At 39.4% G+C, this 288,358-nt stretch overlaps 1 protein-coding gene across 4 annotated transcripts; it reads right to left on the bottom strand.

Moving 5' to 3' along the window:
* Positions 1–164,714: 164,714 nt before the first annotated feature.
* On the bottom strand, positions 164,715–182,434 carry MBIP (MAP3K12 binding inhibitory protein 1). 4 transcript variants are annotated; one of them, XM_067532051.1, is made up of 9 exons: positions 182,268–182,434; positions 177,574–177,693; positions 175,605–175,826; positions 175,412–175,535; positions 173,799–173,864; positions 171,280–171,432; positions 168,805–168,902; positions 165,888–165,926; positions 164,715–165,259 (listed from the first exon to the last, which is right to left on the bottom strand). In XM_067532051.1, the coding sequence occupies exons 1-9, from the start codon at positions 182,391–182,393 to the stop codon at positions 165,155–165,157; spliced, it is 1,053 nt and encodes a 350-aa protein (XP_067388152.1). In that variant the 5' UTR covers positions 182,394–182,434; the 3' UTR covers positions 164,715–165,154. The 4 variants fall into 4 exon arrangements, with proteins under 4 accessions (XP_067388152.1, XP_067388160.1, XP_067388167.1 ...); XM_067532059.1 differs by having other exon boundaries at positions 175,412–175,508; XM_067532066.1 differs by lacking the exon at positions 173,799–173,864.
* Between the last annotated feature and the right edge of the window lie 105,924 nt (positions 182,435–288,358).

Genomic DNA, 288,358 nt, shown 5'->3' with positions numbered 1-288,358 from the left:
TTAGATCCCATGGGAAATTCCAGTATTCTGAAGTTTCTTTTCATCTCCAATCACGATGACAAGTCTAAGTATTTACATTTTTCATGGAATAGAAAGTTCTGAAAAATTTTGATTTGGATGTGTCTAAACATTGTTTTTGGGGACAAAGCATGGCATGCACATGCATGTGCACACACATGCACACTGAAGCCAATTATTTCAGCTCACTGGCACTCTCTCCTTCCACCTATAGTGGTTCCAGGGCTGCCAGTGCTAAGCGGGGGCTGATCAGACTTAATGGGGGAGCCCCAGCTGCTGCTGGCAGTCACTCCGGCACTGGCTGCTGAAGCAATGTTGCTGCTCTGGTGGTGCTGCAGATGAGGAGATGCCACATGGCCGGGCTCCTGCTTCCCCCTGCCCATTCCTGTATCCCCTTTTTTCCCCATCCTCTCCCCACTGTCCCCTGCCCCATCCCATCCCATTCCCCACTGTCTCTCCTCCCCACCCTACCCTCTAACCTCCTTGCCCTGCCCCCCGTGGGCACCCACCGTTGTACAGGATGAGAGTGGGCACTAGGACCCAAGATGTGGCATCCAGCTGCCGAGGGAAGGACCCAGAGCTCAGGAAAACAAATGGTCCCATCCTGCTGCCTCCTCTGCTCCCTGTGAGCTGAAACGTTCGGAGGGGGGAGAGGCGCCAAAGCTGTCCCTTGTTCTCCCCTCCCCAAGGCTGAGCAGAGCAAGCCTGCAGGGCAGTTTGGCATTTGCAGAAATCAAGGGGAGGGAGAGAGAGTGGCACGTGACCCCGCGTGACCACCCCCCACACGCCTCACCTCTGCCCTCCCCCTGCACCCACACTTGCACCCACACCATGCCTATGCTGAGTCCTGATGTCACAAATATGCTCAGTGTCTAAGCCCTGGTGCAATCCTCAGACTAGGTGTTCCCCTTCCTATCAGGCCTTCCTGTGGGGTCTGATCTGGCCAGAGAGAGAGAATGAGAATGACTCTGCAGTCCAGTGGTTAGTTGGCTCACCTTGGAGACCTAGGTTCAGTGATTATTTAAGTGTTTCATACAAAGTGGAACCAATTCCACAGGAGAGGCTGAGAGAGCTCACACCAGAATATCCTTTAGCCCAGTGGTTAAGGCATTCAGTGGAGAGGTGGGACACCACTGTTCAAGTCACTGCTCCACATCAGGCAAAGTGGGGAGTTGAACATGGGTTTCACATGTCCAATGAGTGCTCTAACCCGTTGGCTATTGGGAATAAGAACACTACCACCTCCTCCCTCTCTGTTTTTCATGAGAAAGGGCTTACCTGGCTTACATGCTTAACTCCAAGAGAAGGTTCATGGCTGTGAAACCCGAGAGGAGATAGGTGCTTCCAAAGTATTTTCTACTGGGTAGCATAGGTATCTCACCACTCAGCTAGCTGGCTTCTGACAATCCCACACTTCGCCACCTAACTCTCCCCATGCACTGTATGGGGAAGCCTGGGTGTCTAACTTGGGTCTGGTTGAGAGCACCTGCAGCACTGAACTTTAGTCCCTTTTGTGGATCTAGCGCTTAAAATGCACAGGAGTCTTTACATGGACTTCAGTGAGTTTGGATCAAGCCTTTTGTGACTTTAAGGTGAAGTAGGCCTTTTGGATATATGTATATTGAAAAAGATAGATACACACCAAAAGAGAGAGTGAGCATGTGCATCTGGCTAATCTCAGGTTGAATTCAAAGTTATAATCCTTTGACTTCGTAAATGTGATCTTTATCTTTAACTTCTGCTTTAAACTTTAAAGCTTAATTTGTTTTGATTGAGTTTCTAATGTTAATTAGTGAGGCTGACACAATTAAAGACATCAAGAACATATAATTATGTTCCTTATAATTATGCCATAATTGTTTTAGTATGTTAAATGATCTGACTAATAGATTTTTCCTGTTTCAACAGCAGAATTACAACCATCTCTGTTTTATGAGATAACTGGCAGCATATTCAGTAGGTGCTTTCAAGCATTTTAAGTAAAGTTTTAATGGGTATTCATCTACTAATGAAATATTCATGCATTATATTTGTATCTATTACAAAAGACATTCACGGAAGCGACTAATGCTTGGTTTGTTTAGACAAATATAACATTCAATCAAACTAATGGTAACCTTGGAATACTATTATACTAGATATTATTATATCAAATGCACTTGATAAATATTGAGTCTCTGATGTAAAATAGCATGTCTAACATGATGCATGGATAACAAAATATACTGTGGCCATTTGTTAATAATGTTAAAATTACAAATTTCATTTAATAACCAATAAAAATGATCTAACAGGTGTACACATACTTTACTCTTCAAAATGTGCTTTATGTGTTTTGTTTAAGAAGTTCAATAATTTATTATGTGCACACTTTCCGTTTAGAGTAATTATGGTGGGTAAATATTAGCAGTAAAGCATGAAACCTTTGCCTATAATTTATGATGTTTCCTTCCCAGTAGTATTATTAGATGCAAAAGAAACAGATTAATTAAGTTATATATCATAATGCATATAAGCTAAACTAGAGGTCCAGGGGCCACTGATTCTCTACACGGCACTTGTCAATGGTCTAGAGAACTGTCTGATCATGTGATGCTGGCTTCTACTCATTTCCAAATGCTAAATTGCATTAAAAAACTGCTAAAATTTAAATGCTTTTCTAACATTACTTTCCCATGTAGGCTTTTGCTATAGTTTCTGTAGAGACATGATGTGATTGTGACAGGCAGGGGAGGTGGTTTACAAGGTGATTAAGGTGCAATGTGCTCTGTGACAAAACTTTAGCAAGCTGGGCTAGAGCAATGTTTTTACAGAAGTAATCCAGACAGGATTCAATTGAATGTTTTACTATCTCTGCTCTCCTTTTTCACAAGATAACTGGACAATTTACTAACATAAGTGTGTATGTGCATTCATAAAATTGTCCAATACAGAAATCATTAATAAAGAATTAAAGGAGAGTAATATAATTAATGCTTATCAGCATGGGTTTAAGGAAAATAGATCCTATCAAAGTAACAATACTATTTTCTTTTGGATGAGATTACAAGTTTGGTTGATAAAGGTGATATTGTTGATAAAATAGACTTCTGTAAGTTTTTGACTTGGTACTGCATGGCATTTTGATTAAAAAACTAGAATGATATAAAATTAACATGATACACATTAAATAGCTTAAAAGCTGGATAACTGATTGGTCTCAAAATGTAATTGTAAACTGGGAATCATCCTTGAGCAGGTGTGTTTCTAGTGGGGTTCTAAAGGTGGGTCGGTTCTTGGCCCTATGGTATTTAACATTTTTATTAATGACCTGGAAGAAAACATAAAAGCATCACTGATAAAATTTGCAGATGACACAAAAATTGGGGGAGTGGTAAATAATGAAGAGGACAAGTCATTGATGCAGAGTGAAATGGACAGCTTGGTAAACTGAGTGCAAGCAAACAATATGCGTTTAATAAAGGTAAATGTAAATGTATGCAACTAGGAACAAAGAATGTAGGCCATATTTACAGAATGGAGGACTCTTTCATATGAGGCAGTGACTCTGAAAAATATTTGGGGGTTGTGGTGGATAGTCAGCTGAACAGGAGCTCCCAGTGTGATGTTGGGGCCCAAAAGGGCAGTTGCAATCCTTGGATGCATAAACAGGGGAATCCAAAGTAGTAGAGTGATTATTTTATTCTGCATTTGGCACGGCTGCAACTACTGCTGGAATACTGTGTCCCGTTCGCAATTCAAGAAGGATGTTGATAAATTGGAGATGGTTCAGAGAAGAGCCATGAGAATGATTAAAGGATTAGCAAACATGCTTTATAGTGATCAACTCAAGGAGCTCTGTCTCTTCAGTTTAGCAGAGAAAGATGTAACACGCTGCAATGGCAAGAAGTTGATTCCAGACAAAGTCAGTTTGGTAATAAGGCATATGTTTTTAACTGTGATAGTAATGAACCATTGAAACAAGGGTTGTGGTGGATTCTCTCTGACAGACAATTTTTAAATCAGCATTGGATATTTTTCTAAAAGACATGCTCTAGGAGTTTATTCAGGGAAGTTCTATGGCCTGTGTACCACAGGAGGTCAGATGAGATGTCCACAATGGTCCCTTCTGCCCTTGGAATTTATTAATCAAGTGAGGGAGGAATAAATCTGAAAGATTAGAATCTAAAAAGGGATTTAAATTTAGATTCTGACGCCTCACTCTCATCCATGGTGAGTAATACTTTATTTCATGAGTATACTCTTGGAACACATGGACCTATTTATGGAGTAAGGGTATATTCAGTATGAGTAACAGTGGCAGAAATCTGGCCATTAGTGTTGTACGCCTCTGCTACTGTAGTCAATATTAATTCCTCTTGACTTAAATGGTACAGGATCATACTTATTGTCATGGTATCTGAACATTTTTTTATATTATTTATTGAATAGGCAACTACGCCAACTCAGTAGCTATAGATTTAACATAGATCTGGAGAAAGGACCTTTCTTTCTGGTTCAGAGGCATTCTGGGAACATATAAACAGTACTGTGGGATTTATTTTCCTTCCCATAAAAAGGAGGTTATGGTATGTGGATGTTCCACATTTCCATGTCACACACTTGATAGCTGGAAGTTTCTGTTCACATCCAAAAAATAATATTCTATACTTCTTCTGAGCTACAATGAATGGATTATGGTGGGTATCCACAGACCTCTTTAAAAAAAAGCCAATAGGCACATGAAAATCTTTTGCCACTCTGCAGGTTGATCAAACTATAACAACATGTCAGAGGCAGCATAGCGCCTTGCTTCTTCCTATAGGCCTGGTTCTGTTACTTTGACTCATGGTGTGTAGTCTCATTTAAAGCAATACTGTTTTATTATTCAATCACAGAGTGTGTATCACAGCAGCCCTGTATCACCAAATGCCAGGACCCATTTCCCCTTGACAGTCTGTGTTCTCTCTCACCTGCCTCTGTGTGTGTTAACTTTCCAGGTTTTTTGGAGGGTTTTGACAACTAATTTTTGTTAACCTTCCAGTTCTTTTTTTGGCTTTTGACAATTAATTTTTGGAAGAGCAAAATGAAAGCATGGTCTTATGACCATTTTTTAAAAAGTATGAATTGTTATACAGTGTCTGCAGCAAAAATGTTTGCCATGCAGGGTTTTCTCCTTAAAATGTAGCCCCTTTAAAGGTTCACATTAAATATTGGTATGTGTGTGTATTTAAAGAAGGTACAATATAAGTGAGAAAAAGCATATGTACTCTGAGGCTGGGTTGCTGTGGTAAGCATTCTTTCTTATCGCTGAATACTGCAGTGGTCCCATGAAATCCTGTGTAAGTGGTCAGAACACAAGTAAGAGCTGCCTGTGGGTAGTCTTAACCTATTCATGAGCTCTTTTGAACAATTTTCCTACTTTTTTTAAATACTGTTTTTGGCAAACACTTGATACTTGAAATACAAAATGCATGAGTCACCTACTGGGATGGGCACAGTATGTGGTTTATTGAATTTAGCTAAATTGTGAGTCATCCATCAATAGTCCTCATAGTGAACATACTTGTAATAATTTCACACATTACAAACGAAAGTAGGTATGATTTTCAAGATTTTTGAAGCATTTTGCCCTTGGGATTTTACTCTTTTTTATTGTGTTTCATTTTATACTACCTGGTATTCAGTGACAAAGACTAAAAGGAAAGACAGTTATTTCGGTCAGTTAACCAATGCCATAAGTGATGTGACAACTGTCTTAATAAGCATGCTGTCTGATAAAACAAAAGTGCTGAATATAAGGCTAGGTTAAAAGTAGCTTCTTGATATGTAGCCATGAAGGTGTATCCTTCCATCTGCATAAAATTTATGCTGGGTCAGGTAATTTCAAGGTTCAGAGGTCTTACAGGAACCTTTCTCAGCATGTTTTTCTTTTAAAAGTCCCTTTAAATTTGTCAGAAACAAATGCTGTAGCCCTAAAGTGGTTATTTTGCTATATCTCCCTTCCTTCTAGCTGATCGATATCTTAGCTCCTATTATATTTTCTCCTGGTTTTCCCTTTTTCTTAGTGCTGAAAAGATGGCATATCCCTGACACCCATGAAATAGATAATTTGTAAAGGCTACTGCTTCTACCAAGTTCCTACTTTCTGGGTTTGATCATCAGCTAATGTGAACTCACTCTGATGGTAGAGTGATTGCAACTGGATACTTTGCTGTACACATTTTGTGGAAAAAGTTTTTGATGGAACCCCACAGAACAGTTATTCTCCCTCTTCAGCTTGCTTGTGCATTTCCAGTTAAGATCAATTGAATTTCTTATTCGTCATATAATCAGTTATTTATCTATTTCACTTCCAGACTCCAAAATATTATTGCGTTTACATTTTTACGTTTTTACATTCCTACACTTGAAGAAAAGGAAGGCATGCACCAGGTTAATTAACTTTAGGGTATAAAAAGCCTGGAAGAGCTGGAATGCATTTGATCACATAGAAAAGCATGCACATAAATAGTGTTATCATTTTGGAATGCTTGTGTGTGTTCTTCCTTTTAGGCCAGCAGATGGCACACTTGCATAATTGACATTGTTTCTTATCCTACTGTTGTTGAGAACCATGGTTGGAGTCCACAAAATAACAGCAGCTTCTTGTTATAACAAATTCCAGTATTTTCCAGGCATTTGTAACTAAAGCTATAGTGTTTTGGGAGATGGAATCTTTACTAACATTTGAACTGACAAGCAGACTATTTACAGAGGCACTATTTCTTTTACCTAGCTTAATATACTAAAGGCACTATTAGATCTCAAACTTCGCATGTTAGCTTTTTGTTTCAACATTTCAGTTATAACATAGTGTTTGTTAGCAGGATTTTTGAAAAGGCTATAAACGATTAAAAAGATGGAGCCCGAACTGCTGCACGGCACTGTACAGCACGGACATTGACCAAGATGACCAGAAGTTTGACAAACATTTGCTTTAAAATAATCTTCACTGTTTTTATTTATTTTAGTATCAACACAAATTTCTTATTGCTAGAGCCCTACCAAATTCACGGTCCATTCTAGTCAATTTTACAGCCATAGGATTTGAAAATTAATCAATTACACGTTTTCAGTTGTTTACATCTGAAATTTCACAGCATGGTAACTGCGGGGGTCCCGACCCAAAAGGGGGGAGGGGTTGCACAGCTGTTGTATAAGGGTTGTATGATTGCCATCCTCACTTCTGTGCTGTCTTCAGAGCCCAGCAACTGCAAAACTTCCTGTAGCCAGAGGGGGCTCCTTGAGGTGGAGGTGGGTCCAATCTCCCCCGTGCTGCTGGGAGCGACCCAGCCCTGGGCTCCCAGCTGCTAGTCCTGGCCAGTGTGGATTAATGCACAGGCCTGCAAGGTGCATGCCCAGGGACCCCAGCTAATTTAAAAAGCCAAACCCCAGCAGAAGTCACTGAGGCGGAAGTCTGGAGCTGCGGGGGGCAGAAGCCCTGAGCCTCAGCAGAAGCTGTGGGACTGAAGCCCTGAGCCTGAGCACACCAAGCCCTGGCAGAAGCCACAGAGTGGAAGCTCTGAGGCCTGGCAGGAACCGCAGGGCAGAAGCCCCAGGCCCAACTCCCAGCCGGATTGGGGAGGGACAGCAGTTGCTCTTCCCCTGCACTGCTGCTCTTAGTGGGAGATCAGACTCACCTCTGGGTACTTCCCCTGGCTGCAGGAAGCTCTGGGGCTGCTGCAGCGGAGGAGTGAGATACCCTCACTTCTGTGCTGCCTCTGGAGGTGGGTCTGATCTCCCCACTGAGAGCAGCTGTGCTGGGGAAGAGTAAGTCCTTTCCCTCCCCAGCCCGGCTGGAACTAGCAGCTAGGAGCCCTTGCCTGGGGTACTCCCAGCAGCACGGGGAAATCAGATTTCATGGGGAGGATCTTATTTTATGGTCTGGGACATGTTTTTCATGGCAATTAAATTGGTAGGGCACTACTCATTGCAGAAGGGGGCACTGATTGATATGTGAGTGGAAGAGATGCAAGTTCAAAATGGGTAGGTGAGGCTGAAGAAAAAAAAGGAAAAACTGGTATAAACGAACCAAGGAACATTTATTCATGAATGGAAAAGTTACTACAAAGGTGAAGGTGCAAGTTGGATTAGTTGCAGAGCAGTTGCAAACTGAATGCTTAGTATTGGTACAGAAGATGGCTTAGGTTAATGTTGACCTTCCCCCAAAAGTGATATTTTCAATAGAATGTGCCTGCAGTAATATTTTTCAATAGCTTTTCCATTGTCTATATGCACACATACACTTGTTTTCCTCCATTAGACATACGTAGCTTTTTGGTCCATTTGTTTTAATTTTCTAAAAACATATTTCTGTGATCATTGTAAGGCAAGTCCCATTATACCCTAGTATGATTTTCCCATACAGAATCCTACTGCAGAGATGCAAGAGACTTCTATTCATCTGCTATCTTTTCAAGGCATCCTAAAGAAGCAGTTGAGGGTTGTAACATGTGCCAACTCAATGAATATTCTTGAGTGTGGAAGACTGTTGGGCGATGAATGTTAAGGAACTGGCTGTTATTATGGCTAAGGAGTGGAGGTTTAAGATCTTTACATGTGTAAGGTGTTCCTCTGCCGCAGCCCCTCTTCTTTGGTTCCTCTCTGGCCAACAAATGACTCGAAGACCCTTTGGTTTGCAATCACCAGTGCTTTTATTTACAAGGTATATATGAATTCCCACCGTTTTACAGTGCCTTGCTTCAGTCATCAATCTCTAGGGCTGTTCAGGGAGATAGGCAAAGCCTCTACACTCACACTCACGTTCCCTCTTATCTTCTGGGCCAGCATATAAACCCCACTGGGTCAGCTGAGCAGATGCTGCCCATTGCCTGATCAAGCCTAGGCAACTGCTCAGCCTGCATAGACTGACAGCTGCCTCCCCTCAGGTAATCAGGCCACAGCCCAACTAACAAGTTTTGCTATCCCTCAGCTACAGAGGCTGAAGTGACAGGGGGCTGGCTAGGTGTTTACCCCCCAGTACCCTGTTACAATGTGTAACAACAATGTAAAGACACTCAAACAAATTTGTACGCTTTCTTGTTCCATATACATTGGCATGGGAAGGTGAACTTATTCTGAGCTGATGAAAGAAAAGCAACATGGAATGGTTACTGCACTATACTTTTTCTATTTTACTTCTTTTACTTTCATATTTATCTGTTGAGTCTCACTAACCTCTCTCACACATTCTAGGTACAATTTATAATCCTGATACAGCACGTTATTGTTTTTTTGTAAAGCGATGTTGCAAGAATGTAACAGATTGGTTTATCTGGGTAGTAGTATTTATTTATCGGTTGATCTCTTAAAGTATGCTTAGCACTGTACAAATACATATAAGGAGCACCAGTCACTGCATCAAGGAGCTACAGTGTGGTTCAGTCACATGGGTACAATCAGGAGCTAGTGCCAAATCAAGATGATGTAGGACTCTCAGAGGTCATTTTTGTAAGGCTTTCCTAAAGAAGTTAGTTTTAAGGCGATATGTGAGACTGCTTGTAATGTGATCTAAATTTTGCACTCTCTTTGTATGTTTCTTTCTTGTTTTACGCTGTTTATTAAATGCAATGCCACCGCATGACAAGCATTCACTTTAGAATCTGTATCTGTTCATGTAAGCCCCCTTTGAGTCTCTTGCCAATGTATTTAATCATCTTCGGGGCTGGTATCTTTCTTGCTTTACCAAGGCCCTCAGTGTTTTTTCTTTTGAGCCCTAAAACCAGATATTCCTTCTCTTGGCATTTGAAACTCCAGTGTGCATTCCTCACATCAGTGCTTGAAAGTGAGTAAAATGATACCATCAGCAAGGGATAATGCTGAGACTTGCAAAATAAACAGGCTTTGCTCATTACTCTGCTATGAAACCAACCTGATTTTATGTTAAGGTACAGATGAAGGGTGCGGCTGGCAGACCAGGTGCCAGCTTATGCCAAGGCCCCTATGTCTCAAGTGAACACTGACAAATACATAGCTGGAACAATCTTGCTCACCTGTCTGTTAGTAATATTAAAATAGGTATTAGAATGATAAGAATGTGTTTAGTCTTTATGAAATGCTTGTAAGTTGCTGCATGCATTAAAGCTCACTTATAACATCTGTATCCCATGTCATAAGGCAATATGGAAGTGTTTGCATTGTAACCCTCTGTAACTATATAAATCACCAAAGAGGAGAAAGACATTAAGCGTGAAATGCTGGCTTCCATCCTGTTACATCCTGCCCAACGGAGAAGATCCAAGCGAACTATTGTGGAACATCAAAAAGGATAAAAGACTTTGGTAATTGCTCCCCCCCCCCAACCCTCACCATGAAGAGGTGACATGCTAGTGAATTCCTCCCATTAGTTGAGTTGGCAGCTCAGAAAAGGGGGGAAAGGAATAAAAATCCCTGACAAGGAGAAACTGTATCTCTATGCTGCTTGGACTCCTGAGGGCAAGGTTTTCTAGGTAAAAGCAAGAGATCTCCAGTTTTTAGCTTGGGTTAGCCCTAAAGGATATATAGAACTTGTTTATTATAGAAGCTTTTATTACCTTTTGAAACTTAAGACTGTAATTTATTTGTGTGTATATGTTTACCTGCTTTAACCTTGTAAATAATTCTTATATCCTTTTCCTATTTAATAATTCTTTAGGTCATTTATTATAGGATTGGCTACACGCTTTGTCTGTGGTGTGAGATCTAAGGTGCAATTAACCTGGGGTAAGTGACTGGTTCTTTAGGACTGGGAGTAACCTGAATGTTGTTGTGATATTTGGTGTAAGGAACCATCTATCGCAAAGGCAAGCTGGCCTAGGTGAAAAGATAGATCAGAGTACCCAAGGGGACTGTCTATGACTCCATGGTTAGTCTGTTATAGTGCCTGAGGCATTTACACCTGATACTTGGTCAGTGAAATCTAAGTATACAACTCACGGCCAATTTGGGGTTTGTGCCCTGCCTCTTAACAACCTGCCCTGAGGTTGGTATTCATGCTCTTGAGCCACCACAGGACAACTTGACAGAAGGCTGTTTGTATATTGTAAAATAAAGGTGTAAAGGCCCTGATATATGATTGTGGCCATCTGCACAGCATGACTCAAGAAGGGAAATGAAAAGATAGCTTTCGAGCTACTTTTGTGTTCCTTACAATCCTGGGCGAGCTGTGTACTGAACTGGTCCCCAGGTATAAATTAGAACAGCCTTAGGGTGGTGTAATTTACACCTGCTATCACCAAAAGGCTGTTTTGGCAGCCAGTGATTGTGGGGACTGACACAACCCTTTCATCCCAACTCCCTGTGCTGGCTGCAGGTTTGTGGAGTGGGTTGAGAAGGGTTGCACTGGCTTTATGTTACTGGAAGTGAACCTTTTTTTGCCAGCTGAACCAGCTTTAGGACCACTTCCCACCATACAAAGCAGCCTACATAAGCGACATCCTCTCCCTGTGATTATCCATGTATTGTCTTTCTAGGTCATGGATATTATGTACCATCCTGAACATGGACAGGATTGCCCACTTTAACAGGAAAAATCATGGGAGAGGGCTCTGGAAGAAGAAGTCTCTTCAAGGATCTCCTGTTGAGGTTCTCTTTCTGTTGGTGGGGGTAGGATTTGATCATTGTGAAATGAAGCACAAGATCAGTTCCCAAACATGGCACATCCCCAGAGCAGGGGCGATCCATTCAGAGGCTATAACCTCCAACTCCATATCTCTTGGCAGAAGGGGAACGATGTGTATCCACATCAACCCTCCTTCCCCCTGCATGAACCCTAATTTCACAGATGGGTCTCCACAAGGTCCAGAGGGCATGAATGCAGCTGGTTCACCACCCATGCCAGGCAGGAAAAGGAGATGTGAGTGTGAAGTGCTCTGTTTGTGGACTTGGGGAGAGTTTGCCAATGGAGACTGCCTCTGGTCTTCCATCAGAAAGCTCATGATAAATGTTGACTGCTCCTGTATTCACTAGTTTAAAAAGTATTGCCTCTGGAAAACAAAATCCAAACCCTCTCTTCACCATCCACATTTATAAAGTTCAATACAAATACACACATTCACATATTCTGGAGCTGGTTGTGACAACATAGTTATTAGTGTGTTACAGTTTTTAATTTGACAGGAATTTTAAACATTTGTTGTGTAAAAATTGCATAAAAATGTCAAAACCCAAAACACAGAATGTAAACACTGAGCACTATACTTTGAGGAACATGTCTAGATAATTTATATGGAGAAAGAATAGATTAATCCAGCGTTTCCAGGTTATAATCACCACCAGGACATTAGCAAATATATTCCAAGAAGCCTTTTGAAAGTTAATTATCACCATTCTTTAGCACCTAGAGCTTTAAACAAGAAACTGTATAGCCTGTAATCATAAACCTAGTTGACAAAACTTACATTTTATGTTGCCAATGACATAAGAGACAGACCTGAAAACATTTAAGGAACCCATGGCAACAACTGGTGCGCAGATCTATATAGGAAAGAAAAGCATGAAATTATTAATAAAAGAAAGAAGTTCATGAGAAGCGAACTATAGAACAACAATAGGGGGCCCAGGAAGCAGCCAGTGCTTGAAGGGTCAGATCTTGGGAAAAAGAACCACAGTTGCTTTAGAAGAAGCCCTGAGCAAACTTAGATATGCTTAACCCAAAGTTCAGTCCCAGCTTTATTCAAATCATGTGCTGTAAATGGAGTCTCTTTGCTGTGTTATGAAACACATAATCAAGTAGCTACCTCAGTGATTAGAAAAATAAAGGAGATGTATTGTATTAAACAAACCACAGAGAGAGATTGTGGGGGGAACTATTCAGGAAATTCATGGGACACAAAGAGGAGTCATTGTCTGTGGAAAATATGGTGAGTTTTAAAGAAGACGCCTACAATAATCACTTCACCTGTACTTTCTTTTATCAGCTATGCAGAAAGGAACATTGTGGGTCATAAAAGAGCTATCTGTAAAACATGTCACCTTGCTGTCAAAACCTTTGTGCTGGAGTATTCATGGATTTGCTTTTGTAATCAGACCTATTGGTGAGTGACTGAGGAAGGAGTGATGAGAGTCTGATATAGTGACTGTTACCCAGGCTCCAGAGAGATTTGAAGCTATGATCCCTGGTTTCTGAGACTACTGTTCTAACTCCTAAGCTACAGAGCAAGGTCCTGAGTCCCTTTAGGGGGGAGATTGGTTAAGGCTGAGGTGCTACAAGTGACTATGAGGTTTAATAGTTTTGTGGAGTTTCTATTGTTAGATCTAATTTTGGTTCTTCCAGTATGTGTCAGAGTACACAGCTCTCTGTAGGTGCCCATGTGCCTCATGGGCACCAGATAGGAGTCTTTGAAAGAGCTCTGTCAGTAGGGCATGCATGCGCCCTGTGCCTCCTTGTGCTCCCATGTGAGGACATAAAGAGTGGGGTGGCCAGAGACTTCCCTTTTACAGCCTGTGGAAGTGAAACAGAACCTGGACTGTCTCGAACCTGCTACTCTCTTGAGAACTTCAAAACTTCTTGTTCACAAAAAGAATTGCAAAGATCTTCATCTTCTCCCCTTCCTTAAATGGGACACCTCCAAAACAAACAAACAAAAAAACTAGCTGGCAACCCCCCTAAACCTTGCTGTACAGTGGGGCAAGGTGCATTGTGCCAACTTCCACATGACATGGCAGAATCTAAATTATAGAATCACAGAGTTGGAAGGGACCTCAGGAGATCATCTAGTCCAACCCCCTTCTCAAAGCAGGACTAACCTCAGCTAAATAATCCCAGCGAGGGTTTTGTCAACCCGCAGCTTAAAAACCTCTAAAGATGGAGATTCCACCATCTCCCTAGGTAACCCATTCCAGTGCTTCACCACCCTCCTAGTGAAAAACATTTTCCTAGTGTCCAACCTAGACCTCCCCCCCTGCAACTTGAGACCGTTGCTCCTTGTTCTGTCATCTGCCACTACTGAGAACAGCCTAGCTCCATCCTCCCTGGAACCCCCTTTCAGGTAGTTAAAGACTGCTATCAAATCCCCCCTCATTCTTCTCTTTTGCAGACTAAACAAGCCTAGTTCTCTCAGCCTCTCCTCATAAGTCTTGTGCTCCAGACCCCTAATAATTTTTGTTGCCCTTTGCTGAACTCTCTCCAACTTCTCCACATCCTTTTTGTAGTGGGGGGCTCAAAACTGGACACAATACTCCACATGCGGCCTCACCAATGCCGAATAGAGGGGAATAATCACTTCCCGCGATCTGCTGGCAATGCTCCTACTAATGCAGCCCAATATGCTATTAGCCTTCTTGGCAACTAGGGCACCCTGCTGACTCATATCCAGCTTCTTATCCACTGTTACACCCAGGTCCTTTTCTGCAGAACTTCTGCCTAGCTCGTCAGTCCCCAGTCTGTAGCTGTACATGGGATTCTTCCATCCTAAGTGCAGGACTCTGCACTTGTCCTTGTTGAACCTCATCAGATCTCTTTTGGCCTAATCCTCCATTTTGTTTAGGTCCTTCTGTATTCTATCCCTACCTTCCAGGGTATCTACCACTCCCCCAGTTTACTGTCATCTGCAAACTTGCTGAGGGTGCAATATACCCCATCCTCCAGATCATTAATGAAGATGTTGAACAAAACCAGCCCCAGGACCGACCCCTGGGGCACTCCGCTTGTGACCGGCTGCCAGCTAGACATGGAGCCATTGATCACTACTCGTTGAGCCCTATGATCTAGCCAGTTCTCTATCCATTCTATAGTCCATTCATCCAACGCATACTTCTTTAACTTGCTGATAAGAATACTGTGAGAGACCGTATCAAAAGCTTTGCTAAAGTTAAGGTATATCATGTCCACCGCTTTCCCCACATCCACAGAGCAGTCACCTCTTCATAGAAAGCAATCAGGTTGGTCAGGCATGACTTTCTCTTGGTGAATCCATGTTGACTGTTCCTGATTACCTTCCTCTCTTCCAAGTGCCTTAAAATGGATTCCTTGAGGACCTGCTCCATGATTTTTCCAGGGATTGAGGTGAGGCTGACCGGTCTGTAGTTCCCTGGATCCTCTTTCCTCCCTTTCTTGAAGATGGGCACTATATTTGCTTTTTTCCGCTCATCAGTGACCTCCCCCAATTGCCACGAGCTTTCAAAGATGATAGCCAATGGCTCTGAAATCACATCAGCCAACTCCCTCAGCACTCTCGAGTGCATTGCATCTGTCCCCATGGACTTGTGTATGTCCAATCTTTCTAAATAGTCTTGGACCTGTTCCTTCAGCACTGCGGGATGTTCACCTCCTTCCCATTCTGTGCCGCCCAGTGCAATCCCCATCCATTAGGTTGATGGTCCTGGATGTCACCATAAGGAGGGCCTTGAGGCTGCTAGCATCAGTCATTCCAGAAGAGGTTCAGTCCCCCATAGAGGATCTGCCCTTTAAGGGGATGGAGCACTTTAGCAGCATAATGGGTGAAGCACTCCATTTACATTAGGCCTCATGGGCATGCTATGATCCTTAAGGAGCTAGTCACGGGTCCCTATCAAAAGCTATATAAATAGCAACCCCAGAAGGTGTAGAGGACACCATCTTCCAGGCTTGATAGCCTGGAGATGTCCATCCTCTTCCTCCTGCATCACACATCCAGTACCCTCTCAGAGGCAATAGGCTTGGTGGGAGTACAGGAGTCACACTGGAACCAATCTGGGCCTGCCATTGCCTTTGGGATTCACCTTGCCCCTTTCCACTGGGCCTCATCTACTGTCATAGCTGACATGTGAGTGTTGGATATCATTGATCCATGCCTACCTCTCATAGGCTTGCTGTCCCAGTAAATGAAGTGAGTCCAGCTGTCCTGTGCCAGAGCAGGTGCTCCCATTTGGCCAGTTAAAAGGATGGGCAGCATCTGGAAGCTATAAAGGATCAGTGGAGGAGAGACCCGATGAAGAGATACTGGGTGAGGAGGAGTCCCAGTGAATCAAAACCAGACTGATTCAGTCAGGAAGGGCAAGTGAGAGCTGTCAGTGGGCTGGAGGATTGGTGAAAGGAATTAGAAGGGGGTTCCTGGGAGAAGGCTGAAGGCAGGAGAGCAGCAAGAGGGGTTTGCTGGCTGGTGTCCCTGAGCCAGAGCCAAAAGGCTGGAGAGGACTGGAAGAGCAGAGGGATTTGCCTGTTGGTTCTAAGCTGGAGGACCAGAGGGAGCTGAAAGCAGATGGAAAGCAGTGGAAACGTGTACCTACTGACATCTTCAGAGAGCTGGCCTCAGAGAAACTGTGAGAGGGCCAGGGGGAGCAAGGGATGGTCCCCTGGCAAGGATGCTCTCAAGAGGGAGGCTGCAGGGATTCCTGCAGAGAAGAGTGGGGTTGCACTCCAGTTGGAAGTGCTGGGGTGGCTGTCCTGGTACACAGATTGGAGAGGATTGCCAGAGCATCTGGGCATGATTGAAGGTACTGTTGTATGGTATGTGGGGCATCGAGGAATGAGATGTCTTGGCTTTTAAACAGTGCTTGCACTCAGGTGAGAAATGGATTATGTGTTTGGGACTTTTATTATGGACTATCTGGACTGTGTTATTGTCATAAACCAGCCCCAAAGAGGAGTGTAGGAAGCCGCTGTGGCCTCCCATGGAGCCAGAGCCTGAGGAAGGACACGAGCGCTCTGATTGGTCCAACTCACACCCTGCCCCAGAGTCTGCCCGGCAACAAGGGACCCGGGCCGGGATAGGACCATCCAGCCAGGCCAATTGGCAGCCGCAGGGCGGAGCCCCAACAGGAAGAGGAAGTACAAAAGCCTGGCACCTGAGCTCAGTAGGCCCCAGACTGCTGCCCGAGGCAGACGTGCTGCCCTGCCAGCAGAGGCCTAGGCCAGAGCCTAGCCGCCGCCGCCGCCGATGAACCCCGGCCCCACCTGGGCCCGGGGATTGGATAGGGCCCTCGAGAAGCTGGACTAGGCAACCCGGCCAGGACGACTGGGCCGAGTTACCCCGACCCCGAGCCTGGGCCTGTGCGCTGGAACCACCAGACCGGGCCGAGACCCCAGAGCCGCCCGAGTGGCGGGCACCCCTGGAGCCCGGGCCAGATTTGGAGGAACTGCCGGCCGCCGAGCCCCTCCCTGCAGCCCGAGGCCGAGCCGCTCCCCACGTACAACGACCTTGAGGAGCTGCCCCCTGAAGAGGAGCTTCCCGCCTTACCCCCGGTCGACGAGGAAGGACTGACGGCACTACCCCTAGTGGACCACCTTTGCGGCACGGAGGAGGCAGGTACTAGGGTCAGTGGGGAGGAAGTAGCCCAGGGACAGCCACGGCTTGTGGCTGAAGCCACATTCTAGTCGGTGTGTTGCGGCGGGAGCCCCGCCGACACGGTGGCCACTTCTGCCATTGCTAGGGCCCTGGGCTGGGACGCAGTGGAGACGGGTGGGCCTGCGTCCCCCTCCCCTTCCCCTTTTCCCTAGCCACCCCAGGAGAATTGCTCTCCTGACCCCGCCTGAAGCCGTTGCCGCCTCTGCTCACCCTGCCTAGGGGTTGGAGCAATAGACTCCTTGTTCACTCGCCCTGCCTGAGGGCCTGAGCGATCTGCCTCTGCTCACCCTGCCTAGGGGTTGGAGCACTAGACTCCTTGTTCACTCGCCCTGCCTGAGGGCCTGAGCGGTAGACTGAATGTTCACCCTGCACACGGGTGACTGGCTAAGACTGCTCACTCGCCGAACGCGAGCTGTTCCCCTGTCCGTAGGAAGCCGCTGTGGCCTCTCACGGAGTCTGAACGCCTACAAGGGGTAATATTGAAACAAGAAAGCCTGAAGTGAAGTTAATGGTCACCTGAGAGGGGAAAACGAGGCAGATGAGCCTGTCATGCTATAGGCTGCCACAAAATGATGCTCCAGGCAAGGGTGCCCTATTACACTACCACATTTATTTCCACTCTTTTTCCCCCTACTTATCCTCCTTCCCTATCCCACATCAGGAACTCTTCTTGTGAGAACCCGTTGCATACAAAGTGGCTGTGACCCTTTCGTGCCTAGGGTAGCCACCTGAAAATGCCAAGGGCAGGGCAGGCTGCAAAAGGAGAGCAGATTCTCCCAGCACTGGTGGGTGACTCTGAAGTCAGACTTGCCAACCAGCCACAAACAGTGCTTCTGATTCCCCACACTAGTTATCAAGAAGCCAAAATAAAAATATACACAGCCCCCTTTACTGCATTTCAGTCTCCGGCTTCCAATCAGCCACTAGGTCCAGTAAAGAGACCAGTTATTTAAACCTTATACTCTTTGCTGAAAAGGTTTCTCCTGACCCCAAAGTATCAGCCACAGTACCAGATCAATATAAGTTTAGATCTTACCCAAAATGCCATGCTGCCAATCGATCCTCTAGTAACTAAAACTAAAGGTTTATTATAAAAAGAGAGAAACAAACTATAAGCAATATGTTAAAAGATTAAAGCAATCAGATACATACAAATGTTTTGAAAGTCCATATATATCAGATTTCTAGAAGAATTGTGGAGTTTGCAGGCTTGTATCGTCCTTCTGGTATACATCCACTATCTGGATGGGTCTCAGTCCTTTGTTTCACAGCTTCAGTAGACGAGTTGATCCAGAGGTAGGTGATGACTGAAAGACAGGCTAAAGACTGGTAACTGAAGACAAAATGGATGTTGTGCATCTGCCTTTTATGTTCTTTTCCTTTGCCATACTGCTTGTGGAATTTTACAAGAACAAAATGGAGTCCAGAGTCCCATGAGTAAGTCCTGGTGACTCATCAGGTATATCCCTGGCTTCTCCCCCTGAGCCCCTTGCACCTGTGAATCTCTTAATGGGCCATTAAGTAGGCTATCACTGCAGCCATCCTGTCTGGGGTGTGGCCCAGACACAGCACAATTTGAAATACAGATATATCAACCATATCCATAACTTCTATTACACATATAACACATGAACATAAACATTATCATCTTACTTAGCACATTATAGCCTTTCTAACAGTACCTGACATGACATATCTTATATGAATTATTATGATTTTTGACATACTGATGTCAAACAATACACTGAAAACCCCTCCCCCAATCCAGCCAGCGTGACACCCCCAACACGAGATTGGTGTAGAAGGGAGTAATCAGAGCTCCTGAATACACCTCAAAGGCTCTCCTAATCCAGCCAGCATCACAGTGGCCTCGTTGCTTTGTCTTGGAGCTATAGTGGAGGCACCTCTGGAGGAGGCTTCTGCTCCTGATATTTCTGTATCCCAAATTAAAAATGAGGGTCTTTATCCTATCCTGGACCTGAAAAGACTTCACATTACAAAGGAACTGAGGGAGGGTCATGGCTGCCTCACTCTCTCTATGCCCTTGTAGAGGAGCAGAAGGAGGCATAGGGTGCACACATGGTCTTAATGGATCCCGCTATTAAAAAGACTCTGATCTTGTGTACATGCACACTTACTGATGGACACACACTGACAACAAAATCTTGAAGAACCACAGTTATTATAGGAGAAGTAACTGGTCTTTCTATATAGTATAGCTTTATTATATATATATATATATATATATATATATATATATATATATATACCTTCCTATTGTTTAATCAACATATAGGAATTTAAAAAGAAGGGGGGGGAATGAATGGAAGACATGAATCAAATGTCTTTGTGTCAACAGAAAGACTGATAGATATTGCCACAAATGTCATACATTAGTGGTTTGTCTGATACAAAAAATGGCCTGAAACCACAGAAAATACAAAGGAAGCCATAGAAAACTTTGAAAAGGGAAAAGAAGCTTAAATAAGCGACACACTGCAAAACCACAAGAATAAGAAAACATCACTTCTTGACACCGGATTCCAATCTGAATAAAAACAGAGTTTAAGGCTTGCTACAAAGGATCAAAGAGATCAGATGACTAACTAGCAGGAATAAAAATGAGGATTAGAAGTGGCAGATGAGAACCTGAACTGGAAAGCAAACTGAAACTTTCTGCAACTGAAGAGGCTCAGAGCAAAGGATCAAACCATGATGGAAAATGAAAGCTTCAGGCACAATGAAGATGAAGTAATGCTTGCAAAATTTCAGATCCTACTAAAGAAGGCTGAAAGTCTAAAACAGTGTGTAGCATGTCTTGCTCCAGCCATTTGGCTCCCTTATAGGATACATCTACAGGAATTAAGGCTTTTTTTCAGTACTCTGTGCTGTAATTTAGAACATGAACTATGAAATGTTATGTTTTCTGGGACTCTAAATTTCAGTTTGATTTAAATAGTGAATGTACTGGAAGCAATCCCATTTACTGTGGTGGTACATCACCTCCTTGTCATAAACTCTTCTAAGCTAAGTGGAAACTGGGCAGGAAGAGTTAAGTGGTTCTAACATACAGCTTTGCGAAGAGCATAATTTTCTCCTCCCTGTATACATACCTTGTTTGACGGTGACTATCATCTGGCCAGCATGGGTGAACACAACTCTATTAAGATCTATTAATTCAATTCCTCATTAACAGATTGCTGTTGTTGACTCACATGAAGCTCACCCTTCACCAGAGGAGCTCCTAATATAAGCACTACAGCATCCCAGTATATAAAGTGTAACAGAGAAGCTCCCCTGGTTTCAGGTGTCATTACCAACCACAAACTGCCCAGGATCATCAAATTCTTTTCAAAGCTGATCTGAGCTGTGGGGTTTCACCACGTTTGAGCCCTCCTTCTCTCTATAATACATAGTCATCCCTTTCTCCCAACTGCCAGTTAAAGGTTGCTATGTAATGGCTTAGGAAACTTTTTTCTGATCTATGATGAACTTTTTGGGTAGGCTGGCCCCTCCCTGGATCTCTTGAGAGCAGGGGCTCCGCTGCCTCCTGACCCCTTCCATGCATCTCCTAAAGAGCTTCCACTGCTGGCACTAGGGTCAGAGATACCTAGAAGTTTGTACCATTTCAGAGGAAACCGAAGATATAGCTCAGAGATCCCAGCACTCTAGCTGAGAATCTTTGGAGTTTATCATTGCCATTTCTAGCCCCAGTGCCAGTTTAGATACCTGCTGCTTCTGCTGCTGCATGTTTGGGGTACATGGTCCCTGCTCTCCTTAGGCCCTCCCAATGATTGGGAATCAGAGGGACAGCAGACAGCACCTTTGTAGCAACAAGATGAAGAAATGACTTTTTTATATCCCCTGAGGTTTCAGGGAAGTTTCCAACCCTTTAGCAAGTCTATGAGCCAGATTCTGGTCTCTGCTGTAGCTGCTTTTCACCAGTGTACTGGTATAGGAGAATATCTCCTGCCCCAATTATTGATTTGTGTGAGTACACAACTGCAGGGGATGAGCAGTTTGTGAACCCAGGAGTCAAACCCAGCAGATTTTGGTTTATGCAAACACAAACCTATGGGAATCACAAAGGCCTACTGTACATAATACCCAGATTATGTGGAAGTGTGATACTCATTTCAGCCTTGCTGATTCACAAAATGGGCTCATTGAAAATTGTCCACTCACATTGTAATTAATGGAAAATTGGGTTTTTGTTGATGAAACATTTTTTTTCATTAATAGTGTCTGCTTACTGAAGAAAATTTTGACTTTCTGTCAAAAAAATCAAACACTAGAAAATTGAAAAAATTTGATTCAGAGATGCTGCGAGGGTGTCTTATGGGAACTATAGTTCAGCTGCCTCATGTTCCCACTCTCCTCTATGTGCCAGGTTCACCAGCTGGCCTAGATCCCCAGGATGGACCATGGTGTTTCAGCAGGAGGGGAGACCATGATACATTATGGGACATATAGTTTGGCCAGGGAGTATGGCCTTTAGATGTTCCTAATCTGTAAAATGGGGATAATGATATTGACCTTCTTGTAAAGTGCTTTGAGACTTACGGATGAAAAGCACTATCTAAGAGCTAGGTGCTATTATTATTATTACTACTATTATTTTATTATAGAGAATAATGGGGGCACAAGGCACCTAAACAACAATTCTCATGAGGCACTGTGGCAGCATTTCTGAAAACAAAATTTCAGTTTTCAGCTGAAAGTTTTCAACCCAAAGATTTTGGCTCTTTGCTAAAAATCCACAATTTTTTGTGGAAAATGTTGATGAAATTTTGTTTGGGTTTTTTTCACCTACATTTTCCGTGGGAGGAAGAAAAGAACAAAACAATACAAATATGATTCCAACCAGCCTGAATCCTGTATTCCTAGTCTCTAAAAGTCCTATACTTTTCCACACGGAAGGCAGTCTTTCTCCCCATAGGTTTATACTGCATTCAGATTTTTCTATTATTGATGTTGTTTAACTGTTAAAAGGCAAAGAAACAAATGGAAATACTGCCAAATGGTTTTGGTTTCCTTTCTCTTGAGTGCATCCAGTTTCTGCAGCTATGTTGGTTACCTAGGAAACTACAGTAAGGTGAAGTCTGGATGAGCAATCACAATAGCTGTTAGAGTTATGGGTGGAACTGGGTACTGTAACTAGGACTAACTGGTACAACTGGCTGACAGTAAGCACTCAGAATGTGGTACAGGACTAACTGATAAACTCAATTTGAAATTATATGTATCCATAGAGAAATAACCCTTTCTTTATTTTAGAGGATTTAGTTATGTATAATAATCTTTATAATTACATTAGATCATTAATGAGCTGTTTAGGTAGTTGGGTCTCCATCTCCATCCTTACTGTGTGTCCCTTAAAGATATGGGTTGGCTGAGTTGTTTCTGCTGTTTGTCTTGAGGTGTTGCCTGATTTGGGCCAGAAACAGTGTGTCTTCATGGTTCAGGAATCTTTTCTAGTGAGCTCTTCCTCCACAGTCCCTTTTTGTCTTTCTTCAAACGTCAGTTCCTTTTGTATTCATCACTCAGGTTTTGTATTGATTTTGATCTGATATCTTATAGCATTTGAGGTACTACAGAATTTCCAGAGGTGAGTGCTATAGAAATTAAGAAGAAAATAAAATGTAAATTAAAAAAAATAATACTAAAGGAGTTAAAACTTTTGGTTTATTTTGGTTGCTTTCTTTATATATTAATAATCACTATCCTCAGAGCATTTGAATTCTTCTCAAGATGTTGCTTAGCTGATTGTAGAAGGTTACACATGCGAAAGGAGGAAAAAAAATAGGAAGAGCATGTGGAACCAGCCAGTCTTGCAAGTTTCCTAATTTAATGATGAGGCAGTGTGATTCAATAGTTACGATGCTGGACTGACACTTGGGAATCCTGGGTGCTAGTCCCAGCTCTGCCATTGATTTTGGTCAAGGCACTTCACCTCTCAGTTCTCTTTTCCTTCCAACTTTGAGTCACTTTTCTATTTAGATTGTATGCTCCTTGGGGCAGAGACTTTCTCTTCCTAAGTATTTATGCAATGATGGTGTTGTTGTGATTTTCAAGTGCTGCTGTAATATTACTACTAATAATTTAATTGACAGCAGCACTTGCATAAAATTGCCCATATTTCAGTTGAATGGCTTATCCAAATATTGTAGGGGAATTTTCCAATTTGTCAGTGATTCCTACAATGGCCGCATGTGGTGGGTTACTAGCAAAGAAAACAATATTTGTCTTTTTTGCATATTTAAATCTCTACCTCTCTAAAACAGATGTAATGATATCACTTACAGTAAATATACACACATAGCACTTTCCACCCATATTAAAAAGCTCTCTGTTATGACACTCTTTGCTTGAAGGCCATTTGCATTGGCCTCTGGCTAGTCCACCCCTCATCATTATCAACTCTTTATATAACTCAGAACGATGGATTCCTAAAGATGATATTTTACAGATGCCAAAATTCACTGATTTCATTTAATTGCTTTTGGTACGATTTAGCTAGTTTGTTTTATATACAGTGGATTTAATTTTTAAATGAACTAGCTCAGTGTTATGGTGAAAGTTTAGTTATATTCAGCATATACTATTGTTAAAATGGGTGAAATATGCACGTACCAGATCTCAAGCTGAAGTTAAGCCTGAAGACCAATCTTGCATGGAAATTATATGTTGATGTTTGCCATTGCCCTGTAGTAGTTGGAGGCTGGGGGGAGGGAAGAAGTAGGATTACAAAGGTGAGAAGAAATAACGTGCTTTGTAGATATCAGATTCCTACTAAGTGACAAAAATACATACAGGAGATTCTGATGGCAGAGGGAATTATTATGGAGAGATTTGGCCATGCACAACAGAGTTACCACTCCATCTAGTAACCTGAATTTTACATCATCACTAGTCCCTACAGCCAGGTTTCAAATTATGGGGCCAGATTTACTGGCTCTGCTACTGTAGACGCTCTCTAAATGAAATACTTTGGTGCAACCTGTTAAGTGGTCAAGGCAATCTTATAGAAGGGGCTGGGATAAGGGCACCCATTAGAAACACTGATTTTAATGTGGCTATAGACAGGGTTTAAAGCTGCCTTTTTTTGGTGGAGAGCAGCAATGGTACCAATGCCTTTCCTCTAGGGCTGAATCCCTGCTTAGATACACTTCTCAGAAGTGAAACAAGCCCTCAATGTTAACGTACAATGGGAGTTTGTAAGTGCACTTACAAGAAAATATACCCTTAATGTCCCACGTTGTGGTTGATCTTTGAACTGGAGTGAGTGTTGTAAGCACTATGGAAATGTAGAACTGAAAATTATTCTTGTTAATGTGCATTATACCAAATAAAGATATGATGGAAAGAAATGTATGGTTATCGTTCTATTGTTTGATTTAGTTATTACAAACTAAGATGCTTGTAAAAGAGTTGTCATGTGTTTCGATTTTTTTGTATGTCTTTCATAGATTCCAAAGCCAGAAGGGACAATTGTGATCATTTAGTTTGACCTGCTGTATAACTGAGGCCATAGAAGTTCCCAAAATTATTCCTTTTGAGATGGAGCATATCTTTTCTAAAAAATCCCATCTTGATTTAAAAATTGCCACTTATGGAGAATCTACCACAGCCCTCGTTATATTGTTCAAATGATTAATTACCCTCACTGTTAAAAAAATTACATCTTGTTTCTAGTCTGAATTTGTTTAGCTTTGAATTCCAGCCATTGAATCTTGTTATACTTTTGTCTGCTAGTTTGAAAAACTCATTATCAAATATTTATTTCCCACGTAGGTACTTATAGACTGTGATCAAATCACCCCTTAATCTTTTCTCTGTTAAAATAAATAGTTTGAGCTTCTTGAGTCTCACTATCACTACAAGGTATATTTTCTAGTTCTTCAGTCATTCTCATGGCTCTTCTCTTAACCCTCTCCAATTTATCAGCATTTTTCTTGCATTAAATATGTATCACTGGTACCTAGCACAAAAAATGTAATGGTGCTGGATGTCCCATAGCATCTCCACTGACTCCTCTCCCACACCACTTACCTCCCACTGTAGGCCAACCAGATGTTCAAAGTGAAAAAGCTCTGTGATGCCCAAACCAGCACCCTAGAAGTGCTTTGGTGAGAGTGAGAGAAGGTGGTTGTGAAGTGGGGCTCTCTCTTCCCTATCCCATCTCCCCATCCCTTTTCAGAATAATTAGTTAAAATAAAAATTCGTACTGTTAATATATAATGGTGGGGGGCCAAGGGCAGACTCAGGGTATGACTACACTGCAAAGTGAAGTTGACTTACTTAAAGTCGACTTTCACCCGCCGATTTTTAGAAGTCGCTGGAGCATGTACACCCCATGCTCTTTGCACCAGGCTTGTGCGTCTACACTCACCATGATTGTGTCAACATTCAAAGCAGTGCACTGTGGGTTGCTATCCCACAGTGCAACTAGCCACGGTGGCTGTTGGGACGAGTTTCATCATCCTATGATGCAACGTTCCTTTCCCCTCCCTTCTTCCCCCAAACAAATAGGAAACCGATTTTCGCGCCATGTTTATGCCACACGCTCACCATTGCTTCGGAGACATGGAGCCAGCTCAACTCTGCACTATTATTGTGAGTGTCACAAATACATCATGGCTTATCATTGAGTATTTTGAAGTACAGCAAGAAGCCGAAGCACAGGCAACTGCGATGCCAGCGAGGCTGCCCTGCTGTAAGCCGTCAAGTGGAACATTTCCTGATTGCTGCAGACCATAATGCATCATCTGCAGTTTGTGGAGCGCTGGTTCTGGGCCTGGGAAACAAGCATAGTTGGTGGAACTGCATCGTTATGCAGCTGTGGGATGATGACCAGTGGCTGCAAAACTTTAATACGCGAAAGGCCATTTTCCTTGAACTTTGCTCAGAGCTGGCCCCGTCCCTGAAGCACGTGAACACTTGCTTGAGACAAGCTCTGACGGTGGACAAGAGAGTCGCCATTGCTCTGTGGAAGCTGGCAACCCCCAACTGTTACCGCTCGGTTGGGAATCAATTCGGAGTCGGTAAATCTATAGTTGGAGCTGCTGTGACTCAAATGTGCAGGGCCATCAATAGACTTCTGCTATGAAGGCTTGTGACTTTGAGAAATGTCAGGACATAGTGGATGGGCCATGATGGGGTTCCCAAACTGCGGGGGAGGGGAGGCCACTGATGGGATGCACATCCCTATCTTAGTGCCTGCCCACCTAGCAACCAAGTTCATAAACCGCAAAGGGTACTTTTCCAGGTCCTGCAGGGCCTTGTGGATCAGAGGGGTCGTTTCACTGACATCTGTGTGGGGTGGTCTGGGAAGGTGCATGACGCACATGTATTTCAGAATTCGGGGCTGTTCTCTAAGATGCAGGTGAGCACCTTCTTCCCTGACCAAAAGATTCACATTGGGGGTGTGGAAATGCCAATAGCGATCCTGGGGGATCCTGCTTACCCCTGGCTCCCTTGGCTAATGAAACCATACACCAGGCATCTTGACAGCGACAAGGAGTGTTTTAATAACAGGTTAAGCACTTGCAGAATGGTTGTTGACTGTGCGTGTGGGCATTTAAAGACCAGATGGAGGAATCTGCTCACGAGGCTGGACACGAGTGAAAAGAACCTCCCATCAGTGATATCTGTGTGCCGTGTTCTTCATAATGTGTGTGAAGCGAAGGGGGAGAGGTTCCCCCAGTGTTGGGCTGTGGAGGCAGAAAGGCTGGCCACCAATTATGAGCAGCCAGATGCCAGCAATACACTGAGAGTTAACCATGAAGTGCTTTGCATTAGGGAAGCATTGAAAACCAGGTTCTGCAATGAGATGCAGGACTGATTTCTGTTCCTGTATGTTATTTGCCTTTGCTCAACATCCCCTCCACCATCGATATCAGTACCCTCCAAATCCCTCCCAAACAAGATATGAATTAATAAAGAAACGTGTTGAATGTTCATAAATAAGTTTGCATCATTTCAAGTCGTGGGGGTGGGAGGGTGGGGTAGTGTTCATTCACAATCTGAAGGGTAGTGTGGTTGCTTGCAGGCCAGCTGTCAGCGGGGCCGCCACTGCTTTCTGCTCACCTCCACTGGGGTGGAGTGCATCAGGTACTGCAGCCTGGCCGTTCTCCTTGAGACCTCTTGGGGGTGGGGGAGGGGCAAGGAAGCAAAGCCATAGGCAAAGGAGCGTTATGGAGGGGCTGCAGCGGGACTCCGTCTGGCCTCCGCTCCTCCTGAAGCTCCACAAGCTGCTGGAGCATGTCTGCCTGGTTGTGCATGATTTGCAGCATCTCCTGTGTGGTACTGCGAACATGCTCCTGCATTGCTCTGCGACTCTCCCTGTCTATGTCCATATTCTGGGACAAGGTCAGCCGCCACTCTCAGAGCTCTGTGTCTGCAGCTGCGGAGGCGTTCATGAGCTCGCCAAACATGTCGTCTCTTGATTTTTTTTCCTTTCTGTTCTGTGATAGTCTTTCCGCAGCATTTCTAGAGGGTTGGGCCAAGGCCGAGGTGTCTACAGAATGAAAAGAAATGCACAAGGTTGCCATTGTTAGCAGACGCAGGAAAATGAAACATCTCAACAATGTATAAAATAATCCCCTTGCAGTGCACAAGGCAAACCCAGACACTCATTCCATTCCTAACATCCCAGAAGGGTCAGCTCACTGTGCCGTTACAGAGATGGTAAGCCAGGGGCACTGTACTGTGCTATGGAGAGGATTAATCTTTAAAAAAAACTCATTTCAAATGCCCTATATTAGAGAGGTGCCTGGGCCACATGGTTTAATTTGGATGACCGTTTTGTCACGAGGCGGCCACAGAAGATCTGAGGACAGTACGGGGGGGGGTTAATAGTCTCTTCTGAACCCAAATCAAAATAATTAAAGTGACTTGTTAGGACACTACAATGGGGAATAGAGAGGTACAGAGTATCTGCTGTACATCTCTGGTATTTTAAACATTTTATTGAAGTACTCTGTGGAGTTTAAATTCCGAACTCATTTGGGGAATTTCATTATGACTTTGGCAACATATTTCCACATAATTTATGACACTTCACAGACCAGGTCATCTCCCAGACTACTGAATTGGACAGCTCAGTATGGGAAAGAGGTGAACAGCCCTCAGTGGTGAAAGAAAAGGTTCAGGACTATTTAGAAAATCTGGACATGAACAAGTCCATCGGTCTGGATGCAATCCACCTGAGGGTGCTGAGGGAGTTGGCTGATATGATTGCAGAGCCATTGGCCATTATCTTTGAAAACTTGTGGTGATCAGGGGAGGTCCTGGATGATTGGAAAAAGGCAAATATAGTGCCTCTCTTTAAAAAAGGGAAGAAGGAGGATCTAGGGAACTACAGACCAGTCAGCCTCACTTCAGTTCCCAGAAAAATCATGGCGCAGGTCCTCAAGGAATCCATTTTGAAGCACTTGAAGGCGAGGACAGTTATAAGGAACAGTCAGCATGGATTCACCAAGGGCAGCTCATGCCTGACCAACCTGATTGCCTTCTATGATGAGATGACTGACTCAGTGGATGTGGGGAAAGTGGTGGATGTGCTATACCTTGACTTGATCAAAGTTTTTGATATGGTCTCCCACAGTATTCTTACCAGCAAGTTAAAGAAGTATGGGTTGGATGAATGGACTACAAGGTGAATAGAAAGCTGGCTAGAGCATAGGGCTCAACGGGTAGTGATCGACAGCTTACTGTCTAGTTGGCAATTGGTATCAAGTGGAGTGCCCCAAGGGTTGGTCCTGAGGCCAGTTTTGTTCAACATCTTCATTAATGATCTGGATGACAGAGTGACTTGCACCCTCAGCAAATTCATGGATGACACTAAGCTAAGCTGGAGGATAGGGATAGGATTCAGAGTGACGTAGACAAATTGGAGGATTGGGCCAAAAAAAATCTGATGAGATTCAACAAGGACAAGATCAGAGTCCTGCACTTAGGATGGAAGAATCCCATGCACTGCTATAGACTGGCTAGGCAGCAATTCTGCAAAAAAGGACCTGGGAGTTACAGTGAACAAGAAACTGGATATAAGTCAAGAGTGTGACCTTGTCGCCAAGAAGGCTAATGGCATATTGGGCTGCATTAGTAGAAGCATTGCCATCAGATCGAGGGAAGTGATTATTCCCCTCTATTCGGCACTGGTGAGGCCACATATGGAGTAATGTGCCCAGTTTGGGCCTCCCATTAGAGAGAAGATGTGGACAACTTGGAGAGAGTCCAGAGGAGAGCAATGAAACTTATTAGGGGGCTGGGGCACATGATATATGAGGAGAGGCTGAGGTAACTGGACTTATTTAGTCTGCAGAAGAGAAGAATGAAGGGGATTTGATAGCAGCCTTCAGCTACCTGAAAGGGAGGTTCCAGGGAGGATCGAGCTAGGCTGTTGTCAGTGGTGGCAGATGATAGAACAAGGAGCAATGGTCTCAAGTTGCAGTGGGGGAGATCTAGGTTGGATATTAGGAAAAGCTTTTTCACTAGGAAGGTGGTGAAGCACTAGAATGGATTACCTAGAAAGATGGTGGAATCTCCATCCTTAGAGGTTTTTAAGGGCCGGCTTGACAAAGCCCTGGCTGGAATGATTTAGTTGGGGTTGGTTTTGCTTTGAGCAGGTGGTTAGACTAGATGACCTTCTGAGGTCCCTTCCAACCCTAATCTTCTATGTTTGGTGTTAAAGGAGATAACCATGTGAATAGGGGTGCTACACGTAAACTTACTTAGTGCGGGTCTTCACTACAAATTTACAGCTGCACTGATGCAACTGTGCTGCTGGAGCGCTTCTGATGTAGATGCTGTAAGCCGACAGGAGAGAGCTCTCCCATTGGGTTAATTGGCTTAATTACACCACCGCCATGAGAGGCGGTAGCTGTATTGGTGGGAGAAGCTTTCCGGCCAACATAGTGCTGTCTATGCTGGTGCTTAGGTCAGTATAAGTATGTTGCTCAGACCTGTGGATTATTCACACCCCTAGGTGCCATAGTTATACTAAAGTATTTTTGTAGTATAGACTGGGGCCTAACTCTGAAATTGAAATCCTTGTTACCACTTCAGAAAGGACAAATGGATGGAGTGTCCCTGAGGAGACAACACTCACTCCCTCATCTCTGGCCTCAGCCCAGGTTATAGATGCCAGATCCAGATCCTACCTGCCTAGATCTTATGTACTGCTCTGCCCACTTCTGCTGCTTGGAGCCCATGTGTTTCTCACTTCTGTTTAAGGGAATGTGATTTGCCCTGAGTCACCAGCAAACCATTTTATGAATGGATGCTTTTTCTTTATGGAATTAGCCCTGATTTCTGAGAGATGTTCAGCAGCCAAAATTCACTGTGAAGAGAGTTGGAGTGCAATGTGACAGACAACTGGGCAGGGGCTTAGCCAGCCCTCTGTCAGGCTAGCCCCAATTAAGCAAGGTAAATTGGAGCTGGCTAGAGACACCTGTACCTGATAGGTGAGTGGGAAGCAGTTGTCAGCCTAATTAGCCAGGGGCTATGTCCAGGCCCAGGCAAAGGAAGTAAGGGGTGGGGGAAACCAAGGAGTGGAAGGTAAACAGAGGCGCTGCCTGCAGAAGCTGAGGCCCAGGAGGTGCACGACACAAAGGTGGTGGGACAGCATGCTGTAAATAAACGGCACCAGGTGATTTCTGAACTGGAGGGTCTGTGAGTTGTTTGTGAGCCAGGAGGAGGCAAGGGCAGAGTAGCCTGGGATGGTGCACTACTACTACATGCAGGTTCTGAGAACTCTCAGGAGCAAGACCTCTTGGCCAGCCAATATACTAACACATTTTAATATACTTCCATCAGGGATTGAGAATCCACTCTTTAGTAGATGTTCTCTGGAGACCTGAGAGAGGTGTGTGTGAATCCACTCTTTAGTAGATGTTCTCTGGAGACCTGAGAGGTAGAGGGGTGTGTGTGTGTGTGTGTGTGTGTGTGTGAGGTTGTTAATATTTATTTTATAGGTGTCATTGTAACCAAATAAGGGTCTGTGGGGAGTTGCTGAAAACGTATATATTTACATACTGTTTTGGATAAAAGAATTGTAAAGCAACCTCCTCGTTGCTCACTCGCGGCGTCAAGGTGGAACGAGCAGGCAATAAAGGGTTCTGTCTCCCCAATCCACCCCCGGGACAACCTGTTTGATTATTTCTAACACTCAGTACCATACAAGACACTAAATTCTGATGACTCCTGCCATGACGTGTTTACAGGCTGAGCAAGATGAGCCAGACAGGATGTACTAGGAAGCTCAGAGAAAGGAAATAATTAGTGTTTTTAAAATATTGCTTGTTAACTTGCATTTTGTCACATTTCAACATTTGCTTTCATCCCAAATTGGGACAAAAAATTGAAATTTCAAAAACGTTTGTGGAATAGAAATAATGAAAAATGTTGATTTGGAAATCGCTAAATGCTTTGTTTTGACACTTTTGATCTTTTAACATCCCCAAAATCTAAATGGTTCATTTCAGTTTGTTGAAATGACTCAGAACACTTCATTTTGAGTCTGTTCAAGAGTAAATTGCATTTTCCCATTTTTTCATTGCCTCATGGGAGCTGTAGTTCTGCAGCCTCATGCCCCCATGTTTCTCTGGCCAGACTGTATCTCCCATGATGCACCACACAGTTTGGTCAGAGGGAAATCTGCATGGTATTTTGAGAGATGTAATCTTCCAGAGAGCTGAGTCCATAGGAGAGAATGAGGGCCCAAACTACATTTCCTATAAGCCAACGGACAGATAAGAAAATGCAATTTCATGTTTTATTGAATTAATTTAAAAAAAAAAGTTTTGGGTCATTTCAATAAAATGAAATATTCTGATTTGTGGCAAACCAATCCAAAACAAAATATTTCTTTTCAATTTTCTCCACAGAAAATTGGATTTTTGGGTAAAATTGAGATTCTTTCCCCCCCCCCCCCCCCCACATAAGATTTCTATTTTGCAGAAAATGTGCTTTCCCAGCCAGCTCTATTTATATTACTGTTAGCTCTTTTTAGCTCTAGTAGCTAACCCATAATCTGGACCTTGCTGTGTTGTTTCCGTTAGGAGGAAAAATTGATCCTAGAAGTCAGGCATTTTTTTGGTGCAATCCTGTTTATTTGCAAAGAATGTACACAAAGTCCTGTTTTGCTGAACCCAGTAGGAAAAAACAGGAAGCAGTTTCCTTGCTTACAGTTTCAAGCATATCTTTTCAGCTAGGATTCTACCCAAAAGAAACACTTTGTTAGCTTCCTCGCAAAGCCACCAGTGTTTCTCTGACTTTCTCCTAGCTTTTCTGGTTGCATTCTACTTCTGAAACAGACAGACACACACAGCTGAATCCAGTCAATGTCCCAGCACCTTCATTTTCAATCAGTTCTCTTTGAGTCTGTTTTTGCTCAAGCCTTCCAAATGGTCAGTGACTTGGGTAGTGGCTTCTGTTTTTCCAGCTATCTTACTCTATAATGAGTTTAATTACTTCTTCCATTAGGCAGAATGAAGGGCAGCTAGCATGCCCATCAGCTTCAATGTGGTCTGTGATTGTCCAGAGATCAAAGATATGTTTGCTGGCAGCTACCAACCCCCTGCAGCATAACAGCATCCTTTATCTCAGCTCCTCCCATTGTCCTGAGGATGTCCAAAATGGTGATGCCCTGTATCACCCATCCTAGAGAGAAAAAACAAACAATTTAACAAATTACAAATCATAAAAATCTTAACTATTTACATTATTTTCCTGTCAGGGCATTTTCATATCACTAACTCAATTCTTACTCCCATCCAAATCTCTTTGGAGCTGCTCTCCCTGCCTGTATCCCTTACAGACAACCTGAAGGGACATCTTGCAATGGCTGTGACAGACTGTCAATGGGGAATTCATCTCTGTCACCGCTTTTACAACCTCAGCTTCCGTGGCTATATTCTCAGTTTCTGGGGGCAGCTATGCTGAAATTCAGTCCCCCTGATACCTTCCCAGATGGTCTTTAAGGATAACTTTGGGTTTAATCCCAGGAACCAACTGTATCTTGTACACCATTTCATTTATTTGTGGTTTATTCATTTATTTCATTTATTTGTGGTTTATTCAGCTTAGGGCTCCTATTCTCCTTTCTTTTAGAATTGTGGAGCCATCTTTCAAAAGTTTCTCATATGCCCTTACATTATAGAGCTTCTCAGTTTAATCAGAGGCGAGCCACAAATTTTCCCTCACAAAAGTGTGAGCTTTTCAGTTTTGCATTGTAGGGTTTCTATGTAATTCAGATGGTTAAAATCCCTTTGTTCCTCTTCAGGAACTCCATACAAGAGGCTTGCTTGCATCCTTAGCTGATGCCCATACATAAAGCATGCTGATGTACGCTTTGATCTCATTGACTCCTGTTTTATAAGCCTTCAAAAGGAATGGGATATGTTTGTCCCATTCCGTTTAGTGCAGTTCTACAAAGTAGCCAGCTGAATTCCTAAAGTCCTATTGAAACTTTCCACCATCCCATCAGATTGTGGGTGCGTTGGGGTGGTGCAAGTTTTGTGGGACCCTAGAATCTCACAAACTTGCTGAAACACTTTGGATTCCAAGTTTCTCCATTGTTTTGTGTGTAACTCACTTGGGACCCCAGCTCTGGTGAAGAATTCATTCATGAGGACCCCAGCTGCTGTCATAGCCTCTTGATTTCCTACTGAGTAAATTTCAGGCCATTTTGTGCATTAGTCCAAGGCAACTAACAAATATCAATTAACCAATTCTGTCTCAGGCAAAAACTCAAGTATAGCAACAGCAATGCACTTTGTTAGTTGCCCCCAGAAGATACTGCTGAATAGGGGCTCTCCCTTTCTTAGAGGGGCCCTTCTTTACAACACAAGCATCACAATTTTCTACTTCCTGCCTACATTTTACCCAATAGAAATTCTCTTAGCTTGGTTAAGATTTATGTAACCTTATAAGGTCCAGAAGTATTAAAATCATGACATAAGTTCAGAACATCCTTTTTTAATGCATCTAGTACTACCAGATGATACCTATTTATTATTATTTGTATTATTGTAGCATTTAGGAGTCCCAGTCATGGACTAGGACTCCACCGTGCTGGGTACTATACAAATATAGAACAAAAAAAAAAGTTCATGAACCAAAGAGCTTACAATCTCAGGCTTTGTCTATACTACAGGTGCTGCAATGGTACAGCTGAAGCTTTCAATGGAAGGTGTTTTTCCATCAATGCAGTTAATCCATCTTTCTGAGAGGCGGTAGCTAGGTCGACGGAAGAATACTTCTTTTGACTTAGTGGCTTCTATGTTGAAGGGTTAGGCTGACCTAACTGCAGTGCTCAGTTTGCACCATTTTCCCCAGCCTTGAGTGATGTAGCTAGGTCAGTGGTCCTCAAACTTCATCGCACCGGGCCCCTCTTCTGACAAGAAAAATTACTATGGGTATGTCTACACTGACAGTGGCAAAGTCGCCACCATCAGTTCAATCTTTCTGGATCGATTGAGCGGTCAGTGTAGACCCGCTGAATCGATCAGGAAGTCAACGCAGTAAATCCACCCCCTCAAGTGGCGTAGCGCTGCGTCGATGGGAACGTGGTTCCCGTCGGCACAGTGCAGTGAAGATACCAGGCAGAAGGGAAGCACAGCAGTCGATGGGACTTCTGCAAGCTACTCTGTGTAGCTTGCGTAACTCCCATTGACTGCCGCTGAATCGCCAGGTCAGTGTAGACCAGGGCTATACGACCTGTGATATAGCGAGGGCAGAAGGCAGTAGAAGAATGCTTGAAGGGAGGTATGGAAGCCCCGGAATGCTCAGGGCTCTGTTCCCTGCAGACTAGCTAGAAGTCATTAGGGGACAATTAGGAGCAGCTGAGGCCAATTAAGGCCCAGCCAGGTGCTGGATAAAAACCCTCTGCTCCACAGACAGCACGTGAACTGGAGGAGTAGGAGTGCCGTGCCATGCGAAGGAGTGCAGAGTTGTGTGAAGGAGCAGGAAGGAGTACAGAGTGTGTGGAAGAGCAGAAAGGAGTGCTGAGGAAGGTACCGGGCCCAAGAAGCCAGAAGAACAGAGGGGGGGAAATTAGCCCAGGAGAAAAGACTGCAGCTCTGAGTATGGTGCCAGCAGCACTTAGCTGCTACTCATAGGGCCCCTGGGCTGGGACCCGGAGGAGTGGGTAGGTCTGGATCCCTACCCCTCTCCATGGGGAGCTGGGGTAGCAGGTGACGCCCTGGCCCACTACAACAGGCAAAAATGCCCTTTGCCACAGACCCCAGTGCCCTTTGTTACTCAGAATAGATAGTATTTTAAATAAAAAAATGCATTACAAGACCGTATCTACAAAAAGTAATCACTCAATATTTTAATTCACAGGACAATCACAAGACAATCTTTATATCCAGCAGTAAAAATATAAATATGCACCTAATGGGAGGGGTGAGCTTGTATTGATGAACACAAATCTTTGAAGTGGGGTTCTGTGTGGCTGAGGTAAAGCCAGAGATCGTCTTCAATAATGAGACAGTGTATTTGTTTTTCAGTGAAGTCAGTACTGAAAAGCTGACTTCACACAGGTAGGTGGGACGAAAATGGCATGAGTGCTTTCAAAGCTGCAGATGACAGCTCTGGATATTCTTCTCGCATAGAAATCCAGAAGTTAGCAAGAGGTCGCTCAGAAAATCTCAGCTTCAGTGTCTCATCACAGGAAAAGTCTATTAATGTCACATAACAGCACTTGCAGTTGCTTCTGCATTAAAGGGATTTCTAATCCATGTCTCTGTTTTCTGATCCTTTTCAGGGAAGTACTCCTGAAACTGCAGTTTAAGGCTTTCCAGGTGGCTGATGATAATGGGTTGCAAGTTATGCTTTGGCAAGGCATTTTCATCCAAAAAGTCATTCAGTAAAAAAGAAAACGAAAAAAGAAAACTGCCACTATTCACACAAGCAGGCCACAAGGAAAGTTTCTTGATCCAACTTTCAATTTTCTCAGTGAGAGAAAAGACAGAAGTGTCTTGCCCTTGAAATGAGGTATTTGACACATTTTGGTGTTCCAAAATGTCTGCCAGGTAAGCTAGTAAAACACATCACTTAATATCTGCAAACTTTTTGGCCAGCAGGGAATCTGTCTGAAAGAAAAATTCTCACATCCTCTCTGAGTTCAAACGTTTGAGAACCTTTCCCCAAGACAGCCACCAAACTTCTGTGTGGTAAAGTAACTGATGGTGCTCAGCACTCATCTCATCACAGACCACTCCAAATGAGCTACTCCTGATGAAGTTGACTACGTGAACAGCTTCATCGAGAACTTGTTTTAGAACAAGTGCCATTATAATACAGTGAGTCCAAACTGCTTGCAGTGCAACAGCCTGCACTCAGGTGACTAACCTCTTGTTTCTTCCAGTCATTGCATGAGCACCATCACTGCAAATTCCTACACAGCACAGCCATTCCAAGCCAGAGACAAAAAGCATCCAAAAGTACAAAGAGTTGTTCTCCTGTAGCCTGCTGTCGCAATGGCCTGCAGAACAGAAATTCCTCTTGCGGTTTTTTGTCATTCTCAAATTTTATGTATGCCAGTATCTGAGCAGCACCCAACACATCTGTTTTATGAAGTTGAATGGGAAAAAAAGGAGCTTTGCTTAATTTTGGCAATCACTTCTTCAGTCACGTCATTTGCCATACTGTGAATGTGCCTGGCATTAGTGTCATTAGACACGGGCATCGAATCAAGTCGAGTCACCTTGTCCAGCCATAATCGAAAACACTTCCTTGGCACATGGCAGAAAAAAGTTGCTCCAGTAGTGTGCAGATTCCCAGTTTTAGCTATCCAGTATGACAGAAAAAGATGACTAAAGGGCTTACTCATTTGCTTTAGCTGCTGTTCTCAGTACTGTTTTCTGGTCCTTTAGCACCCCCAGCTTTTGCTGAAAAAAATCCAGTGGCTGAGTGGGAAGAGAACCATGCGGTGTCTGCAAGTGCTGTAATATTTTTGACCGTTTTAAGCTCTCCTTTGCCAGAACTTCACCACACACTGTGGCCGTGGGTCCTCCTGAAAACCAGTCCATGTAAATCCATATTCTAAATACGTTGTTTCCCCTCTCCTGTACAATATTTCATCTTTAAGTTCTAAGCTTTCCCATTGTGACCAGAAAACTTTTACTGTGGTATTCTGAGAGGATACTATATTCCAGGGTTGCTGTGTTTGACAGTTGATTTTCCAGTCACATGCTATGCTGTTGTCAGGATTATCAATTTGGGAAGTTTTTAATAGCTTTGGTGTCCATATTTTCAACCTTACATTCATTGTGCTCAGGGATGAACATGAAACATTTAGAAACAGAATAGAAATGACAGCCATCTTTTCCTGAGTACACTCATTCCCTTAAGCAACAAATTTGCAATTAGCTTCCCAACAAAGCTGTCTGTAAAAGGCATCAGCATTACTTTGTTCTGAGTACGACTGTGAAATCATTATACTGTTGTTTTTCCAACACTTTGCAAGTTACCCTTTCTCCCATTCAGATAGTGATGAAAATGTTCTATAGATTTAACCATTTCCAGGTGTTCCTTTTGGGTCGAATAATAATTTCTCTCCAGAGAACTTAGATTTTTTGCTGTAATAAGCCATCACACGCTCAAGTCCTTTGTGTTCTTGTGTCAATAGTGCCCCAGTCTGTAACACTAGCATCTGTGTCCAGCATGAAAGCAGTTTTGAAATACAGGTAGGATCAGACAGGAACAGTCACAAGAGTTCCTTCCAACTTTGAAATGCTAAATCACACTCTCTGATGACCACTGAAATATCTTTCTCACCCAGCTGTGCAGTGGTTTTGCAATATTGGTGAACCTATAAATAAACCTTCTAAAACAGGAGCAGAGACCTACAAAATATTGCATGTCTGTGAGTGTCTGGGGAATTGGCCAGTTCTGTACAGCCTACATTTTCTTTTTGTCAGTGGAAATTCCTCCATCACTGATTGTGTGTCCTAAGGTAACTACCTCTGTTTGGAACAGCTCACGTTTCTTTGGGTTCAGTTTCAGATTGACAGACTTAAGCTTATCACAGATCATTTGTAAATGTTTTAGTTCCTGTTAAAATGTTTTAGCATTCACCAGGATATCATCTAGGTATAACAGGCAGGCTGAAAGGGGCATGCCATGTAATATCAGCTCCATTAGCCTTTCAAATGTGACTGGTGCATTGTAAAAGCCAAAATCTATCACTTTACATTGCCACAAGCCTAACAAGCAGTTCCCCCCCTGTCTTTTGGATCCACTTCCACTTGCCCATATCTACTTTTAAGATCCGGTGGGGAAAATCAGATGTAATCTGCTACAGCATCCAGGGTATCGTTTATTTGAGGTAATGGATAAGAATCCTTTACAGTGACAATTTAATTTTCTGTAGTCCATACAGAATCTGGTGCTGCCATCCTTTTTCTTAGTCAAAATATGGATGTGACCCAGGGACTGGTTGGAGGCTCAATCATGCCTTCGTGATACATTTCTGATACATTGCAGAAATACACATTCCTAAAGAAATGCTAAGCACAGAACATGGAAGCACATTCCAGAGCATCCTGATACCAGGAATGGTACAAGCTCATTCCTCAAAGATAACAAGGACATACTGACCCCTCTAAGGTCAAGATAACAATATGATAGAGATGTTTCGATCGAACCATTCTGTACAAAGTAAAGGGTGTTGTCTTGCTACGTCAGAGGGTGCAACTACACACGTCAGAGAGGCAATATGAAACTTGTTTGTATTGGTGTATAAAAGAGGGTCTCAAATGGAGTGTCTTTGTCTGGCCGAGTGAGGAACGGAGTGTGGCTGAGTGAGGTCCTGCTGTTTACTGAGCCATTCCATTGTCATGGGCATACATGTATTAAGTGTACTTGTAGCACATATAGGGCACTTTTTACCATGCTTTGTCGGCAATAAACCTGGCCTGGTGCCTTCATTACAGAAACTGATATCTGGTCTTAGTGGGTAATTCAATCGTGGTTTGCTGTATTGGCTATCTGCGCAGTGTTGGGAGAGCATACATCCTGGGAAAACACACATGCAGCCAACCCCTGACAACAGTAACTAATGAGGTGGCTATTTAATGGGTCAGTTTCCCCCAGTATAAATCTTATGCTGGACCAGTGCAGTTGGATCAGGAGAACAACTCCTGATTCCTAACCAGAATATCTCTTACACAGTTCTGCTATTTACCAAGTAAGTGTACAGCATTGTGCTGAAACCAGTCCAAGAAATTCTGGGAGCTGACTTTTCCTCCTTTCCCCCTTGTAGTTTTCTTCTATACCAGTATTTACCAGATCCACCAGTACACGTTTGGCAACTGCAGTTTCCACCTCCCCTTTTTTTAAAAATTATTTGCTTCTTGTCAGAAACATTCTGCAAATGAACAGAGATAAGTTCTCGATTCAGTTTCACAAAAGTTTTAGCAGCTAAAATTCCACCAAGACCCTGGGTCTCAAAATAGGTTTCAATAACTCCCCATCTTTCCAGGGCTGGAAAACTGTTATAGCATGTAGCTATTATAATGGTTTCTGCTCCTGGGGGCAGGACAATTTATTCACTGTAAACCAGTTGCCTACCAACCATTTGTCTCTTCTGAGTCATATCTTAAAAGGGAATTTTCATAGACTGAATTTGTAAGATACCTTTCCTGGCACTGATTACACAGTTATTAGCCATAATAAAATCTAAGCCAGTTATTAGCTCTTCCACTGTTTCAGCTATCCAGATTTCTTGCTTGAATTTTAGAGGTCCAGTCTTCAAACAAAAATTTTCCCAGTTTTGGACTGGTGTTCTTGCCTCTGTCACTGTCTCAATTTGAGACCAAATAGGCGGCTCCGTTTTGGATCCCCTATTCCCTTAACCTCTTTATCATTTCTGGTTTAATAACCGTTACATTTGAGCCCATGCCAGTTTCTCTATACATATCACAGATCCTATTACACATTCAATAGTCAAACTCCCATTACTGTTGTTTAACTGCTCAGATATAAACAAAAACTGTAGGGCTGGTCCTTGTACCTCCAAGCTTTGCCTCTTCAGCTGGCATCCCCCTGTTTCCTGAGAAGCTTTCACTAGACACTTGTGACAGTCTGTTTTGGCCCACTTTAAAATGTATAACAATCCTTCTTTTTGTGGTCAGTTTTGTCACAGTACCAGCATTTGACTGAATTATTTCCTTTAAATTTTGCATTATTGCTATTTCCCTTGTTTTACAAACCAAATTTATCATCAGTTCTAATTGTTCAATATGGTCATGAGCCAGATTAGAATTGCCTCATTCTTCATATATATTAGACACAAAGTTGTATTTAGAGGATTAATGGCCATCAGCTTTCATCTTCCTCACTAGCAGCTGCTACCTCTTCCGATGAACTGATGTAAGGATCCATATTCTGTGGCAGATTCCACAGCCTCTTAGAGCCTCTCAGGTCTCCTTTTCCTGTTCTTGAACTGCAAATCCAAGTACAGCTGAGCATCTATAAATTGGTCCATGGGCAGTTTATCCTGAAAGGCCTTAGTGTTATCTGGGTATGCCAAGAACGTAAGCCTCTACAGGTCCTCTGACAGTTCAGGTGGGGTTTATTCTTTCCCTCTCCTTATAGCTTTTAACTATGCTTTGGCCATGTCATATTGATGGCTAGTTCCAAACCACATGTCAAGGGCTTGTGCAAGGTCTGAATGACTCAGTCTCTTTTCTGGGGGTAAGTTCTGCAGCACCATTAGAGTTGGGCCACTCAGAGCTGCTACAAATCCCCCTTTCTGTCCTTTTTCCTAGCCACTCATTTGAACTATATTGTTGAATTGAGACAAATAAGCCTTTTAGGAAGGTTTTTTCCTCAAAGATTTTGCATTATTTGAGGTGGGACAGCCCAACCTCTCCCCCCTGAGCCTCTTGGGTTATAAATGTGGTAGAAAACTCTTGTGAATATCTGGTCTTACCCAAGTACTCTGGCTGGCTCAATTCCCCCTTCAGGTGGCAGCCTTCCACTGTGGTCTGTGATCCTTTGATTCCTTTCGATGGATGAATTTTCAGCTTTGTAAGTCCTTGCTGCAGCTCATCTCAGCTGGCAAATTCCAGATTGGCTAAAGCTTGCTTAGTTTCCGCTATTTCATGGAAGAACTTCTAGTCTATGGCAGCCAGATTGTTGGTCACTTCATCAATCTGTTTTACCATGCCAACCTAGGAATTCTGCAGTTGGGCTTTCCAATCTGTCTGGATGCTTTGTAGTTATTGCTCCAACAGAGATTTCATCACCATCTGCAAAACCTCTCTAAGTCCTTTCTGGCAAACCTCACGATGCTGCTTTAAATCGTTTTAAGGAATCTTCAGCTCCTCATTTATGTCTTGCTTTAAATCCCGCTAGCCATTTTTGATTCTGCAACACCTCTATTATTTGTTCCACCTTGGTTCAATAGGAACACCAGTCACAGTCTCTCTCCTTGGAAACTGGATCCCACTCCTGACACCAGTGAGACCTGGGCAGCTAGTCAAATTTCAGGGGCCTGGGAATGTTCCTGATGAAAGTAGAAATTTATGGAGTCTGGTATTTCCTTTAATGCAGTTTTGTTTACTTACAAATAATGTACAATCCTGCGTCTCTGAATGCAGAAGAAACCAAGAACAAAAAAAAAACAGTTTCTTAGGCCAGTCTGCTCTAGAGAGCTTACAGCAGCACAGCTGTACTGATGCAGTTGCACTGCTGTAAGATTGTTTGTGTAGCTGCTCTATGCCGATGGGAATAAAACCACCTCCAGGAGCAGCAGTAGCTATGTTGGCGGGAGAAACTCTCCCGCTGACATAGTGCAGTCCACACTGGCACTTCTGTCAGTGTAACTTATGTTGCTCAGGGGTCACACCCCTGAACGACATAAGTCATACCAACAGAAGTGGTAGTGTAGACATGGCTAAAGAGTTTTGGAGGTTGTAAACTAAGGCCATCAGACACATAAGCTCTCTCTCTTTAGCTTTTTCCAGGGTTAAACTGTGCTCAAAGGCTACTTGGCTTTCTTTTCTTTTCTTTTTTTTTTTTTAACTCTGCTTCTTTCTGTCTTCTTGTCTATGACCTCAATATCTGCATGGTCTCTCAGGGTATGTCTACATTGCAATAAAAAAAACATGGTTGGCCAATGTCAGCTGACTCAGGGTCGTGGGGCTTGGGCTGCGGGAGCTATGCAATTGCAGTGTAGACATTCTGGCTTGGGCTGGAGTCTGGACTCTGTGGGTCCCAAACTGGCTGGACTCCAAGCAGAGCCCAAACATTTATAGTGCAATTTCGTAGTCCCACAGACCGTGCCCCAGTCAGCTGACATGAGTCAGCCATGAGTGTTCTATTGCAGTAGACATACCTTGACGCATTCACACACACCTACACAAAGCAATACTCAGCCCAAAACTTCCTGGGCAAGTTCACACACATTGTATCTTAGGTGAGGCTTATGTTTACAGTTATGTTAACTGAAGGGTAAATTCACACCTACCAACCTCAATGGATTTTTATTTTAACTCACCCATAACAAGACTTCACCCAGCTCTTGACAATACTTTAAAAATATATTTAAGCAACATATTTCAATATTTTTACATGACAGGGCAATATTTATTTACTAGTAACAAGCTTATGTACTTAGTTAGGTTTGGGGCAGGAAGGGACTAGAATGAGGCTGGGATAGACAATTTTGAGTTTTGCTGGGGGCAGTTTGTGGAGTTAGCTGCTGGATTTAGTTTTTTTTTTTTTTTTTTTTTTAAATCTTATGTCAAAGGTGTCATAAAAGTTGGCTAGGCACCATATGTCATATTTTTTAGAAATGCCAGTACATCAATAAACAAAACAAATTATGAGAATTGCAATCGCTGTGTTCAAGCAAAAAGACAATAAAAAGTCATATAAAATTTGAAGAACGCCCCAAGATTGAAACTTGCTGATGTAATTGAAATAACATTCTGCTGTTTTTTATAATCTGTGAATTTCAAACTCTGAATATGATTGTATCAATTTGTATCAAAACATATATATTTAAACAGGCTAGGGGCACATTATGTTGCAGTTGACAAGACGGCATAGAAAAAAATGAAGCAAAATAGCATTAAGAGGAAAATCTGCAGTTAATTTTATTATGATATAATTGATATTCAGAATATTAAATTGAAAGTTATTAACTGGCACAAAATAAATTCACTAGCTAAAAGTCTGTTTATTTCCTAAGGGCCAGATTGTAATGTCCTTGCTCACGTTCAAAAGTGCCTTACACAACAATCATTAAGACCATATGTTGAGTAAGGGTATCACACTCTGGCTGTAAACTCTTAGTATTTATTCCTTTGATAAGGAAAAGGCAAAGATAGAATCATAGACTATATTTTCAGGGATGGATAGAAGGCAAGACCACTAATATTTATCCCAGAAACAATTTCTGGGAATTGCATGCATGTTTGTGTTTTAATTTTAGAAATATAAGAATTAATGGTTCATACAAAAAACCACCTTATTCTAATAATTACATATGCCTTGATTGAAGAAGTAGGAAACATATATTTGTTTCTTAAGAAATTAATATACCAAAATATATTAATAACTAATGCTTGAACAGACTCTGAGATTATCCAGTCTTCATTCTCAGAATGAATATAGACCACTCAAAATATTATTGAAAATTCAATAATAACATTATTTTTTTAAAACAAGTATTTGATCAATGAACACTGTACAAATGATGTACAGTTTATACACAGTAAAGCCCCTGGGTGAAATTGTGGTCCCATTGAAGTCAATGGAAAAATTGTTATTGACTTGAAAGGGCGCCATATGATTTTATGAAATGAAGATAGGATTTCAGTACATACCCTCAAAGCAGAGAACTACAGTACAGGATAATATTCTCTATGAAATTGTAGGCTTTTGTTCTAACCTTCCATTTTCATCTGTTTTAAACGCCTTGCCATTTCTTTCTGATGAATGCCAACTGCTTGGGTAATTTGATGTGACCAAGTCTGCGTCTGTGAGATCTTAAGTGGAATAACAATTTGCATATCTAAGAATCCTGAGAACAGAATATAGCATTATAGATTTTTCTGGGCTAGATGCGAGAGATATTTTAAGTGGGTTAATTTTAAGTGTACCAGTTATCATTTTTAAATTAGAAAACTTTACAGAAGTGTAACAGTATTTAAAATGAGGACTGCCTTGCTAATTTGGGATTAGTGTGTAGTTTACCAAATTTTAACACTCTTTCCCCCTCCCCTCCAAATCAATGAATGCCCATTCTCTCTCTCTCTCTCTCTCTCAAACAGGTTTTGAAAAGCATCTTCAGTTAAAAGGGAATGGTCACTACCGAAATGGTAACTGACTAGAACAGAGACTCAAAAATATTCAGGATTATTTTTCTTATGCTTGATTTCTACTACTAATAAGAGAAACCTATCAGCATTTTAAAACACATGAAATGAATCTAACAAAACATCAGTTGCAGTTGCTGTTTTGCATCACTTTTGCGACTGCTAAAATTATAATTCAAGGGACATTAAAGTAGAATATAAAGGAACACTTAGCGACAAAAATATACAGACACACACACACTCAGCTACTACTACATATTTATTTAAATGGCCTGTGGTAGATTTAGGCGTGATATATTTGTAACTATTCACAAATCTGCATATATGCAGGGCCTCCTTTTAGAGGGCAAAACTAGGGTTAAATTAAACACTTCCCTTTGGTTACACTGATGAACAGTAGTAAATGAAAAATGTTCACCTTTCTTTTTTCCCATCTGACACTTAATTTGAAAAAAATATTTTAACTAATTTACAATGAGCTGTTAAATTTGAATTTTTTTTGTTTATATCTTATCAGTTTAGTGCAGTTCATATGTTTGAAAGAGCAGTAATACTAAGTGAAAATATTGACTTTGCTTTGTAAATATTTCAAAGCAAACTATAATAAACCCAAGCTGAAAGCAAGTTGGTGCTAGGGCAAATAACACTGGTATATCTTAACACAGTTAACTCGAGCTCTGGCTTGTATGGTTACTAAAATTTAACTGTTCTGATTTAAAAAATTGAATTTGTATAGTAAAGCAATTTTTGTAGCTGTTACTACTGAGCTTTAGGACAACAGCATTATCCATGATCAATGGTTTTTCATTTTCATCCAGGACAGACAAATCAGACACCAAATGAACTTCACGGCATTGATATATGCTTTCAATAAATTACTACATTTTTGGTTACAGTTCTATAAATGGTGTTGAAATAAAATCCACATTTCTTAATTTCTATTTCAGTTAAGTTTCACCTGATTAATCTAGGAATAGCAATATTTTCAATAGAGTTTTAAACTCATATCATTTGGTTATTATTGTTCAGGAATCAAATACTGTAGTTCTAGCAGTTAAAACAATTTATCTGGTAACTAGTTTAGTGGTCAATATAAAAACTGTCAAGTCCAGCTGCTTTTTTTTCTCTGTTTTGCCTCCTCCCCTCCCAATTGCAGATAAAGTCCAAACTGATGTGGCAAAGATATCTTCTTGTTGTCTAAAATCTGTACTTTGAGAGAGTTTAAACATTCACAAATGAATTTTGACTTTGATAATTAAAAATAATTATTGGAGATTGTACATTGTGAATACATTAGATTTATACAGACAAAACATGCATGAAGTGCAATTACTTCTAGTGTTGCTATATTAGTATGAATGTTAATAGCATGTTTGTTTTTGAAATGGTTATGCATTCTGATAAATGTCTGCTTTAATCTAGTCATCTGTGTGTCACTTGTCTAAGTACTCTAATTTAAGATGCCATATCCCTTCTTGTAGCAATAAAGGGGTAAAGCAACATTAATATTAAATAATTAGAAAAACAAAAGGGGAATGATTAAACATATTTACATAATTGAAATAACACTGAGTCACAGTGGGAAATCGGGACAATGTTGTCTCCTTTCAAAGTAATTCATAATTCAGATTTTTAATTATGGCATATTCATTCATTTAAAGATGATTCTGGATGAGAGGGCCACTAATGAAATACAATCATTAGCATCTAAACAAAGTAATTTAGAAAGTCTCCTTTAGGGGAAAAAATTTCTAGAACATCATCAATCACACAAGATATGCAAAAACAAGCAATTAAACCACACACAAGAACTACAACAACCTTATATATTAGTAATGTACACATGAAAACATAACTGATTACAATGATTAGAGTAGGATAGTGTGGTTAATTTGTATGTTATGTAGCTATTCCATGGGAGAATGTACCAGGACAGACACATCATACACCAAATGAACTTCATGGCATTGATATATGTTTTCAATAATTTACTACATTTTTGGTCAGTGCTGAGGTGTCAATATAAAAACCCAGCAATGAAAATCTGGAGCCATGTTCTTAAAAGCAGCATAACTCTTCTGGCTCCCCTATTTTAGGTCCCTCCCCACTCCCCAGTTCTATTGTATTTGATTTGGATAAACTAGCAAAATGTGGGATTAGCAAGTTATTTCATGATAGAAGCAGGTGCTGCATTAGTTTCTCATTAGTTACTCAAATCCTGCTTTGGGCTTATAGCAACAAAGTGCTTACAGATCTAATGGGTCAGTGATTTACAGAGGCTCCTTCCACATGCACAATTATAGTTCATTAAACAACAGCAGCACTAAATGGACAGTGTAATTCTGCATGACTTTTAATGCCTGTGTACAGTATTGTGTTAAATGGACACACAAAGGGAATAGTTTTAAACAGCTTCCCTTTAGGCTGAATTATAATCTTGTTGAACACCTACACCACTGCCTCATGCTGATTTTTTAAAAGAAGGATTGAAATAGCAGTAGCGGGGAGAAAAAATAAAAACAAACCACCTTGCTAAGTAAGGCTGGAACCTTCGGTGCAGACAGTGCTGCCTTTGATGACTGCTGGCTCAGAAGCCAAAATATGTTCTATTGGGTACTCAAAGGATAAAAATACTGGTTAATTTTCAACAGTGCTCCTTCATTTGACTTTACAATTTACAGCAGTGAACATTAATGCAAGAATAGCTTGGTTGAGGAGGAGTTTAAAATTAGAGCACCTCTTCTCATTAGACCCAGCGGCCTGACCCAGGGTGAACTGAGAAGTAATTTGCTGCCAGATCCTCATTTTGCTTCTGTTATCACTCCTTATAAACGAAGCGCGGCAATTTATTGTAGCACCTCGAGGAGTCAAGAACATAATGTGTAAAACACATACAAAAAAAATCTTTCTTCACTTTCATTAACACCCAGCACATAGAGACTGTTCATTTTTCACTCTAATGAAGGGGCGGGGGGGAAGAGGGGGAGCTTGAATCTAAAGCTTTCCATCATGTGAAGAAGTCCTCTTCAGGCCATTAGACAGAAGCTGAGTTGGACTGAAGAAAGGTCATTGACAAGAAACAGAGAATGGCAATATGAGGAAAAATAGAAAATGGATAAAAAAAGAGACTTTAGAAAGCTCAAAGAATGGAAAGTACATTTTCTGCATCAGTGATCAACCCTTCTTGTCTGTATGTGCATTTTCTGTTGTCAGTGAAGAAAAGAATATCTGGCTTTTTATTTTAGCTGGGAATTGTCATAGTGTTTGGTCAATTCTCATTTCTTCACCCTTGATCTGACCTTACAGGAGGTATTAAAAAGCTTAGTTTTAAGGGAGCATTGTCTGCTGTCTATGTATCCAGCTCTCCATTTTGATCTTTTTAAGGAAAAATGCAGCGTACTAGATTTTAATATAATTATGTAACTGACAATTTCCCTCTAGGGAAATCTTTTGTGTTTCTCTGATTAACAGGTTGGGGTTTTTTTTATAGCTCTCTGACACTATCCCCAAGAACATTAGGACGTGCCTATATACATATCAATTTAATGAATTAAATTATTCATAGAATAATAGAAAAACTACAAAAGGAGTAGGTTTATAGGTTAAATTAAACACATATGACAAATGAAAGAAAACTAAATCCAGGGTTTTTTTAAAAGCACTATATTTGCACAACCTGTACATATCATATACTTATGTGTGTCAGGAGCCTAGGTCGACAAGTATATTGATCTCAGAAAATTGTGCACTGTTTTATTTTTACTTCAGTGCCTTATGATGGGAATTTCACATCATACTCAAAAAAATGGATCTTTAAGTACTCTAATATGTGATAACTCACTGCATGATCACCACTAAGGAATTTGTCCTTTTTCCCATAGGTGCATATAACTTCCATTTATGTTGTTGGTGGTTATGCATGTGAGAAAAGAGACCGTTCAGATTTCTTTGAAATCTTTCTTTGAAATTTTCTTTGAAATTATGAGCAAGAATAAAATATCTACATAAATTTTTCCTAAGAATGTTTATTGTTACTGCCTTCCATATACTACTGCTGGGTCTTCTCTCTGTATAAGCTAGGACCAGATGAGTCGAGCAGCGTCCATATTTTTCTATAAATGCCTTCCTGCTTAGCTAACAGCAGGAGACCAGTATCCTGCAACAATGTTCTATTCCTCTGAAGTCTCTTCAGTGAGCAATTTGCATACAATGGAAACCAGAATTAAAAGGTATATAAAATGTTGAAAAACAAACAATTGACATCAATATGACCTATGTTTAACTATGTGAAATATAGTCCTATCAGTACTCCTCCTGGAAGCCAGATGTTACGCAGATATATATGTTAAACATTGGCAAGGCCAAGAATCACAGAAAGTGGGCTGCTATGCTATGGAATTGAAGGTAAAGAGGATTAGAAGGCCAACAGTATTTTCTTAAATTTTTTTTTGACAGGCATCCTTGTGAATTTTCTTGGGCACTTTAAAAAACAAGAGACTTTTAAAAATAATTTGACCATCAGTATCATTAAGGAGTTAGTTTTATGTAAATCATAGTTATCAAGTAGATGGCAGTATGCATAAAGATTGTGATAATTTGTCTTCTTCAAAGCTCTTTAATTGTGTTGCATGTAATATCACACATACATATATAAAATTTAAGTTTTGTTCATTTAGGCCCAGATCCTGAAAACATTTAAGCATCTGTACAACTTTTATGTGAATTGGACTACTTGCTTGAGCACAATTATGCATGTGCTTAAGTGTTTCTCAGGATCAGGCCCTTATAGGATAAATCCATATTCCTATATGGCAATATTTTACAATGAAGACATGCATTCGTGATGCCTTTTTCACTTTCATGTAGTTATTAATTTGTCTGCATTGTCTAAAATAATATGGGAATTATGTTTGTCACTGAAAAACTTACTACCATCCCTTAATTTAATTCAGATAATAGATCTCTGGAACTTAAACAAGTACACACAACTTCCACTGAACTCAATGGGTGTTCGGATCAGCATTTGAGAGAAGAATTTGGCCCTGTATGGGGAATATGTGGAACACAATACATTAGATTAGTGTTTGGCTGTTCAAGAGTATCTAATTTAATAGGCAACCATGACCCAACTTGGATCCATATGTTGTTGTTATTGTGAAGAGAAGGTTTAATGGTTTGATTTTCAAACATGGTGAGCGCTCACAGTTCCCACCGACTTCACTAGTAGTTGTGGGTGTTCAGCACCTCAGAAAATCAGGTCATAAATCAATATCTTACCTGGATTATATAAGGAAATACCTTTTATTATGAACACAGCCCCCAAAAGACGTTGGAGCATATTTGCAAAAATTAATTATAGGTCATATGTGAAATTAATATGATTAGCATTTATTTATAGAGCATTGTAGGTTTATAGCACATTTTACAATAAACCAAACTGAAAAAGAACAAAAAATATGCACAGAATTCCTATCAGGCTAAGACCACAAAACAGAAATCTACAAGGTAATATGGAATAAATATGATACAGCTAGTCACAGGGTGCAGTGTTGTATTTGTAGCTAGGTCGTTTTGTGAATCATAGGGCAAACATGTACTATGAGACACACATACAATCCTAATGGTCCTTTCCCATAGAATGGCTTCCTTCACCCTTTGTCTGAGAAAATCACAGACTTCCTCCAAGACTTCTCTTCTATTCATGCCACAGGTGATTGGGTGTAGAAGCGTGAAGTATTGTCACAGGATGATACTGGCCCTTTAAGAGGGAAGAAGCCAGTGCACCTATGACTTGTCAGCAGCTTCCCAACTGGAGTCAACAGAGGACACCAGGGCCATATAAAGGGAGAGCCCCTTTCCCCCTCTCCAAGGAGATCAAGAGGGGAGGTGAGAGCTGCCTGAGGAGAAAGGAAGAGACTCAGGGAGAAACAGGAGCAGCAGCACAGGAGAGCTGGTAGAGAGAGCCATTAGGAAAAGCAAAAGATAGATGGTGAGGACTGGCCAGTGCTGGGGAACTCCTGCCACGTTAAAGGCAAACTTGTGCAGACACTCCTAGATGATGTGGAAGAACCAGCCTTATTAGAAGAAGCTGAGCCCAAAACATCCCGGAGTCTGGATCCCAGAGCAGGAGTAGGACTCACAAGCATGGAGGTCTGGGTGAGTGGAACCGGGGGGACACCCCCTCGCAGCAGGACTGAGAGGAAGGCTGCAGGAAGCTGAGACAAGGAACAAGGGGTTGGTCCCGGAGGAATGTTCCCCTGGGCTGTGGTAGGCCTCACCAGGAGGATGCCTGGTGGAATGAATTAGTGTGGGGAGCCCTCTTGTGGCAGATGTGTCTTGGGGCTATGGGAAAAGACTGTGGGAGAGAAGTGGGTCTTCGAACTCTCAGGTAGGAGGCCTGGAAAGTGGGGTCCTGGTTCAGGGGCAAAGGAACTGTGACTAAACAGTTATGGATTATGAGATGGGTGACCACTGAATGGGATCAAAGAGCTGTTGTGTTATAACTTTGTTTTACTTTGGGGATTTGAGAGAAAGTGCTTTGGCTATGAGGGATCTGTGGACTGTGACACTTAATAAAAGGGTTTGTATTTACCACTAAGAGAAACAATATATGTATTATGAATTGATCTTTTATCTCAGAGAGCCCTAAGTAGGAATGATATTAAAATCTAAATTTTTGGGAGAGAGTCCCAAACATTCAGGGTATCCTAATCTATGCTTCCTGCTGTTATAGTTCCTGTGGGGCTAGTGGCAATGGCAAACTACCAAGGTGAGGACCATACCTCCCATGGCCTGTCTAATCCAGAATGCCTCCTGCACCAAGGGTTTCTGCAAGAGTAATACTGCGGTCTTCCATGGTGGAAATATTCCCCTGACATCTACCCTTTGGTCCCTTTGCACTATTGTAGCCACTACAAATGGATTACAATGCAGCAGTGAATCTGGCCCTGTATGTCTTCACTTCTTGAGCAGAAAGCAAGGGTTCTATTTTCTCCTACTTGTTCATGGGGGAGACACATAACTACCATTCCTACATTTATAGAAGGAAAAATTCCTTACCTGTATGATTAGTACTTGTGTCTCTGGGACAGTGTTGAAAAAAATAACTGAATATTCCAAAGGGTTCCTTTAATGAACAAATATTATGTGACAAACAGTGACCTAAAATCTCTTTGACTTTCTCATGCAAGTACACTGATCAAAACCAGTGGAATGGCTCATCTGAGTAAATTGAGCAGGATTTGTACAAAGGAGGGATAGGTAACCTTTGTGAGGTGGTATCAAAATCCTTCCTCTTTGAACCTTCACCTAAAAAAATTAACCAAACTAAAATTTTTGAGGTGCCAAAAAAGTTCAGTTTATTTTTTGCCACACTTCTTATTTCCCCCCATTAAGTATAGGAAATCCGACATGAGCTGAGGCCAGTTTTGCAGACTCAAAAGGTTCACAAAAGGTTTAGACAGTAATTACTTGGATTGAATTGTGAACAGGAATATCTGTACTTAATGAGTAAGTGTTTGCGTATAGCTTAGAAATCAAGCTGGTTGAAAAAAGGAATGGCAGGGGAAGGGAATTAAAGAACATTGAAAATTTTGAACTCATTTTGTTCTGTAGGTTTCTCCAAGGAGGAAATTTTTTATTCACTTAAAAATTTTCAAGAAATTTTTAAATCACAATTTTGGTTTTGAAAATTTTCCCTTTTTAAAATTTTTTATTTTTTCCTCTTACCTCTTTATTCCTTTCCTCTCCCTTCCCCTTTATTCCATTTTGCCACTAAAAAAGGCACTGGGAGGAAGAGGGGAAGTGGAGGAGCAAAAGGAAAAACACTAAACTGAAAAAACCAAAACCAAAAATGACTAAATTTTTCACTTTACATAAGAACACCAGAATGACCACACTGGATCAGACCAATGGTCCATCTAGCCCAATATCCTGTCTTCCAACAGAGACCAGTGCCACATGCTTCAAAAGGAATGAACAGAACAAAGCAATTATTGAATGATCCATCCCATGTCATCCCGTGTCAGCTTCTGGCCGCCGGAGGTTTTGGGACATAGAGACAATGGGGTTGCATCCCTGATCATCATGACTAAAAGCCATTGACCTATCCTCCATGAACTTATCTAATTTTTTTTAAATTATACTTTTGACCTTCACAACATCCACTGGCAATGAGTTCCACAGGTTGACTGTGTGTTGTGTGAAGTACTTCCCTATATTAGTCATAAATCTGCTGCCTATTAATTTCATTATGTGAGCCCTGGTTCTTGTGTTGTGTGAAGGGACATGCAACACTTTTTCTCCACACCATTCATGATTTTATAGACCTCAATCATATCCTTCCTTAGCTGTGTCTTTTCTAAACTGAACAGTCCCAGTCTTTTAAATCTTTCCTCATATGATAGCTGTTCCATACCCCTAATAATTTTTGTTGCCCTACTTTGTACCTTTTCCAATTCTAATATATCTTTTTAGAGATGGGATGACTAGAACTGCGTGAAATATTCTAGGTGTGGGCATACCATGGATTTATGTAGTGGCATTATAATATTTTCTGTCTTATTATCTACCCCTTTCATAATTGTTCCTAACATTTTGTTAGCTTTTTTGACTGCCACTGAACATTTAACAGATATTTTCAGCTAACTATCTATGGTGACTCCAAGATCTCTTTCTTGCATGTCAACACCTAATTTAGATCCCATCATTTTGTATGTATAGTTGGGATTATGTTTTCCAATGTGCATTACTTTGCATTTATCAATATTGAATTTCATCTGCCATTTTGTTGCTCAGTCACCCAGTTTTGTGAGATCCTTTTGTAAATCTTTGGAGTCTGCTGTGGACTTAACTATTTTAAGTAATTTTGCATCAGCTGCAAACTTTGCCACCTCACTTTTTCTGATATTTTTTTCAGATCATTTATCATTGTGTTGAACAACACTGCTCCCAGTATAGATCCTTGAGGGGGGACCCTGCTATTTACCTTTTCCACTGTGAAAACCGACCATTTATTCCTACTTTGTTTCCTATCTTTGAACCAGTCACTCGTCTATGAGAGGACCGTCCCTCTTCTACCATGACTGCCTACTTTGCTTATGAGCCTTTGGTGTGGGACCTTCTCAGAGGCTTTCTGAAAGTCCAGGTGCACTATTTCCACTGGATCATCCTTGTCCACATGTTTGTTGACACTCTTAAAGAATTCTAATAGGTTGTCCTGGCTTGATTTCCCTTTACAAAAGTTGTGTTGACTCTTCCCCCATCATATTCCATGCATCTATGTATCTGATAAGTCTGTTCTTTATTTTAGTTTCAACAAATTTGTCTTGGACTGAAGTTAGTCTTATCAGCCTGTAATTGCAGGATAATCTCTGAAGCCTTTTTTTAAAATCAGCATTACATTAGCTCTCCTCCCAGTCATCTGGTACAGAGGCTGATTTAAGTGATAGGTTACATACCACAGTTAGTAGTTCTGCAATTTCATACTTGAGTTCCTTCAGAACTCTGGTGAATACCTTCTGGGTCCTGGTGACTTACTACTGCTTAATTTATCAATTTGTTCCAAAATCATCTCTACTTTCCACTTGTGTCAGAAAATTTCCAACCCCACCCCCAATACTTTTCAAAATGTGTTTGTTTCTTTTAAAGGCCTTTTTTAAACACACATTTTTACTTGAAAAACATTAACCAGCTTCTCTTAGAAACAACTGAAGAGAAGGAAGGGCTATTGTTGTGCTTGACTCAGAACTCTTCTTTGTTATATAAAATCAGTTTTTTTTAATTATCAAATCATTTTCTTTGTGCTGAGATCTTTTATCTTTAATAGTCATTATTTTGACTACATATATTCATACATATTTTGCTTTTGTTTCCTTCTATATCCCCTCTTGCCCTGTGAACTCTATTCAAGCCTCTCTCCTTATGGCTCCCTTTTTCTTTCTCCCACTCTTTCTTGGTTTCAATCTGTTAATTAATCTTATGGATTAAAAACAATAAAGTACATCTCATTTTGTAGTGAGAGTACAGTACTGGGAGCTTTCAAGCTAATTGTCGCCCTGTATACAGCCTGCATTTCTGTAAGGCAGTGAGTACTTGGATGAGGCTAGCCAACCGAAGTATAGAATATGGAAATAGTCCAACTATTTCCTGCAGTAATTCAGACTATTTTACGCACTAACATCCTGACAGCTTGCTCTTATGATAAAGATGTTAACAAGAAAAGAAAATGGCATTAATTTAAACTATTCTTACAGGTCATAATGAAATGAGACTATGATGACACAAAATTATAATAATAAATACTGTAGTAATTTCACAATTCTTCATAGATGCAGTTTGCAGTCCTTTCTCATGCAAATGTACTATCCTTTGCTTCATGACTGATTTTTTTTAGGTGCCATCCAGCCCTCTAGTTTGGAATGTCTTATATTTGATCCCCCTAATTATTTTATATTGCAAGAACATACCTTCCCAATTTAGTATCTCAATATGTTTTTAGTTTTATAGCTTTCTCTTTGTCTTATAGGAACCTTTTCATTTTATGTATCCTATACATCCAGAAAGTAAATGCAGTTATCAAAATTCTTGGCTCGCTGGACTATAGAAACTAGAGATAATCAAACAGTGTAATAAAACATCTCTGATTCAAAAATATTTTAAGGACTAAAAGTGGCAAATTCAGTTTACTATGATCTTGTGGAGTCATGAACTATTCATGAGTTCACAAAATCTGAAAGTTTCACAAATTCTAAGACAAATAATCTTGCCTTAAAATTCATAGTTAAAATGGTTTATTTATTCCCTATTTGGTATTTTTTCTTTAAAAAATTGTCATCCAGTCCAAAAGCAGAAATAGCCTCAAGTGATTTAGGCAACCCAATCTTACAATATTACTTACAAATTGCCAATAGCCAAACTGAACAGCTCATGGAAAGCCCATAGTTTGAAAAGTATTTGTGCAAACAATTTGAGGAATGCATAGGAATAACAAAATCATTAGATGAAAAATAGGATCAATTCACAATTAATTTATTGAGTAAAAATGGGAATAGATTAGTAACAAATATCATTTGTAAGGACTAGTTTTAACCATCTCTCATAGGAATGTTCTAGAAGAGGCCTTTGAAAAATCAGGATTGTACCACCAAAATACATCACTTTTTGGTCTTCATCAGGTTATCCCTAAGTAAGGTAAGCTATTCATTATTGTTAAATTAGGTTTAGAGTTGAATATTCTCTGCTGACAGAAGCCACTTGAATTGCCCCTTCAGTCCAGCAGCAATACTCCCTTGCAAGCATGGATACTTAAATTTTAACTCCAACAGCAACTTCTCCCTAGATGTATTTTATTGGGTTTACATTCCTTGTAATCTGTTAGATATAGTGAGTGGACCACAGCCTCTGGATTCAGTTTAATAGCCTCAATTACAGATGGAAACCATACAGTATGTAAATCAGTACACACGAGATGTAACATAATTACGAGGTCATTGTGGACAATGTTTTGCTGAAGTGCTACTTAACGTGTGTAATTTCAATGCTGAAAGTGTATTTTTTCATATTTGAGAGCTAATGTACTGAATTGTTCTTTCAGAAACATCATTCCAATTGCACTGTAATGTTAGCAGAAAAGTATTAACATCCAGATTTCCACAACCCAAGTGCTCAGCATTAAATCAGCAGATAAACATACATACACAAATATGGGGCTACTGGACAATCGAGATGCCGAGGAGCACTCAAGAAAGATAAGGCTATTGCAGAGAAACTAAATGAAGTCTTTGCATCGGTCGTCATGGCTGGGAACGTGAGGGAGATTCCCAAACCTGAGCTGTTCTTTTTAGGTGACAAATCTGAGGAACTATCCCAGATTGAGGTGTCGTTAGAGGAGGTTTTGGAACAAATTGATAAATTAAACAGTAATCAGTCACCAGGACCAGATGGTATGCACACAAAAATTCTGAAGGAACTCAAATGTGAAATTGCAGAACTACTAACTGTGGTATGTAATCTGTAATTTAAAACAGCTTCTGTACCAGATGACTGGAGAATAGCTAATGTGACACCAATTTTTAAAAAGGACTGCAGAGGCAATCCTGGCAATTACAGGCCAGTAAGCCTAATTTCTGTACCAAGCAAATTGGTTGAAACTATAGTAAAGAACAGAATTATCAGACACATGGTTGAAAACGATTTGTTGGGAAAGAGTCAACAAGGTTTTTGAAAAGAAAAATCATGCCTTACCAATCTATTAGAATTCTTTGAGGGGGTCAACAAGCATGTAGACAAGGGTGATCCAGTTGATATAGTATACTTAGATTTTCAGAAAGCCTTTGACAATGTCTCTCACCAAAGCTCTTAAGCAAAGTAAGTGGTCATGAGATAAGAGAGAAGGTCCTCTCCTGGATCACTAACCGGTTAAAAGAAAGGAAACAAAAGGTAGGAATAAATGGTCAGTTTTCAGAATGAATGAAGAGGTAAATAATGGTGTCCTCCAAGGTTCTGTACTGGGACCTATATGGTTCAACATATTCATAAATGATCTGGAAAAAGAGATAAACAGTGAGGTGGCAAAATTTGCAAAATTACTCAAGATAGTTAAGTTCTAAGCTGATTGCGAAGAGTTACAAAAGGATGTCACAAAACTGGTGACTGGGCAACAAATGGCAGATGAAATTCAATGTTGATACATGCAAAGAAATGCACATTGGAAAACATAATCCCAACTATACATATAAAATGATGTGGTCTAAATTATCTGTTACCACTCAAGAAAGAGATCTTGGAGTCATTGTGGATAGTTCTCTGAACACATCCATTCATTGTGCAGCAGCAGTCAAAAAAGCAAACAGAATGTTGGGAATCATTAGGAAAGGGCTAGATAATAAGACAGAAAATATCGTATTGCCTCTCTATAAATCCTTTGTACGCCCACATCTTGAACACTGCGTGCGTATCTGATTGCTCCTTCTAAAAAAGATATATTGAAATTGGAAAAAGTACAAAAAAGGGGAACAACAATGATTAGGGATATGGAAAAGCTTCCATATGAGGAGAGATTAATAAGACTGGAACTTTTCAGCTTGGAAAAGAGACAACTAATGGGGATATGATAGAGGTCTATAAAATTATGACTGGTGTGGAGAAAGTAAATAAGGAAATATTATTTACTCCTTCTCATAACACAAACACTAGGGGTCACCAAATGAAATTAATAGGCAGCAGGTTTAAAATGAATAAAAGGATGCATTTCTTCACGCAATGCACTGTCAACCTGTGGAACTCCTTGGCAGAGGATATTGTGAAGGCCAACACTATAACAGGGTTAAAAAAAGATAAGTTCATGGAGGATAGCTCCATCAGTGGCTATTAGCCATGATAGGCAGGGATTGCTGTTTGCCAGGGGCTAGGAATGGCTAATGGGATGGATCACTTGATGATTACCTGTTCTATTCATTCCCTCTGAAGCACCTGGCCTTGGCCAGTGCAGGAGACAGGATACTGGCTAGATGGACCATTGGTCTGACCCAGCATGGCCATTCTTATGTTCTTATAGCCAGGCATAATTTGGTAGGAATTTTCAAAAGTAATGTTAAGTGTCGGAATGTTCTGAAAATCAGATTATGGCGTTAGTGTAGATGCAAGGACACTGTGGGCTTCTGTGGTCTGAGGCTGAGCATGTGGGGAATAGTGCATTAGCACCTGACTGTTTGCTAGGGCGCGCAAGAATATTGTAACGCGAGGCAGGTTAGTATGGCAAGAGCTAGGTCCTGGACATAATAACAGGCTTTTAGCAAGAGTTAGTCCTCTCAAGAACCAGACTTGTCTGGAAAGTCCCTTAGAGATAAGAGGAACCATTCCCAGGCCTGGAAATACCCTTGAGATGAATATAGAAGTCAACTGACCCTAGAGTCAGCAAGAAATTAGCAGCTTTAGCAAAAAAGTATTAAGTTCAGCAGGAAAATTAGTAGATTCAGCAATAAAAGTGATACTTTTAGCAATAAACAACTAATGTCACCTTATTGCAAAAAGTCCCTAGCTACTAACCAATAGATTAGTGAAAAACAAGGTTAAGACCCAATCCCCGTGTGGATTGTGATGTACGTCATCTTAAAGAGGGCTGTATTAGGGCCCCGGAGCCCCTCCCTATGTAAGACTCTAGGTGGATCTGTAGAAGTGTTTGCGGATGCCTTGGGTAGGTTGGTTCCTTGGTTGCCACCCACTTCACAGGGCAAAACATGGGTCTCCTCGCCTTTGTATGGGTAAGTGCCCTCTTTCCTGCTTGGCTCATATGCCTCATATGCTCCGAGCCTCATACCTCCTATGCCTCATAGCTCCGAGCCCTTATGGCCTATTATTGCTATTCAGCTAGGGCCACATGCAATTCTTGTAGTAGGTACCATATGTGCCTTTTTAATCGCTTGGTCTGCAGTAATTTGGCTTGTTAGCAAATATTATCATTCTTCCCCTTTATCTCAGTGCTATAAGATTTAAGGTATGTTTTAGTAAGATATTTCAGATATGTTTGGAGGACGGAACCCCTGGAGTTGTAGTAGCTTTGTTCTTGCTTCTCTCATTTGCATGAAGCATAATTTGTGTACTCGCTAATTTGCTTGTGTGAAATAACACTATCATTATTAAATGGGCCTCCAGGTTTACATTGCTGTAGGGGTTTACATTGCTGTAGGGGTTCTCCTGCCAGGCCTGCTCCTTGCTTTTTTTATTACTAAGTGTTGTCGTGGGCATTTCCCTCTGTTGTAGTATGTTTATCCCCATTTGCCGAATGTTCCTGTCTGTCTTCTTGGTAGATAGTGTTTTGTTTATATCGTTAGCCGGTTGGGTGATAGTGATATTGATTATGTGTATGATGTGTTGGGAAGTTGATGTGTAACCCTTATCTTATTTTATCCCCCTACCCCAATTAAATGTGCTGCTAATATAACGTGGGTATAGAACTAATGAAAAGATTGACTTATATGTTTGTGTTAGTTTTTGCTTTAATAAAAACTGTGCTTGGATATTGTTTGTCCAATTGTCTCTTTCTGTCACTGAGATCTATAATACGAACACTCTGCTCCTGCGGAATACACTGTTATATTCAGAAAGGTCTGTAGCTTAGGAGTGTAAGAGTAGTTGGAGGTCACTGGCTAGGGTGACCATATTTCTCGTAACTGAAACCAGGACACTGGGTAAGTGGTGATGGCAGATGGCTCAGGCCAGCCCCGCTTGGTGTCACTGCTCGCCAGAGCTGCCTGGCATAGCTGGTCGCCTGAGCCCCGCTGCACGGGGCTGTCCTCCTGAGCTGAGGCTGACCGCCCAAGCCCTGCGGGGCTGTCAGTGAGAACTGGGGCTGACAGCCTGAGCCTCGCCACGCAGGGCTGACTGCCAGAGTGGGGCTGACAGCCCAAGCTCAACTGTGCAGGACTCACCCGAGCCAAAGTCACAGATCTCACAACTTTTTTGGCAGAACTGGTCATTTGTCCCAGTTGCTCTTGCCTGAAGATTCCTCCGCACCCCTGTGACGGGTTCTCCCGTGGTACAACCTACGACTGGGATACTGCTGTGCCCATTTAACTCTCAAGACAGGGCTGTGCCTCACAATGTTTTGCTAATGACCAGCAGCAAACTCCTCCAGGCACTACCATCACTCAGCCCAACAGTGTGTGAAGCCCCCACACCCTGCTCAAGTGCATGAATGCTCCCAGAGCCACTCAAGAATCTTACAGAGAAAGGCAGCATCCAGTTCCCTCCTGCTCCCTGCCTTGCACCCTGAGGGAACCTGTCACTGTGGCGCAGTGACCAGGGTGAAATATGCAGCTTGTTGTTCTGAGCGAGATTTGCACTTCGTCCAGTGGTGTAGAGACTCTAAGGGATTTTAAGTGTGGTGGCTGAGAACAGCCAAAAAGAAAATTACCGGTTTGTTTTTTTCTGTTTGCTTATTTCGGGAAAGAGAAATAAGGACAGAAAAGCTTAAAGATGAGTGGAAGCAGTTAACAAAAGCTGGTGTAGATCCTCCCCTCTTTGAGGTGGGGGCGGGACAGACTAAGTAGTAAATGTATACTGGTCAGGCTTCAGGGCAGGGCAGGACAGGGCATCTTCTGGGTGTAAGGCAGGGAGCGGGAGTGAATCGGCTGATGCCTTTCTCTGTAAGATTCTTGAGTGGCATGCAATCGAGCAGGGTGTGGGGCTTCACACGCTGTTGGGCTGAGTGATGGCAGCATCTGGAGGGGTTTGCTGTGTGTCACTTGCAAAGCATTGTGAGGGACAGCCCAGGCTGGAGAGATAAGGGGCCACAGCGGTACCCCAGTCCCAGGTTGTACCCCAGGGGAACCCATCACAGCCCCTTCCCCAGGGAAAGAGCAAACGGGACAAATGTGTAGTTTTGCCAAAAAAAGTCATGACGTCCAGGACAGATCTTAAAAAGGGGACTGTCCCATCCAAAACAGGGCATATGATCACCCTCTCATTGTTTTAGATATAACTGTCCTTATAGACACTGAAGAAATAACTATGTCCTCCTGTCCACCTGTTTTGTTGCCACTGTTGGTATGTGGCTACATGTAGCTGTTAATCAATTTTATTTGCTGCTTCAATGGTTATTGAGAGTTTTGGCACTTCAATGGAGTCAGTATTCTGCCTGATATCATATATTCTCAAAATGTCTTACCCAAAACACTAGTTTACAAATCTTACAGGAGGGCTGCGGAAAGAAGGAAGATCCAGTGGTTAGGGAAACTATCCTAGGACTTGGCAGACCTGTGTAACAATTCACTACTGTGCCACAAAACTTTTTGTGTGACCTTGGGCCACTTGCTTAGCCTCTCTGTGCCTCAGTTCCTCATCTGTAAAATGTGGAAGATAGGGAAGTACAATCTCACAGGGATGTTGGGAGGATAAATACATTAAAGATTGTGAGGAGCTCAGATACGGTGGTGACGGGGGCCATTTAAAAACCTAAACTAGAGGTCTCCAGATCTGCCCTTCAGCATCAGTCATTATTGTATAATGGTGAGATACCAATTTACTCCGATATACAGGCACAGGTGGATTAATAGAACTTCATTACATAAAATCTTACCTGCAGAAGTACTGATTTGATTTTATTTTGATGGAACTACATTTTTCAGGGAAGATACATAGCCTAACAAACAGAAGCAGTCTGTAGGCTGAGGGAAGTCACAAAATATAAACAGCTATCAAGAGCACAGCAAAAACAAGCAGATATAGAAATGTTACTACATCTAGTCATATTGCAAGTTTGTAGTCGACAAATCATTTTATCTTTCACCATTACCATGTGATCCCAGCTATGGACATTCTGAGATGTCGAATAAAATTAATCTCTACTTTTTTTCATAATTCTGCTTTAGCAAAGCATGTTTCATTAAACTGGTTCTTACACAATAATTCCTAGTGAGTGCCACAGTTAGTCTTCTTGTTTAAGTTAATTTCACATTGAGCTCCACACAGATTACTTCTAATTTATGAGAGAATTCCAGAGAGCAAGCATCTGTGTAAAAGGGATGTTTATGGGGAAGACCTAATTTATTACACATAAATACCATTATTCATCATTACTCTCATCATAGTGCAAAAGAGTTGATTTGGCCTTTTAAATAACACAGTTTGTGACTGGAGGTAGAAGGTTAAGAAGAAATACAATCCATTTTTCTATTCATTTGCTCAAGCTAATGGCAGCATGAACCATTTGAGAAACAAAGAATAACTCAAGTGGAATTTTTTAATACATAAAAGTCTGAAATTCCCTTAAACAAGCAAAATGGGATATTCTTTATAACAGGAAAAAAAAAGGTTTGTCTCTGTTATTGCCATTGTGAATGGAAGAAGCAGGCATGATGTCTTAGCATGAACAATGTTTATCTTCTTCATTCTGATTCTAGTTTTGTCCCTGTTTGTCCTTTCATCTTTTTAATATGCTAACTGATTTTCATTTCATTTGCCCTGTGACCAGAAAGGCAAAATATATGGTATTCTGAGAAGCTATATCACATTTCTCTCTATTAGTTTGAAGTCAAGTTTATGAGAATGTGTTGCAGACACCACCCTTTCTTTCTTTCAACCTTACTAGAAGTTGTCACCTCTGGCACTTAAGTATCTTTCAGTCCTGTTAAGAACCTGTGGGCCAAACTATCCGCTGGCATAATTACACTGGAGTCAATGGAGTTATGTCAGCAGATAATTTGGTCTTGAATGTAAATTGTGAATTTACGTGTGAAGAAGTCAGTTCCTTTCACTAGCCGACTTCAATGGCTGTTGGGCTGTGTGTTTGTTTTAGCGGAAAGACATACACTTTCATCCAAACATTGCAGAAGACTGTTTCTGCCTTTATGTAGCCATATAATGGTATCTGACTGATTGAACTCCTGCATAGTGCAGATTTTTGCACTGGAAGGATGGCTCAAACTTGTAATGAGACAGAGATTTTTACATCCCTATGTCACTAGCTAAAACGAAGTCCAAATTAGTAATATCTGAAAATCATTATCATCTGACAGCTCTTCATTATTCTGTATGCACTGCATTGTTGAGTCAGTGCACATTCCACCAAAACCATTGTCATAGCTATCACTAATTGGAATCCTTTGCAATATCAGCAAAGAGACCAAGAACTGAATGGGCCAGGAGCTTGAACTACCACTCAATCCTCAAAAGTAGCTCCAATAGAGCAGGCTTGAGATTGAATGGTTGGATGTTAAAAGTTTGGTTTCATGATGTGGTTAAATAGGAGTTCTATCTCCATGTCTATTAATCCATCACCTTAATCCAACACTACATGTCTTTCAAAATGTTTAAACTGAAATTTTACATCTAATAGAACAATCAAAAGCAAACTGCAGAGAATGAGAGTTGGTGCTATTGCCCACTTCAGACTGAGCAGGTGGAAGTGCCCTTTCACTTGTTCAGTAGAGGTCATGTTAATGAAACGAAGGGTTAGTCTCTTTAGGTATCTGCAGGTATGCAGTTTGCTGACTGTCACATTTGAAGGTATGCAGCCTTAGATCCCATCACGTTTCTCTTACTTGGCAGCATTATTGCTTCCACTTCTCTACAAGCTTGGGAAGTACAGTGTATTTGTAGGACTGCGGGGCTGTCCCTCCTTGTCAGTTTATGAGGAAGACCACACCTCCACCCTGTCGCACCTGTGCAGGCAGGCTCAAAGCAGGGAATTAGCTCTCTCTGGTGCCCAGGCCCTCAGGCAGGGCAGGGCAGGGCAGAGTAGGGCAGGGGTAAACAGCAAACACAGTTTAGGGCTCACAGGCAGATGTGAGCACCAAACACAGTCTAGGAGCCCAGGTAAAGGACTGAGCACCAAGCAGTCTAGGGCTCAGGTATTCAGTAAGGGACCAGTTGGGGTCATCAGTCTACCCAGGGTAAATAGCTAGTGGCAGCTCCTCAGCCTCCCAGGCGGCAGGCAGTTCCGGCACCTCCTCGGCATCCCAGGTAGCTCGGGTTAAAGCTCCAGCAGTGGAGGAGAGACATCCTTCTCCTCCAACAGCTTCACTGCACTGAGCTGCAGGGCCCACCCTTTACACTTCTCCTTCCTGCCCGAGCCCTCTGCTTTCGGCGGGGTGGGCATGGATGCCCTGGCTCTGCCTACCAGGGGGTGGGGGTCTCGCTGTCCATCTCAGAGGGAGGCCATGTCCTCTTGCTACAGTATTTAACTGCACTTTGTGCAGCACCTACCTAGCTTTCCTTTTTCTTTTTGTATTTAAATACTGTTGAAGTAAACTGCTTAGGCCTTAAACTTTGGTCAAGAAAGTATGTCTTATGGGTAAAGGGAAGGGGTAAAACAGAGAGTGAGAAAGTGCTGAAAAATGTAGCTGTGTGAATCAAAAGAAAAAGCTTGTACTGCAGTTCATTTGTGTCTGTAATCTTGACTAATGATAAGAAGAATGAATGCTGTAATTCTGACACTGCTATAAATATATGTTAAAATCTGCCTGAGGGCGGAGACCCTTTACTGACCAGAGGCAATTCTGTCAGTGGCTCTTCCCTTGCATATGCTTGTACTTCATAATAATAAAAGAGCTTCATATCTCTGATGAGCCGCAACTAAAAACGCAGAGTGAAGCCTCGTTTCTTCCACTATAAGTATAAAAAAGAGGATAGAGATAACATACTTTTGACTTGCTTTTTGGAAGAAATGAACTTTCAGGAGGGGTTGAGTTAGGTGACAGAATTGGTTTAGTGGACAAGAGTAGAGATGACGTCCTAAGCATAGAACGGGGCATTAAAAAAAAAAAAAGCCACAGAGATGCTTGTAGGAGAAGTGGACAAAAATGGAATGGAGGGTGGACTAATCGTGAGCAGAAGTAGTTGAACTATTCTTGTCAATCAGTACATTTGATTAATTTTTCTCCTTTTTTGATTTGTGAATCAGTTAATGAAAATTATTTGCTACAGGTTTCAAGTGAAGAGATTTCAGCCAATGTATTGCAAGTGAATTGTGGGTTTTCATGAGAAGTGTTGAATGACTGGTCACCTTAGCCTCATGATTTTGCTTCTGTTCTGCGATTTTTTTAAATTTTTTTTATGAATAAGGCTTGGTCTACACTTGGCAATTCGGCGGCAGTCGATGGGAGTTATGCAAACTACACAGAAAACTTGTGTAACTCACGTCAACTGCTATGCTTCTCTTCTGTGCATCGTCTTCACTGCACTGCGCCGATGGGAACCGCGTTCCCATCAACACAGCGCTACGCCATTTGTGGGGGTGTATTAAGGGTGTTGATCCAGATAAGTTGATCTGATGGCGGCGACTTTGCCGCCATCAGTGTAGACATAGCCTAACTGTAATCGAATGAGAGGAAGTCACTTGGCTTTCTTGTACTTAGGAGCAGATAGGATGGTTTGAAGAATTAGGAGATGCTACACCAGCAGGATTATGAAATATTTTTTCCTTTCAAGGCAATCTATGAAATTTAGTAAGGCATTGCCTGAGATATCACTGCTAGACAATGGTAATGTGCAATTACACAATTAGGCAATGATAATATGCAGTTACACTGCTGTGCAGTGTGTGGGGGAGCAGATCTATGCCCTGAGTCTTTGTGGAGTGGGACAGCGCTTATATGGTATGCTACCCCTTTACCAAGGCAAGGCCACCTTTCCTCTTCAGCATATTATCCATGAGGACCCTATGTCATGTAGAAAAGGTGTGGGGGCAGAGGTTGGGGGAGGAGCTGCACTAAACTGCATAGTCCCCCCCAAAAAAAATTGGATATGCAGAGAGTTCATGCTATCTGATGCAGCTATAACTTTGCTTCTCAGGAGAGTCACAGTGTAATCAGGGGTTGTGAATAGGGCTGGTCAAAAACATGCCATTAAAATTGTTTTTAAATGGAAAATTGGATTTTCAATTAAACAAAACTTTTTGTGAAAGGTGTCTGCTTTCTGTGGGGAAAATTGAGGTTTTTATTTACTTTTTTTGGCTGAATACACAGTTTTCAATGAAAAGTCAACATTTTCCACTAAACCAATTATCTGACCAGTTCTAGCCGTGAAACAATGACAGCAGGGCTACTTGCTTGTCCTGCAGTGCTGAAATGGCTGGAGACTGAGGAGTAGAAGGTCACCCCTTCAGGAAGCTGGGGACAAATCTCTGTGCCATTTCTTGGCCTCTCCCTCCCCATTGTCAATTACACCATGGCTGCTTTTGTGGAGGGGTGGAGAGGGAGATGGGGAGTAGATAGGGTGACCAGATGTCTTGATTTTATAGGGACAGTCCCAATATTCAGGGCTTTGTCTTATATAGCCAGCTATTACCCTCCACCTCCTGTCCAGATTTTTCACACTTGCTATCTGATCACCCTAGGAGGAGGAGAAGAATGCACATAATAAATTGCTGTTTTTCATGTTAATTTGTTTTCTTCAATCTGATTTTTGGGCAGGAAGCAAGCATATGGACCATTGTGATTATGAAAAGGAGATTATATTAACAAAATTTCAAGGCAGGTGACAGATCAAATTATTTCCCACTATCTTATGCATTCAATCTTTACTTATGCAAAATAGGAAAGATTATTGAAATTTTGGAACAGGTGCTAAGAGCTGTTGCATGATTACTTATTAAAACTTTTCTAAGGAGAAAAGAGAATTCCTAGGTTAATGATTTTAAGGTGTATAAAATTCATAACCCCCAGATTACCCAATCCAGGGGGGCTAAGAATGTCTCTTTCCTTAGGCAATTTTTGTATACTTTTAGTATATAAATGACAATATTTCTTCAGGATAACATTGATTTTCTGTGTACCATTTCAGATAGCTTGGAGTCACTAGGGACCAAATTTAAAAGCTGATGGCAGACTTCAACCAGCAAGAAAAAAACATGTACAGCTGCAGCCCAAATTTGCCCGTGCAGACCAGGTAATTGCATGTACATATAGCTATTTGCACATTGTTACTCAAGTTAAATGGGTAAATAACTTTGCTTTCCTCTTTCTTGTCAGCCACCAGGTTTGGAAAGATCAGCTGAAACATATTTATGGACAGATATGAGGAGAAAATTACAATAGTCAGTATCAGAACAAGATTAGAACATATTCACTATGTTCACTAGATGAAATAATTGTAATCAGGAGAGGGGAGTTATCATTAAGTGGAGTATTTCAATGAATAGCTGAATTCTATGTATAACACAATCAAATTTTCAATATTGTTTAGTCCTACCTGTATTCATTTTCTGGATATTTGATTAATTTACACCATGGCTAATTCAGCAGTGAGATGTTCAGGGAAGTATAGCTAGAAGAACAATTTACTTTAGGCAGCTTCCACCTGCCCTCATTAATAAAAAGCTTACTATATAGTTAGTTGTTTCAGAGACAGATATGTCATCTTAGTTGAAATACAAATGCTTGCCAAGTGGAATAGATTTGTTAGAAAGGCTGTGATAGAAAGGAAGTGGAAACATTGCTTTCTTTAAACAGAGAGACGCTGCTCTAGAAGCAAATTAGAAATAGTCGGGATTTCTCATTGACATTTCCATATAGTCAATCCATTAGTAAAAAGACTGAAAGAATTATTATAAGGATTATTGATTATTTTTAAAACAAGGAGGTGCTTGCATTACCTATCCACATAAGCTATTTCTAAAGCTCTTATCTCCTCAGTATTTATGCACCAAATAGTTTAGTAGAAAGTAGCTTTCTATCACTCTCTCTCTTCTACAAGAAATAGGAATTTGGGAGACAAAATATATCCAGTCAGAACTGGAAGGAAACAGCAGTCCATTTTTTAAAACATCTTCCCTGCTGAGAATTGTAATTACTCTTGTAATATGAGCAGGCGTTCGGTTTTATACAGTGATACAGTACTAGCTAAAAATACACACTGATGGACAGGAAGAATCTTAATATAAATTATACTAATTCTATTTTAGTAGTTGATATCTTCTGAGCAGAGTCTACTTAACTAGGCAAAGGTGAAATACAGACTTCATGAAGTCCACTAGAGACTTTACTATGCTGATTTAATTTATCTGAGAAACATTTAGATTCTATAGTGATGATGCTACAGAAAACTCTTAATATTGCCAGTGCCATGCCACCAGAAGACCAGTCTCTTTTCCCCAGTATATATTATTCCTTTCCTCTCCTCAGTATAATAATCACCAATTACACAGAATTGGGCTTGCCTTTCTTTGACATTACCCAGGGTAGAGTTTGAACCAGTTTGTTCCCTCAGTTCTCTACCCTAGGGTGCTTTTTACTGAATTTTGCTGTGAGAGCTACCACTCCTGATCTACTCACACACCGCCTCCAGCATATAAATAACTCCCAGTGAGAGTGTATGAGTGCTACAGCCACTCATGAATTACACTGCAGAGCAATGCCAGAAAATTCCCAGTCCCAGATTTTCCCAAGAAATGTATGTCTTATATGGCCCAGCTCTCTTCTGGACAAAACAAGCTCATATAAAGTCCATCATTTTATCAATAGAAAAATATATGCACAAACCCTGTTATCCCAAATGGAGTTTCCCAAACACCACAATCCAAACACACTGATTTAGATAAAATAATAAAACAAATTTATTCACTACAGGGACACAGATTTTGAGACTACAAGTGATGAGGCATAAAGTCAGAATTGGTTACAAGAAAATAAAAGAAAAATGCAACTAATGCATAACTTAATAAGCTAAAGTAAATTCAAAGCAAAGGTCTCTCTCACCGCATGTTTCAGTGGTCTGACTGGGTGAATTTCTTTCAGTCAGGATCCCACCCCCAGTCCAATGCTATTTACTTTGTTCTTCATGTGTCATTGATGCCATGGGTAGAGAGAAAGGGAGAGATCATTTGGGGCATCTGCTCTCCTTTATAGTTCTTTATCTTCGAGAATCATCTCCAGCTGAGGTTCAGGAGACAGAAAGTCCGCATGGACAAGAATCCAAGATGTTTCTTTGTCGAGATGTAGATTTTTTTTTTTTTTGCTCACACCATCTTTCCTGCCAAAGAGCATCCACTTAACCAGGTGATGGTTCATTTGATTTTTGTAGACACCTGGCTGAGGCATCCGCTAGCCTTTTGTCTCTGGAGAACTGGTGTGTGACTGCTTCCCAGATTTGAAACATGTCTTAGTAATACCATACAGTAGAATCTTACAACTTTATGTTGCTACACATTCTACCAGGGCAATAATGACCAGCAAACTGGGTTTTCACTTGATACCTCATAAGGCATATTTTGTACAAAATTAATCATAGTCCTGTAAGAGGGGTGAACAGATCCTTCCAAAAAGAACTGCCTCTCATCCCTAGACTTCTCCAAGTAAAGTTTTCCTGTGTGTCCTATAAACCTGTTTATATTCCAATGGAACAAAATTTTCTTGTGGATGGGCACTGATCTGAAAATAAATAGGCTGTGGTACCCTGAGGTTTTGGTGGTGCTTCAGTCCAGCAAGTAGAAACAAATACAACAATTTGAAATGAGAAACATTTACTTTCACATATTTAAGCTTTGCATTCCATGGGGCAAGCACATGTCATCAGAGAACAATTTAGAACTTGGAGGTAGTTATAAATAGTGCCTCTGGCTTATGTATTTGACCATTGTATCTGTTTGCGGGAAAAAGCTTGCCTTATGACTATATGCTTAGTCTGGCCATAACTGAAGATCTCCTTAGAACTTTAGCCTTAAAGAAGAGCTTCCAACTGCATAACAGTTATTTTTTTATTTTGTTGTATATTCACTAAAATGGTCTCAACAATACCAGCTGTGAAGGTGGTGATAAGACATAATCTGAAATTTATGATTAAAATGTATCAGAGAAAAAATGACACTTTAAATTTGATAAGACGATAAGGTAAAATGATAAGAAGATGAGGTGAAAATGGATAATCTAAATGCCATTGCTCCAAATGCTAGAGGTGGACAAATGAGGATAAAATACATTATTCCACTCAGTTGGATGAAGCGACTTTCAAGGACTAATTAGCTCCATGTCTGAGAGGGTTAGCCCCCTGCCTGCTATAACAAGTGCCTACGAAAAGAAGAGCTGGTCTGAAAACTAGCTATGCCAAACGTGAACTTATTTAAATACTTTTTTCTCCTAACAAGTTGATTAATCCCATTACCATTTTGAAAACTTATTTTATATTGAATAAATCATTTTCTAATAAAGAGCAGTTAGGAGGGGTAAAACTTTGACTTTTTCTCTATGATGTTGTCTCTGCTGCATCTTTTGCAATCACTTCTTCTCCAGAAAATTCTATATACTGAAGATGCATATTTTTTCCACATGGATCAGGTGTTCAGTTCTTCAGAATTCACATTCTGTTTTTAATATCCTAATTCCAGTTTGGTCACAGAGAATCATGAATCTTGCACACGACAAGAAATATGTAGTTTCTGTAAATCTGTATAATAAGATTCCAGATTCTCACTGTGTGTGTCACTCTGAAGCTAAAATGTCTGTAGAGTCAGTGTGAAGCTATTAGAATCTGCTACTGGCATGGTTGAGGGCTCTTCTTGTTCAGAATATCACAATGTTGAATTATCACTGGGTTTTGGGGTCTGTTATCATCCAATTTGTAAGTTCTCAGCCATTTTTGGCTTCATTACACATATTACTTTACGAATTACACCAGTGTGACAGCATGGGCCTTGAGCTACTACTACCAAAATTAAATGGCTCCCAACTCTGTTCTTTTTCACTGCCTCCCCCATTAAGCCAAGGATAGTATATACAAATTATTGTTCCCTAAGGGCTACAAGACAAATGTGGCACTAAACACAAACAATAAGTTAACAAGGAAAAGATCCAGACTAACATCTCCTATCTGAGACATCACATGGTTGTTCCAAGCACTTAGGAGATTGTAGTCTGCATGTTAAGAAGAAAAAGGGCTCCAATTCAGCAGGTAAAGAACTCATTTAAAGTACTCTAAAATGTTAAAATTTGAAAAATACAGTGCTTAACATTCTGGAGAATGGCAACAAAGCATATTATAACCTTAGTTATAGGCACCAAGTTTTTGTAGAGCCGTTTCTACATTGTTACTTTAAAAACAACAAACAAAACACAAACCTATAATTACTGACAAAGATGTTTCAATACAATCATTTTTAAGAGCAAGAGAAAGTTAAAAAGTGAAGTTTAACATAATTTAGGGGAGATAAAAATAAACAAAACCAATACATTGTACCTTTGCACAGCAAGGCCTGTTTGTAGTTACAAAATTTCATTTAATGATTATTTTTATATGTTTACTGCGATGCCTTAGACTATCCTAGGATTGTTATCATGGGATAGAGGCAGTCAGCATTGCACTGGGTATCCTTGGGAAGGATTTATCTCATTCTGGGCAGGGCTGGTAGTGCCACCTATTGTTAAAGTAGTCTAACACTTCCCATTCAAAGACCCTGTTTTCAGTTGCTAAAATCTTCCATGCTGAGTGTCTGCCTCAGGCTGAACTTCTTTGGAAAAGTTCAGACAAAATGATTCAGCAGTTTCTGAGAATGAGGACAAGGGAAAATGTTTTGCCCTTTGTGACCCATCCCGTGCCCAGGGTAGCCACCTGATAATGCCAAGGTAAGGGCAGGCTGTAAAAGAAGAGCAGATTCTCCCAGCACTGGTGGGTGACACTGAAGTCAGACTTCCCAACCAGCCTCAGACTGTGCTTCTGATTCCCCCAAACCAGTTATCAAGAAGCCAATACACAAATACCACAGCCCCCTTTACTGCATTTCAGCCTCTGGCTCCCAATCAGCACTAGGTCCAGTAAAAAGTCCAGTTATTTAAACTCTATTTTCTTTACTAAATAGGTTCCCTCTGACCCCGAAGGGTCAGCCACAGTACCAGGTCAATATGAGTTTGGATCTTACCCAAAATATCGCGCTGCCAGCCAATCCTTTAGTAACTAAACTAAAGGTTTATTGCAAAAAGAAAGAAATAAACCATAAGAGAAATGTTAAAGGATTAGAGCAATCAGATACATACAAATGATTAAAAGTCCATATACATCAGGTTTCTAGAAGAATTGTGGAGTTGCAGGCTTGTACAGTTCCTCTGACATACATCCAGTATCTGTATGGGTCTTAGTCCTTCGGTTCACAGCTTCAGTTGCAGATGACTTGATTCAGAGGCAGATAGGTGTTTGAAGCTGAGTCCCGACTGAAAGACTAGTGACTGAAGGCAAAATGGATTCCCAAGATCTCTGTCTTATATACCCCCTGGCCATGCAGTTTGTAGAGTTTTACAGGAACTAAGATGAAGTTTTATTTTGAACACACAACGTGCTCTATAATGCTAATTACTCTGAAACTTCAGTTCCAAGGCATCTGAAATTGGGCATCCAACATTAGAGGAAACGTTTGATCTTCATCTCTCTGTGTCTCAGTTCCCCATCTGGAAAATGGGGATAAAACCACCTGCTTGCCTCACACAGATGTTGTGAAGATAAATCAATATTTATGAAGCACTGTAGGTACTGTAGTGATGAGTGCCATAGAAAAGCTTGTGAAGAAATTAATAATTCTGTTTTCAGAGCAAGCTTGAATAGTTTGCAGAAAATAAGGCTGTGGGCCATACATTGAACAATGAATATAAATCAAAATATTGAATCATTGCTCATTACGTGAGTACTGTTTGTCCTGTGCACTAAATGAGAAGGAGTCCTGTGGAAAAGATAGTATGTGGTCGTGTAAATGACTGCATTACATTACATATGCCCAAGCGGGCTGAATTAAGGTGACCTTAAATCTGGTGGTTTCTAATCTGAGGTCTTGAATTTGCATCCTTAATGTTCTCAGCACTTTTTGTGTAATTATTAATATTTGTTTTATAGTACCGCAAAGTTTGCTGGGCATCTTCCCAATAAAATCATCTAATTCTCTGCCCTGAAGAGTTTGCAACCTCGGGCTTTCAAATAAATAACTCTGACCCCTCTATCCTTCAGATCTTAATCTGTCTTCAGTGTCTTAAATTGGATCAGAGCTACTTCTTACTGGGCAGGGTGTAGGTGCCCAAAAGATGGCTACTCCTGCCCCACTTACCATGATAATTCTGATGTCTTGCAAAGAGCTACCATGGATAACCTCCCACCAGATCTCTCCTAGAGCAGTGCCTGGTGCAAAGGGCCATCTCAGTTTTATCTTTTAATATTTGTTTTCTTACATTGAATGCAACCAAAATCCTATATTAAAGAGATGGTCCTAAAGGTTTTGGGTTTTTTTAAGAGTGATTCAGAGATATAAGCCAATATTTTTAGTACCTTAGCTCCTTGGCTTTCATGTTTCTATTAAAACAATGGTGTTATTCTATTTTAGCGCAAAAGTGACTTGAACATATAGGGGGAAAGGCATCAAATTTATAACTAATAATTCTGTCTACCTAATTTCAACAGTATTTTGCAAGGTTTCTTAATTGGGGTATACAAATTTAAAGACCAGTCCTGCAGCCACGGTGTAGTCTACCTTAAGTAATTCCATGGACTATTTACCATAATACTTGGGTGAAATCCAAGCTCCACTGAAGTTAATGGCAAAATACCATTGATGTCAATGGGGCCAGGATTTCACCATTATGCTAAATATTGTCTGTGGGAGCGAGCCCTTACTTGTAGCTGAAACTCAGTTCAGATGGTTTTACCTCTAAATCTTGAAAGACTTTAAAAATTGTTTTGTGAATATAAATGAATTAAAAGTTTACATGCTAAAGTGACTTTTTTGCTCTCTTCCAACTAAAAAGGTTTTTTATTAAAGTCTTATATTGTCTAACTCTTGGTATTTTAAAAGTTAAAGGAGACTGGTTTTTTTATATTAAACATCCTATGGACATACTCTCAGAATTTTAGCTATGTACAGTATGCCCTAAATACACAATGAGTCAGAATGGGCCTTATGGATCTATTTGCTACGTTATAATTATTTGTACTGTGGTACAAGTAGGAGTCCTCGTCATGGGCCAGGACCCCATTGTGGTTGGTGCTGTACAAACACAGAAGAAAAAGATGGTCCACGTACCAAAGTATATGTTTTGCATAAATAACATGCCTTTGCTCAAAACCAAAAACCAGACAGCTGAATCAGCATCTCATCTATATAAGTTAAATGATATTCTGTAAGCTGTCCAGTACATCATTATCTGATAGAAAAGAAAAGCTGCTATGGACTAAGACTAATCTACCAGAACCACAATGCAAACTTTAAAGCTTTCCACTCTCAAAGAGAAATATTGCATGTTTTATTGTTGAAAACAAGATGGAACAAGTGGCACATGCTAACACTAAGATCCTTCTCAAGCAGTGACATGCTGGAGGGGCCCTCTGCAATGCTTTTTGTTGTCCCCGCTGATCTGCCCCAGGGGACACAGATCATTGTCACTTCTCCACTGCTCACTTGTGGACCAGAGGAGGATAGTGTGCTAGGGGGAAGGGGATGAAGCAGCAGACTGAGCTGTACTGGGTACTCCGATATCATAGTATGGAATAGGGGATGAAGGCCTGGATGGATAGAAAGAACAAAGGAGCTGAAAGGGGCAGGAAATGCTGCTAACATCCGTTCTGTAGCCTTCTTAACTCTGACTGCAAGAAGTGCTTCCTGAGAGTGGGTGGCCTCTCACCTGCTTCCAAATGTCCTGCATCAGAAGCCTCCACAATACATAAGGGACCAAACAGCACGTGTAGAAGGAGCCACTGTCAGACCCTAGCTGAGAACAGCGGGAAAATTTAGCATCTCCCTCCATACAAACATCACACACACGTCTTCCTTCTTGAGTCCTGGGAACTTAATTCTTCTGAGGCATCTATTAAATGTGAGCAGCTTCCAGGGGCAAGGCTTGGAAAAGAGGGAAGAAATAGAATGGATGATTATGCTGATGGCAGCAGACACAATTATATAAGTCAAACACAAAAGGACCTGGGACTAGACTTCTGGTCTTTCATCTTCCAAAACACAAGCCTCTTTCACTTTAGCACATAGTAGTAGTAGATCCCTTATCTGGTCTACGGACTGGGTCACTAGAGAGCAACATCACTGTACCAAACCCACAAAGTCAGTTTGCTACATACATACAGTTTGCAGTGGCCATCAGGTGGAGAAAGATAGAAATTGGGACAGCAGCAACTAGGAAGTGAGAACTAAAGTTTTCAGTCTCTCACTTCTTTTGTCTCTAGTGTAACTCTTCTCCCAGGTGGTTAAATGCAACAATAAAAGCTGAGTTCAAATAGCTAGAGGCCCTTCTTACAAATGACAAACTCCACTGGCCCCAATCCCCATGCAGAATTTCTGGGATCAGGACCTTCCCTGGGCACCCTTAACAGGTAATACTTGCCCATTCATAAGCACTGAGTGCGCCCGCACATCAGTTCTGCCCTCCAGCCACATCCGTTCTGCCCACTTCCACTTCTGCTCTTCCTGCAGCTCATGGGGCTATTCCCCCTCCTCTTCCAGACCTGGGGGGCAGCTCTAGGGATTCTTGACCTTCCCAGGCCAGCTGTTGCAGGGAGGCAGAGGTGAGGAAGCAGGAGCAGAGGCATCATCCCTCACAGAAGGGGAGGAAGGAGTGAAAGCCACCCTGAACTGGTTAGCTTTCTGCTCTCCTGTCTCCTCCCGTGAGTTTTGTTGACAGTATCAGCTCCTGAGTGGAGGGGAAAGAGCTCTGCCTGCTTCCTGCAGCAGCCTTCCTTGGCTGCTCTTCCTGGAGGTTGGGCAGTGGAGAAGGCAGTCAATCAGAAGGGGTTGTTCCCCAGGCAGGCTAAAATTTGTGAGAGTGGGAGCTTTTTGTGTTAGTGTGAGACTGGCTCCAGCCCTGGCCATACGCGCATGACTTGTGAGGATATTGTGAGTTATCAATACAGTTATGGTGGCTCCCAAACCATCACTGGAGGAATGTGGGGTAGAAACTTAAACAAAGCTCTTTCTGTAGCTGTACTTCCCCCTGTTCACCAATAGATGGTGGCAGAGAGATCATTTCTCTCTGGACCTTCTGTGCGTCTGGAATTCTGGAGAAATAGCTTATGCAGAAAAAAACATCTCTGTGGCCTTTTTCCTGGTTCACCAATACATGAGAACAGAGAGCTCCTTACCTTCTAGAGCATCAGGCCATACGGCTTACAGAATCGTTACCATTGGACCCCCACTCTGCTGGTGTGACAAAATTGTCAATTTTCTTCAGTTTAGCAACCTCCCCTCAGTAAACTCAAAATTTCAATCCAACAGTGTAATTTCCAATACATTCTACTGTCGCTATATGGTGAAGAGTGCCATAATTTGCTGATTACTGACATTAATGATTATGCCAAGTCATATTTTTCTTTTCCAGTTTATATGATGACTTCGTGGATCAAAACATACATTCCCATCATAAAACATTGCACCTCCATATTTTGTAGGGCTGTTGCCTGTTAAAAGCTTTGCCCAGTTCTGCCTGCTGACAGCAAGGTAAGAATGTGAATTTAGGATTGGAAATACATGGTTTGTTTTGTTTTTTTATGAAAGCCTCAATGAAAATCTATAAAATTGGGCTTGTGTAAAACTGAATTTCATCTTTAACAGAATCTTTTAATAGTAGGACATACACACTTTGACTAATGCAGAAATATAAGTATTTAGAACATTGGGATTTATCTGTATTGGATTATTTTTACCTATAGCAGTCCTGCTTTTGTGATAATCATATCGATAGCTCTCTGTACAATACTTTTTATTAATTTCTGGGATTATATAAATGAAGTGGATCATAAAATAAATTACTCATAGCTGTAAAAAAAAGTCTATGCCCTTTAAAATATTGAGATATTTTTGTTTCCACTGCAATGCATTCTAAACCTAAGCACATTCAGGATACTTTTAATGTATCTGATTAGTTAATAATCAGTTTAATTTCCCTTGTCCTTATCTAACATGATGTACATTTGATGGAATACATTTGTGGAATACTATATGTAGGGTTATATGTGTTTTCAAGTCGGAGATTTCTTAAATATTTTGAGAGCTCATATTTCTATTCTAGCCTGTCATGAACATATCCAGCTGACTACACATCAGGCATTACAAATTTGTTCTATGTGCCCTATCATGCTGCTTTTTAAACTAGAGGAAAGAAGCAGTATTACAGTAATAGCAATGGATAGAAAGGAGAAAAATAAAAGCTGAAAGTTCTAATCAAATCTCTAATCAGAAAGATGACAAATGGTGAAGATTATTAAATTTTCTTTCTTCCCTTGATGAATTTAATAAAGAACTAATCAAAGATCATTAGAAGGCTTTTGTGCTTGGTTTGCATTGTAACTGGATTGCAATCTGAATCTGTATTTTAGTGGTTATCTAAGGTTGAATTGAACATGTAAATATGAAAAATGGATTTAAAAATTTTTCATTTTAAAAATGTACATAAAAAAGTATAAGCAGTGTGTTGTGGTCACATACTTTACAGACTAAAACCAGAGCATATTCGTTCTGATTATAATTTTTTAAAATTGATGTCAGTGTCTAGCTCAAATTTTCTAATGATCTTTGATTAGTTCTTTTCTTAATTTTCCAGGAAAATTAAAGAGGTTTTTAATTCCCAAAAAATAAAATTATATAAATCTCCAACTACCAGAGCCACTAGCAATTCACAGAGAATCATAATTGTGAAGCGTATCTTTTTGTAAGGTTAGCTTAACATTAACGGTGCCCTTTTAAGATGCGTTTGCAGGCATCTTTATGTGATGTGTTGTGATCTGTTGGTGCCAGATTAGTGATATATGACAGATCTACTGACATGTGCTGTCATACTTTGCTGACCCTTGACTCCAGACTCCTTGTCTTGATACATATTTTATGCTGGTTTGAGGGAGGTTTGATTCCTCTCCTTTAGATAGAGTATCATTAAATATATAAATAATGCCTGACTTGAAGAGCATGGTTACCTGATGTCCCTTAATATATGAGGTGGGATAGGATTGAGGACCACCTTCTCCAAACCTAATTTCATTTTAAAGGAACTACTTGGACAATCTGGTTTCTAGGGTTTATAAATGGGGGTGGGAGGTGGCTTTGTTTCATTTTTAAAACTTTCACCAACTGTCCCTTTGTCTTTTCTTAAGTGACATATGTAGTCCTGACAGTTTCAGTCTCCCTAGAATTGTAAACACATGTTTTAAGAGAATATATACAGATCTCTATGACTTTAGTAACAGGTCTGTTTGTCACCAGTGAAGAGATCACCATTGCATTAGAATTTCAAGGAGTACCCCTGAACATTATATCTCTGATAGCCTCCTGAAATTACTTGTAGTCACTCTAACACTTCCAACAGTAATGCAAAAGCTCGAGTACCAGCCTCAGGTACGCAAAACCTAAAAACCAAAAACCAGGCACAAACCCCAAAGTGGTTGCAAATGCTAAATTTAGATTTCACCAACCAACTGCACCAAGTGCAAACTTCTCAGGCACTTTAACAGCCTTAACACAGAGTCACAGACATTTCCCTTGGGTACTCCAGTCTGTCTTGCCACCCAGGTAACCATATCTCTGTGATAGATGACTCCTTACACCAAAAATCACAGCGATATTCAGGTTACTCCTAATCCCAAAGGACCAGTTGCTTACCCCAGATTAATTGTGCTTAAATCTCATACCAAAGACAATACTTGTAGCTAATCCTATAATAAACTATTTGTAGATTTATTAAATAGGAAAAGGAAATTAGAATGTTATTGACAAGCTTAAAGCAAGCAAATAAGACACAGAAATGAGTTTCAGTCTTAGGTTCAAAAGATAATATAGGCTCCTATAATCAGCAAACTCTTTGTCCTTTAGGGTTAACCCAGAGTCCAAGAGGCATAACAATATCTAGTTTACTTTTGTTTGGGGTTTTTATCCCCTTCCTGCCATGTGCTCTGAGTTGCAATCTCAGCTGATGGGAGTACTCCATGTGTATGACTCTTCTTCACAGGGAGGAGAGCAGAACGACAGAAAAATCTTCAGTCCTTTTGTTGATAGTTTCTCAATCCAGATGCAAGAAGCGTCCAGTTTTAAGATCCAACCATAGTCCAACTGCTATTGATGGATCTTCTGTTTTGGGAAAGGTGTAACAATTTCTGTAGAAGAGCACTTCTTAACACTAATTAATGTCCCTTTCCTATATGGTGACTCATATGGTGACAGAGGTTCACAGTACAACTGCTCAAATAATACATTTCAGTGTGGAATGCAGATATTACAAATAAAACTAACGCATGCAGGAACTCACAAGCATTCAAGAGATCTACGCACTTTCTTTCAATACTAATACCTACTTTATCAATATTAACCCACCAGTGAGTCAGACAGATTGACAAATACACAGCTGGAATGTCCAGTTAAGATATGAAGCCCTTGGCAGGAGCTGGCACTTCACCTGCCAGCTTCAGTCACTTAACTTCTATATATGGTAATGGAGTGAGGTAGAACCACAGGATGTGTGCTGGGGGAGGAAAAGGACCAAAGCAGAGCACCTGATATGAGACACTATAATTTCTAACAGAGCAACATTGTTACTTAAGTCAGAACTGTAGAGCCAGTGAAGGATGGATAGACTATTTGTTGGGGAATAACATTTTAGGAAGGTATGTTAGAAGGTGTTACAAAAGAGACGAAACACAGCTAGCAAAATGGACTGTAACCTGGTTCTGTGGCTTGTCACATGGCAACTGTCCTTTAAGGGGAATCAGGGCCCATTCTGCATCTGACTGTTTTCTGAAGGGCCACCTGACTCCCCAGGGGGCTGCTTAATGATCAATTAGTAAATGAGCATCTGGACCTAATAAAAAAGTTACCCATGCCCGGTTATGAAAGTCATTCTCAAGGAGACAGGAAGCGCCTGAGGATAGGAGCTCCCAGGAGATCTGATCAGGATAGCTCACCAGAGCAGGTAGCCTAGGAGGTGCTCTTAGAGATAGGAGATTCCTAAAGGGAAAACCACAGAAGGCAGACATCCAGGAAGGCCTGGTCTCAGCAAAGGTATCTCCCAAACAGTGTCAGGAAGCCTAGCCCTCCAAGTTGCTACTCTCAGACAGAAGGTGCTTCTGGCAATGAGCTCATGAAGAGAGGAGCAGTCCCTGAGAAAGTCCTCTCAGGGATGGAACAGGAGCAGCCCACAAGAATGAACTGGGCATGGGACCTCCCAGAGAACTGCTACAGACTTACCCAGCAAAGAGCAATGTGCTGTTGATTTTTTTTTTTGGTGACCAAATATGCAGAAATAGTGATGTCAAGGGAAGCGTGGCAGTCAACAAGATGTCCTGCAGATGCCCAAGCTTCAGACAAGGAATTCAGCCTGAGAGTGCTCTGTGGCTAATGGGCCAAGGCCTAAGACTGGTTAACCCAGAGGCACAGGGTTTCTTAGTGGAGGAGCTGACTGAAAGTCTTATGTTTTGTGGTGGTGGTTTCTGTTAAATGAGACCTTCTGAAGAAGGTGCTCTTTAGTACCTGAAGGTCTCTTGGATTTGTTTATACCCCGGTGAGAGGAAATCAAGGCAAGGCTCACCCATGGCACCATGCCTGACTGCAAGGGCATGTGCGAGGCTGACCTGCATTATGACACTACAACAATATAAATGTTTGATGATATTAATACTGGGAACACTTTAGCATAATTTTCCTGGGTTAAGATGTCAGAAAAGTCAGATGTAAGAATATCTTATTACCAAAAAAATGTTAACTTGCTATCCAAAAGGACAAAAAGCACTTAAGGTCTGATCCAACTCCCAGTGAAGTCAATGGAAGACTCCCATTGACTTCAGTGATAGTTGAGTGAGGCCCTTAAGCAATACTTATGTGTTTGGCTATTACGGAAATTATCAGTGGGATATTTGCAGATGATCTATCTATCTATCAATCACAGGTGGCAACTGCATGCATTGAAATGAATTAACAATGACAGCAATTGCCAGGTTTATCTGCAAATCAACTTGAAGGAAGAAAATCCATTTCAAGATGAACATTGATTTTTTTTGTGTGTGACCATATATGCAGAAATAGTGATGTTATTATCTAACATCTAATAGAAATGTAGCTGTAACCTAATGTTTGAGGTGTGATAGCTAAAAGTCTAAGTGGGTTTTATTCAATAGAAAGTATGGTTACAAAAATAAGAGCACATTAGTCTCTGAAAGTCACTTGATGATCATATCAGGAAAAGCTTTATCTAGGACAGTAAGATGTTTGTTGGGGAAGAGGATCAGAATATACAGGTGTAAAAACTAGCTTTGGCTTGATTCCATATTACTCAGAAATTGACAGTGTCAAAACAGCTTGGCATCTGTAAATTATCAGGGAAATAAATTACCGTCTTTGAAATGAACCAGTCAACAATATCAAAGCTAACATAGCCTCTGCTACAGCATCACGTCTACAGACACAGCAACATGTCAGGATATTATGAAATTTTAGTAGAAACACTTTCTAGCATCCATTCTGCATAAACTCTAATTGACTATTGAACAATCTGTTCTCATTACCATAATACTCATGTTTAGAAAAAAATGTAAAGTAGCAGATTTTCAATTATGACAGACTCATATTGTCCCTCTTACAAAATGCAGAATGCACTATAAAACCCATTTATGAATGAAAATCTTTGTTGCTTCTGCCTAACAATATTTCTTGGAAGGAAATCAAAGAAATAATCATTCATATAGGATCAAATATTATCTGGCAGACTGTAATACAAAAAGTGTCAGGAAAATGAGTTTTTGAGTGGTATCTAGAAATAATGTAATTTCTGGTACCCAGGCATCAACAGTTAGCCCAGATAGTGGACGATTTAAATGGTATGAGACATATCATGTGAGTATTAGTTTTTATAAATTACTTTTCACCATAGTAGTAATTATATGGCTACAGTGGCACAAAACTTCTGGAAATCAAGAAGATCCAGTCTCCTTCACATTTTTCCTATACATCTTCACACACAGTTTGATTATCCTCAAACCAAACGTATATAAATGGAATCTCCAGATGGAACTATCATTCTCCTGGCTCCTGCATTCGTGTTAGAAGAGAAAAGGAGGAATGGCTGGGGAAATCCTTATGTCCCAGAAATACTAGCTCCTGGAATGGACCCTTGTGGCCATTGGCAGTTAGACATAAATTAGAGCAGCCTTGTTCATAAAGCTAGAAAGGACCATTGTGATAATCTAGTCTGACCTCCTACATAGCACAGGCGTTTTACAGGACTTACCTGAATTAATTCCTATTTGAACTAGAGCTTTTACTAAAACAGCTAATCTATTTTAAAATTGCCAGTGATGGAGAATTCACCACAACCCTTGGTTAGTTGTTCCACTGTTTAATTACCCTCACTATTAAACATTTGCACCTTATTTTGAGTCTGAATTTGTCAAGTTTTAACTTCTAGTCACTGGATTTTGTTAACACCTTTGTCTACTAAACTGTAGACCCCTATGTCATTTTTCTCTTCTTATGTAAATATTTATAGACTGTGATCAAATCACCTCTTAACATTCTCTTTGATAAGCTAAATAGATTGAACTCCTTGAGTCTTTCACTATAAGGTATGTTTTCCACCCTGTTAATCATTTTTGTAGGTCTTCTCTGCACCCTCTGCAATTTATGCCTTGGGCTTGCCCAGATGCCTGGATCAGGAGAATGTGCAGGTGAGTTAAATTACATTTGCTCCCTGCTTAGGTTTTGTCTAACTACAGTTCATTAGGATCAGAGAATGTGGGTCATAAAGTGCTATACATACATTTATTATTCATTGTTTTATCATGGCACATTCAACACATATATGAAGACAAGGCTTTTGTCCCAAAATGTTGGACACTATTAATGACAAGGATCAGTTTCTTTCTGAATTATTGTAGTTATTAATAGCTATGCTTTATATAATATATTTTAAAATCCACAGTCAAAATGTATTTATATATTTATCTAAGTTATTTCTAGTCTTCCATCATCATGGAATTTAGGTGAAATTGATAATTGCCAATAACCTCTAAAATATAAAAAAGGATTGAATTCATTTTTATTGTTTAAGTTGTAACATCAATAAAAAGAGTAAAGTTAACGAGATGTCCTTAGGTCCCAGCTACTAATTGTGGGTTTAATGGAGGAAGAGAGACTTTAAGTGAATAAAGATGTGTAATATGCAAAGAACTTCTGAGTAGGAGGAAAGACTTACCTTTTAAACTTTTAAATAATTTATTCTGAAATAATTGCACAGTTAATAACAAAATACATTTCTTAAACTGAAAAGTAATCTTTTAAGCACATTATTTTTAAGCACACAAATGTATTTATGATAATAACCATATATTCGGGTAGTTACACGTGCATTTGTAGTCTCTCTCTCTCTCATTTTTCTGTCTATGATAGGTGTGTGCATCACTAGTTGGCTCAGTCAGGCACATTTATTGTTCACAGTTCCAGCAGAAAGGCCAAGGACTGAATACACATTGAGACTGAGCCACTTCCTTGCAACTTGTTTTTTTAATGTAGATTTTCTTATTTTAAAACTGTATGGTTTTTTCCCTAAGAAGGAACAAACATAACACAAACTACACCTAAAGAAACTGAATGCCTTCCAAGAGGAGCAAAAACCTTGCTTTGTTTGATTATAACAGGGCTATACAAACAGTTCTGTAATAATGTCAAGTCTACACTTAAGGGGTAGGCTCCTGCAACAAAATCTCAAAGGTTCAGCTATGTTATCAGCTTTAGGATTTATGATAGTTCATGTTTATTTTTTCCTCATTCTCATATGTAGCAGGTTTGGAATTTTACTGCAATATCTTAAGCATGTGTACAATTTTAAATTAAAAAAACTAGGTACTCAGTATTTGTTTCTAAAATGGTTTAATATTTTAAAATCTTAAAAATTAGCAATAGCCCTTATGGATAATTTTTGTGTCAGAAACAGTGGAGGGAACAAAATGGTAAAATGTTTTTTCTCCCACATCATCACCTTTGGATTTTTAAAAAGAGAGGAGAGGAATAGATAACCAGCAGGGGGAAATGATGTCCCCAGATTTACTTTAAAATACAAAGAAAATTAAAATTCTCACTGTAATGTCCCATCAAATCTCCATGAATTTGCAATGAATGCAACAACTTGTATGTGATTTCAGTGAGAGTGGACAGTCCATACAAGAAAAAGGCAATGGTTACTTAAATGTTGTGAAAGCATGCTTCTTTACAATTCTTGGTAACTCTGCACACAGTAGACTGCCCATGATCATAGCAATTGGCTTAGAGGGGGTTGAGCTCTATTTTTTATAACCCTATCAGATGTCTTTACCCCCTGTATCAGCCTCGGCAGGTAGACAGACAGTAAGGCACAAAAGATGACTGGATGATGGGAACAGAGTCCAAATTTCCAAATAAATCAGTTGAAATGAATCAGATATGTTCAAGAAGAAAGATTCATCTGAATTGGATGTCTCATCTATGGACAAACATTGCCGTGAGAGTCTTACCCCTGCTCTGGTCCCTTTAAGATGGCTAAGAGTGTCATAGATGAAAGCCCCGTATTCAGCTGGTGGAGGATTCCCTGGGGCAGGCACTGCGGAACATTGGCTTTCTCCCAAGTGCTGGCATGGGAGTGCACCCCAGGGGTGGCTGTGAGTGAGGGGGTGTTTCGGGGTTGAAAATGCTGTGTTGTGAAGAGTCTAAGCGGTGCTGGGGCCCACAGTGCAGGCCCAGGAGGCTCCTGTAGTTTAGACAGGCCCCCAGGGCCTCTTAGGGTATGTCTACACTGCAGTTAGACACCTGTGGCTGGCCTGTGCCAGCTCACTCAGGCTCATCGGGCTTGGGCTAAGGGGCAGTTTAATTGTGGTGTAGACGTTTTAGCTCAGGCTGTAGACTGGGCTCCAGCTCAACCCTGAACATCTACATCACAATTAAACAGCCTCTTAGCCTGAGCCCCGTGAGCTCGAGTCAGCTGGCATGGGTCAGCTGTGGGTTTTTAACTTCAGTGCAAACATCTGGTATGGTGTAAGGCACAGCACAGAATCTCCCTCCTTTGCTCTTCACCATGGTTAATAGTGCTGCACACATGGTATCAGTTCTGTTGTGTTTGTGCATGTCTGTTAGATCAGGCATGGTGTTCCCATTAATGAATGTGTTGATGGCAGCACTATATATGGTTAATCAGCAACGTGGTAAAATAGGCAGGGATTGTATTTATAATAAATATCAAACTCATTCAGACACAAATCTGCCATGGATACTGTTGTGGGCTTGATTCACTGTGGCCCCTGCACCTTGTGTAGTCATTTATACCAATGCAAAGTGGGTGCAAAATGCTACCTTTTCTATTTAAAAAATAATGCATTTTTAGATAGAGAAGTCTCTCTCGCTCTCTCCTCCTATGTGGCCACTTGCACTTTACTGTGGCAAACAAGCTTATGCTGTTCAGATGCTGTTCATTCTTTTATATTCTAAGCAACTTTGATTTTACAGTGTAGGAAAACGAAGAGTCGAGCGAGGGTTATAATGTTGGTTTCTAAGATCCAGCCACAGTGAGTGTTGGATTTGTACTTCTGACTTGTCTTTTATTGCATAATAAAAGCATAGAAGCCAAATGTTTTGTATGAGTAGAAATCGCTTATATCTATTATTTTACCCTTGAACTGACACTTATGTAATATTTCAACATAAACATCCAAACATAATCCATAGTTTTAAAATTATTGAACATACTAACCACGATAATTGATATTTTCCAATGCATGAGCTCTGATCAGACCGGCTATTGAATGGATGTTGGTCCTTCTAACTGATTTTTGTTACATTCTATTCTGTCTAGGCAGTTATAATATGTCCATCACTGTTGTATCTAAACATTGTTATAACTTCTGTAGAAACTGTAAACTAAAATTTGGATTGCTGAGGTCATTAATTAAATCCCTACAATTGCAATCATCGCTCAGTTCAATCATTTACAGCAAACCTCATATATGGCTCCCAATGCCATAGTCCCTGAGTGCCTCACAATCTTTAATGTATTTAACTTCACGAGGTATTATTGGCTTCATTATTGGAGGTATTATTAGCTTCATTTTTTTTCAGATGGGGAACTGAGACACAAAGAGGCTAAGTGACTTGTCTAAGGTCACCCAGAAAGCCTGTAACTAAGCAGAGAGTTGAACCCATGTCTCTCGAGAGGCAGACTAGTGTCATAAACATTGGACCATCCTTCTTCTCTCTAATACTATAGGGGGAAAGAAGGGCGAAATTCTGATCTCAGTGAGACTGAGGAAGTCTCATTGTCCTCACTGGGGTTGCACAGATGTAGAAGAGCGGGAAATGCCCCAAAAAGGTATTAAAAAAACCTTTGTCTTGGATCATTAACCTTCCTAGATGCCCCTTAATTCCCAGGAAGTCTAAATGTTTGTCACTGGGTAACTTGAACAAGGTGTTTGTGACTTTTCATTTGTGCTAATCCCTAATCAACTGAATTTGTAACTTAGAATTTAAGTGTAATGACTTGTAGTTTGAGTTTTGGAGTTCTTGTATAAAATACCATTACACAAGTCCTATCAATCAACAAACTGACTTTGATTACATAAACCTTATCAATGGAAAAAATAGGCTATTCTCACTGACTGCAAAATTTTCCTGTTTCCATTTAAGTATCTCACTTAAATGATGATGACAAAATTATATTCCATTCCATTTTCTTCAAAAACCTCAGGAAATAATTAACAAGCTGTGTTCTGAAAAGTATTCTTGTTCGGAAAGGAATGCATTATATTTGCTTTTTAATGTGAAATAGCTTGTAATTTACCAACCTCATGGAAGTAATAGAAAATATTTAGTGTACTGAGGTCCTACAGTATATTTGTAGCATCAAATACAACTTTGACATCTGTTATCAAAGTAATTAACTATTTACTGTTCAAATTGCGGTGAAAGTATATTAAGACTTCTTTTGTGCTCTTATCACTTTTTAGGGGATATATTTATATACAAATTGCCTGGCATTTCTCTATCAAGGCTTTGATCTACTGCATTATCAGTTGTTGGCTCAGGTACAAGAGACTGTAGAGTACACAAAGCTGTCTGCTGTAGACTCCAGTTGAAAAAAGGCTGTTTATGCACAGCCACTCATTAGCTAAGTCAGTCAATATTTGCACTATGCAAGTATAATAGCTTCTTTATGTTAGACTGATTATTTAATTTAATCAATAAGAAACTTCCCTTTCACAGGACGAATATTCAAAAAGTAAATTTCTCTTTATTTCTTTCATCATATCTATAACAGACTTGTGACCCTTTCTGCATTTCTCCCCTCCAACACTACACCTCCACCCCCCCCCCCCCCCCCCCGCAAAAAAAAAAAAAAAAGAATGTATTCAGCTCTGGTGGGCTTTTAGACTATTGTGTTTTATGATTGGTATGTAAAGGAATCCATGATGAAATTATAATCTTGTTGCCACACATCATGCCTTTTGAAAACTTCACCATATCTTTGAGCTAACTTTGATATCGCAATGATGCAATGTTTACTTAGAAATGCTGTACTGTTGCTCTATGATCTCCACTTATCCAGAACACTAGAACTTGATGTCTTGGGTTCAAGCTTTTCGGAGATGAAGCAACAGAACTCCCAGTAGCAAGTGTGTCTACAGCCTGCCACTCACAGAAATATGCATAGGTATAAACATAGCCTTTTTTAGAATGAAGTACAAAATGAATCTCTTTGATCATGTATTTTCAAATGATTAAAACTGGGATCTTCAATGGAAGTTTGGGTCCTGACTCCCTAAGATTTTGTTGATGATCTCTAGCCCAAACTCCTAGGTGGCTGGTCATACTGCCATACTGGATGAAGGCAGTGGAGAAGCAAGATGTCTTATTATCTCAATTTAAGCTTTGGAAAGGCACCCAGATCCCATGGTTATGGGTGCATTGCAAATACTCATAATGGTTCAATAAAAGATATTACCTCACTCACCCTGTCTCTCTAATATTGTGGGAGCAACATGGCTACAATAACACTGCAAATAATGATACTAATAGTAAATAACGATATCTCCTGGTTTCAGGAATCTAAATTAATATTTTGCTTGCATACAATCCACTTTATATAAATGCCCCCCACCCTGGAATTCTATGTGCTGCATTAATGGTGTGTTAATTATTAACCAAACAAAAAACTTCACTATATTGTGGATCTAAAAAGTCAGTCAATTTCTGCCATCATATACCTACAGAGATCTCCAATTTCTATAAATGTGTACCTTGTAACACATTCAGGGCAGAGTTTGACCCTTAATCAAGATCTAAAAATGGTTCTCCTGTTTTTAAAAAATGGGATATTATTTGTGATGTATTTTAAAGTTATGTCAAGGGTGCTTAGAGGATATATGAGTAGGTGCATTATTTTGGCATTTGACTATACATATCAATAAATATTTCTGACACTTTATTTGTGTATCCATAACAACATATTAATATTGCTCTAAGGAATTATCAGTATGTTACTTGACTGGGCAGATTTTTGCTTGAGTATTTCAGAATGTCACATTAGAGAGATCCTTCTACTGTAAAACCATGACTGGATGTAAATAAGTAATTCTGAAGAAGTGTTTTGCAGTGTTTTGAAAAGCTCATAAGAGAAAACTAAGATCTCTTTTGCAAACTTCACCATTGTTGTCTGATAATTTTAGAGGGTTTTTATGAGATTCTCTATTGGATTCAGTAATTGGATTCAGTAATTACTGATACCAGTCCTGGTTTCCTTAGTGAAAGTTCATCAAAGTAATGAGAGGAGGGCATGGCATGCTCCTAGAAAGATGGATAGGTTTGAGTATATTCAGTAAGACAAATAATGGCTGGTTTGTATCAGGATTATAGAAATGGTTTATGCCATCAGTGCTGGCATATTCTGTAGAGAAATTTTTCATATAAAGCAAATTCTGGCATATTGTGGTTATTATGAAATGGGAAAAAACACTTTTTTTTTTTTTTTGGTGCTGCTTGGCGGCGTCTGTTTGTGATTTAAAGCAGCAAAGATTCAGGTGGCATTTTTGGTATTACTGATTTATTAAATCCCAGAGAGCATGTGCCTTAGTTTTTTGCATCGTTTAAGATCTGATGGTTCTCCACTAAACACGTGAAGAGATGTGCAAGCTGAGAAGATATCTATGCCTTTTCTTCAGCTCCATGCACACTTCTGTTATATTTTATTTTGACTATCTGTTTGTGCCTAACTCTAGCTCTAGATATGCTACATAAAATTAAAAACAGAGTGGAATTTTAAAAGTGCTTAAATGATAAATGAGCACAAGTCCCATTAAAAGTCATTGGAATTGACTTGTCTTCCTAAGCCACGGAGGCTATGTCTACAATGAAATTAAAAATCTGCAGCCGGCCCATGCCAGCTGACTCAGGCTTACAGCTATCAGGCTAAGGGGATGTTTAACTGCAGTATAGACATACAGTTATATGCTTATGAAAATCCCACCCACAGACTTTACCACAGTGCAATCTGTAACTCTTTTTTTCAGAGTTCCAAAAAAGTCTACCCGATCATTAACATAGCTTCCAATCACAATGAGGCCTCTGGCTTGCTCTTAACTGTAAATGACCTCCCTACTCTAAGTCCAGCTGCTGTGAGAGTTCTATCACCTTACCTTCAAAAGCCTCCCCTACTGGTTGACAGTTTCATGGTCCCAACCGAAGTTTAATGCCAGTTGTTAAACGTGCTTCTGGCAGAATCTGATTTATAATAGGGGTTAGTCCAGACAGCGTGGATGTGGCTAACGTGCCCCCTGTCCAGGAGACAAACTAAAAGAGGATAGGGCCAAAAATCTAATGATTTAAACTGATTAAAAAAGATGAGTTTCAGATGATTTGTAAGTGTGAGTCTTTATTTTGAATTAAATGTGACTCATACATTCCAAGCCCAGAAAGAACTGTTGTCATCATGTAGTCTGACCTCCTGCATAATGCAAGCCATAGTACTTCCCTAAAATAATTCCTAGAGCATATTTTTTGGAAAAACATCCAATCTTGATTTTAAAATTCTTGGTGATGGAGAATCCACCACTCCCCTTGGTTAATTAGTCTCACCATTAAAATATGATTCTATATTTCCAGTCTGAATTTGCCTAGCTTCGACTTCCAGCCATTGGATCATGTTACATCTTTCTCTGGTAGATTGAAGAGCCCATTATTAAATATTTGTTCCTCATGTAGATACTTGTAGACTGTAATGAAGTCACTCCTTAACCTTCTGTTTGTTAAGATAAATAGATTGAGCACTTTGAGACTGTTACTATAAGAAATGTTTAATAATCCTTTAACGTTCTTGTGGATGTTCTCTGAACTCTCTCCAATTTTCTAACATCCTTCTGGAATTGTGGGTACCAAAACTGGACACAGCATTCCATCAGCAGTTGCACCAGGACCAAATATAGATGTAAAATAACCTACTAGAGATTTTCCTACTTATACATTTCAGGATCTCATTAGCTCTTTTGGCCACAGCATCACACTGGGAGCTCATGTTCAGCTGATTATCCACCATAACCCCCAAATCTTTTTCAAAGTCACTGCTTCCCAGGATAGAGTCCCTCATCCTATAAGTATGGCCTACATTCTTTGTTCCTAGATGTATACACTTACATTTAGCCATATTAAAATGTACATGGTTTGCTTGAGCCCTGTTCATCAAATGATCCAGATCAGTTTGAATCAGTGACCTTGCCTCCTCTTTATTTACCACTTCCCCACTTTTGTGTCATCTGCAAACTTTATCAGTGGTGATTTTATGTTTTCTTCCAGGTCATTGATAAAAAAGTTCAATAGTATAGGGTCAAGAACTGATTCTTGTGGGACCCACTGGAAACACAACTGCTCAACAATGATTCCCCATTGATAATTACATTTTGAGACCTATCAGTTAGCCAATTTTGAATCCATTTAATGTGTGCCATGTTAATTTTATATTCTAGTTTTTTAATCAAAATACCAGTTGTACTTACATAAGAAGTACTTAAGCTTAGTGGTGGTTTGCATTACTACACCTCACTAGACAACATGGTTTTAACTAGAACAAATCAAAGTAGTGTAAAGATTATAAAAATATACTTCAAAATGTGCAATCTCCTAAAAGTGATTCAGGCACATTAGGAAAGTTATTAATTATAAAGCTGATCAGAAAACTATAAAAACTGCAAACGTTTTTGACAAATCCACCCCCTTCTTTTTTGTCAAAACTTAATTTCATAGCTCTACTCATGAATGATAGTCTAACAGAGTGATTGCAGGAAGTCTGAGCTAGTGTGATGGTACAGACTCGCGACATATCTCTACCACTTGAGAGATCTGAATTCTGGAGCTGATTCACACTTTCAGCCAGCAGGCTCCTGGGGGCTGAAGAAACCGTGGAGCCAATGTACTTGATTTTAAAGTGGGAGAGAGCTGCAAGATCCTCTCTTCACACAGCATCCTCTTCTTGAAGTGGTATTACTGTTGGCTCTAAAGGTAGCGTGTTCTCATACTAAAGATTACACTAAAATCTACCATGTTTTATTTATAGAATAGCTCCCAGTGAATATATCAGTTTGAAGGAAAATCTTGTGACTTTTTTGGGGGCCGAAAGCACCTATACTCATGAATTGTACTATTTGCTGACCACTAGAAAATGATTGTTTATTATTATTAGCATAAAATAGATACCTTGTAATATCTATGTTTTACCCTTAAATACATTTGAAGATATAGATTTAAGTCTTTTAGCACAGTCAGGCAAAATATCATAATATCATCCTAATATAATCTTTACTCTAATTCTTCTATATTCAGACTTGTGATATATGATGAAACTTAATGTCAGTATACGAGATCGATGATGTTATTTGTTTGCTATTTCCTCATACATCAACTTCAATTAGATTGAATTAGAAATCTTTTATATTTTACTAGGCCTGAATTACATATCTGAGTAAATTGCATCAAATGATCATGCATGCCAAATTGTTTGCCAGGTTTTGGATAGTCCATACAAGCCATATACACTGTCTACACTGGGTCTTTGAAGACACAGGAATGCACTTTTAAGTGGTGTCAACGGTATATCAGAGAATCTTCCCATGCCAACAATTAATCTCCTAAAATGCTAATGTAATCCCTTCACAAATATGTAAATGCAGTGCCACTGTGGGCCTGGCAAATAATAAACAATAGTTATCTTATCCTGGGTTTTTCCTCCATGTAATTCTCAGCCATAATTTAGTCCTTGTCTTCCTCTCTGAAGGATTTAAATGGAATGACCTTAATTCTGGTTTTGTTTGCTCTCTCTCTTAAGCAGCTGCAATGGAGACCAAGACAAACAGATTAACAGTGGTACTTTTTATAAGACTGATTAGTCTCTAAAATATGCTTACTGGAAACAAAAAGCATGAAATGAGGTCTGAGACAGAGGCTTTTACTCATTTCTTTGAAACTGCTACACTGCTTTCAGTAGGCTACAGATACTAACTTTCCAATGAAATAATTTCTTTGAGAGAGGTGGCTTTTGCCAGCAAAGCATGTATAAAATTGCAAAAAAGCCAAGTAAGTATTTCTAAGACCAATTTTGCCTCACTGATTAATTTTTGTTTAAGATGAGAGATTTATAATGGATTAATTCAGAAATCATTTAGCACATACCAGCCATTGTTTGTAATTAGAACATCAATTGATAGTATCGAAGTAAGAAATAAGTGACACAGAAACACAATAATTGTGAGAGAGATTCAGCTGGTATTCATGTAAATTATGAAAAGCTGGAGGAAGTGATAATAAAACTTTTCATATCCCACAAATGTGTGGCAATGAAAATGAACTGCAGTCACTTCTCAAGGGAAACAAGGCAATTGTTTAACAGCACACAGCAGTATTTTGCAACACTTTAGGACTGGATGTGGAAAATCTTACCCAATCAAAACTCTGGCGGGAATTTCAGGGAAGCTGAATGTATTTACCGGATTTGGTGTTTGACTAGTTTACATCACTACTCTTAGAAAGTCTAAAATGGTTCTTTGGTCAGGATCTTTGTTTCATATCTCACCAAAAGATATTTCTCCTTCAGCTGCACATTGCCTTATCCATTAGTTCAATACAGAATCAGAGGGAAGAGTAAACCTAGGCATTCCTTAGCCATCTCTTATGCAAATCCTGATCCAGCCTGACCCTTATCAATGCTTGTTGCTCTTAGCTGAAAAGATTATACCAGTTTAGCTAACAATGTTCCGTTCTCTATATTGTTCAATGTGACACACAGTTCTATAATAGAAATAAAATTGCAAATTTCTAACGTCTTAATAGTGTACATACTTCAAATTTGCTGAGATTTCAAGTTTTGTGTGTTGATATTGATTTTTGCATGCCATATTTTCTATGCACAATTAAAATGTTTTATTCATCACCTTCAGCTATTCTTTCTTTCCCCCTACTAAGAGGGAAAGGAGTGCTTATTGTATTGAATATCATGCCATTTCAAGTAAAAGTCTATTATTCCAAAAAGCCATATGATTTAAACATTATTCCTGTTCATATTTGATACAAGCATATACACATATTCAGTTTTTTCTTTATATCTTTGAACCACAAGTTTGTTTTTTCTTCTACCATTTACAGTAATTCATGCTATCTACAGGCATCAAGGAGAAAAACATGGATAGCCTGAAGGATTTAAATTCAGGTTCACAGGTGTCGGGCTTCAGTTGTCAGGCATGATAATGAAATTACAACACCAGTGTGAACCTATGCCCCGTACTTTTCAGCTGAGGCAAAAGGTAAAATAGAGACAGGTTTTCAGAAGTCATAATAAACTTTTACTTCTATTTTTCCCCAATTGAAGGCTAGGAAGTGCTGTGGTTTGATAATATTGTTGCTGCAAAGCTCAAGAACAAAATTCAGGATGCTTCTTCCATATATGTATAACTGGGAAAAGAAAGACAAGGTAGGAGAGGTGATATCTTTTATTGGACCAACTTCTGTTGGCTAGAGAGACAAGTTTTCAAGTTTACACGGAACTCTCCTTCAATCTCACTGGGACAAGAGTCAACCAACAGGAAAGCCAAGGGTTTGCTCTCAGTTGAAGAGTCAGCTGGAGGAAGTGGTATGTTCAGTGCATTTTAGAGCATACACTCACTCATCTGGCTACCTTATGTCTAGAACAGACTACTCTTGCTGTCTGGCATCAACAATTCTTTTTGACATCCATGCCTGGGGCTACTGCCAGATCAGAAAACAGGTCCACGCTGATGTTGCTTTTGAAGTATTGATATATGCCAGTTCACACACAAATGTACTCGAGCCTGAGTTTAGTCCTAGAGTTCTTTCTTTAATTTAACATGGAAAATACAAATTCTAACCCTACTCTCTTATGAAAGCCTCCTTTTAATCCCAGCTTCACTGCTTTAGTTACTCAGAGAGAACGTCACTCTGTGGAAAGTTGACCATTGTGTGTCGTCTGCTAGACACATAGAAGTAACTGTACTCTCTGGGTGCTGCAGGAAGGGGTTCAGTGGTGGTCCTGCATAGGCTTCTTGAAAGTCAAAGAGAGATGCAGGTCCTCAGTATCTCTGAAAGTTGGCCTACTTTCATTTAGGAGCTAAAATATAGATTTAGGAGCCTATATTTTTTGCTTTAAGGTTTGACTGGCTTTTGAGACTTGCCCAAAGCCACATAATAAGTCAGTTTCAGAATTACAGAACAGAATCCAAGAGTTCTGGCACCATCCCATGCTCCACGTAGTTGGCAACCCTGCACATTACAGCACACCCTACCAATCCAAGTGATTAACATTTTATCTTTGTACTCAGTGCAGAAAATAGCACTGGGACCCCATTTCATGATATACCACCCACTTTCTTTTAAAAGATACATTTCATGATTCTCAAAGTCCAATAAGCATGTAGTATCTTAACTAGGGAGATATTTGCAGGGCCACACAGAGGTTTTTGGGGGCTCAGGGCAAAATCTGAAACTGAGGCCCACCTCCCATCCAAACAATTACTATGCAGATGAAAGAATTTAAGGGGGGGGAGGGGCAGAAAGGGAACAGATCTGTGGGATCGCAACCCTCCCCATAGGAATGGGGAAGCTCTGCCCTATGTATGGCTGGGGAGGCACTCCTGGTCCACCTTCCCTGAGCTCTGGCCCTGCTGCTGACAGGAGCAGCATCTCCAAACCCACTCCTGTTTTCGGGCTCTCAGTCTGGCAGTTTGCCTCATGTATGGTGCAATGATGCCAGCAGTGGCAACAGCAGGATCTCGGTCTGGCCAGGGTGAGCAAGTCACTCGCCCACTATCAATGGCAGGTGCCAAACTTGAGTGATGCTACAACTGTGTGCCAGCTCGCAATGCCATCCATCATTTTGGGGGCCCTCTCAGACAGCGGGAAGACAGAGAAACTGCCCCTTTTGGCCCGCCTCTGGGCAGTCCTGGATATTTGGCACCTATTAAAACATGTCAGAAATTGTCATGTTTTTGAATGGAGGGGAGAGGGAAATGAGCTAAAATGAACTTAAACTAATATTACCATGGCAAAAAGAATATCCCTGCACTGGGAGATCTTTGAATTATTGAATCATAGATGTTAGGGTTGGATGGGACCTCAGGAGGTCATCTAGTCCAATCCTCTGCTCAAAGTAGGACCAACCCCAACTAAATCATCCCAGCCCGAGCTTTATCAAGTTTTGCAGTCCTTTTATATTATGTCTCAAATACAAGAATGTGATCTAAAACCAAATACTCCCCCAAATTAATGCTACTGGTATGGATCCTTTCCAGCACAAAGAAACTAGTGGACTCTATCATCTTCACTGAATCCCCAGTTAAGGATGCATCTACACTACAACCAGAGTTGTGATTTGCAACTGGCGTAGATGTACTCATGTTAGCTTTAAGGGAGCGAGTATTCTATACAATAGCTGTGAGGATTCAGTGATGCAGGCTGTACGAGCCTGCCTGCCCGCCACCCCAGGCAATGGACTCACATTGCTAGCCCGTGCTGCAAGCCAGGTCGCTGCATTCTCACTGCTATTTTGAGCACCCTAACTAGATTACAGCTAGCATGGTACATCTACACAAGCTGAAAATCACATCTCCAGTTGCAGTGTAGGTGTAGTCTGATCTATAGATTATATTGATAACTTAAGAATCCTTAGTTTGAGGGTTGACAGGTTTGTGTCCCAAGATCAGGCGCAGCATTATTCAACATATTATATAGCTGAGAACCCCGATGTGCACAGTTACAACACTCACACTATAGTAACTCTTCTATTTAGCACAGTCACAAATACCCCAACGCAGTACAGTAGATAGATACTATAGAACGTACATTTGCACATCCATATACTCACACCATCCCTTGTAGAAAAACCTGAAATGTTAGTCATCATCTTCCTCGTCTCCATCACCTTCTCCATCATCATCAATGGCCATCATTCTAGCACCTCCCAAGGACTACATCTCTTTCTCCTACTGCTCCAAGGCTGGGATGTAACTTTTATAATATGATACGCTGACGCCACTACGTTTGATGCATATTCAGTAGGGGATTTTCCCCTGTTCCTTATTTGTATTTTCTCACCTTACTGATGTTGGAGTGTTCTTCTTCTATACGTTAGTATATCAATGATCTGAACTTATTATCATATACGTCAATTTGTTACCATGGCCCTCTTGTGGTTAGGTATCTACAGATGTACCTCACGTACCTGTTATGTACGTCAATTCATTGCCATGACGTTCTTGTGGTTGGATCATGTACCCGTGGTTAGAATTTTTTCTTAAACACTCTATTTTCTGCTCCCAGTACTTGGGGGTTTTCTTTGGGCCATTTATCTGTTCAAAGTCTGTCTGTTCAAAGTTCATAGGCCCCAAGCTTTCTGCTAACTCGCTGAAGCTAATATTTTACAGTATACAGGCATTACTGCTGAATATAATGGAAAGCAGTGAATATAATAAAGGGAAGCTAGCCCTATGGACTACAAGCCTTAGCAGTCACCATTCAATCTCTCTAGCCCTCATACTTCTTATTGTTGGGAATGTAGAACAAATTCTTTATTTTCTTTCCGTTGCCAATTTATTAATTGATGTGAAGGAAAGCTGCTTTGTCTGGATGTTTTAAAAGCACAAGAGAAGCTGCTTTTATTTTTCTTTTTGTTGTTGTTGTTGTTGTTGTTGGGGAGGAATTAATTAAAATGAGCTAATGTTAATCTGAACACAGCTGTTAAAGTAGACTGAAAAAAAAGGGTGAGCTCTCACTGCACCATCCAAGGAGAAGGGGGAGCAATAGAGGGAGAACTACTTTCCCAAACCAGAGAAAGAAGGGGGAGGTGGTTTCTGCCTCATCAGAAGAAGTGGAGCTGATGTCCCCCTTACTTCTTCCCTTATTTAAATACCTGTGTTAATCTGTTAGTGTGCTGTTGCATAGAACCAATAACAAGAAACATGAATGAATATTCAGCACTATGATGAATGCTAGCAGCATTTCTGATGAGGGGAATGAAGTACAAATTAGGAAGTGCTGGTACTTTTCCTTAGTGTCTGTTTTGATTGCTATTTCTCTTTGCTATATATTATACTATTTAACAGTGTAAAAGAAAAACAGAATACATGTTTACTGTGTTCTAGGCAGTAAGTACCCTTTTCAAATGCCAGTAATCATCCTTTACAAATGGTAAGGCATTAAACTTATGACAGAGCACTTCAGAAAACAGAGACTGGCATATTTTAATGTCTGCTGGTATCCCTTATTGAAACGTCCATAGAACTTAATGGGGGTGAAATCAACTTGGCTGCATAGTAATTTCATAGGGTTTTATAGAGTTGCTGTATCCATGTTGGACCTAAGATATTAGAGACAAGGTCGGTGAGGTAATATATTTTATTGGACCCACTTTTGTTAGTAAAAGGCATAAGCTCTTGAGCTTACTCAGAGCTCTTCTTCAAGTTAGGAACTCTGTGTAAACTTGCAAGCTTGTCTCTGGGCATTATTATTTCATTATGCTCCATTACTTTTGACTGCTTATATTTTTGGGTTCCCAGCCAGGGACATCTAAGGCCTGATATTCAGAGGCGCTGAGCATTCAAAACTCAAACAAGTCAATATTCTGGTGTTACTATTATTTGCATTAAGTAGCATTGTGCGAGGCACAGTACACACGTGGTAGGAGACAACCCCTATCCTGAAAATAGACAGTTAAAATGAAAGGGTGGAAGAAAGACTGTATGATTATCCACACTTTACAGATGTGGAGCTGGCACACAGAGATTAAGACTGGATCCAATGTCTACTGACTTCCATGGGCATTGGATCCGGCTATATGCAACTTGTTCAATGGTATGCAACTTATTCTGAGGACATCTGTGACAGCACGTGAGGAACTGTGAGGAACTGAACCTTGATCTCCTGCTAACCATAAGGTTGTCCTTCCTCCACGTTTGAATAGTATTTAACAACTCAAAAGTACTGAATGTGTGCAGGTGGTGTAAATGGGTGTAGCTTCATTAAAGACAATGAATCCATGCCTGTTTAAATAAGCTAAGGATCTGGCAAAGTAAGCTGAACTAATTGAAATTGTCAAATTTTTACCTGCCATCTTTAAGACTCTAGAATTTTATTGCTAAATAAATGCTGTTCTACCTGTAGTTTAATGGAACTTTGGTGACACCCAGTGACAGATTCTGCTCAAAGGTATCTTTCCCTGAGGTAACAATGAGAATAATATTTGTAGCGTGGTGGCTCTTTTAATTATGTTAGCCAATGAATTTGAACACAGATTAATTCAGTGCATTTGCAAACAAGTGCAGCTTGTTATTTCACTGCAGTCTGGATTCATATAAGGTTTGTCGGCCATTTTTTAAAGTGTAAATTAGTATTGAAAAAGTAGTTATTAATCATGGTTTAAATGCAAGTGTCCTGTCTGTCAAGCCATTTTAATATGGTAAACCTATTATGACAACTTTTTCAAGATTTCCCTCTAATTTTCCTGTTTCAGATTGCCCCTAAGAAAAGAGTAGTTGATTGAGTTTCAAAGTAAAAACTTGAATTACACATGAGATTTTAAAGATTTCAGCACTAATACTTGGGGTTGGAATAACCATTTTTCTCTGGTAAAATATAAATTATATTCTCCAACAGTAATATAACAAACTAATTATTTCATATAATTAAGAAAACAAAATAAAATATTCGTACATGAGATTTTAAAGAATATTATATTCAACTCACTCCTTACTATGTGATGCTTTAGGTTAAATAGAATGAGAGGTTAAATAACAGTTTTAACTATGCAGTTTCTATTTTGCTATCTTCAATCTAAATTGCAAAATGGGCAATATTATATAGTAACATTCAAATTGTAGCAATTATTCTAATAATAAATATAATATTCTGCAGCATTTTTCTTAGATTACTCAGTCATTAGTGCTATTTTACCTCTTTATAATAATGTGCACTTTCAAAAAGAACTTGGTTATTTCTTTGGTCAGGGCCTATTTGCTCCTTTTTTATGTGAGATTTTCAATACTCTGAAATGATGTAGAGCAAAAAAGGTCCATCCACTTCACTTGTGATGCCTCCTGCATTACCTAAACCACAACAGAACAATGACAGACAACAGAGCCTTTCTCCTCTCTAACAATTCAGTCACCATGACAACTAGCAGAAGAACGTTTGGCCAGAAAAAGCTTTGAGCTTCGCGGACTAAACTAATCAAAAAATGGAATAACATGACAACAATTACACTGATGAGTTAGAGGGAAGCTACAGATGCATTCAGACACCTATGGCACTGCAGACCAGATGCATTCAGCATTTTTTGTTTAGTGTCTTCTGTTTTTTGAGAGCAGGTAAATAGACAAGATGGAATTGTGTAACAGAATGTCAGTGCTCTAGTTAAATAGAAAATTCCTTTCCTTTTGCTGTGCTACTTCAAGCACTCTGAAGAGGGTTTAGGAAAGATGAGGTTTTGAAGTGAAATATGTAATAGATACAAGATGAGTGTCACAAGGCAACTTTATTTAGTTGTAAAAAAATAAACATATATTTTCAAATACACAAACACAAATAAAATATGGCCAGCCTTTTACTGTAATTTCAGAAAACTGGATACGCATCCAGCATTGATTAGAAGTGATCATTTGTTTTCAAAGCTAGTTCCTGGTGCATTTTGTATCCTTTACAAAAATAACCATAAACATTTTTGCCAAATCATTATCTTTGCTCAAGCGTGACTCTAACTGAAATTGCACAGGTGCAATACATCAAGAATATGTCAGAGCGCAAGAGTTGTATTGTGCTTACACATTGCTTCTCCAAAGTATCCAACGATTTAGCTAGCACACTAATAATTTCCTTAGATAATCTCCAAATTATGTCATAAATACTGATTTTCTTTAAAGAAAACAAAAAAACCTTTCATTGCCATTAATGAGAAAATGCATGGGCTTTTTATGGTTGAGAATCATAATTACATATCTTATATGATGGGGAGGGAAAAGCTGAATAAACCAACATGCAACTTTTTAGAAAATGAGGTTTTTAATGTTTTAAAATGCTTAGGGACTTATGAAGAGCCAGCAGCTGTATTAACTATTTTAAATGTTAGTGAACACAAATGACTAGCAATTTCTTTGTGCAAAGCCAATAGTAGATCTCCTAACCCCCACCCTGTGTATCTTTGGCCAGAGGTTGCTAGCACATAGCTGAGTTGGGAGTTTCATCTTTACCACAGACTCAGCTGGTTACACAGTCTTCGAGATTGTTTGGTCTCCTCAACAGGCAACGACATCGGAAATGACCTCTGTCTCCCTACCTCTGAGTCTAGCAAACTCTCTTTCTGTGGAGTCTCCTCCCTCCTTGTGGGGTTGGCCTCCAGATAGTTCTTTGTATCTCCATTCTGTAATGATCTCTGTAGACTCTCTCTGGGTGTTGTCTCTGCAGGCTTGTAATTGTCTCAGGATGTCAGCTAACATCAGTAATTGTTTTCGGTCATGGTCTCATTCAGCTTCTGTACCATTTCTCCTTTCACCTACAATGAGGGTATCATCTGCAATTATCTGCACTCCATGCAGTCCTTCCAGAATTTGGTTGAGTCTTCTCTGGAAAACCTCTGGTGCTGGCCCTATACCCACCATCATGTATTGTCCTGTGTAGCAACCATATAGTGTTGCAAAGGTTGCCAGCATGCTGGACTCTTCATCCGGGTTTATATGTACAGTTTCTGATTTTAGGGTTTAACCAAATAAACACCAATACATTCCCTGATACAAAGCCCTGAAATTGGTGTTTATCTGAGAAACACGACAAATGGTTACTTGCCTCTAAGAGCTTGTCTACATGGAGCATTAATGAAGACAATGGGATGTGATTTCTAAAGCACACTAATGTGCTGTGCATTATTTGGTCTGTTTAGACTCTGCTGGTGAGCACTAAAGGTTCTGTAGTTTGAAACAGTATTACCTACATGTGAGGGAGTATACAAACCCCACATTGGATCAGAAGGGGTTAAAGGACAGTACTGGGCCAGGAAGCCCTACCCCACCAGCCCTGTAGAGCATGCACCATCTGGAGGAGGGGTTGAAAAGGGAGCAACCTAGCTCAGAAAGGAGAGGAGGACAGATCTACCTTGAAGGCTCCTGGCAAGGGCACCAGAGAAGCCCCGGAGGGAGCGGGACTGTATGCTGAGCCTGGTTGGGGCTGACAGTTTGGTTACCTTTTTTGTTTATTTTCACTTTACTTAGGACTAAAAGCTGAGAGAAGAAAGAAGTGGTAGGAAGAGACCCAGGGAGGGTAACTTAGAGGGCACCTTTAGGGGCCATACACTGTTGACCTTCCTAAGGCCCTGGGTCTGATCCTGGTGCAGTGGGTAGGTCCAGGCTCCCCTGCCACTGCCCCCTGATAGGAGGGACTTGAACCACCTGTACACCTCACTGCACCTCTGAGTAGAGGAGGACCAGGGCAGTAAGACCGATCCACTGCCGTAACCACTACTCTACCTAACCCACCAAGGACTCTATTACAGTACTACATTGAATTGCACTTAGGGAATGTTACAAAGATTACAGTAATATATGCTGTAAGGAGTAACATCTACAGTATATACAGTATCTAGAGTATACAGTATCTATAGTATATATAAAGTCCCTACCTCACCCCTCCTCCAATTTTTGGACATCTGCATAAAACTCAAATTAATCCCCCAAAACGAAATAAACCTCCAACCAGAAGCCCTCCTTATGTGCCAAATCCCATTCTTCACACCACAGATCATAAAGATTCTAGCTTTTGAAAACTTGGGCAAGATGTCATTAATTGCGGGCAGTGGATAGTGGCATCTTTCCAATGCCCAGTTTAGTGAGTTTGGTTCTATGCAAATGTGTAGTATGCCTGATGGCTTATTTTCCACCACCACGCTGCCTACCCAGACTGTACTGATCTCATTATGATACTATGGTATCAAGAGCTCTTCAGACTTTTGAGCTCCTTGCCTACAGAATTAGGTAGTGTCGGGTCAACTTCCAGGTGCAGCTTTCATTCAAGGCACCTGTTAGCTCAAGGAAAAAAATCTCCATATGCATTTAAAAGTGTCTCCTTTGGGACTCCGCTTTTTTCTTCTTGCACTGATTAGATCCACGGCTTGTATGGCTATATTCCCCAAAAAGGCTCTGTGATGCTTACCATCCACCATCACCAATATCCAATGTGCCATCCCACCTTATACAAGTCTGACTGAATATTTCTGACACTTTCTTCTGCTCTTGCACACACTGAAAAATGGTTCAACTTGCCACATTCTTTGCACTCTTGTCCTACTGTGGGGGCACTTTCCCTTCATCCTCTGATCGTGTCTCTCACAGTAAATGCATCTCCCTGTGGGTATGGAATCTTGGCCACCTACTCTCCTTTGCTGTTGACTAACATGTTAACTACATGTTAACTAACATGTTAACTACATGTACTTCTGGAGGTGTTGTGCCTCCCAGGGCTTTCATCCTTTTTTATTGAGGCTTCTGCTGCACACCCCATGTCTAAGCATCTGTCTAATGTGAGATTGCCTTCCTGGAGCAGCCGCTCCCACAGGGGGTGCTCCCAAGTGCCACAAACTATCCTATCTCAAATTAGGGAATCTGTCAAGTCCCCAGAATTGCATGTAGCCAGTGTGCATAAGGCAGTAACATAAGGGTCTCTCCCCTCCCCTTCAGACTGGTCTCTAGTGAAAAACCTGTGTTGCTCCACAGTTTTGTTCTGCAATAAGTCCCCTAAGGCTCCTGAGACAGCTATGAAGCTCAAGGCAGTGGTGAGCTTCAGAGTGTAGCAGATGTCTCTGCCCAGTGAGGTAAAATAACATTTTTACTTTCCTGCTATTGTTGACGTCCTGCATGGCCAAGTCTGTGTTTGGGTCTAATTCCTCCTTCCACTGGTATCATCTCAAAAACAGTCCTTCCAGAGAATAGGGCCCTCTAACTCCAGTTCCATTGACCATGATACACCCATTGTGTTTGGGACTGTGCATGCACACATGCGGGTATGCACACACACAGGCACAACCACCAAAAAGACAGTCTTTGCCCGAAAGATCTTACAACCTAAGTATAAAACAACAAAACAGATGAGAAGCACAAGGTAACAATGAGATGAAACTAGTGTAAATGGTGGATTCTCTGTAACTTAAAGTTTTTAAATCATGATATGAAGACTTCAGTAATTCAGCCAGGGATTAGGGGTCTATTACAGGAGGGGGTGGGCAAGGTTCTCTGGCCTGCAATGTGTAGGAGTTCAGACTAGGTGATCATGAGGGTCCTTCTGGCCTTAAAGTCTTTGGGCAAGTCTACACTTAAAACACTGCAGTGCACCACTATAGTTCTACAGTGAAGACGCTACTACACCGATGGGAGAGCTCCACAAGAGCCAGTAGCTAAGTCAAAGGGAGAAGCCCTCCTGTCGACATAGCACTGTCTACACGGAGGGTTTGATCAGTACAACTGCATTTCTCAGGAGTGTAGATTTTTCACACCTCTCAGTGACGTAGTTATACCATTGTAAGTCTGTAGTGTAAAGCTGGCCTAAGTTTATAAATGGCCAGCATGAAAAGCAGTGGTCACAGCACATCAGCTGTCTAACCAATGTTACATGCCAGTGTTAATTTAGAGCAGTTCTGATGAAAGAGAGCAGAGATGCCCAAGGGAAAAGGTGAGCTTAAGGCTAGTTTAGTCTCCATTCCCAGCTGTACAGAGCAGAACTCTGGTAAATTTTTGGTTGCAGTGAATGTAGGGTGCGGAAAGCAAGTCTTATAGAAAAAGGAGAGGTGTGAAGATAACTACTCAGATACATCTTGATCATTCAACATCTTTATACTTACTAGTGTTATACTATGATTACATCATGCATCAAGGAGAATTTAGTAGAAAATATCCAACACTTTTAAAGAAATTATCTTTTTTTATAAGGTAACTGTGTGGCTTGCCCCTTAACAGCTCAAGGCCTGGGGCCAGTCAACTCTGATTACTGAAAGAACTGCTGAAGCCCACCTGTGCTGTGTTAGCAGTCTGGATGGGGCCTGAAGGAGGACACCTGATTACCCTGTAAAGGGCTGCAGGAGATTGCACTGAAACAGGAAAGTCAGGAAGTTGTGGAAGAGATTATGGAATGGCTCCTCCAGGGAAGATCCTGAGACTAGAGAAGCTGCCCCAGCTTGTAGCAGTAGGAGTCTCCTGCTAAGGCAGTGGGAAGATCCTGACACCAGGGGAATTTGAAAGTCAGAGCCCAAAGGCCCAGAGCTCCTGAGAGGTGGTGAACTGAATCTCTGCTCTGGGAAGGAAAGCTGGGGACCCCCTATTAAGTGTGGGGAGAGAGAGACTGAACTGAGAATGGTGTTCTGAGGGCCAAACTGTGTAAAGACTAAATAAATTGGATCCCAGAAGGGGAGTGTTTTAATTACTTTTTGGACTGTGATGTGGAGTTACTGAGCAGCTAAGAGGGGAAACAGGTGGGCTGCCACAGAATGACCTCTGGTCAGGAGAGGGTATTTGGACAGTGGCTGATCCTGTTCCAGGTAAGTAAAGGGGGAGACTTTTATGTCCATTGGGCTCCTAACTCCCCTTTGTGCCTCTGACAATATTTCCCCAAATGTATTTCTGTACCAGAATAATTAAGATATGGAAATAATCTTGCTCTGGAGGCAATAATCTGTTAAATAATTTGAGACTTTGACACTTTCAGTATACTCTCTTATCTGTGTACTTCTGTTTATTTTCCTTCAGCAAGGGATCATGTTAGCAGAGTGTTGCAATGCAAACGCTTTGTGTAAAATACTGATCCGCTGAAGTCAATGAGACTGTTGCCATTGATTTCTGGTGAACTAAACAGTTCCCACTTCTCTTTCAATGAGGATAAAAGTATAAGCAAATATTATGGTGTGCGCAATTTCTTTCTGATACAGCATGTAAACGAATATGCAAATTGTAGTTGGCTGTCAGTTTGGCAAGTTGTTCATGTGTCCTTTAGTGTTGCAAAGTGTGGGCAACTTGCATTAAAAATAATTAAGCACTCTAATACTAGAGATGCTGTAATTGGACTAATTCCCATTCTTTTTTACTCATCCTGTTCCCCTGTCTATGGTCTTTATTATGGTAACTACTACATTAGGTTACAAATGTGTCTAGGCGGTACCCTTTTTAGGTACTGATAAATGTTTTTAAAACAAATTAAATATTAAATGGCCCAGATTTTTTTTTTGGGCTGAAAGAACTCTGCTCAGTGCAAGTCTGAAGTGAGGTGTGGTGAGCTTTAACCCAGCTATGTGTATCTGCAATCCTCCTTATGGAAAGACAAGCAGGGATGGATTCTGGGGACTATCTTGACAGCTGGGACACCCTGACCATGCTCCGTTTCCCTGAGCATGTCCTGTACTCCAGGATTCAGAGCAGTGCAAATCAGCTGAAGGCACTGGAATATTAGGCCCATAGTGTCTATAAAATACAATAAAAAATAAGAATGGAAATATTCTTTACATTTTTGATTCCAGCTTTTAAACTCTTCATTGCAAGTCATTATTGTCCCCCGTGCTCTGAGGTACTTGTATTGCACAGATCTTTAGAAACTCTTCTAGTCTCCTGCTGGTCCTGTTGTTTTGGAATAGATGCTGAAGCTGTCTAGCCCTTTCCCTGACTCAGATTTCGTCAAAGGGATGAATGAAACCTCTTAGTGATTGACATAATAGTAAAGATAGAGGTATGAAAGAGAGCTATGACTCACTGATGTAAATTCTGGATTAAAATATTCCAAGAATGTATAGCTCTAAAAGGAAAACTTAACTCTTTTCAAATTTTAGATTAATAGATTATTAAATCAGAAGGGACCATTGTGATCATCTACTCTAATCTCCTGAATAACAAAGGCCAGAGGACTCCCCTGAATTAATTCCTGTATGAAATAGAGTATATCTCTTAGAAAAGCACACAATCTTGATTACAAAACTTCCAATGATGGAGCATCTGCCACAACCCTTGGTAAATTGTTCCAATGTTTTTATCATTATTATTTATCATCATTATTATTTAACCTTTTTAATCAAACATTTGTATCTTATTTCTAGACTTTGTCTAGCTTCAACTTCCAGCCATTGACTCTTCTTATATCTTTGTCTGCTAAATGGAAGAGCACTCTGTTATCAAATTTCTGTTTCCCATGTAGGAATTTATAGACTCCTCTTTGGAAATAAACAGACTGAGCTTGAGTCTTAAGGTGTGTTTTTCAATCCTTCAACAATTCTTGTGGCTCTTCTCTGAACTTTCTACAATTTATCTCCATCCTTCTTGAATTGCGGACATAGAACTGGCCAGAGTATTCCAGTAGCTGTCACACCAGTGCCAAATACAGATGCAATATGACCTCCCTAGCTTTATGAAAGCTGAGAGGGTTAGTCGAGTGGAGTTCAACCTTTTGCAAACCTCTCATAATGTTTTTGAGAGATTGCAGGGTTCAAAAATGTTCTTTGGCTTTGTCATTCATTTTCCTCTAGTACTTAAAATCATGGCTTCTTTCCAAAGGTGACTTTAAAAAGAAATCTAACTAAAGCAGAAGTCTGTGCTTTCTTAGAAATGGAAAAATGCCCGATATATAGGTGGAACAAGTGAATCATCTATGTAAAGTATATCTATTTCATTAGCTTTTCTCTCTGCCCCTTCTCGTTCTTGCACTTTTCACATTCTCTCCTTAGTGAAATAATTATTTTCAGATCTCAGATGAAATTTTGGGCCTTTGATGTTTGTTTGCCCACACTTACTTAATGTTCCTAAAGTATTCTCTGATAATGATTTAAAGCACTACATTTCATCATGAGATTATAATTTTGTGGGTTTTTTTATAGATTAGTAGTATTTTTTTTACTTGTCTCTGCACATAAAATCCAACCTGCCTCTAAATTAAGTTCTATAATTTAAAATATAACAACAATGTAATGTATTTTAGTAGCGGAAAAAGCTGTATTTCTTTCCCCAGCCCCTTTGAGCATCCAAAGAAATTCTGAATGGATTGTTTTAATACATCTTGACTTCAGCTACCTGTTATGTTGATATTGGAGGTTTCCTAGTACTGTATATTAGTGATAATAGATCTTCAAAGGATTTTGTGATTAACTCTTTTTAAGGTACTTGAAGATCAGATGCTTTTGTAAAGATAATCCTAACTCACCTGGACTCTTTAAAAGTCTTCATTCTCTTTCTTCCATCCTTCTTTCTTCCCAGATCAACTAGATTCTTCTCCTTCTCCAGATCTCTAATATTCTAACATCTACAACTGCATGATCCTGAGTACTCATCCTCCACACTTAAGCAGCTGAACTTCCAATGTGGCCCTGATGACTCTCTATCCCCTCCCTTCTTTCCCACCCCTTTCCTGATCCTCAAAAGGTTTTTGCTGATTCACATTGTGGGATTTCAAATCATTAGTAGAGCTCTCTCCCGGCTAAGCCTGAGCCAGCTGCTTCATTCCTATTTCATGTTCAATGGGGCTGCCTGCTCTTTTTTTCTGAGCTTTTTATTTGGTCAAAACATTATAAAATTATCAATGGTAGGAAAAAGAAAATGCTACCTGAACATTCAGAATGAACAGTGGTGGGAAAGAACAGCACTTGTAGAGGATGAGAACATGAACCTCAACCTGGCAAGGGTGAAAGGAATGTCCCTTCTAACCATTATAGATATTATATACTGGAGGCTTGTGCAGGGGAAAGAGGGTGGGGCCAGGGATTTCCTGTGCCTTGGCTGTCATACGGGTACCTTCAGACTGTTCTGACTTATGCTAGGGGACAGGTTAGGCATACAACCACAGCCAGTCCCTAACTGATGAGCTGCAATGGTACCTTAAACCACCCCTTTTACAAACCCTTTCCCACTCCCAGATTACACTGTGGACTCCAAGGCTGCAGCTGGAGATAGGGCATTGAATGTTTACTCTCGGTTTATTCTCTGTTCTTCCTTCTCAAGAATAGAGATACTTTGCCAGGCATTACATTACCATTAACATCGTTGTGCTGCTTTATTTGACTCCATTATTCTGGTTTGCAAACAGTAAGATAACATTGCATTACTGAAATTGTTAAAAAGATGCAGACATTCCAGTGTATTGCTTGTATTGCTCCCTTCCCTACAAGTGGATAAAACAACAGTTAGAGATAGCTCTGAATTGTGAAGTTCAGATACTAAAATGAACATATTATTTTAAGGCATAAACCATGGATGGTTAGGATCTAGGGTTATTGTTCAGGCCCCACTCCATTATAACCATATTTTAATGGTACCTGCAATAACATCCCCCAAATCAAGCCAGGTGTATGCAAGTTGACATACCAATTAAATAGACTAGTATTTTGATGAAACAGAATTTGTAATCTCTCTGCCACCACCACCTTTCTTGATTCCCCCCTGGACAATACCACCACCATCTTGCCTGTCTCTCAGGCCTGTAACCTGAGTGTCCTTTTCAATTCAGACTTCTCTCTAGGTCCTTATGGTCAGGCTATCTCTAAACATTGCAGATTCTTTCTGCATAATAACTCTAAGATATGAATGGCCTTTCCTACACAACTAAAACTCTCATCCAGGCTTTCATAATCTTGCATCTCAATTACAGCAACATACTCTTCTCTGGCCTTGACAAATGCAGTTGTGGCTCTGTTCACATCCATTCAGAGTGCAGCTGCAAAGATGATTTTCCTTGTCTGTCACTTTATCAGCCCACTCTCTGCATCCTCCACTGGCTCCTCCTTCTCTATATCAAACAAACTGCTTGTATTCCCTTTCCAAATCCTTTATGGGCTATCTCCACCCTACCTAACTCTCTCATTCACCGTCAAAATATTGACTCCCACTGTGATGCCAGCCTCCATTGTCCACTTTTTAACAAGTTTAATAAGCACTTATTTATATTCTCCCATGCTGCCCCCCTCTACTTGGGAAAAGCTCCCCATAAACATCTGCAAAGCTACTTCATTATCTTACTTCAAATACCTCCTTAAAATTCTCCTTTGCCATGATGCCTACAAAAAACTTGACAATGTTTAAGCCACTGATATGCTGATACCACTGCCTATCAAGCTGACCAATATTGTCTCATTTTGTTTCTTGTACTCCCCTGTCTGTATCCATCTGTCTTTTGTCTTATACCTAGCTTGTAAGCCTTCTGGACATATGGATCATCTTTTTGTTCTGTTTGTAAGCACCTAGCACAATGAGGTCTAGGGTTCTAGATGGTATGGTAGTACAAACTAATACTAGTTGGTTCCTTTCTTTTGATATTTTTTTAATCCTTGACCCTTTCCAATGCAGCTTCTGCCCTCTACACATCAATGAAGTCTCTAATGACCTCTTTTTGGCCAAATCTTAGAACTAATGCTCCATCCTCCCGGACCTGCTTTTGACACTGTCAGCTATAATCTTGTCGTCCTTCAGCTTTTGTGATTCTATTCTGTCCTTGTTTTCCTCCTGTCTCTCAAATCACTGCTTCAGTGTTTCATCTGGAGACTGCCCCTCAGTCTGACTCCATCTTCTAGGGGGGATTCCACAGGACTTTTTCTTTGACCTTAGCCCCATCCTCTTCTATCGTAATGCCCTGTCTCTGCTTAATCTCCTTCAGAAACAAAGCTTCAACTATTAGTGATCATCAGTGATCATCCATAGATCTATCTCCTTGCAACAAATTAAAATCTCAGCCTTTCTTTCTGATATCTCCTCATGGATGTCCAGCAATCAGCTGAGGCTTAATATGACCAAAACTTAGCTCTTGATCTTTCCCTGCCTCCAACCACTTTCTCTCCCCCGCCTTCTCAGTCACGGTGACTACCATTACAGTTGTCTCTGAGGTCTAATCTGAGTCTCATATTTGAATCCATCCTTTCTCTAGACCCACGCATCTAGGCAGTGTCAAAAACTTATCGCTTCTTCCTGCACAATATTTCTGAGATCCTGCCTTTCCTCTCCATTCACACAGCTAATACTCTCATTGAAACCCCCTTCATCTTGACTACTACAAGCTCCTTCCTTCTGGCCTTGTCAAATACTATCTTACTATCCTTATATCCATTCAAATTTCAGTTGCAAAGAAAATCTTTCTGGTTACTTGCTCTGACCACGTCATCCCTGTTTGCAACAGTCCTCTGGCTCCATTTTTTCCACCATATCAAACAGTTGAATTGTCTTTGCTATTAATGCCCTTTATGGTTTATCCCTAATCTACCTTTGTTTATGCTTTTGAGCCATTGACATATGCCAGTGACGGCAGCCTTTTTCTTGCCCATTAGTTTAATAACATTTTCCCCTTAAGCATCTTCTTAGTTTCTGCTGTGCTGTCCCTTCATAAAAGCCATAAAACTACATCATGATCCTTCTGTTACCATTCTATTTAGGCTTGCTCTTGTTTAATAATTAAGGAGATATCAGTCAAGCCTGGGTATCAATCAATCGTTAGTACAGCGAATAACAAATCTGTGGAATCCAAAGTTTGCAGCCAATGACAAAGATGACAGACTGATTCCAGTGCTGTCTGGTTCAGTTGTTCGCATGTAGCTTAGCCTACTTATTTACAGCGTCTGCTTTCCCACCAGAATAAAAATACACATTTTTTTCTGGCATACTTCATAGATTTCCAAGCGCATGATCACACATCTGCTGCTTAATCATAACCTTTTCCATTAGTGTATTGTTTATATACTTCCATTTGATTTGCAATTAGAATGTTCTTTGAAAAATTGCTTTGTCAGTCAATGAACAGAACATTAGGTTAAAAGTTTTAGAAAGCTGGAATTTTCCACATCCTACAACAATTTAATGGCATTCTTATGACCTTCTTAGGAGTTTGGTTCACCGGCAGGCCTTATGCGTGGTACAAATTGGCCTACTGGTTAACACTCCTTAAAAGCTCTCCTTACTGCTTGCTTCTGTCAGGATGCCTGCCAAACACTTCATAGTGGCTAAGTACTTAGTTTGCTGTGATGGCTGCTTATCATGCTAATCCTAATGATCTCATTGTTATTTTGTGCTTCACCACCCATTTTTTGATGCCATCTGCATTCCCTCATTTTATACTTGGTCTGTAAACTCTTTGGGACAGATACAATATTTCTGTTTCATGTGTGTATAGTGTTTAGCACAGTGAGGGTATCCATGATGTCCAGTCATTGCTGACTGAAGGTACTACTGCAAATAACAATTTTTTTCATGGAAGAAAAATGCCCATTTTATCCCTTTATGCAGATAGCAACAATTAACTAATATTTTGGTTTTTAAAAGTGTCTTAAGGATTGATTCTGCTCAAATTGAAGTCAATAGTAAAACTCTCACTGTGTTCAGTGAAAATCAAGCTATTAAAGAGTGTAGTTTTGGTACACTGTAAATCTATAGATATTTCCCTCCGCAGAAACATACAATCTTAAATGAAGTCAACACAATGAAACAGCAATTTCAAACTCTGAATTGTTTTCCAATACCTGAGAAGAGACATAATCACTGATGCATTTCTAAATTGAAGAGCTTAAAAAAAGATGGATCAAGAAATAATACCTAAATGGATATCACTGGTAAAATAGAACTATTTAAGGTGACTTTAGTTCCATATGTGGAATAAAATGTACAAGCAATTTTCAAACTGCAAAGCTATTTTATACAATGGAGACCTCTAAAAAGTACCACTTGCTAGCCTGCAATGAGAGATTTGTAGTTATCATGATCCTGCAGGTAATCAAGGACATCTGCATTAAAATACTCTGAGGAACTGCAAAAATGTTGTTGTGAACTTGCTAGTGTGTATGTGAAATGTTGCACTCTACTGGATAGACTCAGAATTTCTCATATTTTGTGCCATAGAACCTACACAGCTAAAAACTAATGGAGGTCTGCCTTAACTCTAGGACAGTGGTTCCCAAACTATGTCCCCAAATGAGGTCACACTATCAGTAGACGGGGTTGCAGCAATCTCTGTGCAGAGGACACAATTTTGCTCTGCACAGAATGACCTCATGTGTGAGGTCACAACGCATGGAGGATGCCATTTTGCTCTACAACATGCTGTCTGTGGTCCTGGAAGGAAAGATTTCATTAAACTGGGGTCATGCCAGCAAAAAATGTGGGAGCTCTAGGGATAGGAGCTGGTGGATCTAAGTTCAAACCCTACTGTTTTTATGAAGTTTTGAGTGCTCCTGGTGTGTAACATAGAGATAACAGTAGGTTCCTTGGTAACTTTATGTTTATTACCCTGAATTTTCCAGCTCTCTCAGGTGGGTGGTGCTTTCCACAGTGGATGTGAGAGAGAGCTGGCCAGAAATTGGAACTCCCATTCCATGGGGAAATTTAAAAAAAAAAAAAAAAAAACCTGAATGAAAATTGACATTTTTAGACTTCTGCTGAATGGGAATTCCGAAACTGTTTTGGAAGAAGTCAAAATGACATTCAGTTTTAACATCTGTGAATGCTTTTGAGGTTGCCCAAGCTGCTGGGAGGCTGTGCAGTGTGCAGGTGGGGAGCTGGGCAGCTTGGGGAGCCAGGGCTCCCTGAGATTCCAGGCTGCTGAGGAACCAAGACCCTGGGAACCTTGAAGTCCTACTTCTTGGTGGGCTGCCCTGGACCTGGAGCCTCTGGGAAACCAGGCTGCCAAGTAATTGGGAGCCTGGTAGGATTCCTAGGTCTTCCTGGCTCCTCCTCAGCCTGCCAGTGAGGCTGTGCAGGAACCAGGGGGCTGAGCAGGTAGGAAACTAAGCAGGTTTTGCAATCTGCTGCTTTCCGTCAGGTTTTCATCAAAATCAACATGTTCCGATAGAATGTTTTTTATTTTGATGAGTCAGTCTTTTCAAACAGAAAAGCATTGTCAGAAAATCTCCTACCCGGGCTAATGATAGGGTTCCACTGCCGTGGGGAAAAGTATGTTCCTTGTGTTATTCTGACAAAATCAAATGCTGTTGGTGGCTGATTCCTCCCCCATCTGTTCAGGAAAGGGAGTGCTCAATGTGCAAATCCTGAGGCAGCAACTCCTCCACTGTTAAACTGAATAGTACCTAACATGATATAATAGCCAAACTTCTAATGCAGCACCTGTGCACCTATTTAGATTCTGTTTCCTCCTAGGTATGTTTGATTTACATCTTATTGGTAGAATAACAAAGCATGATGAAGATTCAATAAAAAAAGGCAAGCAAAGTCAATGCCATCTCAAAACAAATAATTATCGTTTTTGACTCCTGTGTTCCTGGAATTCCTGACCTTTATTTCTGTCTGCACTGGCTACTTAATGTTTGTTGTCCTATTACTCTGCCTTTTGGATAGATTTTAATTCCTCCCATTGATATTGGCATGTATCCAGCACTACAAGTAATGCAAAGGGCTAATCATGCATTATATTTCTTTCCTTGTTCTGGCTAAAATTCCCTTACGTTGTTAGTCGTGCTAACTTACAACTAGAAATCTATAGGTGATGTATAACTGCAAAAGGAGCTGAGCACATTTTTGTTTGATTTCTATGATTATATAATGCTGTGGAACATTTACCTCAAGCCTAAAATTCAAATCTTGCCCCAAATCAGGAGTAACCAACATATTACAAATGAGAGCTAAAAAATGGAAAAACTAGTGTGTGAACATTTTGAAATTTCAAAATTTCTGTTTTGTAGAGTTTTTGAAATGGACACACTTTCCAGTTTTTGGGGTTTTTTTGCAAAATTTTCTGATTTTGAATGGACACTTATAGAAACAGTTTTGAAAGTTATAGAATTGTTTTAGTTCACTAAAAACTATTTTTGTACTGAAAACAGGGGTTTCAGTCAAAGTACAACAATTTCAAAATCTAATTTGATAAAAATGTCCATAAAAATATTAGACATTTTCATGAAAACCTGAAAATTTGATAGTGTTAGTTTTTTGTAAACAGTTTCACTTTTGATAACACACCATGATTTGCTGAAAACCATAATGTACGGAGAAAAACATCTATCTTTAATCACTACTTATCTGATGGCTATGTGAAACTTGATTGTTTGGTCTCATTTCACTTCCCCAATACTATTTATTATTGTTGTGTCTAGGTGTCCCAGTTATGGACCACTACCCTAGGTTTTGTACAAACACAGAAAAAAACATTAGCTAGTGCCTCAAAAACAGGTTTTGTATACAAATGGGTATTTGAGTTGATTGGAAAATGGGGGTGTTTTTCCATGGGGAAAAAACCCCAACTTTTCATCAAACTGAACATTTTTGATAGACACAAAATTTTCTGCATGAAGCAGACACTCTTAATGAAAAGCTTTGTTTTGACAGAAAATAGGATTTTTGATTAAAATAGTTTTAATGGAATTTTTTGACCAGTCCTAGTTTTTATGCATTTTAAATAGTCTCCAATTTTAGAGATTTCTCTTCAAAATATGTCCACAGAAATGCACCACGACAGTCTTCCCATCCTCTCACTCTTATAGATCAACCTAATAAGGAGGATAAAGTACCTCAATCAGTCCCTTAACAGAAGGTGAGGTCCTTTATGGAAAGCACCTCCCCTAGCATGGAGGAAACAATTATATATTTAAAAAATCATGAATAGTTGCTCTCACCTGTCTCCTGTTGACTATAAGAATCTCTAGTAGGGATAGTCCTGACAGGCAGAATAGAAAGATGGCCTTTGGGAAGTGTCATGCTGCAAGTACTGTAAGTAAATAGGGGATGGCTGGAGAGTTGTCTTGTGTGTCACAAAAGGAACTGGAGGACAATGCAAAATTAAGGAAGTGTTCTGTTTCTTGATTTGCAGAGTTTGCCTATCATTTTCAAGGGTAAAACTCCCTTTCTGGTCAACATATATTTGATTTCCCCCCCCCCCCCCTTTTTTTTTTCTTTTTTTATTTCTGGCAGGTGTTCAGCCATTTTTCTTTAGGTCCTTCACTCTTGTTGGTGATGTTCAGAGGCAGAGAACCACACTGGGTCCTCTGCTCTTCTGCATCAAACTCAGCAGTTAGCAGACTGGAAAACTAGGTAAAAATGATGCAGTAGAGCTGGTACTGAGAATGTGTCAAAATACTTACTGTTATTTTATATTCAAATGTAAAAAAAAACCAAAATCACAAGTATACTCTGATCCCTGCAAAATTCTGTGCACAAATCCCCCACTCCAAAAGACCATACTTTGAAATAGTCGAATACTGTAGGAAGAATGAGATCTTTCAAAAAGTCTCCATCCATTCAGAGTGGACATCTCTATCTCAACAGCAAAGTCATGGGTGTTGTATTACTTAACTTGACTTTGCATGGTTTTTTCTAATTAGAGCTGTGTGAATAACCATTTTTCTTTGATTCAGCGGGTTATCTAATAACACTGAAAACAATTTAGTTTGAGGTTTTCATCTTTTTTTAAAAAAAAGTATTAATAAAATTGAAGTGACTTTTAAAATGAAAAGCCATTTCAAATCAAAAAGTCAAACTGTGTTTTTGAAAATGTTAAAGTGAAATATTTGACTTTTGTATGGTTTTTTAATTGAATCAACTCAGCAAATTTGACACAAATTTGCAAAATGTTTCAGTTGATCTGACACTGCATATTTTTGGAGTGGTGGAGGAAATTTTGTCCAAAACTTCACTCAGATCTAGTCCTAACACAATTACATTTTTTTTTAGTAAAGACAGGGGCCACCAATGGCTCCTCCCTACAGTTACTTGCAGTGACCATATCTCAACTTCTTGTGCCACCTTAGTGTCTCTAACATTGTGGGTGAAAATCTGACCTCACTGAATTCGATTATAAAATTCCCAATGACTTCAATGGGGCCAAAACTTCACCCATGGCTTTTTCAGTAGGTGGAATGCTTTTCTGAGTCATTCCTGAAATACTATCCCAGGCTTAATCTATGCTGCCACCAGTGGTCGACAGGAGATACGCAAGCTACATAAAGTAGCTTGCGTATCTCCGGTTGACTTACTTACTTTGCTGTACCGCAGTGTCTTCACTGCACTGCATTGACTAGAGATGCCCTGCAGTCAATGCAGCCTTATCCCTTTCAGGGAGGTGGATTAATGGTGTTGACCGGAGAGTACTTCTGGGATTGATTGAGTGGGTCTCCATGACCCACTCAATCAATCCCGCTGCATCGATCCCCGGAGTCGGCAGTGTAGACGTACCCTCTGATCAGCAAGTCTCATGTTAGGGGGTGCAACAGACTGCTGTGGTGTTGTCTTTCAGATGAGATGTAAAATCTCATTGTTTGTGGTCATTAAGATTTCACCTGTATATTTAGAATTGTTAAATTCTCCTATATAGCTGCTTGCATTTTTATAAAAACCACCTACACACATTTTAAATTAGCAATTAAAATTCAGTACCTGACAACTGTAAACATCTGAAAACTCCATCTGGAAAATCAACTTCCTTTTGAAATGAGGTAAACATGTTTGCAAAGCAGTTAAATCCCTCTCTAGAACAGCATGTAAGAGATGCCCTCTGCCTCTAGTCACTTGTAGTAAAAGCATTGTTTCATACTAAAATTTCCATAATCCAATGAGCAGCAGCAACTCTTACTACAGTTCTATTATTGTTGTAAATGAAATATCAATTATTGCAACTTCATGAAAGTGTCTTTCCATTTTAATTGGCACTATAAATATGAAGAATTGTACATCAGCCTTTGAATGATATTAGAATTATTCAGTCTACTATTCACCATACTAATAACCAGGGTCATAGTGTAAGGAAAAATTAAAATATGGGACAGAAATAATAAGATAAGGTGACTGCTCTCCATTATTGTTTTGTAAGCAATATCTTCAGGAAAATATTACTATAAATTTAACTCTCTCTCACACACAGATAAAAAATAGGAAAAAAGAAAATAAACATCTTGATACTCTAACTATCCACCAGCAGTTGTCCAGGGGAAGTCAGTCTTCAAATTAAAAGGACCTCTAAGGGAGAATCTCAAAAATTTGCACCATTCCATGAGGGAAGCAGCATATTAAGTCCTGAGATACATAACATTGTTTTCATCATATTGTTGTAATAAAATATTACAGCTGACCAGATGGTGGAGCAATTACATTTCCATCATTCTGAATGGCTATTTAGCTTAATCATTAGTAAAATGTTAATTAAAATTGGGAGAGAAGTAATTAATACTCAAAGGAAAGAATAAAATGTATGAAAACATGTCTGAGTGGGGAAAGACCTCAAATACTTTAATAATCCAGAGCAGCAGGGGAAAAAAATAGACAAAATGGAGTGAGGCTGCCATGCCATCCTTAGGGCATAGCTCACATCACTACAGAGGTAAAAGTCAAGTGGCATGAATTTTGAAGACTGGAGAGTCAGTCTAATGTGACAGTCTGCTTTTTGTCTGACTTTATCACAAGGATAACATTATTTTAACATTTTACTTTTAGGGGGGAAAATACACGTCATGGAAAATTTATACAGCACAGCTTGTTTGCTGCAGCAAATCAAGCCACTCTGGCTGTTGGTTATATACGCTGCATATGGGATCACATAGACACCTAAGGCCTATACTTTTAAGTGCCAAAAGAAAGGCACACCCATTGAAGTTGATCATAGTTTTGCATGCAAAGCATTTGTAGGATCAAGTCAGACATACTTAGGTATTTTTCTTCACCCAGCTACAGCACATACTCTGGTTTGCATAATAGTCAACCAGTCCCCCATAATCTCCTTTAGAGACATTAGGACTGGATAAAACAGGTGGAGTTGCATGTGCATACACAATCAGGTAATTATGAATTCACGCCTTTTTTTTATACAGCGAAGCTTTGTCCCAATGCATCGTTATAACCAACAAGAGCCACTGTGGGCTTGTGTAAACAAATGCATAGTTGGTGGCAAGCTAGAGTGGGAATCTATCCTGCACTAGCCTGCCACATGCTAACTGTCCATGTGGACTCTTCTGATGCACATGAACAGTTCGTTAGTATGCTTTAATCCCCACTGTGTGCAATAGGCTAGTTCAAGATTCACACCTCACTTTGCTGCCAACTAAATGTTCGTGTAGAGAAGCACCCGGATTTTATTATGTAAGGGTTTGTCTGTACTGGGAGCTCTTGAAGGTATTAAACCTCCCAGAGCCCCAGTGAAGTGCAGCTTTGTTACCATCAAGTTGCAGCATGTGCTCTGTGGCCACGCCTACTAGGAGGAGGTCTTGCGGCCCTGCCCCCATCCCTTATTGGTGTTACCCAAGAGAAGTCCTACTGCTATCTGAATATTAGTACTGCAACTGAGACAAGACCTGGTGTGAGGCAAGGTGTTACAGGGTTCCTTATACCTGAATCATCCCTTTGTGCATCCATGTGGCTTTTATAGACATTCAAAATAATTTGGAAAAAACTAGTTTTTTTTGTTTTTTTTTAAAGTGGGTGGAAGGGGTAATATCGATCAGATTCATTATAGATCAGTTCCAGGCATGAGCAGAGCTCCATGGTTAACATGCCACTGGTAGCCAGGAGCATGTTGGTGCACCAGAGTGGCTGGCAGTTATTGAAGAGTAGGAGGATGTAATAGGACCTAGGAAGCAAAAGAGGGCATTTAAAAGTAATTAATATTCTGAATGTTCCTCTTAGTCTGACTATGCGGGATGCTCAAGACACATTGCTGTAGGTGATAATGTTTTCTGTCCACTTGACTTGACTTGCACTGGCTTAATGCAAAATATTTAAGAAAGCTGCAAAAAAAAAAAGACCCAGGTTTTATATACATGCTACTCTATCTGAACCCCCGCTACTTAAAAAGGATCTACTGAGTTTGGAGTTCAAATGTTTCTTCAAAAAGGTTTCTAATATTTCTCCTATTAAGATGCTCTTTATACTGTCTTAAAATATGTAGGACTATAAATGCGACTTAAGCTTCCTCTAAAATACTCAGCCCCGTTAGCTAAAATGTTCCCTTCTAGGGATTGAACTTTAGAAATGTCATCTCTTTCAAATGGGAAGATTGCAAAGCTTTATAGCTGTCATTGTTTAGGATTCACAGGCTTTACTGTACAAGTAGCTTATTTGAAAAACATTATTGTGCCTTGCTAGAGATGAGATCTCAGAAGGAGACTTGTCAATATACTGAACAAGTGCACTGCTCTTTTAAAGCAAAGACGTGATCTCCAACTTCCTATGCAGCAACTGAAAATAAACAGAGCCAGAAAGTAGTCAGCTAACATAGCCTGTTTCTTCCTTCCTGTGGAACTTTCAGAATGAACACTTTGAGCGTGACATCTTCTTGCTGTTCCTTTCTCCCTAACAAAAAGCTGGTTAGATGGTTCCCCGATGAGCCCTCACCTTTTCATTCTTTGTGCGCTTGCCCCGTACCTTAATTTCCCTAATTGCCACATGCCTTCCCTCTAAGGTCATGTCTGTACTGCAAATCAAAGTATGAGTGTGGCATGGGTAGTTATACCCATTTAACTAGCAAACGTAACAATAATAGTGTAGACATAGCAGCATGGGTGTTGGCACAAGCTAGCAACCAGAGGCGAAGCTCGTCAGACCCAGGCTGTGTAGTCACTGCATGCCAGTGCTGAAGCCTGTGCCACTACATCCATACTACTGTTGTTACCCATGCTAGGTCTACCTCAGCTACAATCACACCTTCACTTGCAGTGCTGATGTATTGTGAGAGGGTGTAAGCAGAGTGCTCATCTCTGGCAGAGAAGGAAAGTGAGTGGTTATCTTGGAGGTGAGTGCCAATGTTCCTGTGTAGACAGTCAGGCAGAAATGTCCATGCTGTGAATAGTTGTTACCTTTCCCCTGTTCTTTCCGCAGAATTACATCAACTGTAATGCTTTTAAGCTTCATCAGGCCTGGGAGCAAGAGGCCTATGGCTGCCACTGAATCCGACAGCCAATATCATTTGCTGGGTGCCATAATTAGGTATATTAAGAATTAACTTTGATATTGGAAGGAATGCTACTTAGAATAAAAAATAAGGGTCAAAATTAGAATTGTATTTTAAATACACAGACATGTTAAGAGAACATTGGATCTGGTTTTTTAGGGGCAGTGAGCACCCAGAACCACATCTGAAGTCAGAAGTATAGTTCTATGGTCAGTCTCTGTGAAAATCAGAGCCATTATTAAGTTTGCACAATTAAGCACTCAGAAGTTCGGAAATGCCAAAGTTGAGTTTGCACATGCAACCTTAACTCTGCCTTAACTCTGTCTGTGGCTTTGAGTTGGTACAGTTTTACTACATGATCACATATTATTTCTCAAATAACACAGGATAATTCTATATGATATTCTTCTATCGCCTTAAATACACATGTATAGCATCTTGAAGTAGTGTGTGCTACTATTGGTGTGCCAGAGAAAGACCCCTGAAGTTATTTGTGCAAAGTGAATGAGGCAGGGTTCCTTACAAGATAGTAATAAAATATTATATCCATTTGCATTCTTTCACAAATTTATATTAAGCATGTTTATTGCTTTAGTGCTTAAGGGCCAACCAAGAATGGGGTCTCATTGTGCTAAGCACTGTACAAATAGAGAACAAAAGAGTCTTTGTTCTGAAGAGACAAGACGGGCACAAGGCGGGAGAAGGAGTGTAACACGAGAAGAGTGAGCAATGCGATGGCAGCAAACATCATATTAGTTCCATTATAATTTTTGGTGGATTTACTTAGAAAGGAATAGCTAAATGGAAAGAAAAAGGAAGGGGGGGAGAGGGGAAAGAGCAAGGGGGCTGATGTGAGGTGAATCTAAGGGATGGAGCGGGTGGGAGAGAATTAAATATGTGTAAGACAGGGAAAAATCCAATTAAAACAATAGAAAGTTCTATGAATGTCCAGAGATTCCTGCTTTGGTTGCTTCTAGTCTGAACAGTTAGAGTTTCTGGCTAGCTTCTCTCTACAGTTTTTCCCCAAGGCCACCTGGTGTGTTTGGGGGGAAAGGGAGACCTATTTAAAAACTGTATTGAATACACAGGAGCCAGAATTAAACTTGTGCATGTGAACTCAACTTTGCCATTTCCTGACTTTCGATTACTTAACATTGTAACTCAACATTTTAACAATTTTTTGTTTAGGGGACTTTCCTAACTTTAAAAAAGAAACAGAGAAAAAAGGCTAGATGCTGCAAAAATGTACTGTTCCCTATACAAAGATGGTGCTAGCCCATTGGAGGTCTGCCCTAAACAGGAATACATTGAGGCTCCCTCTTAATTCTCATCCACCCCCTTAAAATACTCATTGCATTATTTCCACAAACCAAAAAATATACCAACACAACCTATACTTGCTACTATCCTTGTAAAGAAGTCTACATTAAATAAGATAACTGGTGTTTTGGGGGTAATACTAAACCAGGGTCCCTTTGAGGTGCGTGAGACTTTAGGCATAAGCAGACTAAGCAATTGCTTAGTGTCCCCACAGCCCCAGGGGTTTTCAAACTGGGGGTCATGAGTCCTCAGGGGGTCATGAGGTTATTATGGGATGGGTCGCGAGCTGTCAAACCTCATGCATGCCGGGAAGGGTAGCGTGACATAGAAGGGGTCCTCACTTCTGGGGCCCTCACGTTGTGGGGATCATCACAGCCTGAAATATTTTCAAAGGGGGGCCCAGCAAAGAAAGTTTGAGAACCCCTGCCTTATGGAGTCCCTAAAAAAGAACCCCTTTTATGCAAAGATTAGGTCCTGCATAGCTTTAATTTTAGAAGCTGCATGTCGAATAGGGCAAAGGATCCTGTGGCACCCTGTCTTAGACCTGATCTACACTTACCTGGAGATTCGGCAGCAGTCAACAGGAGTTACACAAACTATGCAGAGTAGCTTGCGTAACTCATGTCAACTGCTCTGCTTCCCTTCTGCGCACTGTCGACACAGCGCTACGCTACTTGAGGGGGTGGTTTACCAGCGTCGACTTCCTGATTGATTGAGTGGGTCTACACTGACCGCTCAATCGATCCAGAAAGATCAATCTGGCGGCAGTGAATTTGCCGCCATCAGTATAGACATGGCTTTAGTGACTGTACCCTTACAACGTGTGCACTGAAAAAGGGAGGGCTCCACAGAAAATGCACAGGCTGAATTTTTAAGATGTGCTTATTACAGTATGCTCTGGAGCCCTTCCTCTTTCAATGCACAATTTACAGAGTATCCATCCAGCCATGCACTGGGCTGACTTGTATACTTTGTGAAGAACGTGCAGCCCAATGCACACTTACATGATGCTTGGCAAATGAGGTAGGACTCCTGCTCAGTACAACATACCTTCATGGGAAGGGTTGCCAAAAAGTGCTAAAAAAAACCCCAAGGTATTGATTTTACGAGTACACAGGCAAAGTGCCATTTTAAAAGCCTCTAATTCAGTCAAATCAAAATGAGTTTTCATTGGAGCAGTCAAAGGAATTTCTGCTCACTGAGTATTTTCCTGCTCAAATTCCAACCGTTGAACACCAGCTGCTTAGGTGTTGGAGCACAGAAAGATTTTTTAAAATTCTATCTCAAGGGGGAAAAGAGAAACTCTACTTGGTCACACGTCACAATAACAAATCATCTTTAGGCAAAGACCGGACCTAGAAAACTATAGCCCCCAAAACCAAAATTTTAGGAATTTATGAGGGGCTTAAGATGGAAACGCTTAAGCAACCTTGGGTGCTAGTAGAGCTCATGCTATAACATAGGGATGCCTGTCTTACCTCCCAGATATCTCAAAGTAATTTACAGTGAATTAGGTACTGGCAGTGAGAATACTGCATCAGCTGTTTTTGCCTAGCAATGGTTTACATACATACTATATTTATTTTGGCAGTGTGTGCTAGAAAAATGGCATAGTTGGATATAATACCTACGGGTAAATTTTCAACATGAAAATCTAGTTGCAGTACTCGAGAGAGAAAACCACATGTGACAAAATGCTAGTCACATCACTTAATGTATTTCTGGAAGTTACTATGATGATGAATGTTTATAGAAGAACCTGAACTGAAGAGTGGTTAAATGCAATATATTGTGTTTAAAATGTGCTTCGGAAGTTGGATGTCATACTAGTAACCTGTCTATCCTCATCTCAATCCCAGAAGCAAAGTATTAGTGGTGATAAATAATTGATTTAGTATAAAGATAATTATAAGGTTCAGTGAAGAAGTGGAAAGCCACGGATAGGTTTACAACTCTGCTTGAAGGATTAGATTTTGCCAGAAAAATCTTGGTACATGTTGATTTCACTGTATGCACACAAATCAATGAAAAATATTTCCATTGATTACAATCAAAATTTACACATGGCCAAAGTAAGAAAAATGCTGCTTGAGAACTCTAGAGTTTGATTTAAGGATATTTACTTTGTATAGTTTGACAAGTAACGTTGACAATTTGTATTTTTTAATTGTTACAGAACTTTTAAAATCTTAATGTCTACTGTCATTAAATATTTGTGACTCCCCCCCCCCGCCCATAATTTCCCACAATTGTGAAAATTTAAGTAGATCAAAATTGAAAAATCTTAAGAATAAACATCTATATTACCTGTTGAAATTTTTTTTTTAAATCTGCCAAACCTCCTTAGATTGGATTAGCCTTAATTATCTCTTTCTAGCTTTTTATACAGTACCCATCACTGTCATTTGAGCACCTTTAACAGAGGAACTAAAACGCAGCTTCCTGAGAAGATGTATGTGGACTTCATGTGCCTGTCTCAACCTTATTCCTATCGGTTAACTGTACAAATCTGTTGCATTTTTTACTTCAAAGCCAGGTGCTGAGTTACATAACTCATCGACTTGCTTTGGCTGGTCTTTCCGTTCTCTGTAGAATGACTCATTTCCTGAATTTGAATAAGAGTCAAAAATTTGATTATAAAATATTCTTTTTAAATTGTAATTAGGATAGCTCTCAAAGCAGATATTTATAGAAATTAATAGTGAACAGTAAAACTGCCTGCTAAGAGCTGACTGGATGGTTCTATGAGCTAAAGTCTGATCTTAGTTACATCAATATAAGTCCAGAGTATCTCTACAGCAGTCAACAGACTTACTCCAGATTTATACCAGTATAACTGAGATTAGAATCTTTGTTTTTTCTGCTACAGTTGATGACATCACTAATAGAGAGAGAGAAATCCGTTAAGGCAAAATTTAAAACAGCTTACTCCCTAAATTGAGCTTAAATCTCTTTAGATAAGTTCATTTAAAGAGCTCCTTCCCCAATTGTTGTCTTTTCTAAACCACCTAGGTTCTATGTATATCTTGATTTGACATGGCTTCTACTTTAATTTTGTTATTTGCAGTTGAATTTACAGTGTACCAAATCTTGGAGCATGCCAGATTGCAGAAAACATCAAAGTAGGGGAACAGAATGTAGTAAACAAGTTTTTTTGTCAGTTGATATGGCTTTCAATGCACCCAGGGAGACAATCCTGTTGAATAAGAGCGGTCACTTTTCAGAGCAGAACCTACCTGATGTTCTCCAAGGTCTTTCAAAAGTGTTTGTAAAGCAGTGCAAGAGGATTTGATTCCCATTATGTCAGTGAGATTTGAGTAGCTGACTCCCAGTGTGCATCTTTGAAATGTATCCCTTAGTGTCATTAATTCAAATCAGAAACATTAAACAACTGCATTAAATTCATAGAAAAAAACAATTAAAAGCTGCAGCACATTGGAATTTCATGATAATCATATTTTGACTATTTCCTCTTTTTCACTTGTGCTTCTTTCAGGATCTCTTTATACATCCTAAAGAGGAAAGAAAAGGTACAAAACCATTTTATTTCCCCTCTCGGGACATCTTCAATACACTAAAACCATTGAAAAGTAAAGTCCTTACTTCCTCCATTAATGAACAACTAGTTCTTGGAGCAACTAGTCCTTGAACTGACAGAGGCAGAGGCAATTATTGATTTAATACTAATGAGCACAGGATCTAGTCCAAAAGGTGAATGAATGTAGCTTAATCACTTGGTAATAGCCACTATAATGTAATTAAATTTAACATTCTTGTAGAAGGGGGAAATACCAAAGAAACACACCACAATCGCATTTAACTTAAAAAAGGAGAGCTACATAAAAATGTTAGCTAGTTTCCATTTAACTAGCTAAAAGGGACAGTCATAAGAGTGAAATGCCTGCAAGCTGCATGGAAATGACTTAAAAACACAATAGAGGCTTAAACATAATGTATACCTCAAATAAACAACAAACTCCCCAAGACACCAAAAAATGCTACTCTGTCTAAGCAACAGAGTAAAAGAGGTAGTTAGAGGCAAAGAGCATTCTTTAAAAAGGCATGTCAAATCCTACCGAGGTAAAGAGAAATGAGCATAAACTCTGGCAAGTGAAGTGTAAAAGTATAATTAGGCAGGCTAAAACAATTTGAAGAGCAACTAGCAAAAGAGACAAACTAACAACAAAAAATTTTAAGTACTTCAAAAGGAGGAGGCCTACCAACCAATACGTGGGGTCACTGGACGATCATGGTGATGTAATTCACCCCTCCTTGCACGTGTATATATATCTACCAAACTGAAGTTTCCACTTCATGCATCAGACAAAGTGGGTTTCTGCCCACGAAAGCTTATGCCCAAATAAATTTGTTAGTCTTTAAGGTGCCACAGGGCTCTCACCATGGTGCTAAAGCAGCACTGAAGGAAGACAAGACCATTGCAGAGAAGCTAAATTAATTCTTTGCTTTGGTCTTCATAGCTGAGGATGTGAGGAAGATTCCAACATATGAGCCATTCTTTTTAAGTGACAAATTTGAGCAACTGTTCCACATTGAAATATCAATATAGGAGGTTTTGGAAGAAACTGATAAATTAAATAGTAATAGCTCACCAGGACCAGATGATATTTACCCAAGAATTCTGAAGGAACTCATATATAAAATAGCAGAACTACCAACTGTGGATGTAACCTATCATTTAAATCAGCTGCTGTACCAGATGACTGGAGGATAGCTAGGGTGACATCAATTTTTAAAAAAGCTTCAGAGGTGATCCTGGCCATTACAGGCAGCTAAGCTTAACCTAAGTAGCAGGCAAATTGGTTGAAACGATAGTAAAGAACGGAATGATTAGACGTATAGATGAATACACTACATTTGGGAAGAGCCAATATGGCTCTTGTAAAGTGAAATAATGTCTTCACAATCTACTAGAATTCTGTGAGAGTGTCAACAAGTATGTGGACACATATAATCCAGTAAATCTAGTATAAATGGACTTTCAGAAAGCCTTTGAGAAGGTCCTTCACCAAAGGCTTTAAGCAAAGTAAAGAGTCATAGGGTAAGTCAGAAGGTCCTCTCATGGATCAGTAACTGGTTAAAAGATAGAAAAAAAAGGGTATGAATAAATTGTCAGTTTTCAAAATGCAGAGAGATAAATAGTGGGGTCCCCCAAGGTTCTGTACTGGGACAAATGCTGTTCAATATATTCATAAAGGATCTGGAAACAGGAGTGAATAGGAAGGTGGCAACATTTGCAGCTGATACAAAATTACTCCAGCTAATTAAGTCCAAAGCAAACTGCAAAGAGTTACATAGGGATCTCCCAAAACCAGGTGACTAGGCAAGAAAATGGCAGATGAAATTCAATGTTGATAAATGCAAAGTAATTCATATTTGAAAACATAATCCCATCTATACATACAAAATGATAGGAGTCCACATTAGCGGTTAGCACTCAATAAAGAGCTCATGGAATCATAGTGGATAGTTCTCTGAAAACATCTGCTTAATATACAGTAGCAGTCAAAAAAGCTAACAATATTAGGAACCATTAGGACAGGGATAGATAATAAGACAGAAAATATTATAATGCTACTGTATAGATCCATGGTACACCCACACCTTGATGCATGCAGTTCTGACTGCCCCATTTCAAAAATGATATATTAGAATTGGAAAAGATACAGAGAAAGGCAATAAAATAGACTAGTGGCAGAGTCATAAAATAGACATGTGAGTCTTCCATTTGGGGAGGTTCACATGTGAGTGCCAGAAGCTCCCTAGAACTGGGAGGGGCCACCAGAGCCTGGACCATGGCTCTGCCCCCACTTGGCCTCTTCCTGCCCCATCCTCTAAGGCCTCCGCTGCCCACTGCTCACTCCTCTCCATCCCATCCTCCAAAGCCCCACACTTGCCACTTGCTACTCTCCACCTCTTCCCCCAGGGCTTCCTGACTGCCATTTGAGTTACTCCTCTCTTCCCCCACCTCTGAGGTCCCTGCTACTCACTCCTCTCTGCCTTTTTCCATGAGGGCCTCTCCTGCCCACCATTCGCTATTCTCCGCCCCTCTCCTGGAACAGATGGTCCCCATGCCTCCATCACTTTTTCCTGGCATAGGTGAACAAAGGGGGGAAATGGGCTTTGGGGAAAAAGATGAAGCAGGGGTAGAAAACGGCTGAGTGAAAATGGGATGGGACCAAGGTCTGGAGGTCGGTGGCCCCCACCCCCACGTCTATGGAGCTTTGCTTCTGGTGCTCCAAAGGCAGCGGTGGGCTGGCACACCTCTGGAGGAATGCCCCCACCACATTCGCAGCATTTACCCCCTGCATAGCTGGCCTTTTTTAGGATGGTTTACCTTCCCCTAGTCTCTTATACATGCTGCCCATGATTAGTGGTATGGAAATATGTCCATATAAGGAGAGATTAAAAAGATTGGGACTGTTCATTTTACAGAAGAGATAACTAAGGGGGGATATGATAGAGGTCTCTGAAATTATGAATGGTGTGGAGAAAGTGAATAGGAAAGTGTTGTTTACCCCTTCACATAACACAAGAACAAAGGGTTACCCAGTAGAATTAATATGCAGCAGGTTTAAAACTAACATAAGGAAGTACTTCTTCACACAATGCACAGTCAAACTGTGGAACTTGTTGCTTGGGGATGTTGTGAAGGCAAAAAGTGTAGTTGGGTTAAAAAAGAATTAAATAAATTCATGGAGGATAGGTCCATCAATGGCTATTGGCCTAGATGGTCTGGGATGCAACCCTATCCTGTGGGTATCCCTACACCTCTGACTGCCAGAAGCTGGGACTGAATGACAGGGGATGGATCACTTGATAATTGCCTGTTCTGTTTCTTCCCTCTGAAGCACCTGGCACTGGCCACTGTTGGAATACAGGATACTGGGCTAGATGGACCATTGGTCTGACCCAGTATGGCCATTCTTATGTTTTCTATAGGCCAGGTGCAGCAAGTACAATGGACATTTTCAGTGACATTTTTTTATTGCTCAAGGGAACTGTACTTTGAATATAGAGCCTTTTTTCTCTACACCATTTATCTGAAGCCAGCCAGGTTGGTAGGAACTAAAAATAGTTACCATTTGATATTTGTTCATTGGGCTATAGTATGTGAAGTGCACTGTTGGTCTGTCTATTTCCTAGGGCACCTGTTTCCATCTCTTTCAAAAACTTCCTTCACAAATTACACCAGTTGGCCTATTGGCAGCAGCAGAGATGCCAAGGATTTAATTAATCATGTAAAAAAAACTCCTCTCTGACCCCTAGAAGTCGCGTGCTAATGTCAGGACTGAAAAAAGACCATTGTTTAGGTCAAATGAGAAAGCACCTAGTTTTCAAAAGAACTAGTACTGATATTTTCCAAAGCTTGCAGAGGTACAAGTTTGCTTTCTGCACATTCCAGATAGGGCTCACCTTGTATCTGCTCAAATGATTTTCAGGACAGTGATTTAGTTCCAGACCAAGTTTCTTGTGTGTTCAGTGGACTGAGCAGCACCACAAGAGGGCAAATCTGAGGCATGGTTAAAAGTTGGTTGCTCAATCAAGATTTCCAGAAGATCCCAGAGACAGGCCCTCATGTGCTCTGCCTTAATCAAGTCATTAAACCAGCAGGGGCAGATCAGACATTTGAGGCACCGGCCACTTATTGGTAATTCTGCACGTCGCAGAACAGGTGACACTACTCTTGGACTCATTTAAAAAGTCCTCAACCATACAGAGGAGCAGGATTTGAGAGGCAGATGGCTATGGAGGGGTGTGGGGGAGAGAGTGTATGGCCTAAGATTTGTTACAGGGATTAGGGACTACGGACAGCCTGGAAGAGGGTCATAGGATAGCTACAGGGAACAGAATGGGAGGCAGACTTGGAAGACTGGGGAAGTTCTAGAAGACTGTGAAAAAGCTAATGTGTCAATATTTTAAAGGAGTAAATGGAATGAGATGGGTAATTACAGGCCTGTTCATCTGACATCAGGCCCAAGCAAGATAATAGAGTGGCTGATATGGGATTCAATTAATAAAAAATTAAAGGAGAGTAATAATACCAGTTGACATGGGTTTATGGACAAAAGATCCTGTCAAACTAATGTGATATTTTTTTATGAGATTATGAGTTTAATTGATAAAGGTAATAGTGTTGATGTAATATGTTTAGAATTCTGTAAGGCCTTTGCTTTGATACCACATGACATATCGATTTAAAAACTAGAAAGATACAAAATTAACACGGCCCATATTTAATGGATTAAAAGCTGGCTCACTGACAGGTCTCAAAATGTAATTGTGAATGGGGAATCATCATTGACTCAAGTGTTTTGTTTTGGTTTTTTTTTTTTGCTTGTGGGATTTGTCAGGGATTGGTTCTTGGCCCTATGCTATTTAACATTTTTATTAATGACCTAGAAGAAAACATAAAATCATCACTGAAAGTTTGCAGATGACTCAAAAATGGGGGGTGGGGGTGGTAAATAATGAAGACAGGTCATTGATACGGAGCAATCTGGCTTGCTTGGTAAACTGAGTGCAAGCAACCAATAGGCATTTTAATATGGCTAAATATAAACGTATATATCTAGAAACACAGCATGTAGGTCATACTTACACAAGGGGGGGACACTATCCAGGGAAGTAGTAATTCTGAAAAAGATACAGGCATTGTGATGGATAATCAGCTGAACATGATCTCCCAGTGTGACCGTGACACTCCCAGGGTTACTAGGTTTGTGAGGCACCTCACTACCACCTGCTCCTAGTGTGAGGTATCCTTGTCTATGCCTGCTGTGGATCAGCTCCTTTAATCACCAACCTCTGGTAACACAAGCAGTGCCTTCCAGACCTCTACAGGCCTTGCTCTCTCTGTACAGGTTAATGATAGGCACATACCAACCCCCGAGTCCTCCTGCAGTGTCCCCTGAAGTATCCACTGAAGGAAGTATCCTTATCCACTGAACACTCACAGAATTACCCGTCTTGCTGTTCCCAAAGGAACAGTTCACACTAGGTTGTAAGATTCAGCTCTCAGGACCACCACCTGGCTTAATGCCACAGCGCTTAGATAAAGTTAAAGTGAAAACAAGAATATGTTTATTATCAAAGATTTGAGATTCAAGTAATACTGATTGATAATATTTGAAACCATCATTACATATAAAGCAAAATCATAACATGCTTTCTAGAGACTAAATTTAACTAACATGTTAACATCCTGTCTAAAGCAATTTTATCTCACCCTAAGTTCTCTTCAGTGTTTTCAGCCAACCCTGGCTGAGACCCCTTTTTCATGAAGCAAAACCACTGTCCTTTTAGTTTCTCGGTGAAGGATGCTTGGTGCTTTCTCTGCCCTCTGAAAGTAGTCAAATAAACTACCTGCCAGACCTCCAGCTGAGGGTCTTCTCCCTCTCTCCCCGTCATTGTTCCTTTGTCTCTCTCTCTCTCTCTCAGTTCCTCTCTATGAGTTTTTAGAATTCTTCGTTTGCATTCAGTTCAGACTGGGGATAAGAAACCCTTTATGAAAGAGACAACTCAGTTTTATGTGAACAGATAGATGAATAAACATCTCTTGTCTGACGGAAAACCTGTTGTCCCCTTTGCTGGTGACTAGTACCTACAGACTTTAAATACATATATTCGGTACTTATGCATAACTTCTTACATAGTATTTGTACAGACATTTCACAATAATTGTGATGACCAGAGTCAAACAGGCTTTTATTCAAGATTTCATGTGACACTCTCTTTGGTGAACTAGAAGGTATGCACCAGACCCAGGAGATGCCTGTAACCCCTCTGCACCCTCTTGCTAGTTGACATTAAGATGTTCTTGGGTCACAGTGAAGCTGTGAGCAAAAGGGCTAATTCAATCCTTGGGGGGCATAAAAAGGGGAATCTCAAGGAGAAGCAGAGAGGTTGTTTTACCTCTGTATTTGGCACTGGAGTGACTGCTGCTGGAATACTCTGTCCAGTTTTGATGTCCACAATTCAAGAAGGATGTTGCTCAGTTGAAGAAGGTTCAGAGAAGAGCCACAAGAATGATTAAAGAATTAGAAAACATGCTTTCTAGTGATAGACTCAAGGAGCTCAATTTATTTAGCTGAATGGAGACAAGGTTAAGGGGTGACTTGATTAGTTTATAAGTACCTACATCAGGAACAAATTTTTGATAATGTGCCCTTCAGTCTAGCAGAGAATGGTATAACACGAACCACTGGCTGGAAGTTGAAGCTAGACAAATTCAGACTGGAAATAAAGTGTACATTTTTAATGGTGAAAGTAATTAACTATTGGAACAACTTACCAAGGATCATGGTGGATTCCCCATCACTGACAATTTTTAAATCAAGATAAGATGTTTTTCTAAAAGATCTGCTCTAAGAATAGTTTTGGGGAAGTTCTTTGGCCTGTGTCACACAGCAAGTCAGGCTAGATGATCACAGTGGTCCTTATTGGCCTTATAATCCATGAATCTGGGAATAAAGAATTTAGGTCACATGTATAGGATCAAGAACTGTATTCTGGAAAGCAGTGACTCAGAAAAAGACTTGGGGGAGATAAACAACTTACGTGAGTCCCAATTTGATGAAAGACTTGGGGTTACGGGGGATAAACAACTTAGGTGAGTCCCAATGTGATGTGATGTCTAAAAGAGCAAATGAAATCTTTGGATATATATAAACCAAAGAATATTGAGTAGAAGTAGGGAGGTGTTGTTACCACTATATTAATGAGATCAGACATCAGTGGGACCATAACTGGAATACTGTGTCCAGTTCTGGTGCCTACACTTTAAAAAGGATGTTGAGAAATTGGAAAAGATTCACAAAAGAGCTCCAAGAATGATTGGAGGTCTGGAAAACCTGCCTTACAGTGAGTAACTAAAGAAGCTCAATCTATTCAGTTTATTCAAGAAAAGGTTAAGAAGTGACTTGATCAGTCTATAAGTACCTACATGGGGAATCGTTTTCTGATAGTAGAGGGCTTTTTAATTTAGCAGACATCAGCATAAGAAGATCTAATGGCTGGACGCTGAAGCTAGATAAATTCAGACTAGAAACAAGGTGCACATTTTAACAATGACGGTAATTAATGATTGGAACAACTTGTCAAGGGCTGTGGTGTATTCTCTATCAGCTGAAGTCTTTAAATCAGAATCCAGTATCTTTCTAAAATATATTCTGTAGCTCATCCACAAGATATGGGCAAGATGTAGGAATTATTTGGTGAAACTCTCTGTCCTCTGATGCAAGCGGTCACACTAGATGATCACAATGGTCTCTTCTGGCCCTAAAAACTATTAATCTGTAATTTTAGATGAGGGTGACAAACAATGTGGACATAACAGGATAAGAAAGGAGAACTATTATGGAAAAAAGATAAAGGGTTTAGAATTTTTTTAAAAAACTTTATTTTTATTGTTCTTATATGTAAACAAAATATGAAACATATATAAATACATGTACAAGATGGAAACAGCATATAAATAAAAAAATTCAATGTTCATTATTTGCAAATAGTAGAACAAAACAAAACAAAAACAAACAAAAAAACCCTTGAACCCAGAGAGTTCAGGTAAGGCATCAATTATTAAAGTGAAACATGTGGAAGTTTTATTTTGTGAATTAATAAAAATATGCACCCAACATACATATCCTTGTTGTTGTTTTTTTAAACTTACAGGTTTAGAAGGTAATGACTTGAATTTATCTTGAAGTATAGGAACAGGCTTTGGAACTGAACAGGCTACTAATGCAAGTGAAAACCATTTATTGATTACTCAAAGAAAGTTAAAATAAAAAGCAATTTTTCTCCCCATTTCTACACATTGCAGCTTTTGGCCTATCCACTCATAACTAAAAAAGCATTCTTTCCTAATAATCAAGCTTCAGCTGTCTGAATTTCAGGCCGAGCCTCTCATCTTGAGCTCTTCTGAAGAGCTTCTTTAATTAATACCATTATACCACAGATGTTATTGATTTCCCTCTCCCCCCCAAAATCTGGTTGATACATCATTGTGCTGGATCATCGCCAAGACTAAGGCCTGAATTATTTGTGCACTGCTTTTACTCCTTCTGCATACCTTATTAGTCTCCATGTCTGTTAAGTGCAATCCTTAGTATTAACTCAGAAAATATAGAATTGATTTTTAGGCTTGCAGCCGTGATCCTAAGGGCTTCTAATTTGGAATCTGGAAACCTGAGTTGTTCATAAAGCTCTATTGCTGTACACTTCCTACAAGTAAGACCTTTCACTCTCTCCACATTTTTGTTGCACTTTTGATGTGGCTTGAAGTTAATGGAATCATTTCATCATGAAAAGAATAGGCCAAAATTTTCAAACTTGGGTGCCCAAAGTTCGGCACCTACATGAAAGTGGCCTTATTTTAAGGGTATTGGGTGCTTATTTCTCCTTTTGATTTCAATGAGATTTGTGGGTGCTCTATATTTCTGAAAGTCAGTTGCTTTATTTAAGTGCCTTAATATGGATTTAAGAGTATGACTTTGGACATACTTTGGCCATATTATTTAAAACTCCTTATCATTATTCTCTTTTAGTGTGTTTAAGGGCTCAGCTCAAATCTGTATTTCATTTGCAGTGGGGTTTTTTGTGTGTTTTTAGCCTGTGGGAGAGGCATGACAGTGTCCAAACTTTCAGAGAATCTTAGTCATTTTAACGGCAGGCCTCTGCATTCCTTTTGAAACGTATCTTTCTGTGGTGGTGAATTCAAGGACTCAAACAATCACAATATGTTCTTAAATTCTGATAAGATTTCTGTGAGTTTAGTGATACATTATTTAAACATAATTTGAAGCTTTTAAAATACTGTAATGGCACCTCTTGACCTTTTAAAAATCACACGGAGCAAGAGGTGGTGAAAAATGTTTATTTACTCTGCATTAGAAGCTAAATCCCTGTTCCTTCTTGGAACCGGTAGTTCTTTTATATTGGGGAACTCATGCATGTCACTTCCATTCTTCAAACAAGAGCCAGACAGGACTACTTGAACTGAAGAAACAATGACCTGCAGTCTATCCTATGCCTGAGTGATAAACCACAATGCAGACCTCTTGACAAACTCTGGCATCAAGAGTGGAATCTTGCAGCTCAATATGTCTGCTGAACAGAAGTTAGAAAAAGAAAAGATCATCTTGTAAACAATTAATTAATGTTTGTCATGAATTATCATTTTTACTTCCTTCTCAAGAGGCTCAAAGGGAATAAAAAGGCATTTTTGCAGGTGGTGGCATTCAAACTAAGGGCAATCAAATGTTTGAGAGCAGTGGCAGAGCACTTTGAGTCTCTAAGGGTGAATGGTGCTAGGATTAGAGCACAGCAGGGGGTTGAGGGCTTCAGGTGTGAAGCTTAATGTTTGTGATCAGCAAAAAAAGTCTTGAATTTATCTAAACTGCTCTTCTGCTAACAGTACTTCTAGCACATAAATGTTCTGAAAGTGACAAGTGTTCTCATTGCTCTTCCAGTGCAAACATGATCTGCATTTGAAAGATGCATCCCTTTTGCCTAATTTAGAATGTGCATCACAAAAAGCATTAGATGATGACCCCACAACAGATAACACACACATACACTTCAGACAAACCAGCATATACAAAAATGTAAACCTCCATGTTTTCTACATAGCTACCAGAAGTCACTGTTCTGTATGTTGTTCTGTTCATACCATAGATACATAAGATGTTTTATTACCAGTGCTTCAATTTCCACCTAACACATTTCATACATCATTTAGTGTCTTTATGATGCTGTGCGTGAATAGCTCAATTTTGTTTTGGGCAGATAATTTCTAGGACCTTTATTCTATTCCATTTTAATACATACACACACACATCCCTTCCACCCTCCTCTTGCTTATAAGCTATAGTGAGGACATTTGTTGCTTTAAAGAATTATATGGAATATTTGCTATTCCTGCAAAATAAAACCACAGCTTTAGTAAACTAATTATAAGAATAGGAAATGGATAGTGTGGATTCATCTCTCTTTCCTACTGCGACCATTCTTACTGTCTTTTTTGAAAATACTTATCCTCTATCTATCATTACATTAAACCTTAGTAAAGGTACAGAGCAGGAAGAAAAACATGGGGCTCCATACTATATATTACCAACCTCCCATTATACAGGTGATAGCAAAACGGCATCCAGAAAACAAACTCAAGCATAAAAACAAATGTAAGAAATAATATATGGGGCCCCTTATGCATTCTGTAAAAATGTTCATAATAAAAATATGCTGTTACAACATATCCTAGGGTGTGTTAAGTTATTTACATTCTGAAATGTGAGGACCAAGGGGGAAAAAAACTGTTTTGCACCTTAACAGATAGTAAAATATGCATCCAACTATAGTTTCCTACATCGAAGCCAAAGAAGAGAGGGAGGGGGTGTTTTTAATGACTAAATCAATAGACTGGAAGCAGGACTCAGCTTTTATTTCTTAGTGACTTGTCGTGAGGTTGGATGAGTAGGGTAAGTCTCTGTTCCTCAGTTTACCGGTCTATAAAATAGATATACTAATTATTATGGTACCTATTTCATTGGGGTGTTGTGGCAATTAATTTTGTAAAGCACCTTGAGATACCTGAGAAAAAAAGCAGTATAGAATAAATACTTCCCTCCTCACCGATCCCCAAGGGAAATGAAGCTATGAAATAAATAAATAAATAACATGCTGCTAGTCCAAATTTCTCACAGACTAGTGTCTGAAGACAAAGGGACAGATTCTCATTTACACTAAGGTTCCTTTACACCACTCTGGCAACTAGTACAACCTCCCCACAGAATAGTGTCTTAGGACAAGGTAAATTACTTTGCGGCACATTTACCCTGCCAAAGTGGTGTAAAGATGTCTTAGTGTAAATGAGAATCTGGCCCATAATGTTTACATTTGAATTTCTACTGCCAATTCCCTATTTTTATAAAGATCAAATTTGAAAACAATACAATATTTTCGGATCTGTTTGTTTGTTTTCCCCCTCTCCACTTCCAGCCTGATTTCAGAGTCACCAGCATACATTTTTGGTATAATTAACAATCCATTGTGACAGAGGGGCCATTATTTTAGAGGAATTGAGCTGGAACCTTTTTTTCCCCTTTGGTCAGCCCCAGTGTCAAAACACTGCTGACTCCCAGGAAGTAAGCTGTAGTGAACCCAGAGACTTGCCATTACCAGTCAGCTGCCGTTTGAACTGAGCTCTGACAGCAAAATCAAAAGTGGGGGCCAAAGAAAAGCTGTAAACAGTGTGCAATGAGCCTTCTGAAGGCAGCTGATGCCTCATTTGGGGTGACATGTTGTGGCTGATGAGTGTGGATGATGTGGGGTTTTCGATAAGTGCCTCATCAGTATCCTCATCATGATCGTGTTGCTCAGCCACGGCGTGTGCCCTGACTTGATTGTAATTGCTTGAATCTGCTCCTGCTGCTCAGGAGCGCACAGTAATATGCAATAAAACAGCAAGAAGTGAATGTTAACCATCTGAGTTCTGACATGGCTGTTTGCAGTTCAAGTTCCCCAGTAGGGACAAAAAAATTACATATACATAATATATTATACATAATAAGAGTGTGTTTATATACCTATATATGTATACTGTTATAATATATACACTCATGTACTTCTCTCTCTCTATAAAAACTGAAGACTGAATGGAACAAGAACATTACAAAGACATACCCTAAGAATGATTCTGAACTTTAGTGAGATCCTGAGGTTAAACCTCTGTTTAGCCTTTCTGAATATTAACGGTAAATGTGTACACAGCCTGGAAGTCTTTTTCTTTTTCAATAAAGACTTATTTAATCTATCTGTTGTGCGTGTGTATATTATAATGTGCATACTCACACACATTTTGTACAATTAGATTAGCTCTTTACAACGTATGAACAGATTTTGTTTTTAGTTTGGTTTAAATATTGGCTTGGATTAAATTAGTTTGGATTAAATATATTATCAGCTTTCTGAAAAAAAGTTTTAAGAATCTTGGGTATATGGTTCTTTATTTCAGTGTTCTAAAATACAAAGTGTATTGTAGACAGACTGTAAGCTCCTCAGGGCAGAGATTGCCTTTTTACTATGTGTGTGCATGGTGTCTAGCTTAGTGATACATGATTGGGGCCCATTGGAGCTATCACAATACATATAACTAATAACAACACTTCTAGTTTTGCAGCTAGCCAGTGGGAGAAACATAACTTAATCAATGAGTATGTGTTATGCTGGCTTTGAATCCACAGAAAAAACATAGAAAGCGGAGTGGATTTTTCTCCTGACTAACGTTACTATACTATACCATTCCTATTATAGGAAAATATTATCAGCTTTAGTTTTAAAAGCAGAAAGGCAATAAAACAAATACTTAACTTACACTACCAGGGAAGTTTTCAAGGAGACTCGACCTATCATTCATTTTCTGTAATAGTAGTCTGTGACCTCTAAGGACCAGATCCTGCATCACTGAAATCAGTGGTAGCTTTGGCTTATGCAAATGCAACTTTATTTTTGGGCATTATCACTTGTACATACAAATGATTATATTTCCACATGCAAAACCCATTTGCACTCAATTCATGCCTGATTGTGTGAACACATGGGATTCATACATATAAATTTTATCATTTGTGCATTCAGGTAATAATGCACAAAAATGTGTAAGCAAAGATGCTCAGACAGAGGCTACATTTTGAAAAGTTGGGCTTTAATTTTATTTGCATCTGTTACTGACATTTATATACAGTTCTGAATGCCCATCACCTGGTGTTCTAGGGTGCCTCTGTAATGAAGTTCACAACAGTTAGAAGGTATTGCTGTGCTGGAAAAGAGAAAGGTAGTCTTAAAAGTAGAGAGGGAGAGACAGAATGGTGATTTCACACTGGATATTCATTTACTTATCATAGAGGAAATATTTTGAAATCATTCTTAACATGTTCTCTTTCCCTAATTATTATTCAGACAAAATTTGCGTAACTGGAAATGGCCTTAATGTCTTTATTTTACAACAATTGAACAGGATAGATTTTGAGCTCTTAGTTTTGAGAGCGAAGGACATTGACATAATTTTAAATGTTTTTGTTGTGATGTGTGTTCTCTGTTGTACGTTAAGCATTCATCCCAACTCCTTTTTCCTATAGATTCTATGCACTGCTGATAAAACTACATCTGGAAATTCTGTATTCAGTCTGAGCAGCTCTTTATACTAGAAATATTTAGGCAAACAGAAGGGAATTGAGGAAGAGCAGAAAAAATTATTAAGAGGCTGGAGGGATTTGCTTATAAAGAAAGATTACAAGAATTAAACATATAGCTTAGATAAATAGGAAGAGCTAATTAAAAACTACTCATTCATGAAATTTTTATAATTTCAGTATATGCAACTCATCATTTATATTGCCTCAGCTAGGCTGCATTCTCTTATCTTGTAAATCTGACAACCTGTACTGTCAACAATTCTGGCTTCCTTTGTTTTTAAAAAAAAATCTAAATTTGTTCAGCATGGCCAACTGATAAGTGGAATGGAACTCAAAGAGGGAAAGGACTACTTTAGCATGGTAAACAAGGAGTAAACATAGACAATTTACCCAAAGGAAAATTTAGGTGGACCTTCAGCAAAAACTTACCCCCAGGGTCAGCTGTAGATTGTGAAATATTTTTCCAAAGAGAGTGCTGGAAGCTCTGTCCTGAGAAATATTGAAAACTAGAGTAGACGAAGGACTGTAAAATAATATATTGCAAAGGACATTCCTCATCATTTAATAGAGCTTTTCCATCTCTGACTCTATGGTTTTGTTCCCTATTTAGGTCAATTTCTTATAATTAATCAAAGAAAATACTTTTGAGGCCTGATTCACCATTATTACAGATGTCAATTATTTATACTAAAATAGCACCTGAATGGCCCATTGTAGGTTGGGGCCTCATTGTGCTAGGGGCTGTACAAACCATTTAGTAAAAGTCAGTCTCTGCTCTGAAGAGCTTTTTCACCAGTTTAAATTAATTGAAATCAATGGCATTACGCTGACGTAAACTAGAGTAATGCAATGGTGAATCAGGCGCTTGTGTCAGACCTTTTGGAGATGAGTCAGCAGCATACTAAAGAGTCTTAAATACAAGAAAATTGGGGCCTTGAATGAACTTGCTGCTTTGTTAACTTTCCGGGCTTAATGTATTTTCAAAAGCAACTTCTTTTTTTCTTATCTATTGCACTATTAGTGTGTGTGGTGGGTGTGAGGAGGGAAGGAAGTGTTAAGTAATTCAGATTGCAGTTTCCACTTGAAATCCATCCAGATGGAATTTTATTTTATCTTTGAATAATTATGAAAAATCAGTGTTTTTAACATACAATACTCATATACTATAGTGAATAAAGGATACAACACAAAATGCCATCATATACTCATGGCTATATATTCATGGTAAACTGATTGTATATATGCTTTTTCCTGGCCATGTGTTCAGAACCGAATACATGGGGTCAAATCTTCAGCTGATGTAAACTGGCATAACTCCCTAGTCCAGTAACTAAAAGAAATTTTGGGAGGCTGAGTTTTGCCTGAATACGAATTCCAGGATCAAGGCCAAATGAGGAATGAGAGTAACTAATTGTCAGTGGGGAATGAATTTAATTAATATTGTGTCGGAGAGAAGAGTGGCAGCAGATAATCTTGTTTTTATCTACCTGTAGTGTAAGAAATCATTCATATTGTCCTACAAATGTAACAGGGTAGAGTAAGGACTCCTAGAGAGCAATTTGTTTCTGGAAAATGTTATAAATTGGAATTAAATTTAAGAATAATAATCAGTGTTAGTCTTTGGCTTGGACTTTTTTTGAGCATTGGGAGAAGAAGGAACCATGATATATTCCAGAAGGTTGTGGGCCAAATTCTGCTCTCACTTATAAACAGTATAAATCTAGAATAACTCGATTAAAGCCAGTGTAAGTCAGAGCATTATGTGGTCTAGCTTCTTTGAATTTAGTCCCAAATTCCTGCTTATTTTTCCACATCCAGTTTTTGTGTGCAGAATACAAGCCACATACACAACATATCCGAATCTCACATATCCCACACTGTCACGTTGCTTAGGACACCAATAAGGCTCTGCCATCCTTGACTATCCTCTTGCATGTCCTCTACATTAAGTACCCTTGTTACATTTTCCCTCTGCAAGGAGATTGATGGTGGGATTCCTTTGTTCAGCTGGCCCCTCTTGTGTGTTTTTTCAGTTGCCCAATGGCATGCTTGCCATCACAAACACTCTGGCTTCATTCTTAACATGGTCCAAATATTTCCATCTTTTTTTCTTGATAACTTTAGAGAAAAGGGGTTATTGAACTTTGATGAATCTCTGTATTCACTATATACAACTGCCAAATATTTTTGATGACAATGTCTTTATTCAACCGTTACCGCAGAACTGATTGTTGTTGTTTGTTTGCGTTATTGTAGTCTAGGACCTACTTTGCTAATCCAAAAGCTTAATTAGTGTCACTAAAATATAATATTAAAAGTGCATTCACTCCACTTCCCAGCCAAAATGTATTAGCAGACTGCTGTAATGAGGTCTCTATTTATTGAACTTTCACAACTGTATCCACACACCCGCACACACGGGTCCATTTACTAGTATGCTATGCAGTACAATAGAAAATTCAAATGAAAGTTCTTGTTCAAAATAAATAAACAAAGTACCATTTTGTGATGCAGAATTCCTAATATTTTAAATTTGCAAAATTATTGCAAAAATCAGGAAAACTCAATGGCTTGCCAAGAAATACTGCAAGTTAACAAGGTTCTACTGTGCATATCAGAGGTCTCTACCCTGGTCAGCCTGAGAAATAAACATATTTTTTTCAAAAGGGCCAAGGGGCCATCATGCATACAGTTTCTTTGCCCTTTCCATTCCCTTTGCATCCTTTAGTTGGTACAAAGGGAGCAGAAACAACCCACATGTCCTCTGTTGGTGATACCCTTGGCATAGGGTAGTAGTCATCTCCTATGGCACAGGGGATGTGTCAGAAATAGGGAGGAGGAGGGGCTGGAGTGCACCAAGCTCCAGCAATGCTAAGCTGTTGAATGGTTTATTAGACCAGTTAAAATACATGGTGCTGTAACTGGTTGTTGATTTACAGATTCATCTCTTTTCCTCCTCTCCTGGATGGCTCTGTGGGGCACAAGGAGCCACCATTGGTTAAATCCTCCTCTAGGCTCCGACAAAGCCAATCAAGTTTTTATCTTATTGTCCCACAACCCAAAAGGGATTGGCAACAGAGCAGGCCCAGCTACTTTTGCCTGCCTCCTGTGAAATCCAGCAAGTGGCCATCAGGGGAGCTGCTGAGCAACTGTGGAGTGGAAGAGGCAAGGGCTGCGGAGAGTACACCTGCTCCTGCTGATGTGGCTGGAGGCAGCTGAGGAGCAGCATCCATAAAAATGGGGCTGATTCACACACTCCATTGTAAAAATCTTATTTTTCAATTCACAATCAGATACATTTTCTTTTTTTTTTATTTCACGCAGTTGCCTTCAAGGGTCAAAAGTGACCTGTCGGCCACAGATTGGACAGCACAGGCCTACCTGCATGTAAACGTGTTTGTAGAGATGGAAGAGTATAAAAAAAGAGAAAGAAAAAGGAAATATTAGACCAAATTTTTTAAAACTACATGTTATGCTGACAGTTTAGGTGAATGCTAAAAGCAAATAACTTGATTGTTACAGTGGAAAATCCTTTATTACATGATGTCTTTAATCAGTAACGATGTTAATGGAAGTCAGTGATCAGCTTGCGTGTCAGTGAATTTCGGACATGAGGACTCAGGTTGTGAACCTGATATCAGTGGCTGGGTGTGCAAGGTCTGCAGAATCAACCTCTGATTTTGTAAGGAGTCCTGGAAACTCTGCAGTAACATTTCAATATGTTGCTATGGGCACCAGAGGGAAGCTTAATGTAAGGGAAGCTATCTTAAGAAATAACGGGGGATGGTGATAAACATACCAAATCCGATATGGTAACAGGAATGTTCCTGCCACTAAAAATAACTGGTATTTTCATATTTCATTATAAAGAAATTCTATTAAATGCATTTTACATGTCATTTGAGAAATAGCTAATAAGGAAATACAGATAATACTTTTCTGCGTTTACTAAAGTTAATTACAGTTAGTAATGCAGTAAAGTATAATTAGTAATGCAGTTTTATAAGAAATAACCTAGTGTGAGATATGGATGCTCCTGAAATGATTTCTCAGCACTTCGGGTATATCTATAAAAAGGGGGGAAGGGAAAAGAATAGGAGAACAGCGGTTTCCCCAAATGTTCATGAATAAAAATTCATTCTCTGTTCAAATACAGCTCCGAAGTTTAGGCAAAATCAGAATGGTAAAGGGCTTGCTTTTATTCATGACTGTGTTCCCTCCATTCTAACTGTTCCTCCACCAATAGAGACTACTTAAATGGGGAGCTGAGCGGGGAGGAGAAAGAAAAAGAAACCAACATAGAGTAACTGGAAGTGTATCTCAAGACAGACAAAGGGAATGTAAAATTAAATTCTTGATGTGAAAAGGATGGGACAATGAATCCTTCTCCACAAGATACCTTTAGAGAGGAATTCAATTTCAGTGCTTTCTTTCTCTCTTGCTTGCTTTATTTTTCCATAGACATACCCTGAAAAAAGCCTGAAAGCCTTTTATTATTTCTTATTTTCTTTCTCTTTTTAGTATGTGATATAAGTTCTTTTTTTATTTTCCTCCCAATGCTAAAGCAGTTCCCATTTTTCTAGTTTGTTTCTGACACCTAGCTGTGACCAACAAAGCCTCCCATTGAATCACTTCTTTCATCTATTCAGCGTCTTTTATTTCCTTCATCTCATCTCCCCCTTCAGAAGCTTACCTCTCATTAACCCGCAGGGTTCCAAACATATTGTATCTCTCTTAAAGATACATATTTTTATTCAGTCATAAGCCATTTCTGCTTGCTAGCCTCAGTTTCCATAATTCCATAATATAATACTTAAGTGCATAGTACATACGCTTTACATTAGAGTGAACAATAAATCCAGACACTAATTTATACTGGAGCATTGTACACTATTCTATTTTGCACTGCTTTTTCTTCTCTAGGCTGATATTCATAAGAAAACACATTCTTCTCCATATATTTCAAGCCACATGTAGGAAATATGCTTACCAAGCAAACCATGCATGACAAAACAAAAACCATTATATTCTAAGAGTCACCTTATTTTAGAATGATACAGTTAAAGATGAAACAACTACATTTTCTTTTTAAAATTCAGGGATAATAAATGTTACATTAAACTGGATTTCTACCAACAAAGCACACACTTATTTAAGTGAAATAAGTTTTATCCTGTGCATGATAACAGTAAACGTCTGTTCTCATTTACAGATGTGCAACCAGATTAAACTTCTCTGGGGTTGCATAAGATATAAGAAAGGGCAGAATTTTTCCAAATTTTTAAATATAACCTTTATCTTTGATGTATATCAACAGATATGGAAATATGTCAAATTACTTTTGTATATTTCCCACTTCATTACCGTTGAAAACTGATTGTATGCCTGGGCCCAATCCTGCAGTCCTTCTTCTGGTGAAACCCATACGATTTCCTTGCAGTTTTGCCTAAGGACTGCAGGATCAAGTCTTTTGTGAATAGGAGTTTTTTTTAAATTAATTAATCCAGTTCTTTGCCTTCTTTAACTTGTTAATGTTTAGAAGTCATAATTCTCTGTGGTTTTGTAGCTTGTTCACAAAACAGATAATGATAACTTTAAAAAAATTAAAAAAACAAAACAACCCCACTGGCTTTCAGGATTTACTGTCATAAAATATACAAAGTGTATTTAGTGTATACAGACTAACACGGCTACCCCTCTGAAATTGAAAAAGTGAATGTCAGAAATCTTTCAAGCGGTCCACGTCAGGTGACTATTTTTAGTGAAAACTAAAAAGAAAAACAAAATTCAAAACTTAAAGACTTAACTCAAACATACTAGTATCACTTTAAAACATTCTTGTCAGCAAACCCAAAATTAAGGAAATCCACTGTAATTTGCCACCTTAAAAACATATAGCCTGATCCGGAAAACACAGTCAGTCTGGTGTATTACTTATTACTATTATCACTATTAGACTGTAAGTGCTTTTGGCAGGGACAGTCTTTTACTATGAGACATATCCTCACTTGGTGTAAAATGATATATCCCGATGGACGTCAACGGAGCCATGTCCATTTATACCCGCTGAGGAGCTTACGCTATGTCTACGTGTACAGTTACTGGGGCATGTGGAGTACAGACACTGTATGCCCAACTAGCATGGGTAGAAACAGCAGTGTAAATGTTGAAGCACTGTAAAGATAATCCAGAACCTTAGGGTATATACCCTACACAGTTTTCTCCACACCCCAGCAGTGCCTCCCATGTCTATACTGCTCTTTTTAGCAGTGTAGTGTCCTACTGCCTTCCAGCTGCCACAGACTCTCCCCGCTGCAGTGAAAGGCTCCAGCAGCAGGGAAGGTCTCTGGCAGGGGAGAGGAAGTTGGGAAAGGCTCCAGCAGCTCTCCACTGCTCTAGCCTTTTCCCACTACCTCCTCCTGCCACAGCCTTTCACTGCCATATGTAGCTACACTCCAAAGTGTGGCTGCAGCCCGCTTTTCACTGTGGTGTGTAGCTACACATACCCTACATGCCATGGCCAGTGTAGACAAGGCCTATGTGTTTGTAGCGCACCTCGCATAAGGTGGCCATGATCCTGATTGGGATCACTAGGCAATAAATAAAAATATTTTAAAAAACAATACTGTGAATAGGCCCATTATTCATTGCAATAGCAGTACACTATTAGTAAGCATTTGCTGAATTCAATCATTAATTCTTTGTGATGCATAATATTAAAATTCCACATTTAAATCTATATATTACAAAAATTTGAGGCAAATATAAGAATGACTATGAAAATAACTCATGAATTCATCATACAAGTACGTAAAAAGAAACCATATTTTTGAAGTTTTCTTATAGTTTCTTGTTTGGCCATTATTACTGACAATTGCTTTCAATTGGGAAAATTTAACACTGATAGAAAGTGTTTGCTTCATTAATTCACATTATATACATGTATACTGAACTAGATGATATTTTAATGTAGTATGTTAAGAGATGTTAAACTGAATAAATGGATTCTGTCATCACTCACATATTTGACACTTAAGAATAGTAATTTGGGTAAATCAATGTTTACAAAATATTTTGAGAAATGTAATTATTCATAATCAAGACATTGTTATTAATATCCTATATTTTTGTATTTTGGTAGCATTCATATTGAGTTTTCTTCCTCTAATAATAATACTTTGAAGTTATATAGACCCTTTCACCAAACTACTTTACAAACATTAGAGAAAGCTTTTTTCTCTCACCTTACAGTAGATTTCAGGTATTATAATCTTGTTTATTATAAACTTTCCTGATATTAAATTATTCCCACCAACAAAATGCCCATATGAGATTCTAGCACATACAATATGCATTCTTATGAGCATAAACAAATTAAATTAAAAGATTGTTATAGTTATAAAAATAGCTTGTATGTCCCCAAAAGTTCATGTAATTAAAGTATGAGTTTATATTGAGGTATAGTTTCCATGTAATCTTCATTAGTCCAATTATCATAAGTTATCAGTTTTATTATTTATAACATGTTAGCTTCATACTATATGAACCCTAATTGCCACATCAAAGATTTACTTGAACTCATTTTAAAGTATCATGGTTGTGACTATAAAATCATGCATCTGCAGTAAGTGTGCATTTATAGAGAACTTACAGCTTTAAACTGCACTTAGGAAAAAGCCTTATACTTTTCTGCAGGTCTTGAATGCAGATTTACTATAAAATAAGTGAAAAATAATACTAGGTTATTTTGGAAAGTGTTCTTTTATGCAATCGCTGCATTTAATAGAATCACAAAATGGCAGCCCAACAGGTGGTCTTTTCACAGTGTTAAGCCACAACAATCAGAACAAAAAGGACACCAGAATCTAATGTTCTTCAGAATTTAAAAAGCTGTTCACTTTCTTTTGTTAATTTTTAGATTTAGCTGTGTTCATTATTGTTGAGTCACAAATGAAGGACATTCTTTTTTGACATTGTGCCATAAATAGACACTGACTGAGGCTGACTAGCCAGCTAGCTGTTTTGTCACACGCAAGCGGAAACTAATTATTAACAATGAGTATGCATTCTTGGTACTTAAAGGGCTGAGGAAAGTACCGGTTTTGACATGCTGCAAATCTGGCAAAGTCTTGGTTAACAAAAGTATAGTTGACAAAAGATGAAGTTTCTCTTCCTATATTTTCCCCAAAAGTAAGTATTTAATTCTGGCCTAATGAATTTGCCTGGAAGATTGTGTGTCACATTGACGAGCTATTGAATGTCTGAAAATATACATTTGCATTGTGGACTACCATTCACCAAGCCTTCTTTGGGAGTAGCTATTATTTAACTAGTAATTATGAACTTTAGGGGGAGAAATAGGATAAAATATTTGCTTCTCAATATTTTAAAAGTGGCAAAAATATCTTGTTAGCGTGATCTCAGACTCAACATATATGATGATAGATGGATTCTATTCTTCTGAATTTTTAGTGATACAAGTAGTCTATACTCAAAGAAGCAGTGTCATGGTGGTCAATGGGACTGCTCACACAAGTAAGGAATAGGTATGTCACTAAGGGATCCCAGGACTGGGTCCACGTTTTCCAATAGACTCTGACTAATATATAAGATACAAGGTCTGCATATAAGGCAGATGTAAAACAAAACCTAACTTATTTTATACGTATATTATTTTAATGTGAACTTCTTAAGTTTAAATGTACTGGGCCAGATCCCCTTCTGCTTTGTGCCACTTGGCAGGTGTAAAGCAGGCCTAAAACCAGTCTACTTGGTCCCAAAGAAGACCTTCTGTGTATAGAAGAAAATACCAGAGGCTCATACACCCCCTTTTCCCTGCAGCTGGGGAAACCGGGTTTGACCTGGGCATCCCTGTGTCTGATTGATCCCTGGTTGCCAAAACAGCCCCTTGGTGCTGTTGGTAGTTGGCACAAGTTAGAAAGGCATTGATGCTGTTCTCACAGGAGACTGTATCTATGCAGAGGAGCCCCATAATCAGGGGACACAGAGATAGCTTGTATCCTTGACCCATTCTCCACAGCTGTGCCTAGCATTCTAAGGCTGCAACTGAATATTTTAACCTGAAAACACATATACTTGCAGCAAGACAATTAATTTTGACAGAAAGACAGAACTTAATGATATGGAAGACGTTCTATTCTTATTCTGTTTTAAATCAGCACAAAATGTTATGGTCTTTAGGACACTGTATCAAACCTAAAAAAAAACCTTTCAACATAGAGCTGTCACTCTGCCAGTGCTTTGAAGTTGTCAAAACAGTGAGTAAAATCAGGCTGTTTTTAATAGAAAAGTTTTCTTACAAACAATATTTTTTTCTAATCGGGCTCCAGGTTTCAAGACATGAAACTCAACGTTATTTTTCTCTAAGCAGAGCTACGGCTGTCTGTTAGGAATTGCCTCTTTGCAGTCATTTGGGTCTTCCTAGCTGCCATGGCTTCTGCCTATTTTCTGGACAAGCGACACCTACTTCAGTTTAAACTAAAGGTAAAAATTATTCACAAGCCTTTGTTTCTTGCTTCTTTTAATGCTTCTAATTTTAAAAAGTCATTTCAGTTAAATAAATATAGATACACAACTTATCTGTATAATTCACCTGCTATGTTTTCCCTTCCCACACAGTCGTAATAAGTTGACAGAGTGACATGACTAATGTGGTCTGATCAGGTATATTTCTTGCAGTAATACCACTGGTGAAAATGTCATTTCCTTTACCTTAGCTAGTAAAAGCTAAGTTTTTTTTGTAGGTTTAACAAATTAATTTATTTAAAAAAATATTTTTATTCATACTGGTCCTTGAGAAAAAGTGGACAAAGTCATTATCATTTGCACTGCAGTAGCACCCAAAGGTCCCATTCAGGATCAAGGTGACATTGTGCTAGGTGCTGTGCAAACATGTAAGATGACGTGGCTCCCACTCTGAACAGCATCCAGTCTTAGGCCTTGAACTTGCAGTCAAATCCACAAAGACTGAACCTAATACCCATGCAGAGCCCTGTTGATTTCCATAGTTGTGAAGATCAACTGCAGGATCAGGCCCTTATGTGATACCTTGCAATGGATCAGCTCATACACTGTAATTCGGGCCCTTTTTATTCTGTGACACACCTAGAACTACATTCTGTGATGAGACACCCTGATTTCTATGCCTAACTGGATATCCTGTGGCAGCAGGAGAGACACAGAGAAACAGGCAGAAAGTGGGTTTTTAAAAAGGATTTATTCATATTTACTAACATGGCCATCACCCCCATGGTCTCTGAACGCCTCACAAATGTTAATGAATTTATCCTCACAACCCTGTAACTGAATGAGGTATTATTATCCCCATTTTACTGAGAGGAAACAGAGACAGAGATTAAGTAACTTACCTGAAGTCACACAGGAAGTCTGTGGGTGTGCTAGGAACTGACCCAGCATCCCAAGTGCCCATCCAGTGACACAGCACTAAACTGTCTTTTCTCTTCGATACATAACAATATTGATTGTTTTATTCATTTGATATTTAATGAAACCCTTTGATTTTAAATGTTTTATTCCACCCATTTCAAGCTGCTGCTAAATTTCAGTTTGTCACAAAATCCAGTATAAATGACAAAAAATCAAGGTGTCTCGCTGTAGAATTTAGGATCCGTATGTTACCCTCCAACCCATCTCTGCTGGGAGCAGATGGGGGGGACTTTCTTTATCCTATATCTGACTTTTCGGAGGAGTCATGTGGCAAACATTCATAGCAATAGAAGGTCAGAGTGGTGGTGGGGGAGGGGAGGGAAGAGGGAAATGACAAAACTAGGAAAGTAAGTGGGAGAGTTTTGATGGATTGCTTTTTAAATATTTCAGCGAATCATACTTTATGATCATCTGTGGTCTTTTTCCTTTTTGCTGTCTGGATCATGCAGCACTGATAAATTGGGCCACTGCCCTTAAACACTCCAACAGGTGCCTTCTTTCTGAATCCTACAGTTTCTTATTCCATTTGGTCATATTCTTCTCCTTCACTGACTCTGCTGATGAGGTTGCTTTACTATAGATATTCAGGTGAGCATGAGATTTTCTTATTGCACTTGGAATTGAAATAAATTACACACAGTAGAAGCCTCTTAATTGTGACATCATAGTAGACTGTCTTTCTACAGGTTAAACCACTGTTGCAGTAACACAGAGAGGCCTTCAAAAAATAAAAAGCCTAAAAATAATTTAACTGAACAAGAATTATCCTGAATAAAAATATTCAAATAAAGACAATTATCACTACTTTTCATCTTTGTTTGGAAATGTCTTTATGCAAAGACTGGAATTTAGAATTTTTACACCCTTTAATGACAGGCTTAAAACCACATACCACTTGGCACTGGCCAAATCATAAAATCATAAAGACGTAGGGCTGGAAGGGATCTTGAGAAGTGATTGAGTCCAGCACCCTGTGCTGACACAGAACCAAATAAACCTAGACCATCCTTGAGAAGTGTTTGTCTAACCTGTTCTTAAAAACCTTCAGTGATTGGGATTCCACCACTTCCCATGCAAGCCTATTCCAGTGTTTGACTAACCTAGTAGTCGGAAAGTTTCTTCTAATATCTAACCTAAATCTCCTTTGTTGCAGATTAAGGCCATTACTTCTTGTCCTACCTTAAGCGGACATGGAGAACAATTGATCACAGTCCTTTTTAGAACAGCCCTTAATATATCTGAAGAATCTTATCAGGTCTCCCCTTGGTCTTCTTTTCTGAAGACTAAACATGCCCAGTTTTTTTAGCCTTTCCTGATAGATCAGGTTTTCTAAACCTTTTATCACTTTTGTTGCTCTCCTCTGGATGCCTTCAAGTTTGTTCATATCTTTCCTAAAGTATGGCATCCAGAATTGGACACAGTACCCCAGTTAAGGCCTCACCAGTGCTGCATAGAGAGTGTCTTACATATCACACTACTGTTAAAACTCTCCAAAATGTTAACCTTTTTCACATCTGTATCACATTTTTGACTCATATTCTATTTGTCATCCAATAATCCCTCGCATCCCCAGCTTCTTTTCAGTAGTATGACCGTCTAGCCACTTAATCCCCATCTTGTAGGTGTGTGTTTGATTTTGCCTTCCTAAAGTGAAGTACCCCGTCAACCCCACCTCCATTATTTTTAGTAAAAGTCACAAACAGGTCACTGGCATCTGTGAATTTTTATTTATTGCCCATGACCTGTCCGTGACTTTTACTAAAAATAACCATGAGACAATCTTAACCTTAGGCATAATTTATTCTTCACAAATCCTTATAATCCTATTATCCTCTTAGTACTTACAAATTGATTGTTTAATGATATGTTTCAGAATTTTTGCAGGTATTGAAGTCAGGCTGATTGTTGTATACTACACTGGGTCCTCCTTGTTCCCATTTTTAAAGATAGGTACTATGTTTATCTTTCTCCAGTCCTCTGGGACCTCATCCATCCTCCATGAATTCTCAAAAATAATTTCTAATGGTTCTGAGATTGCTTCGGCTAGTTAATCTTAAGTACCTTCAGATGAATTTCATCAGGTCCTGCTGACTTGCATACATCCAATTTACGTAAATATTCTTCAATCTTTTCTTCCCCTGTTTTGGCTTGCATTCCTTCCCCTTTGTTAATATTAATTGTATTAAGTATCTGTTCACCATTAACCTTTTTGCTGAAGATGGAAACAAAATAGGCATTAAGCACACTAGGTATCATCAGTTATTAGCACTTCTTCCTCGCTAAGTAAGGGCCTACACTTTCCTTTGTCTTTCTTTTGCTCCTAATTTAGTTAAAAAACCTCGTTTTATTGCCTTGTACATCCCTTGCTAGGTGTAACTCATTTTGTGTCTTAGACTTTCTAATTTTGTCCCTACATTCATGTACTATTCTTTTGTACTCTGTCTTAGCAATTTGTCCGTTTCCATTTTTTGTATATTCCTTTCTGATTTTCAGGTCATGAAAAAGCTCCTGACGGCCCATATTGGCTTCTTCCTATCTTTTCTTCACATTGGGACAATTTGCAGTTGTGCCTTTAATATTGTCTCCTTGAGAAACAGCCAGCTCTCCTGAACTCCTTTTTCCCTTATATTTTCTTCCCATAGGATCTTACCTACCAGTTCTCTATGTTTGTCAAAGTCTGCTGTTTTGAAGTCCATAGGGCTTCTTTTGCTGCTCCCATACCTTTCTTTCCTTAGAATCGTGAAGTCTATCACTTCATGATCAATTTCACCCAAATTGCCTTCCACCCTCAGATTCACAACTAATTCTTCCCTGTTGGTCAGAATCAAGTCTAAAATGGCTTTCTTTCTGCTTGCTTACTCCACTTTTTGAAATGAAAATTGTCCCCAATATATTCCATGAACTTACTGGAAATGTTGTGTTTTGCCATATTACTTTTTCAACATAAGTCTCGGTAACTAAAGTTCCTCATTACTACCTGGTCTTGTGTTTTAGATATTTCTGTTATTTGTTCTAGAAATACCTCATCCACCTCCACCTCTTGATTTGGTGATATATAGTAGACCCCCTACTGTGACATCACCCCTATTTTTTACCCCTTTTACATTTACCTAGAGACTTTCAACTGGTCTACTTTGCACCTCCTTCTGGAATTCAGAACAAATGTATATATTCTTGATGTGTCATGCAACACCTTCTCATCCTTCCTGAACAAGTTATACCTCTCTGTACTAACATTCCAGTCATGAGATTTATATCACCAAGTCTCTGTTATAACAATTAAGTAATACTATAGCTTATAGACTAATACTTTCAGTTCTTCTTGTTTATTCCCCATGCTCCTTGCATTTGTGTATAGACATCTAAGATGTTTAGCAGATTCTCCCACTGATTTCCTTCTTGATGCTCCTATGATCCTATTGTAAATTTCCATATCTCTTAATCATAGAATCATAGAAGATTAGCGTTGGAAGGGACCTCAGGAGGTCATCTAGTCAAACCCTCTACTCAAAGCAGGACTAACCTCAGCTAAATCATCCCAGCCAGGGCTTTGTCAAGCCGGGCCTTAAAAACCTCTAAAGATGGAGATTCCACCACCTCCCTAGGTAACCCATTCCAGTGCTTCACCACCCTCCTAGTGAAAAACTTTTTCCTAGTATCCAACCTAGACCTCCCCCACTGCAACTTGAGACCATTGCTCCTTGTTCTGTCATCTGCCACCATTGAGAGCAGCCTAGCTCCATCTCCCTGGAACCCCCTTTCAGGTAGTTAAAGGCTGCTATCAAATCTCCCCTCATTCTTCTCTTTTGCAGACTAAACAAGCCTAGTTCTCTCAGCCTCTCCTCATAAGTCTTGTGCTCCAGCCCCCTTATCATTTTTGTTGTGCTCCGCTGGACTCTATCCAACTTGTCCACATCCTTTTTGTAGTGGGGGGCCCCAAACTGGACACAATACTCCAAATGCAGTCTCACCAATGCCGAATAGAGGGAAATAATCACTTCCCTCAATCTGCTGGCAATGCTCCTACTAATGCATGTATCCCTCTTAATCACAACTCTTGCTAATACTGTCCTAATTAAGTATCAGTCATTGCCATTAGTCACAGAATGAATACCCTGTGAGATGTCAAAATGCAACAGCTGTGCCCTGTAATTAAACATCAGTAGTTGTAGTGTACCATAGTGTACAAAATTACCTAAACAAAATGTTAGACTTTTTTACCACTAAAAACCATAGTGATAATATAGACCAGTGGTTTACAATCTTTTTTCATTTGCAGATGCCTAAAAATGTCAAATGGATGTGCGGACCTCTTTGGAAATCCTAGATATAATCTGCAGATTCCAAGGTTTACCAGTATAAACCACTGGTATATACTTTCTATATAAATGAATACATATTATAATATAATATACATAGGCCACATTATCTACTGCAACAGAGCTCCACTTGGCACAACAGAGGTGGTCGAAATCATGTAGTTAGTTGCAGGTCCCTGATTCTCTGGATAATTCTGTGCTGCTCCAAGACCTGGGGGCTGCTCTAAACTCTACCAGCCAGTAATAGTTCTTCTATCAGCTGGGGTTAGCCAAAGTTCAGCATGCTTCGACCACACTGCCTACACCAGTGGCTGCAGTGGGATGATGGCAGAACTGCTGGCCATATGCTCACTGGGGACTCCCTCATACTAGCTACAACAGAAGAGATCTGGCAAGTTTTCACTCTTTGCGCCAACAGAGTGGGTAGGGGAGAGAATCTGACCCAATATATGAAGGGCTGTGTGTGTATACACTACAGTGTGTGTGTGTGTGTGTGTGTGTGTGTGTGTGTGTGTGTGTGTGTGTGTGTGTGTGTGTGTGTGTACACTACAGTGTATTTATATATGATTACTGTCATGCTGTCTGGAGTGGCTCATGACCATGCATGCTTACCTAAGGGCAGACTGTCAAAAACAGGGCAGACACCCCAAACTGGTGGTGTGTTCTATAATTAGATTTCACCAAACCAGTAACAAATGTGAACTCCTGGATCACTATAACAGTCTTACCATGGAGTCACAGACAGTCCCCTTAGACTCTCTAGTCTATCTTGCCACTCAGGCAAGCTGGACTTAGTGATAAATGGTCACGTGTATAAAAAAAAAATCACAAAATATTCAGGCTGCTTCCTGTCCCAAGAGACTAGTTACTAACCTCACATCAATTGGTACCCTAGTTCTTACACCAAAGACAACTCCGGAACCCAATCCTGTAATAAGCTAGCTAAAGAATCATTAACTAGAAAAAGAAATGAGAGTTATTTACAGGTTAAAGTAAGCAAACAAACATGTACACACAAATGAGTTACCATCTATGATTCCTAAAGATAAGAGATGTGGAAATCTGTCAATTCGACATGTCTTTCGGGGGGACCCAGGGTTAGGTAAACCTTAGTTTAACGTCTCTGGATCTGTGAGACTTCAAACAGCAAAGAGATGAAAAATCTTCATGTCAGCTATTTTTATTTCCCTCTTTCAGCATTCAAATTGATGGGATGAGGCCTTCTGGATGTATTTCTCCATGCCTGGACAGGGCAATTAACAAAACTTTTGTCTTACAACGGCCCACTTAATTTTTGATAGTCCTCCTGGGTGGGTGGGGTTGGGGAAGATGCCCGTACCTGATTTCACGAGTTCAGAGTAAACATTTTCAAAGTTATAAAGCAAAACTGACATATTTCCTTGTAGCATGCAACAGACATTACAAGTGAGATTAATGCATGCAGCAATTTACAAGCATTTCACAGAGTCTAAACACTAAATACATTCTTATAAGACTAATACCTATTTTGAACAAAACTAACATAAGCTGGTGAGCTGGTTTGGTTTCCAGCTATGAAATTGTCAATTCTTAGCTAATGCCAATGGCCTTGGCCAGAGCTGGCACTTGGTTTACCAGCATCATAATTACATATATACATGCTATCATATATTATATACAGATCAGGAATAATAGAGATACAGTTTTTATTCTCCTTATTTCACAAATGCAAGGAGGGACTGAATACTAGTTTTCAGCAGAATTAGTTTGTAACAATGGCTCTAGCTTGGCTGCTGTTACAAAAACACCATAATAGAATATATTGCAAAACTTACAAAAGAGGCCATAAATCAGTAGAATAATTAAATCTATGTATGTATGAACAACTTACTTGTATATATTGTGGACTCTCTCCACAAATCTGTTTTAGTCTCACAGCCAAATAGAATTTCCATGTCATTGTTATGTTAAGTTGTACATCACACTTCTTATATTCCTCTCTATTTGGCTTTGAATAAAAATCAGTACAACAGTAATATAAATGGTATGAAAAGTAGTCATGAACAGTAGCCCATCTGCACTGGACAGAATTCTACAAATCAATTAGGTGGTCATAAAAAAAGCTAAACAGATGTGGATGAAGCAACTGAAGAAGTGAAATGAATTGAACTCTTACATTTATTGTTCCTATATAACCCTTTTTAAAAACTGAAGATGGGTAAATTACACTAATTAACCTTTAAAAATTAGATGATTTCTAAATAATAGGCGTTAAACAATACCTATTATTTTCATTGTTGCTGTAAGTGTTTTGTTCATGACAAGGCATAATTCCATTTGAAGATCTACACAGGTGATTGTTTAAATGTGATTTTTCTCTTTCCTTGTTAGATTATTTAATACAGTGCATACTCCTCCTCTCTGACAATGCAAATCAAGTAGGCTCTGGGAAGGAAGGAGAAATAAAATTCAAATATCAGACCTAGTAGAAGAAGGCAGGAAAATTCATTTACAGGTAGGGCAAATTTGTATCCCTCCAGTTGGATTGGACTTTTCCCCTAGCTAGAGGTAAATTGGCTGTTGTGGGGGCAGGAAGGCCATTCCTGATCTCCATCACCAAACTGCATCTGCAAAAATGCTTTGCCCTGCAAGAGATCAACCTGCTGTACATGGCCGAGGCTGGAGTTTTCACCTGATTTGAGGGCTCACCCTGTGCTCGGGCTGATCAGTCAGCATAGTCTCTGGTCTAGCCCAAAGAGGCCATACTGCTGATGCTGTAGATATTAGCACCTGAGGCTTTGCCAGAGTTGTTGGACATCCTGATAGGCTCTTCAGGAATAAAGAATACTGAAGATTCTATGCCAGCCTGTGTCTTCAGGCCATGCTCCCATCCAAGTCCCTTCACTCCTTTAGGATCCACTTCTTCCCCTATTATCCCAGTAGAAGGCAGCAGTGACAGTGACATGGGAGCTCGTAGGACTGCTCTTGCTGCAGGGGCTTTTCAACCCAGTCACCTTAGTACGATGGCTGCCTCTCTCCATGATACTAGGGTATTGGCAAGGAAAGTGAGGCAATTTGGCACCTGTGCCAGAACATTCTTCCTTGAGGACAGCACATCTGGTGTTTGTCTATAGTATTTTCCACATTTCTAGTGCTTGCATCCTGCCCGCCAATTATAGCAGCAGATTTGCCACACCAGCTGTAGCACCAGTGGGAGCACTACTGCAAACAATATTTCAGTGGTTTCCAGTGTTCCTATTGCTATGCCAATTAAATCTACGCAGCAGGTTTTCCACAGACGACACACTCTATACCCTTGATGGGGAAATATTGGGGAATGTGAGAGGATTTTTGTGGAGATTTTGTTTTCAATGCAGGCGAGGACGATCTGGCCCAATGTAACTTGGTACTATAGGGTTGAAAGCTTTTAATTTATTCTCACAGTTGCGAACAAACTTCTGGACTTCTTAATCAATTGAAAAAATATGCTTATGTTCAGAGTTCTGCCCACTTAGCTTTTGTTCCAGATAATTTAGCTTGGCATTGTTAGGGTTAACAGTCCTCTGTGGTAGTGTAATTTCTTAATTAAAATTAAACAAAGAGATCACTTATGATTTATTTTTTAAAAATCCAGTACAGATCAAAACAATAGATTGGATAGAACAGTGAATGGTTCAAGTTTCCTAAATCACCGATACTTCCTGCTGATGTGAGAGCTGTTCAAAAGGGTACTTCACTTTTTGATTTATTTATTAAAATTCTGCACTCAGCTATAAGAAATTAGCCTCCTAGAGATGAATCACTCCCTAGTCAGGGGAATTTGCAGCAAGGAGGCAGATCATACATGCATTCCAGAATCAGAAAATAAAATAAGATCAACTGGTCTATTATATCCCCCATTCGATGTTAGGTATCTAAAAATGATGTGGACTCTAGTGGTTTAAAGAGTGATACTGTTAACACCCATTGTAGTAGGGAAATGGATTCTTTTGGTGATCTTTTAACATGAAGCTCTTTAATAATTGAAAAATTATACTGCTGTGAAGAACAATAATTCTTCCCATGTTATTCTGAAGGCTGGTATGCTGACTGAACTTGGACCGAGTGCTTTACTGAACCCTGCTTTCAGATAGGCTAAAATGGTCTGCTGCATGACAAGGGAGAGAGTCCTCTTCAATTATCTGTGAAATGGTCTGTGCTGTGGGTGGGATATAGATTTTTCTTGGCCTCTTGCAATAGAGTCCAAAGCAATCCCTTACAATTCTCAGGCTTCTAATGTTCGTTTTTAGGCTTCTCAGTTAAAGCATATGTCTTGATAAAGTACACATCAGGAGAGAAAAGGTACATTTACCTTCAGTACTGCTAGCTGGAGTATTGTATTTTGGAGTACCAGCTCCAGGGAGGACATGCTGAAGAACAGAGAATGATTAAGGCCAGGTCTATGTTAGAAAAGGTTTGAGTATAGTTATTATACCAGTATAGCTACTGGCAAACCCTCTTAGTGTAGATGGAGCGTATACCAGCAAAAAAGTGTGTTAGCTGGTATAGCTTATACTGATTCAGAGAGAGAAATAAGCTTTTTCAGCAAAAAGCGCTTTTATGCCAGCAGAGATGCATCTACACTAAGCCTTTTGCCAATACAGAAATGTCACAAAAATACTCATGCTCTTAAATGACATTACTATGATGAAAGTTTCTAATGTACTGCTGGCTCAAGAGATTTATTAAAGCTTTTGGTTCCCGTCGTCCACCTGTATGAAGCAACTTGCAGACTGGGGCCTAGGTTTGGTTCATGTTATGGTATGCACTTGGGCTTGCTGTCTACAAATGTTTCATCTTAATAAATTATGGTTTTAGTTTACTTATATTGTTTTATTGAGATCCTTGGGATGGATGATTAGAAATAAGGCATTTAATTAAGCAATATAATTTCTAATTAAATATGATTTTTTAATTTCAAAGAGACTGGACATGAGTGTGTGGCAATGTTCATGGGGCTTTCAGCTGAATCCTTGCATATGGTACTGTGATGGGATGAGGATGTGCTGAATGTGAGAGTTCACTTACAAGAAAATATTCTGCACAAAGTTGCTGCAGTACAACCCAGACTCAGGTGCCTTCAGCTGGTGCTCAATTATAGGTCCCCACTGCCTTTGAGGAGAAGCATACCTCAAGCCCAGAGGGTAAATCCTGACCCTATTGCAGTCGAGGAACTTTTGTCGTCGTCATCATCAGCAGGGCCAGGATTTCATCCCAGCTGTCTAAATGCTGAAGGTCAGGTGAGTTGGGCTTTAACAAACCACACCTGCTTTCCCATGAGCCCTCTTTCTTAAAGGATTTTCTCCTACATGTTACTAATATTGTATCACAGTAGCATTATGGGCCCCAATTGTGGTTGGGGCTCTGTTATGCTAGGCCCTATGCAAAAACATTAGAACCAATCCCTGGCTCAGAGAATTTACAAGCTAAATAGGGATCTCCTGGTGTTAAACATCATTAAGACTAGATTAGCTATTATAGTTGTCTTCCTGCAGCAAAGTCATCTTCATCACCCTGATGCAGAACAGCCTCAGCATCTAAGGTGATCATGCTAGGGTGGGTTTTTCAGTCCCTTATCAGGCAAAACTCACATTTACTTCATTGGAGTTGTGTGTGTGAGGATCGTGGGAGCAACTCATGAAAGCAAGTTCCAGCAGCTCTTTCACGCAGGTGTATGCACAAGGTAAATTAACCTTTGGTTGATCTTATTTACCAAAATTAGTCACTTCTCTGATTCTCCTACAAAAAGCTTGCTACAGAACCACTCCCTTTCTTATACCAGCCTCTGCCAAATTGGGAGTGCTGCTAGCACTAATACAGTAGATCTTCTCCCTGGACTGGTGTGCCTAGTCATGCATTCATGATAATGTTGCTAACAGTCCAGCATGTTCTTTTTGTGAGGAGGAAGAAGCATGATTAACTTATGTGGCTTTCTCTGCTCAGAGCTACTGCATAGTCATGAGGGAATGCAGCCAATTATAGCATGGTAGCTGCTGGAGTTATGCTATTAGGGGAGGGAAGGCTGCATAAAGGGGGGCAGTTCTCCATGTGGTTACCCATCTGGTCTTCTCAGCAGATCCCCAACAAGACTGGAAAGTCACGCTCCCAGCCTATTCCATGGCTAACTGGGTCTACCTCAGTTGAGTGGATGATTTTTCTGGCAATTAAAAAAAGTTGGTCATGGAATTCCTCAGCCTTTCTGTCCCACATGTGGGCTTCTCCATGAACAGCCTGCTCTAGCTCTTAGTAGTAATTTTTTTCTAATTATTTTAAATGACAAATAAGCCTTGTTCTGGTTGCACTAACCAGGAAAGCTGCAAACCGAAGGAGAGGTACAGACTGGAATTCTGCTTGAGCTTTTGGCAGGAATAATCTTACAGGCAGTGAAGGCTGGGGTGGAGGGAGGGTTGCTTGTGGAACTGCTAAAGTATAGGAACACATGATGTAGCTTTTTCATTGTTATCATGCGCACCTGTTTTTGGTGGCTAACTGGGTCAGTGCCAGCATGTGGCCTCTTTTCTGTAGTAAAAATATATCACTCTTGTAAAGCAGTACTATTATCTAGTAACAGAATCAATGTTTGCCTTAAAAAATTATCACAGAAGAGGCCTTGCATGTGTATAACGAGGGGTGGATGCAGACTGCTACTCTGCAAATGGCTACTGCCCTCTCTAAAATCTAGTACTTGTTTATAACATCAGTATTTCCTCTGATTCTCCTCCTTGTGAAATAGCAGTTAACACATGACCTTACCAATAAGTATCACTGTTGGGACTGAAAAAAACTGACATGTAAATGTCACTGAGAAAGTAATGCTGGGGACTACCTCTTGCTTAGTTATAGACTGTTGTTAAATCAATTTATTGACTATAAAATGTTAAGTTAATGTTTGGGGGTTATAGAAAAGCTTTAAACCATCTTCACTTTAAAGACTGAAAATTAGGTCTGTGACTTTAAATGCAAAGAGAGGTTGCTACAAGGGGGAACTTGGATACAGGTCCCCATCATCTAGCCATGTTTTGGTTTCAGTTGGCTTTTAAGTGTTTAAGGTGAAGTGTTAAGATTAAGCTTTATTTTGTCTGATTTTGTTTGGCTAATCTTTATGCACATGGTAAATTACACAAACTCTTATTAAATATATATTTTTAATAGTTCAAGATATTTGGTAAGTGGGCAATTTTTTAAAGTAATTTGAATGACAAAATGATGTAGTACTGTTTTTACTAAGTAATTAAATTTAATAGTTTATTGTAACTGAATGGTAACTAATTCAATTACTTTATAAAACCTGTTACCTAGTATTTAATTAGAATTTATTATTTTTTAATTTTTAATTTTTTAAAATTAATAGATTAATATAAAAATTTGAGTAGGAAGAAATATGATTGGTGAATAAAAAGAACCTAGATGGGTTCTCCTTTATCAAGGTTTTTATGGCTCATATGCTGAATCAAATCTCATTTTTTAGTTATTGTGGTCAACTCTTGATGCTAAGACTCGTGCTTTTGTAAGGACAAAATGTTTGTTCTTCTACTGCTCTGCAGTGATACTGGGATAATGTTAATGTCAAGTGGCCAAAAGAAAGGAAGGAACACTTTTTTTATTCTGGTTTCGGAATTTCTTTGTGCCTTCTCAAGAGGAGCTGCAACCCATTTGGTATTGGAAAGGAAATGTGCCTATTCTACTGCAATATTTTTCATGTTTTAATTGCTATTGTTTTTAAGGGTTTCAGGGCTGAATCACATAAGAACACTAAATTCATAAGCCTGTGCATTCCTTTCAATTAACATTAGCTGAAGGATGTCAAACCCATCAGACTCCATGGGTGTGCATGCAGCAGGTGTGTTTGGATAGGGGCAAGACTAGGTGAGCAGCTCCGCACCATATTCCTTTTCTTTCCCGACATGATGGGAGGGGCTTTGAGTAGAAACAGGGTGAGGCTCTCCACCACATTTCTTGCTTAACAGCCTGGACGTTAATGAAGATGCTCTAAGCAACATTAATTGCCTCCAATGAAATGGCACTGACTTACACCTGCTGAGAGACTGGTCTGATGAGAGCAGATCCTTGGATGGGATTCACAAGGGAGACTTAGGCTCCCTACTGACACTTTAAACACTTACATCCTAAATTTAGATCCTCAACACCCCTGGCTCAGCTGCTGTCTAATCCTGCAGGTGCTTAAACTTCCACAGGTGGGCATGCGCACAGCAGCCTCAAGTCCTGACATTAGCACCTCAGTGCCTAGTTCATGCTTACACCTCAGTGGGATTCACAGGCAGGGAATGCCTAGTCTATCTCCCTTGCTGGGCCTCATCTAGCAGATGTGTTCAGAGGCCACCCTTAGTCTCCTACATCCTTAGGGAAGTGCCCTAACCACCTTGCAATAGACTCAATCTCTCTGCACAATGAATATTTTAAATATTTTTAAATTGTTTGAAAAAGAATGGAGAAAACAGTGCTGAGCACTGTGATCGTGACAGTCATCAACGCAAATAGGTTGCTCCACTTGCATTAGCAGTCACACAGGGTTGGGAGACAGCCACAGCAATCCAGATAGAGTAGGACGAAATTGAGCAGTTACTTCTGCAGGATGTTTTCCTAGAGTGGCTTCACTTGGAGTGCCACTTCTTGGCTCAGCCAATGAGCCCTGACTGGTAAGAAAGGACAACAGTGCGGAACTTGGGTGACCAGGGAGGAAACTCACCGAGTGAAACTTCAAGTTTTTCCATAAAACAAACAAAAATTAAGATGCACTAACAAGGTCAATGAAAGTTTTCCATGTCCTCTCTTGCTTCATTTGGAGATATTTCAGATGATTAGCACCTGATAAGGCTCCTGTCTGTCACGGTCATAGCATTTGAGGTGTTTGGGGGAAGAGAAATACAGCACAAGTAGCTGTTGGCACGGAGACCACTATTGGGACAATAATGATAAAAAGTTGCTTCTCTCCCACCCCCTCAATTTTGGAATGCCATTGGCCTCTGCTCTTCCCAGTCTGGGGTGTACTTAGAGATGGTAATGTTTTCCACCTTACTTCCCCGTTCCCCTGTAGTAGGGCTAGGTGGGGGCTTGGTAGTGGGCAGGTGAGTAACTACATGTGCACCTCTGGAAACTGAGATGTGTCCCCAAGAAGCAAAGGATGGTCTTGTTCAAAAGGCAATGGGCAAACCAGGAAGATATGTGGCACTATTATTTACCAGGATGGTGCCTTCCTCCCAGCTGATACAGCAGGGGAAGGAAAAAAAACACCTGTCCTGGCAGGCCTGAAAAAGCTGCATTTCCTTGCAATGTGTGTGCCAAAACAGAGCACTATCTTTCCCTTAAATTCTCTTTCATAAATCCTACAGATCAGCAAAGTGTATTACAAAATAAATAGGCTTTTGCAGTAATTGGTTTCATCCTTAAACATTAACAAGGGTGAGTGTCTGATTAAAATAAAATCTTATCTCTGTCCAGTTAGAAATGTCTCTGTAGCCTAATTTTGGCAATTTACCTCATAAAATGTAGATAAGTCCAGCGCACCAATCAAATGGTGAGCAAAAGTACGTGTGTTCTGTATTTGTTGTTACAGTACGTTTTGAGTTTTGACCTCCACCATGCTGTATCTTTAGGGGGAGGCAGCAGATGACCAGGTAAGAGAGAATCACCAGGAAGGGGGTAGCCCATTTTTGTTTGTGGCTTTGATATTGCAGGGAAATAAACCCTTTTGAGTTGTGTGATCAAAATGGCATCCACACCAGAGACTAAGGGACAAAAAGTTGGGAGCTGAGCAGGTGGTTCACACGGAACAAAGTTGTTTAAAAATCCCACTGTTGTAATACAGTCCATAATACTTACTAGCAGTGTTCCTCTCCGAAGTAGTTTCAGGCTGACTTTCCATGTGGGTTGCTAGGGTCTATCCCCAGCATCTGGGTCTCTGGCTTGGGATTTGGCATGCCGAAGAGCTCTTGTCTTTCCAGAAGAATCTCTTCCTGGTTGGAGTCCATAAACACTTGACAAACCCACTCTCCCTTTTCCTCCTAGAACTGGAAATAGAACCCCTGTGTCCTGAATCCCACCCTTCTCTAACCACTAGACCTGCTGTTCTGCAAGTCCACGCATGGGACATGGTTGCTGTAATGAGTATGTGGCTCTGCTTGTGTGAACTTGCCATGAGTTTGAGACACAAAGGATACACCCAGCTGTGTGACGGCATTTAAGAAGGGAAATGACATCTAGTCTAGATGACCTCAAAACAGCAGAGGGCACACAGGTAAACTGGCAGGCTTATAGAGGTGTGTAGCAATGTAGCGTGGGATAGCAGTGGCAGGACTTCCAGAAGCAAAGAGTTAATCCAATATAATGTTGCATCCATACACGCCTCATATGGGAAAAAAACCTCATTCTGGAATAGTTATTTTGCTTCCAAAGCAGACATAATTCATGTAGGATAAGATACCAGATAATTCAGAAAAAGAACTTGTGTAGATGCAAGCCAGCTTATTTAAAAAAAAAAAAAAAAAAACACACCCAAAAAAAACCCCCCCACAACTTTTCTGTGTAGACAGGACCTTACATTCATCTCCTCTCATTGACTTCTTACATTTAATCATCTTATTAAGTGAGTGGCCTGGTCTAGATTAGGGAAAACTTAAAAATGCATGAACTCATTAGCTAATTTTTTTTAAACACTCAACACCTAGTGTAGAAAATTTTTAAAAAGGTGTTTAAATCTTATTTAGCTAATTGTGATCAGTATTTACACAACCACCGAAGTGGTTTATACTTTATACTCCTGAGCATCATGTCTCTGTAATCACACCTTTATGCCTAGCACTGTATTATGGTTGTTTGTCATTTTCTCCCAGCTTCAGAAATACATACATTTACCAACACAACTCTTCCTGTACATACCCATGATTGTGATATCCTATATCTTTTTCTACTATGACAGAAATTCACACAACATGAAGTAGGCATTTTGTTTTATTTCACAAAATTATGTAAGTTACTTACATGAACACTACTATTTTAGATAAGGTAGCCCTTTTGAATATCATATTATTCAAAAGATTTTACCTGTGATCTAGAAAAGCACAGATGAAATACAGATTGTGCACAGTCAAATTAGAAATTTTTCACAGATGAATAATGTAAATCCTCCTTTACAACAGAAGAACAGATTTTTAGAATACTTCCAAAGCATTCATCATTTTAAAGAAACTAAACCTAGTTAACTTAATATACATTTCTGGGCAATACTTATTACAAAATTAAAAGCATAACTCCAAAAACATGAAATGAGAGTTTATATGTATGCGTTATTTTTATTGCCAAGTCATCCCAGGTGGCAAGTATTCATAAAAGTCTCTAAGAGTTAAAACAAGATGAGAATATTTTGGAGATTTCATCAAAGAATCTTGTCAACCTCCTTGGACTTCACTTCATTTGTTTTTCTTAGTAATGCTTGTTTAATTGCACTGATCTTCTCATCAAGTTCAGCCAATGAATATTTCTGTTTAAAAAAAACCCCAAAAATTTACATGTTGGAATTGTTACATAAATATTCCTGAACAATTTCACACTTTTCTACAGGAGGAGTCATTCCATATTGAAACATTTGATGTTTCAGTGCTAAGATGAAAATAAGTCCAGAAATTCATTTGAAAGCTGAAGTTGTCTACAGCAATCTTATAACAACCTCAATTTAGGACAAGCAAAGAAGGCTGATATTGACCTTCATTTCAGCAACAGAACAAAGAATGGTTAACTCTGTTTTTCATCAATTTGTTAACTTAAAGTTGGTATAAGCATCCCGACTTCTCAAAAACAGCTATACCAGTATTGCTTGACAGATTTTCTACTAAAATATTTGTAAAATTTGTGCACTGAATCATATGTACAACCACCCAGCTAAAGAACTAGTTAAACTAAATAATTAGATCCCAGAATCAGACTCTTGTTGAAAAAGCCCCATATTATATAAAATTTTGAGGGAACTCAGTAACCCAACATATAGCTAACTACACATATAAAGCAATTGCTCTGACTGTGTACATTGACAATACTTAATTAAAAATGTGGAACTACTCTGTAGTTAAGTGTTTCATAAATGAAGGTAATCAAAAGTTAATGGCACTTACATGGGGTGGTTGGACCTTCCTCCTTTTGCCAGAAAAACTCTAGAAGGAATAAAGATTAACCACAGACTTAAAATAGCATTCACTGAGGACTCAAAATCTAGACGCTACAAGAGCTATTGTATCATTGATGCAGGAGTAAGCCTTCAGAGCTCTGAAGGGAATGCTGACCATCATCCCATAGATACCAAGAAATCCTCTAAGTGAATTTTAGGGATAGGAGAAATGCCAGGCAAAATCATAAACAATCTACTATTTTTTAAGAAGCTGTTCAAACTTCTTTATACTGCACAGCTAGTATACGCCAATCATATCCTATATGAAAGCATCCTCTAGAAGTAATAATGTAGTTTGATATTTAGTCGTTGAGGCCTTGTCCATACTAGTTTTTTCCTCCCTAAGGTTTCTCACCACTGCTTGGTGTCAATGGTGCAAACATTCATGCAGACAAAGTACCAATATACTGCTGGCCTTCTAGGCTGTGGCCTACACTAGCTGTACCACTGCTATTGTCCTCACTGTGAAGTCCATCCAGATACTTATTGGTACCCAGGGAAGATCCCAAAGCACTTTGTGTGGGGAAACTCAGCATGTTAAGGAGGAAGTTGCATCCTGAACTACCTTTAATTTCCAAATAACCTCAAGGTGTAGCCCCATGTAGAGTACTTATAGCAATACAAGTAAAAACTTAGGGCTGCATTTAAAATTTAAAGTATTGCTGTTACACTCTTTTCACCAGAAGACTCCCTCCTCCTGCATGCACGCCCCTCTTCTACTGGTGTCATAAGGAAAGGTATTCAATTACGACGTGAAGTGAAAATCCACAGAATGGGGCAAGTCCATTTTAGTGACACGAGAGCAAGACAACTGAAGAACAAACATTTCCCACAAAGTAATTAACAGCCAAGGGTGTTAGTAACAGCAGAGGCAGGGTTCCCTCCTTTGCCCACTCAGTATACCCCAACTATCAACCCCATCAGCAGCTCCCTCCCTGCTCCAGTGTAACAGCTGAATCCCAGGGTTCCTCTCTCCCCCCCTTAACAAACCAACTTTAAGCTCTTTGCTTGCAGTATGAGCTGCTGCGGCAGCTTTCTTTCCCAGCTTCGAAGGGGGACTGAGGTGTGGGGGGAAGGGGTGTGTGTGAAAACAGCTTCCCTCTCCAAGTGGGCGTAACAGCACCCTTGGCTTACAGGAACAGCGCAGACCCCAGACTGTTTCTGCTCTGCACTGTATTTGCTTTCTTTTTTAATTTTTCCCCCTCTGCTGCTGCCTGATTTGCTTACAGTACTTCCGGTTTCACAGGGCTTTCGGCTGACTGGTCAGTTCGTAACTCTGGTGTTCGTATCTCTGAGGTTCTACTGTGCTTGCTAGGAATTTCAAATATACGAGTTAAACTAAATAATTAGATCCCAAAATCAGACACTTGTTGAAAAAGCCCCATGTTATATGAAATTTTGAATCTCTCTCAATAGCAGTTTATGTATTTATGAAGTGATAGTGAACTTAAAGTCAATCAATTTCAAAACTTTTAGCTACTAATATTCCAAATAATATTTAAGATTTCTGTAACGGAAAGATGTTAGAGGAGCATCTTTTCCAGTTTCACTCGGTGCATGTGATAGGTTTTTTTGTTTTTTTTTTTTTTTGAACAGCCAGTTCCACTGTTTCCCACGGTGGTGTACAGTGCAAAAAATATATATATATTTCCTGTACCTATATACTCTTCCTTTATTACTTAACTATGCATTGTTCTGCTAGGGGAAGAATTAAATTTGTTTGCTAATTTTCAACATTTCAGAAAGACAAAACTCTATACAACTGTCACAGTTTATGCACACTTAATGATAGAATTTGGTCTGAAGACTAGCTTAAAAAAAATCATTGAACTATATAAAATAGATAATCCCCAAGTAATTTCTTTCTTCCCACTTCCCATCCTACTGTGTCAGTCATCCCTTTCCTATTCCAGTATTGCTAATTTCAAAAGATCAAAAATCATGACTGATTTTTTTTTTTTTCAACCAAAGATTATATTGTTTTTTTCAGTCTGTCTTGATTTTTGAACTCCCTTTACCAATCCCCAGTGTGAGAGTGAATTCGTGTTGCCAACACTCCCAAATTTATTGCGTAAGGTGATTTGGGCCCCTGCCACAGCTTACTCCCAACATCTGCCCATACCCTGCCCACAATTAATCCTGTCCCCCAGATCCTCATCACCAGTTCAGCCCCTGTTGGGGTCAGCCCCCCACCCCAGCCTCACTTCTGCTCCACCTGGGGTTCTTCACACCCTTCTCCCAGGCTTAGGGAAGCTGCAGCAGGGTCCCCACTTCATCCTTATCCCAGGCTCAGTGCTGAGGAGGGGGAGGAGCAGAAGTACCATCCTGTCCATCTTTCTCACAGGACGGGTGGGGAAGGGAACGAAACTGCCTTGAGCTGCTGGCCTGTTTGCTCTCTCTCCTTCCCTCCTGTGAGAACAGTGAGGAGAAGAAAGAGACTGTCTGTTTCTGACAGGGTCTTTGCAAGGATGCTGGAGCTTCTCACACCATTGAGAGATGAGCTCCAGCAGCTCATGAAATCCTGTCACTTGCAAAAAAAATTGTGAGTTGGTAACAGTGCACCAATTCTTGACACTAGTTCTCTATGGTCATTAAAATGTAATCATATTGCATCTAAAAGCAAGAAATTCCAGGGTTGACTTTACTCCAGCTCTCACCTGTATGAAGATCACACTTTTGCTCAATTTAAGTTTATTTGTAGGTTAGAAACTTCAGATTTCTATGGAAAAAGTGTTTATCCAACTAGCAAAGTGGTTTCTACTACCTAACTTCATAAGATCTATTTTTTGTATTAAAAATTAAGAAAACTAAAAGCCCCAAACAGTAAGTGTACTGAATAGTGGAAGTTAGAGAGAATTACTTACCACAGATTGAAAATATTCAGGGGACAATCCTTCCAACTCAAGAATTTTATCTTCAAGCTTTTTAATTCTTTGATAAATGTCTCTAGGTACTGGACCACCTAGATGTAACAGTCCAAAAAGGAAGAGTCAGGAAATCCTCTGAATAACTAAAAGTACTATTAGTAATAGTAATATTTTAATTTTTAATTTGTATTTTATAAAAATAAATATTTTAATAATTACTATTATTACTATAAGCTTAAACTTCATAGCAGGACTAGAAGAATTCACCTACTAGCCAGAAGATGAGATGAAAAAGGTGGGTGGGGAAGTAGGGGGAAGGGTAACCAATATGGTCTTCTGAAAAGCCAACCCCCATTCAGTTACCAGGAGAGGGAATGTTGCTGGAATTTCTACAAAGGTGCTGTCGCTTGGCCCTGCATGGGAGCTCATTCATCAATCTCCAATGTCTGGTGAATTTAAAATTCCATCATCTCTGCCTAGTGGGAGGGATAAGAAGATTTGCCACTTTCCATTCTGTGGCTGCAAAGGAGGAGAGTCTCAGCTTCTTTACCCTTCCTCTTGTTTTTGTTTTTTGGTACCTCAGTAACTAGTCCCTGGCTTCGGCTCACTGTTCCTCAAAAATGCAGGAAAATGAAACTGATGCTAGCAGAGTTCTGACAAGCAGCAGTCAAACTCGCTAGTGTGCAGAGGTATTGGAGTTCTCTGCAGACTCAGTTGGCATTTGAAAGTTATCTTTCCAATCACTAGGGCTAGAAATTGTGTTTAGTGAAAGTAAGTTCTGCAGAAATTGATGCTCTCTCATGTGTAGGGAAATCTTCCCAATCATTACTGGTGATTGGGCAAATGGATTTTTCAAAACATACTTTAGTTCTAAACCACTTCATAGCATAGAATGGCAATGATTTTGAAACAACTTTGAAAAAAATTAAACCTAAAAGAAACTTAAGTCCCTCTTAATGCATGTTACATCCAGGATTTCAAAAGGAACACACAATAGGGCTACAGGAGATTTAATACTATTAAAGTATTAAATGGCAAATCAATTTGTTTGTTTTAGCTTGAAGCATGTATTTTACTCTATTTATAGCTGCATGTGTGCGACAATGTTAGCAGGCTCCTCATGCACTACCATGCTACTGATTATGGGGATACCTACAATCCCCATGTGGAAGTGCACCAGGCATCACCACTTCAAACAGGAGGCAGCTAATGGCCATCAGCAGAGAGCAGCACCTATGGGTCCAACACTGATCTCTAGGACTGTGCTGGAGGGAATTCAGCACGAGAGGTGAGAGCAGGTGTCCTGATGGTAGTTGCTCAACTGCTTTGGGGAGGGATATTGTGGAGAGGGAAGTGAGAGGAGGGGGAGGGAAGACAGGTTTGAGAAATAAAGCCTGCTATTTCCTGTAATTTTACCACAGCATCTTTGCCTATGACTCAGCTGTCTCGCCCATGGACTAAACCAAAATGACCATACAAAAATATGCAATGTGATGAGGCAGCTTTCATAGTACATGACAATCTATAAATTGGAGTACATTTTTAGCTCAATAGCAGCTTTCAGGATGAAAGGTAAACGTGGTATACTAGAGACATATTTAATCTTGGTCGCCTATCTGGTTTCAAAAGTAGTAATTAAGGGGGCCCCATGTTGCTTTGATTCCTTCTATTGGCTGCCCATCTGCACCTTTACCTTATGTCATTTCCAGCTCTAATTTGATTCCAGTAGAGAATCTAGTCCCACCCTTGCCAAAGCAGTATTGAAACAAGCATTAAAGCTATGGTTTCACCACTTCACTTCTTGACTTTTAGTGCACAGACCTTTTCTGACTGGCTTCCCACTCTTCCCCAATACATCATACCAAGTCCTGCTCAGGGTTCCAAATCGTTTTCCTCCCTCTTTCCCCTTTATGGCTGGGAAAGCTTTGGTAGAGAGTAAGCATTCTTCCTTCAGGCTGCTCTCTGCTCTCCACTCAGTAGCAGATATTTAAAACTGCTCCCTTTTCACTCCTCCTAGTGCTGCAGTGGTAGTAGAAGGGCAGCAGTGCTAGGAGAAAGCAACTCTGAATGCTGGTTAGCAGAGAACAACCCTGTAAAAAGCCCTCCTTTTTCTCCTCAGAAACAAGAAGCAGGGAGTGGGTATCTAAAGCAGATCATCTTAGCTGATTTCCTGTGGAGTTGCTGGGAAAGGAGAAAGATAAACTTGAAGCTTTTCCCAGGGCTGCTGACTTGGCCAGGAGTTGAGCTGAGATGGATAGGAATTGAGCTGAGACAGAATTCTTACCTCACCTTGCAGTGTTTCAGCTGGCCTGACCCTATAGAAATTTTGCCACCTAGTGCAGTGGTGGGCTGAGAAGCATGCAATCAACAGTCAGAGACTGAACTTAAAACCTTGCCAAACTGTACTATATTAGTGATAATTACAGTACAAGCTAGTATATTAATCACACCATTAAAACGTATGGTACAAACCTGTTTGTAACCGTAAATGAGCTTCAATGTTTTGCAGTCTTTCCTCTACTGCTTGGTTTCCACAGTCACGAAGGAGGATGCTTGCTTTATGATTGGACCCATGTGTTCCTTCAGATCTAGTCTGAGGACCATATGTATTCACCACTCTAGAAACTAGGTTAAAAGAGGTTACAAGATTATCACATATACACATTTAGTCAGTTCTTCTTATATCAAAAATGTTTCTCATTTAAGTAATAATGTAATGAAAATGTTTTTCATCAATAATGGTAACGAACTACTGCACTAAAAAACCTAACTTCACTGTGATAACCAAGCTAACTTTACTACAACTTTCAATGTGATGAAAGTCCCACAGACATTTAAGACTAGAGCTTCAATAAAATGCATTTCTATATTGCCTAACCAAAAATTAGGTATGGATAAAAACAAAGGGCAATTTCTCTTTACACTTCCATGTGGCAAACATTCAAGAATGTTTTGAGTGAAGTTTTATTAGTCTTTTAGCTGCTAATCTCAATAGCAGCAATAGTTAATTAGAATAGTTACTGAAAAATAACTATAAAGTTCAATATAAATCGGTGACCGGCTAGAACTAGTGTGGGTGGGAAGAAAAACAGAGAAAAAGCCATGACTTAACATTATGGGAAACATTACAACTACCACTATGTTAACAAGTAGATCATAGGGGGAGGAATAACCAGAAGAATTAGCAGAAATATTAGCGAGGGAATTCTCAATGTTTTGTTATTCAAATTTGCATCTTTGGGATTTGGTTAGATCCTTTGCTGCTTCTGGATGCTCAGATAGCTACGGCCAAGCACGCTTTTTTTCAACCAGATCAAAATCTCTTGACCAATCTTTGTTGAAAGGTCCACAAACAACATTATCCATTTGTCTGGGTAGTTTTACTGCACTGTGCTGTACCTGGATATACCTGAACACCAATTCAGGAAACTTCAGATGGTGCAGCATGCTGTTGTATGCTTACTGAGCATTTCATGCAGAGAGAACATTACACTTGCGCTCCACAGTCTGCATTGGCTTTGCTTCCAATTATTTTCCAGGTGCAAATAAAGATGCTGGTTTTGACCTATTAAAAGGTCTGAACAGTATGGGTCTGGGATACCTAAGCCTTAAGGGGCAACCTCTTCCCTTCTATAATATTGGGCCATTTAAGTTGAAGTATCTTTGCTTATCTAACAGCCTCAGGTTTCAAAAAGACTCTGGGACTCACTTCTCCAATCTTCCTCCTAGCACAACAAAGCCTGAAATGGTTAAGCTTTGCGATATGCTTTTAAAACTGATATACTGTATTATCCTAACTTTTTCTAAAAGGGTGATTGAGTGGGTAGCACAGGTAGAATTTCAATTTTCAGGAAGGGGAAATACTTTTGTTGTTGTTTTTCAAATAAGTTGTACATGTGCCTAGGTAGCACTGATCAGACACATTTTTGCACACTTAATTTGAGCGCTTGGGAGATCTTGGTTCAATTCCCTGCTCCTTCAGAGTTCCTGTGTGACTTTTGGCAAACCACTTAGCCTCTTTGTGCCTGGACAGTAATATTTCTTTACCTCCTAAAGTGTTGGGAGAATTAGTATATTAAAGATGGTGAGGTGCTCAGATACCACAGTGATGGGAGCCATATAAGTACCTTAAATAGACAGACAGCATAAGGATTATTTTTATACACCATTTGGGAACCCCTTTGAGTTTTTTTGCACCGGGGGGGAACCTTGCTCCCTGGGTGGTCCTCTCCCATGGAGTGCTGCTGCATGTTCTCCATTACTAGAGCAGTACTGGGAGGAGGTAGCAAGGGCTTAACACCTCCCACAATATTGGCCAAGGAACAGAGTGGGGATGGAAAAGAGATCAACCCTTCCACTCAGGATTCACTAGAGTAGGCTCTTCTTTCTCATCAGGCAATGCACACTCTGCAGCAAATGAAACTGAAGGAGCATTTAATAGCTGAGCAATCCCTGTGATAATGAAGAAAATGTAAAGCTTTGCAGTACCAATTCCATAATTATAAATTAAGATGGGCTTCCCTCCAATTTCAATATAACTATTTTGGTTAGAGGGCTATAGAGAGGATAATTTTTTTTTTAATTCTAATTCCTTAGCTAGGTTGTTAATACCAATTTAGATTATTAAATGCAAATAATTTTTCACCTATGCTGTTTTTTTTTGGGGGGGGGCATCTTTCATCTCAGACAATGAAGACAGACTAGTTTATTTTTGCTTCTGGTAAAAAAACAAAACAAAACAAACCCAACAACTTAAGTTATCATACACTAGCACCCTGCTGCTGGGTTTGGGATGGAAATTTTGCAGGGGGAATGATTCAAAACTGTTTTTATTAGACTTAATCAATAAAAATGTTTCCAGGATATTTTATAATGTTCTATACAAAAACGTAGACATTTGATCTGGCATAGTCCCCATCTGGCTGGTGTTCATTGTGGCTAATATATTTTAAAGAGAAAAAGTACATAGATATTAATTAATTACTGCTTACCCTTTATGTGACTTTTAAATCCGGGATAAGGTGTGAAAACTGCATCTGTTCTGGCACAGCTGTTCTCTAAGGAAATTTTTATGAAAAAAAGAGAACCTAAGTGCATATTTGTAAATTAAAATGCTCTGACCACTGGCTTCTTGGCTTTTAGCACATCATATTTAAATTCCTCTTTCTACAAGGTATGAAAGGCCTAGGACCCAGTCCTGTGAACACTTACACACAAGTTGACCCATTGAGTTCAATGGGACTGCTCACCTGTGTGAAGTTATGCCCATATGTAAATGTTTGCAGGATTAGGACCATAATATTTTCCAATTTACTTGTGTTCTAATTGTCCTCACCTCCTTATTCCATATCATCTTCTTATTGCTTCCTTTTCATTCAACCCCTACTTTAGATGTGGTTTTCTGTCTTTCTGCCTATAAACCCATTTCCTGTTCACCAAGCATTCTCCCTCTTCAAGTCACTCCTTAAGCTAGTTTCTTCCATTAATCCTTCCTATTGTAGAGTGGTCTGAACATTAGTGATCTTGTTCCACTTTCCCTTATCTATATTGAGGTCCTGCGGCTTGTCAATTATCATCATCATGAATAGTAGTAGTATTGTAGCTTGTATTTTAAGCCCCTCTGAACAGAACCCATCTCATTCTTTCTCATTGTATTTTAGCATTTGTATTTTATTCTTGTCCATGTTCTTAAAGCTATAAAAATAAAATTAGCATAACTAAGGAAGTTATGTTATCAGCTCTTCTGCATGTAAGTTTACTTAATATAACTTTAAAATGTGGTATTTTATTATCTAGCACCTCTTGTAAACAAACAATCTATTAACCTTTAATGTTTCTGAATGTTAGTCTAACTTTATAGAATGTTCTTTTCATTCCAACTCTTATGAAAGATAAAACTGATCTCTGAGATCTAAAATATAGCATGCACAACATGTGATATCTGGGTTAACAGATACTGGGAAGATACTAGAGGACATAGTGCAGTTTTCCTATCTTACTTATAAGTAAGTCTCTTCAAAACACTTCTACAATTGTTTTGCTCCGGATATAGTCACTGAGTGTTTAAGTAGGGCACATTTAAAAAACAACATCTTGACTTAAAATAAAAACGTAAAGGATCTTAACACTCTAGTAATTTAAAAAGTTACAAAGCAATATATTTTCTTTTAATCAAACCCTAATGCTATATTTCTCTAAGTTTGACTTTCAATATACAATTGGTAAGACTTTTTTGCACTTCAATTGTGCTGAATTAACTTAATTTAGGTATTTCTTTTTAAAGTCAATGATTATGATATCTTCATAAAGCAAGTATCTTTACATTAATTAGGGCATTTGATTAGAGAGACTGCAGTTTTGAAAATATAGTAACAGCTGCTCTTTAGTCAGTATGGATTCCATTAAACTTAGAAAGATCAGCACACTAACACAGAGTGTAATCTCTGCATTTTGTCTATCCATTAATTTACACATCACACATACAAATGGTCTTAAATTTTATTTTTAAAATGAAGCTGTTTTTTATATATATAATAAGACATTTTAAAACAAAGAAAATCATTTTTAAATTGCTAGGAAGATTAAACTCTGGTTGGATAATTACCTTGATTACAATCAATAACATTGCAAAATTCCCTGACATTATTTTCATTGATCTCAGCTTGTTTCCTCTCAATGAAGGCTGATATCCGTCTGTCAATCTGCAGGTAATAAACATGGTGACATATCTATTTCATTGTTGTAATTCAAAATGAAAGAAAGGCCATTTCTCAAATCTAGGCAGGATGGTAACTTACTTCTGCTTTTCCAGCTTTTATCTGGACCACCTCTGGGTCAAAATTAATATGAACCTCTTTCAGATCTCCTGAATCATAACTTGTATATTTTTCTTCTATCTGTGAGGTACTATCAGATAACTTTGAATTTGTGTCCAACTTCTTGCCTTCTGTTTTATCTGCATCTTCAACAGGGACTATATTTTCCTCTTTAATGAATGACTGGAGTTTTTCTAAAAGAGGCTGAACAAAAAAGGATTATGGTAGGGTTCAAAATGGCCAGACACTTCTTATTACGATTTCTAAAATAGACTGATTAAAATAATTTGAGAGACCATACAATATCACCTGATTACAATCCAATAAAAAACTAAGAATATAGAACTTCCAAATACTGCAGTGCACCCCACAGTTATTTTATGCCCAAAGCCTATTACAGGTTTGTATATAACAAACTGGAAAAACCCCAAATGTCTGAGCAAATCTGTCTGTTACTCATCTGTTATAAACCAAATCAAAGCTTCAGCCTTTGCCACCGATGACACTTAATTAACATGTCATTCAGATGCCTACTCAGAACACTAGGCTTAGTATTTTTCCTCCTTAATATGAGAGCCAGTGCTCTCACTCTGTAAAGCCCTTACTTTATCACTACATCACTAGAGATTCTCCACTTGAAACTGCAGTTGCCCAAAGTGTATGAGACAACACAGACATGAAATATATAGGTGTTATGCTGAACAATCATGCTTTTCTTGATACGGCTGATTATCTACTTATATCATGAAATTAAATGAGAGAAAGCACGGGTATCCGTAGCAGCAAAATAAATGCTCATCCTTCTACAGGATGTACTTGCCCAAGATGTAAAAACAAAAGCCTGGCACAAAAATAAGTTGTACCACCCATTCCCTCCCCCATCACACACACACTTAAGTCTCCCCTGAATTTTATAGCTTCTTTCTCTCCTACAAAACTAGGATTAACTATTACTTTTAACGTGACAATTTCTACTATTCTAGTTTCCTGAAAAGGAATGAAATTAGTATGTCTACATTTAAGGAGACTGTAGGTAATTTTTATTTGCTTTAAATCTTGCATTTTGCCTTTTTGTTTGTTTGTCATTTTAAAAACTCTTGATGTGTAAAACAGAGGCCCTTTCTTATCCTGTAGACTAGCAACTATAACAAGTTCCTCTAATTTTACCTCATCCCCAAATACAATACACTTGGAATAATTCACTGAACAGATCAAATGAAAAACTGAAATGTATTCAAATCACCACTTTCTACAGATGTCAGATCGTAAAGCATCAAGGACTCAATCCCGTTCAGCTACTGATTGGTCAAAAAACCCACAGCCAACTAAACAAACAAAAACACACAACTAAATTACAGAACAGTTGCTACTTCTGATAGGGCCAAAAGTTTCAAATAGTTAACAAAAATGCGGTGACTGGCTACTTGCAAAATGAGACTCTAATGTCAAAGAAATTACTTTCTTGTTTAAAACCTATGCTGAAAATGTTTAATTGCAGTAAGACACTCCAGGATGTGTCATGCTGGGATAATGCCACTTCTTGAACCACTGAAAGCACTCCATGAGCCTCAAAACTCACCCAAGGCATGGAATCATTATCATAGCATGACACACACCTGCCGTGTCTTATTGCTTAATTATAACCCACCATAGATGGAAATGTATTGAATTTACAATGCGAGTCTAGAAATCAATGGGGCTGCATTTGTTCAATCTGCTTTTCCATAGTGGCCTGGTAGGCTATTCCCACAACTGTTCTGATAACCCTAAGATAACAGATTTGAGTACCTTTGAAGTGTAGTGGAATTCCAAATGTATCATATATTTGCATCCTTCTCAAGTTAAATAATTCAATACTAAATCAAAACAATTGAAATGATGGTTTATATAATCTAGCCACATTTAAATGCTGATCTCTGGTAAAGTTTAAAGTGTCCAATAAAATATTTACCTGCAAATATAAAATATGTTGCTGAAGTGCACTAAAGAGCAATGTAGGTTGGAGTGCCGAAGTGCTTTGAAGCTTGCTCCAATCGATTACAATTTTCACCACATCATCTTCAAGGTTAAGCTTCAAAAGGGCAAACAAGCATCATCACAAAAATTACACCATTACACTGTTTTACAGAATGTTACAGAAGTATATGGGACTTCTACAGGACAACAAAGATTCTCAGCCCGTTAATTGCATTTTTATGTGAGGAGACTAATGGTTTTAAAATGTTAGTTTGCATTGAATCTTCAATGTTAACTATCATTCCACAAATAGATGTATGTATGTTTGCATGAAATCTGATTTTTTTTTTAAAAATGATCTTTAGTTAACGTCACTTTTAATGCATTAACTTAGCTTCTTAACATCTGTCAACTGTTAAGTTAGTTTACCAAATCAGCTTCTATCAACTGTTAAAATAAAAGCAAACTAATAAGAAATATAAAACAAAATATTTTAGTGTAACTGGTTAGACAACATAACTAGAGGCAAGACCAAGCAGCCAATATGCTTGTTTCATAGAGATTACTGCTTTGCAAACAGTAGAACAGAAAACAGGTAAAAATGTGTGTTTAACTACCAGTATGTTAAAATAAACTATGGTCTTGATTTCGAGATGCACTGAGTGCTTGCTATTCCCACTAGTAGTTGTGGGTGCTAAGCACACCTCCAGATTAGACTTTTTAGAATAAAGAATCTAAATTAAATTTTCCTTTTACAAGAAACCTACCTAAATAAACAAACAATCTTTACCAAACCCCATGTTAAGAAAAAACAGACTGTGCAACAGAACCTTCTCCACCCCATAAAACCTACTTCAAAATCAAACAGTTTCACTTTCTATGCAGTTGAACCATTGCAAACCCAAATGACAAACAAATTCCATGAGATTATACTCCTTGGTGAAAACAATGATATATAATTTACAGATATACAAATGCTGAAGTTATCTTTTAGAAACTGCACTGATTATGCAGCTTATTAAACCTCTAATCAATGTGCATGTTTATAAATTTTTTTTTTACAGTACTACACTTTATTAATAATCACTAAGGAAGTACATGCATGTTCCATCATGTCCACCTCTATTTTTGTTTCAATAAAACTTGTTTTTCTCAAAGGGCCTGATCCTAAGAAATAGAAAGCAACTCCCCCCAAAGCCAAATAGGTTGTTTTCTAGCCAAATAAGGCATTAGAGGCTCCCCAAAAGTGAATAAAGAGCTCAATATGCATGCCAGAAGCAGAATACCTTAAAGATATGCCCCCCAAACTAGGGGCCAGCTAATTGCCCCAAATGTGGGCAAGAAAACAGAATGCACATATTTAGTTCTTGAGGACTTCAAAATTTTTAAAGGGCTGGCAATTGAAGATTGAAATGATACACAAAAATACATCTAAAAACCTGTATACAAAGTGAGAATCAAATGTGAATAAAGTAAACAGCGTGCTAGCAATACATTCAGAAGCAAAGCGGTTAGATATTAGGCTACTTTACACATCTGCAGTAGAAACAAGAACCATAACAGTATTACATCTAAACAAAATATGAACCTGATCCTACATCCTTAAACAAGCAGCATTCCCCTTCCTGTTCTGCTTGAGTAAATGTGCAAGATCAGACCCTAAGACAATACACGGGAAAGGAGGAGGGGAACTCACCAATTCTTATGGAGGCAGAAAAACTAGTGAAATGAGTGAGTGTATTTTTCTCCTTACTGTGCATCAAAATTCTAAGAACTAACAAAAAAGTCACAACAGGTTCAAGCTTTCCATTTTTTGGTTCAACTAGATCTAATATATCAAGTATTTTTAGATACATTTAAAGCAAGGTATTTTATTCTTTTTGGTACTAAACCTGCACATACTGTATCAGGAAAATTCATGTTTTGGATGAGCATGCTAATTTTGAACATTTTATTTTCCAAAAAAATGAAACTTTATGTACATTTTATTTAGTTCCTGAGATTATTTATCTGAATCTATGGTTCCAGTCAGGTATACATGAATACACACAGTTTGTGCTAAATGTTTTCATTAAAGTATGCTGTACACATTATTTTGGATTTCGTTACTTAGTTTGTTATCCAGTCAGTGGCAGTACCTACACCATCTATGTATTATAGATTAAAAAGTGTACCCCTCAACGTTTCCTCAACAAACCCTCTTTTTCAAGTAGTCACAACAGTTGCATGCTTCACTTTATATTTGATGGCTCCTATTTAGGCAGTTCAAAGTAGAAACTTAGCAAGATTTCTGAATGGGAATAATTCAGGGATAAACAGTTTTAAAATAAATGAAAAGGGTTTTTTTTATTCACAGTCATGCCTTAGTCACGAGTAAAGAGTAACCCCTATTCTTCCCCTAAATGTACACTCTTTTGTATGTAGTAGATTAGATTAATTTGCTTATCTGGTATTTATTAGAGTACTATCATAGTAATGTTTCTTCTTGCCTTAACAGAACTTATAAGGACTGTGATAAACAGTCTGAAATGTTATGTGGTTTGATAGCTTCTGCAGCCATCACACCAGTGTTGTTCTTTGTAAGGCCTCGGAGCCAGTGGCAGCTCCCATCAACCTTATGTGCGGTTCCCTGACTAATTGTTTATATTCCAATTTATTTTATTTTTAACATTAGAATATGTACCAAGCCTATCAAAGTCCATCTTCTTTACACATCACATTGACCACATGGTACAATGTGCACCAATAAGTACATCTAAGTATATCCATTATATAATAACCATAATACTACCATCGCAACCAACGCAGAACTCGGAGTGTTCAACCATTTGTGTTTGTATATTTTTTTGGCTCCAGTGATACTGAATAAGGGACAGAGATCTTAATGTTGGTTTATAAAAACAGTTAAGTGCAAGGATTTAATCTGTCAGATAGGTATCGGATGCTAAAGATGACACATCCTAAGTCTATATTAAGTAGATATGCAAGGTGTGGTTTTTCATATACGAAGTTGACATTTCTGCAGTGTTGAGAAGTACAAAAACAACAGTGGTCCTTTAGGGTAACGTGTATATAGCAGTGGTCAAAGAATGTAATTTTTTTTCTTCACCCACTCAGTTGTTTTGATTAGTGAAGAATTATTGAAGATGCTGTCCACAATAAAAACGGAGGCTTTTGTGTAATGCTAGCATGAAACATCTAATATTAAGCACTTTACTGCCTCTAAACACTGTATAAACATGAATCAATCCACCCAGCATTCCTGTTAGAGAGATAAGCAAGTGTTGTTATTCACTTTACAGATGGGAAAAACTGAAATACATAAAGGTTAAGGCCCAAGTTTTCAGACCCTTTATTTTGGGTGCCTCAATATTTTAGTGTTTTGATAGCTATGGTCTGATTATCAGAGGTGCACAGCAGCTGCAGCACCCACTTGAAACAGCAAGAGAGGCAAGATCTGTTTTTTTGACAATATCAAAAAAAGTCAGACAATGTTTAGTGGCTAGATTGAGGAATAGTTAGGGAAAGTAGATATCTACTTTTCTTAATGTTTTTGTAAATGTTTGAAGTCGTATATATTTTTCCACCTCTCACTCACCCTTAAGATGTAGCTTCTAATCTTAGGCCCTAAACACTTGTGCATAGTTTAATTTTACAAACATGAGTAGTTCCACTGACTTCAAGGGAGGTACTCATGAGCTCACAGGATTGGGGTTTTTTGGGATTATAAACCATTTGAGGCAAGGCCTGTGTCTTCCTGTGAACCCTGATGTTGATCAGGGTCTCTCAGCTGTATTGTAATATCACTTCCAAGTCACAGTGGGCTCTCATCACCTCTAAACACAGGCCTTAGATGTTTTATCTTAAGCACCATGAAATTGAAGCCACTTTTAAAAATATGGTCCAAAGAACCTTGCTCATGCCCTACTGCAAGTCATTGGCAGAGCCAAGAAAAAACCAAAGGAGTCCAACTTCAAGTGCTTTGATCATTTTTTTTTTCAAGTTACAATGGACTGCTTAATGGTTTGGACACTCATAATCAGTACCTGTTGTGTGCGATTAAAATCTACTTACTTTGCCATAGGAAAGTAAAAAGATTGCCTTACTAAATAAATTCATGAATTTAGACATATTCCACAGGCAACAGTCACCTTTTTAAAAGCCTCAGTTAACAGCAACAGATGTGCTTTGCTGTTAATATGAAATGAAGAAGTAGCAATGAGAGTGTATATGCCAACACCACCCATCACTCAAGCAAGTGATGATATGCAGCAAGATATTTGAGCCTTGGCACCAGCAGGCGCCAACGACCATGAAAGTAATCCCAGATGAAAGGGTCTCCCTCCAATTAAAGGGGTCTTTGCTGGATTACGAATCCAGATTTCTTACCAAATAAACCCAAACTGTCCTACCACCCGCCCCCTGACACACCCTCTGCCCTGCTGCCTTTGGTTACTACTTTCATCCCCTCCTATCTTTCATACCCCCCCATCTCTACTGCTTTCATCCATCCTCCCTACTTTCGCCCTGGTCAGCTGCTGGCCCCCCCGGCGGGGTCTCTCCCCACCCCCGCCATGCCCCTGCCTGTAACCCTGCTGCTCCCCCCCCACACGGAGCCCACCTGCCATACCCCCCCGCAGGACTTCGCACCAGCCGCCGCCGCCCGCCCATCGCTCTGCCCTCACTGACCTGCCCCGCCAGTCTGGGCAAGGAGCGCAGGGCGCCGCTCAGCGCCTCCCTGGCGGCCGAGGTGGCGAGGGTCTCCGGCGCGTGGACACTGGGTTGGCGCTGGCTGGACTCCCCCACGGCGGCCATGACACCCGGCCTGCCCGCGGGCTGCGGGGACCGATGCCTCCGCCTCCTGCCGCCGTCGCTCTAGGATGACGGACAAACCCCGGGCCCGCAGGCGGCCGAGCTCGCTGCCGAGAAGAGCCGGGTCCGTCCCCGCCCACAGGCCTGACTGACGGGCCGAGCGGCCAATCCCGCGCTCCGCTCTCGGGTCAGGCCTGGCTGTGATGGGCACAGGGCCGGCGCAGCCTCGCGGATGCTGTCTGGGATGGGCCATCCTCCCACCGCAGCAGAGAGAACGAGCCCGCTGGCTCCGTCCGGTTGCCCCCCGAGCCCGTCCCCGGCACGGAGCCCCGCAGAAAGAGCCCGGAGCCTGCCAGTGCTTGGCCCTGGCCCCAGCCCCCCTCCGCCTCCCCCTGTCTGCCGACGCAGAGGGTGCAAGTCACAACTGGCAGGATCCTAGCGCGGGCGGGCTCTAGCGTCGTGCAGCCTTGCCAGGCCAGTCAGCGGCACGGCCCTTTTTTTCAGGCATTTTTCTGCAGCCATCAGGATTAGAAACGTAATTATTTTATCGTGGAAGATGAGCTCCCCGGGTTATAACCTGGGGGCGCCTAGAGACTTGTGACGAAATCGAGCCTGTTGGCAACAGGAGCTGTTGCGCTGGGATATTTTGGGTTGAGGGGGCGGGAGGCAGGGATGGCTGGGCCGGCTCGGCTCGGCTCGGCTCTCTGTTTGGAGAGGATCGTTTGGGGCAGGTAGATCCAGCTTTTTCTTCTTGGTTCAGAGCAGCTGCCTTATCTGACCCAGGCCCACCACCTTTCTTTACGGTAGAGCAGCGTCACACTCAGCCATGCTTCCTCCATTTGCTGCTTTCACAGCAGTTTCAGAGACCCCACAGCTTGGACTCAATGACTTGATTATTTTAGGAGGATGGCTGAGAGCAGTGACTTGCCACATGCTGACTTTGGAGGTCAGCTTCATGTACTACTGAGTTTCAAGGTAAATAAACCCGAGACCCACCATCCCTTCCACAATCACAAGACTCACTTAGTGTAGCTTCATTGTCATTCCCTCAAAAGTTTGTCAACCTAGTTACCCCCACAGCCTTGCCCTCTCGCACTCACCCTGCTTCACTCTCTCCAACCCTCCCTCTCTGGAAGCCTAGCCTTTCCTGTGCTGCAGTTTCAGCCACTTGTACAATGTACTTCCATAGTTATGGCATCATGCATAAGTGCATTGCAAGCATTCACACACACACCATCGTAGCATCACCTAGCATACCCAGACCTTCGTTTTATTTTATTTATATTACAATAGTGGCTAGAGACCACAGTTAAGAATGGTGATTCCTTTTGCTAAGCATAGTCGAAACACAGGTAAGAGATGCTTTGTGTCCCAAAGAGCTGAATAAGGAAGCCAGACATAAAGTGAGAGAAAGGGATATAATATACAAGCAGAGTGAACAAAATGATGCTTTGTAAACAACATATTAATTGCATGTTTTTGTTGCTGTTGCTTGGGTTGGTGTTTTGTTATAGGTTTTGGCTGAGGTTTATAGGCAAGAGTAGGTGAAGAGGGAAGGCAGGAAGGGATTAGTTTAGAGGAAAACAAAGGAAGGGGGGAGGGACTTTGAGAGGGAGGAGGGAAGGGTGATAAAGAAAGAAAGATGGGGAGGAGAGAGGAGAGGATGGAGGGCACTAGAAGTGAGTCTGAAATTAAGAGTGAGGGACAGAGAAAACAGCCAGTCCGCAGAGGACAAAGCATGTCTAGAGTAAGAACTGATGGCATCTGTGTACAGAGTTCTCGGCTGAAAATTGGTTCTAGAAGTGCTCCTGCTGGCTTCAGTCTCTGGTCCCTGGGGCTAATTCCACCCAGGAGGTTTTTCTCTTTCCTGAGTCCACATGGCTGGGGATAAGGAGAAGGCCTAGTTCCCTCAGAGAGTAGACCTTCCTTGCATAATTCTGGGTCCTGGGGAATCTTGGGGGAGAGAAGTAGCCCCAGTTGGATCAAATCTGATCTCCCTCTCTATTTTCCCATGTGGTGCTGCTTCTGTTGCTGCTCCAGGTGGTTTGATTCTCTGGAAGGCAGGAGTTCTGGGTTCTAATGTGAGCTCTTACTCAGATGTCTTATGTAACTGGGTAAATCTTTAAGCTTTAGGCTTGTCTTTATGGCTAAAAAAGCTGTGTTTGTTGCCTCAGGGTAACTAACTTACATGAGCTACCCCAAAGAAAAACACAGTGAAGACAAGGCACTATGAGACCAGACCCAGCCTGGGCTTACTTTGATGAGTTTACCTTGTGGATACAACTAAAATGTTTTTACTTTGTTTTTACCTCAGGATAGCTCATATGCCTTGGATACCATGAAGTAAAAAACATCATATTTTTTTCAGTAGTAAAGACAAGCTTACATTTTTGCTATCTGTAATATGGGGATAATAATGCTTTTCTACTTCACAGGGATATTGTGGGGCTAATTTAAACATTGTAAAGCAGATTGAGATTCTTGAATACAAGGTGCTATAGAAATACAAATTAATATATTATTAATTGTTATTGCAGATATTTCTAAGGCATTTCTCATTGTAGTATTTGGACAAAACATAGTTTTACTTAGAGTAATTCTTGAGAAATGTTTTCACTATCTCCCCGTAGCAACCAAGCCAACAACACTAATAAGACAGAAATAGGGATATACTGGCCATTTCCACAGGAGATTAATTTCAAAGGAGTATTCCAATTCCTACAGTTTGCTAGTATGTTGAACAAAGAACTGCATCTTTCATGAAGATATAAGGGTATGTCTACACTGCAAAGAAAAACCTTCAGCACCAAGTCTCAGAGCCCAGTTCAGTTGACTCAGGCTCATGGGACTTGGGCAGTGGGGCAATAAATAGCAGTGTAGACATTTCACTTGGCCTGGAGCCTCTGAGACCCTCCCCCTTTGCTGAGTTTCAGGGCCTGGGCTCTAGCCAGAACAGGAACATCTACACTCCTATTTTTAGTCCCACAGGACAAGCCCAAATCTATTGACCTGGCTCTAAGACTCAGCACTGTGGTTTTTCTTTGCGGTGTAGACATACTCTCTAAGTTCCTAGACTTAGGATCAGATCGATTTCTGGTGGTCAGTCAACTTTAGGGCCTTGAAAAGCTTGCTGCTAGAGATCCTCATAATTTAGAGGAACTATAAATGCAAAGGACAATCTCCATTTTAATTACATTTATTTTGAAAGTACATTTGTAGCTTTTCCCCACAAATTTGTCCTTAAAAAAGAGACAAAACACTAAGTGCATAGAGAGAGAAATATCAGTTAAGTTTGGAAAGGGGTGGCAAAAGATTGTTTTGCAGGCCTGCTCAGAAATGCTAATTCCAGCTCTGCTGGTGGGAGTGAATTCAAGAGCCAAGAATTGGCTACTGGGATTTCCCTGCCAGTGTCTCGTGCAGAACCATATCTAGGACAGATGGTATATAGATGTTGTGATTGGATAAAGATGGGGCTTTCTAGATTTAAAAAACCCCCAATAAATCCATCAAACCACAGCACTTTAAATTTCACATGAAGTGATTTGCTAACCAGTGCAGAGTATGAAGCACAAGTGTAATATTTTCTCATTCATCTCTGCTGCTCAAGATATGGATAATAGCATTATGCAGTGGCTGAAATTTCCATGTGGCCTTCAAGCATTGGTTGAAATAGCACTTACTATATTTTTCAGCCTTGACGTGACAACAACATGGGTAACTATGGCAAATTCCACTTCTGAGAGAGGATGCAGTTTCTTGGTCAGCTGAAGATAAGAGAAGGTGCATCAGACCATTGCTGCTATCTGGGAACAGAGGTGTGTCCAATAAGACCTTCAGATTGGAATCACTTTAGCAATTGATAAATTGATGCCCTCAATTTAATTTGCAGTTTCACTAACCAGCAGAGACTCAAAGTATTTCCTCTGTCCATGAGTATTTTGTCCTTATCTCTGCCAAGTGCTTCTGGAGTGGGGAAACAGTTCTATCTGTAAATGAAGAAAAAGAGACAGAGATCTGAATACCATAAGAATATTGGTGGTGGTTCTGGCTATGGTATCTCATAGTTCCTCACAGTGGCTTCACATATATGAACATTAGGAGTAATGAGACCGATTCCTAGAGAGCCCTAGGAGAAGAAGAGCAGTTGTCCAAAACAACTATTCTGGATCTTTGAAAACTGAGTGGAGCCTATGTAAAGTACTTCTGGCTATCCCATTAACAGTATTGAACACTGCTATTAGATCTAATAGTATCAGTGAGAACAGAGATTAGATGTCCATTATCTTTACAAGATGATTAACCACTGGGAGTAATGCTAGTTTATTGCCATATCCAAAAGTCCAACTAATTGTGGGCCAAAAAATGGGAGACTATTGAGTCTTACTATAATTGATCTGCACTATCTTCTCTCTGGTTTTCACCAGAAAAAGGCGGTAAGAGACCATGAAGTAATTTGCGAGGTTCTTAATGTCAAATGTTTATTAATCAGAGACCAGATCATAGCAATTGTACATGCTGATAGCAGATTGTTTCCTTCATGGAAGTGTTAGGTATTCCTATCAATATAAAAGACATAGCTAGTCTACTTGGTTTTCATTATCCAAAAGTGGCCTGGATCCATCTTGAAGTTTCATAAGTGGGTCTCAAATTCAAAGAAGATACTAGATAGTGAATTGTTCTGAACATAAATGAGGACAGTGTAGACAAGAATAAAAGATTAAGTATATTTAGGATATAGAGGTGAAATATAAAAATTAATATTGAAACCCAGGGACTACAGGTCTCAGGCCTGTAGGATTCTTAGCTTAGTCACATGAGACCATAGGCCTGAAACAAGTTGGCATGGCTAGTTAACCAAAAGATAATCCTGGAGCAATAAAGGAAAAGATGTATTAAGTGTTGATATTCTGAAAGCTATTCTGCATTAGACTGGAAAATATGCCACAATGTACTAGTTAATACCACAAGATGCCCAATAGTTACATTTTGGGAGATTCTATTATAACCTCAAGTTGCTATGGTTACTCATTGACATAGATATTAATGAGACTGAGGGGAACCAAAGGAATAGCCAGTGAGAGATGGGGTACCCCTAAATTAGTGGGGTGGGAAATATGAATAAGGAAAAATGGGTTGAAACCATTATGCATATGTATGAGCCTTAGCAGACATAAGCATAACTAAGGATAAAAAGGTATTGTCTGGCCTGTGTGCTGGAGAGAATGCGGGTGGACACACTAGGAGATGCCAGGATGACAACCACTGGTGGTGGTGGTGGTGATGAAGATGATTACTGACACTCCAGGGTCCCCCAGGAGGAGATGTGAGAGATGCCAGTCATAGGGTAAACACTTTGCACTATCTTCTGTTATATTTCAGTATTTGTGGGATTGTTTATCTGCTTAATGGATTTGTTAATAAAGGGACTTGTGGTAAATTGCACTTGTTTCTTGTGTAATTCTAGGGTCTTTTCTTCTAATGATACTGATAATATTTCTGATGCTATAGCCCTCAGGAGAAGAACCTTTATTGATCACTGTGGTCTAAAATATTAATTAGTAATCAAGTTCAATCAATCAAAATTAATCAATCAGTCACTAATTCCTTAATAAATCTGCAACAGAGAAATAATACAAAGGGATTTAAAGAGAAGAGCAACATGGACAAATATAAGAAAATGAAATCAAAATGGGGAAAATTGTTTGAAACATGCATATTCAATTGCAGGGAGGAACCTGGAAAGCAGTAATTCCAAAAGACAGTTAAGGTTTATAGTGGATGGTAAAGTAGACATAAATTTGCTGTGGGATATGGCAGTAAAATTGGCCAATGCAATTCTGGACTGCATATAAAGTTGCATCTCATTAGGGGACTTTCTGTATGGCTCTACTGGGACCAAACCTGAAATATAGAGCTAATTTCTGGGCCTGAGTTCATAGAAGAGTGGGGAAAAAATAGATACAAGGTTGAGAGATTAGTAAACAAGGAAAAATTACAATATTTAAATATGTATAATTTGGCTAAGCAATAACTAAAGTCGGGCATAATAATAGTTTTCATATATTTGAACAATGTAAATACCAAGGAAAGAAAGGAATTTGAAATGGCTTTCTTTTGATATTTTCAACATTCAGGAACTGAAATACTATGATAAGATTAGATCTCACAGAGCTTTGGCCCCAGAAATGGCTCCTTGAGGCATTAAGAAACCTGTGAAAATATTAACACAAATACAAATGCTATGCCATTTGACTTCATCCAAATACTGCTGTTTTTAACTGTGTTCTTTGCAATATTTATTTCTTTTTATTTATCTATATTAATAAAATGATGATCATAAGCACCCATATCAAGCTCAGGATGCCTATACATAGTTTAAAATTCTTAATATTTAATAAGTAATTTGCATCAGCTGGTTGCCACTCAGAGTTACAAATACAGTTCCTTCTAATTAACATATTACTAATATAATCTTTTTCAACATTCAACCTTCTCCTTCTCCAAGTCCCCAAGAAAAAAGATGTGCTTTGCAGAGTATTCAAAAGGTTCAGCTTTGTTGGGCCCGTGGCTGAAGACTGCACATTCCGGAGTTGAGACGTCCACACTGTACCAGCAGTACAGAAAAGTACAGAACTTATATCAGAAAAGTTCCAGCCCAGCTACTTCCACTGATATCAACCAACTATAGCAGTATGGAAGAAGGAGAGAGGCAGTCCTTCAAATAACTTAGACCTATTTAGATCTTTAACGTAGAAACACCTTGTGTGCTATTCAGAAGCACACAAGCAGATCACAGAGCACTAGTGTTATGTGTTCTTAGTATGAAGCTTTGTTAATATGCCATGTCATATCCTAGACTACCTTCAGATTCAGAATGGTCTCAGGATGTAACTCCACGTAGAAAACATAGTAGTCTAGATTTCAGGTGAAAAAAGGATAGAGCATAGCAAGGTCCACGTCCAAAGTAAAAAGTCATACTCATTTGTTGATTCACAGATTGAAAAAAAAGTGCTCTTGCACTTAATTGCTATCTGAGCATCCGCAAATAGCCATGGCTCTAACCAGGACCATAAACCCTGATTCAGCAAGGTACTTAAACATATGTCTATCTTTAAGCACATAAGTAATCCCAGTGAAGACAATAGGGGTATGTTTACACTGCAACTAAACACCTGCACCTATCATATTTGCTTATTCTTATTAGGCCAAATTCTGGCTCCCACTGTGGCTACTTTTTGCTGGACTGCCAGTGGATTATGGTCCTAAAGCCAGCATAACTGGCTACAGGAGGCTCACTGCAATGTAGGGAGGATTCCACTGGTAGTAGTATATTTCTTAATCCTTGCTGCTTCCATGGAGGGCATGGCTGGAAGAAAGGGCACATATCCCAGCTTTTTTCATAGGTCCTGATCCTGCAAACACATACTCACGTTCTTAACATTAAGCACTTGTGTAGTCCCATTGAAGTAATCATTTTATGTTTCTGTCTGGCCCGAGTGAAGCCAATAGGACTGTTTATGTGCTTAAAGTTAAGCATGTGCTTGTTTGCAGGATTGGGGACATAGGTTTTAGCATTTAATATGTTCTGATTTTTAAAATGGTTCAATTCTGTGTTGTCAAGAAAAGTCACATTTTCTTTTCAGTTTACATTTTATGTGAATTAAGATTACATTACGAAATTTAAAAAGAGTAAAGCTAAACAAACTCTAGAGACTTAATGCTTTCTTTAAAGCTAAAATGATCACCCTATCTAATAGCCTAATAGATAACACTGCCTACCAAATGACACTTGTTCCTCAGGCTGCTGGGAATAGAATATCATGGAAGTCATGCTGTTAGCCTGAAGTGGGTCTTTGCCTCACAGCATAACAGCTTGTAGTGGCTAGTTACTGAATAGTACCAAGCTTGTCCTACTGAAAATTCCAACTTTCCCAGTTAGAGGATGAACTTAGTGAAGAAGGGATAGGATTATACATGGAAAAAGTAGGCTAGGAACAAGTGATAGGTGAAGGTGATAGCCTTGGGATCTTCACTTGGGCTAGCTAAATTTTTGTTCCAGTTGCTGGCTTTGGAGACATGAGAGCTCTTTTGCTCAGTTTGATGTGCTCAAAAGAGTGAAGACGACCAGTTATAATCAGAGGCTTGGTGCTGTGCTGCCACTAAAATTTTTTTAGACCAGGACTTATGGTTATGAGTTTTGTGAGTATTCTCCAGTTTTATAATTTAACAGTTAAAACTAAAGTTTCCTTTATGTCCTTTCTGTTTTTATGCCTGCAGCCTAGAAGATGGACATTTTACAAGCCATAATAGACTGCTCCTTTCCCAGGTATCTCCTGCTTGTTTCCTTTATCTGTGAATAGGAAATGGCTTAAAGGCACCTGTGTTATGAAGGTCCCAGGGGCAGCTGCCTGACTAGTGAATGCCTGATTATGTGTTAACATGCTTTGTCAGATATTGGCAGAATCTGTTCTCTTCTTTTGCCTTTTCAGCAAGGGTGCCATTGACAGACTGGCTACCCATTTATAGAAATGTTGTCCATCAAACTGTGAGGAAGGACAATGGTGTTTTTCTGTGGCCAGTGACTGTGGGAAACTTTTCTTTGGCTATTCAGGCAATTTTTGTAGCTTGCTCTGAAGAGGAGAGACTGATGAGTGCAAAAAGTACAATTAAGCAAAGCCAGACTTCAATTGAAGGCTGTAGTGTAGTCTGCTGTTCTCATTTTTTTTTTTATTTGGAAAAAAAAATCTATGGGTTTTCACGTTGCTGTGTGGCATTCAGCGGGGGGCTATTACAATCCTAAATTTTTTTTCTAGACCACCTAATTCTAAGTAAAAATTAAATGTAATGAGAGCCACTTGGAGTTCTGAATATTTTAAAGCATAATTCCCACAGAAGGGATTCGACCTAAACTGCAGTGAGCATCAGTTGGCTAATTATAGCTGCATTTTATATTACAGCAGGTGTCAGATGCAGTCATCTCAATAAAGTCCACATAATACTCTGGGAAATAACAAAAGCTTTTCTTTGAATGTGGGTACTAATTTCTGCTAGGTGTCATATGAGCTCTGATACTTCTTATTGGCATTAACAAGAGCACTGCAGCACTCAAAAATGCTTTTTGCTTAGGATGAATTGATACTGTAAAGCACTTACTAGTCAGACTTGGCAGATGTCAGTAGTTAATACTAGTGTTGCAGAGGTTGGAATATAATGCAAAGAGTCTTATGTAAATACTTTTAGATGATGGGCTGGTTTTGAGAATGAGTCTGAGCACTACACCAACTCACTTATTGAAAGCTAAATAGACAGCAGAGGGATATCTGCATTTACTTCAGCTCCTGTTTTATGTTGAGTCTTCTACAAGTGAAAGGCAGATGGTAAAGCAGTAAACTAGGTGAACAAAGATGTTAGACTTGATAAGCACTTGTTATGTTCACAGTAGTTTCCTGAACTTGTGTTAGCGGCAAGTTGGAATTAGTGAAGTGGTAAAGATGAAAATTTTTATGTCTGAAATTGAGACACTCTGAAAGTTACATCTTCCAAAAAGCAACATTAGATATGTGTGCTGAGGCTACAATCTATGGGTTACCTGTATTTTTAATTGAAGGAGAAAGCACTTAGAGCCTGAAATGGGTGCTTTTCATGTATTTATAAATCAATTAAATAAATACTAAAAAAGGAGGTGGGACATATGCAAATTAGGAGTGGTGACTGCCTCATAATGCAGTTGCAGGGCAATGGAAATGAGTAAAAGCAAGCGCAGCAATGACTGCATAAATGATTTTGCCTTGTCCAACTGGTGGTAGCAGAGGCATTTTCAAAATCCACCTCAGGTACTAGATGATGCTGTAAGGCCTTAGGGGTTGTAATGCTACCTGCAGTGACTCAAGAGAATGCGTACCATCTTCATGGCAGACTATTAGCAAGCAGGGCACAAACCCAAATTGGTTCTGAGTTCTATACCTAGATTTCACCAACTAATTATCAAGTATAAACTACTCTGGCACTATAACAGCCTTAATACGGAGTCACAATCAGACCGGTTGGGTACTCCAATCTATCTTGACACCCAGGTGAGTGTACGTTTATAATAGATAGTCCATTACACCAAGAATCACAGCAGTATTTAGGTTACTCCCAGTCCCAAAGGACCAGTGACTTACCCCAGGTCAGTTGCACCATAGATCTCACACTGAGGAAAACACGTGTAGCCAGTCCTATAATAAACTAACTAAAGATGTATTAACTAGAAAAAAGAAATTAGAGTTACTTACAAGGTTAAAGCTGGTAAACATACATACACACAAATGAGTTACAATCTTTAATTTAAAAAATTAATAGAAGCTTCTATAATAAGCAAGCTCTATATGTCCTTTAAGGCTAACCCAGGCTAAGCAGCTGGGGATCTCTTCCTTATGCCTAGAAAACCCTTGCACTTCAGAGTCCAAACAGCATACAGATAACTAGTTCCTTTTGTTTGGGTTTTTTTATCCCCCTCCTACCATGTGCTCCGTTCTGCAAACTCAGCTGATGGGAGGAATCCACTTGCATGACTCATCTCCATGGTGGGAAGAACAGAACAACAAAGTCTTTTGTCCTTTTTAGCATTCCACAATAGTCTATGTGGTGTCGATGGACCTTTTCACCTTCCTCTGCAGCATGGGGCACGGGTCACTTGCTGGTAGATTCTCTGGTGGATTCTCTGTACCTTGAAGTCTTTAAACCATTATTTGAGGATTTCAGTAACTCAGTCATAGGTTAGGTGTCTATTACAGGAGTGGATGGGTGAGGTTCTGTGGCCTGCATTGTGCAGGAGGTCAGACTAGATGATCACAATGGTCCCTTCTGACCTTAAAATCTGAGTCTATGAGTTTTACTGTTGGGAAGGACGTAACACCTTCTGTTGTAATCTCCTTGTCTGGTGATTTACATAGTCACAGAGGCTCTCAATACAAATGCTCAAATATTTACCTTACAATATTGGATACAGATGTTATAGTGAGATTAATGCATGCAGCAATTCACAAGCATTCAATAAAGTCTAAACACTGAACACATTCTTATAATTCTAATACCTGTTTTAACAATACTAACCCACAGGTGAACCGACTGATTCCAGCTATGTGTTTGCCAGTGTTCAATAGTGACATGGGGACTTTGGCATGAGTTGGTCTCTGGTTTACCAGTGTCACAGGGCCCCCAGCATAGAACAGCAAGATCGTATTGTAGAAGGCTTTCTGGTTCTCTTGCACCTGATGTGGTGTTGCTGGCCACACTGGATCTGACAGGTAATGAAAAAGCCAGATTTCCTTAGAATCAAGTCTCATGTAGCTGCAGCAAGTCAGGTAGCCAGTAAGTTCCAACATAAGTAACTTTTATCCCACAACAGGCTAGACTGTGTCCCACACTGGGCTTCTCTTGGCTCTACCATAGAAACCTTTTGAGAAATGCAGAGGACACAGAGACAATGTAATAAAACTTTAATATAGTAAAAACTTTTATAATTAAAAACCAATAAATAGTGAAATAGAAACCAGAACAAAACAGAAGTAGAGAAATAGGAGGTGTTTTCTCAGCACCCTCTGTGAGAGAAAAGAACCCAGCTTACAAAACATTATTAATTATTATTATTTTATTTATTGTGGTAGTGCCCAAGAACCCCAGTCATGATCTTGGCCTCGCTGTACAGAACACTCACTGTACAAGTACATTGGAGGACTCTATCCATACCTTAAAGAGCTTACAATATAAGTTTAAGGCAAAAAGCTATAGGTGATTGTAGCAAAGAAAAGGAGAGAAGTGAGGGCAGGTGAATGTAATACAAACACACAAATAGACAGACTGACAATTTTCATATGGTTCCAAAAAATTTTTTAAAATATAAAGATAAGTAAATAATAAGCCTAATCAATCCCCCCCTTCCCTTCAAGTTAGCCAAATAAAATAAGAGAAAACAAAGAGCTAGCGGGAAAGAGAAACTGAGAATAGAAAAGGGAAATTAAAAACAACAAAAAAACACCCACCTGAACCCTCATTGGCTTTCTATCTATGGGAGCTGCCCTATGGGGAGTGCCCAGATGTGAGATACCTATAAGAAAAAGACCAAAAAAAAGACATGAAAACAAAAAATACAATTACAAAAGCAAAATTATATTAACTAGCAGGGCCGTAACCATGGAGGGATGAGTGACGCAGCTGCCCAGGGTGCAAAGCCAGTGAGGGGTGGGGTGGAAAAATGACCGAAAAAAACAGTAGGCGGTAGAGCCCTGCAGCGAGCATGATATGGTATTGCCACTCTTACTTTTGCGCTGCTGGTGACAGAAGCACTGCTTCTGAGCGGGGCGGCCGGACAGCAGTGGCTGCAGGCCGAGTGCCCAGTTCTAAAGGCAGCACCGTTGCCAGCAGCAGCGCAAAATTAAGGGTGGCAATATCATACCATACCCACGACAGGCCTCTTCCCCTACCATTTTTTTTCGGTAATTTTTCTGCCCCATTTTTCTGCATCCTCCTCTGCCGCCCCAGCTTTGCCCCCTGGGCAAATTGGTTATGGCCCTGCCTTCAGGACGCGCTGCCATAATAGTGGAAGCGGGATAAAAATTCAACAAACAATGCAAGCATCGGTGGGAGTGAGAATGGGTATGGAGTAGCGGGATTAAATAAATAGTCCTGCATAGGGCTGTAGTAGGGGATGCAAATATGCTTGCATGCCCCAGGTACTAACTACCCACCTTCTATATGTATAGATCAATTTCCTAATTTATCTCATCCCATTCCAACTGAGCTCTTCTGAAACCTGCTGATAGTAATATTGATCTTAACATGAAAAGCTCTCAGGTCTTCTGGAATGGATGGGGAAGGTAGGAAGAGATGGAGGGACCACAGAAATTTTCATTTGTCACTAGGGACCACTAGTTATGTCTGTCTTTTGTTGTGTGAGTCTTTCTGATTTGAAGAGACCACAATGTATGGAATCAGCGGGTACAGAACATTTCAGTTTTGCCTTTGCGCTCCTGCTTGTTGTGTGGGCAAAAATTTGCCAATTCTCCTTTTTCATTTTCTTACTGACACCTTCCAGCCGTACATTTCTATAATTCCTTTGTCTACCACTATGTTGTCAAGTTGGGCTGAAGCGAGCAAGTACAGGATGAATCCCACTTTCCCAATGGAGGAGACAAACATCTTGGTGACTTGGTTTATGGAATTCTGAATTTCCTGGGAATAGTGTGGAGATTAGGACCAAGAGAAATGTGCAATATTTTCCAGCAATGAGCAAGTCCTTTCACACCCTGAAAATATTGTTCAGTTATAAAGTGCCGGTCCCAGTAGAAGCACAGAAATTATTGATGCTGTAACTACACCCTACTTCATTTCCAGTGTCCAGCACCCACGGATCTCCCCTGTCTTAAGCTCCCTGCTGGATCAGAACTCCTGAGAATATGGAGTAATGTGGGTAATGTGCCGCTACATCTGTGATGAAGTGTTGTGTTTATGTAAAATAGAACTCCCTTCCTGTTTCTATAGGCAGTCTCATTCTTTGCAGAAGGTTCCCTGCGTGAAACATGAGGCAGTTGACATCGCCCAGTATTGTTTTAAAGGCAGTTTATTGTAAAGACTAGTTCTCTTGCCAGTGGCTCTCAGAAATTGCTGCTGTTGCAGATGACGACAACAAAGCTGCTTCTAATCCTTGTGATTTCTCCAGAGGATTTCTGGGTAGGCATCTGTTTGTCAAGCAGCCTCAGAAAGTAGCAACTCTTACCATGATAGGTATAACATGGCTTCTGTGCATGTAGGTCTCCAGATCCCTCTGTAACACCTAATGGGTTCAGGATAGTTTTGTGTATTCCAGCCAGAATTGTTCCTCTGGCAAGTGAAGTCAGCCAGCTAGTGAACTGTAAATCCTGTTGTTGGTATCCTGTTGGGCTCTACTTTATCCATAGGTGTCCCTCCTACTTCCCTTTCATTCTGAGCCTTAGGTTATCCTGAGGTGATTGGTTAGGTGAAAGGTTAGGCTGATGCAGAATGTATGTAGTGCAGACTGTTGCTGAATCTGCCAGTCTTTGCCTGCTCTTTGTAACATGGCTGGTCTCATGAATCAATGCAGTGCTGCTGGAGGAGGGCCCAGTTTCTGGGACTAATGTTTAGCGCTACAGTTCCAGGTCATGCCCTTGTGTGTCTCTTTGGAAATTCCTTCGGTGAATACCAGTTCATGTCCCTCCTTATAAGTGAATTTTTTTGGCTGGTGCAATTTAGTGGAAGCCCAATTATGCCCTTCTTTGTAAATGCTCAGAAGGCACAAATTCCAGTTGCACTTTTTATTGTGGCTACAAAGGACAAATATCGCAATGCAAAATCATGGAAAATTTTACCCTTGTGTATAAATACTTATCTAAAACCAAAATAATGAGACTAATGGGTTTTCATCATAAATACCCAAAGACAATCTTAGATTTGAATTCACTCCAGATTAGTTAAATATTGGTGTAATTCTCTGGAAAATTGTGGAAACTGGGTGAAATCCTGGGCCCATTGACTTCAAAGGGGCCAGGATTTCACACAATATGTTAATATAGAGGCTTTCATCCCAAAGAATCCAACAGCACATTTAAATTATGTAGAGTACATACAGCACCACTGGCATGCAGCAACTTCTGGTTATGGATGGAGGCAACCTGTCAGAATACACAACATTTCACGGTGGTGGAGTGAAGACATATTTTTGTCAGGGACTCTTGTGACCACCCCTAATGTTGCAAAAACTGCTGTGAAATCGGTTGTTATCTTCACCATTCTCACCATCACAATAATACTTTCCACTTATACAGCAGCTTTCATTCAAAGATCTCAGAGGATTTTATAAACATCAATTAATTAAGCCTCTGTGTCCCTTTCCATAAGTTTTATTATACCAGTTGTATAGATGTGTAAACTGAGGCACAAAGAGGTTAGCTAATTTACTCATGGTCATTCAGTTAGTTTGTGGCAAACAGGAGTTCAGCTTAAAAATCTTGACTCCGAGTCCACTGCTCCAATTTCAGTGTATCTTACATAGATACATATACCCATCCTTGCAGAGATATCTGTCTGAGTCTGCAAACTACCTCCAGCAAAGTCAGAAAGAGCAGCAAGTAGAGCCAGGGAAAAGCCACCTGTCCTGCACACTGCACCAGGGCAGATCTGGTCCCCGTTGTCTTGGAGGAAGGGATACTGGCTGGTTGTGGGGCTTGGATGGCATGCTGGACTCTGTCTGATTGGTTCCCCTAGATAGGCCTCAAATGCACCCTAGGGCTCTGTTCCTGTCTGAGCTTTTGGATCCACAGTCAGATTCAGGGGGAAAAATGGTGTTGCTTCATAAACATCATCCATTCATGGCACCAAAATGATATGCCACTTGCAGTAGCCTGTGCAGATCTATGGTCCTCCAGCTTCTGAGCCAGCAGAAGGTAAAAAGGGGTGAGGTAAAAAGGACAGAGGTAAAAAGGGGTGAGGGAACAGGAACTTCGGGGGCAGGGGAAAGAATCTGAGGAGAAAAAGGCTTTGGGCCCTGGGGGGTGGGGTGATAAGCTCCTTAGTGGGGAAGGAACTTTGGGAAGTGACAGAGAAGTTAGGAACTTGGAGTGGGGGTGTTGTTCCTTGGAGGGAATGTGTGATGGGGGAGGGAAGGATGGGGAGAGGAAAAGGAACCTTGTGTGGCTGGTACAAGGAGCAGCTCAGGGAGAGGTGGAATCTTGGAGAACCAGAAGATACCAAGCCAGAGTACCTTGGAGTCAAGGACAGGTGGGAAATAGGGAGGGCGAAGGCAAGATTGAGATGGAAGCCTCCTGGAGGTGGCCTCGTGTTACTGTGAGTGAGAGTGCATTGTTCCCCCCACAACTTTATAAGCAATAATACTTCACTGTGTACAATGAACATTTCTAACTGAATGGAATGCTATAGGTCTAGAAATTTATTGAGGAAGAAATCTGGTGGCCTCCTGAATGGCTGTGGAACGCTTTGTGTGCAGCAAAAAGCAGGAGGGGGGAATGAGGAAGCGTACGTGACAAACAGAGGGACTCCACAGACTCCTGTATTTCAGGTTTAAAGCTTAACTACTGCTCTCTCCAAGGAAGCCTGTATGGGAGTTGTTTGTGCACTAAGGAGTGTCAAGGTCACAGAGGATCATGACTACTACAGCCACCATGACTTATTCTGTAGTAGTGTCCATGGGACCACTCCATTGGCTCTTCAGCCACAAGTGGAGTGGCCTATGGACTGAGAATTCTAAACTGAAATTTCTAAACCCTGGGTCTTCAGAGTATGGACCAAAGCCTGTTACTGCTCCATGCCAAGGATATTGCCTCCACAGAGGTACAGCAATCGCCTCTTTTGTTTAATATTTTATTTTAAAAAACCAGTGAAGGCAATATAATATTTAAGTCTGTGAACATACACATTTTCATTATATTTTATCTTTGTTGTGTAACACCATGAAATGAATACATTTTGCATTTTCTTAAATCAGCTTACATTTAAACATATCTCAAAGGGGGAAAATAAAGAGTTTGTGTATTGGAAATGCATGTGGAGATTTTGCTGGTAATGCTCATGTGATGGTCAGGAAGTCACCAAAGGCCAGAGTACTCGAGCGGGTGAAGGATTGTTAAATTATTATGATCTTAAAACCAATTTTCATAATACCTTGGATAATGGATTTATAATAACAAATGTAGAATATATTTTCTGATTTGTGTTGTGGGTTTCAAGGTCATTCAGTGATAGAATACAAGCACTTTTATTTTTCCTGTTGAAGCAGTTTCAGGTGCATAAATGCTATAGTTAACATAGAAAGGCATTTAAAATCAGAATTCATTGATAAAGAAATTATATCTGCCCACATAAAACACAATAATTTTCATCTAGTGAACAGAGTTAAAATGCACAGGCTCAGGTTTCATTTTGTCCCATTAGTACAATAATATACATAACCTACTTTCTTAAAAAACTGTCACATGTATAATTAACTCAGTGCATGCACAAGATTTTCAACAGTTCTTGAAAATTAATTTTAAATCTACATTTGTATTTTTCTAATACATCTTTATCTGCTCCTCAGCATTTTCAGCTGCAGGTTTCCCTCCAGTTCCTGCCTGTCCCATCCATGGAGTGCATCAAGGTTTGCAAGGGGCAAGGTTCCTTGAATCTTCCCCAGCCTCTAAACCTGTTCAAGGGCCAAGGACAGTTTGGCCTATCATTTTTCACAAGCCAAGGGTCCTGTGAAGGGGTGTTCATCTTACACTGGCTATGCAAGGGTTAATGTAGATTGAAAAGGGGGCCAATTAACTGGCAGGCCACAACTGAGAGGATTCAGCTGGCTAAGCAATCCCTTGACTGAGTGAGGGAGCCTAGCTGAGGGGGAGCTTATAAAGACAGGAAATTAGAAGCAGAAGGGTGCTGCTGGGAAGGTTTGCAGTCGCTTCTTCCGGGAGAAGGGAAGAGTGTTTGGAGGCTGCAAAGATAGGTAGTCTATCGTTATTGGGAGTTGGGAGGCTGGTAAACAGAGTGAGGGGGAGTGCCAGTGGTAAGGAAAGGGCTTTGGGAAAGGCAGTAAATGTCTAGAAGGGAACAGACCTTGGTTGTTGACTAGAGGGTCCCTGAGCCTCAACCCAGAGTAGAGGGTGGGCCTGGGTTCCCTCACCAGGCACTGAAGACATGGGACCGTGAGTGGGAAGACTGCCTAAGACTGAGGAAGTGACCATGAAGCAGTGAATGAGAAGGCTGCTTAAGATGGCTGAAGAAAGTCTTTGATACCCCAGAAGGGAAAAATGTGCATAGTGACCTGATTGGAGGGTCAAGTCACAAAGAGGCAGTAGATGCAGTTCATGGAGAGAGGGGGGGGGGGGCTGCAGACCATGAGAGAGGCAGAGAGATCATGCAACAGTGTGAAGGGATGTTGACCTCATGAAGCTAAACCCCAGAATGGCCAGGAGGAGGCGCCATCCTAGCAGTGAGTTGAGCACCCCGTCACAGGTCCCTGCACATGTTCTGACACACTGTGCTTTCAAACACCGTAAGGGCTGATTCAGTACCTAAATCCTGTTTTGAAGACAGGTACCTCTCCAAGGAACATTTATAATAGTAATATAAAAATATAGGCAGAAAGATATTACAAACCAAATAGTGATGACTGATTTGAATAATATTTCTTATCCTAGGGATAGAAAAGTTACCCAAAATTCCTTATTTTTCAATTCTTTAGTTTCTAAAAACTTACCTTACTTGCAGTTTCTCTGTCACAAAAACACACTGCGATCACGATGTGCGACTGCAGCACTAGTACACATAGCTAGACAAAAGCTAGTTCAGATAACTTAGCAGAGCAGAGCAGTGAAGACATGGCAGTATATGCTTCAGCCGGACTGTGCCAGCATGCCAAGAACCCTGAATAATTACTTCTGAGACTAGCCTGCCCTGAAGTGCGTGCTGCTTACAGCATCATTGCTCCAGTATCAGAGCTAGCTAGATTAAAGCTAACTCGGGTATGTCTATTCAAGCTGCAATCAGATCCCTTGATTGCAATATAAACATACCCTGCGAATAAAAGATCCCCTCCATATTTTACATGGATATCCAGTCTTCCTCATGTGTATAGTGTGTTGTCATTCCCCTCCATTTAATTCTCTTCTCTTGCATTAATTCGTCACTTTTCTTTCTGTTTTCCATGCTACCTTTTTCTCTGGTCCTTTGCATTTAAGCATGCTTGAGATCGGGATAACATAACACTAGACAATGAGACATATTGTGTCTTTATTTTACAGATATGTTAACCAGATGAATATATACAAATGTGTCATACAGTGAATTGTGTGAATTATCAGAGTATGAAGTTAAATTGACTTTTAAGATATCAGGTTGTCCTATCATAATAGGTAAAAAATTTTCCCCCTTTAATTATTATTACACAATTATTGGTGTATTGATAATTCTATGTGATTTTCAGTTAAACTGATTAGAAAAGTAGGAAGTAAGCAAATCATATGCCTCCTTGTATGATCTGCTTCTTCACCCTTGTAGTCCAAATTTGCCATTCACAGGAATTGGAGCAGGGTCAAGTCTGTAATGCCCATTCCATAGACAATGCTGAATATAAAGGGAAATACTTATCCATCTATAGATTATAAGATCAAAAGGGATCATTGTGATCATCTAGTCTGAATTGTGTATAACACAGACAACAGGATTGTCTTGAATTATTACAGTTTGAAATAGAATATGTCTTCTAGCACTGCAGACTGGAGTCGATTTACTTTAAATCGGCTTTCACCCGCCAAATTTTAGAAGTCGCAGGAGTGTGATCACACCACACTCCTTGCGCTGGGCTCTTCATTTCCACTCGCCACGCTTGGGTCGACAATCAGAGCAGTGCACTGTGGGTAACTATCCCACAGTGCAACTAGCTGCAGAGGCTTTTGGGAAGCTTGTCGTCCTCCCATGATGCAACATGCTCCTTCCACCTCTCTTCTTGTCCCGAACAAACTACAAACACTTTTTCGCACTGTTTTTCTATGCTTTGCGCACACTGTTGCTGGAGAGACATGGAGCCCGCTCAGCTCTGCACTATCATTGTGAGCATCACAAACACCTCATGGATTATCCTGCAATATTTTCAAAGGCGAGAGAGGAGCCACAGCATGGAAAATAGCGATGTTACTAAGGCCACCCTGCTACAAGCCATAGAGCGGAACAATTCCCATTTGCTGCAGGCTGTCACACATCATCTTCAGTCCATGGAGCGCCGGTTCTGGTCCCGAGAAACAAGCACAGACTGGTGGAATTGCATCGTTATAAAGGTGTGGGATGATGAGCAGGGGCTGCAGAACTTCCGTATGTGAAAGGCCACTTTCTTTGAACTTTGAGCGGAGCTGTCCCCAGTGCGTGAATACTTGCTTGAGACCAGCTCTGACAGTGGAGAAGCGAGTGGCCATCGCCCTATGGAAGCTGGCAACCCCAGACTGCTACCAGTCAGTTAGGAATCAATTTGGAGTCAGTAAATCCACCACTGGAGCTGCTGTGATGCAAGCATGCGGGGCCATCAATAGACTTCTGCTAAGAAGGGTAGTGACTTTGGGAAACGTGCAGGACATAGTGGACGGGTTTGCGGCAATGGGGTTCCCAAAATGTGGAGGGGCAATAGATGGCACGCATATCCCTATCCTAGCACATGACCACCTTGTCACAGAATACATAAACTGGAAGGGATACTTCTCAATGGTGTTGCAGGCCTTTGTGGATCACAGTGGACATTTCACTGACGTCAATGTGGCGTGGTCTGGAAAGGTGCATGACACGTGTATCTTTAGGAGCTCGGGTCTGTTCAGTAAGATGCAGGTGGCCACTTTCTTCCATGACCAAAAAATAAACATTGGGGATGTTGAAATGCCAATAGTGATACTGGGGGATCTTGCCTACCCCTTGCTCCCTTAACTAATGAAGCCCTACAGCAGGCACCTGGACTGCGAGAAGAAGCATTTTAATAACAGGCTCAGCAAACGCAGAATGGGTGGTGGAATGTGCATTTGGCCATTTAAAAGCCAGATGGAGATGTCTGCTTACTAGGCTTGACATCAGTGAAACAAACATCCCATCAGTTATATCTGTGTGCTGTGTGCTCCATAATTTGTGTGAAACAAAGAGTGAAAAGTTCCCCCAGGGTTGGGCTGTGGAGGCTGATAGGCTGGCCACAAATTTTGAGCAGCCAGATTCCAGCGCTATGCTCAGAGCCAACTGCGGAGCGCTTCGCCTACAGGAAACACTGAAAAAACAATTTTGCAATGAACTGCAGTGAGATCCGTCTCTGCTGTGCCTTTATTTCCCATCCCTCACCCTCGCTCCAGTGGCCCTTCCCCTTCTTTCCCCGCCCAAGCTACAAAGTTTTATTTGTGACCCGTTTCAGTGGGGGGAAAAGAGGATAAGTTAACATTGTAAAGTGTCACTGTGCAAGCAACTGTGGTTGCGTGCAGTTCGTAAAGGGGCCGCCGTGTCCTTCTGCTTGCCTCCACAGTGTGGAGTGCAGCACGTACTGCACCCTCAGCTTCCTCCTAGAGTGCTTGGGGGTGGGGGCTAATAACAAAGTGGTAGGTGGTGGAGCATTTTGGAAGAGCTGCAGAGGGAGTCTGTCCTGCCTCTGCTCTTCCTGGAGCTCTACCAGATGCCTCAGACTGTCAGACTGAAGCCTTATAATAAGCAACATCTCCTGTTGAGTATCATGCTCCTGCTCCTGTGCAGATCTTCTGTGTTCTATCTCCATGTCTAGTTTATTCAGACAAGGACATTCTCTAGGCTCTGAGTTCTGTGTCAGCAGCTCCGGATGCATTCATTAGTTCACTGAACATGTCATCCCACATTTTTTTTTCTGCTTCCTAATTTGGGAAAGTCTTTCAGCAGGAGTTCGGCGAGGGGGGGAGGGGCGCTGAAGGTCAAAGTGTCGACTGTAAGAAAAGCAAAGCACAAAGTTGCCATTGTTAGCTAACCCAAAAGTAGTAAAGCAAATGTTATAATGTAAAAAGAACACCCCTTCATGTTCAGAAGGCTAAGCCAGACCCGCATTCCAATCTATACGTATCTGAAGGTCAGAATGGCATTCCAGACATGGTAAGCAAGGAGCCTTTGCATCTGTTAGAGAGAGGCTTCATTAGCACTAAAATCTACAATCTACACTTGAGCAAGGAGAGGGATCACCGGGCTCCTCTGTAACATGCCAACGACTGGTTTGAGAGGAGGTGGGCAGAACAGATTAGAGGACACTGCAGGTGAATTGTAGCAGCAGAAAACATAGGGCAACCAGTTTCCCAACTCATAACACCCATTGCAACAGTACTAGGAATAGTCTTGGGGCATAGTGACTGTATTGGTTGGGTACTTTAAACTTGTGCCATCTTCCTTAGGTAACCATGTGTGATATCAGTCTCCTGAGAGTAACACAGATGGAAAGGGAAGATTTGCTGCAAGCATTGGGGTATAGGCCTGGCCCTTATGCTGCTATGCTGTGTTCCATGATGATACTTGCTCATTTAATAGCAGAGTGGTGGGGAAAAATATCCTACCATGGCGGACGAAATAAGGCTGCCCTCCTCAGAAACCTTCTGCAAAGGTTAACAGATTACCTATATGAAAGTTTCCTTGAGATATTCATAGAGGATTCTCGGAGCATACCTCTGCACATAAATAGTCTGTTCCGGGAGTAACCCTCCACTGAAGTTTGCCAACACCTAGGAAGACCATTTCCCTCAAAAACACAAACTCCTTTTAAGAAACAGGACTGGGGACATAACCTCAAAAAAAGATTTGCCACGCACACTCATCAGATGTGCCTTCCCTGGCATCTTGATCGGTCCTGCTGTCCTGTGTGTGGCTGGGCTGCTCTGGGGTAACACAGATTCTGGTTCTCAGAGAGAATGGATACCCCACTCTCCTGCAACCTCCTCCTCCTCGTCCACAGAGTCCTCCTCATTCATCCTGGACTGGAATTCTTTTGAGGTATCGATGCTGCGTGGTGGCACAGTGGTGAGGTCTCCGCCGAGAATTGCATGCAGCTCCTTGTAAAAGCAGCATGTTTTGAGTGAGGAGCCAAAACGGCTGTTAGCTTCCCTAGTTTTCTGATAAGCCTGCCTCAGCCTTTTTATCTTAACACAGTACTGCTGCACATCCCTGTTGTGCCCCTTCTCCAACATGCCGCGAGATATCTTCTCGTAGATATCTAAATTTCTTTTGCTGGCTTGGAGCTGAGCCAGAACAGACTCTTCGCCCCACAAACCGATGAGATCCAAGACCTCTGGTCGACTGGAGCGCATTTGGGCTGTGCAGTCACCATGAGCAGTTCAGCTACAAAGTTCTCTCCATGCTCTCTAAACTGGAATTTGAAATTTAAAATTTCCAAGGGCTTGAGGGGAGGAGCTATTTCCTGTTTACGTGGCAATGTTACAGCAGAGCGCTAATGTCCAGAGTGGTCACAACAGAGCATTATGGGATACCTCCTGGAGGCCAATGGCGTCGATTTACGTTGCACTCTGCCTACACTGATGCAAATTCGACCCATGGAATTCGACTTCAGCGCTACGCCGCTTGCGGAGGTGATTTTATTAGGTCAACTTTTACTGCGCTTTAGATCGGTAGAATTAACGTGCCAGTGGAGACGCATACTTTAGGGGGTTGACATAAGCCGTGTTTCGTTGACCTCCATTGCCAGTGTAGACCAGGCCTTAGAAAAACATCTAGTCTTGATTTAAAAATTGGAGAATCCACCACAACCCTCGTTAAGTTGTTCCAATGGTTAATTAACCCTCACTGTTTAAAATTTGTACTTTATTTCTTGTCTGAATTTGTCTAGATGCAACTTCCAGTCAATAGATTTTTCTTTGTCTGCTACATTAAAGAGCCCTCTATTATCAATTTTTTGATTCCCAGGTAGGTACTTATAGCACGAGATGAAGTCACTCCAAACCTTCTCTTTGTTCAGCGAAAATGATTGTGGTCCTTGAGTTTCACTATAAAGCACGTTTTCTAATTCTTTAATCATTCTTGTGACTCTTTTCTGGACCTTCTCCCTCAACCTTCTTGAATAGTAGACATTAGACACACTATTCCAGTAGTGGTCGCTCCAGTGCCAAATTCAAAGGTAAATATAACCTCTCCATTCCTACTTGCTATTCCCCTGTTTATACATCCAAAGATTGTATTTGTCCATATTAAAACATATTGTTTGCTAGCACTCAACCTGCCAAGTGATTCAGATCCCTCTGAATAATGTCCTCTTCATTATTTACCATTCCCTCAGTCTTTATCATCTGCAGACTTTATTAGTGATGATTTTATGGTCAGATCATAAATAAAAGTGTTAAATAGTGTTCTCTTTCATCTCTGAGGATATGATAAGAAGTAATGGGCTTAAATTGCAGCAAGGGCGGTTTAGATTGGACATTAGGAAGAACTTCCGAACTGTCAGGGTAGTTAAGCACTGGAGTAAATTGCCTAGGAATGTTGTGGAATCTCTGTCACTGGAGATTTTTAAGAGCAGGTTAAACAAACACCTGTCAGGGATGGACTAGATAATACTTAGTCCTGCCTTGAGTGCAGGAGACTGGACTAGAAGATCTCTCGGGGTCCCTACCAGTCCTATGATTCTATGATTCCTCATTTCTAACTGCTTTGAGACCAATCAGTTAGCCAGGTTTAAATCCATTTAATGTGTGCCATGTTGATGTTGCATCATTTTAATCTTAAACAAAATGTGGAGTTCTAAATCAAATCCCTTGCAGAAGTCTCTGTTACATCAACACTATTACTTTTATCAACTAAACTTGTAATCTCATCAAAAATATCTAGTTAGTTCGTCAAAATCTATCTTCCATAAACCCTCAATAAGTGGTATTAATTATATTACTCTCCTTTAATTCTTCAATCAAGAGTAATATTAATACCAATCTTGTAACAGCTGTTCCATTATTTTGCCCAGGATTGATGTCAGACCAGGCTGTAATTATCCAGGTTATCCCATTTAGCCTTTATAAATATAGGCAAAAAATTAGCTTTCTTCCAGTCCTCTGGAACTTCCCTTCTGTTCCAACACTTATTGAATGTCAACATTTACAGTCTAGAGAGCTCTTCAGCCTGCTCTTTTAAAACTCTTGGATGCAAGTTATCGGGATCTGCTGATTTTAAAATGTCTAATTTCAATAGCTATTGCTTAACATCTACCTTAGCTACTTTTGGAATGGAAAATATTTCATCATGATCCTATGATATGAGTACATCATCTGACTTTTTCCCAAATATAGAAAAGAAATATTTATTGAACACTTCTGTCTTTCTGCATTGTTAATAATTCTACTGTTTCCATCTAGTAATGGACAAATACTATTGTTAGGATTCTTTTTGTTTCTACTTCACTTTAAAAACTTCTTCCTATTGTACTTAATTTCAGGGCCATAGATTTCTCATATGTTTTTATATCAGCTTTCTACAATTCTTAGTTCCTTATTTATTTTCATTACTATTGACTTTCCTTTCTTCCATTTGTTTTATATATACATATTTATATCTATATCTAACAAAGCTGGGCTTCTCCCCAGCTTGCAGAGGATCCACTGCTATGCCCACAGTCTTTTTGGCAATTTTATTTTTGCAAACTAAAACAAAAAAAATTCCTCAGCTCACTCTGGGCTACAATCCTCAGGGGATTTTTCCCCTTTATCTCTCAGGCTGTCACTGCCTCCTCTCCCAGGGGATTCTGGGAGTATGTCTACAGGGGGACAAAAAAACCTGCAGCTGGCCCAGGTCAGCTGACTTGGGCCCATGGGGCTCAGGCTCTGGGGCTGAAAAATTGCTGTGTAGATGTTTGGGCTCAGGCTGGAGCCCGAGCTCTGGGACCCTGCAAGGGTGGAGGCTTTTCTCTTTGGAGGCAGCTTTTCAGAACATTCTTCAGGTTCTCACTGCTTCCCCTCACAGGGGACTCTGAAAGTATGTCTACACTGCTCAATCAGACAGATTTGTGCTGGCAGGACTCGTGCTAATGGATTAAAATTAGCTATGTGAACATTGCTGCATTGGTGGCGGTTTGGACAACCCAAGCTTAGACCCAAGGTGTAGCTCTCATCTGCAGTGTGGACATACTGGCCATCCTGCTTCCTCAGCTTCTTAACTGACTCACCAGATCTCTCATTTAAAACCTAATCTGGATCAGTTGGTGTGGCAGAGGTGCATTGGCTCTGCTCCCTCTTAAAGGGCAGTGTCACCCTGTGACAATGTGTATATATATAATGTTTTTATAGCTGCTTTCATTCCTCTAAACCAGATTGCTTTTATAAACAGTGTGGCCTTCTTCTCAATTATGAGACCGTGGATTTTGGGGCATGCAGTAAAAAATTCCTACACAGTTCCCAGTTATTCACATATTTGAGTTGAAATTCTTTCATCCATCTGATTTGGTTCAGAATTGTTTCCAGCTTTTTGTGAAATTGGTCCTTTTAAAGCACCAACTATTACCAGTTTGGGCTTTATTCTCTTTGCACATAATAAATGTGATCAAGTCATGATCACATGTACCTAAGCTGCCACCAATTTATAGTTCTGTGATACTCTTTTTCTGTCAACATGAGATCTAATAATAGAATTCTCCAATGTTAGATGCAACACTTCCTGAGTTAGGAAATTGTCATCTATAGTTGTTTGAAATTCCCAGGATGTTTTAGTATTGACAGCATGAGACAGTCAGCATATATCACTGAGACTAGAGTCTCCTATGATTAGACAATTTTTTTCTACATATTTTAACTAGGTGCTTTGGAGAACAGAATGAATAGCTCCTTGTGTGATTTGATGATCTGTAGCAAACACCAGCTAGTACCCCTGTTTGTGTTTTGTCTGCTAGAAAACTGATTCATGAGCATTCAAGATCATTTGCTTCTGAGCTGTCTGACTCCAAAACAGGTAATGTCATTTTTGACAGTGCCACTCCTCGTCCCCTTTCGCCCACTTTAGCTTTCCTAAATAGGTTATCACCAATGGTTTAACATTCCAATCGCATAAATCTTCCCATCAGGTTTTAGTAATGCCAACTAGGCCAAATTTATACTCATAAATGAGCCATTCCAATTCTTGTTTATTGCTCAAGCGCCTGGCATTGGTGTATAGACAATTAACAAATTTCTTCTCTTCACATCCTTTAGGGTCTTTATTTAAATATCAGTATCTTGATTTTATGCTCAATGAGTGATTTGTTTGTTCTCTCTTTTCACCCTCTCCCAGCCCGCCCCTAGAAAATTAGTTCCTCTTCCACTGAGGTGAAGGTTATCCAAACTATACAACCGCTCCCTCTACACTGAAAGTGGACCAATGTTCCACAAAACCAAAGCACTTTACCTTACACCACTTACCTAACCAGCGGTTCACTTCAAGTCTTACATCTGATTTCTTGATGTCTCACTTTAAGAATGCAAAATTACATGACATAATTAAACCAAAGCGACTGATATTTAGATCTGCAGTATTGAATAATTGAATTCGTTACCATGTTTGGTTAATACTTAAATGGCAAGCATCTAAAATGATGAGTTTATAGGGTTTGTTTGTTTTTATGGTTGGTGTATGTTTGTACTAAGCAAAGCACAAATGAGGGATTTTAAATAAAAAGGTAGAAGAACATTGAGCCTAGAAACATGAGAGGATTGGGTGATTCATTTTGTGTACTGTTCTTAGTTTACTCATTTCCATTTATTTAAAACTCTGTGCCATCTACCCTGCCTTAATTTGGTACGACATGTACCTATTTTCCAGCAGTAGGGAAAGAAAGAGAAACAGATGAAGGATGGGGCTACCAAATTTTCTACCACACCCAAACTTTCATTTTAAAATACTATACCGTTATTTCTTATGGTTGTGAAGTCAATCTACTGAATGCAAATTGCTGCAGTAATTAGCTTTACTGAAAGATTTTGTAATACAAGAAATGTTCACTATCCATATATCCAAAAAGTATAGTGATACATTTTATAATTTCACATTTTTTAAAAGTATATATGTTGAATGTGACACAATTAACTTTAAACAATTTAAAAAGTTTTTGTGTCTTATAACTAATATTTTCAAAAGCACTTAGTCATTTTGGGTGCCTCCTTTTTTTGGTTCTTGACTTGAGACCCCTTTAAAAAGGCCTCATTTTCAGAGATTGGATGCTCAGCACTTTTTGAAAGGCATACCGTTCTATGGTTACTCATGTTGGGTATCCAAAAATAGAGGCACCCAGAAGCATTAATCACTTTTGAAAGTTTTGTCCATATTGCATTTTGGTTATATTGAAAGCAATCCAAAAGTTACTGAAATAGAGGCACAAAAGACTCTAGGATATGGGGACATGAGGTTGGATGGTTTAGATATCCCCGAAGGAAAACCTGGAGTTTTGGGTGGAAAAGAGTTAAACTGTCCTAAAATTATCAAATCACTCCCCTGGTAAACCTGTTTCATTATTGTTCCTTTTGCCAGATAACATTTCTTTTGTCACCCAGTCCTCACATATTCATGACTAAACTGATGAGAACCAAGTTAAACTTACCATCTCTTAGACCAAGTACTTACCTCCATTTTTAAAAATCTGATTGCATTCTTCCTCATTGTGGGTTTTATCCTGCAAAGGGCTGAATACTCTGGCCCTGATCCTACAAAGCACTAAAGCATGCAGATAGTCCCAATGACTTAAATGGGACTACTCATGTGCTAAAAGTTACACACATTGCTTAAGTACTTTGTAGAATAAGAGATTTAAAATCACCTATAATTTGGGAATCCAGAGTTTGATATCCCTATTGCTAGGTAGATGTAAAATTAAAAACATTAAGTCGTATTATTGAGATCTATGGTGCTCTATTCATCTTTGCTTCAGAACAACAAATTATTTATCTTAGGATAATTCTTTGTTTTACTCCTTTATTCCACATAATACATGTATGTTAGTATTAAAGTTAACACTTTATCAAACACTTTCTGAAAATTTAAAATAATACATCTACTGCATCCATTTGTTTCCCTTGTTCTTTATATTCTTAAAGAAATCAAGAAGTTAGTGAAGCATGACCTTTCATTCCTGAGGCAACATTGGCTGTCCTTCATCAAGCTGTGCTTTTCTAAACCTTCTCCATTTAATCTCCTAAAATGCTTTTTAAGACTTCCCCCCCACCCACTAAGGAATCAAAACTAAATGGTCTGTAATTTCCTGAAGTGTTTTCAGATCCTATCTTAAATAATGACATTATGTTGGCCACTTTCCAGCCATCAGGTCTTTCCTGAATGGTGTGACTTTATAAAAATGTCTGCAGAATCTTCTATAATGTATTTTCTACTTTCTTCAGCAATCTTAAATATAGGTGATCTAATAATACTCCCATACAATGCCATTCTTACTATGTCACTGCAATCTTACTATTTCATATCATAGCAACATTGTTAGCTCCCCTTTTACAATACGGATTCTGCTGGTTATATCTCAGATAAGAGATAGTTACTCAGCTGAAATGTTAACTAAATACTTGAATTTTGTATATGGCTGCATGTGGATCCTGTATAGTGCATGTACTTAAAATTAAGTATGCCTTTACTTTGTGCACTATTAAAGAGAAAAAAAACAAACAAATTAACTACTTAATGTTAAGTACATTGTATTAACTAAAAGACAAGCCCCCACAGAAAAGTTTTTAAAAGGAAAATAGTTTAAAACTAAAAGTGTTCTACACATGCTGGCTATTGATTATACAATCAGCTTGTTCTTAAATGTTTACTAAACTAAAATTAAAGGTAATGAGAAGAACAGATAAGTAGGGTTCATACATGCAGCAATATGGCACAACAAGACATGCATTGGTGCATACCTTAAGTGCATTGTGAGGTGCAAAGCTGAAGGCCGAGGGCTAGTCTACACTAGAAAATGAGATTTACCCCAGTTATATCACTCAGCAACGTGCAAAATCCCCACCCATGAGAGACATAGTTAAGCTGACCTAAGTCCCCATGTAAATAGTGTTAGGTCACTGGAAGATTCTTCCATTGACCTAGCTTATGACTCTTGGAGTTGGATTACGTACATTTAGGGGAAAACCCCTCCTGTCAGTTTAGGTAGAGTCTACCCTGAAGCGCTGCTGTTGTGCCACTGTAGTGTTTCAAGTATAGACACTACCTTTGCTGACAGGAGGGGTTCACACATCGGCATAGGTAATTAAGCCCCAAGTATCTTAACAATCCAAGAAGTTCCCCAATGGCCTACTAATGCACACCCTGGAGTGGCTTTTGCTTGTAAAGTATGATTAATTAGTCTTATTATTACTACTTCTTTGTATTGTGGTAGCACCTAGTGGGCCCAGTCAGGAATTTGGCTCCATTGTGCTAGGCTCTGTACAAAAATATAACAATAAAATGGTTTCTAACCCAAAGAGCTTACAATCTAATATAAGAGAGACAACAGATGGATACAACAAACCAACAGTCTGGGGAAGCCCAAGGTAATAATGAGACTATTATAACCAGTTTGATGAGTAATGGTCACAACTTAGCATCTGCCTAATCATTCCTGAGTGGATTTTACACATAACCTTTTCAAAACCATAATTTTTTGGTGATTCATGCAACATATCTTCTAGCATTTCACTTTTTGAAATTTAATGTAATAAAAGTTCTTGATTTAACTTACTTCATACTGAATTATATCATGCTTAACAATTTATATGGTACTTTTTATCCTCAAAGTGCTTTACAAACATTAATTCTCACAACAGCCTTGAGAGGTAGTTAAGGATTAGTATTCCCATTTACAAATAGGGAAATTGAGACAGGGAGGTTAAGGATAAGATTTTCAAACTTCAGCAGTAAAATTAGGCACCTGAATTCATATTTAGGAACTGAAATGTGACCTGATTTTCAGAGGTGCTGAGCATATGTAGGCAATCAAAATGGAAGACTTTGGCCTAAGTGACTTGTCCAAGGCTGAAAAGGGAAGTCAGTGTCAGAGCTAGAACTAGATCCCTAGATTTCTTGGTTTCCTACACCTGTGCTCACTCCTTGATCACTACATCATACCACTAGAGTGATCTAAATCAAATAATACAATTTGAATGCTGCTAAGATTAGTATTACAGAGTTTCATGTGTCAGAGAAACAGATTTGCTGCAAATAAACAATTAAAAATAAAAAATAACATATAAAAACTGAATTTAGGAACCATTTGTATGCATATGCTTAACAAGGTAACGAACATTGATGTTTAACAGTTTTTATTAGAGGATAGTAATTTAGAGAGTAATAGTGTAATGATTATGGTAGGGCTGTGGATTTTCAGGAGGAATATTGATATTCTTTCTGTAGTTGTACACATTCTTAAAGACACACAGCAAATCAAATGTAAAATTCCTGTCCATCTTTTTGCCTTCTTTACAGAACCCCAATAAAAATGTAAAAGACACAATTTTGAAAAAATTATATTGATAAATTAAAATTTTGTATGCAAAAATCTCTTATGAGTTTAAATGTTTTGGACCAAATTCCACCCTGGTATAAGTGGGCCACAACTCAATAGCTGAATTTGGACACAGTGCTTTTCTGTGTGAGTCAGTTGGTATTAATCTGTATTTATTCACTATTGTTTGATACTGTCAAAAACCTACAACACTGTAATCTCAATATTATGAAAATGGTAGCAAGATCTTGTTTCAATAACTAATGAGATGACTCATCCTAAACATCAGTTAGCATTATTGGGTTTTTTGTAATGATTGCTGAAGCATTATTAATAATTTTCTTGTTTACATTTTTATAGCTATCATCAGTTGCTGTCAGACCATATTAAGAGAATGTGATGCCCAGTGGGAAATTTTGTAGGCAGAAAAAGAACACAGTCATCCTAGGGATCTCCAATTAGGAAAGCTATTGTATGGAAAAAAACATTTTCTGTGCTATAATTTGACAAGATAACCATTAATTACTTTTAATAGCGAGAATCATATTATTTGCTGTAGTTCTGAAATATATGGTGGTACAAAACCATGTTAGCTGAAATAGAAATAAACTATGTCTATTAAAAAAAAGTAGGTCCCAATCCTGCTTGCACTCACTGGAGTTGATGAGTGTTCATGAGGATGTGGTTAAAAATGACTATGAGCCTAACATACATTTTAACATAGTATTTTTGTTATAACCTAATAGTACGTTTATTAGGGGAGTACTATTTCAGTTAATGTTTACTTCATGTTGATTTTAAGTGTTAGGTTTTGAGGGTGTTGGCTTTCAAAAAAAGTAATCCTAATTTTGGGTCCACATGCAGGGAAGATTCAGTTGAATTAAATGGGAAATTTGAGTAGTGAAGTTGTTAAGTAAAGACTGCAAGACTGGGTCTTTTTTGAATTTTAAAGTTTAAGAAATAAAGGAAAAAGGACAGCTGTACTTAAAGGTACCAATTCTCTCCCGCATAACACCCCTTTGCTCTGGAGATGCAAAGAAGCTGTAAACTGGCCAGAAATCCCAGCTGAGAATCTTCATTTGGCACTGAGCTAGCATATCTGACCCCAAGGCAATCCCCACCTCAGCTCTTAGTGTAAGGCATGTGGCAAGAGGCTTGGCCACAGTGCTACTATGCTCCAGGTATTTTTAGTTGGCAAACAGTCCTTAGGGGATCATTACCAGCATAGAGCCAAGCAGGGATGTCATTTCAGAAAAATTCAGGGGAGAGGGGTAAGCAAACTTGTGTCAGCATATAGAACATTACATGTGATTATATTATATCATGCAAAGTCGGGTGGTGAAGGAGTGGAAGACGTATTGGAGCATATTGACCTTGTGAAAAGTTGGGAGGGGGCAACAAAGGTTTTGGGGAGCAACTGACACCCCTTGCTCCATAGCCAATGACAGCTCCTAGAGATAGTTGCATTAACTGATTCTGAGGCTATCTCTTTTGTGCCCAGCTCCTTCTGCTGCATCCAATGGATGATATGGGCTAGAGCAGGGAATCTGTCCCACAACCTGTGGGAATTGGTGGTTCAGGAGATTGACAATAGGATATAGCGGCTTTCACTCAGATGACCGGTTTTAAATTTAGACCAGGTCAGTACTGATTGTTATAATAACATCTGACTGCAATTCTGCAGTCTACATGAAATAAGGTGGTAATCCCCCTTCACTTCCTACTGGATAGCTGTCCACAGTCTGAAAAACACAACTGCATTTGACGCTCTTGTTGGTGCACTCAGTGATGAGACCAGGGATTGAGTATGGAGGATGAACTACCCTGTGGCCTGTGGGAAGAGTCTCCAGAATAGATATGAGGGACACAGAATGGTGGGAAGCTTGCACTGCTTCTGCCTATAATGTACCTATTCTGTGGAAAAACAGAGTGATGGGTGCTCTTTTTTGGTATCCCCAACTTCATGCATTCAGGAGTTTTACTCTGTTTCTCCAACATTTTTGCCTCTGGACTCTGGAGCATTGATTATACCAGGGCATCAGCATCCCAGATTAGGGGCATAGAAAAACTCTCATATGAAGAGAAGTTGAAAAGACTGGGATTGTTTACCTGAGAAAGTAAATTAAAGTAAGAGGGGACATGATAAAAGTGTATAAAATAATGAATGGTATGAAAGGTCAAGGGGGGCTTCTGTTCTCATCTCATAATACAAGAACAAGGGACATTCAGTCATCCTGAAAGGCAGTAAATCCAAGACTGATAAAGGGAAATACTTTCACACAGTGAGTAATTAGACAGCAGAACTCATTGCCATAAAATATTGTGGCAAAGAATTTAGCAAGATTCACAGAGGGTTTGAACATTTTTGTGGATAAAAATATCTAATTATAATCATTCTAAAAAAGTTTGGGAAGAGAGATACAATCTTGGTCTTCAGAGTTTAATCCTTAATAATTAGAGTGGTTTAGGATGAGACCTCCAGGAGGAACAGATTATCTCATCTGCTTACTGCAAGATTTCTTGCACTTTCCATTTAGAGCTAGCCTCTGTTGGAGAGGGGGATACTGGACTAAACATACCATGAGTCTGATCTACTATGGTAATTCCTATGTACCTAGTGAGATTTTAGCCATACTGGGAAATATCTTTGGCTTTTCCAGATTTCCTTTGGTGCTCTACACTTTTTAGTGTCTTTTGAAAAATTCCATATTGTTGATGTATCGATGGCCAGAATGGCGGGAAGCATCTTCCTCTGCTCTGTCTTTTGTGTAGAAATAGAGCATCTACTTCACGGGGCCTGCTAGGAAAAGAATATACTATTTGTTTGAAGCCAAGTTAAAAGTGCATTCTCTCACCAGTGAGTTGAGCAGGATGCTGTGTTCGTGTTGCAGACCTTTTGTTACTTAAAAAAAATGGAAATTGAAAACAATGGTTCTGCTTTCATAAAGTTTGTATATCCTTAACCCATTCACCATTCAATTATACTTGAAGTCTGAGATTTTTCAAAGGAGTTTATGGGAATTCGGGCCAAATTTTAAAAAGAAATTAGCCACCTAAAGATGCAAATAGGTATTTAGTGGGATATTCAAAAGCATCTAGTGCCTAACTGTCTTGAAATCAATTTAGGAACCTAAATACCTTTAAAAATCTGGCCCTTAAGCACCCAAATTGCATTGAAATTCAGTGCACCTAAATTCCTTAGGCTCCTCCCAAAATCTCAGCACTAACTGTTAATTTTGGAAGAAACTAGTGCTGGCCAATAACAGTCTGGCAAGATATAGCTGCACAGTGGACAAAATTTTAACTCTGATAAGGTTATATGGGTTTAACTAAAGGCAACATGTGTCCACTTCTTTTTGTTGGTGACTGAGTCAGTCACAGTTATGTAAAGAGCTGCCAACTCATTTGTGCACATGGCTGAGGGGGGAGTGACCCAACTCTTGGTAATGTTGTAATATTTTGATTTTACTAATTTGCTTTTAACATCTGAACCCTTTGTCATTAGGGTCCAGATTTTTGGTTCCATGCCAGCTCCTTTGTGCTGCCCAAGCAGCTTAAAGAGCTACAGACACATTGGGTAGGGGCCCCTGAGGAATTTGTCTGCACAGGAGAATCCTGGGGTTGCATAAAGCTGCTGTAGTCATTCCTACTCAACCGTCTCACAGCCCGTTGGTCAGGGGAAGATCATGGGGAAATTGAGCACTTCTCAATGCAGCAATCCCAAGATGGCAGAATACCCCATTGGGGCTGTGAGCAAGCAGGCCACACTTAAACGAGGGACTAGGCCAACTCCAGCTCCTTCATGATCAGGGAATTTGTTGATTAATGGATTTTTAAGGCCATAAAGGACCATTACCAGAAATCTTCTCCCTGTATAGGTATTATAGACCATGATCAAGTCAGCTTCTCTTGGATAAGTAAATAGATTCAGCTTCTTAAGTCTCTCTCCGCAAGGCAGTTTTTCCAGACCTTGAACCCTTTTTTCTGAATTCTTTCCAATGTTTTAACCTACCTGTTGAATTATAGACATCAGAATTAGGCACAGTGTTCCAGTAACAGTCTCACTAATGCCATATGCAGAGGTAATTCCACCTCCCTTCCCCCTGCTTTTATGTCCAACAATTGCATTAGCTGTCTTAGCCATAGGATTGCACTGGAAGCTCGTGTTCAGTTGTTATCCACCATAACTGGGGATTGCACTGGGTGGCACCGAATGGGAAGGAGATGAACATCCCGCAGTGCTGAAGGAACAGGTCCAAGACTATTTAGAAATATTGGACATACACAAGTCCATGGGGCAGATGCAATGCACCCGAGGGTGCTGAGGGAGTTGGCTGATGTGATTTCAGAGCCATTGGCTATTATCTTTGAAAGCTCGTGGCAATTGGGGGAGGTCCCTGATAACTGGAAAAAAAAGCAAATATAGTGCCCATCTTCAAGAAAGGGAGGAAAGGGGATCCAGGGAACTACAGACCGGTCAGCCTCACCTCAATCCCTGGAAAAATCATGGAGCAGGTCCTCAAAGAATCCATTTTAAGGCACTTGGAAGAGAAGTAGGTGATCAGGAACAATCAGCATGAATTCACCAAGGGCAGCTCATGCCTGACCAACCTGATTGCTTTCTGTGTAGAGGTGACGGGCTCTATGGATGTGGGGAAAGTGGTGAACGTGATATACCTTGACTTTAGCAAAGCTTTTGATATGGTCTCTCACAGTATTCTTATCAGCAAGTTAAAGAAGTATGGGTTGGATGAATGGACTATAAAATGGATAGAGAACTGGCTAGAGCATAGGGCTCAACGAGTAGTGATCAATGGTTCCATGTCTAGCTGGCAGCCGGTCACAAGTGGAGTTCCCCAGGGGTCGGTGCTGAGGCCGGTTTTGTTCAACATCTTATTAATGATCTAGAGGATGGGGTAGATTGCACCCTCAGCAAGTTTGCAGATGACACTAAGCTAGGGAGAGTGGTAGATACTCTGGAAGTAGGGATAGGATACAGAAGGACCTAAACAAACTGGAGGATTAGGCCAAAAGAGATCTGATGAGGTTCAACAAGGACAAGTGCAGAGTCCTGCACTTTGGATGGAAGAATCCCATACACAGCTACAGACTGGGGACCGATGAGCTAGGCAACAGTTCTGGAGAAAAGGACCTGGAGGTACAGTGGATAAGAAGCTGGATATGAGTCAGCAGTGTGCCCTGGTTGCCAAGAAGGCTAATAGCATATTGGCTGCATTAGTAGGAGCATTGCCAGCATATCGCGGGAGGTGATTATTCCCCTCTATTCGGCATTGGTGAGGCCATATTTGGAGTATTGTGTCCAGTTTTGGGCCCCCCACTACAAAAAAGATGTGGAGAAGTTGGAGAGAGTCCAGCGGAGGGCAACAAAAATGATTAGGGGTCTGGAGCACAAGACTTATGAGGACAGGCTGAGGGAACTAGGCTTGTTTAGTCTGCAGAAGAGAAGAATGAGGGGAGATTTGATAGCAGCCTTTAACTATCTGAAAGAGGGTTCCAGGAAGGATGGAGCTAGGCTGTTCTCAGTGGTGGCAGATGACAGTACAAGGAGCAACAGTCTCAAATTGCAGTGGGGGAGATCTAGATTGGACATTAGGAAAACGTTTTTCACTAGGAGGGTGGTGAAGCACTGGAATGGGTTACCTAGAGAGGTGGTGGAATCTCCATCTTTAGAGGTTTTTAAGCTGCAGCTTGACAAAACCCTCGCTAGGATGATTTAGCTGAGGTTAGTCCTGCTTTTAGCAGAGGGTTGGACTAGATGACCTCCTGAGATCCCTTCCAACTCTATGATTCTATAACCTATAAGTCCTTTACAGAGTCACTGCTTTCCAGGATACAGTCTCCAATCTTATAAGTGTGACCTGTGTTCTTTGTTTCTAGATGTATGACCTTGCATTTGACTGTATATTAAAACACATGTTGTTTAAATGAACGCAGTTTGTGAAGCAATCCTGTTCATTCGATATAACCATTTAGTACTCTGTCCTTATTATTTACCACTTCCACAATTTTGGTAACATTTGCAAATTTTACTACCAATAATTTTATATTTTCTTCTAGACCTCTGATAAAGTTATTCATAACGTTGGACCAATTACAGATCCTTCTGAGATCCCACTAGAAACAGCCTCATTGGATGATGATTCACTATTTACAATTAGTTTTTGACAGCTATCAGTTAGCCATTTTTAATCCAATTAAAATGTGCTACATTGATATTATATAGTGCTAATTTTTTAATCAGAATATCATGATACTAGGTCAAGTACCTTATAAAACTCTAAGTTTATTACATCTACACAATTATCTTTATCAACCAAACTTCTGCTATCATCAAAAATTAAATCATGTTTGCTTGAAAACTTATTTTCTGTAAAATCCTGTTGACTGGAATGAATTATGCTACTATCCTTTAATTCTTTACATTCCATATCCGTCTTTCTATGGCTTTGTCCAGGATTGAGATCAGGCTAGTCAGGCTATAATTATCAACGTCATCTCATTTATCCATTTAAAATATGGCATAACATTGGTTTTTTTCCGGTCCTCTGGGCAGAACTTCCACAGTTTCAATCTCAGTGATCCAAAAAGCTACAGTAGAACCTCAGAGTTATGAACACCAGAGTTACAAACTGACCAGTCAACCACACACCTTATTTGGAACCAGAAATACCCAATCAGGCAGCCGCAGATGGGGGGGAAGCAAATACAGTACAGTACTGTGTTAAATGTAAACTACTGAAAAAATAAAGGGAAAGCAGCATTTTTCTTCTGCATAGTAGTGTTTCAAAGCAGTATTAAGTTAATGTTCAGTTGTAAACTTTTGGAAGAACAACAATAACGTTTTGTTCAGAGTTACGAACATTTCAGCGTTACGAACAACCTTTCTGGAAGTTGTTTGTAACTCTGAGATTCTACTGTAATTCTATTGACACTCTTGGATGCACATTATGTGGTCCTGTAGATTTAAAAATTATTTACCTTACGTGGTTGCTGCTTAACATCCTCCCTGTTTACTGTGGAATAGAAAGTATTTCATTATTACTGCAATTTCTGAATACATCATTCAACTTCTTTCCCAATACAGAACAAAAATATCTGTTAAGCTGTATTATGTAATACATTTTGTTACAGTGATGGGCACGGCATAAACTAAATTAGAAAATTGCAGCGCACACACTTCTTATCGCAGCCCTGAAATAAAGAGGGTCGACAGTTGCTCAGAGACTTTTACCAGAGACCTGCAGAAGGCACAAACTAACTCAAATTGCCACAGAACTCTCTTCTGAGCTTGGCTCATGTGACACTCCTTCTGTCTGCCAGCATTGTGCATTGGCCCAGACTAAGGAAGTGCACTTCACTGAATATACATATAAAAAATACTAAATAAAATAAATCCTTCAATTCTAGCTCTAAACAGTATTTGCACTACAATCACATATCTACTGCAACATTTGACATTATTACTGCTTCACAGGCGCGACAATCCTTATTCCTTGCCCTGGTGAGAGAATGGTGGTTAACTTCTATTTCTCTTTTAACTGTTTACATTTTTCCTTCAATCATAGTTTGTCTTATCTCTACCTCTGCAGGAGGGCAATCATCAGTGAGATCTGTCGCGAATACATTGAGGCTGATGTATCTAATGGAACCCGCACTTATAGCCAGACCTGTCAATAACCTTAGCACCATTACTGAAGATAGCTTTTTCACAAGATTGGCTTCTTCTTGCAAAGATTATTCACTATCCTATGTGCAAATAAAAGCAACCATCATTGCCCTTTATTTCCCACCTCTACTTTTCTTACACAGCTCTTTATTATTATTTGTGACAGCAATAAAGAATAGCCTCAATCTTTGCCATCATTTGATAATAACAATTCTTAGCACTTTTCATGTTCAAAGAGCTTTGCCGTCATTATCTAATTAATCTTCTTGACAGCTCTGTGAAGTAAATAAGGAAGTAAGTATTATCCTCATTTTATAGATGGGCAAACTGCAGCAATGAGTTTAGTAGTCTGATTTTCAGAGGGGCAGTACACTCTCTGCTTCCATTGAAGTTCATGAGACCTACAGGTGTAAGTTACTTGTCCAAGACCACAGAGGAAATCAGTGTTAGTGCTCAGACTAGAATTTAGGAGTTCCTCCTGCCTGTCCCATGGTCAGATCACTTGACCACTCTTCTCTCATTTGAGTTTTCCACAAACCTCACAACAAAATCTAGGGTACTAATGGTATGTTGGATCTGATTCCACGCTTGAAACTTTCTAGCTGGATTTCTAGTGTCTAAATCTAGTCTAAGTTTCAGCACCATGGAACAATCACATTTCATAACCTTTTGCATCAGAAGTTTCATCCCTTCTGGATTTTAATTAGGCTTCTCCTCTATATAGACAGATGCCTTTGATCTGTTAAAAGACAGAACAATGTAATGCAGGCACCAGTTTTCATATATTTTATGCCTTTGTAATGTTTTCTTATGAATCCTTTTTTACAGAAATTCCAGTTATTTTGTAATACTGCCTGTGCTCTAAGCCATAGACAAAAAGTATTTCACCAAAGCTTCCCTAATTCATGGGGGCTGCTGTTTTACAATCACTATGTTCCTTAATCAGCGGAGTAGTACACCATGTAGATAGTAGTAAAAGTGCTTAATAAAAATCATTTAATTCTAAATTACAAGAGTGCACTTAACCCTAAATATATTAAAACTGATTGTTTGATGTATTGCAATGAGTAGGTAGAAATTTAAAAATAAAAGCTTCCTTTACTTACTTCAGAGAGCACAAAGCTTATAGTCCTTAGGCATGAACCCAGGTACTAATGTCATGATGTTATGCTATGATAAACTAATCCATTTGGGGCTTTTAAGCTGTAAATATGAAGTACTTGAGTTTGATCAGTGATAAGATGAAGAACTGAGTTTCCAAAGTAAAGAGTGAGCATTAAGACTCGCTTTCCTCTTACATGGCTCTTGGAGATCCTCTATTTTTACTGGAGTATTTTATTAATCTATTCTTTAATATGGCAAGAGGTATAACTGAGGATGTGGGCTCATTGATTATGAGGTATGCTTTTGTGGGTGCTATACATTCTCAATAACACATTATAAAACATATGACTGTTTGCATTTATAAGTCATAATAGAAAAAATTACACTCTTCACTTATGCTTATGTGTCCAGTTTTGGGCCCTCCGCAACAGAAAGGATGTGGACAAATTGGAAAGAGTCCAGAGGAGGGCAACAAAAATGATTAGGGGGCTGAAGCATGTGACTTATGAGGAGAGGCTGAGGGAACTAAGTTTGTTTAGTCTGCAGAAGAGAAAAATGAGGGGGGATTTGATAGCAGCCTTTAACTACCTGAAAGAGGATACCGGGGAGGATGGAACTAGGCTGTTCTCAATGATAGTAGATGACAGAACAAGGAGCAATGGTTTCAAATTGCAGTGGGGGAGGTCTAGGTTGGATATTAGGAAAAACATTTTCGCTAGGAGGGTGGTGAAGCACTAGAATGGGTTACCTAAGGAGGTGGTGGAATCTCCATCCTTAAAGGTTTTTAAAGTGTAGCTTGACAAAGCCCTGGCTGGGATGATTTAGTTGGGGTTGGTCCTGCTTTGAACAGGGGATTGGACTAGATGACTTCCTGAGGTCCCTTCCAACCCTAATATTCTATGATTCTATGGAATGCCCTCCCTGAATTGATCCACAAGGCCACTACTCTCTCCTCCCTCAAAGCCTTTCTCCAGACCCATTTCTGCCATGAATCATACAAGAAATTGGCCAGGCTAGGTTAGGCTTTAAACATATAGGGATGACTGATATTTATTTGTGCAATGTGAAAAGGTGTACTAGTGCTAGAGTTAAACTTTTTCATTTTTTGTTTCTTTTAATGATAAATGGCTTTTTGGTCAAAATGGAAAGTTCCTGGGGGGAAATCAGTTTTCAGCTAATTTTGTTGGGGGTGGGGAGAGAAATGAGAGTTTTGTCTTTCACAGGTGAAGAGAAACTTTGACCAACCGTTGAAAAATGTTGGGTTTGGGTCATTTTTGTATGAAAACCTGAAAACGTTTGAAGAAAATTTTAAATGAGAACAAAAGCTTGTTGACTTTTAGCAGCATTTTGCTTGGGAACAAAAAGCATTTCCCAGACAGTACTAATTTATACTTAATCATTTACATATACATACTGGCCTATTCCTCTCCCCATCCCTTCATATGTTGTCTGCAGGGATTTGTCTATCTGTCTGAACAGTGGCTAACAAGTAGCCCTGAAGTGCTACTGTAATGGTAATACAAATACAAATAATGTCTCACATTAATTAAATTGTTTTTATTCATAGTCCTTCATTTTCCAGTATGATATCCAGATCTGTTTCCCAGGTGACCTGAATTTAAGGGTGAATTTGTCATAAGGATTAGATGACTATTGATGGATTGTAGACTGTTTTATTTGTCTCAGTAGGGGCACACCAGGAAGTGCAATTTTTATTTTTTCCTAAGTCCCCCAGATCTTTTCTGAAAAGTAGCAATTATCTATGCTGAAAATATTTTGTATCACTCTTCCTCTTTTTAATGTTCTAAATCCCCTGCAATGATAAATAATTTATCAATAAACTTTTGTGTTTTCCATTTCTCTTTCTGGAGACGGCTTTAAAGTTTTGGGAGCATTTTAAGGGGAAGTCAGATTCCTATCCCTTTGGATTCATTTTTTCTTATAGTGGCTTTTGTCATATTTGTATGGCATGTGTGATTACATATGTCATGACTTTTATAAGACATATATAACAGATATCAGAGTCTAATTTTGCCTGCCATAAACCAGATTAATAGAAATACACTGGCCTGAATAAACATATTCCTGTTATACCATGGAAGCAGAGTTCTGCTGCTAAGCTGTAATGAAAACTTAATATTTATTGTTAGAAATGGGAACACTATAATCATGTGATAACCCTGGAACTATATCCAACCATAGGGCATTGGAATAAAGGTGTTAAGGATGAAGCTAGAAGGTTTATTTTTTGAGCAGCCATCCTCATAGGGCAAGCAAAGGGTCATAAGTCAGCTTGTGATAGAGAGGTCTGAGTCTCCTTTCACTTAAACCTGTTTAGCTACCCTGGCTTCACTGGAGTGACTGCTGTTTTATACTGATGTAGATGAGAGCAGAATCAGGCTGGATAACCTTTCATAACACTGTGAAGAGAATCCCAACCAGACTTATAGATCATCAGGCTTTAATGGGACCGTATTCAGGTTGGGGAAGGCTGGCTGGCTGGCTGTGCAGAGTGTTCTGAATTCTCAATCGGAATACCTGAAAGCGCATTCTGATCTCACCCAATTTTACATGTATGTAACTCATTTTACTTAGGCTAACTAAAGCACAACTTGTTTATTTAAAAGTTATACATCATGATAACTAATGTAAAGAAAAAAGCTAGGGAAAACGCTATTACCAAATAAAATTACTCTATAGTAATCACCTTTTTCATTGTAATGAAATTTAACTTTAATGTCATAGTATGTCAACACACACAAAAGATTACTAGTCACAGTTTTTCCCAGTTACAGGGCAGTCCTAGTTTGTTTTGTACAGAGAACTGGCCTGATTCTGTTTGCAATTTACACCAGTTTACATTGTGTAAAATTGGCATAAGCATTTATTTCTGTTTAAAATAAGTGTGTTTTGCTACAGAACAAGAAATTATTTTTACAACAAAGTTTCTGAAGTTTATGGTTGATGGCCCTGGCCCTGGCCCTGCACTCCGTATTCAGGGAAAACTTCTATTGGAATATGTAATCAGGCTTTATATTAGACACGCACCTGCAGAGTAAATAGCTAACTCAAGATTGTTAGCAATAAAAGTTCAACTGTATCTTTTTAATATTAAGAAATTAACATTTCTGCATTTAATTGGAGTGAACCAGTTAGAGAAATAAGTCAGTATATTGAACATATCCATTGGCAATGTTTATAGGGATGCTGTTAACTTAAATCAGGGGCCTGATTTTCTGCTGCTTTGCACCTCATGTAGTTATTTGCATGTAGGGATTTAAAATACTGTTAAATCAAAATGGCAGTTTTGCACCTCCCTTGACAATCACTTTGCTCAGGCGTGACTACACAAAGTGCAAAATGGTGAGAGGAGAAATGAATAATTTCTTTATCTGTATTACTAGTATCTACTTTAGATTACTGAAAATTAAAGAATTTCAGAAATCTATGGTATTTTTCACTATTTACGCTGCTTATTTACTTTTTGCATTCCACTCAGCTTAGCTATTAGAAATGAAAACCACTTCACTGATTTGTTTCTATTTATTTTCATCAGCTTCACTTTCAAGTTCTTAGTGCAGCAATATTTGTGTTCCGGCTATTTTCAAAGACTGTTTGGTGTCCCACAAATACTTTAATGTAGCTAAACATTTGTACTGATACTAGGTTTGGAGAACGTTTGTCTTTACAAAGTCTGAAGTTTGGATCAAATCTGAGAAGCATTTTTCCCATAGCTAGCAAGAGGCAATTCCATCAAAATTCTCCTTAAGTCAATTCAATCAATCAGAAATGTCTTTCAACCAATACATATCCCAAGCCTCAATATGAATGGTATAACATCAATTGTACGTTACAGAAATGTACTTCTGTCATACATTTACAAATTATTTCTTAATGCTCATGTTCCATAAAATAATTGCTCCAAAGAGACAAAGGGTCAGCTCCTCAGCTGGTGTAAATCAGCACAGCTCCATTAAATTAACTGTCCCAAAACATTTATACAAAATTGCGAAGGAAAAATTCATTTCCAATAAAAGCACTGTTTTTGATTATTATACAGTCAATTCCACCAGACTGATTGTAGAGGCAACCAGTGGAACATTGCACTGTTACTTCATGTTAAAGTTCAAGTAACTTCATGTTAAATTAAATAGTGGGTTCTATATCAGGCAGAAAACACACCAAATGTTTTATTCCATTTGAATTCCACTGAACCAAAGTGCCTTATGACATAAAATTATGAGATATGATATAGAATTGATGGCAAATCGATTTAAGTACAAGTTAACATATAGAGAGCCTTTGCCAATGTAGTTATGATGTCATGAGGTACTGTACTGCATAAACATCCTTTTAATATGTTAGAGCAAATCAGAAATTAAATCAGTTCACCATTAAAAATCAAAGGAAACTTAAAGATTGTCATAAAATAACATTAATATTCCGATAAATCCACAAACCACAACAATTGTAAATAGTAAATTAGTTATTCCAAGTGTAGGCAGTACATTTGGATTCCCTTACAACAGAACTGAAATTAGTCCATGATGTGTGAGAACTCTGAATTAAAGACCAGGCTGCACATATTGTATGTATGCAGGTAGAAATCAAAGTCTGGGATCAAGGAAAAATCCACTATAATGGTAGTTTTCTAGAAATCCACTAGGTGGAAGTTATTTTCTTACTGAACAACTTTGTTCTGCCAACTGAAGTCATTATCTTGTACTATAAGAGCTTTAAATGAAGCATTTGTTCCTGTATTGTGCATATTACAGTTTCTTGCAAACTGTTATCACAAAAACAATTTGAACTGCAAGTTACAGAAAATGGTGGGGCATAGAGCTGATTGTTCTTTTACTTAGACTGGTTTAAATCAGGAGTAATTCTGTTAAAATCAATAGAATTACACTGATGTAACACTTGCATAAGTAGAAGAAAATCAGGCCCATGTTATATAGAGATAAGCATTTAGTCAGAAAGAAATTAAGCACATATAAGTGAGAAAACAATAGTTTAATATTAGATTTGTTCAGAAATGGAGAAGGGTTGATGCAGATAAGGCAGAAACTACAGAGGAAAAAGCTCTTGTATCAATACCTCCTCTGCCTCCATCAATAAATGTTGATATAAAATGTTTCAATAAAACTCTGATTTTCACCTTTACATTCTCTTTGACTCTTCTCTGAGCTTGCTACCCATAAGTGAATTCACAAAACACAAGTCAGAGTGAATTTTGGATAAGGTCTGGACTCCATTCAAATGTATTTGAAGCATATTTGAAAGGAACATGATAAGAAGCAATGGCCTTAATCTGCAACAAGGGAGATTTAAGTTAGATAGTAGGAAAAACTTTCTAACTAAGGATAGTTAAGTAGTGGAACAGGCTTCCCAGGCAGGTGGTAGAATCCCTGCCATTGGAGGTTTTTAAGAACAGGTTAGACCTGTCACGGATGCCTTATGTATGCCTGGTCCTACAGCAGCATGGGAAGATGGACTAGATGACCTCTGCTACATTTCTATGATTTAGAAAAATCAGCTACTGCACTTGTCTACTGTGGGGGGCCGGGGAGGAAAGAGCTTGGGAGTGATTCTCTTGCAACTGAGCTCTGCTTCCTAGTAGTTTCAACTTGCACCAGTAATGCAGGGTCCTTAGTAAACCCTGAGCCAAACAGCAAAAGTCCTGAGATGTCCCCTCCCCATGTCTGATCTCACTCTGTGACTCTGAACTCTTGTCAGTGTTTCATGCTCACCAGAGTCCCTCCTACCTTCTCTCTCTCTGCTACCTGGTGGCCTTACATATGGTAGTGGACAGCTTCCCTCAGAGAAGCATCTCGTCTTAAATACAATCTCTGTCTCATTGACCATGTGGCTAGGCTGCGAAGCTGCAGATCCACTAGTTGAAGGCCTAAGATTGCTCTATGATGGCTTCTCAGTCAGAGTCATTAAACTAAGTGACAAAAACCTTTCCAAGGCGGCTGTCTGGAGTAAATCATTACAGCCTTGCCCTGGGCAAGGATAGACGTGAATTCAGTACAGAACACAAAATGCATGTCCTAATCCAAAATGAAGATTATAATACAAAATGGAGTTCACAATTTGACCCTGACATATTTCACTCTGTCATAGTAACATTGTCTGGGGAGTACTTTGTTCAATGTTCATGTAAGATATTTTAAATATTTTTTTAAAAAGACAATGAATTGTCCAGACAAAAACTGTTAATAGAATGAAGGTTGAGAGTAAATACCAATAATTTAGGGTAAAATACTGATAGTGTACTTCTTCCAGAAACAAGCATTATAAGACCAGGAAAGTCTAGGGACTGCCTGTCTAAGGAAAATAAGTAAGTATAGGGAAATAAGGAATATTACACTTAGTGAGGTAATCATATATTAAATTTGGCATTTTGTTATGGTCCAGCACTTTATATATGCAATCTTAATACTTCTGTTTTTAAAGGATTTTTTTAAAAAAAGCTGTTTCTGAATCACACAAAACCTATTTTATTTCTCTTCCTTTTCTATTCTCGTGTCTTCATTTCTTTGCTTCCATTTCTTGTTTTAATCTATTTTCTCTTCTCAAAAGATATTCAGTCTTTACTGTAGTCCAAATAATTTACACCTGAAGTGCACTCTTCTATAATGGAGACTATATAGTACTGAATTTTTGGGGGAAAGCTACAGCTAAAATGGTTCAGCCATTTCTCAGAACAAGATTGGGGGAAATATGTTGTTTTGCCATATTAAAAATAATTGTTCCAGTTGTTGTGTTGCTCCATGCTTTCAAACAGGGAGTTGAAATTTGGCAGGAAGGTCACCCTGGTGCCATTGCTGTGAAAACAAGTGATAAGCCACTGAAAAATGTCAGTTTTCACATGCTCAGTAGAGGTTTGAGAAGTACTGGCAGATAAATTCTGTGAAGATTCCATCTGTACTGAGCATGCTGCATTCCCTCATAGCTCCTATCTGTAGAGTGGACTCTGCCTGTACCATCCTCAGAGAGTAACTGAGCATATAGGGCTGCAGGGACTGAGCTGGACTTTCCCTGCAATTATACTTCCCACATATGGGTGACCACTGTGGTGCCAGGCACCAGAACTGAGAGCAGGGAGTCTGTCTACTTTGTAAAACAGCGAGAATCCTGTGGCACCTTAAAGACTAACAAATTTATTTAGTCATAAGCTTTCATGGGATGCACCAACAGCAGCAGAAGGGTCTACTGGCAAAGTGTGTGTCTCCATCACTTTTTTTTGACAGATCCACTTAGAAGATAGCAGCCTTTTAGTGGCTTCCGGACACTCAGTTAGCTCAAGAGGTAAAGGAGTATGCTGTGTGTCTAAAGAATCCAGTCCTGCTAACTACTCGTGTATGTGGAGTAGTCAATGTGGTTCCACATGATAAAATTTTTGGTTTTTAAATTTTTAAGTTTTTTTTTAAAAGCCTAGGAAATTATATTAAAAAAACTGTGAAAAGAACTTTAAGGTTGTTTAGTTAAACACTCGAGTTTTGGAAATGCCACACTTAAGGTATTCTGTGTAACCTTAATTTGTCTCCCTTGTGCGTACACATTATGATATAGTCTTTAATTACATGATTACATACTATTTTTTCCACAAGACCTCTAGCTCCTTCCGTGCACAGGGAGAGCTTGCTCTGGGGATGCCTCAGGGTGGTGTTGTAAAGTAGGCTGATGTATGTAGGACTCCTGCCTTTTTTGTTGCAGAAGTTGGAAGGTGCGTAGTGAATGAGACAGCGCACTGCAGTAACAGAAAAAGAACAGTGTCATGGTTAAGGCAGTTGAATGCTGCTCTGGAGAATGAGATGCTATCCCTGTCTCTACCACAGATTCCTTAAGTGATGCTGGGCAAGTCACATAAATGAACATTTTCACAGTCACTGTGTTCCTCATTTTCTTTATACTCTATTTGAGACATGTAAGGTATGATTTGCAGAGATGCTGAGCACTCATATTTGCAATTGACCTGTACAACTGAGCATGTAAAGTGCTAGAAAATGCTAGGTTCCAGTAATCAGGCCCTGAATAGGTTTTCCAAATTGGGCACCCAAAATTAGTTGACACTTCTGACAGTGGTGGCTTTAATCTCTGCATCTCAATTCCCCATCTGTAAAATGGGAATAATAATGCCAATCACCTCACAGAGGTGTTGTGAAGATAAATTCAGTAATGTTTGTAAAGAACTAAGATACCATGATGATAGCACCATAGAAAAGCCCATGAGGAATTTAATAATTCTGTATTCAGTGCATAGTTTGGATGGCACGCAGTGAACAATGCCTGGGGCCACACACTGAATAATGAGGATAAAAAGAAATATGGAATAGCTATCCATTAACTGAGAATCATCCTTCCTATGCACTGAGTGACGCAGGGTCCAGTGGAAAAAAATAGTATGAGATGTAATTAAAGACTGTACCATAATTAATACATACAAGGGGGCTGAATTAAGGTCTCACAGCCAGTCTTAATCCTGACATATTGCGACTTTTAGTGCTTTACTTGGCAACAGGAACATTCTTTAAATGGAGTATTTTAAAGATAATATTGATAAATAGGCAAATATTCCTTAAAGTCATGTGTAAAACCAATACCAGTACTCTAGCACTGCATCAGTCAAACAAGCTCCAGTAATTTTTTCTGAACTTCCCACATTTGAATCTTGCTAGCTCTTTAATTTGCATGCCATACCACCAACAGCAATACCCACTCTGGACTCACTCCTGTTGATCCTCTTCACAAAATAAAAGTGACAGCTTATGTGAAGGGGGAAGTATTGCTGTGAGCTATATGTGAGAACTGAGCAGAACAATACCATGAGTAAGCAGCTGAACCTTGGAGGGAATCTCCATTGAATTAAAATACAATAAGAGAGGCTAATTCAATTAGCATCTGATGCCTGTTGCTTGAACAAACCTCACTGAGTTTTGCAAAAACAGGAAATATAGAGCCAATGAGCAGGTTGTCCAAGAAAAATTAAGAGGAATAGAAATATCTCAGGCTTGTTTAGCTTACCTAAAAATCCTTACTTGATTTCCTAGCTTTCTGGAGTTCTTCTCTGTCTGCATATAACCTTTTCCCCTCCTTGGTTGTGTGTCTCTCTTCCACATGTAAAAGACACCTACTGTACCCAGAACTTTGACAGTTTACTTCCAGCTTGGCCCATTATCCTGCTCCCCTTGGAGCATCCAGTACAGCTATTTGGCCATTGTCCCAGGAATACTTACCACACTGAGTCACATGCAGTCTTGTGTGTGTTATTTCCTACTTTTTTACAACTGCATGATACAAACTTTCATTAAAAAGAAATGTATTGGGCTACTCTTTATCCTATTTGATTGGCTAAGCTAGAAAAAGTTGGAACTTAAATAGCACTCAAATATGTCTAGCCTCCCAGTTGTCCTCCCACCCAGACCAATACAGTGAAAATAACACAGTAGTCATGGATTCAAAGAACAATGCATTACGATAGTAAACCAATTTTTCACAATTGAAAACCTTGTCAGAAGGCAACCATATTCTAATGATCCCCCTTGGTATCAATGAGGAAAAAATGAGTCAAACATCAGATCGTTAGATTTGATCATTTTTATTATCCGTAAAAAGATCTTGCAAAGGTGAGATGGGATGCTTTATATAAGGTAATGGATTTGGAAAAAGGTTAATATCACCCCCCCCCCAAAAAAGAGCAAAAATCATCCTTGTTTCTGTGCAAATATGTGATTTTGTCATTTTAAGAATGCCTGTTTCTTTTACATAAAACCAGTTTTCTTTAACATAGCAGTGAAAACAATTTTACTTATCTCATGTCAAAGTTTATATTATGTATTTAAAGGATTTGTTAACAGTGTAGGGGAAATCATCATAGAGTATGGCCTCAGTAGTCAAATGCTTTTTAAAATATTTAAGCCATTCTTGTCTGTACCCCTTGTCATTAGCTGGTAAATCACTAATTTATTTCTATTAGAATTTATATAGTTTGCAGCAATTAAGAAGAAAAGCATAATTGCTGACAAACCCAGGGCACTATTTAAATCACTTCCTTGTTGACAACATATTTCTCCTTCCTAAAACTGAATGTCACTGAAATCTGATTTGTGCAGAACCCTTGTGGACTCATCATTCGAATGTACTGCACCTGTCACCTGTGTGCTAGTATTCTGCTAAGGATCAATTTACATAACCTCATTTAATGGTTCATAAATCATACCCATTAAGCCCAGCTAACAGGAACCAAGGGTTCTAATTTATGCTGCCTTTCATAGCAGAAAATTGGGAGGCTGGAGCCTGTGGATAAAGAACCCAGGTCTTGCCTTTGATTGTTGATTGTGATGGTAAATGTATGGATGATGAGAACAGATTTTCACTTTATTGATTTCCTGCCAAAGCACAGCATGCTTTATTGCAAAAGGGGGCCTTTTGGCAGCAGTGCTAAAAGTGGCAGTTGTTTAGGAGCCCTTTGCCAAAATGACATCTAAGACAATACAGAGTGGTAAATACTAAAATAATATCAAGATGAAATGATCTTTTTTCTTTTTCTTTTTTTATTTAAAGAAATTCCCAAAAGGTTCATAAAATCAGTGATGTTTTCTCCCAAAATGCACCTCACTAATTGATATGAAGCCATGTAATTACTCGGAGGTATTAAATTAAAACATGCCCGACATTTCTTAAATTCTTTATTCTGTTATAAATTATTCATGATATCTCACTCAAAGTAATGCAGATGTTTGAAACCCGCTAGAGAATGACAGAATTATGTGTTGGGCCTGGCTTGAGCTTTATACTCTTTCTTCCTGCATGTTTTTAAACACCTGGAAATATCTTTTTTTTTTCTATTTTCCTTTAGGTATGTAACTAAACAGAGTTCCTTACTAAGAGGTCGTCTTTCCACAAGAGTTTGGACTGAGTCTCAAAATACTAAAAATGGTCATAAGATCACTTTCCAGATGGAAAAAAACTGTATTGGTTTGCTTCCCTCATCTCAGTCTTGCCAAGGTGTTTTTCCATCTAAATTTTAGGGATTAAGGGCTTGGTCCTGCAAGTTTCTTGCCCTGATCCAGCAAAGCATTTAAGCATATGCTTAACTTTAAGCATGTGAGTAATCTCTAATGTAAAAAGGGAGAGGAAGGATGGCCCAGTAGTTAGGATGCTAGCCCCTATCATCATAGAGTGTAGCTACGGTGTTGAGAGGAGCTAGCTACCCCAAGTACATACCCATCCAATGGTAGGCACGTGCTCAGGGCAGCTAGCTCCTCATACCTCTATGGCTACACTCTAGTTTTAGCACAGTCACTTGATCAGAGCTAGTGCAGCGTGTCTCCTCAAACTGGGAATCACACCCCCAGCTTGGATAGACATACCCCTGTGTCTCTGTACCTCAGTTCCCCATTTGTAAAATGGAGGCAGTAGTACTTTTCTATTGCACAGTGGAGTGATAGGGCTAAATACACACATTAAAAGATTGTGGGGTGCTTAGATCCTGTGCGGGCCATGTAAATACTTTAGGCAGATAGATGTGTTTAAAGTTAAGTACTTTGTTACTTTGCAGGATTGAGCCCTCCTTTAGTTTCTCAACTTCATGAACATCTGTAGCACTGTCTAGAGATGGGAGATGCTGGGCAAATTTCTTCATGCAGTTCTGCTAGTGAACCTCAGTTCTGAGCATCCCTGCTATTCAAATCCTTGGCCTCTGCTAACCAGAAACTACCAATCCCACTGAAGTGTGTGATAGCTTTGTAATGAGAGTCTGCAAGGGGATAGGTTCACATCACCTTCCTCATTTTCACTTGTAACATAAATAGTATTTTAGCTCAAGAGACTAGGGGTGAAGGATTTTAGTTGGAGGTATCAATAAACTCAAGATCTATTGTACTAAAAAAGGCCTGGCTATTAGATTTCTATCTTCTTTAAAGTTTGTTGCAAGTTTCTGTTAAATCAAAGCAGTAAAAAAACTCGTTATTATAATAATAATATTGAATAATAAAATGAGTGTTATATATTATTTGTGAACACCTAAAGGTGTGCTAGGTGCTTCATGAAAACAAGAAAAGACACAGGGCACAGTTGTTTTCTTTGAGGATGTCTACATTTCAAGCTGGAGGTATAATTTCCAGCTCAGCTAGATACACACGCACTAGCTTTGATCGTGCGAGACTGCGCTAAAAATGGAAGTATAGCCACAAGCATGGGCAGCAGAATGGGCTAGCTGCCCCAGGAAGACCTTAGGTTCCATACAGTATTGTACTTAGGGCAGCCAGCCCTTCCCTCCACTTGCGCTGGTGGTTACACTTCTATTTTAAACGGGCTAACTTGATCAAAGCTTGTATGTGTATATCTACCCAAGCTGGACGTTACTCTTCCAGCTCCAATGTAGATGTAATCTTACTTACACCAGTCTTACACGGGTGTAGCTCTGTTGATTTTAAATGGAGTTACACCAGATTTAGAAATGAGCAAATGAAAGGAGAAAGGCCCATGGTGCCTGCTCCAAACATTTACAACCAAAGGCTCTGATTGATCGAAGTGTATGCACATGCCTACTTTACACACTCTGGGTAGCCCCACTGATGTCAATGGGCTGGACCCTCAGCTGATGTAAACTGGCATGGTGTCACTGAAATTAATGGCGCTACAGTGACTTATGGTTTTGCCCAATGGAGCTAAGTGAGATGACTCACAGAGTGAAATCCAGGCCCCATTGCAGTTAATGAAAGTTTTGTCACTGACTTCAGTAGGGCCAGGATTTTACCCTGCTAAAGTTCCATTTAGTCCCAGTGATTTTGTTGGGGCTACTCACAGTGCAAAAGGTTAGGCATGTGTGTAAGTCTTTGCAGGATATGATCCTGCAAGCTGCTATCACAGGTGGACCCATGTGCCCAGGCATAGACCCATTAAAGTCCGCCAATATTAACAAAATTTGAGTTAATATTGAAACAAAACAAAAAACTAATTTAACAGAACCATCAAACTATGTATATGCCTTTCTGAGTTGCCATGTGTCTTACCTCTTTCTTGCCCCCCATCTGAACTTATGTCCTAGTCCTGCAAGCTATTCCACATAGATCCAAGTTTAGAGATGATGCATGTGAGGGTAACAAACAGACAAAAAGTTGGGGAGGGAGAGAGAAGAGATAGAATAAGGCTTACAATAATGAAATCAGGTGGTAACTCAGTGTGTAATACAAATTGATAGTTCTGTTATATTAATTAATTTTGGTTTTTGTTAATATTAACTTGCTTATATTCGGTGATATTCCCATTGACTTCAGCAGGGTTGTTCACATTGTGTAAAATTAAATGTGTATAAGTCTTTGTGGGATCTAAGCCTGCAAACTGTTCCATGCAGGAGGAACCTGGGGGCCTCACAGAAACCTTTTGAAGTCAATGCAGTGATCCTGTGTGATCATTTCTTGTAACACTTCTATGAAGTGGGTAGATAAGTTGATATTATTTTTCCCATTTTACATATGGGGAAACTGAAGTAGATTGTGATTTCCATAAGGCCACAGAAGAATTTAGTTTGAGAACTGGGATTAGAAATCAATAGTTTCCACTTACTGGTCCTGTGTTCAGTCCACTACTTGCCCTATGTTGGTAGTGCAGAAGTAATTTCATTGAAATTAGTGGAGTGACACAAATGTAAAACTAATGTAAATGAGATCAGAATAAGGAAACGCTACAAGAAGAATGCACTACATGTTTAGAAGAGTGAAAAATCCAATGCACTCAATATTTTAAACATTTAAAAACAGTGAATAGCAGATTGCCTAATGTCTTGAAGTGTGTGGAAATAAAATATAATATCTGATTCTGATCTCACACAAGTTTTACACTGATACTACATCAGGGGAATTACTCCTCATTTACACATATAAGTGTGATTAGAATCATGTACTCTGTCTTTTGAAGGTGCATTTTATTGTATTTGCAAAATTCTGGGTGTAAATGTGCCTTTTGTATCTTAGTCCTGTGTGTGTATTTTTCTGTTCCTTGATGGGACATGTCCCTGGACTGATGGCATAAGAATCTGAAAATCTCACTTTAAATGCAAAATTTCAGATAAATCCTGAATTAAAAAGATAGAAACCTTATGTACTCTAATTTGGTTTTGCTTAGTATAATCATTAAATAACAACAAAAATATTTCTCATATATTCCATAAGGAAAACATGTACCGGAGAGTCAGAATTTGGCTAATAACCTCTCTAAATTTATTAGTCCCTCATTAGACTTAGAAATGAAAACCATACTTAAAGATGCCAGTATGGATACATTTGATTAATTTGAAAGAATGAGACTAAACAGAGAAAGAAATAGTTTTTTTTTTAGTTCAAAACACTTCAGAAGAATTAAGTCTCTTTCTTGGAGACTTTTCCATTCCATTTCATTGGAGACTAATTAAACTCATCATTGGGTAAGAAATGTTGGAGATTTTGTTTTAAAAATTTGTGTGGATTTTCCCCCAATCTCTCTCAGAATGTACTGAATGTATTTTATTCTTTCTTGGCCAACAGTTGAGACAGATATAGATTGGATTAATTTTTTGGATTTCTCAGATGTGTTGGGAGGGAATAGAGGGCTTCATTTTCATATTAAGTACAAGTTAAGTTTAAATTAAATAATAAACTCCATTAAGAGCCACATTTACAAAGTGATTTCAATCTTTTGTAAACATAAATCTGCATTTGCTTATGCAGACAGGTGGTAAGATGTTCAACTATCCATACAGTCAGTTGCATACACACACATGTGCTGGGTTTTGTGTGGGCTAAATTCTGGGAGCAAATTAAGTGCCTGATCCTGAGAAGTGCTGAGCATCGGCAACTCCCATTTACGTCTAGTATTTCTTAAGAACAGGCCCTTTAAGGATGGTTTTGAAAATCTGGCCCAAATAATCTAACTAGAATCCTGCCCAAACTCCCTCCCCCAGCCCCCAGAAAAGAAAAGAAAAGAAGTGTAAAGCTAACTTGTCTGATTTTAAGTGCTGTTTGTACAGTGCATATCATAGCCTTAGATCAGTATAAAACAGTTTTGATGAGATCTGCAATATCAATATTGATAATAGTGCATGTTAATGATGGAGTTTCCACTTTATATGCCCTTGTTCTTATAAATTAGACTCTTAACACTCTCTAAATGAAGTTTTCTTTAATTGAATTTGATTTGTATAAGATGTTTTTTCAAATTTGAAAAGATTTTCATTCAGCTAATTCAGTTGCAGTGGAAGCACATGAGAAATCAGGCTATCAAGGGCCAAATTCATCCCTGGTATAACTACTAAACACAGTAGAACTAGACCAGAAATAAATCTGGCCCAATGTGTTTCTTCCATTTAAATTTAATCAACTCTTTGTGAGCCAATTTCATTTCAATGGCATTATATGGAACAACCCAGTATGGTACAATTCTTCTTGAAATCATATTGATTGCTTTGTAGACTGATCTCAGTCAAAGGCTATATAGAATCTCTTCTCCTTTAAAATAACTAAAACAATAGTAATTTTATTTTAGGCCTTCAACTTTTTAGGTTTTAAAATATTTAAACTAATTTGTATATAAAATCTGAAGTTAAAATACATGTGTACTGCATAGATTCATAGATTCCAAGGCCAGAAGGACCATTGTGATTGTCTTATTTGACCGACTGTATAACACAGGCCATAGAACTTCCCTACCATTATTCCTAGAGCATATTTCATAGAGAAACAACCAATACTGATTTAAACATTTCCAGTGATGGAGAATCCAACACTACATTTCGTAAATTGTTCCAATGGTTAATTACTCTCATTGTTAAAAATTTACTCCTTATTTCCAGTCTGAATTTGTCTAGCTTCAGCTTCCAGCCATTGTATTGTATTGTACCTTTTTTTGCTAGATTGACAAGCCCATTATCAAACATTTGTTCCCTATGTGGATACTTAGACTGTAATCAAGTCACCCCCTTACCTTCTGTTGTTAAACTACATAGATTGAGCTCCTTGAGTCTATCACTTTAAGGCATGTTTTCTAATCCTTCAGTCATTCTCATGGCTCTTCTCTGAACCCTCTCCAGTTTGTCAACATGCTTCTTGAATTGTGGAGACCACACCTGGATACAGTATTCCAGCAGTGGTTGCACCAGTGCCAAATTCAGAGGTAAAATAATCTCTCGACTCCTATTTGAGATTCCCCTGTTTATGCATCCAAGGATCATGTTAAACCTTTTGGCCACAACATTGTTCTAGGAGCTCATATTGAGCTGATTATCCTCCATGACCTCCAAATCTTTTTCAGAGGCACTGAGTCCCAGTGTAGAGTCTCCCATTCTTTAAATATGGCCTACAGACTTTCTTCCTAGATAAATATATTAACATTTAGCTGCATTACAAATCAGATTGTTTGCATGCATCCAGTTTACCAAGTGATCCAGATTACTATGTATCAATAACCTGTGCTTTTTATTATTTACAACTCTCCCAATTTTTGTGTCACCTGCAAAAATTTTCGGTGATGATTTCATGTTTACTTCCAGGTCATTCATAAAAATGTTAAATAGGGTAGGGCTGAGAACTGATCCCTGCCGAGCCCCATTAGAAACACACATGCTCAATGATTATTCCCTGTTTACAGTTACAGTTTGAAAGCTGTCACTTACCCAGGTTTTAATCCATTTAGTGTGGGCTGTGTAAATTTTGTATTGTTCTAGATTTTTAATCAAAATGTCATGCGGTACCAAGTCAAAGGTCCTACAGAAATTTAAGTGTATTACATCAACACTAATACCTTTATCAACCAAACTTGTAATTTCATCAAAGAAAGATATCAGTTTAGTTTGATGGGGTGTATATTCCATAAACCCATGTTGACTGGCATTAAGTATATTACCTTCTTTATTAATCAAATCCCATATCAGCTACTCAGCTTGGACTTATCTTGTCCAAGATCAATGTCAGATGGACAGGCCTATAATTACCTGAATCATCCCATTTGCCCCTTTTAAATCTTGGCACAACATTAGCTTTCTTCTATCTTCTGGAACTTCCCCGGATTCCAAGACTTAGTGAAAAGCAACATTAACGGTCCAGTGAGCTCCTCATCCAGCTCTTTAAAAACTCGTGGATGCAAGTCATATGACCTACTATTTTTTAAATGTCTAACTTTTGTAGCTGCTTTTTAACATCCTCCTGAGATAGTAGTGGAATGGAAAGAGTGTTTATCATATGTGTGTGTATAACTAAAATTATATTATTACTCCTGATTTACACTGGAATTAGTGAGAGGAGAATCTGTGTTTCCTTCTTTTGCAAGTATAAATGGTTGTACTTGTGAGGTAGAAGGTGAAGATTTCCAGGTCATTATATATGAAACTTTGGCAATTCACTGTGATATATTTGATTAATTAGGGTTATTTATTTATAGAAGGTATGTATAAAATTTGCAATATAGTTTGAATTATTTATAAAACGGTAAGTTTCTATGTAAAAACAAAAGTGGCAAGTGCTTAAAAACCCTAAAAATTCATATTTTTGGATCATAATGGAACCTTAACACTAAAATATAAATTAGGTCACTATACTTATTAGTCTGAAGTTAACAAGAACTCTATTTGCTGTTGCTGGTTTCCAATATACAGGCTTATCATGAGAGAATAATTGTTCCACAGTTTTTCTAATCAATGATCTCAAAGAACTGTGCAAACAATGAATGAAAGTAACATGAATGTAATTTACTGTAATTAAATCTAAAGTTGTTTCTGTTTTCTTTTTAGGAGCAATGAGATACTAGCATCCAAGCCTATATGCTCCCCACCATCTGCCTACATCATCATGATCATATGCCAAGGAGATTCTCTCCTCATCAGGTCAGTAATTAAGGATATTAGTCTGTAAAATGCGAATATTATTTGTTCACTTTCCTCTTCATTCTGAGTTTTCATTTTCCTCTGCCTAATCCCATTGCTCTTCTTGTACCTAAGCAACGGCTGCAGTGGCTGCCTTATATATTGGGAAGGGGCAGGTAGGCAATACTGTTGTGGGCTAGACAGTACAGCCATGATCTTGCAAACAAATGTGCATATATTTAACTTTAAGCATGTGACTAGTCCCACTGACTTCAGTGGAACAACTTACATGCTTAAAATTAACCATGTTTACAGACTCAGGGCCTAGTAGCATGAAAGTTCAAGGCACGCTGTCCCTTCATTCCCTAGTAAATTGCTGATGTTTTTAATTTTAAAAATGAGCCTCTTGCATGCTAGATGGAGATCAGCGGCTAGTGCTCACTATATATTTTTTTCCTACAAAAGGGTTTTGAAATGTAAATTAATTTTTTTTTTTTTTTTTTTTAGGTATTTACCTTAGTCATAAAATATTGATCAAAAGTTCCAGGCTATTTTCTTGCTTCTCAGAAAAGCTTGTTTATGCTCATCTGCATTCTGTTAGTCTTAAATTAAATACTATTCCTAAAATCATTATCTATAGAATAGATATTGAACCAGCTCTTGTGGTTGTTTTTTCTAATGAGCAACAGTTTATTTTCTAGCAACCGCCAAACACTATGAATATGGTTTTATTTACTTCTAGAATTTGCCAAAAACAGATGATGACTGAAACTGGTAATGACTATTTTCTATTCTCTATCCCCAAGTAATTGACCATTAATTATAATATCAATAGACTGTGGATAAGTAAAGCAGACACATGTTAGGGCTACATTTCATTTGTAACTGTTTTGTATATATCATAAATCTCTAATATTGGGCTATTGTCACACATGATGAATTATTGTAAGCATGTCAGCACATAGTGGAAGTCAAGTACATTCAAATACTACTCAGTCAGAATTGAATTTGGCATGATAGTCTCATAAAAGGGGACTCAATTGAGAGTTTCCACTTGCCTGCTCTAAACTTGTCACTTGTAGGTGCTAAAGAGCTTGTTGTGTTGGTTTAATTAGTCAACAAATCGGTCCTTACTTGATTGCGTGGTCGTATCACATATGTTAACACTTCAGTGTTTGATGGAGATATTAACAAGTGACAAGAGTCTCTTGGTCTATGGACTTTAAAGAAGAGAAGCTCTTCTATATTATTTCATTTGGCCCTGCCAATATTTATTAGATCATGCAGCCTGTAGGCTGCCAGCAAAAGAAAGACAACACAAACATTTTTCAGGGTTATGCTCATCTGTATCTCAAAGAAGGGTCACTAAACAATCGATGGTAGAAGAGTATAAGTAAGATAAGTGTTTTCTACCACAGCTTACAAATTCATTATTTGATACAGTTTGCTGCAGACCTCCTTTGAGCTTTTTTCACTTAAAGATAATTTATGACAAGAACAGAGAGGTTCTTGAAAATGCTATAGCAACTGGAGCTGAATGATGCCACTCTGGCACTAGATGCATAGTCACCAGAGGCCAGTAAAAAGGAAGTTTGCATTTGTATGAAGAACTGTATTAGTTAAGCATTCATCGGTGTTGTATAAAATATTCATATTAATTGTTGGTGGAAGATTAAACAAAAAAACTTCAATAATTAAAATGGCTTATTCCCAGGAATGAGGGGTAGGGAAAAAGTTGGTCCTCTGCAAGTTTGCAAAAGGGCTTGTCTATTCACTTTTTGTATAGCAGCAAACAAAAGAGGAGTGCATACTTTATAGACTCCACTTGTTTGGTCACCATTCTGTTATAGCTTTTATCTGTGCATTAACAGTAAGCAAGTCTTTGAGCTACGTGCCATAATAAAGGGAAGTACATCGCATATAGAAAATCTCATTTATAATTTTTCATAGGTCTATTGCTAGGACGTGCCTTATAAAGCATTTTGATAGGTTCCATAAATGCTATTAGTCATTAATATTAAATAATGAACGTGACAGTGTGTGCAAAATCACAAACTATTTGTTGTTAATTAGTAATGTTCAGAGATCCTTTCTAATAGTTTTCTAGTTAATTTTACTTTTTTTTGCTAAAGGAGAGCTAAAAATCTGGAAGATATGTAAACAATTCCCAGATGAGAATAAATACTGATTAAAACAAATAAAATCTCATTGCTACCACCTTCATAAATACCCGAATTGTGCTGGCTCTCTGGTTCTGAATTTTCACCAAAAGCTCAATCTGAACCTTCTTTTTTTTTTCCCTTTTTCTTTCAGTGCATAGGACAATCTCCAAAAGTATGAGTTAATTCTCTGATAATTGTCTTGGATCATATCCTGAATTTTTCAGACTAACTGTAGAGCTATTGTTGTAATGATACTGGTATAAGGAAATGCAGGCTATTGCACAAAGACAAGTCCAAATGTTCGAAATAAACTCTCCTGGTAATAGCTGCAAAACTGTCCCCTAATACTGCAGGTCTTTTGTTGCTTGCTTAAGTTTCTGCAAACACAATTTTGCACTCACAAGTTTATTTGCGCACTCCAAACGTCAGACTTATGTGTACAAATTGCATTTTTGTGTAAAAATCAGATAAGCTAGTTAGCAATATGCATGCACAAATTTGGATGTTTCGCTCACAGAAAACTTAGCTGTGGAAAATTGTACCTGCAAGTTTACCAGCTGGATTGAGGGCCCTTATTAATAGACATCTCTCTCTCTCTCTCTTTCTCACACGTGTGTGTGCGTGCTTCAGTGAAAGACAGTAAATCTGTTTACTGATACAAGCCCAAAATGCAAAGGCATCTCTAAAACAATTTTTGTTTATATGCATTAGACTGTTACCATGACCTTTTTTATCTGTAGTTCTAAGTTGTATTCTGTATTTTAGTAACTATGTTAATGATACTCTGAATCACTTCATACTCTGAATCAGTTCATCGCAAGCATCCAGTCAGAATTATTGTTGTTGTTTTATTTGTATTGCTGTTGTGTCTAGGACCCCAATAAAGGATCAGGGGCCCACTGTGCTAGAAACTTCTCAATCACACAAGAAAAAGATTGTCCCAGTCGCAAAGAGCATTAATCTTTGTTTAATTTTTTTTTAAACTGTAATATTTTTGACTGTGTGTGCTTGGAATTTATCTTACAAACATCCATTGCATTAATGGATCTAATCCCTGGCTGTTTTTGAGACCTCGGTCGGTCGTTAGCCTTGTTCTAATGAGGATCTGCGACCAGATACCACTCATCTTTTAGGGAATCTGTGTATGATCCCAGTCCTATAAATTGCTGGGTAACTGCATGAGTGCCCTTAATTCCCACAGACTTCAATGAAATTTAAAGGCATTCAGGGCTTTCAGGAAGGACTTGGCACCTTGCAGGATGGAGGGTTCATAGCGCCTTAAGTGGGCAACTGACTGTAAATTTGTTGTAGCTGGATCAAAGGTAACTATCCTTGATATTTGTGTCAGTGCATGTCTCCCTGTACTTCAGTTCAAATTTTTACTCTTAGTCAGTTATTTCAAAATAGTTTTAAAACCTTTTTATTCCAAAGGTGGTATTTTAGTATGGTCTCTGATCAGTACCTTTCTCTTCCCCACCCCTTTTCCTCCCTTTTGGCTTTTATTCAGACCTCCATAATTGATTTTATTTGTTAAAGGATGGTCTTTTAATTATTTGACAGCACTGGCTGTGTTCCCCCTCCCCTCCATTAAGCTTGAATGCCCTACTCAGTGTAACAAGCATGAATGAGAACTAGCCGGCTGAAGCTCAATCCAGATGAGATTGAGGTGATGCTCGTAGGCTGGAGAAAGCAGTCAGAAGATATGGAAAGAGCTACAGTGGGAGTTTACTCGGAAATTTATTGAATGTGGTTTTATGTAGCAGTTAATTGAAGTTGTGCAATGATTGTTCTGAGACAAATATTTACTAAACTAGCCCAAAGAAAAAGCAAGGGCTTCAGCTGATCATTAGTGAAACCTGAAAACCGCCCTAATCCAATAACAGTACAGCTTTGTCTGCTATTAGTAGTTCAAGTTTAATAGAAGGATACCAGGTGCATGTACAGACATCAGCAGAGATGGAAGGAACCATGGACTAAATGCTTTTGAAGATCTGCATTTTTCAAAAATCAAGTTATATCAGAAATTCAATAACTAGCCAAAGGGAGGGCATTTGAATGGCTGTTCATTCCCCCAGCCAATTAATCAGCTTTTAAAAGACTGACCAAACAACAGCATAAAGAGAAAGAGGCAGAAGGAAGTAGCAGGTGAGCCCTAGTTGCATAGGAGGAGGTAATTTGTAGAGCAGAAGTGGTGGTAGGGAGTTTTAGATACCATGGCTGAGTAGTTTGGGTGATCATCATAGCACTAGTATGGAGGTAGCACAGGTAAGTGTACAGTGGGTGAGAATATATAGAAACTTTTAAAGTGAGTTCCACTCTGAAAAGTGATTGTCTTTTTATACAATAGATCTTCTGTCGTGTTCTCAGTAGGGTATGTCTACACTAGGTGCAATTGCAGTACACGTAGGCATATCTGAGCAAGCTTTGATTGAGCCAGCTCACTAAAAATTGTAGTGTAACTGTGGGGGCACAGGTTGCAATGCCCGTGACACCAGGGTCCTGGGCGGGATTATTCTTGAGTGGCTAGCCCATGCTGCCACTTGTCTTGCTGCAGCTACACTGGCTGCTATTTTTAGTGAGCTAGCTCAGTCAAAGCTAGCTTGGATATGCCTACATGTGCTGGAGTCACACCTCCTGATTGCAGTGTAGACATACCCTTAGGCTGTCGTCCCTGTGGAACCAATATAGCTGTGAGAGTGTGAGCTGGATCTTTTTCCAGCTCTTGCGTTATCAATATAATTAATTACGTTTCAGCTGCAGGGCCACTGGGCCAGATTCTTTCTTGTGCTGTGGTGTCAGGCCATAGAGAGAGTCCTCAGCATTGGTGTACACAGTACACAGTATGGAGGTAACACATGTAAGTATGGAGGTAGCACAGGTGTGGAGGTAGCACAAGTAGCACAGTACAACGTATGGAGGTAGCACAAGTAAGTGTACAGTGGGTGTACAGTGCGTAAGTGTACATTGGGTGTCCTGCATTGGTAAAGCATGAGTTAGTGAAATGGCACTTAGCTGGTGCTACTAAATTCTCTGTGTTATGTCTACACTAGCAAGCTTACAGCAGCACAGTTGTGCTGATGCAGCTGCACTGCTGTAAGATTGCTTATGTAGCCGCTCTATGTTGACAGAGAGTTCTCCCATCAAGACACTAAAACGATCTCCACAAGCGGCTGTAGCTATGTCAGTGGGAGAAGTTCTTCTGCTGATATAGCACTATGCACACTGACACTTTTGCCAGCGAAACTTATGTCGCTCGGGGGGTGTTTTTTTCACAACCCTGAGTGATGTAAGTTTTGCCGACATAATTGTAAGTTCTCAGCTAGCATTAGACACACTGATCAAATATATGGTTTACAAGAAAAAAAGATTGAGGTACCATGCCAGTCTGAGATTAGTTACCACACTCTTTACAAAAAACAAACAGACAAACAAAACCCAACACACACAATCAGTACCAATTCCACATCTTTACAAACACATGTAACGGTGTATAGATTTCCATGTTCAGACTGCAATTTGATACTTTACCAAATGTTTCTGTCCACTTGGATATCTACTTTAGGTGGTTCAAATGTTAAATTGGCTCTGTGCCACTCAGCCTTTATACGCATTATATACTGAGACACCAAAGTAGCACTTACCCAGCAGTTTTAGTGCTAGATTCAAAGGAAATGTATATACGAGCATGCTCATATAATCAGATATATGAGGGGTTTCTGTGAGCCACAGTTGGTTCATGCTGAGTTTGCTACTGGATGGGCCATGGCACCTTTAGCAATGGGACCTAGCACTAGGCTTGCAAGCAAATTCATCTTCCCCACTCCATGATGCCTCTGGTACTAGACATATAACCGTTTTCTTCATCTCAAATTACTTTTAATATGTGCCATATCTCACAACAAAGAAATACTTGCATGTCCTGGCTATGCAGAAAAAAGAAAATAACAGAGCTGCTGAGAACTGACTTTAGTTACAACCTAGATCAAGCACTAAAACCAGGTCAGAATATGAACTTTGATGACATGCAATCTTGCACTAGGTTATGATTTTTCCAGCAACCAAATAAGTATTTATCATATTAATAGCTGTAACTATTTACCTATCTTATGTCAACTGTAAAAGGTATTTTAAAAGGTATTTAAGAAGAAAGCATTAGCAACATGCAATTTATGGTTCATGGCTTTTTATTCTCTATTATAGGGTGAAGAGGCAGAGTTGCCAAAAGATCCTTTAATAAATGGATATAGTGGTCTAAAAATCTTTGAATAAGGACTCAAAGTAGTCATGACTACTAGCTGGAATAGTGGTCACAGAAGGCTTCCTTGCAACCCAGAGCTGGGTCTCTGACTGGGAGACTGGATGCAGTTCCATAAGATGAAGTCCAGTTACTCAGGATTTGTACAAGAGGTGTGGGGAGATGAGTTTCATCTCAAGTTAGAACAGCATGCGTGTGTGCGTGCATGTACATATGGAAGTTATAAACACATGGTAAAATATAGAGAGCTATGTGAGTTTATTATGTACCTAAGAATCCCTCACCTTATTCTCAAATTTTTACTCTCTGGGCAGCCTCAAACTGCCACTTAACCTGCCCCCCCCTGAAAAAAACCAAACCAACAACCCAGCCTACCAGAGAAATGTTGCCTCATTCTCCTTTCCCCGCCTACCTGAGGCTCAAGGTGGGAAATATTACTAGTGCAGGATTTCTGCACATAAAAATGTGATGACTTGTTACGTTAGCTCATTGCCGTGCACAGCTAGGAATAGGAGTTTTAGATCATCGGAAAAGAACAAGTCTCAGCTTCCTGATGGGACCCAGGATTCAACCCTATAAGGTCCTGAATGATTGGACATTAAAACTCTGATATTCTTAGATAAAGAAACTATTGTTGGTCACTTTTAGAAGTTATGAATCCCTAAAACCACAGCTGAACTCATGGTAACTAAGTCAACTGAATGCTAAAAATAGGCCCAATTAATTTTAAATACTTACTAAAATATTTCTGAAGGTGTTTTTGAAGCTTCCAGCACTAGAAATTACCCCAGTGAATAAAAAAATAAGTTAATGTCTGATCTTCTAGTTAAATATATACTTATGAAATTATATAGGACTTTTGCAGAAGGGTGTCACATATTTAAAGTCTAACATAAACTCTTCAGAAATTTCAAATACTAGTCATTAGAAAAAATCAACCTGCTAGTGAAAGGTGTCCTTATTGCTGCATATTTAGAGTTTTCCCACCAAAATTATAGAGGTCTAAAGTGCAGTATAGGCAGTATTCAGTATGCATTCCTATGCCAGTGACAGGTTGATGGCTCAATATCTTGACCCTGCAGAGATTTAAATCAAAGCTTTGTGACACTGGAAAGAGGATATTTCCAGCTTCTCAATAGGAAATATGGCATTTTCTTCAAGTCCTGGGAGGGCCCAAGGTACCAGACATTGAAGGCAGGACACTCCTATATATTACTTTGACTGACAGATCACATTAATATACTTTTTATTCATTGAAAGAGCTGGAACAGAGCCAGCTATCCCACTCCCACTGGAGTGGCTTCCTGCCAATTGAGCTCATTCCAGCCACATCCCTTTTATTGTAATGCTGTGACACAACACAATATAGGAAGGAAAAGTGCTCTCATGAATATGAGAGAATTACAGAATAAAATTGAATATATATTAAAAACTTGTTGGGCATAATGATACTGACTTCCTTTGTAAAGTGCTTTGAGATCTACTGATGAAAGTGCTATAAAGAGCCAGGTAATATTATTGTAAAAATAATCTCATTAGGCATATGTGACTATGTGAATTACAATATTACTGAATAAACTAGGAAATAAATTATAGAAACATTACCTTAAAACAGTAGCTACAGCATTAAGGACCTGATCCAGTGCCAATTTAAGGCAGTGAATAGTGTTTGGATCAAACTCTAAAAGCCCTCTGTGCCCATCAAAAGGATTATAGACCATGTCTCAAATTTGTGTCATCCTATGCTGGGCCATACTAATTTGATTGTATCATCCTAATAGTAGTAAAAGCACTATGTAGCATATGTAGGACTTGATTTTATTTAAAGTCCCAAAGAATATGAGATCTGAAATTTCCCATCCTCAGAGCACGTCTTGCTATTACTGCTTATCAAAATGTTTTAAAGAAATCATGGGTTTCTTCACACAACAACTTACGTCAGTTCTCATGTTTAGTTTAACCCCCCACCAAAAAACAAAAACAAAAAACCCACTCCCACAAAAAGCAAATGAATGACTTGATGCATTCCTTGCAGAAAATATTTTATCCATTCATTAAAAGTTGTCTTATATAAAGGAATTCAATTTTTTGATTGGCGCTAGACTCACAGACAGACAGAAATAAGCTGCCATTCTTCCATTTGATAGCCAGACGCTGCCAGTTGTTGCTAGGGCAGTCATGCTGTTAAATTAGGTCTAATGAACGAGTAATTGCTTTAGGTATAGTGAAGCATTTCAAAGAAAACAAGGATTCTAATTGATTTGCAATTTGTTTGGCACGTTGCATTGTCTGGGGCTATTGATTAGTCTTCTGGATTTCACACTGCATGTGTTTCCCTTTATTAAGGGAATAACAGGTTACTGATTACTTTCCTTCTGGGTTTAATGTAGCGGTTAATGTCTACTTTGTTCTTGTGTCATGTCACAGGCAAGGAAGGAATAATATGCAAGTGGGTGGCCCTTTGCTAAGAAACTCCCCTGCTGTTTTGAGCTGTGTACTCTAAGACATGCTGAAAAGCAGATCAAGAGAAAGGGTTAGAATAGCAGGACTCACGAGTTATGGCCTGAGTCAGGCTCGACCCAGGTTCGAAACTTGGCTTTCCTTAGCAGTCAAAGCACAACATGGGCATGAAGCAGTTGGTGGTAGATTTGTTCTTGTGTTATTTGATTGTGTATTATTATGTGTATCTATCAGGAAATATACTATAGTTTTGCTTTTAACATATGTATAATAAATAAAAATGGAAGAAAAAGGATTTTAACATCTTGCATCCACTCAAGGTAATGTCACTAAGATCATCCAAATAATTTCTTATGTTTAAAATAAATGTGAGGAAAATTTCTCAACTTTAATGTCATTACTCCATGTTTAAAGTACAGTAGAAATGTCTTAAATAGAGATCCTTACAGTGCCATTTTAGTTTTGTTTTATATTAAATATATTTTGGTTTGGTAAAGAGAAAGTGTCTTCAATTAACAGCTCTACTCCTTTAATAGGTCAACTTTGTATAATGTATTTAAGACATCTTAGAAATGTATTAGCATATGTATTCACTTAATAAGTATGCTGGTCAAGTAAAGTGGACTTCATTGTTTTAAAATTGCTTCTGGCTTTGTAGCTCATCTGACTTCCAAGTTCTGCCTTCCCATGTTTGGCCCCACAGATGGGGTCCTGGCTTTTATATATCTGTTTAGTCAAAGGAGTCACATTCTTCTGCCTCTCTCGCACTCCTCCTTCTATCAGAGACAGCTGCCATAGTTTCCCCTCATTTATCTGAATACCTTTATATGGGCCTGATCCAAGGCCCAGTGAAGTAAGCGTGAGCTCTTTCACTGATTTCAGTGGTCTTTGATTCAATCCTGTGCCAGTGGAGCTTCTGTGAGTTGTCCACCAGATGGTATCAGCAAAGAGCATGCCCATCATGCTTCTTAAAGAAAAGCTCATAATTTCTACCACTGACCTAAGCTTCACTGATCACATGAATTACCTCAAAATATTTCAAATGTTGCTTTCGGTTTTAGCCACCTGACTCCCTTACAACCAATGGACATTGTGACACTCAAATATCATATGCCACTTTGAAAATGACAAGATGAGAATCTTAAGGTCTCTGCTGAATGCTTCCATGCAGCAGCTCTGTCCAAGTCTTTGGTTGACCTCGTGAGTCTAGTTTTTGTCCGACTGGTTGGGATTTTGAATTTCCTTATTTGTAAATGAATTTTTGGTTGGCTTATTAGGAGAATTGTTATCAATAAATTATTTATATCTGAATGTTATGAAATCAGTTAAAATGGTTATGTAAGGGATCTTACTTTCAGTTAAGAAAATATGGAAATTACTCCTATGTACAGTAAGCAATGCTTTTAAATGAAAGGCATTCACTTCTTTCCTTCTCAGCAGTAATAGAGTAAGTACTTCTAAATTGTTCCATTTTGATGTTGTCTCAGGTCCTTGGAAAGAGTTCTGAATTGCACTCTGTATCTATTTCTCTTCACCATGGAACTTATTAGTTAGGTATTTTCTTGGCAGTTCATAAATTCCGAATATAGCACTCAGTACAATATGCTGTACAGTAGTAGTTAAACCAGTTGGCATCATAATATTAAAACATAAATGGTAAAATATTATATCTATATATATATAAACTACTGTGTTTAAAAATTGTAAATACCCTGGTTGCATAATTAATCTGTTCTATTAAATGGAGTTGTAAAGATATAGATTTTTGCATGCACTTACATATAAAATCTTACTCTGTTAACTCAGAAACTTAGAATAGACATGAAAATAACAGATCACATAAGGCCAAGGTAACTCGCAGTGGGCGCAGGGCTGCAATTGGCTGTGCAGACACATTTTTGCACCTGCACAGAGTCCCATTAACTTCATTGGGGCTCTGCAAGGACTCAGAGTGTACCCATGCAGTCAATTGCTGTATTGAGGTTATAGTAAGTTATCTTGTCCCTCCCCCTGCCAATACAGAATTGTTGCATATAGTATGTTTCCTAGTGCTTTGGCAGTCTTGTTTGAAGATGTTGCAGAGATCTGTATATAGACAGAATTTGAAGATAATTAAATTACACAGGAATACCTGAGGACATAACTTGTCCTAAAGAATCCCAAAGAGATGATGAACAAGCCTGAAAAAATACAGCTTGACTCTCAAATCCCATGTTGAGTTTTCAAGGCTGGCAGTTAAAAATACCATCTTTTTACTTGTAAACTAAGCAAATTTGGTGTGGAAGTCATAAATATGGAACCCCATGATTCCATTTTCGCACAATTACTATTCTGAGTAGAACCACATTTTTAAGTATTTCAGGCAAATACGTCAGCCAAGACATTCTGTATAATAAAAGATGAAGTAATATAAACAGTAAAACATTACATATAAAAGGCTATTAAGGAAATACCACAGAGTTTAGGCATTTAGGTAGCTCAGCCTAGATAGCTCAGAACTTGAATTGGTTCAGAGTCTGAGCTTTTCCAGCGTTCAATCTGTCTCTGAGTTAGACATTCCGGGTTTGGGACTCCTTGGTCATCCAAATTCACATTTAATGGCAGAATGGGCCATTTATACCTCACTCTTCAGGCTATTATGAACTAGAGAGGGACCTACGATGCAAAATTCCAACCTGAGTCCAAGTCTAGATTTTGAAGTACTGTGACAGCGATATTTGGGGGTGTCTGGCTTTGATTCCAGTTTGGCCTCTTATAAAGATGGGCTCTAATCATAAACTTTAGCTCTGGTTTGAGTCTGGATTTCAGAAATCACCCTCTGAAGATTTGCGTTTGGATGTGGGGGTCCATTGCAAATCTCTGCCTCATTCTAACATCCCAAATCCCTGAACAGCATTCAAAGAGCTGATGCTTAAAAAAGAAACACAGAGAAACTCCCATAAAAATAGTTCTTTCTTTCCCCAGCATGTACAATTCCCCTCTGATTCTCATGCTGCCCCCAAAAAAGAAATTACATGTTTCTGAGGTGTGGGACAGGCAATTTTCAGCTCTATTCCAAGGGTGGATTTAACATCTAGTATCTTATGATCTTTCATTGCTTAAAAATCAGTGATTTGCAGCTTTCCAGTGAGATATACAGCAGTTGGGACTCCTCCAAAGGTACTGGATTTCAATGTTGTTACAATTTCATCCATACAAAAGCTATTTCAGAGGTGTTTTAAATGTTTTTGTTAAACCTTTTCCCTTCCTCCCAAATCTGCTGAGTTGAACTGGGGATAATTAAGGCAATTGGCATTACAGGCAAAGTGATACAAGAAATAATCCCAATAATTAAAACAGACAAACAACCAACCCCCATTCTATGTTCTTGTCTATCCGGTGAGATAATGTGCACTACGTCACATGACAGGGTGTGAGTTCTACAGTGCATTAACTGAGCTGTGTAGACCCTGCTGATGTGCACGAAAAGTTCCCTAGTATGCTTTAACAGTACTACGTTAAACTCACTAGGGGACTTTTCGTGCACACCAGCAGGGTCGAAATGGACAAGTTAGTGTGCAACATGTTAGGGCACTTTAAAAATCACACCCCCATAGTATGTGTTACCCCACCATGTAGGCAAACATTTCTAAGGTAGATTTTAATAAAATATTTGACATATGCAGAACATATGATGGAGTGGCATAAAGTTTTTATTTATACTAATTTGCCATGCATAACTTGTTTGTGGCTTCATTATTTATGTGTAATGCAGCTGTCTCAACCTTACACCAAAAACCTTTATACTACACCCCATCATCATGTGTTCCTATATTTGTTATAGTCTTACAACATTAACTTGTCCACACTATGCACAGTGCATACCTATATATAGGTCTACCTTCCACAAAAAAATGGTAATCATATATACTACATGCAATGTGGGCAATTTAGTGTAACTATACAGTAAGAGAACCTTCATTTTTTTAATTTCCTGATTTTTTCCCTCCAATTTAAATTCATGGTCTTCCTGTTACAGAAACTTTTTTCTGCATTGTAGACCTTGGGATTAGCTATTCGATGCCTAGCTCAGCCTGAGGACTTAGTGCAAAGGTAGCTGTAAGCCACCTTTCCCCCAGTGATCCAAAGCTAGGCACAATTTAGATCAAGGCTGCTCAGTTGTTCAGGGTTCTGCTAGCTCCAAGGGCCATTCTGGCAGCCAGGGATTTCTGGAGTTCAAGGATACTGTAGTAACAACCTTTGTCAGATGGAGACTGAGAAGGAGTAGTGTAGAAGCCAGTATCCTAGCCCTATGTGACCTGGAGATTCCCTAAATGGTACATTTTACCAGTGTTAGGGTTGCTCCGTGCTGCTGGGGAGCAAAAAGCAGCCTCAGTAGATCTGGCCCAATCTCCCTCTACACAGACGTATCTATAATGCAAAAAGATAAGTGCTGCGACTTTAGAGCTATGCATCTAAATGTACAAAATTCAGGAAATATAATGTGCTCAGTAGTTTCACATAGCAATACTGCTGCTAACTTTTTCATTTTCAGATTTCTGTGTTCAAATGAGAACTGAGATGTGGCATTCAAGTGTAACCGAAAACAGGTTTCTTTTAGAAAGTTTCAGGTATTTTGAAACAGGTCTATAATAGGATAATTGTTCCAGCTTAACTAACGTGATTGCCATCAGGCAAAAACTGAATAGTATGCTAATATGTTACAAATAATAGACCTGCTTGAAAGAAACCTAGCACTCATGTGCTGTAACAAAGAGATCCAACTTCAAGTAAGTGAGAAGGAATGGTCTGGGTGGGCATATGTTGTGATTATTGTGGACATGGAAGATCCCAGTGATTTATTTTTTTCTATTTATAGGGGGAAATCAGAACAATTCTTTCATCCCCTAAATTATCTTGTTCCTAGGTGCTAAATATTAAGGTCCCTGTTCTCAGCTGGTGCATATGTGCATGGTTCCATTAAAGTCAATGGGACTACACCCATTTACACCAGCTGAGGATATGGCCTTAAATAGTAAACAGTTTCTCAGCCAGGGAATTTAGTTTTCCATCCTCAGTTATTATTTCATTTATTCATATTGCAGTGGTGTCCAGAAGCCTGTTGTGCTAGGTGCTCTACAAACATACCTGCGGCCCTTATTCATGCAAGAAGTCCTTCTGAAGTTGTTCCCTTGAGTAAAGGTTGCATGATTGGACCTCATATGAATACAGGCTGTTTTCAGACCACAGCTTTGGAATCCTTGTGTGTCTTCCCTCTCCCATCCGCTCTAGGAATTTCACATTGAAGTCAGAGGATCTTGTCATTGTTTCTTTCTGGCCCCATCTATGCTGAGAATGGGGCTTTCTGAAAAGAATGTTAGAAGGTGATGAACACAGACAGAGTCACTGAACTGTTTTCTAACATGGTGTTGCTGATTAATGTAACAGGATCAAACAACTTTAGAACAGATTTAAAAACTATAGAAAATGTTTTTTAAAACTGTTCTGACATGGTTTGGTGCCAGCTATATGGGCCACTCTTCTGAGTGCAGAAGAGTACGTAAACTCCCTGAGCCTCAATACCCTCTCACTTACACCTGTGTAAAGCAAGAGGAATTTCCTAAGGTCAGTGAAGTTACGCTGAGAGGGTAGGGCCGAATCTGACCCACAGACTGACAAGGTGTTGGTGTTTCTAATACTGCCAAGCAACACAAAAAGTAAAATAAAAAATGTAGGCCCACATCCTCAGCTTGTGTAAATCAGTGAGTCTTCATTGACTTCAAATGAGTTATACTGATTTATGCTAGCTGAAGACCTGACCCTTAGTGTATAGACAAGAAAAAATCTTAGCAAGCTTTACTGTGTACATCACTCTCAAACTTTCATAACATGGACTACATCTTAACAGAGAAGTCTCTCATGGACCATCTCCTCTTCTATTAGTGATTGTGGACACCTTCACAAGTGTATAACATCTCCTGTGGCAACTACAGCAATTACTTACATTTAAAAAGTAACAATAGGAAAGTAGTTAGTGTATTTGGGCTTCTTTTCATGTTATTTAGCTGACAGAAACAGGGAGGAGAGTTAGAATCATTTGACCAGCTGGGTTTCCATGGACTACTGGCAAGGACTCCACAGACCACCAGCGGTCCTGGACCACAGTTTGAGACCCTTAAACTACTGCTATAGATAGTATGAAAACTATTAATTACAATTATTCTCATAATATTGGAATGACTCCATCTACTAGCATTATGAAAAATGACCTAAAGCCTCTGACACAGTCCCCAGCACACAAATGAGATGAAGAGTTCTTAGTCTATAAAAGAATCATATATTTCTTGAACAATACAAAGTTGAGAATAAAAACAAATGTGTTCCTTAGAAATTGCCTAGGGAAGCAGTTGTTTCATACTGCCTGTTGAACATTTGGGTAGACTGATTCAAATGTTAAAGCTGTGTTCAAACCAGAAAAAATAAAAATAATAAGCTGTCAGAATAATTACTAAGAACATACAAGGATTATACAAAGTAAACTGCAGCCTGCAAAAAGAGAATTGCATGTTAGCTAATTGTTAATTTTAGCAATTGCAATGGCTAATTACTGTGGCACACATTGACTATTAGCATGATGCCCCAGCACCTGCTTTCTCCAATGAACAGATTTCTTCATAGCTCGTGCAGGAGCAAAATGTGTAATTATTGGCCATCATTGGGGCGATTTTTCAGTGATTCTTTTGTGTGATGTGAATAAAGCATAATGACATATTTTATTAGAGGGCAAATAGCTGTTTGTTAATGGAAATGATTTGAAATCCAAGAAACTAGGAGCTAGGAGCATGTTTTCAGTATCAGCATGAATTCAAATGTATTTTCTTTTAACTCTTTATAAAAGAAGCATAGAAGTCAAATCTAAACTTAGTATAATATATTTAATGATATGTGCAAACACAGCATTGATTAATTGCCTCAAATGTTTTTCAGTGCTTCACCATTTCATTTGTTACAGCAGTCGGCTAAATTTTCTGCATTTCTTATTTAAACTCTTCTTTTCTGGGCATATAGTCTTAATAAGATTTTGTCTTGTTCCTCATTTACTGAAAAATTCATTTTTGTAGCTTAAGCAACAATTATGAGCATTATAAGGCGTATCTTCATTGAAAGCATTGTAGAACAGTGTACTAGCATTATTATTCCTGAAAGTACATGCTTGAATATATCTATCAAGACCCAAATGTCAGCCACTGAATAGATTATGCATAGTTATCCAAAACAGTGTACAGATGAATAATAAAATCTTGTAATACCAGCAATAGCATATTCTACTAAGATTTTATTACATAATCTACAAGCTATCCTTGAACAGCCAAAAAAAAAAAAAAAATCCCCACCAAGATTCACGTATGGACCTGAACTATACTAATATTTAAAATCTCCATCTACTTGTAATATTTAAAGACAGGTCACAGTCAGTATATATGAGTTGGATATTGTCTGCAACTTTTTATTACGAATAATTTTAAAAGTTGAAGAAAGGGAAAACTGGGACAAATTTTGCATTGTTCCACTGGTGTAAATCTAGAAGAAGTCAATGGAAGTCAAAGAAGTCACTCTGGATTTACACTGATTTAAATGAGAGTAGAATCAGGCTCTTTGCATCTTAGTGACCGTTTTAATAAGTTACAGAGCTGAACAACTCCTGAAGTATTCACATATGGTGACCTAAAAATCAACTCTGTGTAATATACCTTCTTAATAAATCTCTTGAGCCTGATTCGTATCTCACACAGGTTTTACATAGTTGCAACTCCACTGGCTTCAGTGAAGTTAGCTCTGATCTACACCAGCATTACCTAAATGAAAATCAGACCTAGTTAATAGATGTTAAATGAGTAGGTTGAAGGAAGATGGTTCTGAAAAGCATGTGGAGATAAAGAAATAAATACTACACCCAATAGGAGTAATAGGAAGATATTCTTGTAAAGTAAAGCACGATATATTTGAAATATGTATTTAGCAAAGTGTCGTTCACTATATGTACCAAGATCAATGTAAGAAAAATTATTCCAGTTTTATAGACATTGAAAACTTTATGCTTATTCCATGTACCATATTTTAGTTATTTACAAACATAAGGAAGAAACAATGAATAGACCTATAGCTTCTGCACTGTTTCAAGATGTAGATAAGGTCAGTATTCAGGTTCACTGTTTGACCCATTAAACTGGTATTGAGGTATAATTTGTGTGTTTTCCCAGTACGGTTGCACATAGAATGGGGTTCATTTCCACAAGTTTGAATAAATTTATCCAGTTCAGTGAACCTGTTGTTAAGCTTAGCAAAACTCAGTAGGTGGCTTTAAAGTCCTGTAATTAGCCCATTACATAAAATCTGTACTTTAGATTTTTGCACATTGGTTAATAAGTATAACATACTTCATATATATAAATAACATTACATTAAATGATGCAATATAAAGGAATTAAAGGCCAAAGTAGTTTAATAAAATACTTGAAAGAGACCTCAAATTAGCATGTTTAATTCCAACTCATTGAACAGGAAAGGCTGTTAACCTTACTGTACTGCTTTCATACACTACATACAATCACATTTACAGAGTAGCAGATATTTAGTCTCCTCATTTAATATACAGTAGCTGTCTTCTGTGACCTATATGTGACTTTGGATGACATTTGTACTTATTTTGTTTCTTTTTAAGTTCTAATCATTACAACACCTAAAAATAGTTATGAATTACCAAAAAACACTTGCTTAATAAACATTTTCTTCACAATGCGTACAGAGCTAATTAATTTGTTATGTTCCTTAAGTCTTGCTTTCCACATTGATATCCCTTAGCAAAATAAAATGTATGGGTATTAACTCATGCAGTGCCTATTAGTTCACATGCAACCTTGTTTATTTTAAAGTTGAAGCCTTTTTTAATAGCTTTGCAAGTGTAATAAAGCTTTGTATCCTACTGCAAAATGTCATGCTAATCTGATTTATAATTATGTTTGTTATTTTTCCAAATGATGAAAAAAATACATATTTCAAACTAAAGGCCAAGCTATTACTTTGTCTTTTGAACCTACTGAAGAATTTCATAATTCCATTGAGTTAATATATTAAAAAAAGACATTACATGTACAAATGTTACGTATATTAGAAAATTAGTTTATTTCCTTTTAGTATTACCTAGAGCTCCTTTCAGGAATCAGGATAATCCTGATTCAGGATTATCAATGAGATATTTTAATGTATAGGATAAGCATCTTCATATTAGAGCTGTGTGAAATGTTCACAGTAAATCCTGAAACCATATAAAACTTGCCCAGGTTAGGTCTCATGAAAAATTAAAAACTCTTTGGAAAGTCTGCTAAGATCCATGACCCTGAGGCTATTTGTCAGCAAACATGTCCTGATTTATAGTTTTGTATTGAAATCTTCATCAAATTAATGATTTCATGTTTCAATATGAAATCAGGTAGAATGCAGTTTTTTAATTTATAATTTTAGAGTTCATTGGAATCTAAAATTCACATGGAAATTCTGGATAGCTGTCTTCATGAATCAAAACCCCCCAAAATTCTTGAACCTCTGAAATTGCCCTATTCCACTTAGCTCTACTTAATATAATGTGACAAATAAGGGTAGCCCTCTGCATTGTACTGACTGTTTTTTCTTGTTGAGTTTATATTATTTCTTTTGTTTGTCTTTGACTTTTTCCCCCTGTGGTTTTAACTTATATTACTCCTGTTTTGTTGCTTTCCTCATTTTGTTTAATATCGTTTTACTTTCACTTTTTCTTTTAACGTGTTAGTAATTGCTCATTTACAATTTATGTCCCAGTTCTCTACCCTTTTGCTCATACACGATGAAGTGCAGAATTACGTTTACATTTATCATTTGGTCCCAATACTACATCCAGGGCAAAATCCAGATTTGCAGCTACATTTTGATTGGTTATGGAGATGCATCTTCCATTTGCTTCAAAGAGCAATGCAAGTGTATAACTGGAGCAAAAGCTGGGCCCTGATGTAAACTGTTGCAATTCTTATGCAATTATCTGAACCATGTTCTGTGGTAATAGAAACAGTGGTGGAAATGCCATAAATAGTGGTAATTGATAAGAAAATAGGATTAAAAAACAAAATAGAGTAACTTGCATTGATCTGGCATTCCGTGACTGTGCAAAATGAGTGTAATTTACATGCTGAAACAAAAGATGGGAGAGAAGCTTAGCAGGAAAAGATATAAGATAGGATAGGGTATCTTCCTTATCTTCCACCATCCTGGTACATTCCCTATCTTCTGCCTCAACTTGTCATGTAAGATGCATTGATCTGACTTTCAGAGGGGAGGCAAAACAAATGTAAGTTACACTACTTTACCTCTAACCCCTGCTTATACCTGTTGGGGTTTTTTTTTTTTTTTTTGACAAATTTGCATCTAATCTGCAAAGTACACCACCAATTACATCAGTGCAGAATTTGGACATCGGTGTCTGTGTATGAGTAACAGTTTGAGGATCATGGAAATTAGATACTTTTGTGAGTGGGTGGCTTGATTTAGCCGTATAAATTACTCTGCTCATAGCTTTCACTGGTGGGGAGAAAATGCAAGTCAAAATCTTCAAGTGCATGAACAGCAGAAATATGCATCCCCAAAAGAGAGGTGGGCATGAACAGGAAATAGAAAGTGGCTCCCTCTCAACCCGCAAGTTAAGATCTCATGAAAGGCCAGCATCATCTTACTATTCTGTCTGGCAGGGAGTAATGTTTCCCTTTGGGTGTTGGTTAGAGAGAAAGGCAGATCGAAAAGTGTAAACTAAATTAATTTTTTTAAAAGATTAAAAACATTTCAGTTGGAGAGATGAGCAAAACTTTGTCAGTTCCTTTTTATTACAAGCCAGTTTCGATTTTATTCCAATCTGCATAGTTTTTGATAACACTCATCACTGTAGAATCTGAGCTCCTTCCAGTAGTGCGTTAAGCAACGTGACTACATATCTGGCATGTGTTGTTCTCTCATCCACTTCACAGAGGGAGAAGCACATGCTATGGAGTGTCTTTTCTTAGTAGCGTGTCTTTTTTAAAAAATATACCTTTTGCTACGTGTTTATATTAGAGAAGGGAAGGTCAAAGAAATGCACCTTGCACTTGGAGTGGAAAGTGGTATGATTCAGGATGATCCTTAGTTCCTGTGAGAGTTCATTCCACAGGCTTGGACCACTCTTGGAGAAGGTTCTGTGTCTCACACAGATGAGTTTTACTTTTATTGTTGAAAGTTCCATTGTGCCAGAGGAATGTAGTTGTCAACCAGTCTTTGTCCCTTAGCTGTAGATGATCTTTTAGATACTCCGGCCTAAGCCATAGAGCGCTTTGAAGAGAAGGTCTGAGACCTTGAACTTGATTCAAAATTCTAAGGTAAGTCAATGTAGAGAGCAGTCTGATATGTTTGTGGTAGCGTATGTTGCTGAGGAGATGTGCTACAGCATTTTGTACTAGTTTCCTAAGTGCTGAAGTCTTCATGCCCAAGTGTATTTTATTGCTGTAATCCAGCCGAAAGGTAATGAAGGTGTGAATAAATGAGGCCAGGTCTTCGTCCACCAGGCTGGGACAAATTTCCTACCATGCCGAGATCAAGAGGGTGTTATTTACAGATACTGCTATGTAAAAGTTCAACATCAGCAAGAAATCCATGTGTTCTCATAGACTATGAACTGAATTGGCCAACTGTAGGTGTGTATCATCAATCAACAGAGACACCATTGTAGCTGCAATCTGTGCAATGGTGCCCACCAGCATCACCTCTCTCTTGCTGGAGTTCAACTTCAGTCAGCTGTTCTTCATCCAAGAGATGATCTCACCCAAGCACTTGGCCATATTGGTGTAGTGGTGTAGTTGTATGTGGTGAAGGATAGATAGAACTTGTGTATCATATGAATATTGCTGGCATTTGAGTCCATACCATCTGTCCAGTTCAGCTAGTGGTTGCATGTAGGTGTTGAAAATGACTGGAGAGATGCTTGTGGAACTCCATAGGTAAGGGATCTAGCAGTGGAGGCGCAGTTTTCCATTAATACTCATTGAGTATGTCCCTCCAGGAAGGACTCAAACCATTTTAGCACATTACCTAGGACCCCTGCCACCTCTTCCAGGAGAAACAGTAGACTCTTATGGTCAACAATGTTGAATGCTGCAGAGAGGTCCAGAAGGATGAAAATGGATGTTTGTCTTCTATCCACTGACAACTATCCATCAGTGCCACTAATGCAGTTTCAGTTCTGTGTCCTTGTTCAAATCCAGACTGAGCCAGATCTATAATGTTAGTGTCGGTTAGATGAGCTTGTAGATGGCCTTTTTGTTAGCTTCTGTATGAGCTTGCTCAGGAATGGGAGGATTGATGCACCCCTAACTCTGTCCAGAAATGGTTGGCCAAATTCATGAGGAAACTCACTGAAGTTAATGAACTTGCAACTTACTTACACCAGGAATGGGTCTGGCTCATTATGTCTGTAGAGGTAGTATTCCAGCAATGACATTCATCACAGCATTTCTCTAGAAAATGGGAGGCAGACATACAAATAGTCAATTTTAAAAAATATTATTGTCTAAAGTCAGGCACCTAAATCCATACTTAGGAGGTTCAATTAAAATGCTCTGATTTTCAGAAATGGGGGGAATTGTGGAAACTCATCACTTTGAAAATTGGGCCTCTTTGATTTAAATGCCTAAATATCAATTGAGGTGCCAAGGTTTAGGCACCCATATTTAAAATGTCGACCCTATATATAACATGTATATATGTTTGTTTGAGACATATTGATTAAGCTTTACCAGTTAGAGATCTTGAACCTTTGAAGAATATCTGCAGCATCTCTAAATCAAACATATAAGCAATCCTTAGTGCAAAAAGTTACACCTTGCCTGGTGTTGTAGTAGCATAGAAGTGGAATTTTATTTTAATTTGGTTTTGAATTAAGAAATGACTTGACACAAACAGCTGGGAGCACTTACCTATTTTAAATGCTCTTGCTAATTTTACTGCTTTTAGAGCTTACACTATTTTAGAGTGTAAAGAGAAGTAACCACTGAGGCACAGGAATGAATACTTTAAAAAAACCAGAACAAGCAAGTCTTATTTTTCCACATTACTGATTTTTTTACTAAGTGATAATGCAGGTAGATTTTAGGATTTATTTTAATTAAGCCATTGGTTTTCATAAATATAAATATGGATTTTTAAAAGTGTATTTTAATCATTCCTAACCCTTCTTGCACACCCCAAGACAGGATACAAACATAGCAAAAATTTCTGAGCATCAAAACACAAACAGGTTTGTTTTGTGTTCCAGTGACTCTAAGATCTGCTCTTTGTAATCCATCAGAAACACAAAAACATTTCATGCTTCCTTTTTTCATCATGTTTTTTAAAAATGTATTAAAAATATACCGCCAAGCAACATTTTTAAATGGAACTAACAAAAATTACAGAAAATACTGTTGAATCATATTTTATTTTTCATTATTATATTATGGAGGTGCCAGACATGATGGCATAGGTAAAGTTGATTTGGCATATAATGAGCTGTTAAGCACTGCATTGGCACTGAGTTGGCACTTAAATATAGTGTATGGCATACATGATGCAATGGCATGGTATAAAGGTGTTATCAGCAGGCATTTGGTGTGGCCACATTACTCAACAATGGGTGAAGCCATGAGTGAATTATACAAGTTAACCTAAATGAGTTTATATGATGGTGTGGAACAAATATTTTTATTTATTTTGTGCCATGTATTTTACAGAAAAACAATTTTAAAAAAGATTCTCAAGAGCTTTCCATGATTTTATTGGGACTGCTTTTTGTATCCCTTCTCCTGTTAGAACAGGCCAGTGCCATGAATCCAACTGTATGGACCTCCAAAGAAGAGGAAAAAATATAGCTAATTCATTTTTAAAGCCTGTAAAATTTACCTAAATTCATCGGATATCTTGGGACTTCTAAGGGCTAGAAGCAAGTGGAGCGTGTTCCATTGGGAAGTTTATACTTTCCCTTTTCTGGTGGTATAAAGCTTCTAAGCGAAATTCTCTGCTGGTACAAATTCACTGGAAAATCTGGCCTAAACTATTTCTACATCTGCACCTAGGAGATGTGGACCTGTCATTTGTAAAGGACTGACTATGCCTGTGCTGCATCTCAGAGTAGAAAAGGTGAGAAGGAAACTTTTGTGGCTGGTTAATTTCTTTTAAAAGGGAAAAGGGCTGTGGGAAGTTCCAGAGGAAATGGATTAGTGGGTAGAGTTAAATGTTCATGGTAAGTAAAACTTATCCCATAACTCTGCAATATATCACATGGCTATGACCATAACTTTATGTGGAATGTCTGGCGGGGGGAAGGAGGGCTGATTCTGACTCTAAATTAGAAGAAACTCTATTATAACAATAACAATAGTGATTTATTTTTGTTCACTAGAACACGCATGGTGCAAGCATGGGTATTCTAGTAAAAACCCATTCTTGCATTTTTAAGCACCTAAAAATACAGCTATGTGCATTATACCTTTCTACACTTGTTCATATTTATCTAGTTCTATTCATTTTGTGGACTGTTGTGAAACTTGTTTTATTTTCTGCCAGATGCACCACCTGAAAATAGGGTTCTTCATAAAAATGAAGAAATTATTAAAATGAGCCCTAACCCTTACGAGGGTATGTTTATGCTATATTTTGGTCCACTGTGATCAGCAATGTCTTTTGGAATGTGGGGCGGTGATCCTTTCTATTTCTCAGAGTTTGAGAAACAGTGATTGGACAGTTTTAACTAGGAGCCTCAACTGAACTCTTTATATACCTGTGAAGTTGTTGGAGGTTCAGGATACACAGGGTCAGACCCCTTAAAGGGTGAAGGTATTTTATTATTAATTATAGTTTATTATCATATCATAGAATATTAAGAGTTGGAAGGGACCTCAGGAAGTCATCTAGTCCAACCCCCTGCTCTAAGCAGGACTAACCTCAGCTGAATCATCCAGCCAGGGCTTTGTCAAGCCGCAGCTTAAAATATATAATATAATATATATAATTATATAAAATATATAAACAAAAAAGAGAGGAAACTAACTTTATTTACAAAGAAGCGTCTCCTTTGTTGGTGAATGTAGGAAATACTTGCCACAATTCAATTACACAAACATGAGGCGTTAGAATGAAGGGATTTTTAATTTCTGAAGATATTTAGTTCTTCAAACTAGGTGAAAGTAGGTGTCTCTCTTCAGAACACCCCTTTTGGCTACCCAGAATCATGATATCAGAGGCAGTTTTGTTCAGGATCAGAACAGTTGGATGTTGGGAGGAGGGTGTTGGTGGGAGGAGTTAGGGGCCAAGAGTGAGGAGGAACACTGGTGCAGGCAAGTTTCTAGTTATACATCTTAAATTCATTCTCCGGATTTTTCTGCAAAGACAAAAGCTTACAGAGACCAGGGCAGGAAGAGCCACTGTTCAGAGTAAGAAGCCTCTGTGTCTCTAGAACTCTGCACCGCCTTGTGTCTCAGCTATTCTCAGTGAAACGCCTTTAATTCACTGAAATAAAAGGACTCCCCAATACAATGCCAGGAGCTAGAACATATCAAAATTTCTCTGCAAAATTCTTAATTTCATCTCCACAAAACGTTGTCCTCTTTATAATGATAAAGTTAAGTGCAGTACTTTCAGTCTACTTCAGATTAATTACGTGAATCGGAAAGGCCTGACAGAATTTATTTCTGAGAGAATAAAACATTTTAAATGTGTATCTAAAACCCCAATTAGGCTTCCAGATGCAGAGAATAATGATAACTGCCCACCAAACATGTTGAATTATTTCAATGTATTGATTTGGGAGGCTAAATTCACCACGCTGTTAAAACTTCCAGAGTAAAACTTGATTTGCACTTACATGTCACATTCGCGGGTTTTGTTTGTTGTTTTTTGTTTTTTTAAAAAAGCTCTAATTGGAAAGCTCCCATCATCTGCACACTTGCTTCCAGGCATACATGAAGTGATCAATGGGGAAAGCAGGGTCAATCGAGACAGACTGTGAGTGAAATTAAAATTATAAAATGTCCAAACATTTAACTGCAAATAGGAAATCTTTATACCCACCCACACCCTATTCTGTAGCATAAAGCTAAGGCAACAATTATTCATATACCTCCAAGTAATTTGCAGGCTCCATACAAAAATCTCATTTAAAATAATAAATTGCTATTTCTGCACATTTATTCTCCCCAAATGCTGGCTAATTGCTGCAATGGCCATTATAAAGAATAATTTTCGCTTAGTGGGGGAAAAAAAGGAATGAAGAGAACATTTTCTGGTTTTGTTCCTCTGCGAAGGCTCTATTCAGTGAATCTTGAATGCACAGCGTTTCACTGCTACATTTATTATGCTGAGAGGTCAAGTATTACACAGCATCTTGTATTACGCTTTGCATGCTAAGTATTTCACTTCACAAATTGACCCTTCGGTGTACTTACTACATAATGCTTTAAAAATCCAGCTAAAACGCAGGACAATTAGCAATACTTTGGCTCTCGGTTAACAATGAGGACACCAATGTAGGTGATTGCATTTACAGTGTTGCTTTCTTCAGAAAACATTTTTGACACATTAAGGTACTTTGGAATTATGCAGTACCAGTTCTCTCTTTCCTGAATGGCTTTTCCAGCATGTACAGAGGGAAACAGTTACTGTAGTTTAGGCTTCATTGAAAAGAATTCAGGCACGGCCTTATGAAGCACCAATTAGGGGGATATTATATCATAAAAAGCTGTAATATCCATTTTCAGGCTTGTGCATCAGCGAGTATAAAGTAGGGCACGACTAGAAAGGGATGGAGTTTAAACTCTTGAAACAGTTACATTTAATGAGAAGTTCAGGAGGAGAGAAAAAGAGGAAGTTCTCCGTGGAGTTGAGAGACGTGCCTATTGTGACCACATAATCTGGTCCAGTCACCTATGGTAGTGGATGTAACTAGGAAGAGGAGGAGGATTGTTTGCTTTTGTTCGTCGGGTTGGATGAATATTTCTATGCGTGATGAGTTGAGCTGGGCAAGCGCCAAGCGCTCTGTGTTTTGTATTGTTCAGGGTTTCATTTGGTCATCCAAACGAAACGTTATGCAGCACAGACCCCGACCTACTTCAAGCCCAATAAAAAAAAAAAAAGGAGTAAGTGCCTTGCTTTCAATGATAGCTAATTGTGATATAAAAAAATCATCGCACCCCATTTGGTAGAAAGCTCCCTGCAGGCACGGGTTTCTGCTTTATACTTAAATCATTGAACTGCAGTTTTTGGGTTATTGTATCAAGGTAATAATCATCAACAACATTACAAACGTGTAACGTGTTCGACTGGCGTTCAATGTGCCTAATTACAAACCTTGTTAATATCCATTTCAGTCTGCCTCAATATGCCCGCAAGATAGGCTTCTTTCACACTCCACTAGGTAAGAGAGGAGAGCACCCTCACGGTTGTAATTTGCATAGACTGCAGTATACACATTGCCCTCGTATTGGAGGGCTTGACGGTGGTTTAAAAGAAAACTGCTATAAATAAACATCCTACAGTCAAATGAAACCCACAAGAACACATGAGAACGAAAACACCAACATTGTTTTTTATTATTTACACCTGTAATCACGGGAACAAACAGAACCCTCTATTAGTGTTCAGATCTGAACTTGCTTTTCTGTGATTTCCCTTGCCCTCATCTATACATGGAAATTCAAGAGAACAGCAATTTTTATGGGGGTCGGGGGGGAGGAGAGAAAAAGAACAGCAATTTTTATAGGAAAGAAAAGAAACGTATTGCCCTGTAAATTTTAGATTTCAAATTTCCGGTTGGTAACGGATTGGCCCTTTAAAAGTATCTTTAATAAAGTTTGAAAGTATCCTTTCAGTGCCATTAAAAAGTAACATCTTCCATAACAGCTGCCTTGCATGGGGGTCCTGTGTAATGTAACTGAAATATACAGTGTTATAGCTGTGTCGGTCCCAGGAAATTAGAGAGACAAGGTGGGTGAGGGAATATTTTATTGGACTCACTTCTGTCGGTGAGAGAGACATGCTGTGTAAGCTCCTAAACTTCTCTCTTTCACCAACAGAAGTGGGTCCCATAAAAGATATTCTCTCACCCACGTTTGTATGTGTGTATGAGAAAAAGCGTTTTATTAAATGAAAGCGTGAAATCCACATCCATGTTGTTTTAGCAGCTGGATTCCTTATATCAAAAATAGCGTAAATCCAATGGGTGAATTTTGATTTCAAATCCGGATGGTACCCCCTAAAATGTTTCCAACATGTATCTAACCCTCTTTATAGGAAGAAAATAAAATCAATAAAAGAGATGGCATGAAATCAGAAAAAGAATGGGGCTGGGGAGCTTGAAATAACAATTGGCTCGACAACGATAATAACAATAAACTGGATAATGTTTCCTCTTTAAATGTACAGAAGTTCCCATGCCATTACAAATAGAATCGTCTGTGGATGCCCCTGTTGTTGTAACGACCCAATCGGGAAATCTCTCTGAGTCAGTGGCTCATACGTTAGCTCTCCCCAGAGGTGCAAACAGTCGGTTCCATCGCTTTCATTTTGTAAACGCTGAAATGTTAATGTGCTTCGGTGGCACATGCATTTGCTACATTAAAAGCAAGGAGGAAAGTCCCCTTCTTCAGTTCAAAACACTTCTTTTTTTGGGGGGAAGAGGGGCAAGCTCTGAGGTGGGTAGAAGAGAGCTCCACTCACAGTAGAAGTGTAAAAACTCCCCAGAAAAAGTCTTTCTACAGGGAGGAAAAAGGTGCTGAGACCTTCTGTAAAGAGCTGTGACACTCAACTGACGTTCTCACTGAAGTTAAAGTACTAAATTTTAAAAATCTAATTTGGTTAATTAAATCTACTTTAATTATCCCATCCTTTATAAGGCTAGTTTAACCCACTCACCACATTTTATCCCCCAAATAATCCTTGAGGATTTCTAACTCATTCTCAAAATTTAGTCTTTGTGAGTCCTATGTGGCTGACTGGATTTCAGGACACTCTTGTTCTTAAAGCAGCTATCATATTTAATATTTTATATACAAAGATAAAGGGATCATTTTAACTGGCAAAGCTCTTTTAGGGGATGTCAAGAAAGGTTGTGGCTCCATATTGCTAAGAAACAGAACATTCATTACAAGAAACTGTACAAGATATAGCCCAGCCAAATATGATTTTCAAAAATTGATTAAACAATCCACCTTTGAAATGCATCAAGATAATTCTGTAGGATGCTTGTAAAGGGATTCTATCAAAACTAAATGGCAGTAAAAATATAGCCTCATTAGAAGGAGATAAGTGACAGAGGTAAAATGACTGCTTTTATTAGTAAGATTTAAAAATAGCAACAATAATTAGGTTTGACAGAATTCAATTTTTTAAAATAATTTTGATAGATAATATTGATGTTTATTTTTAAGCATTTTTTTTCAATTTTTATCTATTTAAATTTTCACAGTTGTGCAAAATTATGGATTTTAAACATTTTTTTTTCTATATAAATGTTAACAGTTATGGAAAATTATGGGAGGGCAGACAATAATTATTTCATGACAGTAGATGTTGAGATTCAAACTGCTAAAGCTTTATAACCATTAAAACACAAGTTGTCAACCTCCATTTCAAAATATACAAAATATCCTTAAATCAAACTGTAATTAATAAGTTTGAAAGCATTTAACTTACTTTGTAAATGTTTAAATTTCAATTATTATATATGGAAATATTTTTTCACTGGTTTGTGTGTGTGTGGTGAAATGTCTGTTTACTGACATTTACCAATAAAAATCTAATCCTTCCAAGACTAACAGTAATGTTTTATTGGATTAGCTATGCATCTTCAGTATGGCAAATGCATTGATTGTGAAGATTTAAGTAGTATTTAATTGCTAGTCTGGGCTCCAGCCTAGCTAGTTCAGATCATTCAGATTTTAAAATAGGACATAAATACAGGTGAAAATGTACAAGTTACATAAACCATGTTGATTTCAGCTTTTAGATGTTTAGCCATCACAACACTAACTCCATAATGTGTGTGTCTGTGAAGACAGACAGTATTTACCCCTGTCTATCTAATGATGCAGATCTTTGGCTGCAAGCAAGACCAAATCTTTGGCTGCAGCTCAGAAGGCTTTAAAACAAGTTTTCTAATCTCTCAATCCTGGGCCAGGTGTGTGCTGGGTCATCGCTCTGTAAATTAGAGAAGCCTAAAGGCTGCTTTAATTTGCACTAGCTGTTAATTGCCTCACAGGGGATGGAAGCCCTCATCACATTCTTTTTCCTAGCCAGGAACCCTACATTAGCAACTGGACTGAAGCTGTCATATGAGGTGTAATGCTGGAACGGCCCCTATGGTGTGGTGATAATCTCATGTTCAGCTACACCAGTTTTAGGATTGCTTTGTCCAGTGATGCAAAGGACTGTAGTGTACTTCACTACTGAAATCTATAGTATTTAATATATTTATTTTATAGTATTCCTAAGGTGCATATCACCTTGGAATCAAAATCCTCAACAGAATTTAAAAACAAAAAGGGGGAGAGAGAGAATCCAAGTCTAGCAGAAGAGGTATTGTCTCTCACTTTGTGACTTTGCGTACAAAGTCTCTTTTGCCTCTGTTCTGGCCTTGCTGTCCCACCCTCAGGTAACAAGGGCCTGAGCCTCATCCCAGTGAAGTCAATGGAAGCTTTGCCACTAATTTCAGCGGTGAAAGGATTAGGTTCAGTGACAGCATGACTGGCAGAGGCAAATGTCTTTTATGGGTGTTTGCCTGAGTAAGGACTGAATAAATACCCAAAGATTTGGCCCAGTGAAAATATGTAACTTCAAAAAGATGTTTTTAGCCATCTGAACTATTGTGTGATCAGATAAGGAAGATAACATGGTATTGTGAAACATCTAACTGCTGTTATTTCCATTTTGCTCACATCACACATCTGAAATGTAAAATGTTAATGCAATATTATTTAAAATATATTTCTGAATTTTTTCTTCTTCTTTGTTTTGGTTTATGAAATCAAAATCTGCAGTGTGTGTCCCAGATCCATATACTGCTCTTTTTAGCTGAAACTGGGGCTGTTTACGCTACCAAATACAGGTGCAAAAATACAGGGCCATTTGGTTTTTAAGGGGAACACTCTATCGAGCCCATTGACTTATAAGGAGACTGAAGGGAATGGTATACCATACAAGTTAAGGAATAACTTGTTTTCTTAAAAAGCATAGTTGCAAGGTAGTATAATATACTAAAAATGCCCATTTTTGCCATATGATGTTTCATCTTTTGAGTCCTCAGTTTCAGGGAACATGGGGATACCCTCATGTGCATAACTTCCCTGAAGGTCAGTGTGAGTTCCTCATGTGCATTAAGGGCAGTCAATGGTTTGTAGATTTAGATCTAAGCATATTTAGGAGTATGACAGAATACCACAGATCAACAGAATAAACATATAATCCCACCAAAGGTCTCACTTGCACCACCTTTCAGACACATGGAATGGATCTGAAGCATGAAATTGAACTGGTTAATGTGAGTATACCATTCTAACAACTTTTGACAGGAAGATAGATCAGCTAAAACTCTGTGACATTTACAGCTCAAAAGTACTAGAAATCATCCTCCCCCCCATGTCTGAATTTCTCCCACAAACATCACAATGATTCTGACAGAATTTTTACTTTTGTGTTTGTGAAACTTCCCTTGAAGATAGACAGGCAGTTTTATGTACTATAGCTGGATGTCAGTGAAAAGTCGAAGTGTTCCATGATGGATGCTGAATTTTGCACTGGATTGGCCGTTGGATGAAAATCCCATAATATTTGTTTTCTCAGTGCGCCCTGTAAATTTATCCTGAAAAGCTTCTAACCCTGGCTCTGCTAGACTTTGCCAGGTAGTGGCTTAATAACTTTTACATTCTTCTCATTCTCTAGGTAGTAGGAACTATATTATTATTTGGTTATTTTTTCTCACATGTGCCCTTCTCTAATTTTATAAGGTAAATCAGAAGCCTAACATCTTTTAGTATATACCTGGCAAAGAGAAAAAAACTGGCCAATTCCATGGGAGAGAAACTCTCACTTTAAAGTCCTGGTTTCCCTCGCAGTACAGCATTTGTATGGTTTTGGAATGGGCAGCAGTGAGCGGTAAGATGGTTGATGATATAAATTATTTTAATGTTGCACCTAAAAAGTTAGTGTCATTAGTATTTCATGCTGCATTGGAAGGCCCACATGGTCAAATCACCCTTCAACAGTGAAAATGCTAATGTAAACTAGTGGTTATATTCAGAAGAACTTAGTGTACCATCTTCATAATGTTAAGCAGCATGATTGTAATGGATAATAATTTAATAATCCTCAGACCATCTGATTTGCAATCCCATGAACCACCAGTAGTACACCTATCACAATTTTAGAAAAGCAGATGTAACCAGTTTGCGTCATATTACTAACAGAGGATTATCCAAAGTATTGGTGTGAAATGCCTGGCCAGCTCTGTATTGCCAAATTAAGAACACATATATTTCAATATAAATAAGGAACATCTTTTGAAATGTTAGTGCACTTGTGATTAAGAGTGGGTGTGCTGGTGTGATTGTTCCTGTCTGTTGTATTCCCTTTTTATAAGTGAAGATAGAGGGCTTTTGAGTGCAGATGACAGTTCTACCTCTACACTGGCAGGTGCAAAGTCATGTTTTCCTCTACTATGGCAGTGCCAGGGATTTTCAGAGCTCTGCACACAGCAGTGAGGCATACTTTGGCCACATGTGAAGATAAGACTGCTCATTTCATCACAGTGTTCCGGCCACTTTATACATGTATGGGAGTTGCCAGTGGGTTAATTTTGGCAGTAGAGACAATATTTGGCTGCATGCCGTGCTGTGTATGTATAGCTTCATGCTGCCATGAAATCTCCTGAACAAGCTGTAAACAGACACAATAGGGGCAGACATAGCAGATTTGTTGACTAGGCCTCTTTCCCAAGGCATGTGATATCAGATGATGGTGCCTGTGGGCAGTGTTTGATGATGGGTTTCTCTGTGTACCATGTTTCACACACCACTTTGGTTATAAAGGGTTTCCTGGGGGAATAAGCGGGGGGAAGGAATTGAGAGGATGGTTGTTGTGGCTATAAGCTCTGCAGTCTTTTTAGTCAATTCTTCTCAGCATAGTATTTACTCAGATTGTTCCAGGTGCACAGTGGATTCTCTCCTCCACCAGCTGAAGCAAACAGTGGTGATACGGTGGAATTTCACACTGCTGCATATGCTGGAGTGTCTGAATGAGCAGCTCATAGCAATTCAAGATTTATGCATCTGGTCCAATATGGATACCATTGCCACCTGCAGCATGGCTCCTGTTGGGGAGTCTGTATACCATATTATGGCCAATTGATGACGCAGCTAAGGTAATGAATTGAAATTCTGACAGCAACTAAATCATATTCCTTATATGCCTGCTGGAGAAAACCTTCTCTAAAGGTCAGTTAATATGACCAGGCAGCTGATGAGGTGTTGCTGGCATTGGTGGACAATATGCAGTGAATACTACAGAGTTATACATGTCACTAAAGTATGATATGCACCTCATGACATTTTGTCTACGTTCTTGGATCTGAGATTTAAAAACACCATGGCCACTTTCTTTACTGGAAAAGAGAAGAACTTCAGTAAATACAAACAAAGGTTGATTAACACAGCCTCTGTATGTTCCAGTTGGCAACAGCATATGGAGTGGAGGGATGTCATTAACAATGATAAACTTGACAGCAATAATGCACCTGTAAAAAGTCCCTTGGAGACAGCTTGGAGGACTTCAAATGTATGAGTAACACCCTAGAGCTTCAGGAATCTGCATGGAATCTTATGGTCAAGACACCTCTGTTATGTCTGCCACGTTAGAACAACTACTTTAATGGCAGTTCCCAGGAGATTAATGCCACATGGATGATCACAAGTAGCCATGAATCATCTGAACTACTTGCCTTCAATAATCTTTTATCTGAATCTCTAAAGAAACTTAATATGCAGATACACACAAGATTTTTAAAAACAGTGAAGGAAGAAATAGTAAGAAAACAAGAAACATCCAAAAAAGAAATTGAGAGAGTAAAAATCAAGAAAAAAGAGAGAAGAAAAAGGTATCAGTAATTAAAAATCATTATATTGTCAATTGAACTTCATGATGTCTATGTTGTTGGTAGTACTGCTTAGTTGAGACTTTCATTGATAAAGTATTTCAATTAACTATAAAGACTTACACAGCTAATCAGTTATAACTGATGTACATTTTGACTAAATACCTATAATTACAGTTGTTTCGCACCTGAGTCCCTGTTATTGATGTTGTGTAACAAGCAGTCCTGATTGCTGACATCAGCCCACTTAATGTGCTTGCATTTATGTGATAATCAGATAAAATCAAATAAAGAGTTACTAGTAACTTCATAAAATCCAGTGAATGTATTGATTGAGATGTGTGTGGTTCCAAAGTATTTCATTATTTGTGGTATCATGTTTTTCTTTTTAACTGTTGCGTAAAGCATGAAAATGCTCAAGAAGTGTTACATTAAAAAGCACTATCTCCAAAAGTAACAGTGCACAAGTCTCTTAGGACAGTCTTAGAATATACAAGTGATCAAAGAAAGGGGTTCTCATAAGTAAATGAGTATGAAAAAGATTATTTGTCTAAATATAACGCCTCAAAGATATTCTAGGATCACTGCTTCATAATAAAATGTTTGTAATATGTCAGAGTAAAAAGGCAGAAAAAATGTGTGAGATAAATGTTAACTCAAAGTATGACACAGCAGTGAGACCCAACAAGATTTGGCTTCAGTTGTAGATTTTCCTACTTAACTCAAAAGGGTAAAAAATATCCATTTTTCTACATGTGTTGTAATGTAAATTTCCAGGTAGCATACAAAATACAGAGGGGTCACTTTAACAGGAGAACTACAATAAACACATTGATATGCTCTAAGGGTGGAACCACATTCTTTACCACTTAAATCTCATAGTAGAGATGTACAGTGAGAGTGGGCAGTGGCCACAAAGGGGAGTCCATGCACCCTATGTAATAGAGCAGAGGTGGCCAAACTGTAGCTCAGGAGCCACATGTGGCTCATACTGTTAAAGTGTGGCTCGTGGAGCCCCAACACACCCCTCCCATTCTCCGCCTACCAGATTGGGGTGGGGAGTTCAGGGCTTCAGCCCCAAGGGCCACACTTGTCAAAGCTTCAGCCCCATGGTGAGATGATGGGGCTAGGTGCTTTTGCCCCGGGGGAGGCACCTGCTGGGCTTCCAGGCTTCCACCCTGTGGCAGAGTGGTGGTGAGGTTCGGGGTTTCTGCCCCATGGGGCATGCCTCGAGCCCCACCACCACCACCCCACAGGGGTTAAGCCTGGAGGCCCGGCAGGTGCACCTCGGTTCTCGAAGTTCTGAAAATTTTTGTATGCAACTCAGGGTCAGTAAGTTTGGCCACCTTTGTAATAGAGAGTAGAGTGCTCCCTTCTAGCCGTGGTTTGACTGGCCTGGAAGGACCACTGTGTCCATGTATACCTGGTGGAGACTTGCTGCCGCTATTTAATTCCATAGGCTTGTGTAGTAGCTATAGGAGAGTAGCACTGCAACCATCTGACCTGCCTGCATGTTGGCAGTTAAATTCCATCCCTTCAAGCCTCACGCTGCTACTTACACAAATCCCAACTACTTTGACTTTGTGCAGGGGATCAGGTTTTTCTCATATTGCCAGTTCTTGTGATTTTATCATGAGTCTCACAATCTTTGGTGGGGTTTTCTTAAAGCCCCAGCTCCTGGAGTCATGGGATCAACTTAAGTTTCTAACCCGCGTGATTACAGAGAAAACTTTGCAAATGTGAATCCTAGAGATGCAACACTAGAAGACATGTAAAAAGAACCCCATATTCATTATTTTAAAAATTTTTAATGATTTTAAAGTCAATCTTGTGATTTTGGGGGACCTGACTCATGATTTTTCAATGCTTGGGGTCGACAGTACTGCTAACTGTACTTATTGGCAGATAATGTAGCGACAACATGGTGTCTATGTAGCTACTAGCTTAAAAATAGCTATTTGATGATGGGTTTCTCTGTGTATCAGTGTGGCAGGGAATAGGGAGATGATGTCTCATTTGAAGCCGATGCCCTTGAACCCTGTACTATATATGTTCTAAGCATACAAAACTTCCTTTGAAATTAGGAGGGAGTTTTATGTATTTAAAAACAAGCAAAGCAAATCTGACCTAGTATCCAGTGCATGTTTATCAGACCTATGCTTACACAGGGCAAAATTCACCCCTGTGCCGAGGGCCAACGCAAGGCCGATGCACCATTTAAATCACACGTCTGCCCTATTTTGAGGTCTTAGGCAGGATTTAAGTGGTGTATGGGCCGTGCACTGAGCCTGTACACAGTTATGAATGACACTCACTCTAAGATGAGGTCACCTTCCCTGTGGAAGAGATGGGGTAAGGACCCTATAATTTAAATTACGAATCTGCCAAGTAGATAAATGAGTAGAGAAAAGCTATAAGGATTATTTATAAATATAAAGGTTTTAACTGTGGCATTTAATCCACAGCCCTTCGGAAGGGGCTGGGCAGTTATGCGGCATCAGGGGAGCTCCTGGGACACTGTGCCTCCAGGAGCCCCAAGGAAGTGTAGCTACCTATGTGGGGCTAGCTCTTCCAGTCTGGGGGACACTACAGCTGTAGTCTCTTCCCAGACTTCTATCTGCTCCCCTCCCTGGTAAGTCTAGCAGTGGTGGCCAAGCTAGTCGTTGAGCTCAAGGGAACATGAGGATTGGGATTATTTTTGGTCCCTGCACAGGGTCACAAATGGGGAGGCTCCTTGTACCTTATCTCTTACTCTTGCTGCAGATGAAGTCAAGCCCCAAATATGCAAGTACTGATCTTAACATTATTTTAGTAAACAGAACGTCAGATTCAAGCTAGGCAATCCAACATGTCGTTTTTAAAAGTAGTCCTGGATTCCCAGAACATAAACAATATGTTTTCCTTCTTAGTGCTTATGTCTTCTCTTCTATTGCTTTTGTGTCGTATTTTTGAAATACAAATCAATACACCGCTGCAGCTAGCTACTCTGATAGAGAAATGTACTTGACTCCCTACAGTCATTACAATTGGAGGGGAATCTGATTAGGGTGCTTTATTTAATTAAGTGATATCATCTAAAGAGAGTTCTACCCACCATTTTCAGTTTAACTATGCTATAAAAATAACAACAGATGAGAATCATTTGATTATTTTATTTTCCTGATTTAATTGTCATTCCTCATTCATATTTTATGGAATAAAATTCCATCTTAATGAAAAAATTATGGTCAGTTTCCTAATACAGCTAATTATATGCTATCATATTCCAGATGTATTTAGGGCCCAATTCTACTCCCTTTGAATTCAAAAGCAGCAAGATTGTGTCTTAAGAGTATAACTAAGGGCCAGATTGTGTCTTCCTCCAACCCAAATTCACATACAGAGTGGATACTTTAAGCACCAAGGTGGGGAGTCATCCAACTCGGTGGTACCATTGCATTATACAACCTGCAGAGGATCTTCCTTAGGGTTGAGGATCCACACATGGGGCAGGGAACATTGTGGGGGAACATCATTCGCCTCTTCCTCACCAGTCAAATAGAGTCTCTGCAGATAACCTGCGTTGTCTAGCAGATTCCCATGAGTTTGGGGTATTGAACCTCCTGTACATTCTCTGTGTGTGGAGGAGGGGGGAAAACTATTGCCCCACACGGCAATCTGTGGAAAACACCACAAGATTTCTCCCCCTCACACCATTCTGCAAGTTTTTCCAAGATGGGACCTGGCCCCACATTTGGTCAAAATTCTGCTCATCTGAGTGATCCAAGTAGTCCAATTGGCCAAAACAAGCAAGGGTTGGCTCGTATTTCCATTGATTATTAACAAAAAAATATCAATAATTCAAGGAAGGCATATGTGGCTCTATATTTTATCAGCCCTCTCTCTTTAGGTCCCCATCGTGTTCACACGTGTGCACGCACTGACAGTTGCATAAGAAATCACGTTTGTTTAGATCCTAATTGTTGTCAAACAGGGCCAAAAAGAGATGCTTCTTCCAGAAAAGGAAATAATTTGTTATGACAAAACAGCTGCTGCACTTCAAGAAAATAGCAAGGTGAGGTGTTTCAGGTTGGCCTGAAGAAAAGACTTTTAGCTGTGAATTTCAAATAAAAATGTTGGACCTAATCCTTCAGTCTTTACTTAGACAAAACTCCCATTTACATTGATGGAAATTTTGCCTAATGAAGACTGCTGGATCAGGCCCATGATTACATATGTTTTCTAAATATAATGACATTATGTCACAATTAAATTCATTCATTTATTGTTTGTTTACGTAATGTTCAAATGCATGTTTTATTCATAGATGCTCAGGAGGAAATTTTTCTCTTCATAATCACATGCAGCATATTTAACAAAAACAATTCTCTTTCTACTTCAGCTTTCCCATTAATATAATCATTTCATATTTCTCCTTTATTTCATTTGGATTTGTATAATTCTGTGTGGCTTATTCCTCCCACCCTGCTGCCTTTTGTGTTTTAATGCCTGCATGCTTAGCCAATAATAGAAAAATAAACTTTCCTGCAACTCAGTCTTTTGTTTCTTGTATTTCATCTCCTGTTTTGTGGCTTCTGTTGTTTTTACTAGTTCTATTAAATTAAACACACAGCAGAGGAAAATAGAAGCGTAAGGGAAAGGGATTTCACCAACCCATTAACAAATGTTAATAAGCTTTATTAGCATTCATATTTACTATGATATTTAAGATATGTAAATAAAATACATAACACAATGGATCTGATTCTTCACTCACACCATTGTATAAAGGACAATTCATCTAAAGTCAATGGTATTATATTGACATAAAGCTCATGCAAGCAAGAGAAAAATCAGGCTCAATATAATTACCAATTCCTCTAGTCCTTACTCGGGCAAAACGCTGGGGAGAGTCAGCAGTGAGAATTTTGTCTTAGTAAGTATTGCTCTATTTGGCCAAATAGCTTTAGAAAGATTAAAATTAAAGAGCAATACTTTCTATATAGATGTGTATTGTATAATGTGGAGCATCAGTCTGTGAATTTGTATTCATAACATTTTTCATTTGAAATTATACATATTTGACCTAATACTGCTGTCAGTTCTATTGGTATATCTGAGAAGAAAATTGGCCTGTTAAAAACAACACAATTCTGCTTAAAAATTGACCATACAGTGTAGTCTACTGGGCCAGATTTATCTCATTTTAAGAATTTTAATGTGTACCTCTATCTCTTTAATTTGTTCATGTGACGAGCAGAAATATTTTTTACCCAAACAATTTCCCTATCTAGAGCTCTAAGGCTATAAAGACAATGTTTGTGGCTATTTTAATATTTATAGTTGGCATTAGAGCATTGAAATTTTATTTACTGAAAATAGCATCAGCAATATAATTTGTAGCTAAGTGCTGTTGATAAAAAAAATTGCATTTAGTATTTTGAATATTTGCATCATTACAGGCAACCACTATCAATTCACAAATGTTTAATTTAAATATGAACACAAAGGGCACAATTGTATTACAGGCTGTTTTTACTATCTCCTTTCAAAGGAACATTCAATAATTTGCATCGAGGTATATGCTATATATTAATAGAGCAAAATATTAAAGAACAAGAGTGTTTCAACATATTAACTATCACAGATATTTGTTTGCTTAAATACAAATTGAAGCTTTAGGTGGGTGAAAGAGCAGCCATTCAAAAAAGAACTTTATTCTACTTTTGATTTTTATTGTGTTCCCCCCCCTCCAAACAAGCAGACGAATGAAACAAAGTACTTTGCCTCTTAAAGCAGAAGCCCTTGCACTCTCTTGCCCTAATTAATCCCATCCCCAAATTCCATTCACTTTTTGCAGTAAAGGTGTCTCCATTCATAATGGTTAGATACATTTACAACTGAAGGGTAGAAATTTTCTTAACATTTATTTTATTGTCTCAGGAATAAGGAGCAGTAAACAGCAAGCAGATAATAAAGAATCACTTAGCTTACACAGAAGAATATATGATATCAGGTTTTTTAAAGCTCAAGAAAAAAAATACTCCCTTTAAGCATTTTTTTTAGCACAAGATTTTTGTCTGATATACCCTGTCATGTTCCAGTTAAAAAGATATAATATCTGAAACTGGAAATCTGTGTTCTCCACATTTTACAAATTTACAGATATGTACAGATTATTTTCCCACAATGGATAGTAAATTAACTGTCCAAAATTTTAAAATTAATACATTTTGAAACCAAATATTATCTGTCTGAGAAGTTCTTAATAAAACTGTTGGCAAGCTTTATGTTTTTGCCACAAAATTTGATTACAATCAAACCTTTAAAAAAGCTTTTCTGACAGTTCATTGCCCCAGTGAAACAGCAAATGTCTTCATGTTGCAGATCATTTTTATTAAATAACCTGTACAAAATAATATATTTTGCATACCTGTTTGAAGTATATGATGCAAAGAATATGAATAATTAAGATAAGCCTCTTGTACACTACAGACTAATGATAATCTCCATCGAAATAAAAATTGTTCATGAAATATGGTGCTTCCCGCTGAAAAGTAAGTGCCCTTGCCTAAACCTGTAACAAGTAAACTCTGCAATCTCCCCTGGACCAGGACATTGGTCGAATAGCTGAAATAGGAGGAGGGAATCAGATGCTATTTAAAGGCATTAAGCAAAGTGTTAACTTAGCTCAGGATTCAGTTAATATGAAAATAATTATTATAATGTCACACTTCATTATTTGTAATGCATTAAATGGAGCATTTTACAGATGACTTCACAGAACCGAACACAGTTATCTCTTGTATAGTAAATAGCAAAAGTACATTAAAATTACAGTAAATGAAATAAAGACTACAGATCTTTATTCAAAGTAATAAATACGATTTGATGACTAAGAATAGATATTAACACACACTGTGCTAAACAACAGGAATACAAAATACAATGTTCAGTGGTTTTAATCTCTGTTTTTATAGTGATGGTTTCAAATCTCTTTTAAATAGTCGATGGAAAGATTAACTGAAAGACCTCCATATTTTGAATGACTAAACTATATTTTCTAGTTAATTTCTGCAACGAGAGTGTGGGAAATATTAATTCTAAAGCTCAGATGGAGCATTGATGTGAGAAATGTTGCAAAGCATCCAATGCTGACTGGAGCTAATTAACTTCAATGCTCCAGTGTTGTTCTCATTTTAAGCAAGAGAACACTACACAATACCTTTTATTTGCTTTTCAATAAATTTTGCTTAAAAACAGATGAATTCAATATCTGCAGGTTTTTTGGGTTTTGTTTTTGGTTTTTTTTATCTTGTAAATTTTCAGGAAATTTTCATTTGATAGTTTTATAGAACACATTACAATTTGTGTTTAAACAGAGAGTGTAATCAGTTAAATTAACTATGCTGTTGTGTCCTTTCATGAGTATCTTGCACATACTATAGTTTATGATTGCATTTCCAAACTACAACTAAAGTCCTCTTTAAAAGTTATGCGTCAGAGATAATGTTAGAGCTTGCAATTACTCTTTCCCCCCTCCCCCACAGAGATTCTGTGGTATTAAACTTCTTTCTTTTCCCATATCAAGCATTTGAGTCAGAAATACATACACATCTCCCAAAACAGTGGATTCTGTGTATAAATAGATATACATAAGTTCAAGATGTTTGGAGTTGGAATGTTATAGTCTGGTTTCAATGCTTTAGAGACAGACAGTTTTTCTCTCTTGAAACAGATTGTTTTGAATGTCTGACGTGTGAAGTGCGTGAACTTTCACAATTTATCTTTGTCTGTATTGCTGAAATTTAAATCACCAGAGAAAGGTGAGTGCAATTAATTTTTTTAATATTTTAAATTCTGAAACATTTTTACTTTTCATTTGGAGTCTGATGTATTAAAATAAGTGTGTATCAAGTTCAGCTTCTTAAGTGAGAAGGGTAAGAAATTAATCATAGACACTAAACTCTTTACAGTTTGTACTGCTTTTAAATCATATTTAATGCTCTTTTGTTTTTAGAAACGCACATACATAGAGACAAAGAGATATGTGTGTATGCATTCTTAAGGAAAAAATGACATTAAATAATATGAATAAAAAAGCAACACATTTTTAAAAACAGATGCACAGAGAAACACTCTTTGATATTTATACACCCACTGACCAGCTACAAATTTAAGCATCAGTTTCTGAGTGCCACTTTCCAAGATTTTTATCTGCCTCAGAACTGCAACTTAATTTTTCTTTGCTGTTCCTACATTGCCACACATGAAAACTATAAGAAGCAGAGATGGGGCAAGACATTTAAAACCAAAATAACAAGGGGACTTCTGAAGATTTTAAAATATGCTAATAGTTCAGCTTCTGTGACATTAAGGGATCACATAGGAGACTTTCAATTGACTTCAGTGAGAGTTACCTCACGCCTTAAATCTGTAGCTTTTGAGTTTTTATACTGTCATTAATCTGCACACAACACTGTCACTGCCAGTGAGTTCCATACATTGGTGGTTATATGTTCCTCCCACTTGTTCACAGGAAATGCATGCCTACTACAAAAACTGTCTCCAAATTCCACACACAAGGTAAGACTGCCGTTACGGTGTGCTGCCATGCCAATGTACAACACAAAAATAGTCTTCGCCAAGAAGTCACAAAAAAGCTGCAAACTCCAAAATGGAGGCTGTGGAATGATGAATTGTAGGAGGAGTCAGGATAAAGTCAAAGTACTACTATGCTAGCCTGGACAGCTGGCTCTGCTTGACCCTTCTCCTCCCTCCACCATCATGCCTCTCAGCCAACCATACCTTGCATCCCTGTGAAATCATGCCTCCATAAAGTGGAATTAGAGCCGAGGGGTCTTTTCAGGCTCAGAATCAGCAGCAGTATGCTCCTTCTTTGTTTCTGTTTCCCTGCTTCTGCCGCTTTCAGAGCTTTTTGATCCAAGAGAGGAGGGATAATCTTGTGGTCAAAGCATTGATGGGACTCAGGAGATCTGGGTTTATTCCCCAGGTCTGCTGTAGATTTCCTGTTAGCCCTTAAGCAAGTCACTTAATCTCCCTGTTATTCAGTTCCCCACCTATAAAATGGAAATAGTAATACTCCTTTTCTCCCACTCTTTGTTGTGTTGGAGTGGGGGCTGTTTCTTACTGTGTATGTACAATGCCTCTAGGCGCTACTGTAATATGGATACTGTTTACTTAATTTATTTCCCTACACACCTCACAATGGAGAACATCCTACAGCCATAATGTGACAGTGGGGTGTCAAACTCATTCCATGGAGGGGGCAGAATTCGATTTTCAATTTGGATCAGTGGGCCAGTATGTCATTATATATGTCAACATAATACATATTCCTCTGACTCCTTAACAGAATGCCTGCTGAAGTCAGTGGACGGTTCGCATGAAGATCAGGGTAGAATATTGCCTTTAGGTAGTAATTAAATTTTTAGTTATTATATCTTATTACCATATTCACCATCATTCAGTAAGAAAATGTTCTTACCTTTAGGAACACCTTTATTCCTGCCCTTTCATTTCTCTTCCCCATGCTCCTTTCTCTGTTTCTCTCCCTCTTTCCCATCTCTGTGTGTTTCTTCTGTTTTTCCCTCTTTGTTTTCTTTTCTCTATTAACTCCCAATTCCCCCATGGCCCCCCTGCTCACTTCCTTCCCTGTTCTGTCTGTTAAAATTATCAGCAACAAAGTATAACATTGACATAGTGGTGACATCAGGCTGTAGTGTTAATACTGCAATGGAGCTCACGTTTCCTATAGTCATTGATTCAGTCTCTCTCAAAGGTTTATACTCATTTCACTTTTAAGAAAGTTTGCTTCACATCCATGAGAACTAGAAACATCCTAATTTTTAAAAATGTAAATGTAAGATTCTGCACAATCTGAATATGTCTTGTGAGTCAGATAAATACATCAGGTTCGCCAGATCTGGCTCACAGGTCACTTGTTAGACACCCTGATGTTCTCCAAATTAACCAGTGTATCTCCAAACTAACACAAGTCTAAAATTGCTCTGTCTTGAAGTACTTCAAAGCAGAGCATACCTTTTCCATTTGAAAGTACGCCACTGCCCCCAAAAGAAAGCTCATTAATTTGCAGTATTATTACTAGATAAGGGGAAACAAAACACATTTCCTATTCCTATTTCAAAAAATCACACCCAGGACCCTTATTCCAGACAAGATCTATTGATGAGGGTCAATTTGATTCTGGGAAATAGCTCATAGCTTTGTTTCCTTCTAATCGTTTGGAGGGTTCTGATTTTCCAGCTTAACAAGCCTGATTTTAAGAATTTCCATTTACCAGTCATGTAAAGTATGAACTGATTCTCTGCTCCAATCAGCTCTCTTGCACCACATATATGGCACATCAAGCTAGCAGAACTGGTTCTTGTGCCTCCCTCTGTGATGCCCCAAGTTCAAGGTTAGGTTGGGAGCAGCAAGAAGCTTGTTGGGGGTGGCAAGAGGGAAAAGGCCATGCACTCCAGAAATCCCTGATTAATGTATAGTCCGCGGAGACGATACCCAACAGGTGCACGTTAGAGCAGCCTCCGGGCTAACTCTACTCTAGCTTGTACGGGTGCTGGGACAGAACATCTGCCTATGTGTTTCCATGACATATTTACATTCTGCAGTGAGCTAATTGAAAGTAGAGTTAGGCTGGCAGATAACAAGATGAGGGATATTTTAATTTAACTCTGAGACAGCACATTATAAGAGGTATTGTGGATATTGTTGTATGGACATTTTTGTGGCTGTTGGTGGTATTTTAGTACTTTCATATGTCACTGTAACGTCAGTTGCTGATAGACCTGTTTAGTGGTAGTCATTATGTAGTTCCTAGGACTGGAACACTTGTTGGATATTTCCCGGGTAGATGACTAGTGACTGTGAAATATTGGTGGCTGATGGTGATAGACTTTTACTTGCAGTGGTAGGCAACCTGTGACATGCATGCCAAACATGGCACATGAGATTATTTTGATCAGCACGCATTGTGGCGCTGGGCCCATGTCATGTGGGAAAGGGGCGGGGGGAAGGGGCAGGACTGAGAGGGGGGAGTGGCCCCTGAGCGGCGCTGCTTGGGGCTGGACGTGGCTCCGGGCCAGGGCGCTGGGCCCACAGCATGGGGGAGAAGGGTGGGTGGAAGACTTGGCAAGCCACTTCCCAAAGGTTGCTGATCCCTGTGCTATAGGGTTTTCCACTTGTACAGAAGCCAGGTTGGTTGACAAGTGATACTGGCTTGTTGATCTTTCACAAGAAGTGATGGTGCAAATCTGGGTCATTGATGTGCCTGTATTTATTGCGCTTGGCTATGGGCTACTTTGGGGAGGAGGGTCACTTTTGTTTTTCAACAATTTAAAACATTGATTCACATTACCCTTTTTAAAATTTTTCTGCCCATGGGGGCTTTGCAGACTTCTATCTTTGTGGGTTTGTTTGTGAATATATCCTAGGATGTAGTCCCTACCTCTTTGTTTTAGTTTTATAATTGTTAAAATGTAATTATGTGCTAAATTTGTCTTGATATCAAGTAAAGTCTCTTTTGAAAATCAAAGGATAATCTGTATATGTGAACTTGTAGTCAGAGACAAAAGGCCAGGATGATTAATAGATTCATAGATTTTAAGACCAGAAGGGACCATTATACACATTTAATCTGAACTCCTTCATAGACAGGCTATAGAATTTCACCCAGTTAATTCTTCATCAAGCCCCTAACTTCTGTTTGAGCTATAACATATTTAGAAAGACAGCCAGTCTTTAGATCACGACCTCAAGTGATGGAGAATCCAGCATAACCCCTGGTAAGTTACTTCAGTGGTTAATTACCCCTCCAGTTAAAAGTTTGCCCTTTATTTCTTGTCTGAATTTGTCTACCTCCATATTTAACTACTGGATGTTGTTGTGCATTTTTTCTGCTAGATTAAAAAGCCATTTAGAATCAAAAACATCTTCCTTGGGTAGTTACATGTAGACTGTGATCAAATCACCTCTTACCCTGCTCATGAATAAACTACATTGATTGAGCTTCTTACATCTTTCACTATAAGACATGTTTTCCAGACCCTAAGTCATTCTTGTAGCTCAATTCTGAACTTCTTCCATTCTTTCAACATCCTGCATGAAGTGTAGACACCAAGTCTGAGTGCAATAGTCCAGTAATGATCTCATTAATGCTGTATACAGAGGTAATACCACCTCCCTACTCCTGTTAATACATCCAAGGATCGCATTCATCCTCTTAGCTACAGCATTGCAAAGGGAGATCATATTCAATTGGTTATCTACCATGACCCCCCTAATTCTTTTCAATGTCACCACATTCCAGGATTAGATGTATTTATTGCCCTTCAGTTTAAACAACCTAGAGATTTTTCTTTATTGAAAATGGGAAAGCCTTGGGAATCAAAAAATACTGAAGTATTCACTTACTGTCTGTGACAATAGGTGCTGAAAGTAATACCCCAGCAGGGGTGTTGGAGCAATTTTTATAGTGGGGGTGCTGAAAGCCACTGAACCAAACTGTAAACCCTGTATATAATGGAAACCACTTCAAGATGGGTGTGGCAGTACTCCCCACATCACTAGTTCCAACACCTATGTACCCCAGTATGATTTGTTATAAACGTTATCTTCAATTCTACTATAAAAACGTGTTTAAATGACAAAAAACATATTTTTAAAGCCTTCCATATTCCTTTACTAAATTGAATTTCTGTTTTGCTGCTTGACTGGGACAGAGGTGGATTGTACAAGAGACAACAAACAGAGGACATTACAATGGCTACAATGCTGGTTGTACTTTCAGTGAATAGAGTAAAATACACTGTGTTTGAAAGGTAGCATGTAGCAAAAAGTGTTGAGATTGAGGAAAACATAGGGTTGTTTTGGTCCCAGATAGGAAGTGAAGTACACAGGAAGGAGTTCCTCACACTATGGGAAGATTTCTTAGAATGTGGGTGTATCTTTTGCATTTTCATATTCCTTTAAGATATGTATCCACTATCTAAAATACTTGTATAATCCCGATGAAAGTTTGCATTATTGGAAATACATACTGTAGGTTTAAAAGAAGATAGTCATTACAGCTGTGAAGAGATTGGAAATTAAATGCTGGACCCTCAGGTGCCCCATAGCACTGCTCATTGCACCTGAGGGGATGCGAACAAAGGTGACTTTCCAGCACCTTTTGTCCCCTAATCCTCGGGGCTGATTAGGCCAGTTCAGTCCTGGCACAATTTAGAGCAGTCCCAGGGTAGCTGTAAATGGCACTTGCTTGTAACAGTCACCTAGCACCATTACCTCAGGAAAAATTGCTAGAATGGAGTGTGCTCTGGCTATGCCAGCTTTATACCATTCAGGAATTCCCTGTGCTTAAAGCACCTTTAAGTCCCTTCTGTGTCACTGGAACAGCACAAAGGAAATATAGTATGGTCAAGGTTCTATCACAGAAGATTCTCCAGCCAGAGTGGACTCCACTCTGCCCTTCTTTTCACTTCCAAGAGCCACTAAAGCTTGAGAGCCAGATACTACCTGATTGTACAGTCAAATCAATGAGACTGTCAGGAGTATATTTTGCCCTTAAGTGTATGAATCCCAAAAGCTAGCTCGAGTTTTCCATAACACCGAAAATGAGGCTTGGAGCAATGACTTTTCATTTAAGATTCTCAAATACAATCTTGTTTTTGTATAACTGGAGGGAGGGGGGAAGGCCTCATTGCCTGGGCACCAGCCCATGCCCAAACATGTACACTGCAACTAAACAGCCCCGCAGAGCCAAGCCCCGTGAGCCTGAGTTAGCTGACATGAGCCAGCTATAGATGTTTAATTGCAGAGTAGACATACCCTTCGTCTTTCTAGACTGTATAATGGAGATCTTTTCCGTAAAGTGAATGATTTTTTAATACTCTTGTATTGTGCTGAAAAAATACAGCATTATTTAAATTACAATACTGAATCCTGCTGTGTGATTTTTATACTTTGCTTATGATGTAATGTAGGCTAAACTCTAATTCCTTGCCCTATAGCAAGATAGTGTAAAAATTATGAGGCAAATTCTGTGGAAACCTGAAGGACATTATATATTACACACTGGTCTCAGTCATCAGCTGCGCCCAGAATCCACTTTCCTCTAGGGATAGCTGAGAGTAGGGGAGCCAAATCTGAATTCACTTATGCAAGTATGGCAGTGTTTTACAGCCACTTTGAACTGGGATAAATGACTACACCAGGTGCAAGGCAGTGGAGAATCAGGCCCTGAAATTCTCCTTTGCACGACACAAAGGTTGGCTTTTTTAACAGGCCCATACAAGTCCCCTCTAGCTCAACCATGTGGAACAATTATGGCTTGAGGTCCATATCATTGACCTCTTTCTTCAACTCTACTTCTCAGTCCCTCAAAAATGATTTCGCACACTCCACTTGCAATCGCCTGTCCTATCATGTAATCCAGCTAGGTTTTTATACTAGACTCAACTCCATGACATCCGAGCACCTACCATCAGCAAGGAGAAATAGCCTGCAAATCCACATGGACAGGCACAGTTTCTAAGCTATACCATTCAAATTCATCTCTTTTCCTTTTGGATTCTGATTATCTGACCAACCCTCTGGGTTTATACTCTCCAGTTTTTCCCCCCAGTCTTCAAAACTAGTTGTCTTGCATTTTCAGATTCTAAACACCTACCTAGATTACTAATCAAAATGCATGAAATGTAGAGCTGGTCAGAAAAATTCCAATAAAGCATTTTTTCATTAAAATTTATCAACTGCCTGAAATCAAAGTGGCTTACAGAGATCGTTCAATTTTGACAAAGACCTAACGGAACCCAGGCTGGTGGGCAGCCAAGAACCTGGAAGCCCAGGCTCTCAGAGTCCACAGCTCCAAACTTCATCAAAATCAGGAACCCCAGGGCTTCCAGGGTCCACAGCTCTGGGGCAGCCCACCTGGCTGGGGCTCCATTCCCCATCATGAAGAATTCATTTTAATTTTTGTTCTGAATCACAATGAAACCAAATTCTGAATTATTTAAATCCTCCGTATTACCTTCCTCTACCAAACTATAATGAAATGCTATAGATTGGTAGGCTATTCTCTGAAGAACATGAAACACACAAAAAGGAATATGTTTTTTCAAATGTACTTTAAAAAATATTTTAGGGAGCCATGAGTAGAAAAAGGAGGAGGGAAGAAAATAGGGTGAAGGGTCTAACAATAGAAAGATAATTACCAGATGGAATGCACAATCAGAAGATAAACTTCAAAGTAACATAATGGATTAATAAAATACACAGAATG

Source organism: Emydura macquarii, unplaced genomic scaffold (assembly GCF_026122565.2).
Source record: "Emydura macquarii macquarii isolate MOO-44397 ecotype Brisbane River unplaced genomic scaffold, CSIRO-AGI_Emac_v2 contig_374, whole genome shotgun sequence".
NCBI lineage: Eukaryota > Metazoa > Chordata > Testudines > Chelidae > Emydura > Emydura macquarii.
The sequence above is the reverse complement of the archived record's forward strand: the minus strand, read 5'-3'. Positions and strand labels throughout refer to the sequence as shown.

What these genes read in the sequence shown, in the direction of transcription:
- MBIP (XM_067532051.1), bottom strand. Translation starts at nt 182,393, where the DNA reads ATGGCCGCCGTGGGGGAGTCCAGCCAGCGCCAACCCAGTGTCCACGCG. An exon ending in TAAAAGCTGGAAAAGCAGAA is followed by an intron (nt 175,536 to 175,604) that starts GTAAGTTACCAT and finishes ACAATGAAATAG; the next exon opens with ATATGTCACCATGTTTATTA. An exon ending in ATTTAAAAGTCACATAAAGG is followed by an intron (nt 171,433 to 173,798) that starts GTAAGCAGTAAT and finishes CTTTTAACCTAG; the next exon opens with TTTCTAGAGTGGTGAATACA.